A 237,816-nucleotide genomic window follows, 5' to 3' on the forward strand; every position below is an offset into this window, starting at 1 on the left:
AACTATTGGGAAAGAGGATTGTTTAGGAGGGCTGTTTGAAAGTGGATATTTATAGTAAAAAGGACTTAAACATGAATCTGTTGCTTGGAGGTGAACTGTCCCTTTAAGTCTACTTGCATCAAGTTAGCTTAACTTAAATAGTTTAGTTCATTCTATATGAACACCAAGTTAAGTGAACTTCATTTTTCAAAATCATAAGTTTGATCACATAAAATTTAATGTATGATTTAAGGTATGATTCATGTCTGTAGCACAAGCGATGCAGGACAAATTACATTTTAAAATTTTGAAAAACCCCTAAACATTTTTTCTAGTTTTCCAGTATTTAAACATGCTTTGAACAATATAAGTTTACTTGATAAATAAAGTTGTATAAGATATTAAAACTTGTTTTCACAGAATATGTGTTGAATTAAGTGTATATTTCTTAACTGTTTGAAGCATAAATCTAACCTAATTTAGTGAGGATTATGCTGAAAACAAGAATAAACCTCATTCAAGATCTCTTTAGTCTTAAGACATTAAATTCTTGTTTGAAAGGATATTATAAAACAAGAAAACATTACACAGATATACACATATGACAATCGTCAGAAGAGCAGGAGAAAGCTCACACATGAATGTGCTGCTCCTCATAGATGTCATTTCTAAGCAACAAACACAGAGAAATCCTTGATTCTTGTTGACATGTCTCTACCTGTGTAGGCGATGTGAAGATAGTCCAATTACTGTCCACTATCATGTCAGTCCTTTAGAGTTTAAAGAATATAGTGTCTTAAGAGACTCAAGCAATGATTCCCACACATTCACAAATGAATAAAGTGAGTGTGCTCTCTGTTTATGTTGTGGAGTTTCAGTGAAAGAGACACGGCTCCCTCATTTGGTCACTGATGTCAGTGCACCATGTGAAAGAGAAAGTCAGTGTAGTGGCAGAGTTTTTGTGTTGAGCAGTGGCAGAGTGTTATTGTTGTTGTTTATAAGGTCAGTTATTAATACAATTTCACCATCTCTTTTAGTAAATTAACAAGCTGAGAAAAATGGCAGACTGTTGGGAATGGTGACTGGGAACTCTGGGGAAAATGAAATGCATTTTGTTTATGAGTGATTCTTCAGTTAGATAACTTGAAATCTTAAGAAATGAAATCTGTTTAATCTGTATTAAAACATTTCACAGATGTGTTATGTCCTCGAATAATGATCCCATTATGGCTTTAAGGGGAGTTTGGTATTATTTATATGTGATACTGTGGATTTTTGATATTTTGTGTGATGATAATGACTTTTTTTTTTCTTGGAGAAAAATAAGCCCTGGACTTGCTAACACAACAAGTTAGCTAGCAGTCAATTAACACAAAAATTAACTAAGAAGAATTTATAAAAATCATAATGTAAAAATCTTAAAATTATTGATATTTTAGTATTTTTTGTTGCCCTTTCAGAGATGTGCTCCTGTCACTGCTTATTTGCATCATAAACAAATAGAAACTTTATTAAAGTCATTTTTTCTGTAAACGGTGTGATGGTGATAACAGCAATAATATATATATATATAGAGAGAGAGAGAGAGAGAGAATGAGAGAGAGAGAGAGAGAGAGAGAATGAGAGAGAGAGAGAGAGAGAGAGAGAGAGAGAGAAATGGTCATTTTAATAATTTTTAAAAACATTTAATAATTTATTACAGAAAGTTATAATATCTGAATGGAGACAAGCCAAAAAATAGTGATATTCTGACATTTTAACAAACTATCCAGGATGATAGTTTTGAAATAAAATAAATGAAAAATAGTTCCCTTAGACAAAACTGAAGCTCAGTCATGATAACTCTTGTAAAGTTTAAGCATGTTAATGTGGGTATGACATATTGATAGGATATCGGTTTTGGCTGACTAGATCTGGTGCACTGCTGCTGTAGAGCAAGTACTGATATTTGCTACTGCTAGAAAATACACAGACACAGAGTACATAGAGTTAGCATGTGCACATGTTGCTGCTTCTGCTGCACAATTAGACAAAATGCAAGACATGCTGCATCGAGCATGTATGACATGCTGCATCACAAATAGACACACAAGCAATCCCTAAACAAAGCGGGAAAGCTGCAAAAAATGCATAACACATAAAACAAATACGACCCCCAACCAAGCAGATCTATCGCCAAGACTTGTGACGTGTGCACCGTATGCTAGATAGGAGTGCCTTGGCCACTGGCTGAATGACATAATGCTAATTAACTAAATGTCTATGGCTTGTGACCTAACTCATAATGTCCCTCGTACCCAGAAAGTGGGGGACAGGACGTACTTACAATGGGAACAGGCCGTGCCAGCCGCTTCGGCCTTTTCTCTTCTTTTTCTCCCACAAAAAATTAAAAACCAATCAGCTGGGGCCAGATGTATTCGTGTCGGGGAAGGTGTTCTTTTTCCCAAGAGGAAAAGACACCGCGGAGACCACATCCTGCCCAAAGAGAAGGTTAACATGTGGAGAATACGTCATATGGACTTACCAACCGGTAGTGCACATGTGGAAAGAAGCCCCTGTGGTAGGTCCTACCCAGAGGGGAGGAGCTCTACAAACGCAGTGACTGGGGGCAGAGGAGGCTCTGTCCGAGGGAAGACACGGGTTTTCCGTCAGGGAAACCGTACCATGGAAAATACATCACATGGGTTTACGACAGGCAATCACACTTGTGGAGCACCTACCCCAGTACAGGACATACTAGCGCAAGTACTGGGCCCGGCATTGAATTTCTCCACTGAACTCGCCTGCCACAGGGCTGAGGAGGAAAGACATCCAGGGTTCACCGTTATCGGGAACTCACATGGGGGGAAAAGCACACGGCTTCCCCTCGTGGAGGGGAAAGGCGCTGTGTGCAAGTGGTACACCCGGCCAGCTGCCCGCCACTTACTTGTTCGTACCTGCCAACACACAGGACGAAACTGGCTCAACCCGGAGATTATAAAACCTTGCAAAGGTATTGGGTGTCGCCCAGCCCGCTGCTCTACAGTTCCCTATCTGTCACGCACTCAACGTTGTGTCGATGTAGTTAGACTAGGGGTCACTCTTGGGAGCCCGAGACACCTCTGGTCTTTGATAAAAGGCCAATGAAAATTGGCGAGTGGTATTTGCATGCCACTCCCCCGGACATACGGGTATAAAAGGAGCTGGTATGCAACCACTCATTCAGATTTTCTCTTCGGAGCCGAACGGTCATGCTCACTGAGCTGAATACTACTGTTCATTCACCTCTGCTGGATCTGACGGCGCATTTCAGCGGCTTCTCCCCCCTCTGCACTGGTGCACTGCAGAGAATGCCCCTGGGCGCTTCGGCAGAAATAAAAGAGTATATTTACAAGTATATGCCCAAGTGGCTGCAGTACTCAAGAGCTCAGCAAGAGCAGTTTCCTTGTTCCCTGGGTCACGTATCCGGTGTGCACAGCCGTCATCACGACCACCGTCCACCACTCTATTTGGCAAGTTTGGCGCTCCAGCGGCGGTCTCCCGCCCCTGAGCGCCCAGCTGTGGCACAAATCCGCCCCCGATGTGACAGTCTCCACGGGTCACGAGGACAGGCCTCTTCCTCCCCCGTCCCAGGCTGTTCAGGGGGTGGTCACAAGGAGCCAGGTAAGTGCTTCGATATCCTTAGACTCAGCATGGCCACGACGTGGTGTGGCACCTCGAGCTCAGCCCCGCCGCGAGGCCCCACCTGCCGGTACGTCCGATGACGTTGTCCCTTTGGTCCCCCTTGCACGAAACTTGGATGTATGGCTTGCGCTTTCCCATCCATCGCGAGGGCTGGTCCGGACCGTCCGACTAGGGTGCGCGATTCACTTCGCCGGGCGTCCGCCCAGGTTCAGCGGTGTCCACTTCACCTTTGTGAAGGACGAGAACGCTGCTACCTTGCGCGGAGATCACTACCCTCCTACGGAAGGGCGCGATAGAACCTGTCCCTCCAGCCGAGATGAAGAAGGGGTTTTTCAGCCCCTACTTCATCGTACCGAAAAAAGGCAGTGGGTTGTGGCCAATCTTGGACCTGTGAGTTCTGAACTAGGCTTTACACGGACTCCCGTTCAAGATGCTGACGCAAAAACGCATTCTGGTGAGCGTCCGGCATCAAGATTGGTTCGTGCCGGTAGACCTGAAGGATGCGTACTTCCACGTCTCGATCCTTCCTCGACACAGACCGTTCCTGCGGTTTGCGTCCGAGAGTCAGGCGTATCAGTACAAAGTCCTCCCTTTCGGCCTGTCCCCGTCCCTGTCCCTGTCTTTACGAAGGTCGCAGAGGCTGCCCTTGCCCCGTTAAGGGAGGTGGGCATTCACATTCTCAACTATCTCGATGACTGGCTAATCCTAGCTCATTCTCGAGACATGTTGTGCGCACACAGGGACCTGGTGCTGTCACACCTCAGCCAACTAGGGCTTCGGGTCAACTGGGAAAAGAGAAGCTCCTCCCGGTTCAGAGCATCTCTTTTCTCGGTTTGGAGTTGGACTCAGTCTCCTTGACGGCGCACCTTAAGAACGAGCGTGCCCTGGCCTGTTTGAAGGCATTCAAACAGAAAACAGCGGTTCCACTGAAACTTTTTCAGAGGCTCCTGGGGCATATGGCATCATCGGCGGTGGCCACCCGGCTCGGGTTGATGCATATGAAGCCGCTTCAGCACTGGCTCCAGACTCGAGTCCCGAGATGGGCATGGCGCCACGGGACACGTCGCGTGGTCATCACGCCGGTCTGTCACCGTCTTTTCAGCCCTTGGACCGACCTCTCGTTTCTACGGGCAGATGTTCCTCTAGAACTGGTCTCCAGGCACGTCGTGGTCACGACAGATGCCTCTAAAATGGGCTGGGGCAATGTTTGCAATGGGCACGCAGCCGCCGGCCTCTGGACAGGTCCGCGACTGCATTTGCACATCAACTGCCTCGAGTTGTTGGCAATTCTGCTCGCCCTCTGGAATCTCCATGTCTGGCCCCTGGACGGGACGCGGAAGACCTAAACAGTCTACCCACGGTGGTAGACACGATCACTCAGGCTAGGGCCCCTTCTACGAGGCGCCTGTATGCCTTTAAGTGGCGTCTGTTCGCTAAGTGGTGTTCTTCCCATCGGGAAGACCCCCAGAGATGCGCAGTCGGATCAGTGCTTTTTTTCCTGCAGGAGAGGCTGGAAGGGAGGCTGTCCCCTTCCACCTTGAGGGTATACTTTGCCGCCATAGCATCACACCACGACGCAGTCGACGGTAAGTCCTTAGGGAAGCACGACCTGATCATCAGGTTCCTAAGAGGCGCCAGGAGGCTGAATCCCTCCAGACCGTGCCTCGTTCCCTCATGGGATCTCTCCGTAGTTCTTCAGGGTCTACAGAGAGCCCCCTTTGAGCCTTTGCAGTCAGCCGAGCTTAAGGCACTCTCCTTGAAGACTGCCCTCCTGACTGCGCTCATTTCCATCAAGAGGGTAGGTGACCTGCAAGCGTTCTCTGTCAGTGAAGTGTGCCTGGAGTTCGGTCTGGGTTACTCTCACATGATCCTGAGACCCCGACCGGGCTTTGTGCCCAAGGTTCCCACCACCCCTTTTAGGGAGCAGGTGGTGAACCTGCAAGCGCTGCCCCAGGAGGAGGCAGACCCAGCCCTGTCATTGCTGTGTCCGGTGCGTGCTTTACGCATCTATTTGGATCGCACGCAGAGCTTTAGAATCTCTGAGCAGCTCGTTGTCTGCTTTGGTGCACAGCGGAAAGGAAGCACTGTCTCCAAGCAGAGGATCGGCCACTGGCTCACTGACGCCATAACTATGGCATTTCTCACCCTGAACATGCTGCCCCCAGTAGGGCTACGAGCCCATTCTACCAGAGGTGTAGTGGCTTCCTGGGCCCTGGCCAGAGGTGCCTCTCTAACAGACATTTGCAGAGCAGTGGGCTGGGCAACACCCAACACCTTTGCAAGGTTCTACAACCTCCGGGTGGAACCGGTTTCATTCCAGGTAGTGACATGCAACACAAGCGGATAAGCCCGGGATAGCTGACCAGGTGTATCGCTTGCACATAGTGCTTTCCACCTCCCTTGGAGCTGAAGACGTGCGCCATTAATTCCCAGTAGTGTTCACAAACTTTGTTCCCTGGTTGACTTCCTCCGAGCCCTGTGGCAGTCGAGTGTTCGGAGAGACTCGTTGCCGGCCCAGTACACGCGCTAACTAAGAGCCCTGTTCTGGGGTAGGTGATCCGCATGTAAGGCTAACCCCATGCGATTATATATCTTCCGCTAATTCGTTTCCCTGTTGGCAAACTGTATCTTCCTTGGGCAGAGCCCCTCTGCCCCAGTCTCCATGTTTGTAGTAACTCCTCCCCCATTGGGCAGGATCTACCATGAAGACTCTCCACATGGTTGGAAAGACCATGTGATGTATTCTTCCACTTAAATATCCCCCCCTCTCTTTGGGCGAAGTGTGGTCTCCGCTGTGTCTTCCCCTTGGGAGGGGATCTGGCGGCCCAGTCGGATAATCCCCCTTCTTTTTTAGGGAGTGGAAAAAAAGAAGGGGAAAAGAGGCCACGACTGGGTTAAGCCTGTGTCTATCTCTTGGGTAGTCGACTTGTCCCCAAAAAGGGCTGTTCGACACTCATAACTATGTTGGTGGAGGTTACGTGTCGACATGGTCTGCTGGCTATGAAGCACACAGTAGTCTGCCCACCACACACCGCCAGTTCACGTAACACAGTTCAGCCAATTGTGGCGTTTCGTATAGGGACCCCTAGTGTTACTACATCGACACAACGTCGAGTGAGTGACAGACAGGGAACGTCATGGATACTTGTGTAACCTCCGTTCCCTGATGGAGGGAATGAAATGTTGTGTCCCTGCTGCCACAACGCTGAACTACCCGCTGAAATGGCTGGACCTTATATCGGCTCCTCAGCATAAAACCTGAATGAGTGGTTGCATACCTGCTCCTTTAATAACCGTATGTCCGGGGGAGTGGCATGCAAATACCACTCGCCAATTTTCATTGGCCTTTTATCAAAGACCAGAGGTGTATCGGGCTCCCAAGAGTGACCCCTAGTGTCACTACATCGACACAACATCTTGTTCCCTTCATCAGGGAACGGAGGTTACACAATTAACCGTGACAATGTCTGCTAGAGAGGCAGCTTTCGCCAAGGCCCAGGAGGATCCTACACTCCTAGTGGAGTGTGATTGTACTCCCAGGGGGACGGCACACCTTGGGCCTGATATGTTAAGACGCTCTCTGTGCGGTCCAAGTAGATATGCAAAGCACGTACTGGACATAGCAACGACAAGGCTGGGTCTGCCTCCTTCCAGGGCAGCGCTTGCAGGCTCACCACCTGGTCCCTAAAAGGAGTAGTGGGAACCTTGGGCACATAGCCCGGTAGGGGTCTCAAGACCACGTGAGAGTATGCCGAAACGAACTCCAGGCACGTATCGCCGACAGAGAACGCCTGCAGGTCCCCAATCCTCTTGATGGAAGTGAGCACAGTCAGGAGGGCCATCTTCAGGGAGAGGGCCTTTAGCTCAACTGACTCCAAAGGCTCAAACGGGGCTCTCTGTAGGCCCAGCAGGACCACAGAGAGATCCCACAAGGGCACGAGGCGTAGTCTAAGAGGATTCAACCTTCTAGTGCCTCTAAGGAACCTGATTATCAGGTTGTGCTACCCTAGGGAATTACCAAATCGTGCCCCGTCCCTGAGAAAGGAGGTCCTTTCCAGGTGTATCGCTTGCACATAGTGCTTTCCACCTCCCTTGGAGCTGAAGACGTGCGCCATTAATTCCCAGTAGTGTTCACAAACTTTGTTCCCTGGTTGACTTCCTCCGAGCCCTGTGGCAGTCGAGTGTTCGGAGAGACTCGTTGCCGGCCCAGTACACGCGCTAACTAAGAGCCCTGTTCTGGGGTAGGTGATCCGCATGTAAGGCTAACCCCATGCGATTATATATCTTCCGCTAATTCGTTTCCCTGTTGGCAAACTGTATCTTCCTTGGGCAGAGCCCCTCTGCCCCAGTCTCCATGTTTGTAGTAACTCCTCCCCCATTGGGCAGGATCTACCATGAAGACTCTCCACATGGTTGGAAAGACCATGTGATGTATTCTTCCACTTAAATATCCCCCCCTCTCTTTGGGCGAAGTGTGGTCTCCGCTGTGTCTTCCCCTTGGGAGGGGATCTGGCGGCCCAGTCGGATAATCCCCCTTCTTTTTTAGGGAGTGGAAAAAAAGAAGGGGAAAAGAGGCCACGACTGGGTTAAGCCTGTGTCTATCTCTTGGGTAGTCGACTTGTCCCCAAAAAGGGCTGTTCGACACTCACAACTATGTTGGGGGAGGTTACGTGTCGACATGGTCTGCTGGCTATGAAGCACACAGTAGTCTGCCCACCACACACCGCCAGTTCACGTAACACAGTTCAGCCAATTGTGGCGTTTCGTATAGGGACCCCTAGTGTTACTACATCGACACAACGTCGAGTGAGTGACAGACAGGGAACGTCATGGATACTTGTGTAACCTCCGTTCCCTGATGGAGGGAATGAAATGTTGTGTCCCTGCTGCCACAACGCTGAACTACCCGCTGAAATGGCTGGACCTTATATCGGCTCCTCAGCATAAAACCTGAATGAGTGGTTGCATACCTGCTCCTTTAATAACCGTATGTCCGGGGGAGTGGCATGCAAATACCACTCGCCAATTTTCATTGGCCTTTTATCAAAGACCAGAGGTGTATCGGGCTCCCAAGAGTGACCCCTAGTGTCACTACATCGACACAACATCTTGTTCCCTTCATCAGGGAACGGAGGTTACACAATTAACCGTGACAATGTCTGCTAGAGAGGCAGCTTTCGCCAAGGCCCAGGAGGATCCTACACTCCTAGTGGAGTGTGATTGTACTCCCAGGGGGACGGCACACCTTGGGCCTGATATGTTAAGACGCTCTCTGTGCGGTCCAAGTAGATATGCAAAGCACGTACTGGACATAGCAACGACAAGGCTGGGTCTGCCTCCTTCCAGGGCAGCGCTTGCAGGCTCACCACCTGGTCCCTAAAAGGAGTAGTGGGAACCTTGGGCACATAGCCCGGTAGGGGTCTCAAGACCACGTGAGAGTATGCCGAAACGAACTCCAGGCACGTATCGCCGACAGAGAACGCCTGCAGGTCCCCAATCCTCTTGATGGAAGTGAGCACAGTCAGGAGGGCCATCTTCAGGGAGAGGGCCTTTAGCTCAACTGACTCCAAAGGCTCAAACGGGGCTCTCTGTAGGCCCAGCAGGACCACAGAGAGATCCCACAAGGGCACGAGGCGTAGTCTAAGAGGATTCAACCTTCTAGTGCCTCTAAGGAACCTGATTATCAGGTTGTGCTACCCTAGGGAATTACCAAATCGTGCCCCGTCCCTGAGAAAGGAGGTCCTTCCTCAGAGGAACTTGCCTGGGAGGGGCTGTCATGAGGAGCATGAGCTCCGAGAACCAAGTCTGGGTGGGCCAGTATGGTGCCATCAACACGACCTGTTCTTCGTCCTCCCTGACCTTGCACAAAGTCTGTGCAAGCAGGCTCGCTGGGGGAAACACATATTTGCACAGGCCCTGGGCCCAGCTGTGTGCCAGCACGTCTGTGCCGAGGGGGGCCTCGGTCAGAGAGTACCAGAGCGGGCAGTACAAGGACTCCCGGGAATCAAATAGGTTTACCTGTGCTTTGCCGAATCTACTCCAAATCAGCTGAACCACCTGGGGGTGGAGTCTCCACTCTCCCCTGAGTGTCACTTGCCATGACAGCACGTCCACTGCGTCCAGATTGCCCGGGATGTGAGTGGCCCGCAACGACTTCAGTCGCTGCTGACTCCAAAGGAGGAGACGGCGGGCGAGTTGCGACAGATTACGATGCGCCTGGACACTTGCTCCAAGGGGACCCCTGCCTGCAGGAATGCAAGGTCCGTCCAAGGGCTGAACGCACGGTGACAGATCGGCGTGATAGCCACGCGATTCGTGCCACGGTGCCATGCCCATCTCGGGACTCGAGTCTGAAGCCAGTGCTGAAGCGGTCTCATATGCATCAACCAGAGCTGCGTAACCGCCGCCGAGGACGCCATATGCCTCAGGAGCCTCTGAAATTGCTTCAGTGGGACCAATGTTCTTCCCCTGAATGACTTCAGGCAGTTCAGCACCGACTGTGCACGCTTGTTTGTGAGGCGCGCTATCATAGCGACCGAGTCCAACTCCATACCGAGAAAAGAGATGCTCTGCGCCGGAGAGATCTTGCTCTTTTCCCAGTTGACCTGAAGTCCCAGTTGGCTGAAGTGTCTGAGGACCAGGTCCCTGTGCGCACACAATAGATCTCGAGAGTGAGCTAAAATCAGCCAGTCATCGATGCGGACGCCCACTTCCCTTAGCGGGGCAAAGTCTGCCTCTGCGACTTTCATAAAGACGCGAGACGACAGGGACAGACCGAAGTGGAGGACCTTGTACTGATATGCCTGGCCCTCAAAAGTGAACTGAAGAAACGGTCTGTATCGAGGCAAAATTGAGACATGGAAGTATGCGTCCTTCAGATCTACCGCCGCGAACCAATCTTGATGTTGGACGCACAACAGAATGCGTTTCTGCGTCAGCATCCTGAACGGGAGTTTGTGCAGGGCCCGATTCAGCGCTTGCGGGTCCAAGATTGGCCGCAACCCACCGCCTTTCTTTGGTACGATGAAGTAGGGACTGTAGAACCCCTTCTTCGTCTCAGCTGGAGGGACAGGCTCTATCGCATCCTTCTGTATAAGGACTGCAATTTCCGCATGCAGGACAGCGGCATCCTCACCTCCTACCGAGGTGAAACGTCTGATGAACTGAATAGTGTAGCCAAGTCGGATCGTCCTGGCCAGCCAACGCGACAGGTTGGAGAGCGCTAGCCATGCCTCCAACCTCCAAGCGAGGGGCACCAAGGGAACAATCGTATTTGATGTTCCTGCGGATGGCACCTTGCGGCGGGGCGGAGCAGGAACTGCCATGTTGAGGAGCCTGGCGCCCCGAGCCCATGGCTGTGCTGAAAGAACTGCTAAAGCACTTACCTTGCTCCGCGTGCCCACCATAGGACTGGTCATTGACGGGGTACTAGGCTGCGCATCCTCATGACTCGTCGCAACCGCCATGAGCATGGGTGTGTATGTGCCGCGGCTGGGTGCGCGAAGGCGGGGAAACCACATTCGTAGTGCCCTGGCCGTGAATATTCGATGTACGGTGGTCATGACAGCGACGCCCGTAAACACTGAGTGTGTGACCCAGGGAGTGAGGAAACCGTTCTTTTTTTTGAAAATGTGGGTACCGCAGCCCCATGGGCATGCGGTGAAATGAACACAAAAGGAAACAAAAGATTCTCCTCCCAGCCCTCCACCGGGGGATGGAGTGGTCTGTGCACCACCTCCAAACTTACAGCGGGTCTCCTCGCCCTTGGGTCACCCATCTCAGGGGCGCTTCGAAGCCTTCCTGGGGTTCTTGGCACCAGATCGTGGGACGGGGGCGTCAACTTCCTGTGGGGGGCTCTACTCCGCGGCTGCGTGGTTTGCTCAGGCTGCGGTGGAGCCAGTGTTACTGCCGCAGGAGGATCAGAGCAGATGGGGTGCGGGACCTTGAACCATGCCGGGGCAGAATATGCTGGATAGCCTCTGTCTGCTTCTTGAATGTCGAGAACTGCTGAGCAAAAAAAACAGGCCAGCCTGGGAGATGGGGGCGTCAAGGAAGCGAACCCTGTCGGCGTCCTTCATCTCAACCAGGTTAAGCCACAGGTGGCCTCCTGGACCACCATGGTGGACATCGCCTGCACAAGAGCCCGTGCCATGACCTTCATCGCCTGTAGGGCAAGGTCGGTCACCGAGCATAGCTCCTGCATCACTCTCGGATCAGGACTACCCTCGTGTAGCTCTCTCAATGCCTTGGCCTGGTGGACTTGCAGGAGGGCCATGGCATGCAGGGTGGAGGCGGCCTGTCCAGTGGCACTGTAAGCCTTGGCTGTCATGGACGACATAGGCTTACAGGCCTCGGACTGGAGTCTCGCTCGATTCTGCCAGGTAGCGGCGTTTTACGGGCACAAGTGCACCGCAACCACCTTATCCACCTGAGGAATCTCCGTGTACCCCCTGGCCGTCCCACCGTCAAGGGTAGTGAAAGTGAAAGTGGGCAGTGAAAGGTGACTGCCATGACTTTGTGAGCTCCTCATGCACTTCTGGGAAGAATGGAACTGGGGAGGGGTGTGGCAGTCGGTCGAGTTCAGTAGAATAACACACAATCAGAAAGGCATCTTTAAAAAGACGCGTCTTTAAAAAGACGCGTCTTTAAAAAGACGTTCCATGTGTGCCGCTCTTCTAGAGAAATATTATCTTTTAGAGAAATAAACTCTTTCAGAAAATATACTTTCTTTTTTCTGACCGAAGCGCCCAGGGGCGTTCTCTGCAGTGCACCAGTGCAGAGGAGGGAGAAGCCGCTGAAATTCGCCATCAGATCCAACAGAGGTGAATGAACAGTAGAAATTCAGCTCAATGAGCATGACCGTTCAGCTCCGAAGAGAAAATCTGAATGAGTGGTTGCATATCAGCTCCTTTTATACCCGTATGTCCGGGGGAGTGGCATGCAAATACCACTCGCCAATTTTCATTGGCCTTTTATCAAAGACCAGAGGTGTATCGGGCTCCCAAGAGTGACCCCTAGTGTCACTACGTCGACACAACATCGAGTGAGTGACAGATAGGGACCTGCTCTGTACAGTTGTGGTGAGAAGAATATCATCTCAGAATGCTATTCTGAGATGCAGGTTGGCGCTGTTTTAGCGGCACAAGGGGGACCTACACAATATTAGGCAGGTGGTTTTAATGTTGTGGCTGATCGGTGTATATAATATAACAAACATAACCCAATTAAAGCCAATTACATAAAAACTCTTCTTTCGCCCTGTGGTGAATATTAAAAATGTAGTAAATAAAACAATGACATTATCAAAGTAAGATAAGTTATTGAAATACAAAGCACCTTAACAAATAAAAAAACAACAACAACAATGAAAAAAAAAAAATAGAGCAAATAATAAGCTTATACATTTGAAAGATTGTCTAGAAGCTTTTGGAAAAAGTATGTACTTTAAATTTGTCTGATATTAGTTGGAAGTACTGTATATTCCAGTCCACAGAAGCTCAAAACAGAACAGTTGACTTCTTCAAGTTTATTTATGGAGGAACATAATGAAGCTTCTGATAGTCCAAATTATTGATTTCAATATTTCATGTTTTAACAATAAAAAAGCTTTTTTTTTTTTTCTTCACTGCACAAAATATTTTTTTACTCAGTAGTTTTGTTTTCCAGTAAAATATTTATACATCCTTAAGAAGCAACATTGTGTAAGATAATAAGACTTTTTAATAGAATTTTAAAAGTTTTAATAGAATATATCTTCAATTAAGTTTATATTTCTTACCACAATGGCAAACATATGTTTCCAAATCAACCAAGCACAGTTTAGAAGTGGTTTTAATGGGTTCCTGTCAAACAGACAAGAAAAAATAAAATAAAAGAAGAAAACAGGTAAAAGAAGTAGGATAAAAAAGAAGAAAGAAGACGGGGAAAATACGATTCAGTGGGGGGGGAAAGCGACAAAGAGAAAAATAAAAACAAAAAAAGGGAAATATAACAGAAAAGGTTTAAAAGAAAAACAAAGCAAATTAATGTGTGCATGATTGCATGATTAATTGTTCAACAGATGTGTGTGTGTGTGTGTGTATTTAAGATTGTTTAAATGTACAGTATGCAATAAATAAAGTTTAAAGAGAACTTGAGTTTTATTTTTCTTTCTTTCTTGACTGCTGTGATTTAGTGGGTGAGGCCAGAAATCTGATTCCCATGGACCCCAATGGACTGTCAGATCCATACGTGAAACTCAAGCTCATCCCAGACCCCAAGAACGAGACCAAACAGAAGACCAGAACCATCCGCTCCTCACTGAACCCCACCTGGAACGAGTCCTTCATCTTGTGAGTCTCTCAGCAGTAAACATGCATGCTTTTTAAAAAGATTTGTTTGCTGACATTTATGCTGTTATGTATGCTGTGATATGTGTTGCACGTTTGCAGTAAGTTAAAGGTGTCGGATAAGGAGCGGCGTCTGTCGGTGGAGGTGTGGGACTGGGACAGAACCACTCGGAATGATTTCATGGGCTCCATGTCGTTTGGTGTGTCTGAACTGATCAAAGCTCCTGTATGTGGCTGGTGAGTCAAATAAACCTCATTTCATACAAAAACACACACAGCGGAGAATACAGCGTCTTATCTCACAAGATGTTATGAATACAACCAAATATAGTGTCCAGCCTCTTTAATCACAATCTTCATTTATCCATCTTATACTCCATGCCAGCTCGACATGTCAATCCAAGACAACCACTGGTTGATATCATTAACAAGACAAAAGGAAATTAGAGTAGAGCAAAACTACACAAACAACCAGAATCTTAAAGATCACTTTTTATTTTATTGTCTCAATTATGTCTGTGTCAGGTATAAGATGTTGAACCAGGAGGAGGGTGAGTACTATAACGTGCCCATCCCAGAGGAGAATGACATCAACCTGGAGCTGCGGCAGAAGTTTGAAGTAAGTGTGTGTGTGTTTATCACTGCACAATACTCTCATTCATGAGTCATTATCACGCCAGAGGAGTGTGGAAAAGTCCAGTGTGACAAAAAAGAAAATTCTGACATTATTTACTCACTCTCATGTCATTCCAAATGCTGTTATTTGTTCTGTGGAACACGAATAGATACATTTTGAAGAATCTTTATGCAGCTCTTTTTATATACAATAACAGCTCATACTGACTACATTTTTCAAGCTCTGAAAAAGACAAAAAACACCATAGAATCACTATAGAACTGTCATAAATGTAGTCCATAGAACTTGTGTGCTATATTCCAAGTCTTCTGAAGTCATAGGATAGCTTCGTTTGAGCAAAAGACTAAACTTTAAGTCATATTCTTGTCCAGAATTCAAAGATATTCAAGGAAATCGTGTTGTCAAGATACCAAAATTTCAGTAATCGGTACCGATTCCATTACAATTTCACGATTCTCGATACCAATTTCGATATCACCGAAAAAAATAGGTAATATGCTATTGAACACACTCCTTTAGCCTATTAAAATTTAACATTTTAATGTAAATAGTAAATTAAAACAATAGCATGTTTCCTTCAAGTGAATCTCAATTAAGTAAACATTGCTTCAAGATTTTTTTAGGTAGGACCCTATGAAATAAGTTTGATTTTTTTCTAAATTACAGCATCCTCACAACATAATCTAAAACATAACATTGCTCTTATTTTTGTCAAATAAAGTGCTGCACAACAGAGCATCACATTATAAATGAAAACATTGATGAAAACTTCTATTCAGTACAACAACACCCTTGCCTATGGGATATAGGTTCAATAATAATAATGACAATAATAATAATAATAAAATACATTTTACTAAACACTAGTAATATTTTTCTGATGCAATTTCTTAAATTACACGCATCAAGCTTTTATTTGAATAAAACATTTATTTTGACATGAGGGCATTTCTGATTGTGTGTTTTGACAGTAGTTTCACATTTCCAGATAAGGTTATATGACCCAGTGTGATTATTGAAACACAAAATGCTGCGATTTAATTATATAAATATATAGTCTGCAGACTATGCATGCTTCACAGTGAATGAGCGCTCATTTCAAGTCATTTTTATTTGTATAGCTCTTTTCACAACACACATTGTTTCAAAGCAGCTTTACAGGAAATCATGCATTAAAAAAATGAAACTGTAATATCTATAAAGTCTTAGAGTCATCATTGTGTAGTTTGATTAAATATGACTGTAAATTATGTATAGAAATTAAATAAATAATAATTGTATCTAGAACCCCTTTGAGCAAGCTGAAGTTGACTGTGGCAAGGAACACAAAACTCCATAAGATGTTGGTTAATGGAGAAAAATATCCTTGGGAGAAACCAGGCTCACTGTGTGAGCCAGTTCTCCTCTGGTTATACAACATGAATATAATGCCAATATTAGTTATTTATGTGCATTGCAAGTCATGGTTTAAAATGTGTAAATTAAGTAAGCATTAAGCTCCATTGTTTTTAAAAACCTGTCACCTTGTACAACAAACAGAGTGTGCGATGTTCATAAAATGTGTAGTTTTCAGCGTGTGAGCAGCTTCACGCATTCACTTTGGAGCACGCAGCACATACAGACTGTATATATATTTTATGAAATCACACCCATTTGCGGTTTAATACTCACACTAGGACATATCACAATTTAAATGTGATTAATTGTCCATTTCTGTGTAAAAGGAGAAACGGCATGTGCTCATAAGTGTGTGAGCATTTGTAAGCAGCCGTGTGTCAGTAAGACACCGAATTGAGTTTTTCCTCAGTACTACCGATACTGCAGAAACACAGGTGTCATGACATCTTTTTTATTTTAGTATCAACTTGGTACAAAAGTACTGGTACTTTTGACATTGCTACAGTGGAATATTAGGAAGATTTTTAGTGAATAACTAATTACATTTATTCCTCACTGTCTGTTTCTCACACAAAGCTATTATGTGACTTCAGGCGACTTGGAATATAGGACATGAGTCATATTGACTACTTTTGTAATAGTTTTATGTTTCTTTTTTGTCCTTTTTGGAGCTTGACAACCATGGTCACTATTGACTCTTGTTGTACAGAAAAGAGCCGTGTGAAGAGTCTTCAAAATTTCTCCTTTTGTGTTCCACAGAACAAATAACAGCACAAGGGATGACAAGATGGTGAGTAGATAATGACAGAATTTTCCATTTGGGTGAACTGTAAGTGATATATAACAGCTGGCGTATGAAGAGCAGCACATCAGTGCTGGATCATAATTTGTCTGCTGAAATAAACCTGTGAACACACAGTTTAGACAAGATCGTGACTCTTAAAGCCCAAAGCCGCTGTTGGGGTCACCATGGCAACTGTTGTCATGGTAAGATCTCGTGGTTGATGGGATGCTTAGGAATGCCAAGGACACGAACGGGTGCTGGAATGCCAGTCTCATCATGTGTACAGGTTATTGTAATAAAACTTTAGAATGCAATGAGAGTTTGCTTTCTTTCTGGAAACTTCTGCCTATGTTTTCATCCTCAAAGTGTTTTTGTGTTTTTACCCCTCTCTCTGGGGTATCTGGGGTAATAGCCCCACTGTGAGTGCACACTGCTGTTACCATGGAAACAAGGCCCTGCATATGATGTCATGGTTTTGACAGTATTCACATCTAATGATTCTTTCTGTTCGATATGCAATTTTATCTTTCAAATCTGAGATAGTCTTGTACTGCAGATACTGTATATAACAATAACAAAAAAATGAAGAATTGAAGATAGCGTAATTGACTTGATAAAATATAATGACATATAATTGATTTCATTGCAGTTAATTGCGGTAATGAACCATATGAAAGAGTAGTCATTATGGCTGTGCAAATAATATACTGCATCATAATACAGAGCAATTTAAATTAATTTAGCGATCAGAAATGGTCATTGAAATTTGATTGTCTTTAAAATTTTGCATTAGTGCTAGTAATGGATAACAGAAATTGTTTTGGGAACAGAAGATACAACTCTTTGTTTGTGGTCAACAAAACAGCTTTCAGGAAAACAATAATAGTGAAAAAGACCAGTGTCCGTATTTGAACAACTCTTACTGATGATTCATCATGAAAGAGAGAAAAAAAAATATATATATATTTCACACATAATTGTTGTGTTTTCACAAAGCCGCAAAACAAAGTAATGGTAATCTGATTACAAGTAATTCAGTGTGAAAAGTAATTTAATATGTCATTTATTACAGTAATCTACAGTAGTTACTTTCTAGTCAAAAGTAGCGTGACATTACATTTTCAGATTACAGTTACTGACTTTCAATCAAGTGAATTACTTTGAAGCACATTATTTGGGTTATGCATATTTCTAAAATAACATTATGTATGTAGAATACATTTAAAACATTAATTATGTTCTTATATGCTTCTGTTTGTGTGTCTGTGACAACTGAAGGGCATGCACCCTATAAAGAGTCATTGTCAGGGAGAAACGCATGTTGCTGAGTTTATGACTTGTGTGCGACAATGAACAAAGAGGAAATATAGATATTATTTTTAATTCATTAAGTGGAAAAATAAGAACTTTTCTATGAAAAGAGAGAGTATTAGGAAGTAACTTAAATGTGTCATTGATTACTTTTAATTTACTTTTAATTACTTTTTTCATAAAAGTCAGTAATCTGATTCCAATTTTAGAGAAGTAATCAGTTAAATTGTAATGGATTAATTTTTGAGTAACTTAACCAACACTGGTAGTGAGAAATGTGTTGATGGCAACCAGATTTTTCATTATTTAAGTCATATTATTTGTATTGACTATCAGACTTTAGGTATTGCATACATTAATTAAAAGAGTTTTTAATCATTTGTTTTGATTGTAACAAAAAATTAGTCTTTTAAAAATCTTAAATAACACATTAAACATCTTTAAAAATCTTTATGTGCAAGAAGGAGCACGTGCATATCTATTACTGTACTTCAAAGTTTCAGAATAGAATTTTAAAGTGTCATGAAACCCCCCTAGTTCAGCACCAATCGTCCACACCTCAGACTGAAAAAACATTCTTCAAATACGTGTGAAAATATGCAAAAATGTGGGAGAGAATTGACTGAAAGGGGTGGGAAGTGGGAGGACGGGAGGGAGTCAAGAGCTACTTCCAAAACACGCTCATAACAGAGATGGCTGAACAACAGATTATAAGTGGAAAACAAGAGAATTTTGGGGATCTTTGCTGTGTATTGTACATGGGACAAAAGAGTAAAGAGTGAAGGCGATAGATTTGGATATTTTGTTCAAACTTTTAAGATTGAATTGAAAATGGCACTCAGTGACAGCAGCAGACATTACCATCAAAACCAGCAGTGCTTTACAATACCTTTACAGTAGATACCTAAACAATAGAAGGAGTGTTTTGGGTTTATTACAAGTTAGAACAAGTTTGTAGCGTAATGTTGATTACCACTGAAGATTATTTAGACACATCACTTTTTCTAAAGAAAAAAATAGCTTTCAGTAAGACACATACAATGAAAGTAAACGGGTCCAATTCACACTGTTTTTTTTTTTTTAAGTATAGCCACAATACTTACACCAGTCAGCCACAACATAAGTCACTTGCCTAATATTGTGTAGGTCCCCCTCATGCCACCAAAACAACACCTCAGAATAGCATTCTGAGATGATATTCTTCTCACCACAGTTGTACAGAGTGGTTATCTGAGTTACCAAAGACTTGTCTATGTCTGGCCATTCTCTGTTGACCTCTCTTATCAACAAGGCATTTCTGTCCACAGAACTGCCGCTCAATGGATGTTTTTTGTTTTTTCCACCATTCTGAGTAAATTCTAGAGACTGTTGTGCATGAAAATCCCAGAAGATCAGCAGTTACAGAAATACTCAAACCAGCCCATCTGGCAACAACAATCATGCCACGCTCCAAATCACTGAGATCACATTTTTCCCCAATTCTGATGGTTGATGTGAACATTAACTGAAGCTCCTGACCCATATCTGCATGATTTTATACACTGCACTGCTGCCACACGATTGACTGATTAGATAATTGCATGGATGATTTTTGGTGCCAGATGGGCTGGTTTGAGTATTTCTGTAACTGCTGATCTTCTGGGATTTTCAGGAGATCAGTCTCTTGAATTTACTCAGAATGGTGCCAAAAACATAAAACATCCAGTGAGCAGCAGTTCTGTGGATGGAAATGCCTTGTTGATGAGAGAGGTCAACAGAGAATGACCAGACTGGTTTGAACTGACAAAGTCTACAGTAACTCAGATAACCGCTCTGTACAATTGTGGTGAGAAGAATATCATCTCAGAATGCTATACTGAGATGAGGGTTGGTGCTGTTTTGGCGGCACGAGTGGGACCTGCACAATATTAGGCAGGTGGTTTCACCAACATTGAGATTGAGTAAAATGGCTATAAATTTAATTGTTTTGTTTTTTATATAGTTACTGCCATTTTCACATTCTGTTTTCTCTGAATCTGGGTATAGTTGAGTCAAACCCATCTGTCACAGGACGATCATCAAATTTAACTCATAAATCAATCTTGACATAATGTGTCCAGCACAGGCTGATGCTCTCTCCTTGTTTTGTTACATATTTTTCTTGCCCTTCTGCATCTAATAACAGCAAACTGAAGAGTCTTCCCTGCTTTACCTGAATAACATTGCAGTTTCTCTCCCTCTTATAGGCCTGTCAGCTCAATATCCACTTCCTGAAGGTAGACCCAACCTTCCCCCCCCCCCCCCCCACCCCCATCTATACTCTATTTGTCATCTGTCTTCTGTTAACCACTGTTCACCACCTTCACTCTCTCTGATTATTTGTGTGGCTCAGGTCACAACAAAGAAATCAGTTTTACTAACAAAGATGCAATCAAACTTCTTTCAGGTTTCTGTTTACGTCACACACACCTGACACACACATTGCACACACACACATTTTTATTGCAGTTATACAAACCCGTGAGCACTGAAGTTGTTAGTAAATAAGCAGAGCACAGAAGCTAAAGGAACTGTAATGATCTTTTGGCTGTTTGTGGTCTGCACTGGCCTTCTATAGATGATTATAGAAGGTTGACTCCAAGCATGCTTTTCATGTGCATCCTGATTGAATGACACACTAGATCCCGTCTCTTTGCTCACTACCACAGAAAAATGTCAAAATGAACACTGATCTTCATTGCACTGTTATTGTTCTGGAGTGGACCAGTGTTTGGGTTTGCATGAAGCTCACTTCCATGAAAGCTCCAGTAGGGGGCAGCACATGATCACAAATCTGAGTGCGTTTGATCGTGTGGAACAACTTGTGTACAGTTTCTCTTAAGATCAACATGCTAAAAATTGGCCATTTTGCATTCCTAAGCTTGTTTGTGTGAAAATGGTTGATAATTCTATTTTATTGTTTCATCATCAATAGTTCTGTATCCTGCAAAGTAATGTGCTGCATATTCTGTCAAGAGAAATGAAAGTACACCTTACAGGATCCAGATTATGACCACCATTGTGCTTGACTGTTAGTAGGTGTTAAATGCAGTATTCTGTAATTCCACCAAATGTAGCAGTAGATTCAGATCATTTGGAGTTGGCCGTATAACCCTTTGTAGATTGCAATATTTGGTTTTCTGCTCTTTTCTTCTTCAGCGTGATGGTAACACAAATCTAAATGCTCCTATCCACCAAACTGACTGAAGTTCTCCTGTTATAGAAGTGGACACTCCAAGGACAAAACAGCTGTTATACTGGCTCGATGAAGCCAACATACTGTTATTCTACAAACTTGGTTTAGTTTTTTTTTTTTTTTTAAATCCCTATAACCGAGACCAAAATTTCTAACACTGGCTGCTCCTTCAGCTTTCAAACTACATACACCGAACTTGGTACAGACCTTCAGACTGTTCTGGAATAGTGTGTAATGTCTTTTCTAACTGATCAGATTTACAGTTTTCGTACTGTGGATTCTTATTCTTACATTGACGGAAAGTTCAAACTGGCCAACGGAATGCTCGTTAATTCAAACGCCAACTGTAAGAAAATTCACATTTAAACGAACCCACAAAAAGTCTCTGATCTGCTTTAAGTGCAGACAAGTCTTTGTCAAGCCAATATCAAAGTATTTCTTGACAAACTTGATCTATGTAGTTACTTATGCTCTGTGCTATGTAAATGAGTGAATTCAAAAAAGGTGTACCTTCTTTTTTACAGAAATATAGGCAGCACACATGTTGGCTGTAGGTCTTCAGCTCATCATATGCAGTAAAATATGCACTGTATATTTAAGACAGTGTATGTTACTGTATATTTAAGATATGATACTGGCATTCTAGAATCAACCACAAGATGGCTCTCTTAAGATTGCAAGTTTGTTATTTCAGCAGGAATGTCCTCTAGTTCCATCAATATGAGCAAAATAAAGCAATTAAAATCTTAGAAATAATCATACATCACTGTGTTAATTAAATTATTGGTGCATGTGCACACAAATCACATCCCAGCATAGTAATTCATTATTGCATTAGCCTTTGTAAGTCAAGCGTGCATATGTGCATACTATATGTTAGTTATTTCTAGAGGACATGGGGATTACACCCCTCTTACATCTCTGGGAAATCATTAACAACATGAGAGGTCATGAAAGCCGCCTCCAAATTTAATTAGCATCTGACATTTTCAATTATTATTTTTTGCTTGTCTCTGTCATTAGTGTCTGTCTCAGGAAGCACACACAGGGCTGAATGAGGATGGTACCTGAGCACATTCTATGAAAAGGAGCTTGTTTCTCTCTGAAAAGTTTATTTTTAAGTAGACGTCTTAAAGATTTTAAATTGAAGAATGTCTTTGCATGTTTATAAATTGCATTTTGCCATCTCAGGCTAAATGTAATAAATAATAATATACAGTATAATGCAACTATGCCTTCAGAAAAGTAAGTGTTGATGGTCACAGGATTGGCAGTTTACAGTTTATTGAGCCATTATTAGCCTTGTGCACAAGGTAATGACATTTTAAGATTTTTTATAACAAATATCTACTTTTCAATAATTGTTCAGATCGTCCCCTTCTGAAACTATACATATACAGGTGCATCTCAATAAATTAGAATGTCGTGGAAAAGTTCATTTATTTCAGTAATTCAACTCAAATTGTGAAACTTGTGTATTAAATAAATTCAATGCACACAGACTGAAGTAGTTTAAGTCTTTGGTTCTTTTAATTGTGTTGATTTTGGCTCACATTTAACAAAAACCCACCAATTCACTATCTCAAAAAATTAGAATACATCATAAGACCAATAAAAAAAACATTTTTAGTGAATTGTTGGCCTTCTAGAAAGTATGTTCATTTACTGTATATGTACTCAATACTTGGTAGGGGCTCCTTTTGTTTAATTACTGCCTCAATTCGGCGTGGCATGGAGGTGTTCAGTTTGTGGCACTGCTGAGGTGGTATGGAAGCCCAGGTTTCTTTGACAGTGGCCTTCAGCTCATCTGCATTTTTTGGTCTCTTGTTTCTCATTTTCCTCTTGACAATACCCCATAGATTCTCTGTGGGGTTCAGGTCTGGTGAGTTTGCTGGCCAGTCAAGCACACCAACACCATGGTCATTTAACCAACTTTTGGTGCTTTTGGCAGTGTGGGCAGGTGCCAATTCCTGCTGGAAAATGAAATCAGCAGAAGGAAGCATGAAGTGCTCCAAAATTTCTTGGTAAACGGGTGCAGTGACTTTGGTTTTCAAAAAACACAATGGACCAACACCAGCAGATAACATTGCACCCCAAATCCTCATAGACTGTGGAAACTTAACACTGGACTTCAAGCAACTTGGGCTATGAGCTTCTCCACCCTTCCTCCAGACTCTAGGACCTTGGTTTCCAAATGAAATACAAAACTTGCTCTCATCTGAAAAGAGGACTTTGGACCACTGGGCAACAGTCCAGTTCTTCTTCTCCTTAGCCCAGGTAAGATGCCTCTGGCATTGTCTGTGGTTCAGGAGTGGCTTAACAAGAGGAATACGACAACTGTAGCCAAATTCCTTGACACGTCTGTGTGTGGTGGCTCTTGATGCCTTGACCCCAGCCTCAGTCCATTCCTTGTGAAGTTCACCCAAATTCTTTAATCGATTTTGCTTGACAATCCTCATAAGGCTGCGGTTCCCTCGGTTGGTTGTGCATCTTTTTCTTCCACACTTTTTCCTTCCACTCAACTTTCTGTTAACATGCTTGGATACAGCCAGCTTCTTTGGCAATGAATGTTTGTGGCTTACCCTCCTTGTGAAGGGTGTCAATGATTGTCTTCTGGACAACTGTCAGATCAGCAGTCTTCCCCATGATTGTGTAGCCTAGTGAACCAAGCTGAGAGACCATTTTGAAGGCTCAGGAAACCTTTGCAGGTGTTTTGAGTTGATTAGCTGATTGGCATGTCACCATATTCTAATTTGTTGAGATAGTGAATTGGTGGGTTTTTGTGAAATGTGAGCCAAAATCATCACAATTAAAAGAACCAAAGACTTAAACTACTTCAGTCTGTGTGCATTGAATTTATTTAATACACGAGTTTCACAATTTGAGTTGAATTACCGGAATAAATGAACTTTTCCACGACATTCTAATTTATTGAGATGCACCTGTATATACCGATCAGCCACAACATATTGTGTAGGTCCCACTCGTGCCGCCAAAACAGTGCCAACCTGCATCTCAGAATAGCATTCTGAGATGATATTCTTCTCACAACAATTGTACAGAGTGGTTATCTGAGTTACTGTAGACTTTGTCAGTTCTAATCAGTCTGGCCATTCTCTGTTGACCTCATCCATGTGATTATCTAATCAGCCAATTGTGTGGCAGCAGTGCATAAAATCACACAGATATGGGTCAGGAGCTTCAATTAATGTTCACATCAACCATCAGAATGGGAGTGATTTGGATCATGGCATGATTGTTGGTGCCAGACAGGCTGGTTTGAGTATGTCCGTAACTGCTGATCTCCTGGGATTTTCACACACAACAGTCTCTAGAATTTACTCAGAATGGTGCCAAAAACAAAAAACATCCAGTGAGCGGCAGTTCTGTGGACAGAAATGCCTTGTTGATGAGAGAGATCAACAGAGAATGGCCAGACTGTTTTGAGCTGACAAAGTCTATGGTAACTCAGATAACCGCTCTGTACAATTGTGGTGAGAAGAATATCATCTCAAAATGCTATTCTGAGATAAAGGTTGGTGCTATTTTGGTGGCACGAGTGGGACCTACACAATATTAGGCAGGTGGTTTTAATGTTGTGGCTGATCGGTGTATATATATATATATATATATATATATATATATATATATATATATATATATATATATATATATATGATAATGTGATAAAAGATATATTTATTTACTTGTCTTTGCAGGGTTCAGCTCCTGAAAGGATGATGATGTCATCATGACAGATTTATTTATTTATTTAAGTATTAGCATAGTATTTTCATAAGGGGTATTAATTATGCGAATAAAGCCTAGGGATATGACTTTAAGTCTTTTTAATAATGCATTTTGTCAGCTAGAATCTAAAAAAATATATATTTACACAGTATATAGTGAAAAAGAAAATAAAGACGAAGTACATGCTTTTACTGTATATCCTTAGCACATTGGGAATAGTGTGACGTAGTCTATCATAACTCTGTCTGACCACAATGTAGAGCTATAGTTAGCACTCTGAGACAGAATGTGGAAAGATAGCTATTAATCTAGATAGAAAAAGAGTGCATTAGTGCCTGTGATGCTTTCACACCTAAACTACAGAATGGAGTAGATTGTTTCAGTAGAGAGTACAAGATAGAGTGTAAGTGTGTTAAAGATGTTGGAGGTGTAATTGCAGATTTTTTGAGGAAGGGTGATATAACCCCTCATTATCACTGTTGAGTGTTGAGACTTGAAGACTCTCCCAAAACTCAACACCACACCACTAGACATGGATGCCACATACAGAAAAACAACATGCACAAAACAAAGGGGTCTACACTGTTAAAGAAATAATTCAGCCAAAGTTCAAACAGCTCTTTTAAATACAACTACAGTTCATAGTGACCACGATTGTCAAGCTCCAAAAAGACAAAAAGTGTGATTTTCAGCAGGAAAGCAACCAGAAGTCATTCATTTTCAAGTCAAGTCAATTTTATGTGTATAGTGCTTTTCAAAATACATAATGTTTCAAGCAGATTTACAGAAGATGTTTAGGTGAAGATAGAGAAAAAACATTGGGAGGAATCAGACCCAGAAAATGGAAAATTAAAGTTTTTGGGGATGAGGGCCAATTAGGTAGCAGGGAGAAAGAATCTGGCAGGCAGTCAGATTTCGTCATAACATCGGCCCAACACCCGATGGTTTGTCTGTCCAGTGGTGCTCAAGTTGGGTAGCAAACTGGCTGGCTGTGACACAATGTGGCGACAACCAATGGGATTGGAGACAGTAAAGTCTATGTGATTCACTGCCTGAAATGGTTGGATATAGTAGACTCAGTAGTACAGAAGCAACCAACAGTACAGCAACTTGGCATCCTCGAATGCACACTAAAAGAGTATGATGGCGCATTAGAAAGTTGAGCACGGAAGTTTCCAGCTGTTGTTCTCTTGTCTGATTAGCTTTAAAGCACCTGGCTGAAGAACTTCATAGGGTCTTCATACCTCTCTCCAACAACTGTTTGTGAACCTCCTTCAAGCCATGCACAGCATTTTAACACAGGCCGAACCATGTTGCAGCACAATTTTAAGAAAAGCCATTTTGCATAGAGCATGCCAGCACACATTTTAGAGCCAGAAATTTGTGTTTGTGTGTAGGAAGAACTTCTTGTGTATTTATGTATTGCGGACTGATTGCTCTCCTTCACTCTTGTAGAAAGCCCGGCTTGGTCCAGGAAAGAAAGTCATCACACCCACTGATAACCGGCGCTTCAGTTTACCGTCCGGAAACATGGACAGAGTCCGACTCAATGACTTCCATTTCCTGGCTCTTCTCGGCAAAGGCAGTTTTGGGAAGGTCAGTCACACATTTTAATGTCTTTTGAAGATGAACCTCACAAAAGCGCATTGATGCAGAATGGTACCTTATAAACAACCTATAGAAAGGAAGAAAGATCCCAAATGAGGTTTCTCCAGACAACAAGATTAAATTGTTTTTAAATGTTCCTCTTGGGGTTTTCCTTGGGGACTGATATAGACTTGTGATCTCTAAAGTTTGGAAATTACATAAAGCTAGCCAATCTGACTGGAGCTTGTGATTTTGGGAAAATTCTTGCCATATTTCTGCACACTATGCATCATATGGTCAGTCAGTGGTCCATGGGAATTAAGCAAATGGCAAAGATTAGGCATCGCTTATCACCATTGTTGCATCTGATAAGTATCTGACAAATGTCTAATAGCTAACTTTGCCTATTAGTTACAGCATCATGTGTGTTCATGTGTTTCCTCTCCGGTTGTTCCCCAGAGTGTTTTTTTTTTTCCCACCCAGGTGATGTTGGCGGAGATGAAGTCCACTGAGGAGCTGTACGCTATTAAAATCTTGAAGAAGGACGTGGTGATCCAGGACGATGACGTTGAGTGCACAATGGTGGAGAAGAGAGTGCTGGCCCAGAGAGAAAAGCCGCCATTCCTCACTCAACTGCATTCATGCTTCCAGACTGTGGTGAGAAAGATGAGGACTATGGCTGAATAATGTATTTTTATATCTTCTGTCTGTTTGTCCTTTGTGGCTCTTGTGATTCCAGTTTGTGTTAGATGTTACAATACTAGTATACAGCGATAATTCTCTCAGAGGACTCGTAGTAGCATTACGTCAATTCCGGAATCTCATCCAATCATTATCTAGCCTTTGCCTTATGAGGTCCCACAGCTGCGTCTCATTGCTCGTATGCCACGTTGCTTCACTTGCATGTGAGCAAAACACACAAGCTTAGCACACGCTATGCATTCACTTTCAAGCAACAGTCGCTCAACATTTGGATTATACATTGTTTGGCTACTCACCTCGTTGCTCATGTTCCCGATTTCATCCAGCAAGATATGCAAGTTCCCTATCTGTCATTCACTCGACGTTGTGTCGATGTAGTGACACTAGGGGTCACTCTTGGGAGCCCGAGACACCTCTGGTCTTTGATAAAAGGCAAGCCACTCCCCCGGACATATGGGTATAAAAGGAGCTGATATGCAACCACTCATTCAGATTTTCTCTTCGGAGCCGAACGGTCGATGTCTACTGAGCTGACTGTTCATTCACCTCTGCTGGATTTGATGGCGCATTTCAGTGGCTTCTCCCTCCTCTGCACTGGTGCACTGCAGAGAACGCCCCTGGGCACTTCAGTAGAAAAAAGAGAGTATATTTTTCTGAAAGAGTATATTTCTCTAAAAGAGCGGCACACACGGAACGTCTTTTTAAAGATGCGTCTTTTTAAAGATGCTTTCCGATTGTGTGTTTTTCCTGGTTGCGGTCGTTACCTCTCAACTTCAGATGGTCACGATCGCTGTCTTTCGTGTCTGGGCGCGACCCACATGCGTTCGTGGATGGTTCATGTTCACACTGCGAGAACATGACCATGGCAACGTTGCGGTCGCGGCTTGCTTTCGTAAGAAAAGGCTCCCCGCCTCGGTCCTTCTACCTACGGGTTTGAGGCCAGCACGGCTAGCACTGGGGACGATTTGGGGACCCCAGTGGGACCGCCTCCACTGGGTATCCCCCCGTGGACCTCCCATTCCCCAGCACACTCGTCTGCCCCGATCAGGCTTCCGGATGAGTCCGCCGGCTCGTCTCACGGCGAGTTTGACCTCTTGTTCGGAGCCCGCGAAGCTGATGAGCTCTCGAGCGCAGCATCGGACAATTGCTCAGTCACAGGCTGATGCAGAGATGATGGACATGCTTTCCCGGGTGGCCGCGAGTGTCGGGCTAGAGTGGAACCCTCCGCTCTCCCCTGAACCCTTGCGGCTTGATAATTGGTTCCTGAGCTCACGGCGCCACTCAAAGCAGCCGCTCCCCGCTCCAGTGCCTTTCTTACTGGAAGTGCACAAGGAGCTGACAAAATCGTGGGAGGCACCTTTTACTGCCCGGTCCCGATTTCTCAGTTCCCCTGCCCTCACTACCCTCGATGGCGGGGCAGCCAGGGGCTATACAGCAATTCCCCCGGTGGATAAGGCGCTCGCGGTGCACCAGTGCCCGCAGAGCGCCGCCACCTATCGCAGATGCCAAAAGATCCTGTCCAAGCCCTGTAGGTTCACGTCGTCCCTGACGGCCAAAGCCTACAGCGCTGTTGGACAAGCCACCTCTGCCCTGCACGCCATGGTTCTCCTGCAGGTCCACCAAGCCAAGGTGCTAAAAGAACTGCACGATGGTAGTTCCGCCCCAGATCTGATGCAGGAACTGCGTTCGGTGACCGACCTCGCTCTCCGAGCGATGAAGGTCACGGCACGGTCTCTCGGGCGGACGATGTCCACATTACTGGTCCAGGAGCGCCACCTTTGGCTCAACCTGGTCAAGATGGGTGAGGCCGACAAGACACGGTTCCTTGCTGCCCCCATCTCCCAGGCTGGCCTATTCAGCGACACCGTCGAGGACTTTGCCCAGCAGTTCTCGATGGTGAAGCAGCAGACGGAGGCTATCTGGCATATCCTGCCCCGGCGCAGCTCAAGATCCTGCACCCCGTCTGCTCGTCGCCAAGGGCGTCCCCCTGCGGTGACTGCACTGGCTCTGCCGCAGCCTGCCCCTTTGGCCCAGCCCCGGCGTGGAGCCCACTGCAGGAAGCAGACACCACCCATCTCATGGCCGGCCCCCAAGAACCCACGAAGTGAACTGAACATTGGAGAGGAGAATGGATGGTAGAGCCAGGTGGCTAAGGTTAGCCCTTAGCCTAGTACGGACGCCGGCCCGCTTATCGCACTTCCGATGCCCATCTCTGGTAAAAATGTTCCCAATTGGTGTAGACTACACGTAACATGCACCATATTTGTGGACCCAAAATGGCCGCTGCGTGCTACAGCGCCGCCATCCTTGCTATCCAGTAATCGCTTTTCAAGCAGCAATTTTAACTTTTACAAGAGTAGTTGGTGCTCACCGTTCTTTATGTTGTTCTGCAGATATGCTAAGTCAGGTTAATGTCACATACGTTATTGATAGTTTTGCATTCCCTTCTATATTCCTGCACAGGGCAATCAGGATTGAGTATTCATGTACTTTGAAATATAAATAATACTTAAATGCATGTGGTCTGATTATAATCTTTCTTCAGTTCAGGTATGGTTACATATGTTTAACTTGTATTTTTGTTAATACTATAGTCCAATGGCTATTTTCCTATTGCAGGATTGTCACTGCTGTTTCTCCATTTTATGATATTTCCTGCTGATGCTTTTCGTTGTAGACGCCCTTTCTCACATTAACACCATATCTTGCATGATTTGTAAGAACTATCACATTCTCTCTTGAATGAATTAACAAACGTTGCTGCTTGCCTACTGACATCTAGCAGTAGGCAACTGCACATCAGCATAACTGAATAAGGAATCTTAGCACAGCATGCATAATTGCTGCCAATCAGAATATTTTAAATCAGATGGGATGTACCAAACATGTCTTGCAGTTATCAAATGTTTTCTTTTTAATAAGGGGTCATTACAACGTCCCAGTGTAGGTATTTGCATTGTTGGTGAAACTGCCCTAATGATGTCTTAATTATATGACCGACTTTATCAGTCTACATTTATGTATTCTGCACATTACAGCTTGCCACAACTACGCATGGGTACACTGTTTGCTGAGACACATTGCAAACATTGCCAGCCATTCTACAGGCAGTAGTTTGCATAAACGCATTGCAAGCATTGTTACCCATTTCATGGCCTGGCTGTTTCACAGACACATTGTGTTTCAGAAACGCATCACTAAGCAATGCCACCCATTTCATGGGCAGTCTGTTTCACAGACACATAACAAGCATTGCGCCCATTTCATGGGGAGTCTGTTTCACAGACACATCACAAGCAATGCCACCCATTTCATGGGCAATCTGTTTCATGGACACGTCATGAAGCAATGCCACCCATTCCATGGGCAGTCCGTTTGCACAGACACATCGGAAGCTATGCCATTTCACAAAGCTAGTCACCTTTCAGTAGGGTATGGCACATTACATGCCATTTATAAGGGTTTCATGTTTGCTAGTCATATAAGTTTATATTCACGATATTACCAATATTTCTTCTCCTTTCAGGTTCCTCCACCTGAGACCTGGTCGTCTAAGTTGAATTATTTGTTTAGTTCTCCTTTTGGGGGGACATAAGATTAAATTGGGTCTAATTTCCTTTTGGGGGTAAGCTCCTCTACCCTGCTGTCATCACCTTCCAGCAGGTTCTGATGGTTTGAGCGAGAATCCTGATGCTGAACTGTTGGAAGGGACTTATGCCAAGGGAAACTAATCTATAACTACTCATGTTATTCCATACTATCGAGTTCTCTGAGAGAAGTATTTTTGCTGATCATCTTCAGATAATGAGTGTCATAAGCTAGTGTTTGGGGGGTTGTCATTCGTCAGATTAGGGAAGCTCCTCAAGGAGTCTCAGCAGGACAGTCTCAGAATGGGCACCCTGCAGCATGCCCCATACTAAATATTCATGAGCCACATGCAGACAGTAAACCAGCCATCATGTCCACTTGCATTTCACTCTCCAAACACCGTGTTATGCATCTCCAACACAGCTTGTGTTTGACTTGTGTAAACCACAGCCTTGCTGAAAAGATCTGGGGTGACATACTGGTGTTTTTCGACAGGCCTCTTAAAACCTCTTCAGCTCTGCATACCTCGGTGAATTCGCCAGCGGGTTTACGTATAAAATGTAAAAGCCCATGTATACCTGAATATCCATATGTGGTACCATTTGAAATCTCAGACTTTGTACCTTTTTCACAGTACTCCATCACTTTTGAATTTGTTTTACATAAATTATCATATTAATAAGACTTGAAAACCTCCATGCCGCAAATCAGCGCCATCCTATGAATGAGGATGTAGGAATATACTGTACATATGAATATAAAAGTTTTTCAAATAGCAGTAAAATAGATGTCATATATCAAATGAAAGCTCTCATTCTCAGGAATTATTTTGTTGCCAGAGTTTAAATGCTTCTGTAAGACCCAAGTAGCCACAAATTTTATATCGACTCTTAACTTAGGCTGTTTTCTTTTAAATATGCCATTTTCTACTTATCTGTGAGATTGTTTGTGTTAATAATCCAATGTTATATCTCCGATGTCCAGAACAAAATATGCAGTCCAGAAGAAAAAGCATAATAAATCATCGGCAAAATAGGTTTTCATCTACCAATGATGAAATTTGAAATGTCTTCACAAAGCTGAGGATCTCAGGTTTCCAACAATACCTAGATTGAGCTTCTAGTCCACACAGATGCCGAGATATACAATTAGACCTATATTTTGCAATTAGTCCACTGTACAGCATATGTGTATGGTGAGCTTTTAAATCTGGGTGTGAAAAATGCAGGCAACAGCAAAAAAAAAAAAAAAAAAAAAGGTTTAGGTTTATAGGTTAATTGGCTAACCAGAAAGCTTTCATTGGTGAATCAGGTTTTTCCAGAAAGACAGTGCTGCACCACCAGCTAGATTATCACCAGACCAGCATAAACTATCTTGGACCAATATAGAAATTGTTGCTGGTTCAAGATGGCCTTTTCAGCAGGAGATAATTAGTCAGACTGTCCTTGGTTATTCAAAGCAGGGTATTATGGGTAACCAACTGGTATGGCCAGCCAATGGCTGTTACTCTGTAAAATGTATACTAACTGATGGAATAAGGTTTCAGAGGCATAAAAAACATTCAGGAATGCCTCTTGGCTTTCAGTTGAAGTAGACGTATCAACCTAAGCCATCTCTTATTCTGTGTTATGAGAGTACTCAAATGTTTTAATCAGAGAAAGTATAAAGAAAGGTCATAGCTCATTCCTTTATCACCTGACACCTCATGTGGACTTCAATATATCAATCTGTGTGCTATCTCTTCCAGTGTTTGAGTGATTCAGTACTGAATACAGAGGCGACAGTGTCTGCGATAGCTGTGTTATTTATCTCATTTATTTTTTGTCAGGATCGCCTGTACTTTGTAATGGAGTACATTAATGGAGGAGACCTGATGTATCACATCCAGCAAGTGGGCAAGTTCAAGGAGCCTCAAGCCGTGTAAGACTTTCCAACACATTTCAGTATCAGAATCCAGTACATTTACATGTATTCATTTAGCAGATGCTTTTATCCAAAGTGACTTTCAAATTAGAAATGCTAAAACACAAACGATTCATTCTAAGAAGCCAGTAACATGAGAATTGCTGCAATACAAAGTTACAAAATTGTTCAGAAAAGTACAAGAACTTATTTTTCTATTTTTTTTAGAGAACATTCATTACCAATTGTGAGTCAAATGTTCATGTGAAACTTGTTCCTTTAAGCATTTTTTTGTAGATGGTCATCTTTGATGGTAGATCCATTTTCTGGGTGTAATGTCCACAGAGGGTCTCCAAAAGCAAGTTTTGAGGCGAGTTGTTTTTAGCTGTACAGGCTGTAATACAGTGAAGATGAATGCATGTTTTATAAAATGAACACCCAACCCAAACCTAAACCTAACCATCAGTGGAGTAAAAATGTAATGTAAGAAGGAAAAATGCAACCTCCAATTCCTGCTCTTCACTGATTATGCAAACACAATTACTTCCTGGTTTCAACGTGGTATCCAAACCCGGGTCTCCCACACTGCTGGCGTGATGCACATCCGGTCACGCCACAGGAGATCATTCCACTATCAAGGTGTAGTGAAAGTTTGGGAAAATGATTTTGTGCCTTGTTGTGTTGGAACAATGAGGCCCCTTAACGTCACCAACCACAGATTTTTAGAGGCAATATAGATTTGTAGAAGTGAGTGAAGGTAGGAGGGTGCAGAACAAGTGGCTGCTTTATAAGCATCAGTGTCTTAAACTTGATGCAGTCAACAACAGCAAGTTAAATAAGATAAAGAGAGAACATGTGTTCTCTAGGTCCTATTCAAAACCAAATGATCCACCATTTTCTTGATCACTGGCTTGATAGTGCATGCAGAAAGGCCAGCTTGAAATGCATTGCAGTAGTCCAGTCTAAAGATAACCAAGAGCTTGGACAAGGAGTCTGATCTTCCTGATACACTGTCACCAACTTTGTGTGTCCAACAGTTGTCACTGGGGCAGTACCATCAAAGGTACACCCACACTACCCTGTGCATGCCAGTTGGAAATGTATTTGTACCTTATCTATCCTTAAGGGTACATGTTAGTATCTTATGACCTGTTAGAGGGTATAGTGGGTATACTGTCCTAGTGACAAGCTTTTGTACCCCTGAAGGTATAATTTAGCAAAAGAATTCTGATAGTGTGTTGCTCAATACAAACCTGCATGACTGGGTCTGTTCAATGTGGTCTGTGAAGTTCACCTGTATGGTGTTTTTGTTGCTAAACCTTGTTTAACTCTGATGTTGTGATGAATTGATGAGATGGTTGGGATGATGAGGAATTTTTGTTGGAGTTGGTGTCCTTTCATCCATGCTGAGATGCCTACCAGGCAGGCCGAAATCTGTGCAGCTACTTAGGGTTGGAAAATCCATGTGCCTGCGATATTGTGTATATCGGGAAGAGGAGAGGGCCTAGCGCTGAACCTTGAGGTACCCCCATAGTTAGATGATGTGACTTGGACAACCCCTGCATTAGTCAAGCAAAACAGATGGTTTCACCAATTGAAATATAAAGCTAAACAAATCTTGTTTAGCTTTAAATCTACTGATGTGCACAGGTTTCTGTGAGGGTTAGGTTTAGGGGTAGGGTTAGGGATAGGAGGTTAGAAAATGTCATTAGCCTGCTATAAAAATCAGTGGAGGTCTATGAGATGTCCTCACTTACAGTATACAGTGAAACAAACTTGTGTGTGTGTGTTTGTGCGTGTGTGTGTGCATGTGTGTGTGTGTGTGTGCAGAGCGACAGTCTTTTCAACACTGATGGAAAATGTTTTGACAAGTACTACATGTATAGAACTCTGTGAGCATGTTCATATCTCTTAAAAAATTTGCTCCATCCAAACACAGCTTTCACATATGTACAGCTCTGCAAACATTGAGCAAAGAAAACATATAAGGGCTTGTGCTCATAAAAGCCCTGCTCCTGAAACAGATTTATTCATGCTGTTATTGTAATATACATCTGTGTGAGCTGAGAGTGCCTGAGCTCAAACAACATCATTTCTCTGATGACTTGTCCATAAGAAACTAAATGAAAATGGTTTGATAGAATAATCAAAGCTTGTTTCAAAGGCACATTGTTCTCCCCTGTATTTTACTCCAATAATATCATGTTAGGACTTGGAAATCAGTCTGATATTTAAGTAATAATTTGCCTTTAGTCAACAGTAAGTTCCGGTCCATTAGTTTGATTACAAAAATTGCGTTACAAGAGTGTTTTGTTTCACTGTTAGTACTGCTTCTAGAATCCAACACATGTTGTTCTAAACCCAGGGTCTGATATTGCTTAATTGAGTCTTTTTTAAATGTGTGATGCTGAATGATCTTACTGTGTTGTGTTGACAGATTCTATGCAGCTGAGATTGCTGTAGGATTGTTCTTTCTCCATAGGAAGGGAATTATTTACAGGTGAGTGTATTATTATTTTTACTTTAGCCCTTAAATACTACATAGCCATAGTTTTACATAGAATTGAAGAGCACAAGAGGTCTTAAACTATATAGTAGTGTAATTGTTACATACCTGTTTGTCAGTGAGTCTCCATCAGAGGAAAATGCTCCCAATTAGAGAAGATGTGACACTTGAGATTACTAGAGAGCCAAGCCAATTACACCTTACACTGGCATCAAGACAGCACTATTAAAAGACCATTTTCATTATTGTAAGAGTACAAAGTACAGAAAAGAGAACGGCACTCTGTGTATTTGCCATGTCATTGCCGCAAATTGAGTGTGACGACAAATAAGCACTATACAGCATTTATTGAATATTGCAGTGTTTGAATGTCAGCATGGTATTGATATTCCTCAAACATTCTAGACTGATCTCACAGTGAAATCGGAAAAAGTAGGTTGACTTTTCTTTAGCTAAAATCAGTCTGTGCTTACCAAAATGTGAAACACTGCCCCAGTGGCCAAAGCGGTAAGTGTGGTTTGGCGTATGGGCACGTGTGCCCACATTTTAAACGCCATTTTCTGGGTGTAATGTCCGCAGAGGGTCTCCAAAAGCAAGTTTTGAGGCGAGTTGTTTTTAGCTGTACAGGCTGTAATACAGTGAAGATGAATGCATGTTTTATAAAATGAACACCCAACCCAACCCTAAACCTAACCATCAGTGGAGTAAAAATGTAATGTAAAAAGGAAAAATGCAACCTCCAAATCCTGCTCTTCACTGATTATGCAAACACAATTACTTCCTGGTTTCAACGTGGTATCCAAACCCGGGTCTCTCACACTGCTGGCGTGATGCACATCCGGTCACGCCACAGGGGAAAGTCAACATGCTGGAGCCGGAGATGCCACTTGTCAAAGAGTTGGCATAATGTGGCCAATCCTAGGGTTCTGGACGTAACGGAAACAGCACGCCGGCCTCCCGTGTGATCATGTTCTACTGGTGTCAAGACGATGGTTGTTCTTTTCTTTTTGTCAGTCTTTTTTTTTTAATAAACACATTAAAACATTTTGGAAATGTTTTCCTAAAAACTGTATGCTTGAGGAAGTCTTGAGAAATTATTTACAACATTGAACAGTGTCATAATTATTTATAAATCATGAGGGCCTTCATCTCGACAACCCCTGAACGCCAAGCCACGTTTGGAATATTTTAACTATTGAAGCACCTAGCCGTGCATCCTATGGTAACACTTTTGGTTTATTATAAGCTGCCTCCGAGCAATTTAATAATAACAGTTGTCAGTACTTTTTACACATTACACTGTTAGGCTATACTCTTGCTGCAAAAGTGTAATCGACTATGTTCTTGTGTGCTGTGTAGTTTGGGCTTTTGAACCTAAAATGTGGATATGTTCTTGTCTGCAGTGCGCAAAGGGACCTGGTAGTTACAAGAATGGCATACATTTGATTGATATTGTAGCGAGTTTAAAGATTATATGCGAGTGTTATGAATGCACTGATAATATAATCACTTAAGTTTGATTGTGCTTTCGTGCTGGATGATAATGGTAAAGAAAGCCGCCCATCCGGTTGTTCGGTGTGTGAGCACGTGCACAGTGTTCAGGGTTGTGTGAGAGAGAAGTGAGTGAATGATTTGAGAAAGAATTGTTCGTTAACTTCATGTTGTCTCTTACCTGTTGTATGGCAAAAAATAAATCGAAAAGTAGAACGACTGCACTCGTTCATTAACAGTGATTGTTACAGTAATATATATATTACAAGGTGATGTTATGCATGTGTGGCAGATAAGCCTCTCGTTCATCGGTAAAGGAGGAAGCAGGAACCGGATTGTCACTCCACAAGACTCTAATTACTTAAAACCCTGAACTGGAACATAACAACATGACGACACACACACACACACACATACACACACACACACACACACACACACACACACACACACACACACACACACACACACACACACACACACACACACAACACAAACACACACACACACACACACGCACACACACACACACAGCTCCGTGTGTGTGTGTGTCTCTCTCTCTCTCCAGCACTCCCGACTCCTCCTCTTATCTCTCTCCTGCTGATTGGGTTGCTCAACACCAGGCGTGCCCACTCACAGCCCGGCCACGCCCTCCTCGTCACAGCATGTAATCCGCTGTGCTGAATTTTCCCCTTTAATTATCACCCCCTCCCTCCTCTGCTGCTGTCTTTCATCCCATAAGAAAAGTTAACTCGTGCTTGAAGCCAAAAACCGGGGAGGGAGAGATGATAATAACATGGCCCTGCCTCTACTACATTCCGATTGGTAATTTATCTTGAATTTATTTGAGTAATATCAGAATCAGAGTCAGAATGAGCTTTATTGCCAAGTATGCTTACATATACAAGGAATTTGTCTTGGTGACAGAAGCTTCCAGTGCACAAACAATACAACAAGACAGAGATATAATAAAAAATAGAATAAAAATAAAAAGTTAATAGAAAATATATGTATATATAGAAATACTCAATAAGACAAAAAAATATATATATACGTACAAATACAAATACAAATATGTTAAGGTCCTGGTCATATTTAAACCCACATCAATACAAATAAATATGAAATTATATTTTGCATTAATAAAAAAAAAAAGCCTACATTTAGGACAATTAAGATTTTTTGCATTGTGACATTATTTTACGGACACTTAAGCACATTTTACACCCCAATTCTCATTACCATAACACGTGCAGACATTTTACTTATACTTTTCCCATTGTTTTCAATGATGATTCTCATTACCGTAACACAGTAATTTTTTACCATATTTACTGTAAGATTTAAAAAAAAGTTACAAAAGGTGCAGTTTTACAATGAATTAAAAAATGTAAATTAGCAATAATTAAAGGCAGTACCAAGGGAGTAATTATGGTGTATGAATATTTTTAAAATGTAAATAAAATATTTTTTTCATGTTGCGGTAATGAGAATATTATAATGACCATTTTTGGATTGCGATAATAACAATTTGGGCTTAAATGTGCATAACTATCATGAAAATAATGTAAAAATGTAAAAAATCTTAATGACCCTAAAAAATAGTTGTCATTTTCTGTATGCAAAATATAATTTCTTATTTGTTTCTTTTGATTTCAGTGTAACATAGGATCAGGATATTTCCTTGACAGGTTTTGTGAGAATCACCCATTTGCATACTTAATTGTTAATGTCTTTTCTTTCTTCCATCTATTTTAACAATCTAAAACCGCCTTTATAAGATGTTGTCGCATTATGCATTGATTCTCTTGAACATACTTAAAACTTTGCTAGAATTGTAATAACACTGTGCTTTTGTTCCCTTTAAAGCACTGCTATTTCCCTCTGGAAATGAAAATCTAATTAATTACATCATACAATTCCATGACAAAGAATTTCATTAAAACGATCCTTATTCTGATGATTAGCAGTTATCTTATAGCTTTGCGTAACATATCCTTGCCCCCAAGAGGAAAGGTACCTGAATATGACAAAAATAATAGACATTAGATATGACGTAACATTAGTATAGCATGACCCATTGCTAGATATGTTGTGTAGAACACATTTGTGTGAAGTGTTGTTGAAAACACATATTGCTTGAACTTATACCTTAAAGTAAACAACATCGCTCAGGTTTTAGCTGGTCTGAAACTCACAGGAAGTTAAATATAAATATTCCGGTCCTGATGTCGTGAATGAGTCACTCTGTGTGAAAGGCGGCTGTAAGATAGAGAAGAAAGTAAGGCTGTTTATCTGCAGCACTGTCTGTATTCAGGCCCCCGCACATCCCTGTGGGGCTGCAGCGTTCAGCTTGCATTAATCATGCTCTTTGATGATGAAGGCTGGCTGAGCGTGGCGGAGGTCGCCCTGTCCTCTCTCATTGCCCACTCGCAGCGGTCAGCTAAACACACATCCACGATATTAACTGTCAACAATCGGCCCAATGAGTGAACTTATCAGAGTATCTAAGGTGGATGCGATAGGCTTATTTTTAGGGCTGTCAATTAGTGCTGGCCGATATCATAGCTATCTCGATATTTTTCAGCCTTTTGATGATATTTGATTTATATCTCAATATTTATGTATTTTCTCTAAAATGACTCTGAAATTACTTTTTTTTTTGTTTTTGTTTTTTGTTTTTTTTTAAATCTCATGAGCCCTAATTTAAACCAACCAGCCATTGTAAAATGTCAGGCTGAAAAATGAACACTAGGATGAATGGTTTATGATCATTTTCATTTATATGCACCAATAGAAAAATACAGTACATAGCAATAAACAGAAATATTTAGCCACATACTGTATATGTTTATGAAAACATTTTATATAAATGAAAAATGCTGCAGTAGCATTCTGCTACTGAAGTTTACATCAGAGACTGCATTAAAACATCCCTAATTACATACTTGCAAAACAATGCATTTATGTGATACTTCAGGCTTGGAATGTTCTGATGGTTTACAAGTGTCACATATGGGTCAAGGGGCTATTTTGCATTGCTTTATTATTATAATTACCTGAACTAAATTAACGTGTTAAATGGACAGCCTTATTATGTTGTGTATTTTGTCTTTGTACTCAGAGATCTGAAGTTGGATAACGTGATGTTGGATTCTGAGGGTCACATTAAGATCGCAGACTTTGGCATGTGTAAGGAGAACATGTTTGAGGGCATGACGACGCGCACCTTCTGCGGAACGCCCGATTACATTGCCCCAGAGGTGAGAATGTAGTAATGAGTCTCGGGTGTCTCGGGTGAGAGTCACAAGTGTAAATGTGACCCAGAGAGGAAGAGATAAAGATGGCTCTGATGGCTCAGATGGTCTTATTCAATCCATCTGAAAAACATCATGAGGCCTGGAACTCCTCACCCTTACTGACCTCACATCCACTCTGAACATAAACTCTTCCAGGAGCACAAAAATGTGACGTGACAACATTTTTGCATAACAAAATGTTGTACCTTATTACACGTTTTGCTGAAGTTTCCCAGTGAAATGTCCAGCTGGGGGCGCCAAATGCGAGTCAAATTGTGTCGTAATCAGACAAGGTTTCAAAGATGAATGTTAGATGGAGGTTTTAATGAGTAAAACTTACCTCCCTAACTAAAAACTTGAACCTTAATTTAACTAGTGGTCGACTAGTCGACTGATATGGTTTTTTTAATGGCCAGTGCCAGTATACAGACAGCAGGGTGGCCAATAGGCCGATACAATGCCGATATATCACGCAATTTAATATAGTAAATAACATAAACCTAAAATTGCACACACAAAAAAAGCATTAACTCTGTAACACTATATTTACTAAATTTCACACAAAACTTTAACTTTGTAAAAAAAAATCTAAAAAATAATATTTTATTTTAAATGGTAGATAGCAGTTTCTTCTGATTTCTGTTTAGTCATTACATTTTTGTAATTTATTTGCAAATGAAGAAATTGTTAATATATTAGGAAGAAGGAAATAACAGTACACACAGTAGTCCTGCAACCATGGATGGCATGTCCACGTTAGCAATCGCATTTTCTCAAAAAATACCAAATCAAACCAATTGTACATACAGTGCATAGTGAATAAGACATTTACTTATAGCACACTTGAAGCGCATTTACTTTGAAGTTGCACACACACACTTGTGTGAATCCAGCGAGCAGCAGCAGTATCCTGACAGTTTAAACTGCCTGGATCACCTGCTTAGATTGTCACTGATTGACCATCATAATTTGTGAACCAGAGGAACTTTTGGTCCTGATCCTGAAGTTTTGATTCTGGCTGATAGAATACATGCTTTAGAGGACGATATTAGATGAGCGCTCGACGGGAAGAAAATGCTGGATTTTCTTGAGGTTCGTGAATTACATCTGTTTAAATGAGATATCTGCATATTTGCAAATGGTATATAATAGAAGTTTTATTGATATTTGACAGGGAACTGTTGAGGAGAGACTGATAGAATACCTGCTTTAGAGGTTAATAAATGAGCGCTCCACAGGATGCTGGATCTGCTCAAGTTTTGTGAGGTTTGTTTATTACATCTGTTTAAACTAGATATGTGCATATTTGCAGAAGGTATATGATATTAGTTTTACTGATATTTGCCTTTTTATCATTAGAAAAGACAAAAGTTACAGGGAACTGTTGATGAGAGAGTGGGACAATGAAACAGACGAGCACTTAAACATTATGAGCTCAAACGCATCTGCCGCGGCTCTGCACTTAAACATTATGAGCTCAAACGCATCTGCCGCGGCTCTGATATGTGGACTGTTTAAATGACACTGTGTTGCATACCGGTCTATTATAGTAGTAACACAATTTTACGTAACAACAAAATGAACCATGACTGGTCGTTTACATGTCTCAGTCACTTCACATGCAAGCAGGCGATTTTCGCCACCCTCAAGAAACAAATCTGGCAAATGGGATAATTTATCACCCAATGCCGATAATTAAAAAAGTCAGAATATCGTCCGATTTATCGATCGACCACTAAACCTAACCAATAGTGTCCTAAAAGCAAATGAGAGGTGAACAAAACAAACATCCTTACCCTTAACCTAACCGGTAGTTTCGCACAAAATTGACTGTAAATAAGCTTGTAAACTTATTGTATTTTCAGTAATGTATGATTTAATACATACAGTATTACAAAATAATTTACATTTTGATACATTTGATATAAAAATATAAAATATTAAAAATTATATATTAAATTAAATATAAAGAAAGATTTCACTAATTACTCATCCAGGAAAACAAATTAGAGCTGATTTTTATGCACACACCTACAGTCGTCTTTGGAGATTTATATAAATAAGCTTTAAAAATTTTTTTTAGCTATTTATTTATTTTTAGTAATATATAGTTTAAGAAATAATTTTAAATAATGTAAATTTTTTCATGTAATGTACATAAAAATGAAACATGTGAAATTAAATATATACTATATATATATAGATAGATAGATAGATAGATATTGTAAGATATTGATCCATGTGCAGCTTTTAATAACAATAAACATAATACAGACAGGCAAAGGTAAATCACCAGCAGCAGTAATATCAAAGGCAATCCAGAGGGATATTCAATAACCAGGCAAGTGGTTGGGGCAGGCAGCAGACAATCACAGGTTAAATCCAGATAAACAAGGCAGTAATAGTAGGCAGGCATCAACGGATCAAAAACAGGGTAAACAGTCCAGGATAATACATAGGAAATGCTACAAACTCAGAAAATGCACAGAAATGTCAGCCTGGGCAAAACAAGACTTCGCAATGATAGCGAGTGAGAGTGAGACTTAAATAGCTGAGTAGATGGGGAACAGGTGAGCAGATAATAAGTGCCAGGTACGGGGATTATGGGAAATGGAGTTCAGAGAGTCAATCCCCAGGTGATGGAGCCCACTGGTGGTGAGCGGGAGGAACAACAAAGGCGGGATTCATGACAGAACCGCCCCCCCACCCACGAGCGGCTCCTGAAACGAGGAGGAAGGCAATGCCAGGGTCCAAAGAAACCAGGGCAGATCAGGTAGATGACCAGGGAACCAAGGAAACCAGAGCAGATCAGGCAGATGACCAGGGAACCAAGAAAACCAGAGCAGATCAGGCAGATGGCCAGGAGACCAAGGGAGCCAGAGCAGACCAGGCGGATGGCCATGAGACCAGGGATACCAGAGCAGGTCAGGTGGACGGCCAGGAGAACAAGGGAGCCAGAGCAGACCAGGCGGATGGCCATGAGACCAGGGATACCAGAGCAGGTCAGGTGGCCGGCCAGGAGACCAAGGGAGCCACAGCAGACCAGGCGGACGGCCAGGAAACCAAGGAGGCCAGAGCAGATCAGGTGGATGGCCAGAAGACCCAGGAGACCAGAGTATATCAGGAGGATGGCCAGGAAACCCAGAAGACCAGAGCAGATCAGGCGGATGGCCAGGAGACTCAGAAGACCAAAGCAGATCATGTGGATGGCCAGAAGACCCAGGAGACCAGAGCAGATCAGGCGGACGGCCAGGAGACAACCTCAGGGTTGGGACTGGATCAGGAAGCCTGGTTGGTGACCACAGGGCTGAAACAGGATCAGGAGGCCTGGGTGGTGACCACAGGGTCAAGATAGGGTCAAGAGGCCTGGGAGGCGGCCACAGACTAGAGACTGGGGCCGTAGAAGACTCTGAATGTGGAGCCGTGGCAGGCTCGAGGGGCGGAGCCGTGGATGGTGGAGCCCTAGCAGGCTCAAAGGGTGAAGCCATGGAAGGTGGAGCCGTGGGAAGCTCGAGGGGCGGAGCCGTGGAAGGCGGAGCCGTGGGAGGCTCTAGAGGCGAATGAGGCTGGCAACGCTGGCTCTGGGACGGATGAGGTTTCCAGCTCATTGACCGTGGCAGGCGTGGGCGTTGGCTTGTTGGCCGTGGCAGGCGTTGGCATCAGCTCATTGGCTGTGGCAGGCAAGGGCACTGACAATTTGTGGGAAAGGGTCTTCGTGGCTCTACATACCGATATCAGTGGCGGATAATTTAACTTGGAGACAAGGGCCATGAAGGCCTTCGTGCAATGAGTTGCGGAAGGCTGGACTGTGGCATGGCGTGGAGCAGGCTGAGGTTTGGCTGTCACATGGCATGGAACAGGCTGAGGCATGGCTGTGACATGGCATGTAGCAGGCTGAGGCGTGGCTGTGACATGGCATGGAGCAGGCTGAGGCATGGCTGTGACATGGCATGGAGCAGGCTGAGGCATGGCTGTGACATGGCATGGAGCAGGCTGAGGCGTGGCTGTGACATGTCATGGACAGGCTGAGGCGTGGCTGTGACATGGCATGGAGCAGGCTGAGGTTTGGCTGTCACATGGCATAAAGCAGGCTGAGGCATGGCTGTGACATGGCATGGAACAGGCTGAGGCGTGGCTGTGAAATGGCATGGAGCAGGCTGAGGTTTGACTGACTCAGAAGCTGGAACCAGGATTGTGAGAGGAGCATCCTCTGTGGTGAGTGTGTCGAGTACTAGCCTCACATATTCCTCCCAAGTGTAATCTCCGGTCTCCAGCAATTCCCTCCACTGGCGTGCTGTAAGTCTGCTTCTGTATATAGATTTCAGAGCGGCATCATCAAAACCAGTGTGGGCGGCAACAGTGGAAAAGAAATGGGAGTACTCCCTTATTGATAAGTCCGCCTGGCTTAATTGAACGAAGAATGCTGCTAGATCCATGGTGCGGTGAATTGTTCTAGCTGAGGCCGGGTGTGCTGCTGGGTTTGATGAAGGAGCTGAGACCTCAGTGGTTAGTTGGAAAAAGCTGCTGGATCGGTTTGTGGGGAAGTTTTCTGTAATGACGAGTCAACGGAGTTGAGATCCATGTGCAGCTTTTAATAACAATAAACGTAGTAACACAGACAGGCAGAGGTAAATCACCAGCAGCAGTAATATCAAAGGCAGTCCAGAGGGATATTCAATAACCAGGCAAGAGGTTGGGGTAGGCAGTAGACAATCACAGGTTAAATCCAGATAAACAAGGCATTAATAGTAGGCAGGCAGCAACGGATCAATAACAGGGTAAACAGTCCATGATAATACACAGGAAATGCTACAAACTCAGAAAACGCTCAGAAATGTCAGCCTGGGCAAAAACAAGACTTCGCAAAGATAGCGAGTGAGAGTGAGACTTAAATAGCTGAGTAGATGAGAAACAGGTGAGCAGGTAATCAGTGCCAGGTACGGGGATTATGGGAAATGGAGTTCAGAGAGTTAAAGTCAATCCCCAGGTGATGGAGCCCTCTGGTGGTGAGCGGGAGGAACCATGACAGATATGTATGGTTTATAAGTATGGTTTAATAAATATTTAATAAATATTCTAAAATTATTTACATTTATTTTGATATACAATATAAAAAAAATATAAAATATAAATATAAAAACAAAGGTTTGGGAGGTTTACGGGGACATTTTTTTAGGTAACAAACTGGTAATTACAAGGGTATTATGCTATAAGTGTGGTTTATGAGGACATTTCTAGTGTCCCCATAATTCAAATTGCTTAAACATACTAAACAATGTTTTTTTTTTTGAAAATGTAAAAATGCAGAAAGTTTTTTGTGAGGGTTAGGTTTAGGGGTAGGAGTAGGGTTAGGAGATGGAATCTATAGTTCATACAGTATAAAAATCATTATGTCTATGGAGAGTCCTCATAAGGATAGCCGCACTATAGTGTGTGTGTGTGTGTGTGTGTGTGTGTGTGTGTGTGTATAGCGGGAACGTCATGCTTTCCTCCAGCACTAGATGACACAAAGGAGACTCACAGAGTGAAAAGCATGCTGCAGGTGGGAGGAGAGACAGCAAACATCAACATGATGTGATCCTCACCAAAGAGAGGCTTTTGTCTTAAGGACATTGAATTTTGATTCTCAAATGCACAACGAGTGTGTGATGAATATGGTGAAACCTCCATCTCTTTATAATGCATTACTCTGAAGCAGTTGCAGATTGTGTTCATTCCCGTATGATGTTCTTATGTCTTCAGCTCATGTGTCTGTGAAAACCCTCAATTACTGATCTCCTCACATCTGACCAGTGACCCGTGTAATCAGTTAAACACAGGAGTCAGGGAAATGTTCAATACTAGCACTTACATATTGACTAGAATGGAAATACAATTAGCAATTACATGTGCTAATTTTAAAAGTGTTGCACAGATAGATAATTAGAGATGTAGACAGACTAAAACAAACAGAGAGAAATAGATAGATAGCATAATGCTGTGCAAAGCGTGGTTCAACCAGTGCAGTTATGATTGGAAAAGGAAAGCATATTATTCAGAACAGCATCCATCACTCACTCAGTACTCATTCATCAGGATTTCTCTTGTGTTCTGTGCTGCATTGATTGCAGTTCATTATGTGGTAGTTCAGTTCAGTTCTTGATGAGTCCTCAGTGACCTGACAGGCCTGGATATGTTCTCTCAACTACACTGAAGAACATGAACACTATATATGGAGATTGTGTTGTTCCAAACGTGTATGACTCTTTCTTCCATGGAATTCAAAAGGAGACCAGGGGCTATCGGGCTCCAAAAAGGACAAAAAAGATGCAACTCATTCACTGTAAGCTTTCTGAAGTTATACAATAACTTTGTATGAGGGACAGAATTACATTTAAGTCAGTATCCACTTGTTTTTTTTTCCCACCTCCACTTCTTAAATCTCATTTGCTTTTGTGGATAATGAAACTTGCCACAGTACCAGTGTTCAGGAGTAGTGAACTTATAGTAGCAATACGACTAAACTACATTTTTCAGTAGCATGAAAGTAGTTCAGCTGTTTTCACAATAGTGTCGCTTTTCCAGTTACAAGCTAAATTTTCCAATGAGTAGTGCTGTAGTGTTACAAAACGCACTGTGACGAGGAGGAATGCGTGGCCGGGCCGTGAGACTGCACGGCCTGCGCTGAATCAGCTGATCAGCGGGAGAGCGAGATAAAGGTGAGCTGGAGATGCCAGTTCGAGAGAAAGTTGTTCGGCTTGATGAGAACTATATATGTACTAATTTTGGTTACTGTAGGTGAAAATGGGGGTGCTACTGAGCCCCCCTTCCATGCCCATTTTCAAGGGGGTGGTGGCGCTATGACCGTGACCCAAAATAGTCAAATCCATGTGATTAGCCCCCGAGAATAAACATACATCTCAATTTTGATCTAAATCAAAAGCATCTACAATGTCTTGGCATGATGTTGCACAAATTTGGTGCCAGTCACGTGAATCCCTTGGAGGAGTATTTAAAAGTTCAGAGCTTGCGATTTTCAGAAAATCCAAAATGGTCGACTTCCTATTGGGCGGACCTAATGACTATAATTATAAAAGAGTTCTGGTTTGATGAGAACTATATATGTACCAAGTTTGGTGACTGTAGGTGAAAATGGGGTGCTACAGAGGCCATCTTACACAACCATTTTAAAGGGGGTGCCAGTCACATGAATCCCCTAGGAGGAGTATTTAAAAGTTCAGAGCCTTTGGTTTTCAGAAAATCCAAAATGGCCAACTTCCTGTTGGGCAGAGCTAATGACTGTGAGTATGAAAGTTGTTCGGCTTTATGAGAGCTATATATGTAACAATTTTGGTGACTGTAGGCACTGACGTGCACAGAACAGGGGCTACAGGGTCTCACAAATCTAAAGGTGCCCTCCACAAATGTAAAGGTGCCCTTTTGGTTAAGGGGAGCTTTAAGTGGAGGTGCCTTTAAGAGCGCACACTACAGCAAAATCCCCTGCTGACAGGCTGAAGTGGACAGCACAACTGCACTTTCATTGCTTAGGCCCTAATAATAATAATAATAATAATAATCCTTGAAGAACAGTAAGACCTCCGCACTTTCAGTGCTTGGGCCCTAATGATAGGCTTTAAGCGTTGGGTTCAGTGATTTCATTGGAGTACACATAAATAGTCAAATACATCCATGAAAAGAGACTGAACAGAGGTAGATATATGTTCTTTCATCATGTCACTCGCACTGTATTTCTCAAACTGTATCAAAATGTTAACGTAAGCAAGTCAATGGAGATCGAAATTAATTATTTAAAAAACTCTTCTTACATTACATATACTGTATTTAATGCCATTTTTCCTGCTGGGCTTCAATTTTATGTTGTGTTTTGTTTGTAATATTATATATTTGACCTTTGTTAATTAAAGGGATAGTTCACCCAAAAATGAAAATTCTCTCATCATTTACGCCCTAATGCCATCCCAGATGTGTGTTACTTTCATTCTTCTACAGAACACAAACAAAGATTTTTAGAAACATATTTCAGCTCTGTTGGTCCATACAATGCAAGTGAATGGTGACCAGAACTCTAAAGGTCCAAAAAGCACATAAAAGCAGCATAAGTAATCCATAAATCTCCAGTGGTTTAATCCATGTCTTCAGAAGCAATATTATAGACATGGGTGAGAAAAAATTTTCACCAGCCCTCTGCCAGCCCATTTCCCATTCTTTGTGCATACCACCTACTGGGCAGAGAGAAGAAAGAAAAAAATGGAGGGATAAAGGAAAAGGATAAATAAATAATATTTGCACAACAGCCCAGTAGGTGGTGATATGCACGAGAATGCGAATCACCAAACAACAAAAGAAGAAGAACTCTTCTGAATGAGCATAGGAGAGCTGTTTGAAAGTGGAGATTAATAGTAAAAAAGGACTTAAATGTTGATCTTTTTCTCACCCACACCTATCATATCACTTCTGAAGACATGGATTTAACCACTGGAGTCGTATGGATTACTTTTATGCTGCCTTTATGGGCTTTTAGAGCTTCAAAGTTCTGGTCACCATTCACTTGCATTGTATGGACCTACAGGGATGAAATATTCTTCTTAATATCTTAGTTTGTGTTCTGCAGAAGAAAGTCACGTACATCAAGGATGGCATGAGGGTGAGTGAATGATGAGAGAATTGTCATTTTTGGGTGCATTATAGGGAACTTTTTCATTTAGAATGAAAAATAGACCAAATCATTAAAATGAATGAAAATGAATTGGGAGTTACTCCTCAATACTGGTTCCAAGTGTGCTGAAATTCAGTAAAGTATCTATACTAAATATCAGCACTTTTTTAGAATGCTGGTTGGCCAGTCGGTTTGAAGGACTGGACCTAACTGTTGTAAAAGTATTATTATACAGTATCTATGAAAACATTCAACAAATTTGCAGTTTTTAAAATTGTATCGTGATATAGGATGGATTCATGAACGCTAGTAGCTTGTTTACTACTTTTACTTGTAACTACATTAAAAAAGTAGTTTGACTATAGTTTAACTACTACCAAAATCTTTCTAGCAAATCAGTCCACTGTCAGCCATCTTTGGAACGCTCTCGGGAGGATATTTCCAGTCATGCCAGTGCAGCTCCTGACTACTTGAATGCAGAAAAACCAAAATCTAAAAAATGGTTGGTCAAGATTATGATCAAAGAACATATTTCAAATAAGCAATAAAATCTGACAATACTGGTATCATAAACTGTGATTCTTTACCTCATATTACACTAAAAAGCGCAATTTTCCAGGCTTGTATAGCTAATGCGCATGCATGTTCTAAAGCTGATTGACAGGTGATGTCTGTATCTAAAAGGTGATTGGCTCTTTAAATTGTAAGATGGGACTTCCTTTGTATATCTGTTGACCGTTGGGCATTCAGAGCTCCTTGGTTGAGCATTTCTCCCATTAATTTGAATAGAAGTGGCCCATCTCTGCTAAATAATCTCTGCTACTACTTATGAGTAGCTTGTAGCTTAGCAAATGTCTAGGTTACTGTGGTTACCCCGTTTCCCTTAAAGGAGGGAACGAGACGTTACATCGATGAGTTGAAGCTAGTGGTCGCTCCTGAGAGCCCCAATCTCTTTGAATGGTTTTCCATCTCACCAGTTTCATTGGCAGATGTCTTTCGAAGTCCCGCCTTCCATGCTCTGCGAGCATATACAGTATAAGGAGGATTGGAAGACAGCCTCTTCAGGACATTCAACTGAAGAGTTGAGAGGATCTCTAAAAACTTTTCAGCGACAATCAATATTGTCTCATTCCCTCCGTTCAGGGAACCAGGGTTACCATAGTAACCTAGACATTACTTTTCAAGTCAGTCACTTGATGTTACATCGATGCTGACGCTAGGGGTACCTACAGCACAACACCACAATACTGATTTGGCTGCGCTTGCTACCAAAAAAATGTGGTAGGAAGTTTGCAGAAAGCCCGCTTCTTTCTTAAGTGGGGAAGAGCCCGGGACAGTGAGTGACACTTCAGTGGCACTTCCTGAAAGGAGGTAAGATAATAATCTGAGGGTAGCCAATTTCTCCACAGAACTCACATCAGGTGAAGTGATGAACTACTTTGGAGAGAGGGCTGAGTTCACAGTCCTTTGATCGTGGTTATGAAAATTGGCCGCCAGTGGGTTAAATCTTCCTATTTGTAATCTAGGAGTAAATCATTAGATTAATGATCACAATAATTGTTTTACGAACATTGGGAAGCAATTAAGGTGATAGGAAAAAGGCTCGCCTGTGTGGAGCGCTTTAAAATATGGGAGACATGAAGGAAAAGCTTCCTGTGTGTAATCTATGAATAAATCACTATACTAGAATGAATACAACAGCTGATTTTCCATAAAGGAAAATAACTAAGATTATAATAAAAAAAAGAAGAAGAATTCTTCTCATGCGTAATCTAGGAATAAATCACTAGATTAAAATGTTAACCAATTTACCAAATACCATTCTGAGATTATATTCTTCTCACCACAATTGTACAGAGCGGTTGTCTGAGTTACCATAGACTTTGTCAGTTCGAACCAGTCTGGCCATTCTCTGTTGACCTCTCTCATCAACAAGGCATTTCCATCCACAGAACTGCCGGTCAAAGGATGTTTTTTTGTTTTTGGCACCATTCTGAGTAAATTCTAGAGACTGTTGTGTTGAAAATCCCAGGAGATCAGCAGCTGCAGAAATACTCATACCAGCCCAGGGAGAAGTTATTTACAGAGTAGAAAACAACCTTCTATGTGGTTTAAGAGCGAAGCCTTATAGAGACATTCATGTTGTAACTAGCCTTAAAGGGGAGTATACAAAATTTGTGTCACAAGGCATTTATTTCAGCCCTACTCATTAGTAATGAGAGCTTAGTTTCCCTTTACAGAAAGCACCTGGTAAAACAGGGAGGAAACATCTAGATTATAAAATCTACTGAAAGTATTTGGGAAGCCCCATCTGCTGCTTGGCAGTCTGATAAGGACAAGCCTTTTACCCATGCCTAAGAGGAAGTCATGCCCCTTGTTGAGTAGGCTTTAACCCCCACAGGGCATGCCATAATTTAATAGCATCTATGACCCAGTGAGACAGCCTCTGTTTGGAGACTGCTCTGCCTTTGGACCAGCCCCCAAAGCATACAAAGAGCTAACTCGACAGCCTAAGCTGGCATGTACACTCATTGTAAACGCACAACGCTCGCATTTGGCAGAGTGTGTGCAATAAACTTTCTTCCTCTGACTGAAAAGGAGGGGGAGAGAAAGCCTGTAAGGTTATCACTTGCGCTCTGAAGGGGGTGGATTAAACCTTAGGATTGTAGCCTATTTTAGGCATCAAAATGGCTTTTGAAAAACCTGGACCAAACTCTAAACAGGAATTTTCCACTGATAGAGCTTGGAGAGCTCCCATGCGCTTCACTAAAGCGAGGGCCAGTAGTAATGTGTCTTATAGAGAGAGCGTGCAATTCTCCTGTTTCCAGTGGCTCGAATGGAGAGCCGTATAATGCTTTCACCACCAAGGACAGGTCCCACACTTGGACTGTAATGGGGTGAGAGGGTCTGAGATGTCTCGCACCACGTAAACATTTTGTGAAAAGCTCGACCTTGTTCATCGAAATGCCGCCATGTTTTAGTGTTGATGGGGAGAAACCTGTATTCAAGTGCTTTTGCAGGAAGTGAAGCAAGACTTTTACTGAACAACATGCTGGGTTTTCATTCTGTGATGAACACCAGTCTGAAAAAACTTGCCACTTAGTGCGTAGAGGCACCTGGGAGAAGGGGCTCTGGCATGTGAGCTTGTGTCAAGCACTGTGTGTGACAAATCGTGTTCAGTTCAACAGCCAAACATCTAGCTTCCACAACTCCGGCTGTGGATGCCAGATCGTGCTGTGCACCTGAGGGAGTAAATCTCTCTGCAGCTGAATTTCCCATGGTGGAGCTTCCAGCAGTTCCACCAACTCCAGAAACCAAGTCTGGTTGGGCCATTTCGGTGCAATTAATGGCACTGTTTCCTGATCCAATCAGATTTTTCACAGCACTTGGTGTATCAGGCGATTAGGAGGAAATGCATATATGCGTTTTTCCGCTGGCCATTTCTGTGCCAAAGCGTCCGTTCACAACGGAGCCTGGCTCAATGAGTACCACATCAGACAGTGTGTGGTCCCCTGGGAGGCAAACAGATCCACTTCTGCTCCCCCAAATATCTCCCAACTTCAACACTGGGCACGACCGAACTCCTCCTTGCTGGTTTATGTAAACCACCACTTGGACTTGTTGTCCATCTGGACCAACACATGATAATACTGGATTTCTCAGAGCCAGAAATACTGCCAGTAATTCCAGGCAGTTTATATGCTTTTTCCAACTCACACCTGTCTGGGTGCCAAAGGCTGTACGTCCATTGCACAGGGCTCCCCAGCCCGCATTGGATGCGTCTGTCGTGACTATTTTGCACCTGATCACTTAATAAAGACCTAATACAACGCCTGTTCAATAGAATGAGGCTTTCTTCCACTGAGACAGCATAGCTAAACAGTGGCGCATCACCAATAGGCCTAATTTGCCATGGCACCATGCATTCCACAGAACTCTAGCACTGAGCCAACATTGAAGGGGTCTCATGTGCAGTAAGCCCAATGGTGTGGTGGCTACTGAGGTGGCCATCAACCAGCCATCTGTCAGACACGCTGGCATTGTGATAGAGTCTATCTCCATTCCCGGGAAGGAGATTTTCTGAGCTGGTGTGAGTGAAAACTTTACCCAGTTAACTCTCAGCCCCAGATGCTGCAGATGAGCAAGCAAGATATCTTTGTGCTTGTAACACTGCGCCTCTGACTATGCTAAAATTAGTCAATCATCCAGGTAATTCAAAATGTGTATGCCCTGCATTTATATGGGGCAATTACTGCATCTGCATATTTCCTGAATGTGTATGGAGCCAAGGACAGCCCAAACGGGAGGTCCTTGAACTGGTATGAGATTCCCTCAAAGGCAAATCTTAGAAACAGCCTGTTTCGAGAGAAAATGTGGACATGAAAGTATGCATCATTTAGGTCCTCCTGGCCTATGAAGATCTGAAGAAGACATCCTGCAGCAGGTTGGCCACAGTCCAGAGCAACATCACCAGCTCTTCCGTTCTATGAAGTTGGAGAGGACCGGCCGCCCGTTTGCCTTCACCCAACTGCTCCGAGATGCCTGCCGGAGATGGCCGCTGGCGGGGGAATGCGACATCAAGGGAGTGATCGATACTGGAGCTCGTCCATCGACTACCATGAGGAATGGTGGAGTGAGTCCAGTGCCACCGCCCGGTGTCACTGGAGGTGGCTGTCCGATTGGCGGAGGACCATATGGCGGCATACCCGAGGGCGGAAGAGCCTTCCCGCTCTCTCTCCCCTCCTCCTATGTTTTCCCTGTTCTCTTCCCCTTCCCCTCTTCTCTCTCACTCTGCTCTCTCCCCAGAGCCTGTTCCTGCCCCACGGAGGCGAGGAGTCCCGCCACCAAAGCCAGTATCCCGTGTGCGGGGTTTGCACCCCCCCAGCATCTACAGTGCCCCGCCGCTCCCCCCCTCAGGTGGAGGTGTCTGCCGATGCAGGTGTGGGCATGGTGCCTGGGCCTGTCTGCTGGAGTTGTGGGGATCTGGGACACTTCTGGGATCAATGCCCTGTGATGGAGCTTGGGATGGTGGTCCGGATCCCTGAAACTCTGCAGGCTGTCCCCGATCGGGCCGGAGCATACCGGATACTGGTAAGAGTCAAGGGGGGTACTCACCAGGCATTGGTGGACACGGGTTGTAATCAAACCACTGTCCACCAACGCTTCGTTCAACACGAGGCCTTGGGCACAACCAAAAGGGTGAGGGTGAAGTGTTTGCATAGGGATATTCACAAGTACCCCGTGGTGACCCTTTTGATCAAATTTCGAGGAACAAAACATAGAGTGAAGGCTGCAGTTAGTTCCCGCCTCACCCATCCACTGATTTTGGGGACTAATTGGCCTGAATTCAGAAATGTTTTAAAAGGAATATGCGCGGATGAGTCCTGCACAAAAGTGACAAGATGTGAAATGTGCGATGCTCTCGTCAGCTCCAAATCAGGATGCCGTGAGGGGGGGAGAGGCTGCAGCCCCTCCCATCCTCAGGGGATTTCCCGAAGGGGATTTCCCTTTGGAGCAATCACGAGATGGAACCCTCAAGCACGCCTTCGACCAAGTGAGAGTAATCGATGGTCAACAACTCCAGCCGAATGTTTCGTTTTCATATCCCTATTTTGCAATTATAAACGAGCGGTTATATAGAGTGACGCAGGACGCTCAAACAAAGGAAGATACAACCCAGCACTTAGTACCGCGGAACCATTGGGAAATGGTGTTCCAGGTGGCTCATTATAATCCCATGGTGGGTCATCTAGGGGAAAGAAAAACACTGAACCAACTAATAGCCCGATTTTATTGGCCAGGCATTGGCGCCGATGTTCACAGGTGGTGTGTGGCTTGCTGTGAATGTCAGCTGGTGAACCCACTGGCCATCCCAAAAGCGCCATTGCGCCCCCTTCTGCTGATCGAGGTCCCCTTCAAGAGAATTGCCATGGACCTTGTCGGGCCATTAGAGCGGTCAACACGCGGACATCGCTTTGTATTAGTCCTAGTGGAATATGCAACGCGATATCCGGAAGCAGTGCCTCTGCACAGAATCTCAGCACGTAGTTTTGCGGAGGCACTCTTCAAAATAATCTCCCGGGTGGGGATTCCCAAAGAAATCCTCACCGATCAGGGCACAACCTTTATGTCACAGACACTACACGAGCTTTACAAATGATTGGGCATTAAGTCAATTCGCACCAGCGTTTACCATCCACAAACAGATGGCCTGGTGGAGCAATTTAATAAAACCCTTAAAAATATGATTTGTAATTTCGTGCACGAGGATGCTAGAAATTGGGACAAATGGCTCGATCTCCTGTTATTTGCAGTACAAGAGGTCCCGCAAGCCTCCACTGGGTTTTTCCCCATTTGAGCTGCTGTATGAGCGGCGCCTGTGTGGCATGCTTGATGTCATACATGAAGCTTGGGAGGAGGGACCTTCAGCCAGAAAGAACGAAATTCAATATGTTCTTGATCTTAGAACAAAACTCCACACCTTGAGGCAACTAACACAGGATAACTTTCTCCAAGCTCAAGAATGACAGAGCCGACTGTATAACAGGGGAACTCGGCTGCGGGAATTTGCACCGGGAGATAAGGTACTTGTATTACTCCCCACATCGAGCTCCAAATTACTTGCCAAGTGGCAAGGACCCTTTGAGGTCACACGACGAGTGGGGGAACTAAATTATGAGGTAAAGCGAACCGATAGAGGGGGCGCAAGTCAAATTTTAATTGTGGAGGGAGGCGGCCCCTGTGACGTTGGCTACGGTAGTTCCAGAGAGGGCGGAGCTCGGGCCGGAGGTAAATACAAAACACAATCGCGTCACCCCGGTCACTTGCGGAGACCACCTCTCACCGTACCAACTCGCAGAGGTTGCCAAACTACAACAAGAATACGCAGATGTGTTTTCCCCTCTACCAGGTCGCACAAACCTCATCCAGCACCACATCGAGACCGAGCTAGGGGTGATGGTACATAGCCGTCCCTACCGATTGCCCGAACATAAAAAACAATAGTCCAGGAAGAATTGGATGCAATGCTCAATATGGGAGTAATAGAGGAATCCCACAGCGACTGGTCCAGCCCAGTTGTTCTGGTTCCTAAGAGCGACGAGACTGTACGGTTCTGTGTGGATTATAGAAAAGTCAACGTGGTGTCTAAATTTGATGCCTACCCAATGCTTTGTATTGATGAGTTGCTCGATCGGTTAGGCACTGCTCGATTTGACTCAAAACTGGATTTGACAAAGGGTTATTGGCAGATCCTCTTGACACCAATTTCCCGTGACAAATGGCCTTCTCCACACCGTTCGGATTACAACAAATTTGTGACACTTCCATTCGGTTTGTTTGGGGCTCCGTCCACGTTTCAGCGCCTCATGGACCGAGTCCTCAGACCGCATTCGGCTTACGCCGCTGCCTGTTTGGATGACATCATCATTTATAGCAATGATTGGCAGTGGCATATGCAGCATCTGAGGGTGGTTCTGAGGACACTGCGACGGGCGGGGCTCACAGCAAATCCTAAGAAGTGTGCGATTGGGCAGGTGGAAATACAGTATCTGGGGTTCCACTTGGGCCACGGGCAGGTGTGTCCCCAAATTGACAAGACGGTGGCGATTGCGACCTGTCTGAGGCCCAAGACCAAAAAGGGGGTGAGACAGTTCCTGGGGCTGGCTGGCTATTATAGGAGATTTGTGCATAATTATTCAGACGTCACCAGCCCGCTGACTAATCTCACTAAAAATGTAGCTCCAGACCCGGTCCAGTGGACGGAGCAGTGCCAACAGGCATTTACGCAGGTTAAAGCCGCACTTTGTGGGGGGCCGCATTTACATGCACCTAATTTCTCTCTCCCTTTTTTATTGCAGACGGATGCTTCAGACAGGGGGCTGGGGGCCGTGCTCTCGCAGGTGGTGGAGGGGGAGGAGCGCCCGGTGCTTTACATCAGCCATAAGCTCTCCTTGAAGGAAACAAAGTACAAGGACAAAATGCTGTTGAAATGAGGCAGCTGCCTTGTGAACTGGATTGTATAACCATTCCATACGGTTTTGAGAACCCATTTCGAAATGCTCGGTAGCATGGAGCACGAGAGGGCATAAAATCTTGGTTTCTAATCGAGAACACATGGGAAATGTGTATACAGAATGGTGAGGAAAAAGCTCTTTTTCTGAGAATATAATTACATCCGTCAAAACAGCTTCGAGATGTATACAGTTTATTTTTACGTTTGCACATGAATTTGAATCTTCCCCAGCGGTGGTTGTGGAGAGGAGAGTCATGAACTGAGCCTTCTTCTGGGCAGGGGGAAAACAGGGACTGGAGCTCTTGCTTCCTCATGCTGGACTGACATTGTCGTAGTGCTTTTGCTGGCTTGGGTTGTTCTTCCCGCCATGCCGAGGGAATCTTGCATCTCGAACATGGGCGCTTTGATCTCACTGCTGTTTTGTCTCCACTTGATAGGGCCGAAGCCGAAGAAGCACTGGTTTTGGCAGGACGCAGTCATTATGAAGATTGTGTGTGAAGTGGCTTCTTAGCGGCTGCAGCACGATTTGGCAGGAAATTCTTCATTGCCTGAGAGTGCTTCTTTGCATTCCGAAGCTTTTCAGAGAAAACATCTATTGTGTCTCTGAAAAAGCCCAATTGCAACACCATTAGAGTTAAGAAGACTCACCTTGTCCGCCTCTCGCATCTCTGAGAGGTTTAACCAGAGATGCTGCTCGAGTGCCACCGTACGGCCCATTGATCTTCCGATGACGAGGTCAGTCACGCTGCGCAACTCTTTAAAGATTGTGTGGTTGGGACCACGTTCATCAATGTCCCTCAGGATTTTTGCCTGAAAGACCTGCAAAACCGAGGCTGCGTAAGACTTAGCCACAAGAGCGCATGTACAGTAAGTCTACATGGTTTGGATGGAAAAGAAGGGCACTTCTTCCAGCCAGGTGCAGAGGCGGGACATAAATGTGCCGCAGTTGCCTCTTCCACCTGTGGAAGTGTGGTATAGCCTTCTGCTCCACATGGTCCAGCACGGTAAAGGCAGTCACTCCTGAAACATGCATGAGTGCTCAGACTCGGATGAAAGAGACCATTCGAGTCCGAGCTCCTTGACTGCCCTGGAGAGAATGCGTACCACTTTCGCTTGTGGGAAAGTAAGACAGATCATCAGCCGAATGGTACCTTGCTTCGCCTTCCGATACCGCGATAGACACCGCATCATTGTCCGGACATATGCCAAATGAATTTGAACCGTCCATGTTGACAGAGAGATGGAGATTTTCGTCTGCATACTCCACGGGTGAAAATGCTGCCGATGGAGGGAGACCTTCCTCAACTCCTCCATGCTTAATTTCCATGCCTCGCGCGCCACTGCCTGCGTTCCTTCCAGAGCCACAGTGGAGGTGCGGTGGGAGGTTGCAGGCGTGGTGATGTCCTTTAAAAAGAACGCCACCCATGAACGTAGCATTTTATGCTCATGTGTTCGCAGTGAACACATTGGGCATTCACGAACGCTGCTTCAGCATGGGCGCTGACGAGGCATAAGTGACAGTGATCGTGCCTGTCCTGTGGTAGGATGTTTTGTCCACCGCACGGGATACACTTGCGATATTCCATCCTTAAAAGGACGTATACATCATAAGTGTTTACTCTTTTAGTTTTGTTGCTGTGGGTAAAAACACACAAAACAATTAATCTTGCAAGCACGTACTTCGCTGGGCACCCAGGGAATAGATGTTCTGCTGAACATTGTAGGTAAAAAACTCACACTGCTAGGCAGGAGGGAAGAAAAGCACTGTCCGCTGAATTCTGTGCACTACTCACAATGAAGGGCATGATCCACAGAGAGAGATCCGTTCTCGACTCTGAAGGAGAAGTTCTTAGGAGGCTGTATTCGATCTGCCTTATATATGCTCATTGAGCATGGAAGGCAGAACTTCGAAAGACATCTGCCAATGAAACTGGCGTGATGGAAAACCATTCAGAGAGATCAGGGCTCTCAGGAGTGACCCCTAGCATCAGTTCATCATTGTATCATCGAGTAACTTACTTGAGAGGGAACTACAGGTTCAAGCTAGTTTAACCAATACAGGTGGTTTTACATAATTTCTAGCTGGTCAGAGCAAGATAATTAACACACATGAACCACATTTACTGTGACCTTACACTATAAAGTATTTTATTAATGAACTACAGCCTACATACGTATATACAGTTATGCTCAAAAGATTGCATACCCTGGCAGAAATTGTGAAATTTTGGCATTGATTTTGAAAATATGACTGATCATGCAAAAAAAAAATAGTCTTTTATTTAAGGATGGTGATCATATGAAGCCATTTATTATCACATAGTTGTTTGGCTCCTTTTTAAATCATAATGATAACAGAAATCACCCAAATGGCCCTGATCAAAAGTTTACATACCCTTGAATGTCTGGCCTAGTTACAGATACACAAGGTGACACTCACAGGTTTAAATGGCAATTAAAGGTTAATTTCCCACACCTGTGGCTTTTTAAATTGCAATTAGCGTCTGTGTATAAATAGTCAATGAGTTTGTTAGCTCTCACGTGGATGCACTGAGCAGGCTAGATACTGAGCCATGGGGAGCAGAAAAGAACTGTCAAAAGACCAGCGTAACAAGGTAATGGAACTTTATAAAGATGGAAAAGGATATAAAAAGATATCCAAAGCCTTGAAAATGCCAGTCAGTACTGTTCAATCACTTATTAAGAAGTGGAAGATTCGGGGATCTCTTGATACCAAGCCAAGGTCAGGTAGACCAAGAAAGATTTCAGGCACAACTGCCAGAAGAATTGTTCGGGATACAAAGAAAAACCCACAGGTAACCGCAGGAGAAATACAGGCTGCTCTGGAAAAAGACGGTGTGGTTGTTTCAAGAAGCACTATAAGCGCTATGTTTGGAGAGGGGTCAACAAGGCCTATAGTGAAAAGAATACCATCCCCACTGTGAAGCATGGTGGTGGCTCACTGATGTTTTGGGGGTGTGTGAGCTCTAAAGGCACGGGGAATCTTGTGAAAATTGATTTCAAGATAAATGCAGCATGTTATCAGAAAATACTGGCAGACAATTTACATTCTTCTGCACGAAAGCTGCGCATGGGACGCTCTTGGACTTTCCAGCATGACAATGACCCTAAGCACAAGGCCAAGTTGACCCTCCAGTGGTTACAGCAGAAAAAGGTGAAGGTTCTGGAGTGGCCATCACAGTCTCCTGACCTTAATATCATCAAGCCACTCTGAGGAGATCTCAAACATGCGGTTCATGCAAGACGACCAAAGACTTTGCATGACCTGGAGGCATTTTTCCAAGACGAATGGGCAGCTTATAACACCTGCAAGAATTTGGGGCCTCATAGACGACTATTACAAAAGACTGCACGCTGTCATTGATGCTAAAGGGGGCAATACACAGTATTAAGAACTAAGGGTATGCAGACTTTTGAACAGGGGTCATTTCATTTTTTTTCTTTGTTGCCATGTTTTGTTTTATGATTGTGCCATTCTGTTATAACCTACAGTTGAATATGAATCCCATAAGAAATAAAAGAAATGTGTTTTGCCTGCTCACTCATGTTTTCTTTAAAAATGGTACATATATTACCAATTCTCCAAGGGTATGCAAACTTTTGAGCACAACTGTATGTATAATATATATATTTTTACAACTTTGCTAATTTTTTATGTTTTATTTTAATTACTTTAATTATTTAAATTAAAGTTATTGTTCAAGTTATTCTATGTATTGTATGAATTGCATTTTTCATGTTTTCAAGTAATCATTAATAGATTTGCACACAAAAATGACCCTAATCCAAACCTTTCTAATTGTTACTACAGATACAAAAAGTCTGGATAGAACTTATTCTTCTCAAATTAAACCACGTATGACCCAAACAGCTGTGATAAACGTTTTCTGTTTGCAGCAGCAGTTCACTTCTCTTGGTGCAAATACAGCATTAACTGTGTAGTAGTTTCTAAGTGAGTAGTGAAGAATAGAAAGAGTAGCTTTCAAACTGTGACATAAAACACACACTGTGCTTAACAAACCCCTCATTGTCTCACCCTGTAATTACACACACTCATTTGTGTGTGTGAACTAGTGAGAGGAAAAGAGCAATTATTAAAGCAAATGGTTAAAAATAGCAACAGACTGCCTCTTGAATGATGATAAAAAGATGCACTGTGCTCTTGACAAACAAATGGAGATTGAATAAAGTTTTCCAAGAAAGCTGAATGAATGACTGGACAGAAAAAGATGCAATACATGATGCGTTTCCTGTTCCTCCACAGATTATCGCGTATCAGCCATACAGTAAATCAGTGGACTGGTGGGCATATGGCGTTCTCCTCTACGAGATGCTGGCTGGGCAGGTAGGTCAACGTCTCTCACCCAAAAGTTGTTCTGAATCATTTTGTATTCTCTGAAATGAATCAGATGCTCAGGCTTTTCAGAGGCGCTTTGAATAACTGTGATTGCAGCACTGCTGTGATCTGTGAACGCCACACAGAATTACAGCAGCAAAACTCACTCTCTCTGAGCAACAGGGCATGATGGGTGCAACACACAAAAGAGACTTTAGACTTTGGTTTGCACAGACCACTGCTGATGGAACAATGAGTGCATTTTATGTTACATTTGCATAAATGCATGTTGCTAACTCTTGTTAGTATTACAAAAAGTCTTGCAGATTTTTTATTTTATTTTCTAATAACATTTTAAAGGAATGTTACGGGTTGGATGTAAGTGAAGCTCTATTGAACTCAAAAACAGTGTTGGGGGGTAGTTAACTAAAAGCAGTGACACTACTAACTTTCAGTTCAGCTATTTTGGAGGGGCTCATTCTGAATTTAATTGACACAGCAGGCTGCCAGTGCTTAAATTTACAATTTAAATCTCAAACAGATCAAAGATAATTTAGGAAGAGTTATTATTGTTTTGGCTGAAATACAGGGGCAAAATCTTATTTTGGCTAATATTTTTGCACCCAACACTGATGATCAGAACTTTTTTATAGATCTTGAGGGAAAGTTAGAAGCAGCTGGGATCCTTTATGATATGGTTTTGGGTGAAGACTTCAATCGTTTAATGGATCCAGTCCTCGATTATAGTGATGCAAGTGTGTAGACCCTTTAGAGTAACGTTGACACTACAGAGGATGTGTAAAAATCTTGGTCTTACAGACAGTTGGAGACTTATAAATCCATGTGGGAGGGATTATATATATATTTCTCATCAGTGCATAAGATTTTCATATATATATATATATATATATATATATATATATATATATATATATATATATATATATATATATATATATCTTAGTTACTCATTCCTTTTGCCATTGATTGCTCAATTGGGAACATTTTAGTTTCAGATCATGCTTTGGTGTGTTTAGAGATGTTGCCGCATATAGAGAAAAGAAAATCATATAGATGGTGCTTTAATACATCCCTTCTGCAAGTCCCTGAATTTCAACAAATGTTAAAGACAGAAGTCAGTGTTTATGTAGAAACCAATTGGTCCTCAGTGTCCCCTGTGGGCGTGGTATGGGAAGCACTTAAGGCAGTCCTTAGGGGGCAGATCAAAGCACATGAATTCATAGAATTGGAAAAGAGTATTAAAAGTACTGAAACAGAGCTGAAGTGCCAAATGTCATCCAATGGTCTTAGAGAGCTGACTCAGCTAAAATATAGGTACAACACTATTTTGTCACAGAAGATAGAGTTTTGGTGATTCAGGGCAAGACAGACATACTTTGAGATGAGGGACCAGAGGTCGGGGACTCAAGTTACATGACTTGACTCGAGTCTGACTCGAGTCGCAAATTTCAGGACTTGCGACTTGCTTAGTCATTTTATTAAAGTAATAAAATGACTTGACAGGGCTGGGAAGGTCAGTGTTATAAAAATTTATTGTATTTCCAAATTCAATTATCTACTGCAGTCTCTCCTTCTAGAAGTTCCTCTTTCTAATTTTAAACAATTTGATGGAATATCTAAGTCTAGACAAATAAGACGAATAAATATAAGACAAATAATTCTTAGAGGATGGAAGTTAAAAGGCGCTCCCTCATTTCAAGAACGGTTCACCGAATTGGGCAGTGTAGTGGCATTTGAAACGATGTCATATAAACAGCTTGGCAGATTAGATGTCTATGGTAAGAAATGGGACAAATACTTGACCTTTCTGGAAGACTCTTTGTGAGAACCATGTGGAGAGAAACATGATTATGGTCGAATTTGTAAATTGTATCCTTTGTGGAATTCTTTCTTTTCTCCTTTTTTCTCTTTATTTTTTTTTTAAATTGTTTTTTTATATATTTTTATTTTCTCAGATATTTTTTTTATTTTTATTGTTTGTTTATATGTGTATAACTCAGGCTTTGACAACAGATATTTGTTGAGGGTCAGGGTGGGGTTGGGGATTGGGAGGGCAAAAGGGAATAATGGGGGTTAAAAGTTGATTCTATATATACTGTATATGTTTTGCTTTATTCTGTTTCATTTATAAGAATCAATAAAAAGTGTAAATCAGAAAGAAAAAAAAATTCCACATTTTCCAACAAGTAGTGCTGTAGCACCACAAAACACTACATTTGTGATACTGTAGAATACAGTACATTTAGTAACCATGATTTTACTATATTAATATGTAGTAACCATGGTTATTGCATTTTGTGGTTACTATGGTTTTACCACAAATACCATGGTTAAACTATGGTTTCTGTAGTAAAAGCATGGTTAACTGTCGTAAAGCAATATCATCCTAATTACATAAATAATTAGGTGATATCAGGTGATATTATTGAATTCTCAATGAGAAGTGATTGCAGAAATAAGTAACATCATCTGAATGTTATGACTACAAATATTTTCTTTTTTAAATAACTTTAGACTTGAAGTACACACTGTTTCTAAAATATAACCAAAAGACTTAAACAATAACCTATTTTGTTGACATGATTACATTGTTACTAACTTGTCAATTTATCCACCCCATTTTGGCCATGTAAAGTTTTGCACGGAACATAAAGGATACCAGAAAGGGACTCTTTACATACAGGTGCATCTCAGTAAATTAGAATGTCGTGGAAAAGTTCATTTATTTCAGTAATTCAACTCAAATTGTGAAACTCGTGTATTAAATAAGTTCAATGCACACAGACTGAAGTAGTTTAAGTCTTTGGTTCTTTTAATTGTGATGATTTTAGCTCACATTTAACAAAAACCCACCAATTCACTATCTCAACAAATTAGAATACATCATAAGACCAATAAAAAAAACATTTTTAGTGAATTGTTGGCCTTCTGGAAAGTATGTTCATTTACTGTATATGTACTCAATACTTGGTAGGGGCTTCTTTTGCTTTAATTACTGCCTCAATTCGGCGTGGCATGGAGGTGATCAGTTTGTGGCACTGCTGAGGTGGTATGGAAGCCCAGGTTTCTTTGACAGTGGCTTTCAGCTCATCTGCATTTTTTGGTCTCTTGTTTCTCATTTTCCTCTTGACAATACCCCATAGATTCTCTGTGGGGTTCAGGTCTGGTGAGTTTGCTGGCCAGTCAAGCACACCAACACCATGGTCATTTAACCAACTTTTGGTGCTTTTGGCAGTGTGGGCAGGTGCCAAATCCTGCTGGAAAATGAAATCAGCATCTTTAAAAAGCTGGTCAGCAGAAGGAAGCATGAAGTGCTCCAAAATTTCTTGGTAAACGGGTGCAGTGACTTTGGTTTTCAAAAAACACAATGGACCAACACCAGCAGATGACATTGCACCCCAAATCATCACAGACTGTGGAAACTTAACACTGGACTTCAAGCAACTTGGGCTATGAGCTTCTCCACCCTTCCTCCAGACTCTAGGACCTTGGTTTCCAAATGAAATACAAAACTTGCTCTCATCTGAAAAGAGGACTTTGGACCACTGGGCAACAGTCCAGTTCTTCTTCTCATTAGCCCAGGTAAGACGCCTCTGACGTTGTCTGTGGTTCAGGAGTGGCTTAACAAGAGGAATACGACAACTGTAGCCAAATTCCTTGACATGTCTGTGTCTTGATGCCTTGACCCCAGCCTCAGTCCATTCCTTGTGAAGTTCACCCAAATTCTTGAATCGATTTTGCTTGACAGTCATAAGGCTGCGGTTCTCTCGGTTAGTTGTGCATCTTTTTCTTCCACACTTTTTCCTTCCACTCAACTTTCTGTTAACATGCTTGGATACAGCACTCTGTGAACAGCCAGCTTCTTTGGCAATGAATGTTTGTGGCTTACCCTCCTTGTGAAGGGTGTCAGTGATTGTCTTCTGGACAACTGTCAGATCAGCAGTCTTCCCCATGATTGTGTAGCCTAGTGAACCAAACTGAGAGACCATTTTGAAGGCTCAGGAAACCTTTGCAGGTGTTTTGAGTTGATTAGCTGATTGGCATGTCACCATATTCTAATTTTTTGAGATAGTGAATTGGTGGGTTTTTGTTAAATGTGAGCCAAAATCATCACAATTAAAAGAACCAAAGACTTAAACTACTTCAGTCTGTGTGCACTGAATTTATTTAATACACGAGTTTCACAATTTGAGTTGAATTACTGAAATAAATGAACTTTTCCACGACATTCTAATTTATTGAGATGCACCTGTATATATATATATTTATATTTATTTCTTTTCTTTTTAAAGCTGGAATTACACTGGTCTCCCACCCTGTAAAGTATTATTTATTACATATTTTCTAGATAAATTATTATCTGTGTCACTGAAGCTGTCCAGCTTAACTTGTAATGAACCCAGATCATTCCTTTAATCTTGTGCATTGAATATGCAAGCAAGTGAGAGAATTATTGATCAGTGCATTTTAAATTCACTTCCCATCTCTTGTCATCTTCTCTGTGTCTGGTTCATCTTTTATATCTCTGTCTGTTTTGTTTTCTGACATCATCCCTGTGTTCTTAATCAAAGTCTGACTCTTTATGTCCTGTCAACACCTTTACAAATGTATGTCATGGTAACCAATCATAGCTCCCACTATATTTACAGTGTAGTACAGTGATTTAATTCTACAATGGAACTGCTGTAACTTAATATTAAAATAATATTAAAAGGACATAAATGTTCTGAATCTTCACTTTCAAAATAGGCCTCTATAAAATACATTTATATTTGATTAATTATTAGTGGTGTTTTCTATTCATTACACTGAGATTAATATGCAGCATACAGAGTGCTGCCCAAGCTGCACTTCCTGTGTCTTTTGCCAAAACAGTTACCAGGGTTACATCATTTACATCTCGGCTCCCGGGTCCAATTACCCAACAGAAGAATCTCGTTATACAGTTGATGGATTTGGATGGTTTTGAATCAGACACCCCAATCCTGGACTCATTCCTGCTTATGTAATATCTCATCCCACTGCTGTCAGGAAACAGTGCTTAAAAATACTGTAAAATCACTCATGATGGAAATGTGAACTCTTTATATACTGATGATCTCCATATTGAGTATTTTGTGTGTCCACTAATGACCCGTTCTCTGGGCAATTATTTATTTGGGTTGTAGACTGTCAGGAGTTTTGGCGGGTGTCAGACAGAGACAGGGGATTTTAGAGTGTGCATGGCCTGTCATTTGTAATAGTGTTATTTTACTCTTCACTATAGAATCAATCCCAAGTTGGTAAAAAAAAAATAAAAAAATCTTCATGGGTCTGTTTAGTAAGAATTATGGTTAGGGCTGCTCAGCTACTTTACAGTAAATATGAAACATTACTACATTAGCCAGACTAATGGTTCTGTATCCATGGGTCTTTATTTTCTGCTACTGTACTTTATTTTGTGCTATCAGCTTAGAAAATCATGTAAAAATTATACGTCAGATTATATAGACTGTTAAAAGTGAATCTGTTGAAGTTTTTTCCACCTGATATGACTCTTAAAAATAATAAATATAAACTATTGTAGTCAGGTAGTGTCAAATAAAATAATATTTTTGACTTAAATCAATAAAACCAGTTAATTTAGACTGTAAAATATGAAGCACGTTTTTAGGTTTTTAGGCTTGATTTTTATTACAATGAACAGATTTAAACTTTTTATTTGTATTTTTTTTAGGTAGTTGTCTTTTATAATGTAATGTCTTTTATGTATATATTTTACTGTTTTAGCCTTGTCCCAGACCTAGAGTATAAATTTTAAATTATGAAAATCCATTTTAAAAAGACAAATCATTGTATGTTTAAAGGTCATAAAGTACTCTTTTATATATACTGTCTACACTACCGGTCAAAAGTTTTGAAACACTTGACTGAAATGTTTCTCATGATCTTAAAAATCTTTTGATCTGAACACATATTTTTAAATGTTTGAAATTAGTTTTGTAGACAAAAATAGAATTATGCCACCATATTAATTTATTTCATTATAAAACTAAAATTTAATAATAAAAAAAAAAAAATTTTTTTGAAATTGATGACTTGGACCAAATAATAAAGAAAAGCAGCCAATAAGTGCCCAACATAGATGGGAACTCCTTCAATACTGTTTAAAAAGCATCCCAGGGTGATACCTCAAGAAGTTGGTTGAGAAAATGTCAAGAGTACATGTCTGCAAATTCTAGGCAAAGGGTGACTACTTTGAAGATGTTAAAATATAAAACAGTTTTGATTTATTTTGGATTTTGTTTAGTTACAACATAATTCCCATAGTTTCATGTATGTTATTCCATAGTTTTGATGACTTTACTATTATTCAAAAATGTGAAGAAAAACAAAATATAACAAAGAATGAGTAAGTGTTTCAAAACTTTTGACCGGTAGTGTGTGTATATATATATATATAATTTTAATATTTTTCTTTCGGCCCACTTATTATGTTAGTAATAAAAAATAAAAAAAATTGCACCAAAATTGTCACAGTTGAATAATAAATGATTCTTTTCCACCCTGCCTCTGGCCGTCTGTCTGAAACACTCGTTTTTTTTGGCTCTGTTCTTCTTTAAGACCTCAACGTAAATGCCCACTGTTATGATTGGCTAACATTGTGCAGTACCTCGAATACAGCCCTATACTGTATATTTGAAACTCAGTTGGAAGAGAATGAAGCAGCTCCACAACAATAAAAAAAAACTGTATTTCAAAGTTTACACATAACGCAAATCCAACACATTGTATTCAAATCAAACTGTTCACTCAAGCACAGCAGCACCATAAACTATAAATATCAAACAATCATGACATATAAAACTTTCATTTCAGTAATATAAAATTACTTATGGTTTTGCAGTTGGGTCCAGTTGTGCTTTTAATGCCCTGTCTTTCAATAACAGTTCCTTGGCAAAGCTTGAATCATACTGTGACTGATTCACAAGCAATCTGCGCTGATATGTGCCAAAAACACATAAAATACACACTGAAATGAGCAAAACATTATGACACTGACAGGTGAAGCGAATAACGTTGATAATCTCCTAACAAGGGCACATGTCAAGGTCTGGGTAGATTAGATGGTAAGCGAACAATCAGTTCTTGTAGTCAACATGTTGAATGCAGGAGAAATGGGCAGGAGTAAAGACCTGAGTGACTTTGACAAGGGCCAAATTGTTATGGCCAGACGATAGGGTCAGTGCATCTCTGAAACAGCAGTGGTGAGTACCTACAGACAGTGGTCCGAGGAGGGACAAACCACAAACCGGTGATAGGGTGTTGGGTGCCCAAGGCTCATCAATGCGTGAGTGCAACAAAGGCTATCCCATCTGGTTCGAACCTACAGAAGGTCTACTGTAGCACAAGTCACAGAAAATTATAATGATGGTTACAGGAGGATTGTGTCAAAACACACAGTGCATCACACCCTGCTGCGTATGGGGCTGCGTAGCCGCAGACTGGTCAGAGTGCTCATGATGCCCTGTCCACCATCAAAAGCACCTACAATGGTGGAACTGGACCTTGGAGCAGTGGAAGAAGGTCGCCTGGTCCGATGAGTCCCGTTTTCTTTCACATCACGTGGACGGCCGTGTACGTGTGTGCTGTTTTTACCTGGGAAAGTGATGGCACCAGGATGGTGATGGCAGTGTGATGCTCTGGGAAATGTTCTGCTGGTAAACCCTGGGTCTGGACATTCATGTGGACATCAATTTGACATGTGCCAGCTACCTAAACATCGTTGCAGACCAGGTACACCCCTTCATGAAAATGGTATTCCCTGATGGCAGTGGCCTCTTTCAGCAGGATAATGCGCCCTGCCACACTGCACACATTGTTCTGTAATGTTTTGAGGAACATGATGAAGAGTTCAAGGTGATGCCCTGGCCTCCAAATTCCCCAGATCTCAATCCAATCCACGGCGGCTCCACCTCGCAACATTCAGGACTTGAAGGATCTGCTGCTAATGTCTTGGTGCCAGATACCACAGGACAACTTCAGGGGTCTTGTAGAGTCCATGCCGTGGTGGGTCAGCGCTGTTTTGGTGGCATGTGGAGGACCAACAGCATATTAGGCAGGTGGTCATAATTTTTTGGCTCATCAGTGTATAATCCACTATGAAATGTGCCACACATACATATCATCCTGCACTGACGTGATCAGGAACTGTTAAACTTCAGTCACTATTTCCTTATGTTGGGATGCTTCGACAGAAACGCTGATCTTCACAGGTGGGACATCTCACATCTTCCATCGTCTGATTATTCTGGATGAAACTTGCTTCTTCCAGACAGCAGCAACATGGAGCAGAACAGACACATTTTTAAAAGTTGAACTTGTTCTGCTCTTAAAATGCAGCGCACATCACCAGAATGGTCAAAGATGTCCATCTAGTGCATGTTTACATAGACAACAATTAAAAATAGCGGAAATTAGCTCAAGAACACCTTTTTTTATGGAAGTACAAAGTAGTTAATTACACCTAATATAAAGTGGGACTGAAATTTAAATTTTAACATATAAATATACTTTTAAAATCACTTTTCAAACCAGAATAATGAGTAAAAATGAGTGGGGTTGAATACTTTGTCAAGACACTAAATGCACTTTTTTGTTAGTTGGTATAGTAAAAAGGTGTTTACCCAAAAACATACATTTAAATATAATCAAATTGTCAATGATTTTCATGTAGTGTTGTTTTAGAGGGAAGACATAGTGTATATTTCATATTAATCAGCATCAAGCTAAGATTTTTTCTCTATTTCTAACAGCCTCCATTTGATGGAGAGGACGAGGATGAACTGTTTCAATCTATAATGGAGCACAACGTGTCCTACCCCAAATCCCTGTCTAAAGAGGCCGTGTCCATCTGTAAAGGGGTGAGTTCATACACATCAGCAGAAGCTCTTTTATTCATTTATATTCCTGTCTCCTGACTTCCCCTAAATGAGGAAGGAATAATGCAGAGGTAATATTGGAATTCTGAGCCATGATAAATAACTTATATATTTAAAAAATACTCTGTCAGTCATGAAAATATCACCTTATATAATAGCTGTGTGGAAGATAATAATAGTTCATTTCATTTGTCTTTCCAGCATTATTGCTTACGTCCTCTTATGAGAAAGAGGAAAATGTAATTTGATTTAAGGTGGAGATACAAATGTGAGGAAAGGCTTTGGTAAAAATGTAATGATATAATTATTTTTAAATTATAGAATGAATATCGTGTTAACAAGGCTTTAATGCTTGTTTCATGGAAATTATTCATTTGAGTTATTTAAGTTGCTGCTTTGATTTAGAAAAACCTAGTAGAGCACAACAGTCTGGTTCTGGAAGTAAAAATCCCATTCATTTTCCCCATAGAGAAATGTATTTTTAACGATAATAAACCTTTGAAGACATACCTAATGTGAGCCTCAGGGTTGTTTAATGATGGCATATGCTCCTGCTGAAGCCATCAGTGTTTTTTTTGTTTGTTTTTTTTAATCATTTATTAACCAAATTCCCAGTGAAGAACTACACTACCCATAATCCTCAAGTGAGATCCACCAATCAGACAATAGCTGCAAATACATTGCAACAAAAATCACTGCAAATTATGTAATCGAGTTGATCTTCCTATACTCTCAAACTACTTATTATTACTATATATTTGTACATATCGGAATAGTTTTTACAATGAACTCAAAATATATTGTTTCTATACTTAGAATCAACAACTTCAGATCAGTAGTTCTTTTATTTTTCCATCACTTTTAATTCAATTCCATCATTGGCAATGTTTCATGGGATTGTAGTTCATTCCCTCGTTAAAGCACAATTTTTGTATCTTTGTTTTTTGTCAGATTTTCAAATACTTCTTCGCTTCAACTGAAAGTTTGTAAAGTTGTGATTCACCTCGAAGCTCGTTGGTTTGGTTTATGGCTTTTTTGAAGAACTCTTTTATGAAAGATTTTATGAAATCCCTATGGAAAAAATTATTGGGAACCAAAATAGATGAAAAAGCTTGTGGGTACTGTTGTGCTTTATTGGGCAAAATAGTTTGAATTGACTAAGTGCTAAATGTAATAGCAGGAGAAGGGAAAAGTACTTTGCAATATGAGGAAGAGTCTTCTCTGTCACTTTCGTTTAACAATCTCTTTCCTCTCCTCTCACACACACAGCTGATGACGAAGCATCCGTCTAAGCGTCTGGGTTGCAGTCCAGAGGGTGAGAGAGATATAAAGGAGCAGGTTTTCTTCCGCAGAATTGACTGGGAACGACTGGCAAACAGAGAGATCCAACCACCATTCAAACCCAAAGTGGTGAGTGTGTGTAAACCTGTGTCCTTCACCTACACCTTTGTGCTGGATGTCATCTATTTTTTTATATAGGCCTATTTAAAAGATATAGACTATATAAATACCGTATTATATAAGAAATAGTTCACCCAAAAAAGAAAATTCTGTTATTATGTTACTGTATTACTTTTTTAAAGTGGAAAATTGAAGATGTTTGGTAGAATGTATTAGTCACCATTCTTCTTTTGGAAGAAGTCAAAGTCAAACAGGTCTGTGACACCATGAGGGGTAGTAAATTAGAAGTAAATTATTCATTTTTAGTAAACTAACATTTCAGGAGCTGCATTGGAGCATTGGAGCAACTAGTAATTGCCTTTTTTGCCCTTATCAGAGTGAATCAGGCTCATCGGCCAGCCTGGTTATTCACTAAAAAGCTATGGTGTCAACCTGATCTATTTTAAGGATCTTTTTCATGTGTTTGCATCAAAACCACCCACCCTGTGAGCTGATCTTCCCCTTTTTGTGTTTAAGAGTTTGTGTAGATATCACCTGATTCATCCACACCTGTGACCCTGTGTTTATAAAACCCCAGGGTTCAAAGGGGACCCCATTGGTATGCCACAGGTACTGAAGCCGGGCTGCAGATATTTCAACGTTTAAATGCAGCCCTTCCAATCGCCGGCATAGAAATACTCCATTAACTGGACATATGAGTGTACCTTAAGTCAATGGCACAAGTCCTACATGAATGAATTTTCTCTCAGGCACACTGCCAGCTTTTCAATTTAATCTAAAAATAACCCACCCTCTTTCTTTATTTCCCCCTCCTGTCACAGTGCGGCAAAGCAGCGGAGAACTTTGACAAATTCTTCACACGTACTCAGCCCATGCTGACTCCTCCAGACCAACTGGTCATCGCCAACATTGATCAGAGCGAATTTGCTGGATTCTCATTTATAAATCCGGAGTTCATCCACCCGGCATCGTTTCACAGTGTGGTATGAGATGACCCGATGAAGAAGTGGACCATCCGATCAGCTCAAACTACCAGTCACATCAACATTATTTATGAACTCACCAAATCTTTGTAGACTGTTGAATACCCTTTATCTGAACATATCTGAACTGAGGGCGGCTGGATCGGGGGGTGTTATATCAAAAGAGTACGTGTCCACATTCACATTTTGAGGGCAATACCTAATGTAGATCATATAGGCTTTGTTCCAAAACCTACTGAGCTGCCTATAGGGTTGTTAACTGTCCCGTATTATGCGGGGGCATCTCGTGTTTTGCCTGAAAAATAACTGTATAGTACACCTGTTTATTTTAGCGTTGAGACACTCGAGTGGGATGCTCGGATGTCTCAAAATGCTCAAGCGTCCCATATTCCCCTGGCGAAGTTAGCAACCTTAGCAACCCAAGATACCTTGTTTTGGCCAGATTTTAAGACTGCATCAATTCCTTTGCAGAGAAGGTTCTCAATATGAATTGCGACAAACTCAGCCTGAATAGTTAAAAGTTGTAGTTTGAATGTTATACAGACCTTTCAGTCAGACAAAGACAGACAGACCGATAAACCTCAGAAAAAACACATTAGACCACAACAGATTGCATTAGTCCCCATCAGACAACTAGAGACCACAATAGACCTATTCAAACCCCCTCAAACCACATTAGACCACATCAGACCTCATCAGAACCAATTGAGACCACATCAGACTGTATTGGACTACATCAGACCAACAATAAACCACATCAGACCTCAACAGAACCCCTAGAGACCACATTAGACCTCATCAAACTCTATTAGACCTCCAAGAAACCACTTCAGAACCCTAGAGATCACATCAGAACCCACAGAGACCACTTCAAATCACATTAGACCTCATTAGACCCTCAAAAACCACATCAAATCAGATTCCATTAGACCTCATCTGACCTCCAAGAAACCACTTCAGACCCCATTAGACCACATAAGAACACCTAAAGTCTATATCAGACCAGTTCAGATCCCATTAGACCTCATTAAACTCCCGAGAAAGTACATCAGACCACTTCAGACCCTGTTAGACCCAATCAGTCCCAAATAGACCCTATCAGACCTTCAAGAAACCACTTCAGACCCCATTAGACCACTTCAAATCCTATTAGACCTGATCAGACTTCAAAGAAACCACTTAAGACCCCTAGAGATCACATCAGACCAGTTCAACACCCATTGGACCTGATCAGATCTCCAAGAATCCACTTCATATCACATTAGAACACCTAGAGACTACATCAGACCAGTTCAGATCCCATTAGACCTCATTAAACACCTAAGAAAGTACATTGGACCACTTCAGACCCTGTAAGACCAAATCAGTCCCAATTAGACCTCATCAGACCTTCAAAAAAAAAAAAAAAAAAAATCAGACCAATTTAAATCCTACTAGACCTCATCAGACCTTCAATAAACCACTTCAGACCCCTTAAGATCACATTAGACCACTTCAAACCCCATTAGACCTCATCAAACCTCCAAAAAAACAAAACACTTCAGACTGCATCAGACCACATAAGAACCCCTAGAGACCCCGTTACACCACTTTAGATCCCATTAGACCTCATCAGACCCCCAAGAAAACAAATCAGACCAATTCAGACCACAATAGTAGAACGTACAGTAATAGCAAACCCACAAAAAGCCTTTAATCTACTTTGTTACAGAACCCCTAGAGTCTACATCAGACCACATTAGACCTATCCATCCATCCATCCATCCGTCTATCTATCTCTTACTATTACTAAGGCTTTGTCAAGCCAACATCAAAGTTTCTCTTGACAAAATGTACCTATTTACAGTAATTAGTGTATGGTGTTGTTATCTTAGCATCACTCTAATATCATGTCTCCCGTGAGGAGTGAGTATTTGTGTGGTACGTGGAGTTGGTACCTGTGTAGAGTGTTTCAAATCAGTCACTTATGAGGTTCCATAGAAGGCAGCTGCCTATGTAGACAGTAGACATCAAGGCAGTTCACTACAGTTTGGAACAGAGCTAAAATATGTGTGCTGTATGTCCTCATAGCAATGACAGTTTGTCTAATGCCTGTATGCAGATAGGTGTTGTGTGCAGGCCAAAGACCAGAGTTTTTTACAAAGCTTCGATATTTTTGGATGGTGGAAATGGTCAGCAATCCCTTGTTCCAGGGCTCAGATTTGTTGTCTGTGCAGCATGCTTGACATAAAGCAGGTTTTTGTGTCCCTTACTTATATCCTCTCTACTGCCATTTCTAATGTTCCTGAAATATATATTTGTAAATCTTGTGATAGGAGTGCCAAAATATAGCTGCATCAAAAAGTTTTTATATCTAGCTCTATGTATGCATATTGATTTCTTATTAGATCTTTTGCTGATGTCCCGTAACTTGACCTGGGCTGACACTTGAACCCTCGCTCCCGGAGTTTTAGCATGACAGCTTCTGAACCGATCATTGCCTGCTTGCCTGTATATCTCAACATATACAGACGTGTCTCTCTTGATCTATGTAAATGTACAAATTGTGATAAAGTGTGATTCTTCATTGGTAACTGACAGACCCGCCCTTACAAAAATCTAGAGTTGCTGCAAGTTCGCCACTCATTAATTTTCACATGCAAATGAGCTTTGCTGTAAACTCTTCATTGTCGCCAAAGATTTGCCGCAGGTTCAACACTACCAGTGAAGAGCTGAAAACTTCTGGCAAGCATTTGCGGCAAATAACAAGCTCATATAAAGGTGGCGAATTTGCGGCAAGTTTGCAGCAGTTTTCTGACAACTCTAGATTTTTTGTAAGGGCACACGTAATCTGCATCTGTAAAACTCAGGTGAAAGCTCTTTATCCACAGAATTGGAATGCCAATCATTCACAACTTTTGACAAATTGCCTGCCCATTGTATGTTAGTTTATTAAATATTTTGGTTAATTTGATGATGTTTTCATCTACCAATAAGAGTATAGTACCTATCTATCTATCTATCTATATAATTGTCAAATAATGTTATATATATATATATATATATATATATATATATATATATATACACACACACACACACACACACACACACACACACACAATAGATAGATAGATATATAGATAGATAGATAGATTGATTGATAATTATTATTCATTTTTAAGCAAGGGTTTTAATCTTAGAGAAAGGAAGAGTGAAAAAAATCACATAATACAAAGCAAATATTTTCAAGATATTATTTTAAAGATTTCATTTGTTTTAGTACAATGACTATATAAAAGGCAATTATATAATTTTACAAAGAACATGTCGTATTTATAATAGCGCGCTTACTGTTTTCCCACACAATGTAGATGGTTTATATAAATACATAACTGTCTTTATATTTCAGGAAGGGGATCCCTTGCAATGAGATCATCATATTTGGGGGTCCTTTGCATGGAAAAGTCTGAAAACCCCTGTTCTAAGCAAAATAGAATTTTTTTCTTTAATGTTGGTGTGAAAAATTACCCTGACATGTTTTGGAGAGATTTACTAAGGGGATATTTTCATATAAATCAAGCTCATTGCAATCTACAGTCTCCTTAATTCCCTTTTTGTGAAACATATTGGAGTGGGATGGGGGGTTCTGACCTCTAATATACTGAAGGCGTTGTAGCCCCCGTCTCTGGTAGTGTGCAGCCAAGTGTTTGTCTTTTCATGGTGTTAAACTACATGTTCTACAGTTCTTATCAAATTGAGCTTTCCAGTATATATAATAATATATATTATTTTTATCTTTTTAGCTCTTAGTTTATGATCATCTTGCATTTTCACTCTGTGACTACTTTAATGGAGAGCGCTACAGTATGTTTACTGTTACACTATACAGGTTACACTATATACCAAGATTTTTGTACATACAGAGATGGCATACGTTATCTGGCAAATTTTATACTAAGGGCTGAATGTGCTTTTACTAACTTACAGTAGATGGTTTCTATAATCCAAAAAAGACTAGTTTGTCTAATTTGAGATAGCTTTGGTATCAGCGAACCTTTCTTATATGTATGTCTTGTTTTTGTCTGCTATGTTTTTGATAATATCTAAGCTGTATAGATGGGGGGGGGTTGGATGTTTTCAGAGCTCCTGTGTGTGTGTGTGTGTGCTGCTGCTGTGTGCATGTGGGGTGTCAGCAAATCCACGCATGCATAACGGTGTCTCATGATTCCAGGAATCCAGGGTTCCTTTGTATTGAATGACTGTCACACTACATCCGACACCTTAACTATCTTTGTGTTGTTGCTTTTGTTCCTGTTTTGTCTCAGTTGGTGGATGAAGAATTAAACCAGTAGACTCCATAATGTGTAGATTCCACCTGCTGCTGTGTGATTCCTGGGTATTAATACTGAACAATTGAGCTTTGTCTGAAATATCTTTATCTGAAAAGGATACAACAACAGGGAATTGACGTGAAATTAAATTTTTAGCAAACTCTAGATGTTGTCTGTGAGGCACAGATATCATTTTATGCATTCTCCCTGTTTTAAGGACCTCTGAAATGCTTCATTGACACACAAGATTACTCCGTTCGGGCTCTGTACTTGTGTGCCAAGCCCTCGGTGGAATACTTAACAAGTGCATAAAGTTCAATTTGGCCACCATTTCATCAATTTAAATAATTTCTTTGATTTAACTTTATTTGGTATATATTTTGGAATTTTATTAGACCTCATGTTTGGAGTTCAAGCCCCTGTGTGGATATTCCAGGTGTTTATTTCTTTATCTCAAGACGTGAATGAAGTTACGAGCAGAAATAGAGCCGGTCCTCTTACGAAGTGATTCAGAAAGTCAGCGGTTGTCTTGCATCCTCAAGCAGATTAACACAAAGTGTCTCACATTGAGAGTATTTGGGAAAGTAATGATTATGTGTTTGATCGTGGTTTCTGCATGTAAGGTGGCATTCCAACATTCCCTTGACATATGAAGTATCTGATGAATATTCCAGCCAGCCATTTATTCTTTTATTAGGAATTAGGAATTTATTTATAATTAGTATTATTGGTATTATTATTACTATTGAATTATGGATTCCAAGACAGTGTCATGGTTTAAATACATTTATCAACTCTTCCTCTTTTTCTTTCTTTTTTCTTTTGCAAGTTTGTCCCTCTGTTCATTGTGAAGGATAAAGTGTATAAATAAATATACAGTATATGACAAGTGATGATGTCCATGTTCTTTTTCCTCTAGATGGTGATGGATTTCAGACATTTTCTTAAGTTAACAAACACCATGCTCCACTATTTCTCCTGAAGTTATGCTCTCATACTGTAGTGTATAGAGTGGTATTAAATAGGACATCTAAAATATTAGGCTATGTGATATAATAATGATATAATGTGAAACAATAATATGAATTTTAAAAAAAAATTTGGACCAAACACAGCATAAACAAAGAGCACCATGGTAATAACATGTTTTTTTGGACATGAATCATACAATGGTATTCTTAGAAGTAGGCTACTACATTGGAATACTGTACAATGTAAATACCATGGTGAAAGACGGCTATAGCAATCATAATCAGGGCCGTAGCTAGTGGGGTGGAAGGTGGTAATGATTCTGGGGGCCCACAGGTCCAGGGGGGCCCCACATCAAATTCTAAACTGTATTTTTTAATAGGAAAGTGGCCCAGAGCAATATACAGTAAGGAGTTCTGATCACCATTCACTTGCATTGAAAGGGCCAACAGAACTGAGAAATTCTTCTAAAAAGCTTCATTTGTGTTCAGCAGAAGACAGAAAGTCATACACATCTGGGATGGCATGAGGGTGAGTAAATGATGCGAGAAATTTCATTTTTGGGTAAACTAAGTTTATTTTAAAGACTATCTAGGCACATAATAACACTATAGAACTGTAAAAGTTTATAACTCTTTCAAGATGTACAGGCTCACACTTTAAATGGTCAGTGCTTTGTATTTTAGATAATTAAAATAGCAACAGATACAGTGAAACAATTAAAGTTGAGTGATTGTTTTTACATTTTTACATGCCATTCAAAAACGTGCCATTTTACAATGATAAGAGTGAAATAAAAGACTAAAAATAACACATTTGTACTTTTCTTTTACTTGGAATGTAAATGTTCAGGACAAAGTCAAAATTGTTACTGTCTCTTTAAGAGGGTTTTACCGCATTATACAATATTGAAGGCACTCTGTGCAGTTTGTTTCATTGAGTTTACTCTTTTGAGAGCTGTACAGTCCCATTATTTTCAAACTGTGTCGTGCTGTTGCATCTGTATATTTACTCACCCTCATGCCATCCCAGATATGTATGACTTTCTGTCTTCTGCTGAACACAAATGAAGCTTTTTAGAAGAAGTTCTCAGTTCTTTTGGTCCTTTCAATGCAAGTGAATGGTGATCAGAACTTAGAAGGTACAAAAATCACAAATAAGCAGCATAAAAGTAATCCATACAACTCCAGTGGTTTAATCCATGTCTTCAGAAGAGATATGATAGGTGTGGGTGAGAAACAGATCAATATTTAAGATTTTATTTTTTACTTTAAATTCTCCTCCCTGCCCATTATGGGGCGATATTCTTATGCAAATCACCAAAAACAGAAGAAGAACTCTTAAGAGAGCAGAGTGCTTATGAATGTGAAAGTGGAGATTTATAGTAAAAAATGACTTAATTATTGATCTGTTTCTCACCGCTTCTCATTTACTTGCACTGAATGGACCAACAGTTCTTCTAAACATCTTAATTCATGTTCTGCAAAAGAAAGTCATACACATCTGGGATGGCATGAGGGTGAGGAAATGATCAAATATCCCTTTAACATTCACTTATTTTTACAACACATACAATGATGTCTTATGACAAAGTGAAAATCTTAGTGAATGCCGTATGTGATATAATGACATGGAGAGCTTAATTTTCAAGTAATTACATATATTGCATATTTTTGCTGTGATCTTGTTTTATTGTTATCATCTTCACCTCCAACCCCCGTTTGGGTGTGGACTGACTTGGACATGACATCCCGGGCTGAATATGAATCCCACTCCGGCCCTGGCTCAACATCACAATGTGAACATGACTTTCATTTTTCCAGCTGTCTGGTTTTGCTCGACCAGTCAAAACAAACCAAACGAATTAGTCCACGTTCATCCATGCACTCTGTACGGCCACGAAACTGAAGAAAATGGTTTAAGAACGATGCCCGATTAGCGAACAAATCGTTTTTTTTTTCGTTTTTTTTTCAGTGATTCATTTGAATGAATCAACCGAACCGATTCTCAAAGCATTTGTAAATCACTTGGCTGTTAGGGAGAAATTTGGGAGTAAACTACGAGGTTGATGGATTATTAATAGATGACATATATCGGAAGTGTAAATAACGTAATTAATCTTAAAAAATATATCTGTCAAAAACTTAATCAGGGTCTGAATTAGAGTGGCAAAATTAAACACAATTTATAGCCTTCCAAACAGCTAATCAAACTTAAAAACAAGATCATTTATTGATAACACAGTAATAACTTTTTAGCAAATAGTTCTTTAACTGAAACAAAGAAAAGAAGAAAACGTAACGGTATTCTAAGGGAACACTATCGAGTGATGACTGAAACGAACCGTCCGGACGAACCGATTCGTTCAAATGAATCCAGGTTCCCAACGCTTGGCAGCGACGCACGTAGGCACACACACACACTCACTCGTGTTCATTCTCCATCATTGAGCTGTGCTGAACGGAGCTGCTTCAATCCACATCTGGAATACACTGGCATCTGCTGAAATTTACTGTCATCTATTCATCAGGTAATTCATAATCATTTTCAATTTAATGAAGCTGCTGTCTTCAGTATATTTGGGCTGATGCAAGATAATAGGACGCGTGTGAGTTTATGAGCGTATTTTAAATTGCGTAAATTGTTGCGTATTGATGAAAACAACTGACATTTGTGCATATTCTGTATTTTAGATAAATGATTAGATAAACTATTAAATATATTTCATGTGATTTTATAAGTTTTGACAGCAAAGCGTTTAATCAACCGTAAAGTTTTGTTTACGGCAATTGCTATGATGAAAACAATAAAGCAAAAAGCAGTAACAAGAAGTAAAAAGCTGTGACTATATATGCAGTGTATGGATTTGAAAGATTGTCCTTGTCTCAAAACCCTACACAGAGCTGTCGCACTACACATTTCTGCCCATTGAAAATGCTGTTGATTTGGATCGCGTTTATAATGAACAAAAATGCTTCAAAGATTTACCATGGTAACCACAGTTTCTGACAAAATACTTACTATGTTTATTGACAGGCTGCTTAAATAAAACTGTGGTAACTTGGTACAGTATTAGCACCACTGTCATAAAAAAAAAAAAAAAAAAAAACCTTTATACTAATGAGAGAAAGACATAAAGAGACTATTCCCATAGACTATTAAGTGTCCCATGATATCATATTAATTTAATTAAAGGAATATTCTGGGTTCAGTACAAGTTAAGTTCAATTGACAGAATTTGTGGCATAATGTTGATTACCAAAAAATTAATTTTGAATTGCCCCTCAAGCAAATATGAAGATTACAGTGAGACACATACAATGGAAGTCAATGGGGCCAATTTTTGGAGGGTTTAAAGGCAGAAATATGAAGCTTATAATTATATAAAAGCACTTCCTTGTATTATTTCAGCTGTAAAGTTTAAATCATAATTTTTGTGGCAGATTAATAAATTACCGGGATAACAGGGTTACAGCGTTTAGTCGTTATGGTAAAATTGGCTCTAACTTTCCACAGATGTGGTTAGTAAGTGATTTTATCACACTAAAATCATATTAACACACATATTGTTTATATCTTGTGTCTATACTTTTGAAACAGTGAGTATTTGAACGTTTACAGATTGACCCCATTGACTTCCATTGTAAGTGTCTCACTGGAACACACATTTGTGCTTTTTTTTTTTAAGAAAAGGAGGGACGAGTCAAAATTAATTTTTGTGGTAATCAGTAATATGTAACAAATGCTGTTGATTGAGCTTAACTTTTAATATTCCTTTAAAAGAACAGTTTTATGCAAATGTTGACCAACTTTATTTTAAGAATGTTTATTTTTGATGGCTTTGAATTAGTTAATGTGAAGAAAAAAATTCCATATATTTTGTTCAAACTTTCATTTTCAGTCAGATGATGTACAGTATTTTATCATTATCATGATTGACTTTGACAGCTATGCTTGCTGAATGTGAAAGTTTATCATGAAATGCAGATTTTTTTTTTTTTTTTTTTTGTGGCTAAACTGGTTTCAAATCCACATGGTGTCTGTAAATGTCTCACATCTGACAGTATATGTAGTCAGTTGATCTTGTGTGTACAGTATGTAGATTTGATGTGTTTTTTTAAATGACGCGATGCAAGGTGCTACTGCTCATGAATGTGTCCCTCTTTATCAGGTCTGTCATCATGTTTCAGGATAAAGCGCAGCAGCGATGGACGTGCAGACGTTCTGAGTGACAGGTAAACTGCTTTTGATGGAAATGTCACATAAAATGTTAAGCAATCTGAGTCTTGTGACCTGAGACTCTTCACTATTTCCCTTCTCCAACAAACTTGAGAATCTCTCATTTTAATTTTGCATTGAAGTTTTCAAAATGAGCTATGATCAATATCACATACTCACTCAAGTGGCCATGATACCATATGAATAGTGGTCAATTGATATCTGATGTATTTAAAGGAAAGTTCATCCAAAAATGAAACTCCTTTTATCATTTACCCATCCACCAAACCTGTGTGCTGTGGAACACAAAAGCTCATGTTGCTCTTTTCCATACAACGAAACTGGATGGGGACTGAGACAGTTAAACTCCTATTTGCTCATTGTTTTGTTTGCCGTGGGACACAAAGGGAGTTTGCACCATAAAATGTTCATGAAAATAATCCATGCTGTCTGTGTGCTGTATCTTCTGTTGTGTGATTGCTTTGTGTGAGGAACAGATCCAGATTTAAGCCTTTATGCAGCGATCAATGAACCCATTCGCTATAACATTCAGATCCCGAACTGCACTCATTTAAATGTAGACTTTACAGTCATTTTGAATACTTTTATAATGCTATTTTTTTGTGTTACCCAAATGACACACTATACACTATGCACTTACAATATACACTATGCCCTCAGCCATGTAGTGTATACATTTTCAAAGTGTCGTATCATCCCAAGTGGAACACTTAACGTTTTTTTACTGCACAGATGCATTCACTGTTTAACAGTTCAAGGAAGTGATGTTTCAAGCGCATGCGATGTGCTGCTGCTAGCTTTAGCGTGTTAGCCAACCTCAGTTCAACACTTGTATCTCAAACAACGTACATATTCACACAGCTTGGGGTGATGGTAAAGCATTCAACAGTTGAACGGTTCAACTCACATTTGTAAGGTGCTGTCTTCACTGAGATTTCAATAGTTGCTACATTCTCACTTATTTAGAATTGTTTTATCAGACTAGCAGCATAGCCAGGTAACTCCGCCCCTTCCGCTACACGCGGCAAGCTAAGTGAAGTGTCCAACATTCCACACTCATAGTGCACTTCTTTTTGTTGCATTTTCAGTGTTAACAAACTACTCGCACTACTTGAACTATAAAAATTGGTGTAGAATAGTGTAAAAGTGTGTGGTTTGGGAAACACCAATTGTGACTGTACTTGTGTCTGCTTGTTATGTCTTTTTTATTGTTGTTTGGTTATCGTGTTGTTATATTATTGGTTAGGTTTAGGCGAAGGGGTGGGGTAATGTAAAAAAAAAACTTATTGTGTTTACATTTACGTACCTGCCTGTAACATGTTTTGTATGGTTTATAAGTGGTTAGACATTTTCATTTTTGGCTGAACTATTTCTACAAAACTTTATGAAACATCCTTTACACTATATTTACTCAAGGTTCCCTAAAGAACATTCAAACACATAAAATCTTTATTACTAGAATGCTTATTAACATGTTTATAATATTGAAAAGGCTATTGGGAGATGTTTGATCTCAAACACGGGGGAAGCAACACTTAATCAGACAAGCAGACATTATTCTCAGAATGGTCAAATATTGTCCAATTTAAAGTCCTGGCGGATATATCGGTTTTCACTAGTCATAACCCTGCATATCTATGGAATATGTACACGTGCTAGAGTTGAAGTCAGTGTGATTCATCTATTAGAGAGTGTTGTACATGAAGCACATGTTCACCAGCTGCAGCTCAAAGATGCACAAAAACGCCTTCATTAGTGCCCTGTGTTGACGCATGTGTGTACGTGTGTATTTTTGGCTAACGAATCAATTGAACAGTTCTCATGTGTGAATTTTAATTAATACCCTCTTTATTATCAATCTATCATTGTGAGCTGTCTTGTCAGTTTTCCAACTGCATCAGTGCACTTCCGAGACACTCGTTTCCATGAGGATGTTGATTTTTCACAGCAGTTCATGATTCATTATGTGTCACAGTTGTGATTTGCTGCCCTACTGATATACAGTCAGCAGCAGTTCTTGGTCCGTGCTCTCAGTGAATTCACAGTAATACAGTATGTGTCACATCTGTTTCCTTCAGGTTCGTTGTGTAGCACAGGCGCCCCCTGCTGAAGGCTGAGTGGCATGAGCACGTGCGGGAGGAAGGCTCTGACCCTGCTCAGCAGTGTGTTTGCAGTATGCAGTCTGGGGCTGCTGGGGATCGCCGTCAGCACTGACTACTGGCTGTACCTGGAGGAGGGCGTCATACTGCCGCTGAACCAGACCACTGACATACGCATGTCCATACACTCTGGCCTGTGGAGGGTCTGCTTCCTCACAGGTCAGTGTGTGTCATTGCATTAGATAGCAAAACATCAAAGCAAATGTCATCTGCATCTTTTAAAAACAGAAATTATCTTCGTTGTCACCAAAATAATGTCACAGTCAGAGTTGGGGAATTCTACCTTCAAAAGTGTAAGGTTACATTAACTAAGTTTCCATCCAAGGGTTTTTTTGTGACAAAAGGTGCAGCACATCAAAAATTTTACCGATATAGCTGATGGAAACGCAAATTATTGCTAAAATTTCACGTGTTGACATAATATTTTTCCGTTTCACTCTAGCGCATAAACTCTATGTCGATACTTCAAATGGCGCGAAACACTTTTTGTCGAGAAATTTGGCATTAACGCAAAAATGTAGTGTCACATGACAGAATTTACCCCAGTCGTTAGCCTGTGTTAATCATGACGACAAGGTATACATCCTTGAAAGCCAGTTTATTGAACGCGAAGCATTACTCGCCCTGTTATGGATTGATCTTAATGGCAAACCTGCAGAGATCTGATGCTGCAAACACATCAGCGTCATGACACTTCCAGGAGTGCCAACACAAATATCTTGTATCATGCACCTGTCATCAACAAGTGCACAGAGATCAAATGAATGGCCACTCTTTGCGATTAATTTAATCGCGGTAGTCATCCGTTTATTTAAGTTGCTTTTCCACACCATTCAAAATAATAGACGGCAGTCATGGAATTAGCCCATAATACAAAAAAACATATTTCACAATACTAGGAGAAAAGCATCAGTGCGCTTTTTTGGAACACTCAATTCTATAAAATTATTGTTTAGCTTACTTTTGAAAAAATGCCGGCAAAATTCTCTGTATTAAATAAATTACCAAACGAATAAAGCATTAAATTAAAAAAATTAATTACCAAATAAAAAAATTATATTGTTAGGCCTATATAATTGCCTTTTCTTTACACACACTTCAGTTAGCCTTGCCCTGTTCTGTAGATGAGAAAGTTTGGCTGAATGACATTCTCAGAATGTTCTACACTTTTTTCAAGACTATAAACAATCAGAACTATTTGTCCAATGCCGAGTTCACTCTCAGAAAATGAGCTTTTTTTTTTAAATGTTTAAATATTTTAAATCTAACCCTCTTTACCTCGGATCGCATTTGCTGAGCTTCTTCAGAAAATGTAAATTTAGCGTCATAATGCAAATGTATTGTAGATGATAATCAAATTCAGTTGGTCGTTAAAAGTTGCTGGACAAATATGCGGGTCATAATGCAGCTGTGATGGCAATGCTTTAGATGATTGTTCAAAATAGCCTATTGAATATCAGGAATGTATCATATATGTAAACCCTGATATTACACCACATCAATTTTTCTTTAATAGCTGTGCACACAGCATATACACATCAATGGATGGTCCTTACACTAAGACCAAAAGATTTCCTCACTACTTGGTGCAGGTTGCCAGCTTGAACAGGGCCATGAAGATTCGCTTTCGGGTCGGAACTAGTGGCAACCTGCGATAGGCGCAAAATCAGGACCAATATTACAGTCCTATAAGAAGGGCAACTGTTCCTTTTGATTGCAATTCCTTGTCTTCTGATTGCTTTTATTTGTGAAATTAAAATGACAGTAAGCTGGCTAATTTCAATGAATTGTCTCAATACTCTCCCCATTTTACCAAACAATTAGGGACATCTGGGAGGCGAAAGGTGCACAATTAGCGATATACACATTTCTGTATGGAAACGAGTTAATGGCAGATTTCTTTTGCGATAAACCAAAACTTATGCGACAAAGTGTTTTTTAGGCATGACGTCATCACACACACCATTTTTATCGATAAAAGGTCATTTGAATGGAAACAGGCAGAAGACGGCAAATTGCGCAAAAAATGTTTTATGCATTTTCACTTTGTCAATAACAAAACAGTGTGAAAAGTGGATGGAAACTAGGTTATTGTTGCTTTTCTCTTACAACAGAGTAACATTTTATGTTACATTGTTACCTTTCATTTAGGCTGTCTGTTTAACGTGCTAATTCAGGTTGTCAGAACTGTTTTAAGTGCTTAATACGGTTACGTTCACACAGTTCGGTTATTTACGGGTGTGACAATCGCATTCTCTAACCGAACTGACACCTGCAAATTTTCAGGTCTCACAACCGCATTCTCGGCAAACCCGAGTGGTGTGAACGGAACCGTATTGAACAACTAGTTGTCATGCCAGTGTTATGGTCATCACCATCTTTTAGTCACCGTCACTATGGTTACAGCTGTCAGAATACAGTTGTGACTTCGGTTGTTCCTTCATACAGACCGCATTCGAACAGCAACTGTATGCTGTTGTATGAACGGGACATTTCAATACTCACACCTGTAAGTAAATATGGCTGTCAATCCCAAACACTGACTGTGTGAATGTAGCCCATGTTTTTGAAAGTCTCAGTCAGCAGTGGGCAGTAAGCACAACTCTAGCTGTACAGGCCGACAAACCGACAACTGTTCATAAAGAGCTAAACATAGCAGTGTGCAGGGGTCTTGTCTTGACACAGTGTCTTAAAAATGTGGTGATGGCTAGAGACGCTGAAAACCATTGAGGTTTTTTGTTTTTTTTTTGCAGGAGAAAACTAATCAGTGTAAAGACGTCTTGTGTTGTGGGGAAAAGAGAGGTTTTCACTTGTAATTATTTGTAATTGTCAAGTTCCCCGATGTTTATATTCACACATTACATCATGAGACTTCGCTGTGGACGTTTCCTCCATGATGGTGTGAATCATGATGTCTGCGTGAACAGGGGTGAAACTCCCAGTGTAGAGCTTGTCTGCTTGTTGTGACTGAGCACCTTAATACACAATCTGTCCAGTTTATAGATATAATTTGAAGTTCATGTTCAAAATAAAGCATTTAATTCATGGGTGTCACAATTTTATGACCCTTGTATAGCATGAAGGGGAAAAAAGTAAATATCAGTCCATTTAGTGTACCATTCAACCTTGTTACCAAAATGATTGCAAGAAAAGTGATCAAACAAATATTTTTTCTTTAATGGGAAATCTTAGTTTAACATTAACTACGAAGAAACATATGATGCCAAACTAGCTCATCCATAATAAGTGAAAGCTTTATTTACCCTGACAAAAGTGGTAACCTGCAATTGTTAGCTCAGGGATCTATTCCTACTTGATCTAACCCAGAAAAATGACCTTTGTTGATGCAACCTAACTTGTCATGTTGCTTTAGTCAGAATAATTCAAATGTTTGACTTAAATACTGTTTATTTTTTTAGGTTACCTGACAAAACATTTTTACAGTGTTGTCTAAAGTCCCCATTATACTCACGTCGAAGTTCTTCGCTCAGAGCCAAAAGAAGCTTGAAACAGCTGAGCAACAACATATAATTTGTGAACATTCAGACACCGGCCAAGCTGCTGGGGGAGGCGTTTAGAGGAGCATTTAATTATGAGGACGCTCAAGACTGTGTGTAAAACATCAGCTAATTTGACATTAAAATGTATTATCAATTCAAATGACTTCATGCCTCATTCTATGAGCAGAATTCACACGAGATCAGTAAAAAAGGTGTATTAACTACTCGATTTAAAGTCATATATATGCAATAGTTAATGTGTAATTTGTTTGTTTACATTCTGAATTCATAGCTCTAATGTGGTAACACACTATACATAACCATAATATGTGGCGATTACATTCTGTTATTGTAATTTATGATGATATGGTGCATAAAAGAGAGTTAATGGGTAGAATATCTTTGGGCAGATGTTTGAATGGCTTTCGGCTGCAGGCAACACATGAGTGAAGCAGCATATCAAACAACAGAGTGAATGGGCACTAAAGAGTATTTGAGTAGATTTGATTCTCTTTGTAGATTTATTAAACCAAAAAATCGCAAGATATGTTCTTAAAAAATGTCTCCATGTGAACGTTCAAAATGACGTCACACCCATTCATTCTTCGATTTCGTATGAAGTATATCTGCAACCCTGTTACCTGTTCTGCCATACATATTTTTTTGTTATTTCTTTAATTCAATTTAATATATTTTATTTAATGTTTATTAAATGTTTATTGCTAGAATAATAAATACTGAAAATGAATCACACAGTCAGGGTTTTAGACTGAATTGAGATATGTACTTTTTTTTTTTTTTTGAGAATCTCAAACCCTATTTTGTACCCTATCATTAGAAAGTGCCTTATGTCACTATTCTAAATTTGTCTTCTGTAAACTGCCAGTCAGCTGAGTTCATTCCAGTAGACTTCACACAGTAAAAAGGGTTTATTGGTTTTCCGCCATTATTTCTGGCTTGTCAGGCATTCTGGACTGGTTACAGAGGTTTCCACCATATCCCGGAGTCTCTCATCTCCTCCCTTGACGTTGTCATGGCAGTAGTTGTTAGGGAGCAATGTTTCCTGGATGCGTTTCATGATGGGTTGTCTTCTGCTGTATTGAGAAGGTTTATCCATGTGAGGTTGGATGTCTTGTTATTTTTTAAATGACATGTTGAGCTCACACTCTTCTGAATTGTCAAACAAACACCTGCTGCGGCACAAACACACACACACTTCAGTCTCTGTAAAGGAATGCACTGTGTGTGTGAAGATGTGGGCGAGTGCTTGGACTGGGTTTGATCCAAATCCACCCTATTTACAGCCTGTAAAACTGAGCGTGACATGAGCAGATGTGAGCCGTCATTGCAGCTCTACAGGGATGGGCTTGTGGACTATGATTACACTTCTGCATTTAAACACCGAAAACGTTCTGAGGTCCAAGACTATTTCTGTTTTACTGTGAGAGTGTTGTGTTTCTGTGGGTGTTATAGTGTGTAAATGTGTTGTAGAAAGTGTGATGCTGACATCATGATCTGTAGGTCTCACTGTCACGACCACAGTCTGACAGCCCTCTCCTTTCTGTTGTCTGTTAATGTGTTGGCTTCTGTCTTGTGTTTGAGGGACAGGTGCAGACAATCAACATGACCAGCCTAAACGAGGAGGTGTGGTAAGGAGACCGCATGGTAGACAGAAAACACAACAGAGTGCATGTGCTCTCCTTACCACGCCTCCTCGTTTAGGCTTGTCATGTTGATTGTCTGCACCTGTCCCTCATGTGTGTTCCTCTATATATTGTGACTTCTTTCCTCTTGTCTCTGTTGAATCATTTTGTTAGTAAGTTTTTTTTGTTCCCGGTCGGTCCTAGCTATTTGTCTTTATTCTAGTTTGTGTTTTGGTTTGTTTTCTCTCCCCTGTGAGTGTTTTGTGTTGTCTGTTTTTCTGTTGTTTTAATAAAAATAATTTCTTTCACTCATTCCTGTGCTTGGGTCCTTCTTCCTGCTAACATACCGTGACACTCACTGCATGATGAAAGTGTCAATGTCAGCAGTGAATTCTCTGAGTAAATCTCTGAATTACACTCTCACTTTGTCTTTTCAGAAGCAAAGAAAAATACCAGATAACTTTAAAGGAATAGTTCACCCAAAAATGATCTCCTTTAATCACCCTATGTTATCCCAGATGTGTAAGACTATCTTTTATCTGCTGAATACAAGTTATGATTTTTAGAAGAATATTTTAGCTTTGTAGGTCCATACAGTGCAAGTGAATGGTGACCAGAACTCAGAAGTTCCCAAAAGCACTTAAAGTCAGCATAAAGGTAATCCATAAAACTCCAGTGGTTAAATCCATGTCTTCAGAAGTGATATGATAGGTGTGGGTGAGAAACAGATCAATATTTAAATCCTTGGCGCTCATGATTTCAAGCTCAATTACACTTCCTATAGTGCCATTTTGCATATGTCGAGCACTAGGAAGTGTAATCAAGCTTGAAATCATGATCGTGCCTAGAGACCGCAATGGCAAGATGTACAGTAAAAAAGGAGTTATATTTTGGTCTGTTTCTCACCCAAAACCAATTGGATCTCTTCTGAAGACATGGATTAAACCACTAGAGTTTTATGGGTTACCTTTATGTTGACTTCAAGTGCTTTTTGAAGCTTCAAAGTTTTCATCACCATTCACTTGCATTGTGAGGACCTACACAGCTGAAATATTCTTCTAAAAAAAATGTTTTGTGTTCAGAAGAAAGAAAGTCATAAACATCTGTGATGGCATGAGGGTGAGTAAATGATGAGAGAATTTTCATTTTTGGGTGAACTTTTCCATTAATATCTCTGTTGCCTCTACAAAAGCAATGAGAAAGTCTATGGGGCAAGGCAGTACATCAGGATTAACGTTAACAAGGCTGTCAATAAATTCAAATTTGAAATTAAATTAATATGATGCATCAATAAAGACATTTTAAGACAAGATAAATGTAGACTGAAACTTCTCGAGACCCCTGTATTCTATTGTTCTCTGTCCAGCTGTCTCTGAACACAAGAACGTGTCCTGTGTAGAAGTATAATTTTGTATTATCTGTTCTCGGTATGTGTGGTTTGGCGAGATCAGGTGCTGAGTCTGCTCTGACTTCCCCCTGCTGATTGTGAAATGAAATTAAAAAAAAGAAAAATATGAAGGTGGTACTTCAAGCTTGAATTGCTCCGATGGTAGGACAAATCCTTATTCTGTCATTTATATATGGCTCAGGAGGCAATTTTTTGTAATGCACTGTTTTTTATATAATTCACTGCAATAAATTAACTCATTAAATCGATAGCCCTAGTTGAAATACAAACTGTTTTGAAAGTATAGCTACACAACATTATACTGTATGTGTTAGCTTAAGATTAGTGTAATAAAAGTGCTTACTGAACTTGTCTTTGTAAAGTTATGCACAATTGTTCAACTCCAGTCATGACCATGTAAAGCAGTGGTGGAACTAGCGAAGCACAGACCTTTGTATTTGGTATCTGCAATGTTGCTCCCAAAAGCTACTCAAACTGCTACTCAAACGGGGATATTTATAAATTAAAATAATTAACTAAGCTCAAAACTTGCAACAAAGTCAAACTATCCAATTCTGAAAGCTTAAACAAATAGCTTATGTCAGAATGCAAGTGAATCTCCGAGCCGCCGGACAATCTGTGCTCAACAGTGTCAGTGGTGCTTTTACATTTCACACACTGTTAATCACGTACATCATCATTTCAAATATTGTCTGTTTGCTGCAAAGTCCCACCTATTTTAGAGCTCAACCAATCATCATTTATAGAAGCCAGGCTTCCAGGCAGGACAAAAATACACTGACTGAAAGCTCAATGTCCAGTAAACTATCAGATAAAGTTTCCAGTGCAAATAGTGCTCATGAAGCTCCTGTACACTCCCAGAAAACCAAGGCATGGGGTAAAAAAACGGGACCTAAAATGATCCTCTGGCCTCTCGTCCAATGAACATCGATCTTTTGCACACTTGATTTAAATGATACAGGTGTCTGCCATAGACTCCCATTGAAGCATGGCTTTTATGGTGCTCTATGGGCTGTGCGTCCACTGACTTTTATATTCATGTAGAGAAAAGTGGTTTGTGTTACTTGAACGACCAGCGCAATACAGTGATGATATAATGTCTGATATTTGAAACATTTATTAGATTAGAAAATATTCAAATTTAGATGATAGAATGATGTGTAATTGATTTATATTATTAGGACATAAATTAAACTCATCATTGCCGCATTTCTTATGGAATTTTAGAGGAAGCTGAGTAGTCTTACAGCAACTGCCACTAGTGTAAAGCTTGAAAAACTGTAACTTTTGCTGATTACATGGCTTTCTGGAATACTCATCTCTTATTGGTCAATAACGACATCCAGCAGTCAAATATTTCTGAATAATGAATGCACATCCTTGGATAATGTGATATTTCGCCGGGTATTCTGAATCAACTTTCTGACTTCTCATATCACTATGTGATCTCTAATAAGCTAATATAAAAAATTCTACTCAAACCAATTTCAGTTTGATGAAATAAACACCAACAGAACTCTGAACAGAACTGTTTTTAGAGATTCAGTGGTTTCTTCTCACAGAACAGCATGATTTCAACTCAAATCAATATTTTATGTAAATGTATTTATTTCATTGGTAAGTAACCATGTAATAAGCAGGATATTGTTCAGAAGTGTAAAATACATGACATTTTTTCTACAAATTAATTAATATAAGCACCTTTAACAGAAATACAAGTTCACATTTCTGCCTTGCCCCGTAGACTTCCATTGTTTGTTTTTACAATTCTGTCCATACAGCTTAATTTGCACTGATCCCGGAACTTTTCTTTGATTCTTCTGTTTGTCATATTGTTCTCCTTTGTTAAAGACCCCAGTAATCTCACATGTGTCTCCTCTAGAGTTTTAAATCTAAACAACGTCTCAGACATTCAGAGATCTACATTATAATTTCTCATAAAATTCTTCCAAGACCAAATGATCTGAGAAATGCTATATACATTAATTTGATCTGTACTCGATATACTGTAGCCTACTCTGCTCTACTGTGTGTCAACAGTTGCCTCATTTGTCTATATTATTTATTAATCCTTAGTAATTTTTTGGAGAAACATCCAAAATAAACCTGTTACTGTATGTAAATGAAACATAACTGAGAACTCAGTGAAGTCTCCTCTGGTCTCTCTCTCTGTGTCAGGTGAGGAGAGGGGCCGTTGTTTCACGATCGAGTATGTGATGCCCATGAGTGTTCAACTGACCAGTGAATCCACCATCAGTGTACTGAGTAAGTGATTTTACGCCTGTGAACAAAGATATGAGTCAAATCATTGTAAACACTCAAACAGTTCTGAAAAATCTTGGTTTCTTTATATTGTAACATCTGTAGTATATTAATATCCAGTTTAATCAAAAGAGACTGATTTGAAATGCTATTCATGGGCTGAACTTCATTAACAGTCACTAAAACATGGCACACAAATAGAGCTGTTCAGTTTGCTAGTCCTAAAACCTAGAAGACAGGTTTTCAAGCCATCATTTTGTAAAATACTTAGGTCTGTGGTTAATATTACTAGAAGAGATTTTCATGTTTTGTTTTAAAACATACATCTGTTGTACCTCAAACATGAATCAAGCACTAATTGCTGAACATTAGAAATTTCTAAAAATGTCTAAATAAGGACTACAGCAGTTGTCCGATTCATGCACATAATCTTACATCTTTATGGTAGTTGTAATCCTTATTTAGCAACGTACTGTATTAGCAATGTACAGTATTAGCAATATATTAGCAACTTAGAGTATTAGCAATGTACAGTACTAGCAACTTATGGCATTGTACAGTGTCAGCAATTTTCTGTACAGGATTAGCAATGGAAAGTATTAGCAAATTACAGTGTTAGCAATGTATAGTATTAGCAACTTATGGCATCATACAGTGTTAGCAATTAACTGCACAGTATTAGCAATGTACAGTATTAGCAACATAAAGTATTAGCTAGGGTGCATCTCAATCAGCTCCGTGGTTCATTAGTACAGTAGGCTATTAACAACTTAGAATATTAGCAAAATAAAGAATTAGCAACTTACAGTATTAGCTCATTAGAGTATTAGCAACTTACTGTATTTGCAATGCACAACGTACAGTATTAACAACTTAGCATATTAGCAACATAAAGAATTAGCAACTTACAGTATTATCTAGTATTAGCAACTTACTCTACTGGCAATGTACACAGTATTAACAACTTAGAATATTAGCAACATAAAGAATTAGCAACTTACAGTATTAGCTAGTTAGAGTATTAGCAACATACTGTATTAGCAATGTACAATGTACAGTATTAGCAATGTGCAGTATTAGCAAATTAGAATATTATCAAATTACAGTATTAGAAACATACAGTAGCAACATACAATATTACCAACTTGCGTCTGGTTGAAATTTTGGTTCCCCTTATTAAAAAAACAAACAAACACCCTTTTAAGCCATTTTAGTGTAAATACATAAATAATGACAACATAAATCAAATATCATCAAAAGGCTGAAAATATGAAGATCAATAAGTGTACATTTGAGTACATTATACAGTGAACCTTCTTGTTTATGTGAAGCAAACATAACTATTTTGTGTTTTCTGTATTATATAAAATCAAAAGCTCTTTTTCCCATTGTGATGTGTATTTTCAGAGATGATCCGCTCTGCGACACCGTTCCCGCTGGTCAGTTTGTTCTTCATGTTCATTGGTTTTGTGCTCAATAATATCGGACACATTCGGCCTCACCACACCATACTGGCCTTTGTCTCTGGAATCTTCTTCATCCTGTCAGGTATTCTTCCTCCTGGTTCATTCTAAGGTATGTGATGTTTTTCACGAGGGAGACTGATGTTTCTCCATCACTCAGGTCTGTCTCTGGTGGTGGGTTTGGTTCTCTACATCTCCAGTATCAATGATGAGATGTTGAACAGGACTAAGAGTAATGAGGCGTATTTCAGCTATAAGTACGGTTGGTCCTTTGCGTTTGCTGCCATCTCCTTCCTGCTCACTGAGGTAAACAGCTGTCTCTCTATCACCATAACTACTATAAATTTTGCCTTATGTTTCTTCATGTTTTTTCTAGGTGAAGTGAAATGCTTCATTCTTCTGTTTGTTTTTATTTTTCTCACACATTTCTGCAATTATTTGAGCCCAAACCTGTTAACATACAGATGCCATGATTATTGTCCATGGTGATTGAAGCATGTTACAGATACAGATGCTGATGATATTGCTTAGCTTGAAGTGAGCACCCCCCCCCCCCGGCTTACACTGTCTAATAACATCCTCATAATATTTGCATACTGAATTGAGTGATTTGTGATAACAAATGTGGTTTGCATGGTTTATTAATGAAAAATGAACCATAATTGGGTGATCTCAATCAATTTACTGTATCTCCCACTATTTATAACTGGGCACATTTGTGTTTACAACTTTCCTAATATTTGTATTGAACCCTTAACACTATTGTTAACCTTACCACTATTGTTTTTCTGCCCAAGCACTGGTGTTTCTTTTACGAAATGCACAAGTAGTTTTCCTCTGCTGTATGTTCAGAGTGCAGGTGTGATGTCTGTGTACCTGTTCATGAAGCGTTACACAGCAGAGGAGATGTATCAACCGCATCCAAGCTTTTACCGCCCGCGCCTCAGCAACTGCTCTGATCACTCGGGTCAGTTCCTACATCCCGATGCCTGGACACGCAGACGCAGCCCCTCAGACATATCCAGTAACGCCTCGCTGCAGATGAACGCCAGCTACCCCGCACTGCTCAAGTGCCCTGAATATGATCAGGTGTCTTCCTCGCCATGCTGAACAACAGGACGGGTGTACGGACAGATGGATGGACTGTAGTATGCTGTGGATGGATGGATGGATGGACAGTAGTATGCAGTAAATGGATGGATGGATGGATGAATGGACAGTAGTAAGCAATGGATGGATGGATGGATGGTAGTAAGCAATGATTAGGTGGCTGGATGAATGGATGGACGGACGGACGGATAGATGGATGGATAGACGGATGGCTGGACAGTAGTAAGCGATGGATGATAGATTGATTGGGATGGATAGACGGATGGATGGACAGTAGTAAGCGATGGATGATAGATTGATTGGGATGGATGGATGGATTGATGGACAGTAGTAAGCAATGATTAGGTGGATGGATAAATGGATGTATGGATGGATGGACAGTAGTATTCAGTGACAGGGTTCCCATGCGTCCTGGAAAACCTAAAATTTTGCAATGCACTTTTCCAATAATGGAAAAGTCATGGAAAATGAGAAAAAAAAATAAATGTCCTGGAAAATAATTATTTGTCCTGGAAAATATTTTAGTATATAAAACTGTTTGACTGTGTCAGTAACAAGGTAACAAACACTGTAATGATCTGGATTCAGGACAGGTGTCATATACAAATTTGTATCGTTTTGTCACTGCTGGTGGCTGCACATTGTAAAACAACATCAGCTGTTTACTGTCATTAACGAAGCCCTGTCATGTTCATTTTCTGCTCATCTTCTGTCATCTCTGCTTTGCTCTGACTAAATAGTTTAAGTAAGTGTTAGGGTTAGGTATTGAAATATGATGTATTCATCCCAACATTGGTGTAGTGTTAATTACAAAAACATTTAAGTTGTAAACTTTAGACAATAGCCCTATTTGGACAGTAATTGCTTCTCAGGGTGACATCTGTAAAAGTACATTTATTCACGGTGGAGGACTGAGTTTGTAAGTGTGATCCTACAAACAAGTAAATTTGCTTCTCGCATGGTCAGTCGCTAGTAATATTTGTAGGTCTAGTTGACCGCTAGCTGTGGATGATATTTCAGTTGCGTTTGTAAGGCGATAGCAGAGGAAAATTCCTCTGTCCACTAACTGCGTCCTGTGAATTTTGTGCAAATACATTTTCAAATATAGGCTATGCAAATATATTTGGAATTACGCTAAAGTGTAAATACGGAGTGCTTTGTTCATGCTATCGTTCCTCACACACTGAGATGAGAGCGCTTCATCTCAGTTATGCACATCTCTCTAAAGCACACACACAGGCATGCATACACAAGCGTGTATACCATGTACAGTATAGTATGGAAAATGTGAAAAATATTGGGAAAAAGTTTACGCCGTGTCTGTTTTGCCTTTTTCTTCTATGTAAGAACCCCCCTCTCTCTGTGGTGGAGCAGCTATGTAAATTTATTAATGTGAATGCTTTCCAACATTTCTCTGATACAAACCTCCATTGTATTAAATATACACATGCACATTACCGTGCGTCTTGTCAAATAGTAACCATATGGTTGGCAGAGGTCAAAAAAGCATTTCCAAAAAGGCTTTTGAATTGACTCCTGCTTTTAAATTCAGAGATGCGGATTCGGATGGAAATTAAATTACAACACGACCAGTGCTGGGCGGATTACTTGTGAATTGTTATCAGGTACCGATTATATATGACATGACAAAAAATGCAATCAGTAATTGTAATCTTGTATTCAAGATTGTAATCAGTAATTAATCAGTAATTAATCTTGTAGATTAAATTTTTTTGGTAATCTAATCCAATTACATTTGGATTACTTTCAACCGATAAATTCAGATAAAATTATTGTAAATGTAAAATTATTAAGGACGTTTTCATATTTTCAGTTTTTCCCCAGTGATGCTTATAGAGGTCTAGCCCTCCACCAATGACACAAATATGTTTGAGTTTAACAGGCATTTCTTATTGGAGTTTCTAAAATTATGGACAGGTTCCCAGGGCACGTTACACGTGGTCATGCAATTTCGCCATTTTACAAAAGCCATCCACGTGTGGTAAGAGATCAGATCAGTTATATTTGTGTATCAACATCATAAAAACATCTCAAAGTTAACACTACACCAAAAGTGTATTCATACCCATTTGTGAAGCCGACTACAAAAGCAAGTTTAGAAACTACAACCCCAATTCCGAAAAAGTTGGGACAGTATGAAAAATGCTAATAAAAACAAAAATGAGGAATTTGTAAATTATATTCACCCTTTGCTATATTGAAAGCTCTACAACTACACATTATATGATGTTTTACCTTATGAATTTCACTGTTATTTTTAAATTTACAGTCATTTCAAATCAAATGATTGCAACATGCCTCAAAAAATGTTGAGACAGTCAAGTGTTTACCACTGTAAAACATCACCATTTCTTCTAATAACACTTAAGCATTTATGCACTGAAGACACACGTTTGTTAAGTTTAGAAAGTGGAATTTTCCCCATACATCCATTTTGCAGGTCTTCAGCTGCACAATTGTATGGGGTCTTTGTTGCCATATTGTGCGCTTCATAATGCACCACACATTCTCAGTTGGAGACAGGTCAGGACTGCAGGCAGGCCAGTCTAGCACCCACACTCTCTGCTTACACAGCCATGCTCTTGTAATCCGGGCAGCATGTGGTTTGAAGTTGTCCTGCTGGAAAATGCAGGGATGTCCCTGGAAAAGATGGTGCTGGATGGCAGTATATGCTAATCCAAAATGTTTACATACCTGTCTGCATTCATGGTGTTCACACAGATGTGTGAGTAACCCATGCCATGGGCACTGACACACCCCTGGCCCATACAGACCCTGGCTTTTGGACCTGATGCTGATAACAGCTTGGATTGCCCTTTTCCTCTTTAGCCTGGATAACTTGACAGCTTTATTTGTCAAAAACTTTTTGAAATGTGGACTCTTCAGACCAAAAAACACAGTGCCACTGTTCTACTTTCCATCTAAGATGAGAACGAGCCCAGAGAAGTCGGCAGCGCTTCTGGACAGTGTTGATGTATGGCTTCTGCTTTGTATAGTAAAATCTTAACTTGCATCTGTGGATACAGCGGCGAATGGTGTTCGCTAACAAAGGTTTACTAAGGTTATCCCAAGCCCATGTTCATGATATCCATTACAGATGACAGTGACGTCTGAGGGATCAGAGATCACGCACATTCAGAAGTGGTTTTCGTCTTGCCCTTTACGCACTGAGATTTGACCAGATTCCTTGAATCTTTTAACTATATTGTGCACTGTAGAGGGTGAAATGCCCCAAATCCTTCCTATTTGTCTTTGGGGGAACATTGTTCTCAAAGTAATGGATTATTTGCTGAAGCATCAGTTAGCAAATTGACAAGTCTCGAATGATCATTGCTCTTGAAGATCTAGGCTGTTTTTGGAGGGTCCCTATATACTACGACACAATTGCCTCACCTGTTTAACATCTCCTGTTTCACATCGCCTTGTTATTTCAACTCATCAAATTGCTATTAGTCTTAAATGGCCCCTGTCTCAACATTTTTGGAGTGTGTTGCAATCATCTGATTTGAAATTACTGTACATTAAAATAACAATGTAATTCACAAGGTAAAACAGCATATAATGTGTAGTTGTAGTGCTTTAAATATAGCCAAGGCTGAATATAATTTACAAATCACTCCTTTTTGTTTTTATTAGCATTTTTTATACTGTACCAACTTTTTCGGAATTGGGGTTGTAAAAGTAATTTTGCGGCACTAATCCAATTGAATATGAAATGACGTGTATTTGTGCATTTTGATGCGTTCGATGGACAAAACCCTTCCAAAGACATTGTTGCACATGGTTATATTACACACAGAGTGATAATTCAAATAATAATTGAAAAAATGTGTTTGAGTTGGTTAGATTTACGATGTAAATTTCCAAATGCTTCTTTAGATTTGATGTAGAATCCTTTGCATTTGGCAGGATATTAACTTTTGGAAGGCAGAATTTACATTCCACAGTGATGTTTTTGCCCTGTGTCTCCTTAAAAATTAAATTATCTCTATAGATCCAGTGGTTAAATGCTGAGGTAGACCGCTCCATCTTCACCTGGCTGGCTAGTAGCAAGTATCAGTTCTGAGTGCAATACACTTATGCCCCCCCCCAAAAAAAATACTCAAAGACTTACCAAACGTATATCAGTGGTGTGCTGATTTAGAATGAAAAATGTAAAAGGTTGAAAAAAGAGAATGATTGGGATGATAAATAAACTACTAACAATTTTCTGCCTTTGCCTTGTTAATATGTAATCATGTAGGTAATCTATAAAAAAGTAACTGTCCTCTGATGATGGCATGGTGGCTCAGTGAGTAGCACTGTCGCCTCACAGCAAGAAGGTCCCTGGTTTGAGTCCTGGCTCAACTGGGCCTTTCTGTGTGGAGTTTGCATGTTCTCCCTGTGTTCGCATGCTCTGGTTTCCCCCACAGTCTAAAAAGACATGCAGGTTAAGTTAACTGGAGACCCAAAATTGCGTGTAGGTGAGAGTTAGAATGTGTATGTCTGTGTGTGTTGCCCTGTTGTGGAATGGCCACCTGTCTAGGGTGTTTCCCTGCCTTCAGCCCGAGAGAGCTGGGATAGGCTCCAGCACTACCTGCGACCCAACATAGGACAAGCGACTATAGAGGATGGATGGATGTAATCTGTTACTACCCAGCACTGGACATGACCTTGGTGTTTGTCAAAAAACAGTAGGTAATGCGTGGTGGTGAAAAAAACAGTCACTATAGATTCGGACAGTAATAAAATACTGTAATTACCTGATGTCCCCATGAAAAACAATTAATAGGGCTAGTTTTTAGCTGATTTTTTAAAAAATTTGAAAATGAATTCACATCCTGTAAAGGCCACATCACCATACTACTAATAATTTGGGTTGTGAATTTTCAATAATTCACTGATTGGAGAGTCCGTTTATACCGCGGTTACTATATCTAAACCCTTATGAGTTCTGCGATTGTGAAAACAAAGACGAAATCACGAAATTTACCCATAAAAATGGCATTAGCTATAAAAAGCTGAATGTCACAGAATTTGACATTTGTATTTGAGACAAAAATGAATGTTTGAATGCACAATTATTTAAATTAAAATTGTGATATGTCCTAGTGTGATTATTAAACCACAAAAAATATAATAATTATATAATCTGGGTGAGTGTGTAGTAGATGACAGAGAGCGAGCACTCTGAAGCATGCAGCACACACAGAATACATATTTATTTTATTTAATCACAGCTTCTTGGTGTTTAATAATCACACTGGGCCATGCAGGAAAATGCATTATTATTATTATTATTATAAGGCATTAGAGCACATTTGCTATGTTTTACAGGAGGAGGACACCTGTTCACAGGATTGTGCTGAGATTTTGTATAAAAGCATTTTATATATTTTACATTTTATAAAAAATAATGCGACGTTATGTTACAAAATGAATTTAAAAAAATCTATTGTCATTTGATTAAAGTTTCAATTAATACATTAAATTGCCAAATACGGAATTCAGAAAAATATAAATATCCAATAACCACAATGCTGTTTACATCATGACCCCTTATGTGTTTTTGCTTAAGTATTACCCCTGTTGGGCACATAAAATGTCCTGGAAAATTGTGATGAAAAGAGTGGGAACACTGAGTGAGTGAAAGGATGGATGGATGAACATTAGTATGCAGTGAATGTTTGGGTTGTGCAATAGTTAAAGTTGTTCAGAACTGAGTTTTACATATTTTTAATATATATTTGCTGTCCTTTGTCTTATAAAAGGCAAATAACTAATAGAATGCATGATCATATTTTGTTCTGTTTGTACATTTGTTGGTGTCACTACATTCCAGCAGATGGCAGGATAGTATTCCTGTCTAGAGCATGCACCAAAATACACATACTGGTGAGCTGAATAATAACAGTGTGCATTATGTTTATAATACATCCTCAACTGGCTGTGTATTTATGTAAATATGTATGGTGCTGAACAATATGAATTTCAGAGTTTTGTTGCTGATACAAGCGACAATGCTTCGTAATTGTAGCCAGAGAAAACTATTATTGAACTCTAATTCAATATCTCATGTTATATTCCATATAAAAAGTTATTCTTACAGAGATAAAAATGTTGTTTTGATGAAATTCTTGGTAAAGGTGCAGAGATTGTCTTGATACCTACAGGACAAAGTTACCTTCAAAAACATAAAAATGATGGATAAAATACAAACACTCAAATGTACTGTTTATCACACAAACAACATGTATTGCAGATCAGTAAAAATGGAAACATATCAAAGTAGAACACTGACATTACAGTATATGTGCGATCATACTGTATATCCAACCGTACATTGTAGCCCTTCTTACTGTAGCTCTAAACATAATATTTTTTTTCCTTTCTGGTGTCAATATAAGATGGACTGAAATAATGGGACACATCTTTTTAAACAGTCATGAATTTTTGTTTGTTAGTATTTGTTTTGTTTGCATTATATATACATTTTTTTATGGTGTTTGGAAACCATTTATGCACAATTCTGAGTACAATATATATGTAAAAGACAAAACTTTTCTTTTTCGATTATTTGAGTGTGCATGTATCTGTAACGTTGCTTTTATAAATGCTTTTCATAGCTGTTTTACTTTCTATAATTGATATTTTGTAAGTGTCATCTTTACATGTACATGTTTGGATATATTAATCAGCTCTTAAAAGCCATTATTATTAATAGGAGGTATTATTATGTAGTATAAATTTAAGAAAATCAAAGCGATAAAGTCTCTGCTAGCAGGTATGGTGTCATATTAAAGTACGATCAGTAGGATCACGTTTGTAATCTCTGTGATGTGTGGGAAAAACAATGCACTTGTGAAAATTTCAGCTTTATGTATCCATATTTCATATACAATATGACCAATAGCTTATACAGACATATAAAATTCATCTGGAGCCCTAAAGGGCATCAAAGATAGTCTTCCACCCCAGGACAGGGCTTTATTTTTACAACACATATAAATGGCTACTGGATAAAAACAAATAAAAGAAAAAAAATAAGAATTACATGGTCATTTTCCCTGACAGAAGTACATTAGTTTTTAAGGCTTCTGATCAAGAGAGCCCTAACATTAAAAATGATGTACAAAATTACCAGTAGAGTTATATGATACAGATTGTACTTACACACAAAAAAATAAGACAAATGTTTACAGTATTTACACATAACTTAGATCTATATCAATTAGGAGTACAATAAAATCATTTCACAAAGAAAATAAATACAAAATGATTTTTAATTAGAATTGTAAAGGGAACACAAAAGCAAGCAATTCATTCATATCACATCAAAACATCATACGTAACAGTAGATAGTGTCTTTTATACTCAAAATCAGAATGGAAAGTTTAAATGGACCAGTACACGGACTATTGTACAAGAGAAACTAAAACAATACATGTCATATGTTTGCCGTTTCTCATGAAATCAGTCCAGCTGATTCCAGACTCCTAGTGTTACCATTAGATTAATTTACATCTATGCAAGCTTCTTGTGTGATCACACGCACACAGGAAGTCTTCTAGCACCATATAAGAGATAATAGCATGGTGGGGTATCGTTTCAGAGCCCTGTATGATGACACTGCCAGACCGCTGGTCAGTGATTGAAAATAGATCACGTATCATTTGGAATAGATGAATTTTGTATCTGACATCTGTGAAGTGACACCCTGTCTACACTAGTCACTCCCATTATAATCAATGATGCAATGACGCGCTGCAGGGATGTGCCTAGAAGGTAACACCCCCACAGCCCAAGTCTCACGAGAGTCTCATTTGTGATTAATAAGGTTAGCTTTAGGGTTAGATTTAGTGGTAAGTTTAAGTTTAGGGTTAGGTTTTAGGGGTAAGGATAGCAATAGGGTTTCCAAATAAAATATACACAATAAGCACAGCATGTGAACTTCGCATGCGGCTATCTGTTGCTGAAGTCTACTCAAGCTCACAGCTGATTGGTCCGTGCTTTCTGCATGTCATTTAGTATGTTTACTTCGATGCCTCCAGTGTAGACAGTCACAAGACGTCATGTCACTTCAGTGGAAGCGTCCAGTGTAGACAAGGTGTGGGAGTTCTTACAGGAAGAGTACAATTCTGTCATTGTCTACCCACCCTCATCATAATCTATTCATAGCTCTTTTCCATTTTATGATAGTTCATAGGGCCAGGGGCAGTCAAGCTCCAAAAAGGAAATAGAAAATGTCCATATGACTCATGCACTATATTCCAAGTCTATATTCCAGAAGTTATATGATAGGTTTGTGTGAGAAACAGAACTCAATGTTAAAGTTGTTATTCAGTAATAATAATAATCGTGCCCTTCTCCAAAGCTTGCATCTAGCCCATGTTCGTCCATTTAAAAATGGCTTTTTTTGTGGCAAGAGGTGCGTAACGACTTTCAAAAATGTCTACTTTCATGTTCCACATAAAAAAATTAAAAAAACAGATACGAATTGGGAACAACTTGAGGGTTGACACAAATTTCATTTTTGGTGAACCATTCCTTCAGGCCAGAAACATACTTTATGTACGTACGTGTATGTAGATGTAAGCGCGTGGTCCGGTTAAACATGCTTAATGTGTGTTTGTATGTTAAGCCCAAAGTGTACTTCGGTTTTGTGCATACGCCTGCTTACATGTATATTAGAATTGTTTGGCCTTTCAAAGGTTGACTGTGCACGCATCTGGGTTTTCGTTAAAAAAATGTTAAAAACGTCCTTCAAAAAATGTCGGACACAATGTCCAGTGAAAATTTTAACAAGAACCATCAGCAACCCCTTTAGTTGATGCCACAAATGTACAGCTTCGCTGCCATATACTGGGTTTTTCCTGCATTAACATTTTTTCGGCAGCCTCCGAAACAAAATTTTGGGCTGCTGAAGCAAATTTTATTATATAAAATGCCAAAAGCAAGATGAATAAGCCTTAAATAGCACAGAGCGGATCACATGTGTGACTAAATTGGGGTTTAGAGGGGTAACCTGTTATAACCGGTGAATATCGTTCCAGTATGTTTTTCATGAAACCAAAGGCCAAAGTGTTATCAGTGTAATTTTTTGGAACTACACCACTTCATATTACTCGAAAAAAAGGAAGGAAACTGCTGCATCACACATTTCTTTGCCCATTGTGGATGTTGCATTCTGTGAATAAAGACCTTTATAACAACTACGTTTAATTACTACATATACATGCACAGCTAATCCAGATACAAGGAGAACATTATTAAAGGTAAAAAGTATATTTCTCATTTGTTTCCAAGTCTTCACTGAGTTACCGTTAGACATGTTGCATTAATACAGATTTGATGCTGCCGGGTTTTGACTCAGAAGCAGATCTGTAATAAACATTATACTTAACTGTTAATTAACTGCTTGTTATGATTTCTATGCCGATAAATCCACCACACAGGAAAAAATGTAGGCAAGTGGCTTATATTGGGCTTGTTTTTCCATACCAGGTTGCTTGTTTCTCTTGTGAGATCTGGCAACGCTGCAATTGGTATTTCACCCACCCCTTAGCGTAATGTTCTGTCATTTTAAAAAGAATGTTATTAATTGTTCTTTTATTTTGTTCTAACCGGTAACCTTTTGGAGGCTGCAGAACTGCTGAACCGGAACAGAAAAATAACGTTTTTGCTCAGAACGAACTGAAATTTAAAAACATTTCGTTTTTAGTCCCTGATCCAGCACACTGGCAAAAGCAGCCTGTGTTATTCCTGTCTCGCATACCCGCGGTGAGACGCTTCTGACTTCAGAATTGCATTAAAACAGCCCTGCGTTGCCGTCATCTGAAGGAGGACACCAGATGTACCATGTACATCTCAAGCTGTAGAGAAACGCTGCACACGTTTGACTTCACTTCGGCAGCAAAACGCTTCTGTGCTATGTTAAAACAAGAAATCATAGAGACATTTTTGTCCAGTAAACTTTATTATTTCCGGACACGTTAGCCAATACCGAAATATCTTAGCGGAAACTCTGCCGCGCGTACACAGGTGGTGAACGTATGTGTGCTACAACTGCCATTAAAGACTTCAGGAGTTTAGACCCATAAAGATGGAAGTATACTTTGGGCTTTATTGTGGCAGTATCAAACCTCTGTTCTCAAGAGGGTGATAGAGTTACCTTCAAAAGTCATTCAAATGCCATTAAACTGGATGTTATTTTTCAGTTGAGTTGCTATAAATATTCTGACTCTAACTCAGTAATATTCTCTTCAAACCGCTGCTCCGCCATGACAGTAGTTCCCTAAGAGTAAACTCACAGTTGAAAGCAAACAGTTCACACTCATTTCTGTTATAGCTCCCCTTGTGGCAACATTGCTGAATGTGACACATACTTGGGTTGTGTTATGAACTGCAGTCTGACACATTTTGAAACACAACTACGCACGAGATTGTACACTGTAGCTAGAAGAGTCTGCGTTCACGTTCTTGCTTAGAGTATGTTTTGGCCTTTAAACGACTTCCTTTGGACTCAAGTGGGTCACCCTGGTATACAAACCGACATCCATGCAAATACAAACAGATCATGACAGCTGTGTTTTTATACTAATAGAAACACAAAAAAGGAACTATAAACATTGAATTCTTCAGTTGTTGGGCTCCTTTAAACCTTCAGACACATACTCACACAAAGGCTGTCCCAGAAGGCTGTGGTTACGTGTGTGAATGGGGTTTGGGGAAGCAGTTTGGATGTGAATTTCACTTCTTGTTGGCAATGCGTCTCTTCCTGGTGGCCAGCATGTCGTAGAAGGGGTCTCTGCTGATGCTCGCTCTGAAGGAACCAATTACAGCAGATGTGAGTATAGACACAGATACTTCTGCAGATTTCATATGGAAATGCAGCACATTTATACACGGCCCTGCCTTAACTGCATCAGAAAACAGAGTTTGTTCATTGACCTAGTTTGGTTTCCATGGTTTCTGAGGACGGAACCCATCCTTCCTTTTTCACTCCGCCTCTCATGGATTATCATGAGTTTGAGTTGCGTTCCTCTCTCGTCCTGTTCAGATTAAAGACTGATTTGAAATTGATCAGTGACTGATATCTCCATAAATGTTCCTCTATAAAGTGCTCTCGAGTCACAAACACTGCTGCTGTTGCCACAATTTTCATGGCTCAAAATCTTGTTAGAGCAGCACATAGTGTAAAGCTCATCCTACACTACAGGAAGTTTGCACTCACGGTGAATCTTTCCCTCATTTTAGAATGAAGGTGTTGAGCTCTGTTCCAAAACCTAATGAGATGCCTACCTAGCTAGCATTTTAAGACAACAAAAATGAATCCCCATACAAAGGTTGGTCCAAAAAGTAGGCAGTAACATTGTGCACCTTATAAAATACTTTGACTTGGTCAAATTCACTATTAAATTATGGTAATACAAATAAAAATGTAATAAAAAAAAATAAAAATGAAAAATTATTATGAATAATGATTAATTATGTTCATTTTTACAGAGAAATGTTATATATGAAGAATTTCAATCACAGTGTGTATAAATGATATCAAAGAGTGGATGGCTAGAAATTTCCTTGTACTCATTTCCGATAAAACAGAAATTAGGTGTTATATTTGATTACAATCTAACCTTAGAAAAACTAATTTTCAATATTTGTAAAACTGCATTCTTCCACCTCAGAAATATTGTCAAGTTGCGACATGCTATCTGTTTCTGATGGCGAAAAACTAATTCATGCGTTCATGACCTCAAGACTAGATTATTGTAATGCATTACTAGATGGATGTCCTGCAGGTTTAATAAATAAACTTCAGTTGGTTCAAAATGCAGTAGTGAGAGTGCTAACTAGAACCAAGAAATATGATCATATCAGCCCCATTTTGTCTGGGTTACTTTGGCTACCTGTTAAGTATTAATTTCTAAATTCTGTTAATTACTTACTTAGCTTTGAATGGTCTTGCTCCAAAGTACTTAAGTGACCTTCTGTCATGCTATAATCCATTGCGCTCATTACGATCCCAAAACTCCGGCTTGTTAACAATACCGAGAATATCAAAATCCACAAAAGGAGAGAGATCATTTTCATATTTGGCTCCTAAACTATGGAAAAGTCTTCCTAGCAGTGTTCGGAACTCAGACGCACTCTATCAATTTATGTCTAGACTAAAGACTCATCTATTCAGCCAGGCATACACCTAATTTATCCCTCAATTCACAGTAATGTTGCTTTAGTTTAGTTTTTGGACTCAAGATGGCGCCGAGTATGGCTGCTGCGTTGCGAGCTCCGACACAACACAGTAATGTTTTGTTTGTTTTGTTCACAATTCTTATGTTTTTTGTATTGGATGTTGTCTGCCTTATTGTCTACGACAGACAAATACTTTTGGACATTGGTTCAGCAATTTCACACCGTAAACCGGACTTCAAATTCCTCAATGCCGACCCGCTGTTTACAAACATGCAAGCGGAGCCCTTTGTCTGGGCAGCACGGCCACGGAAATGCAGGAGGAAAAGGGGAAACAGAGCCGGCATTCTCATCAGAGTAAGACGCCGCGCAAATCGACCCCCGCTACCCACTATTCTACTGGCAAATGTTCAGTCTCTGGATAACAAGCTCTGCGAGCTGAAAGCGCGGATCTCTTTCCAACGAGAGACGAGGGACTGCTGCATTATCTGCCTTACGGAAACTTGGATGTCTGCGGAGATTCCAGACTCAGCCATTGAACCCGCGGGGTTCTCCGTGCACCGAGCGGACTGAACGAAAGACCTCTCAGGTAAAAGTAGAGGTGGTGGAGTATGTTTTATGATCAACAAATCCTGGTGTGATCAGAGGAACGTACATTCTATCAAGTCTTTCTGCTCTCCTGATCTGGAATTTCTCATGCTTCTGTGTCGACCATTCGGTCATTATCACTGCTGTGTACATTCCCCCACAAGCCGACACAGACCGGGCACTCAAGGAACTGTATGGGAGTATAAGTGAGCAGGAAACCGCGCACCTTGAGGCTGCGTTCATTGTGACCGGGGACTTTAATAAAGCCAGTTTAAAATCAGTCGCACCAAAATACCACCAGCACATTAGTTTCAACACACGAGGGGACCGGGTTTTGGACCATTGCTACTCTCCCTTCCGGGATGGCTACAAATCCCTCCCCCGCCCACCATTTGGCAAATCGGACTACTCTTCCATTCTGCTTCTGCCCGCTTACAGGCAGAAACTGAAACAGGAAGCACCCACCCTCAGAACAATCCAGTGCTGGTCGGACCAATCAGATTCTACGCTACAAGACTGTTTTGATCACGCGGACTGGGAGATGTTCCGGAGTGAAATCTCTTTGTAATTGCAGAGGCTGCTGGGAAATTTGTTTAATCTGTGTATTTTCCTCCATTTTTAATTATCTGAAAAAACAAATTTTCAGACTCCTCCTAGGCTATTTTTCCTATTCACACGAAATTTGGTATACATAATTTACAGACTCTAATGACAAAAGTTTTTGATTAATCAAAGCGCTTCTGAGTTAAAAGCCAATAAATTGTTTGGTTGTGTTCCATTTCGCTTCCATTTCGATATTTACCTATACCTTTTTAAACGCAAAGTTCAAACTAAACGAAACTTTGTAAATTCAACACAAAAACATTTTGAGTATGTATGTCAGATTTCATCCAATTCTGCCCATAGGGGGCACTATAACAAAAAAACTAACTGTCATTACCACAACTGTTTCATCAAGGAATTTAGAAATTGGTACGCCTCTTCTTTGGTTCAAGTGCTAACTTATCCATAAAATATCCATTGGACAAATCAACAAAAATGGCCACCAGCAGATAAGCCAATTTCAGCAGCTCATAACTTGCATTCTTTATGAATACGATAACTTGCCGATCATTAGAGTATAATAACTTGATGATCATTATGAAATTTGGCATTTACTTACAGGTTGCCCATTTTTCCCGTACTGATTTTCAATCGATTTTCTTTTTTAAAAAAAATTATGTAAGAGTACTACTAGAAAAAGAGCTAAGGGGACTACACTGATATTGGAAGTTCAAAGTATAATAAAATTAGACAAATATAAACCTAAATAATGAGGATTTGCAGAAATGTATGAATGGTGTTCAAATTCTTTTAAAATCTGTGGCACTTTCTGCTGAGATTTACGATCACAGATTCTGTGCAGGTCTAGACAACACTTAAGTTGCCGTGACATCACATACATTTCTGCTGAAAGAATTGTAGGCAGGTCAACACGGAAGCACATTCCCCTGCCCCTTGTGTGTTAGTTTAAACTAGCGGTGGACCGATAGTGGATTTTGTCGGCACTGATAACTAAGGTGGTGGGAAATGTCGAAAGTTTTTAAAATTGATTTATAGAATGTCAAAAAATGTCTTATTCTGTCCTTACTATGATGGGCACGGACAAAGAGTCCTAAATGAATAAAATCCCAGACACAGTTTATTGTTCAACCAAAATCCCCAAAATAACCAGAAAAAATGAAGATTTGGTGGATAACGTGGGACTTTTAAGTATAAACAAACCCGAAATACACCGGGGACTTTTATTTTGAAATGCCAAAATAATGAAAAAACTATCAGCAACTATCGCCATAGATTTTTGTCGATAACGATAGCTCCAAAAAGCAACTATTGGCACCGATTAACTGGTAAAACCAATATATCGTCTACATCTAATTTAAACATTTTGATTAATTTACTAAGCTAAAGCTTTCAGCTACTAATAAGATTTTTGGATTTTTTGGGCAGTGAGCAGTGGTGGCTCAGCAGCTAAGGCTCTGGGTCACTGATCAGAAGGTTGGGGGTTCAAGACCCAGCACTGCCAAGATGCCACTGCTGGGACCTAGAGCAAGGTCCTTGACCCTATCTGCTCCAGGGGTACTGTATCATGGCTGACCCTGCACTCTGACCCCAGCTTAGCTGGGATATGTGAAAAAAAAAGAATTTCACTGTATATGTGCAAATGTGTGATAAATAAATAAAATTAATTATTGTTTTTGGTCTCAAACACTCTCACTCTGTATCCTGAGCATCTAAAGTGTGATTACAGATAAGCAGATAAGCATTGTGGGTCATAACTGTGCTGATTATGCAAAATGTGATTGTGATAAACCCTCTCATCCTACACACTTCTCTGAGATAACACGCACTAGCGTTAGGCCTAGATTAGGAAAGATCACCACAGGTCTGCTGGAGCGGGTGGTTCGGTTCACTCCCGCCACAGGGGGTTTAAGCCCTGACTAATCTGTACTGATGCCCCATGAATGCACAGGGGCTGTGGATGAGGGGGAGGTACCGTGGATATATGATGAGACTGCTGTTTCTATTCAAAAACAACACCCACCACCATCACTAGTGCTGATCAAATCCACTCAATTTGCAATTTTTCAAAACCTAGTGGGGAAAATCTAACAAAACCTGCCAAGAACACGACCGGGTCATATTTCACCCCAAAATCAAAAGATCTAAGAATCTAGAGCCTACCTTTAGGACCATTATTGTATTTTGTATTGTGACATTATTTGCTATTATTTTATATTATAGTAAAACCATAGTAATTACAGAATTTACCATGATTTTACGCAAATGTTGCACTCTCGTAACCATGCTTTTATGACAGTAACTAAAGTTGAACTATAGTATTTGTAGTAAACCCACAATGACAACGTTTAACATGGTTTTACTAAAGTAAACATATTTTAACCATGATATCTGTGGTAAAATTGTAGTAATAATACAGGAAAAACAAAACTATGGTAGTGAAAATCAATCATTCTGCCAAAAAAAGATGGTAAGTTTTAATAAGTGTTTGGAATCAGTGCTTCAGTTCAGTCCCTTATGAAGTTTCATTTAAATTAGCATGCTGCCTTAGAAGCTAGGCAGCTTACTAGGGTTTGGAATAGATCTCATGCCTTGAATATATGCGGCATTTCTTATCAGAGTCAAAGCTACTAATGAGGTCTCTAAACAACACTCTGTAATGAATAGAATATTCCGAACTCTTACTTGATGGATTTTATCCACTCTTCCTTCTCCTCAGGTGTTGGTGCTGATATCCTGTAGACCACATGGTTCCCCTCCACCACCCGCCCGTCTGCCTCAGTCTTACATGCCTTTATCACCTGTCCTTTATGGTTGGGATTGTACAGCTCAAAGCAGTTCTGCATGAGGAGACAGGGAGCAAGACATGAGGTTTTCATCATCCTGAACAGACAATCTGCTTGAGGTTTGTTGGGGTACTCACAGGTTTGCGGGGTTCTTCCACCTCTCTAATGCTGAGGTTCTCCAGAGGGATGATTCCACGAGGTTCCTTGTCCTGAAAACAGCAGAAACCCATCAATATGTATCCGAGATAGGAATTACCCCTCAAGACCCCAACACAGTTTGGTTGGCAACAAGTTAACTGTGCATAATTGTGAATTTCACCTTGTGGTTCATTATTGTACTTCCAACCAAGGGTGTAGCCAGGAAATTACTTTTGAGTGGGCCACAATAAATAATGGATGGGCCAAGTTTTTGCCAAACTTTTTTTTTCTTTTACCAAATTTTCCATAACAACAGAGAAGCGGCACATTCAAACAGTTATTTTAACACTTTCAGAAATCAGATTTTATGCATTTTTAACTACTTTATAATATATATTTGAAGTCAAATAATAATCTCTAATATTCTGGATGTTCCTGGGTCTAATTTGGGTGGGCCCTTGGCTACGTCACTGCTCCCAACCAGTCAAAAGTTTGGACACATTTGTGTTTTTCATTGTTCTGATGACTTTACTTTTATTGCAAAATGTGGAAAGTAGTAATAATAGAGAGTAGTAATAATAAGTAATAAATAATGTTGTAATATAGAATGAGCAAGTGTGTCACGCTGCATACTCAAATTCATTAATAAATTCATGTTTGAATTATTCAGGAGAAGTGTAAGAAAACTGAACCATTCATTGCAAAGAGTCACCGCAGTTGCTCCACAACAATTAAAATAAATAAATACTTAATTAAAATAGTTGGTAAATGCTTCTGTTGAAGCTGTGTTATTTCAACGTCATTTAAAAAAATCATCTTTTATAGCACATAGGGCTGTGCAAAAAAAAAAAAAAAGAAAAAAGATTTTTCGATTAATTATTATTTTTATTTTTTTTGGTCGATTCAACTTCGATTCTGAAAAGCAATGGATCGATCTTTGTGTACTGGGTCTGATTAATGTGAATCCTGCAGCCCAGGGTCCACAACTCTCAGGCAGTCTGACATCCTTCTTCCCAGTTGGCATTTGCGAGTGGAGCACATCTAACATGTACAGCGGGAGAAGCGGATGTAAACACTGAGATGGTGCGCAACAGCTAAATCCATCCGTATAGAACATGTTGACAGAGTACAACTTTTCCTCGGCTCTGTAGCCAGAAGTTGTGTGTGTGTGTGTGTGTGGGTGGGTTTGGGTTTTTTTAGGTTACAAACTGGTAATTACAAGGGTATTATGCTATAAATGTGGTTTATGAGGACATTTCTAGAGTCCCCATAATTAAAATCGCTTAAAAACATACTAAACAATGTAAACAATGGTGTACCATGTACAGCTTTAGAAACATCGCTCCAATTAGTAGTACTGAATTTTCAATGTCTAATTAATCGAATCGAGAATCAGACTGAATCGAATCAAGATCTTGTGAATCGAAATCGAATCAGGGCATCTGTGCTGATACCTAGCCTTAATAGCACAATTCTAGGTGAAGAACTACACTACCCATGATCCTGAAGAGAAAGATCCACAAATCAGAGATTTGCGGTGAAAAAAGAGCTCTGCAGCGACCACCCTCTCCCATGATGCACTGTTAATGATGCAATCCAGTCAATCTCCCTACACTCCCAAAACTCCAAATATATTTGTATAATCCCTATGGAAGAAATGAATGGAAAAAATACTTCCAGAACAAACATGGCTGAAAAAGTGGGTGGGCACTGTTGCGCTCTATTGCACATTAAATATGTTCTAATTGACTGTGAATGTGTTGAGCAGGGTGACCATATTGTGGTTGTCCAAAAACAGGACACTGAAATGTGTAAATCGTAAAAAAAAAAAATAAGACGCTTGTTTTACCTCTCACATGGCCTGATCTGTTTTGTTTTTGGATTTTTGGATTTTTTTGCATTGAAGTGCCAGCTTCACAGGGCAAGTACAGAGGTTGCACTACAAATATCAGAGGAAGGGATTGTAAAATTTTAATCATGGTCTATTTTATCTGTCCTATTAGTTTACGTTTCCCTGATTAGTATATTTCAGTCATAATTTTTTCCACAACTTACGTTATTTATGATTCTGTTTGAGAATGCAGAGCACGTCTGGTGACATTTTGCCTACACACATACAGTGCGTGCAGAAAGCAAACAGGCGGGCAAGACTGCACACTTAGGGTGCTTCTCAAATGGAAGGCTGCAGCCTAGTAAGGTTGTGTCCTTCATAGACCAGTCCTTCTCAGGCTGTAGGCTAGACTCCTCCTCAGCACTCAATGCTAGAATGAGATGGTCTAGTAAGTGTGCATGGCGAACCATAAGCTTAGAACCATATGATATTTTACTTTGTTTAGAAAACCCATATACTTCAGAAAACGAGAAATATGTCCTTAATCCTCTAATTATTTTAGTGAAATGTTTTATTCACAAAGCTAGTCACTCAAAAAAAAAAAAAAACCTTTATATAATACATTTCGCAACACTTATCTTAGAATTTATATTTAAATCCTTTCAAATATGAAAAAAAAAGAAGAAATACTAGACTTGTAAAAACTATTAAACATTTAAAGCTTTTCAAATTCATGTAATTGCCCTTTAATTATTTTTATTTATTTATTTATTTTTGTGCTTTGTATTTTCTAATTTGTTGTATTGTCTAAACTACTTGCATCTTTTATTTTTCTACATATTGTCTTGGTGCAAATGTGAATAAATATATAAAAAAGCAGCATCATAAAGGTTTTTCGCCTCCACGGTCACGCAACTCGTTTCCAGCCTTTTTTTAAAATAATTTGGGACATGTGCAAAGGATTTTGGGTGATTGAAGGCCACAAAGGATACACCCGATGCATCCTCCAGAATATGGCAAAGAGGGCTGCGAAATGAGGCTGCCTTCCAAGTGTCCTCACTATTGGGACAGACTTCGATGGTGCTTGATGACGTGGCAGCCGAGATATCCAGCCTAACGAGGCTGCAGCCAAGCACCCTTAGTCTGCCGCTCTCTGACAGAATAATCACGTAAGGACACGTGAACACAAAAACTGGTGCAGAGTATCAAATATACAGAATGTATGAGAGTCCTAACTGCATGTCAATATGAAGAAAGCCAAATCCCGGACATATATAGCCAATTTTGAAATCCCGGCCGGATGCTTTTTTCAGGCAAGTGGACGTATGGTCACCCTAGTGTTGAGTCATGCAGCATTTTCGCTTTCAGTACGATGCGCTTGATTAGGACAAAGTCCAAAAAAGATGTACTGACATAATGAAATAATGAAAATTGATCTACTTACTGTTGTGTACTCAAAATAGTACAAGCAGTTGTCTGTCAGAATAAACCATCTCCTCTTCCAAGTTTTCACTCGTCCACCTACAGAGAAAATAAAACAGAACAGATGAATGTTAGGAGAAACATCTGACATTTAAATAAAGCAGCAGAGCACGATTTAGGAACAGTATATGAGTAGAGCATGATTAATAAACTAGATTAATGGCTCCCGTTTCTCATTTCAGGAATATCATATTTCTTAGCAAATGGTCAAACATAGTCATAGTGTAAGACATCTTCTAAAAGGAGAACATTTGTATAGTACTCTTTATATTCATGGTTATGCATCTAAATATTTGGTATTTATTGCATCTGGATGGACCAACTCAACAGTGTCCACTCACCAAGACAGGCATTTTGACTGTTCACCCTCACAATTAAACAAAATGGTGAGTCACGAGCGCTTCTTTTCTTGCATGCACGCAAATACGAATGAGTGATGTCAAACAATGATGTGAGTGCGGGACAGAACTATCTATTTGTTTGGGAAACAATCTTTATTTTTGCAGTTCTGTTTAGTGCTGCTATAGAGCTGTTCATGTAGTAGTGCAAAAACCGAATGAGAATTCACCATGTGTTCCCCCTGGATTTTCCTATTCATTTTTATAATGGCAGTTTTGGATTTATAGGTGAAATAAGGTCTGTGGTAAATATACTATTATCTAAATATTAAATATTATTTGAAGACATGTGGACATTTTGTTCTACAACATAAATTACACACAGTCATACCTCAAATGTGGATTTTCAAGTACTTTTTTCAAAAAACACATGGCAGCTTCAAAATTCACATTTGAGATATGACTGTGTGTAATTTATGTTGTAGAACAAAACGTCCAAGTATCTTTAAGTAATGTTTACGACTAACACCTTATTTTACTCATAAATCCAAAACTGCATTTTAAAACCCATAGGAAATTCCAGAGGGAACCCATGGTGAATTAGCCTTCGAGATTGACATCATGGCTGAACAGATCCATAGAGGTGCAGAAATTACACCCTTCACAATTAAAATTATCTGCAAGAACTCTAATTGAATTTTGATCCTGAATGTCCGCTGGATCTTTAAGGAAATAGTAAAGCTTTAGTCCTTTTGTTCCACTGCATTGGAAAGTTCTTAGTTTGTTCCAGGCACTGAGGCCAGTGCACAACTCCAACTCGATTTCAACTCACAGCGAGCAAAAACAGAATGTCTGGGAGCGATGCTGCTTTGATGAGAGGAGAGCGATGTCAGAGAGAGCTTAGATCACACAGCTAACCTTATCTGCTGTATTCTTCACTAACAGACTCACAACAGTGTTTTACAAAAAACAAAGATCTCACAGGAGCACTCTAGTTTGCATTTTACCATCAAATTAGACACATTAGCTCTGTTCCAAACCCTACTGAACTGCCTACAGAGGTAGCATTTTAAGACATCGTAGACGCACTCCTGGCCCAAGCATTGTTCCAAAGGGTAGGCATCTTAATTATGTTGCCTCCTGAGGCACTTAATTTTAGCCAAAAGGCAGCATTGCATGTATCCAACACGGAGAAGGCAATGCATTGTACGGAGCATTCCCATGCAATAGTTTGCACTCCCTCGCAATTATTTTAGGTTCCCTAGCAATTCCTTGATCCATCCCTTGTAAAAAATCAACCATGTTTTTACTACAGTAACAAGAGTTGAACTATTGTATTTGTAGTAAAACCATAGTAACCACAAAATGTACCATGGTTTAACTACACCATAATTTAACCATGATATTTGTGGTTAGTATCTGACTAACTGGGGCCCAGGTCAGGAAGCAGACAAACTGGTTAATCCAAACGTCTGCTGGCTGCCTTGAGATGTCACAAAGATCACATAAACTACAACACATAGAGACTGTATCACCTAGATATCTCATAGAGACTGTGTCTGTTCCCTGAACTGTCAAGATGCCACTGTTGGGCCCTTGAGCAAGGCCCTTGACCCTATCTGCTCCAGGGGTGCCGTAGCATGGCTGACCCTGCACTCTGACCCCAGCTTAGCTGGGATATGTGAAAAAAAAGAATTTCACTGTATAATGTGTGATAAATAAATAAAATTATAATTAATTAATTAATTAAACACAAAACTCTCACTAAATCATTTAGAAAAAATATGATTAAGGTCAAACTTAAAAAAAAAATTTTTTTATGATAAACGTCATATGAAGGTAGGGCTACTAAACATTAGATCTCTTTCAACCAAAGCACTAATTGTAAATGAAATTATTACAGATCATAGTTTGGATGTGCTCTGTTTGACTGAAACCTGGCTTAAATCAGATTAATATATTAGTTTAAATGAATCTACTCCCCCAGGTTATTGTTATAAACATGAGCCTCGTCTGAAGGGTCGAGGAGGAGGTGTTGCTACAATTTACGGTGAAGTTTCTGGTGTTACTCAGAGGACAGGATATAAATTTAAGTCTTTTGAACTAATAATGCTTAATGTGACACCGTTAGATATAAATAAAAAAAACTCTTTTACCCCTTGCTACAGTATATAGATCACCCAGGCCTTATTCTGATTTGCTTGGTGAATTTGCAAATGTTTTATCAGATCTTGTAGTTACTGTAGATAGAGCTTTGGTGACTTCAACATTCACATAGATAATGAAAATGACACATTGGGATTAGCATTTATCGATATTCTCAACTCTCTTGGAGTCAGACAAAATGTAACAGGACCAACTCATCGCCATAATCATACGCTAGATTTAATTCTGTCATATGGATTGATGTTGATACTATAAAAATTCTTCCACAGAGCGATGACATCTCAGATCATTACCTCATCTTTTGTATGCTGCGATCAGCTAATGTTACTCAATCTACACCACACTATCGTTCAGGTAGAACTCTTCTTTCGACCACTAAAGATAGCTTCACTAATAATCTTCCAGATCTGTCTTACACTCAGTAAACCCCAAAGCCTAGAAGAACTTGATGAAATAACAGAAAATATAAATACAGTCATCTCTAGCACTCTTGATAGTGTCACCCCCCTTCAATTAAAGAAAATTCAAGACAAAAGCCCTGCACCATGGTACAATGATCACATTCATAATCTCAAGAGAGCAGCTCGGAAAATGGAGCGCATGTGGAAGAATATAAAATTAGAGGTATTTTGCGGTACATGGCAGGATAGTGTCTGTAGCTACAGACAGGCACTAAAAGCTGCCAGCTCAGCATATTTTAGCAGATTCATAGAAAATAACCACAACAATCCTAGGTGTTTATTCAGTACTGTGGCTAAATTGGTTAGGAATAAAGCCTCAACAGAACCAGATATTTTGTCATAGCACAGGAGTAATGACTTCATGAATTTCTTTACTGATAAAATTGAAACAATCAGAAATAAAATTGGAATTATGCAATCATCATTCACAGTACCTCAGAAAACAGTATCTCATAATTTTCCTCACGTGCAACTTCAGTCCTTCGCTGTCATAGGTCATGAAGAGCTTAAAAAACTTAACAAAACATCAAAAGCCACAACAATACCAACTAAGCTCTTAAATGAGATATTGCCTGTAATCTCAGAACCTCTTCTTAATATCATCATCTCCTCACTATCGTTAGGACATGTACCAAGAAATTTTAAAATGGCAGTTATCAAACCACTTATTAAGAAGCCACAGCTTGATCCTGGAGAATTGGCTTATTATAGACCGATTTCATATCTCCCATTTATGTCGAAAATACTAGAAAAGGCAGTGTCCTCCCAACTATGTTCATTTCTACATAGAAATGGTATATATGAAGTATTTCAGTCAGGATTTAGGCCCCATCATAGTACTGAGACTGCACTTATCAGAGTTACAAATGACTTGCTCTTATCATCTGATTGCGGCAGCATTTCTCTTCTAGAGCTTTTAGATCTTAGTGCTGCTTTTGACAACATAGATCCCGACATTCTCTTGAATAGGCTTGAGAATTATGTTGACATTTGTGGACTTGCATTAGCTTGGTTTAGGTCCTATTTAGAAGACTGCTTCCACTTTGTCTGTGTAAATGAGGAATTGTCAAATCAAACAAAAGTATGGAGTGCCACAGGGATCAGTTTTAGGGCCTCTGCTTTTCTCCTTATAAACTCTTCCCCTGGGAGATATTATTAGGAATCGTGGATTAAGTTTCCACTGTTATGCCGACAATACCCAACTTTATATTTCTTTGAAAACTGACCAAATTTCACAATTCTCCAAATTAGCAGACCAAAAACCTCTAAAACAATCTGCTAAAATATAATTTAACTCTCGATGGATGTACTGTTACATCATCTTCAACAGCAAAGATCTTATATTTGATACCAATCTGTCCTTTGAAGATCAAATTTCCAATGTTTGTAGAACAGCATTCTTCCACCTCAGAAATATTGCTAAGTTACGAACCATGCTCTCTGTTTCTGATGCCAAAAAACTAATGAATGCGTTCATGACCTCAAGACTAGTTTATTGTAATGCATTACTGGGAGGATGTCCAGCAAGATCAGTAAATAAACTTCAATTGGTTCAAAATGCAGCAGCCAGAGTGCTGACTAGAACCAAGAAATATGATCATATTAGCCCCATTTTATCATCGTTACATTGGCTACCTGTTAAATTTCTTATTAATTTTGCAATTTTGTTAACTATGTATAAAGCTTTGAAAGTGACCTTCTACCACGCTATATTCCATCACGTTCATTATGATCGCAAAATTCTGGCCCATTAATAGTTCCTAGAATATCAAAATCCACAAACGGAGGTAGATCCTTTTCCTATTTGGCTCCTAAACTATGGAATAGTCTCCCTAACACTGTTCGAGATGCAGACACACTCACTTAGTTTAAGTCTAGACTAAAGACTCATCTATTTAGTCAGGCATACATCTAATTTATCCATCAACTCACAATTAGGCTGCTTTAGTTAGGTCTGCCGGAACCAGAAACATTTATCATGATCTATAACTGCCATTCAATATAAATTAAATGGCATCTACGCTAATATTATTCTATTTGTTTCCCTGTATCAACCTTGGGATTCATATCCACCTCCTTTCCTGCTTGGTGTCAGACTCCACTGCTACGTGTCTCTTGAGTGATGACGACTAAATGCAGCCGGTACCAGCCAGACATCACTTCTGTCTATTACGATGGACTTGCCACAGTCGCCTTCAGCTTGCTCACTGGGGTTCTAAATACAATTATTATTTATTTATTTATTTTTATACACAATTTACAATCATATTTTTATCAAACTGCACAATGATGACTGTAAGACTTTATAGATATTACAGTTTCATTTTCTGTTAATACATGATTTTCTGTAAAGCTGCTTTGAAACGATGTATGTTGTGAATAGAGCTATACAAATTTAAATTACTTGACTTGACAAAGCGCTATTTGTGTGCCTCTGGAAGTTGCTGATTATGTAGTTTTCCAAATGAGTCACTAATGAGGTTCCATGACAGGATGCTCCCTATGTAGGCAGCAGATAGCAAGACAGTTCACTAGGTTCACTAAGGAAACTGCTAAATGCCACAGTCATGCTCTGGAAAATGGTACATATATACACACTCAAAGCCAATCTCTCACACACCCTCACATACAAAAGGTTCTCATATCTTTTGAAGCCTGTGACTCATTTGTAATCTTAGCTTTTCTCTTGCAGTAATCTAGAGCAAGAGTCTGCTGTTCTGGTTTTGGCTGTTGTAATAATGTGGTATATCGAGCACAACGCTGCAGGCTTATCTACCCCGCATCTCCTGACTCAAACATCGGGTTCCCACAGCTGCAGAACACTAAACACAGAACACGGAGAGATTAGAGTCATGCTATTTGCCGTTATATATCCCATCTTCTGCCTTCACTGTCGCTAATGTATAACACCATCTGAGTTACAAAAGATTGCAGCAGGCACGGGCATCATTTTGTTTACAAAAAGTGGTTGGGACAATTTTTTATTGGGGGGGGGGGGGGGGGGCGGGGGTGGCAACATTCAGATATTAATTAGGTTTTGCACAGCTAATGTCAAATAATATTTTAATGTTTTAATAAATTGTCATTCTTGATGAACAATTCAAGCATTTTAATAAAAAAGGTCCATTATTAATTTGATAACTTTACTTTTAACACTTTCAGTAGATTTTGTCAGTCAGTGAATAAATACATGGATCCATTGTTTGTTATTTAAACAAACAAACACCAGTAGTACTCATGTTGATCAATATTTTAACAAAGCCTAGAGATGCCCAAACTTTTTCCTGTGAAGGGCCAAAAATAAACAAACGATGCATTATAACAAACATTTTCTGGTAACCTTATGACTCTATCATCATTTGATGTCAAATGCTTTAATTTAAACAATTAATTCAATTTTAAAATGGCATGTTTCAATAATTACAAAGTTGCATGGTCTCTACATTGCATAATGTGCATTGTTACTGAAACAAAACTTGTTTTCTTATTCACATATTTCCATATATTTTGGCTATTAAATTAACATAGCATACAAAACTAATGCACCAACACAGAGGAGCAGATGACCGCATTTCTCCAGATTTGGAATTAGCAGCTTATAAAAATAAAAAAAACTTAGCAACTCCATGTCAATTGAATAAAACAATACAAAAATAAGCATTTAACAATGAACATCAGAGATATGATTCATACACCAAAAGTGTTTAAAGTTCTGTAAAATTAGGGGGGGCCCCCTAAGTAAACTCCTCATGGTCACTGTAATGTGGTTCGTTCTCAGTGGGGTGCGTGGTGAGCTGAGCATGGTTGCCACGGTGGGTGGCGTGAAGCCTCCACACACACTATGTCTCCATGGCAACGCGCTCAACAAGTCACGTGATAAGATGTCCAGGTTGACTGTCTCAGACACTGAGGCGAATCACTACGTGACTTAAAAGCACATTGGGAATTGGGCATTCCAAATTGGGAGAAAAATCAAAAACATTCTGTAAAATTATTATTCTATCATTAATAACATTTTATTTAACATCAAGGCAATTTAACACATCCAGATATTTTTTTGTTAATATTATTATTAACTACATTGTAGTATTTGGCATTTTTAGCACGTGAGCATGACACCGAACTGATGCAGAGCATGAGAAGCTGACAGAGCGCCCGTCTGTACGCATTTATGGCGCGAGCAACCGCCACTGACTCTACAACATCTGCACAACGGACGGCACAAAACAAATAATGTTCAGTGAAAATTCTAATGAAGATCGTGATGGATATATATGGAACTATATCAGATTGCAGGGGATTTTTTTATTTTTTTTGCCAAGAGCCCCCGTTAATTTCTGACCCTGGATGGAACTAGAGATGGAGACGAGAGATGTAAAAGGTGTTTAATTGTCTTTCTTCACCATAGGTCTACAGCTGGTACATTACACAAAGCATTTTTGCTATTTCTGCCTTTCTTGCAAATGCACTGCAATATGACTAATGAGGGAGCATCAAGATATGAAAGGCGTTCGCCATCAAGCGCTTGCAATATTAACAGCTTTGTTGATTATGAACAGGAACGATATAGTTTTATTGCATCGCTCGCTTACGGAGACATGGTATAACATCATTTGCATGCATAATTAACAGGTTTAGAGAGGTTTATACATCTATAACATCTTAAGTTCAGTAACTACGCGACAAAGCACGTGCTCAAACTAAATTTAACAAGCGCTCAAATCCACTGTTGACAGCTGCAAGAGAGAGAGAGGGAGAGACAGATCGGACTTTCTCGCCCAGCTTCTGGAATTACAGTTTGATACAAAAACAAGTTTATTGATTTGATTTTGTTTCTGTATCTGCTGGTTAACTAATTTGCACCTGCAATGTAAAGTGAATAAAAGTGTGCAGAAATGTTCCGTAATATGAACGTGGAACTTGCAGGTATGATTAAAATTGTGTGCAAAACCCCGAATCCTGCGCCGAATTTCAGGCCCTGCAAACTGTATTATATTAAAATATTAAAGTTGCCTTTATGGTTTCAATATACAAAAAAACATTACTCTGCAATCTGCTAAATTAATGCAACGAAAAGCTGCGTCAATAGTATTTCTTTCAGTGTTTTCCCCTCTTGTCATATACGGCAAGGCAGGCCAAATCAAAGGTTATCACGGGCCAACTTTGGCCCGCGGGCCCTAGTTTGGGCATCTCTGGGTTAGAGCAAGTGTATTCCTGATGTGTTCTGTTAAATCAAGTCTGGTTCATCCTTGGGAGCAATTTCCAAACACCTGAAGGTACCATGTTCATCTGTACAAACAATAGTACACAACTATAAACACCGTGGGACCACGCAGCCATCATACCGCTCAGGAAGGAGACGCATTCTGTCTCCTAGAGATGAAGGTAGTTTGATGCGTAAAGTGCACATCAATCCCAAAACAACAGCAAAGAAGCTTGTGAAGATGCTGGAGGAAAAAGGTAGACAAGTATCTATATCCACAGTAAAACAAGTCCTATATTGACATAACATGAAAGGCTGCTTAGCAAGGAAAAAGCCACTACTCCAAAACCGCCATAAAATAGCCAGATTACAGTTTGTAAGTGCACATGGGGACAAAGATCTTACTTTTTGGAGAAATGTTCTCCGGTCTAATGAAACAAAAATTGAACTGTTTGACCATAATGACCATTGTTATGTTTGGAGGAAAAACGGTGAGGCTTGCAAGCCGAAGAACCCCATCCCAACTGTGAAGCAAGGGGGTGGCAGCATAATGTTGTGGGGGGTGCTTTGCTGCAGGAGGGACTGGTGCACTTCACAGAATAGATGGCATCATGAGGATGGAAATTTATGTGGTTATATTTCACTCGCACATCTCAAGACATCAGCCATGAAGTTAAAGCTCGGTCACAAATGGGTCATCCAAATGGACAATGACCCCAAGCATACCTCCAATGTTGTGGCAAAATGGCTTAAGGACAACAAAGTCAAGGTTTTGGAGTGGCCATCACAAAGCCCTGACCTAAATCCGATAGAAAATTTGTGGGCAGAACTGAAAAAGCATGTGTGAGCAAGGAGGCCTACAAACCTGACTCAGTTACACCAGTTCTGTCTAGAGGAATGGGCCACAATTCCAGCAACTTATTGTGAGTAGCTTGTGGAAGGCTACCCAAAACATTTGACTTAAGTTAAACAATTTAAAGGCAATGCTACCAAATACCAACAAAGTGTATGTAAACTTCTGATCCACTGGAAATGTGATGAAAGAAATAAAAGCTGAAATAAATAATTATCTCTTCTATTATTCTGACATTTCACATTCTTAAAATAAAGTGGTGATCCTCACTGACCTAAAACAGGGAACGTTTTCTACGATTAAATGTCATTAATTGTGAAAAACTGAGTTTAAATGTATTTGGCTAAGGTGTATGTAAACTTCTAACTTCAACTGTATAACTGAAAAATAAACCATGGCCTCTATAAAGTTTAACACAAATCTCATACATTAAAATGGCTCCAAAAGAGATTGTCAGGCTGGGACATAATTTTCCACTATATTTTCAGAAATAAGCTGTGCGTTGAGCTGCGCCTCACACATAACAATAGAAATAGAGCCCAGAGTCTTCTTCACTCTTTCAAAGAATGTGTCAGATCAACTTATTTTCACCAAAAAAGTGTCAGATTATTTCAGAAATGAAGTCATTCTCCATGCACATACACACAGAGTAAAAAAAGTGTAAGACTGAGGTGTGCACAGATTAAATGTTGATTGTCTTTCAATCCTTTAAAAAGTGTGTCATAATATGAAACACAAATCAGGCATGTATCGGCTAAGCACAAAAAAGCAGGAAAATGTACAGAGCAAAGTGGACCGCCACAGGCAGCTCTCACTCGACTCAACACCGTTCTTTGCGTCTCCCTCTCGATGTGCCACAGTTAGTTGCATCTCCCTCTCGATGTGTCACAGTAAGTTACGTCTCCCTCTCGATGAGTTACCTTTCTTTGCATCTCCCTCTCAATGTGTCACAGTTAGTTGCATCTCCCTCTCGATGCATCACAGTTTGTTGCGTCTCCCTCTCCATGAGTCACAGTTAGTTGTGTCTCACTCTCGATGCATCACAGTAAGTTGCGTCTCCCTCTCGATGCATCACCGTTCTTTGCATCTCCCTCTCAATGCGTCACAGTTAGTTGCGTCTCCCTCTCGATGCGTCACCATTCTTTGCATCTCCCTCTCAATGCATCACAGTTAGTTGCGTCTCCCTCCCGATGTGTCACCGTTCTTTGCATCTCCCTCTCGATGCATCACCGTTCTATGCGTCTTCCTCTCGATGCGTCACCGTTCTTTGTGTCTCCCTCTCGATGCGTCACAGTTAGTTGCGTCTCCCTCTCGATTCTTCACCGTTTTTGTATCTCCCTCTCAATGCGTCACAGTTTGTTGCGTCTCCCTCTCAATGTGCCAAAGTTAGTTGTGTCTCACTCTCGATGAGTCACAGTTAGTTTTGTCTCCCTCTCGATGCATCACAGTAAGTTGCATCTCCCTCTCGATTCTTCACCGTTCTTTGCATCTCCGTCTCGATGCGTCAGTTTGTTGCGTCTCCCTCTCAATGTGCCACAGTTAGTTGTGTCTCACTCTCGAAGAGTCACAGTTAGTTTTGTCATCCTCTAGATGCGTCACAGTAAGTTGCTTCTCCCTCTCGATGCGTCACCGTTATTTGCATCTCCCTCTTGATGCGTCACAGTTAGTTGCATCTCCCTCCCGATGCATCACCGTTCTTTGCATCTCCCTCTCGATGCATCACCGTTCTATGCGTCTCCCTCTCGATGCATCACTGTTCTTTGTGTCTCCCTCTCGATCTGTCACAGTTAGTTTCATCTTCCTCGCGATGCTTCACAGTTAGTTGCGTCTCCCTCTAGATCCATCATAGTTAGTTGCGTCTCCCTCTCGATGCGTCACCGTTCTTTGTGTCTCCCTCTCGATCTGTCACAGTTAGTTGCGTCTCCCTCTAGATCCATCATAGTTAGTTGCGTCTCCCTCTCAATACACAGTTAGTTGCGTCTCTCTCTTGATGTGTCACCGTTCTTTGCGTCTCCCTCTCAATGCGTCACAGATAGTTGCGTCTCCCTCTCGATGCGTCACTGTTCTTTGCGTCTCCTCCTCAATGCGTCACAGTTAGTTGCGTCTTTCTCTCTCGATCCGTCATAGTTAGTTGCGTCTCCCTCTCGATACGTCACAGTTAGTTGTGTCTCCCTCTCGATACGTCACAGTTAGTTGCGTCTCCCTCTCGATGCATCACTGTTTTTTGCGTCTCCCTCTCGATGTGTCACAGTTAGTTGCATCTCTCTCTTGATTCATCACCGTTCTTTGCATCTCCGTCTCGATGCGTCACAGTTTGTTGTGTCTCACTCTCGAAGAGTCACAGTTAGTTTTGTCTCTCTCTCGATGCGTCACAGTAAGTTGCTTCTTCCTCTCGATGCATCACAGTTAGTTGCGTCTCTATCTCGATGCGTCACCATTCTTTGTGTCTCCCTCTCGATGCGTCACAGTTAGTTGCGTCTCCCTCTTGATGCGTAACCGTTCTTTGCGTCTCCCTCTTGATGCGTAACCATTCTTTGCGTCTCCCTCTCGATGCGTCACTGTTCTTTGTGTCTTGCTCTCGATGCTTCACAGTTAGTTGCATCTCCCTCTCGATGCATCACCGTTCTTTGTGTCTCCCTCTCGATCTGTCACAGTTAGTTGCGTCTCCCTCTCGATGCGTCACATTTAGTTGCGTCTCCCTCTAGATCCATCATAGTTAGTTGCGTCTCCCTCTCGATGCATCACAGTTAGTTGCGTCTCCCTCTCGATGAGTCACAGTTAGTTGCATCTCCCTCTCGATGCGTCACCGTTCTTTGTGTCTCCCTCTCGATGCATCACCGTTCTATGCATCTCCCTCTCGATGCGTCACCGTTCTTTGTGTCTCGCTCTCGATGCATCACAGTTAGTTGCGTCTCCCTCTAGATGCATCACCGTTCTATGCGTCTCCCTCTCGATTCGTCACAGTTAGTTGTGTCTCTCTCTCGATCCGTCATAGTTGCATCTCTCTCTCGATATGTCACAGTTAGTTGCGTTTCCCTCTCGATGCATCACTGTTTTTTGCGTCTCCCTCTTGATGCGTCATAGTTAGTTGCGTCTCCCTCTCGATGCGTCACAGTTAGTTGCGTCTCCCTCTCGATATGTCACTGTTCTTTGCGTCTCCCTCTCGATGCATCACAGTTAGTTGCGTCTCCCTCTCGATGTGTCACCGTTCTTTGTGTCTCCCTCTCGATATGTCACAGTTAGTTGTGTCTCCCTCTTGATGCGTCACAGTTCTCTGCGTCTCCCTCTCGATGTGTCACCGTTCTTTGCATCTGTTTCTTCTTTGTCTAGTATTTATTTGTACTGCAGTGCACTGTAAGAGTTTTCTCTGAAACCCTCCTCCTCCCCAGCAGCACCTGTCTTGATCTGCTTCTAGGGATTGTGTGTATGTCTGATTGTTCAGCAGCGGTATGTCCAACATTCTCAGCACAGCATGTCTTTGTAGTTACTGAATGTTGGGGTGGTCTCTGAATGTCAACATGGCACTTAAAGCCCTGATACTTTCAGCCTGAGGTGGGACAATAAGATTTCTTGAAAGTAGTAACCTTTCACAGTGAAATTTTTAAAAATTAATATTTTCCTAAAATTTTCATTCACAAATTGCACCGTTTTCTGAGAAAGAGCCATACACAGAGAATCTCAGAGTAGTGCAAACTTTGGGTTGTTTTATTCATATTTTTTTATTAGTTCAATTTGTGTTGTAACTGATTTAATCCTTGCATTTCCTCAGTGGGGTACAAACATTTCCCAGTGTACATTCCCACAAATCCAACAGGGTTATTTTTAGAGTATAAAACTGTAATTATTTAAGTGGAAAAAACTCCATGCTGTAGACTGCTGAGGGGGACATAATTATTCTGTTGTATAATGTGTAACTTTATTTTTAGCATATTTATAGGACTGTCGGGACATTACACAAAAGAAAAGGAATGTGTGTGACGAGCCAGACAATAGCGCAAAAGTGTGACGCTAAAGCAGATTGTGCGCACGAAACTGACCTCTGACCGCCTTGTTAAGAAAGTATCACACTATTACATTTTTACTGATTTTCAGTCGTACGCTTCATGTACATATTGTAGTTGTTGGAGAATCAGAGGGAGTCATGTGTGCCTTTAACAACCCCAGTGTCTCAACTAATGACGCTAGCGACCTAAAGTACATTCGACATGTTTTGTAAGTGACCAATGAGCTTCTTCTCACAGTGAAGAACTGACAACTGACACCATCAAGTCTCTAAGATAGTCTGGTCTCTAGATATGGATAGGGTCCCTCCATTAATATCAGGATTTTTTTGCCCATTTTATCGTCTGCCAGATGAAAATCATAAGTCTGATCAATTCAGAAAGTAACAGCTCACCTTTCCTCAACAAGCCACACTTTTGATGTACTTAGTTCCTATAAGACTTTATAATACTACTGAGGGAATCTCTGTCTGAGATGTGAGAACCCCATTAGGACATTAATGAACAGCACTGTGTTCACAGCTTTCACTGACACCTCTTACAGCTCAAATTTGCCTCTCAATGATCAGCTGTAGTTTACAATAGTGCTGGGCGTTTATACCATGTGTGAGGGTGGAAATATGTCAAACAGTAGAGATTTTGCTATACCGTTTTTACAGTGGTAGTTATATATTTGTGTAGCTATCTGTGGATAGTACTGCTTTACATGTATCTTCTTACAAGTGCAAACATGGAGTAATGTGAAAATACGGTGCAGGACATGTTCCAAACAAGTGAAAACAAGAAAGAACTTGTTATTAAGTAGTGTTTGTTGGGCACAATGCAGAATTGAGTTGTTTATGGTTGCTGATCAACATTGCAACTTGTGCAACCTATCTGCTATTTACAAAAGCCTTGAATTAGAATTTAGAGTTGGAACTATCTGCTTTATAATATTAGTTTGACTGTTTTGAGTATTTTGTTTTTAACTCAAATGTTACATAATGTGCAGCTGTTTTTACACTGATGCCAAATTTACAATTACACTGCAAAACATAATTTTCTTACTCAGTATTTATTTTATTTTATTTTTTTGTCTTGTTTTCCAGTAAAACCATCTAGACATCTTTAAAACAATATGCATTTACTTGAGGAGCAAATCTATCAAAATATTATTTGCTATTGGGGTAAGAAAAAATTTATTAATTCAATGGAGAAAATCATTTGTTTTCTTAACCAATTTATATTTAATATTTATATTTTTGTTGAAATAATAATATTGATTTTTTTTTAAATAATAATAATAATTCAAAAAATATTTTTCGTGTTTTTACGCAAATACCTCACTTAATTTTCTTCAGATTCCTCTGAAAACAAGACTTAATATCACTTGTCATTTTGTTTCTCAAGTAAATGTATCTTGTTTTAAGGATATTTTGATATTTTGAATGGAAAACAAGATGAAAATAGTGAGTAAATAATTTTTTGCAGTGTATCACAATTGTTTATTTTTTCATTGAATTTTCAGCAAAAATAACAAATGTTGTGAAATATTCTGTTACCAGTAAGTGACTCAAAAAAGTAATCCACTACAAATTAATCATCTTAAACTGTAATTAGATTACTTTAATCATTACATCATTGAAAAAGTAATCACATCACTAATTAATTTCACAGAAAATATTTGTTTTTCTGCTCAACAAATTTGAAATAATGTCTATTTCTTCTCCTTGTTTAACATCACGCAAATTGCACACACTCAACGCTCGTTAAGGGCCGCACACCCTTCAGAAGTCACAGAAATGCAAGAGACGTATATATGAACAAAAATCATATTTTAAATGTATTCTACATAAATAATATTATTTTAGAAATATGTACTGTAAGTAATTTTCTGGTGTACTAATGGAAGTAATTATCTTAACTGAAAGCCAGTAACTAATCTGATCACAAGAATGTATGTGTTACATGTAATGTGTTACATTACTTTTTAAATAACAATGTAATAAGATTACAGTTATTATTTAGTTTGCAATCAGATAACACCAAACAATGTTACCATGACAAAATGACTCATACCTTGATATAAGATATCGGTTACCCTGCCCACCGCTAGCTAATAATCACATCTGTGCAGTGAAAGACAGTACTATGAGGCTGAGGAGAGTGTAATTCTGACCTAACTTGAGCAGCCAGCCCTCTCTGTCGGGGTTGAAGAAAGTGTGCGTGAGGTCATTGCCGTCATCTTCAGGGATTTTGAACGGTTCACTCTTGATGCTCTCATACAGGTTCTAAAAGGAAGAGAGAGAGAGAGAGAGAGACAGGACATTAGTGCTCATGATCTATGCAAATGAGTACATTTACACACCTGCCTTTGTAAAATATTTGAAACAGTCATATGACTACTCATGGTCATGCAGGTTTAGATTTTGTCTATGGAAAGTGACACAAATGCAGTAAGAGAAGGGTTAGTTACATTAGAAACAGATTCAGCCCTTCTGGAAAATCCAGCTTCTAGTCATGTCCTGTATCCAAAGTATGTCAAATGAGCAGGATGTTAAAATACTAAGTATGCATGATACAGTAGATAAACAACACCCAGATGACCAATAACAAGCTGGTTTAGGTGGTTTACAAGTTGCTGAGGTCAATCTGGTAGTCCACCTTGATGAACCCAGTGGGAGCCTGGTTGAGCTGGTTAATCATGATCCAAATCAGATATTGGTTTCCAAGTTTGACCACCTTAATCTGGTATGACCTGGATTTTCCTGCAGGGGGCAGAACTTCTTCATCTAATTTATCTGTTATGCTATTGTGTTGGTGAGAACAGACACTGTGATGGGAATGTTGTTATGTTGCATACTGTTAGTATTATTAATTGTTAAAAGGACAGCGTATGATTTCAGCATTTGTAGTGAAGTTAATCAGTGATTTTCAGTGTCATAAAGGCTCAAGTGATGGTGTGATTACCCTGAGCAGTTCTTCTGGCAGGTCTCCTCCTTCATTAATGCCTCTATTCATCAAGATGAATCGCTCGACAGCGGGTTTGTCTCTGACGTTCGGGTTGTGAAGGCTGGTGTTTAACATGATGATGGCGAAGGATAGGACATAACATGTGTCTGCAAACACAGAGAGACATGAAGAATATTTCAACATGACTCTATAACCCCGGATGCATGAATCTATGGCTCTGTCCACAGGCGATTTTACCAGCGATTTGCATTCCTTACTTGACTCAACTGCAGACTACATGTAGGCCATATTATAAAGATAAATGTGCAGTCACAATTCACACTCCGTTTACTCCCATTCAAACTCATCAGAACGCGGGAGACCGGAAAGGAAAATCAAGCTCGTGCGAAGAAATTTTGCATTCCGCTATGCATGAAAGTTCAGGTCTGGTGAAGTCTGACCTGCGAACTCAGATGACAAGATGACAAGTGACCAATAGAACATCGAAACATCACACACTGACCTCTTGGCTCAACATTAATACATATTTCAAAGCTGCGTGATTGTACTGTTGCAGGAGAGTGTGTAGACGGTATATTTTAAGTATAACATTATTGCTATTTGTAATTTATTTTTTATGAAAACCTTGAGAGTGACATCATAAAATGTCTGTTGCGATGTCCGACGGCTTAAAAGATATAAAAAGCCAGGTAAAAGATGAAAACACTTGATAGAACATTGATTCACAGTGCATTGTGGAAGTTGGCGATCGCTGCAGAGCTCTTTTGCCGTGCTTTGTTTGCTGTGATTCTCTGATTCTCTTCAGCATCATGGGTAGTTTAGTTCTTCATCAGGAAATGTGCTATAAAGATTTTTCTTTAATGAAAATGAAACAACGTGGACTGATGTCTCCAACGGAGGCATATACCATCGATTTACAACCTCGGAGCTCACGGTAGGCCTGTCTTCAAATGTTCCTAAGTTATAGTTAAAAATCAATTCGCCTATGGAGAAAATGAATACGGTTTTTACTTCTGGAACCAGACTGTTGTGCTCTTTTAGCACATAATGATGTTTGAACTGAAGCTCACATCATCGTCAGAGTCAGTGTTAACAATAGCAGACAATTCGAGGAGACACATTTTCATCATATTTTGTCAGCCAACTGTGTGATAAAAAGTTTTGCTGGCCATAAAAAATAATTGAGTAAATTTTGACTAGAAGAATGACAATAAAGGTTGACTTTATCTAGGGGTCATTATATCTAGAGTTCTGCCAGATCTAAATCAGACAGTGATAAAGTAGTGTGATAATATCACAGATTTTTGGAGACCAAACACTCTTTAAAAACTGTGAATCTAAATACTCAATCCAGAAATAATAATCGCTACATAATGTAGAAGAGTTGACACTCCTCAGAACACGTAAAATGTAATTCCTATTTTTTTGTCATTTTCACATTAATGAGTAAAAATCGCCGTTGTGACGTGACAGTTGTAAAAGTAGCACTTGCTATACAAGACAAGGAGAAAACCATCCAAAACGCTCTAAACCTGCAGACTTTGACACTGAGATATCCATATGGTATTCATTAAGGCTGCATGATTGATTGAATTAAGAATGAAATCACGATGTCTGATTGCATGATTAAAAAACAGCAAAAGGTTGCGTGTTATAAAACAGTCTCCTTTAGAGCTTCAGTCAGCGATGTGTGATCATGGGGGGGCCCTCTAGCAGTTATAGACGCACATGTTGGGCTGACAGTGCAGTTATTTTACATGATGTTTATCATATTAAATATAAATTGTCTTGCCTCGTCTTGATGGACAGCGAAAGATGCATTTGATGAGTCTTGGTTACCTTCTCTACCCCTCCATGCAAAAAGGCTGATTGTCAAACCACACTTTCCTTACAAGCACTTTGGGTGAGTAATACAGGCTGATGAACACTGTTGTCTTTTCCGTGTTTCCTGTAGCGCTTCACAGTTGATTTTAAGATGGCATTGCATGACTTGATGTTTTTTTGTGATGTGACAAAAATCCCAGCTCTGAGACTATATTCGCGTCCGGAGGTCATTTGAACAGAGGCATTTAAACTGTTGCAATGTCTCATTACAGAGAACAGCAGAATAGGCATATTAATACAGAACAGTGATTTAAATCAGAATCAGAATGAGCTTTATTGCCAAGTATGCTTACACACACAAGGAATTTGTCATGGTGACAGAAGCTTCCAGTGCAAAGAGAATGCAACCATATATACATATATACAAACATATACATTTAAACATACATACATATATAGATATAGTGACATAAAAAAATAAGATATAACAGATAAAAAGAGAAATAAACAATAGAGCAATAATGTTATGTGCAGGTGATGTAATGTATTAAAGAAGAGGTAGGATATGTTAAAGAATATAAATCAAATATGGATATAAGAAAGAATGGATGGACTGAATATTGCACATGGTTTTATTGACAAAAGGAAAGTATTTGGGGCAGTTTTAACTGTTCATGAGGTGGATGGCCTGAGGGAAAAAACTGTTCTTGTGCCTGGCTGTTCTCGTGCTCAGTGCTCTGTAGGGCCAGCCAGAGGGCAACAGTTTGAAAAGGAAGTGTGCTGGGTGATTTTTCCAGCCCTTTTCATCACTCTGGATGTGTACAGTTCTAGCAGGGTTGGTAGGGGAGCGCCAATAATTCTCTCAGCAGTCCGAAATATATTTGAAGTCTTCTGATGTCTGACTTGGTAGCTGAACCGAACCAGACAGTTATAGAAGTGCAGAGGACAGATTCAATAATTTCTGAGTAGAACTGTACTGCAGCACCTGTGGCAGGTTGAACTACCTCAGCTGGTGAAGGAAGTACAACCTCTGCTGGGCCTTTTCTAAAATTGAGTCTATGTGGGTCTTCCACTTCAGGTCCTGTGAGATGGTAGCGCCCAGGAACCTAAATGACTCCACTGCTGCCACAGTGCTGTTCGGAATGGTAAGCGGGGTTAATGTTGGGGTTTTCCACCTAAAGTCCACTATCATCTCCAATGTTTTGAGCATGTTCAGCCCCAGGTTGTTTTGACTGCACCAGACAGCCAGCTGCTCAACTTCCCTTCTGTATGCAGAATCATTGTCATCTTGGATGAGGTCGATGACTGTAGTGTCGTCTGCAAACTTCAGGAGCTTGACAGAGGGGTCCTTGCTGGTGCAGTCATTTGTGTACAGGGAGAAGAGTAATGGGGAGAGCACACATGCCTGGGGGGCACCAGTGCTGATTGTACATGTGTTTCCCCAGTCTGACTATTTCCCCATTCTCACTAGCTGCTGCCTGTCCATCAGAAAGCTGGTGATTCACTGACAGATAGAGGCAGGAACAGAGAGCTGGATTAATTTAGTCCATCGGAGAGCGGGGTTGATGGTGTTAAAAGCCGAACTGAAATCAACAAATAGTATCCTTGCACAAGTCCCTGGTCTTTCTAGATGTTGAAGTATGTAATGCAGTCCCATATTGACTGCATCATCCACATACCTGTTTGCTTGATAGGCAAAATGCAGGGGACCCAGGAAGGGTTCAGTGATGTCCTTCAGGTGGGCCAACACCAGTCTATCAAATTACTTCATGACCACAGATGTCAGATCGACAGGTCTGTGGTCATTAAGTCCTGTGATTTTGGGTTTCTTTGGGACAAGGATGATTGTGGAGCATTTGAAGCAGCAGGGAACTTCACACTGCTCCAGTGATCTGTTGAAGATCTGTGTGAAGATCAGGGCCAGCTGATCAACACAGCGATTTTAGACAAGTGGGTGAAACACCATCTTGGCCCTGTGCTTTTCTTGTCTTCTATTTCCGGAAGACCCGGCACACATCCTCTTCACAGATCTTAAGTGCAGATTGAGTAGCAGGAGAGGGGAGGAGGGTGGTTGCAGGAGGTGTATATGTTTGTGTGCTGTGAAAGTCGGAGTGGGTGTGGGGTGTGTGACTGGACTTTTCAAATCTATAGTAAAACACATTCAGGTCGTCAGCCAGTTGTTGATACCTACAGCGTTAGGGGATGGTGTCTTGCAGTTGGTAAAGTCTTTCAGGCCTTTTCACACCAATGCAGGGTCAGAATAGCTTCTTTTAGCCACTCTAATCTCCTTTGTCAGTCTGTTTTTGTACAAAGATTTTATCCCCACTTCTGTAAGCATCCTCTTTGGCCTGGTGAAGCTGCCTGAGTTTTGCTGTAAACCATGGTTCCCTATCTGTCACTCACTCGACGTTGTGTCGATGTAGTGACACTAGGGGTCACTCTTGGGAGCCCGAGACACCTCTGGTCTTTGATAAAAGGCCAATGAAAATTGGCGAGTGGTATTTGCATGCCACTTCCCCAGACATACGGGTATAAAAGGAGCTGGTATGCAACCACTCATTCAGATTTTCTCTTCGGAGCTGAATGGTCATGCTCACTGAGCTGAATTCCCACGACTGTTCATTCACCTCTGCTGGATCTGACGGCGCATTTCAGCGGCTTCTCCCCCCTCTGCACTGGTGCACTGCAGAGAATGCCCCTGGGTGCTTCGGCAGAAATAAAAGAGTATATTTCTCTAAAAGAGTATATTTCTCTAAAAGAGCGGCATACACTAAACGTCTTTTTAAAGACGCGTCTTTCTAAAGATGCTTTTTCGATTGTGTGTTATTCCTGGTTGCGCTCGTTATCTCTCGCCTTCTGACGGTCACGATCACTGTCTTCCGTGTCTGGGCACTGCTCGCGCAGAGACAGCGTTCGTGGATGGTCATGTTCTCATTGCGAGGACATGTCCATGGCAACATTGCGGTCGCGGCTCACCTTCGTTAGAAAGCAAGCCACCTCAGAGGCTCCCCGCCTCGGTCCTTTTACCCACGGGTATGAGGCCAGCGCGGCTAGCACTGGGGGCGATTTGGGGACCCCAATGGGACCGCCTCCGCCGGGTATCCCCCCACGGACCTCCCATTCCCCAGCATGCTCGTCTGCCCCGATCGGGCACCTGCGGTGATAGACACGATCACTCAGGCTAGGGCCCCCCCACGAGGCGCCTGTATGCCTTTAAGTGGCGTCTGTTCGCTAAGTGGTGTTCTTCCCGTCGGGAAGACCCCTAGAGATGCACAGTCGGATCAGTGCTTTCCTTCCTGCAGGAGAGGTTGGAAGGAAGGCTGTCCCCTTCCACCTTGAAGGTGTACGTTGCCGCCATAGCCTGATCATCAGGTTCCTAAGAGGCGCCAGGAGGCTGAATCCCTCCAGACCGTGCCTCGTTTCCTCATTGGACCTCTCTGTAGTTCTTCAGGGTCTACAGAGAGCCCCCTTTGAGCCTTTGCAGTCAGCCAAGCTTAAGGCACTCTTCTTGAAGACTGCCCTCCTGACTGCGTTCACTTCCATCAAGAGGGTAGGTGACCTGCAAGCGTTCTCTGTCAGCGAAACGTGCCTGGAGTTCGGTCCGGGTTACTCTCACGTGATCCTGAGACCCTGACCGGGCTATGTGCTCGAGGTTCCCACCACCCCTTTAGGGACCAGGTGGTGAACCTGCAAGCGCTGCCCCACTAGGAGGCAGACCCAGCCCTGTCGTCGCTGTGTCCGGTGCACGCTTTATGCATCTATTTAGATCGCACGCAGAGCTTTAGAATCTCTGAGCAGCTCTTTGTCTGCTTTGGTGCACAGCGGAAAGGAAGCACTGTCTCCAAGCAGAGGATCGCCCACTGGCTCATTGACGCCATAACTATGGCATATGTCGCACAGGACATGCCGCCCCCGGTAGGGCTACAAGCCCATTCAACCAGGGGTGTAGCGGCTCCCTGGGCCCTGGCCAGGGGTGCCTCTCTAACAGACATTTGCAGAGCAGCGGGCTGGGCAACACCCAACACCTGTGCAAGGTTCTACAACCTTCGGGTGGAACCGGTTTCGTCCCAGGTAGTGGCACGCAACACAAGCGGATAAGCCCGGGATAGCTGGCCGGGTGTATCGCTTGCACATAGCGCTTTCCACCTCCCTTGGAGCTGAAGATGTACGCCATTAATTCCCAGTAGTGTTCACAAACTTTGTTCCCTGGTTGACTTCCTCAGAGCCTTGTGGCAGTCGAGTTTTCGAAGAGATTCGCTGCCGGCCCAGTACACACGCTAACTAAGAGCCCTGTTCTGGGGTAGGTGCTCCGCATGTGGCGGTTCCCTGTAAGGCTAACCCCATGCAATATATATCTTCCGCTAATTCGTTTCCCTGTTGGCAAACTGCGTCTCCCTTGGGCAGAGCCCCTCTGCCCCAGTCTCCATGTTTGTAGTAACTCCTCCCCCATTGGGCAGGATCTACCTTGAAGACTCTCCACATGGTTGGAAAGACCATGTAACGTATTTTTCCACTTAAATATTCCCCCCTCTCTTTGGGCAAGGTGTGGTCTCCGCTGTGTCTTCCCCTTGAGAGGGACACCCCCCGACTAGACCTGGTGACCCAGTCGGATAATCCCCCTTCTTTTTTAGGGAGTGGAAAAAAGAAGGGGAAAAGAGGCCACGACTAGGTTAAGCCTGTCTCTATCTTTTGGGTAGTCGACTTGTCCCCAAAAAGGGCCGTTTGACACTCATAACTATGTTGGGGGAGGTTACGTGTCGACCTGGTGTGCTGGCTATGAGGCACACAGTAGTCTGCCCACCACACACCGCCAGTTCACGTAACACAGTTCAGCCAATTGTGGCGTTTCGTATAGGGACCCCTAGTGTCACTACATCGACACAACATCGAGTGAGTGACAGATAGGGAATGTCATGGTTACTTGTGTAACCTCCATTCCCTGATGGAAGGAACGAGACGTTGTGTCTCTCCTGCCACAATGCTGAACTACCCGCTGAAATGGCCGGACCTTATATCGGCTCCTCAGCATAAAACCTGAATGAGTGGTTGCATACCAGCTCCTTTTATACCCGTATGTCCGGGGGAGTGGCATGCAAATACCACTCGCCAATTTTCATTGGCCTTTTATCAAAGACCAGCAGTGTCTCGGGCTCCCAAGAGTGACCCCTAGTGTCACTACATCGACACAACTTCTCGTTCCCTCCATCAGGGAATGGAGGTTACACAAGTAACCATGACGTTTGCCATTGTTGTATGTTAAATAAGTCCTAGTTATTTATTTATTTATTATTATTGCCATGTCAGCATCACTGGCATTTTCATGGCAAGATCAAGGTAGTTTTAAAAGGTGATATACACAATATATAATACAGTAATATACACAATGAACATTATATAAGATCTTTCATTTCAATATTTTATATATATCTATAAAAAAAAAAATTCCCTGGTGAAACATTTTTGAAAACATCCACTAAAAAACTTTCTGAGTAAAAAAGTTGCCTATTGGCATTAAAAGTAGGACATTCCAGTAAAATGTGTTTTATAGACAGTGGTGTCTGACAAAAATCACATGTTGGTGGCACTTCCCCTTTCAATAAAGTCTGGAATGACCAATACGGCATCTTGTGTAAACATTCTGGTCATGTCTACACTCAAAAGGAAAATTGTGAAAGATTGGTCAATGGGCTGCTTGGTACCAAGTGAATCTCTTGAAGACAAGAGGCAATGGGATTAACAACAGCAGATATACGCAGCAGTTCAGCAAAATTTACTTTAATCCCTCGGCAGTTCCACTGAATGTGATTATTCTTTCTCAAGTAGGCAAAACCGGTACATGCCCTTTACTTCTGCATTTAGGAGATAAGCTATGGATACGAGAAGGTATGTTCTCTTTCATTTCAATATCCTTTGAAATTTCAGTCTTTTGACATCTTTTTCCTTGATTAACTTTTGGTAATTGTGTTCTTATACTACTTTGTGTCTCTTTCTCTTTTGAAGATTGGTTGTGTTCAGCTAACAGACTTTGTTTTTCAGTGACTTGATTCTGACTTAATGTAATTTGGCTTTGGGTGCTTTGAGTCTTCTTTTTAGCTGAAACAGATTCTTTGTTTATGTATTATGGTTTGTCATTATTTACCCAGGTCAAGTCTGTCTGGTATTCAGCAGTGCTCGTGATTGGTATTACCACAGAGGCATAAGATTTCCTTATATTAAAGGCAGGAGACTCCTCAACCACTCTGCATGCTTAAACGTAGTTCACTCTCTCCATACATTTTACTCTCTGGATTTCCTTCTCTTTGATCCAAACTGGACAGACTTTTGATGAGGCCGAGAGATCAGCTGCGCAGTTGCTGCATTTTGCCGGTCTTGTACAGCCTGATTCATGTCCTTCCTCTCCACAATTACAGCATACTGACTTGTTTTTACATCCTGCAGAGCCGTGGCCAAATTTTTGACAATTAAAATATCTTAGGGGGTTTGGAATGAAGATGTTGACAGGTACACTCAGATATCCTAATTGGATCCTTTCTGGTGGTTGTGGTTTGTTTAATGTCACTATGTAAGTTCCTGTTTTAATCATCTGGTCTGCCTTTTTGATCATAATTCTTTTAACATTTGTTACACCTTGTTGAGTCAATTCCAATGCTATGTCAGCCTCATCCATATCTTGTAGCTCTCTGGTACAGATTACTCCTTTATTGCTGTTTAGAGATGGATGATACAAGGCTTTTATAGGAACATTGGCCAGCGTATTAGCATGCATTAGATTATCTGCATGAATTTTTTTGGAACATTCCACCAGTATTTGTCCAGACCGTAGTTTTTTCACATCTTTAACTGTCCTTGCTATACCCGAGATACCTTTTTGTATTGCAAAAGGGGACAGCTTAGTCAGAGGCATGTCAGGTAGTACAGATTCTAAAAGCCAATTTTAACTTTTTTGGGAGAACATGCAACAAGTATCAGAGTCATCATGCAAATTCTGTTCCAACTTTAGTCGTTTAGGGGTTTTTTGGTTAGCCATGTTTGTGTTATTTTGTTTCATTACTCCCGCTCCCCACCCACCTCGGAGTCCAACAAGGAGATGTACAGAGCCGCGAGTATCCTCCAGATATGCACCAAGGATACGGGGGTAATATACTCGAGCAAAAGGAACAAAGTTCATATTCCTCGATTGACCCTCAGCCAATGCCCTTTAGGGCATGACTTGACTAGCCACTTGATTGGACTGGGCACCTTCCAACCTCCCGTCTATGTTAAGTCAGAGCCAAAGCACTGTGTTGGACCTGAAAGAGCCTCAGCAACCCACATTCCTCAAGTGCCAGGACCTCTTTCAGGACCTCTTTCGGCAAAGAAGTCGCCCCATTTGTCGCCTCTTACGATCAGCAAGGGGGTGCTGGGAACCTATTCTACCCCGGGTCCCCACGGGGGAAATAAGTCCTAGTAGGAATACACATATCCTCACAGAAACTGATATATGATGTCACAGTATCTGTGAGCTCATCCAGGTCTGTGGCTGCAGCCTCAAAAACACTCCAATCAGTGCAATCAAAGCAGGCTTGTAGTTCCAGCTCTGCTTCATTGGTCCATATCTTTACAGTCCTTCCTACAGGTTTTTGCCTGTTTTAGTTTCTGCCTGTAGACTGGAACAAGATGAACCGGACAGTGATCAGAGAGTCCCAGAGATGCTCGAGGGACAAAGTGATATGCATTCTTTATTGTTGTGTAGCAATGATCCAGTGTATTTCTGTCTCTGGTGGGGCATGTAATGTGCTGTCTGTATTTGGGCACTTTATGGGTGAAATTTGCCTTGTTAAAATCTCCAAGAATAATAAAAAGTGAGTCAGGGTGTTGTTGCTCCATGTCTGTGATATGATCATCCAGCTGTTGCAGCGCTGCACTCATACACGTGTGGAGGAATATAAACACTCTCAAGAATACGAGGAAAACTCCCGCGGTGAGTAGAAAGGCTTACAGTTTATGAAGAGCGCCTCTAAATTAGGACAGCACATCGTCTTCGGCATTGTTACATCTGTACACCAACATTCGTTGATGTAAAAACATGTTCCACCACCTCTCGTTTTCCCCATTAACTCCACGGTGTGATCCACTCTGAACAGTTGGAAGCCCGGTAGATGTAATGTGCTGTCCGGAATGGCTTCACTTTCCGTGAAGCACAATGCAGCAGAATTTGGAGCAGTAATTCGTCCGTTTTGTTTGGAAGAGAGTGGAGATTCGCTAGATGGATGCTTGGTAGCACCGTTCGAAAGCTGCGCTGTCAGAGATTGACCAGCACGCCAGCTCGCTTCCCACGTTTGTGTCTTTTAACGAGCTTGTACAGCACAGCTGCTCCTCTGACTAAATTGTCCAACATAACGTCTGAATAATCAAAAACCGGTAAAAGATTGACTGGCGTGTGCTGCCGATAACTGCAAAAGAACTGGAGAGCTCCATACCGAGACGGCCATCCACGGTGCTATTTTAGGATTATAAAACTGACTGGAACTACCTGTGCATTAAACGGTTTTAATGCACACATTCCAGCCAATCAGAATTGAGTATTCGAACAAACTATGGTATAAATAACTTTAATAACTTTGTTTTAAAGTTATTTTGCATAAACAATATGTGTGGTTATACACAATCTATTATTGAGCTGCTTTATAGGCTCTCTCATTTCTCTCTTGCACCCCCTGATTAAACACCCTAAAATGGGCCCAGTGTGAATAGGCTTTAGAATGAATAAATAAAAAAACAAACTTACTTTTCATGATTTAAGTGGTGGTATTGTGTTACTCTGAAATTCTGCAAATTTTTGCAGCTTGAGTCGATAAAAAAAAAAAACGATCTCCGTTAGTATTGCTGTTAGTATTTCTTGTAAAACACATGATCTAAATCATGACTTGAGCGTGGGCTTACAGTCACTAGTGTGGGTGTAAATGTAGGTGTTAAACTGGAGGAAAGTATTTCACTGCACCACACAGTGGTTTTCTTACGGCTTCAGTACAGAACAGTCCCAGTTCTTCTCTTAACACATCATGACATGAGCTCTTAATTCAATCAGTGCTACTGAACAAGTGTTAGTTCAGATGCAGCATTAACCAGCAGCTGACAGCCGTTTAACCCCTGTGTCTGTGTGGCGCTAACGGCCCAGTGGGGAGCAATCGCTCATTCTGTAGCGTGTGGAGTCCTGCACCGCATGCATATGCATGAGCTAAACGCATTGTTCATCATCATGTCCCCTTGCGCCTCGCAAACCTTGTGGTTTGACGAGGCATGTGGGATTTGTCCATGCACGGGCGAGACACTGCTACTACCATCAAACTAACAATCAACTTCATTAGCACAACAAAACACAATTAAAGCAACAGTCTATAAATCTGTGATCAGATTATGATATTTGATATAGAGCGCAACAGTGCTCGCCCACTTTTTCAGCTGTCTTGGTTCCAGAACTATTTTTCCCATTAATTTCTTCCATAGGGATTTCATAAAATCCTTTATAAAAGAGTTCTAAGCCATGAACCAAACCAACTAGCTCTGAGGTGAATCACTACATTACAAACTTTCATTTGAAGCAAAAAAGTATTTGAATATCGGATAAAAAGACAAAGGTCTTTTTTAAGGAAACGTCTTTCATAAGGAAATGAGGCATTATATCAATAATAATAAAAAAATCGTATGAATTATCCATTATTGATTGACAATACGAAAACTAGAATAATTTTCTCTTTAATTCTATTTCATTTTTGTTTGTGTTGTAGTACACAATTAAAGTTGTTTTTGTTCTTTTGCAGACTCTAGTTTTTATTTATATTTTAGTTTAGTTCAAATATTTGTTCACTGCTAGTAAATTACGCTCATGTTTGACCTGTGGACTGAAAGACTCCAGGGTTGCACTGGCAGTACCGAGACGCAAACGCCTCCATCATTCTGTCGATCTTCTGCGCTTCACCAGGAAGTCTGAAACTCCAGAGAAACTGTCTGTGTGGAGAAAACACCATCAGAACATCATTCATGTATGAATCTCACCAAAACAAATCCAGGTCACTTTTCACCCCAGGATAAAACAAGGGGGGAAAGAAATTATATTTTGCATAATGAAAATGAAGCCTGTTTTCTGGACCATTAATATTTTGTGCACTGTGATATTATCACATGACAATTAAGCACATTTTCACTCAACATTTTCATTAATGTAATGAAGAAAAAAAAATTATTGGCATTTTACATTTTGATTGATTCATTTTTTTGGCTTTAATTTTTTTAAATGGTGTTTCTCCTTAGAATCTCATTACAACAGTAAAACAATACTGAAATACTTTGATTGGTATTTTTATATCAGCATCAATTAAATTTATAGCTGTGGTGGTGTAGTGGACTAAAGCACTGAACTGGTAAGCAAAAGGTTGTTTGTTCAATCCCCACAGCCACCACCATTGTGTCCTTGAGCAAGGCATGTTGCTCCAGGGGAATTGTCCCTGTAATAAGGGCACTGTAAGTTGCTTTGGATAAAAGCATCTGCCAAATGCATAAATGAAGTATGTAACTTCTGTGTTAAAATACTTTCTCTTATCCCAGCTTAATATTCAGATAACTATAAGTAAGCCATCCATAGGTAAATTTTCTCAGAAACTGTAAGCACTTTGTCTATGTGGCGCTTTGAAAATGGCTGTTTGTTTTGAGCAACCCGCTTAGACCCACCCCAACAACGTTACTCAACCAATGGCGTGAGTTGGGGGTGGGACTATCTCTTTGTTTGACCAACAGCAGACAGGGGGCATATGCAGAAAGCTGTTTTGAAAAACAACAAATACTACCATGATTAATTTCAGTAATATGTCATTATTTTTTTCCTATTACAGTAATGAGAATGATATTTTTCCAAATTACAGTAATGAAAATTTTGGTGTTTAAATATGAACAATTAAAGCACCGAAAGACACTGGTCAGGAAAGACAGAATGGTCCCAAATCCCCCCATTGATCAGGTGCACACACGCAACCCCATCTGACCCTAGGTGGCACTATAAAAAGCCCTTTAACATTTTTGCTAATACCATCGCAACCCTCTGGGCAAGAATCAAAAAATTGTTTACTCTTGATTCCCTGAGTTACAAGAAACAAACGAAAAATGACCAAAAAATCTAAAAATAAATTCAGCCATTTTGAGTTTTCTGAAAACCTACTTTTTCAAACTCCACCTAGACAGTTTGTCTGATTCGCTTGAAATTTTGCATGTATTATCTAGAGACCCTTGTGACAAAAAAAATAATTTTTTTTGAAGATTTGTCAAATTGTTCAAAAGATACTTCTTGATAATTGCATTTGGGAGATGGGAAAAAATTACTGGGTTACATCTTCTAAACGATTTGATGAATCAAAATTATTTTGGTAACTTTTTGTCATAAGGGTCTCTAGATAATACATGCAAAAAGTTTTGCGAATTGGACCAACGGTCTAGGAGGAGTTCGAAAAAGTAGTTTTTTTAGGAAACACAAAATGGTGGACTGAAATGGGCCTTAAAGTAGGATTTCGCTTAGGGCCCCCATATGCTAAGGATCGGCCCTGCTTGTGGCCGTGTTTCCTATAAAAAGTGTCATAATGCAAAAAAAATTATGTTTCTAATAATAGAGCTGTCCAACCGTGACGTAAATTTGTAGGCAAAGGATTTTCCTATGGGGTTTTATAATGGGAGTTTTGGATTTATGAGTAAAATAAGATCTGTGGTAAACATTACTTGATAATATGTGGACGTTTTGTTCTACAACATATATTACACACTTTCACACATCAAATGTGAATTTTGAAGCCACCGTATAATTTTTTTAAAAAGTCTGAATTCCAATACGGCTTCAAAATTAACGTTCGAGGTATGAAAGTGTGTAGTTTATGTTGTAGAACAAAACATCCACGTATCGTCAAGTAATGTTTACCACAGATCTTATTTTACTCATAAATCCAAAACTCCCATTATAAAACCTCATAGGAAAATCCTGAGGGAACCCAAGGTGAATTCTCTTCCGGATTTGTGGACTACAAACTGAACAGCTCTATAGGCTTCATTTTCTTTAATCAAAATACAGTATATGTTCACACTCACTCAATAAGCAAAAATAGGGCTTCAACTTTATTTAATTAAGACTAAATGATGCTTTGGCCAACTTCATGGCCTTAATCAGCCTTTCTTTTGAAATATGACCTGGAAAACTGCTCTTGACAGATTTTATAAGATTCACCCCCATACTATAAAGTAATATTAATTGAAACAATTCTCAGCAAAAAATGTGTCTTGTGCATTAGAAATGAGGCATTCATGCAGTTCCTGAGGAAGAATAAGTTTTTCTCACCGTAATGCCTGAACAAGGTTGAGGTCAGCAAATTCATGGAGCTCTACAAAAGCCTGGAGCACTTTGATGTTGAATTCATCCCTACGAAAAAAGAAAAAAAAACACACAAAGGACATGTTTATTTTCTGCAAATCAATATTTGCATTTAAAATCACTAGACTTCTGAGATCTTTCAAGATGTTCAGGAGTCTTTGTGGACTGCTCTGACAGCTATGCATCATGAAATCTTGTTTTGTCATATCCCAAGAGGTGGTCCATTTCCTTCCCAGAAGCACATGTTGCATTTCACTGCTTCTTTTCTGCACACTAAATCCAGACAATCAGTTGGAGGATTTCTGCCATGCACCTTTGAATCAGACACACATCCCACAGTGCGACAGACTTACACAGAACACAAAACCTCAAAAAATGAAAGGAATGAAGCAGCGGTTTACCGTTCCCCTAAGTAATCCCCAATTACGGTTTTGTTCAAACCCTCTCCTTTATAGAGGAACTGAGAGATGTCTTCGGGGGTCCGATGCAGGAGGTCATTCTCAAGCAGAAACTGGATCCCCTACAAGGAGTTTGATTTAAAAAAGGATTTTAGGATCAACCGTAAAAATGTCAGGACAATTACGTAGAAAATGAGGTCCAAAAGTCTAAATGCACATGTGAAAACTCTACTATTTTGCATAGTAATAACTGAATTTGAATTAGGGGTCAAGCACCGAAGGTGTAGGTTATGCATCTGTCGGTGTTCTTATTATTATTATTATTCATCCTCTGACTGGGAGTCTATGGCAGCTCATAGATCCGCATGGTAAAAAGTTGTGAAATTTGGCACACTGGAAGGGGAGATTCTAAACATTCTTCAAATTCAGAAAAATCTACCTCATATATATGCTCGACAGCCACCAACAATTCAAAGTTGCACATATGATTCTGCTTATAACCTTTGAACTGAATGGCCATGAAACAAAATACACTTTCCTCTAAATCCTTATAACAATTGGCACCATGGTTACAATGTGCCTAACTAGATTTTCTGCCATTTTTAATTTTTTGAAAAAAAACAAACACTTTTTTTACTTTTTCAAACTACTCCTAGAGCGTTCAATAGATTTGCACCAAGTTGTGCACAGATTATCTACTGACCATGAAGACCACATTTTATTAAAAGCTTTTTGATATACCAAACCATTCTTGTATAACACATCGACAAATTCGACTGTGCACACCAAAGAGGTTGTCAAGCTATATCTTGGCAACACTTTGGCATACATGCCATGAGGGTACCTGAGCATTTTTGGCACAGTGCCACGTACTGATCAATAAATATGAAAAATGGCTATTTTTACTTATTCGAAACTTTTGAATAAATTGGCCTAAAATCATGAGCCTGGTCTCTTTAGATTCCTTGGCGCATACAGAGTCCACTTTTATCCAATGTTAATATATGAAGCCAAATTGGGCTTCAGCCATTTTCAATTTTGTCGTCAAATGTTGTAGTGTATTTTACAAACCACGAGCATCTTTGAGAGACTTGGTATGTGGCATTGGCACCATGCCGTGACAAAATGTAAAAAAATGCTTATAACTGTTGATTAATTTGACCTATTGTCATGAGACTGTCTCTTTATATTCCTTTAAGTCAAGTTGAGTACAATGATACCAATTTTGCCATAGTCGACCATGCTTCCTTTCCAAAATCAAATATTATTGCCTTTGTTGCCAAAGGTGTGCTTGGCCTTGTAATTGATGTTTACAGCTAGATTTTATTAACAGATTTTTAAATTACATTATTTTATTATATTATCAGCATTACAATCTGTGTGAAAATGTTTAGCTAAGTTAAACCATTTGAGAATTTATTAGCATTTGGTATGACCCCTTTTTTTTTGCTTTACTGACAGCATGCGTTTGAACTGGCATAAACTAAACCTGATAATCATGTTATCCAGCATGATTTGAGAATGTTCCAAAGAGCATCTTGTGTGCTTCAATGGAAGCAAGAAAATCTGACCTTTCAAATGAGTTAACATGGTCAAATGTACTTACATTTGATTTCTGAAAAAAAAAAAAACTTATTCATTTTAAATCACAACATTTATGTTTTAAATTGTTTCCAAAATTCTAGGTGTACTTCCAGGTTTAAATTGGAATTTCCAATGTGATCTCAGACTTTTGGACCCCACTGTATGTCAGGGAAAATGCTGCAGTGTCATCTTTATTAAACATACAGACCTTATGAACTATGAAAGCTAATGAAAACTAAATATGTCTGAGAAGATTCTCAGTTATCAGGGAAGATAACTCTACTAGACAATGAAAATTAAACTTACTTTTTTGGGGTCCATGTTGAATTTTTTTCGTCCCATGGCAATTTGTTTGTTTCTCTGTGTTGTTTTGCTGCAAATGGAAAAAAAATTGTCTTAATAAAAATCAACTAAGAATAAAGACAAAGAACCTCTTAAGACATTCCTGAGGATATCATGTGTGAACTGAATTCATTTCTAAACACTAACCACACTCTTGCGCAGCTAACACATTCATAACTATCAAACAATCCTGTTTACAGTCTCATGTCCTGTGACTTATCCGTTAGTAGGATGTATTTAAAGCCATCATATACAGTATCAAACATTTTATCTTATTTTTTTACCCTGCTGTCTGCTTATAATGTTAGTCAAAAAGATTTTACATCAAAAACAGAATCTTATAATTATACATACTATAACGCTATAGTTTTTCATGACCATTTCTCACCCTCTCTCTGGTGAATTTTTTTATTATTATTTTTTTTTAAAAATTTTTTTTTGCTGCTGTGCTTTTTAGAATTCGGTGTATAGGTCCTCTTAAATCATTAAAAAAATGACATATACTAATGTATTATGTGAAAAAGTAAGAATATTTTATTTAAATTATGGTAGTTCAATACTGTGCTGTATTATACCAATGAAAATAAGAGATTTTTTCCACAATAAAGCTATGTGACAGTTGCTTAATTGCCATGAAAATAATGTCGCAATGCAAAAAATCCTAATGGTTATTAAAATGGGCTTTATTTTTTCTGTTGACTTTGGGGTGAAATATGACAAGGTCATTTTTTCATGACATATTTTCAAAAACAGCTGCCTTCTGAACACTTTGGGTTAGTAGATGTTTACGAGATAATATTTCATCATCCATTTACTGATTATAAGTCAATCTATATTTTCATAGGCACAGTATGACTGTGTGCAGTACACATTTTCTTTCTCCTGTCAAAGAGAGGACACACTCTGAATAGAGTGCTTCATGAACGTGTAGATGAGGACAGATCACTGAGCGCACTCATACTCCACAAACAAACAAGAGGCAGGTGCAGTAATGAATGAGCTTGTGTTTGTTTCTGTTGAGCTGTAATGAACAGGAAACATTTCCCATCAGCAGTCACTAATACATTAACTCACCTCTCGCCAACACACGTGAGCTGCTCAATTTCTGTCATCACTTCAGCAATTTCAAACTTCAGCCGCTGTCAAACACAAAGACCAAACACTGACTTGCACTGAAACAATTTAATGAAACAAACAGTTGCATAGAGAAATCCAGCTGATTTGACTTTAATTAGGGCCCGAGCACCAATGGTGCGAGGACCCTATTGTTCTTCTATGCTTGTATTTTTTTCCCCAAATGAAATGCATTTTTGAGGACCTAAACATATTCAAAAACTCATGAAACTCTGCACACGCATCAGAAGTGACGGAAATTTACATCTGATATGGGTTTCAGAATTAGGTGTGGCAAAATGGCTCGATAGCGCCACCTACAAACATTCAATAATGTGCGCTTTACGCTATGTTTCACCTACATGTACAAAAATCGGTACACCTGTGTAACATGCCAATACCTACAAAAGAGGTATTAGAACCATACCCTGAACTCAACAGGAAGTCATCCATTTAGATTTTTCTCTCTTTGGTTTTTGCCATTTCCAGGCCTCGTACTTTAACGAACTCCTCCTAGAGATTTCATCAGATCTACTTCATATTTGGTTATTCTAATCTAAAGGCCTTGGCGATGCTAAATTGCGAAGCTTTTGAGTTTTCACTGCACGGCGTGGCTGTGACGGTCTGACAAAATTCGATGTTTCTCCATGAAAAAGGAAGTTATTATAACTCAAACATAAAATGTCCAATCTGCTCCAAACTTTACATGTTGAGTCCTGGCCTGAATACACCTACGTGCCAAAATTCAGTTATAGTCATAGCACCACCTACTGGCAACAGGAAATTACATGTTTTACACTGTGATACACTCTAAACAACATTTAAGTGCTAAAAAAAAACAAAAAAAATTGGAGTGACATTCCCCTGGCACAGCAGCCCCAACGTGCACCAGGTTGCGAGGGCCTGTTCATTGCTGCTTGCAGCTTTAATGTTGTAAATGTATTTCTTGCTTTTGGTTTAACCTATAGAGAACATAAGATCCACAAACAAGGTAATGAGTCATACATTGAAAATCAATGAAGAAAATAATATCTGAGGAATTTTGTAAAGGAATTACCAGAATAATACATTTCTTACATTATTTTTACATACAGGTGTTTCTCAGGGTTTGATTTTTACACAAACGTTTATTAGGGCCCATGCACTGAAAGTGCGGAGGCCCTATTGTTCTTCTGATAATTTTTATTAGGGCCCAAGCACTGAAAAGTGCAGAGGCCCTATTGTTCTTCTAAGGATTATTATTATTATTATTATTATTATTATTAGGGCCCAAGCACTGAAAGTGCGGCGGCCTTTTGTTTTTCTAAGAATTATTATTATTATTAGGGCCCAAGCACTGAAAGTGAGGACGCCCTATTGTTCTTCTAAGGATTATTATTATTATTATTATGGCCCAAGCACTGAAAGTGCAGAGGCCCTATTGTTCTTCTAAGGATTATTATTATTATTATTATGGCCCAAGCACTGAAAGTGCGGAGACCCTATTGTTCTTCTAAGGATTATTAGGGCCCAAGCACTGAAAGGGCTCTGTAGCACCCCCTTTAAAATGGGCATGTAAGATAGCCTCTGTTGCACCCCCATTTTCAACTACAGTAACCAAACTTGGTACATATATAGTTCTCATCAAGCCGTACAACTTTCATAATTATAGTCATTAGCTCTGCCCAACAGGAAGGAACATTTGGATTTTCTGAAAATCGCAAGCTCGGAACTTTTAAATACTTGTCCAAGGGGATTCATGTGACTGGCACCAAATTTGTGCAACATCATGCCAAGATATTGTAGATGCTATATTGCAAACGTATTTTTCATATTTTGAACAGTGTCGCCATGGCGAAGCAATACATTTATGGCTGAAAACGTGAAACAGGCAGTTCCTTATATCTTCAGTGTGCACTGTATGATTTTAATGAAAATTCAGCTGTATGGGGGCTAATGGGGGCTAATCACATTTACGTGGCTATTATGGGTCACGGTCATAGCACCCCCAACTGGCAGCAGGAAGTAAATCACTTTTAAAAGACTTCGAAATAGCCCTCTTATGTTTACCTGAATTGCTTCAAAATTCTTAATAATGTCAAGACACTGCTGGTGTAAATTTGAAAAGGGATATTTGATATCTTAAACACTTTTGCCATGGGAACGCATTCATTATTATTATTCCTTTCTTCCAACATTTGGGTGTTTTTGAGGCACTTGGCATGCTTAAAATGTCATGAAATTTTGCACACACATCGGAGTTGTTGGCCATTAGGTCTGGGCAAAAGTTCACACATGGGCATGTAGAGGGGGCTCTGTAGTACCCCCTTTCAAATGGGTGTGTAAGACGGCCACTGTAGCACACCCATTTTCCCCTACAATCACCAAAATTGATACATATATAGTCTGCCATTTTGGATTTTATGAATACTGCAGTCTCTGAACTTTTAAATACTCCTCCAAGGGGATTCATGAGACTTTAACCAATTGTTTAGACAACATTATGCCAAGACATTGAAAATGCTAAATTTTGAAAAGATTTTTGATATATCGAATGGTGTTGCCATGGCGAGGCATTAAATTAATGGTGAAAAATGGGAAACAGGAAGTGTCTCATTTGATTTGTTTCACATTTTGATGAATACATACATTTTCATATTTCCATTTGTTATTTTGATAACTTTACTATTACTTTAAAATGTGAAAAATAGTAGTATTGTCCAAACTTTTGATAGGAAGTGACCTTATTGACATATATTTATAAATACAACCCTAATTTTTTGCAAATTCTGTTCACCCTGTGCTATATTAAAAGCACTACAACATAGATATATGCCTTGCCTGCACAGAATTATGAATTCCTTTTCTAAGTTTTCAGGATACAAAGTAAATTGGTCTAAATCCGAAGCTTTGGCTTTGACAGCATACTGCCCAGTAACGGCTTTCCAGCCGGGTGCTTTCCAGTGGCCCAAACAGGGCATTAAGTATTTGGGCATTTTATTCACTGCAAAATTGTGTGATTTAGTTAGAGTTAATTTTGACGCCTTAATAAAATGGTTTTCGAGCGATGTGGACAGGTGGGCTTCATTGCATTTATCTATGATCGGGAAAGTTAATGTTATTAAAATGAATTGTATTCCAAAATTAAATTACTTGCTGCAGTCTCTCCCTATAGATGTCCCCCTCTCTAATTTCAAGCAATTTGATAGCATAGCGAAGTCCTTCATTTGGAATGGTAAGCGTCCCAAATTACATTTCAATAAATTACATAGGCCGATTGACAAAAGTGGGCTAGGCCTACCCAAGATTTTATTTTATTATTATGCATTTGGTCTCAGACATTTGGCTCATTGGTCGCTTCCACCTGAGAGAGCCCCTCCCTGGTTCTGTATAGAACAGGAAGCTCTTGTCCCTATTTCACCATTGCAAAGCCTTTCTATCAAATTAATCGGAGAAGTTAAGTTTCATCCCGTTATCTCGCATTTGAACTCGGTATGGACAAAAGTGTCCAGAGTGTTTAATTCAGACAATTATTTAAATGTTGCCTCGAGCATATAGCTGAACCCCAAATTATGCATCAACAAGTCCCCTTTTTGCTGGTCAGAATGGATTGGGAGGGGGGTTACTACACTTGGTGACCTATAAGAGAGTGGAGTGTTGAGATCCTTTCAAAATTTGGTTCAACTTTTTGGGATTCCCAGATCTCAGTTCTATAAGTATTTACAGTTGCGCCACCTGCTCTGTACTGTTTTTGGGAGTGGTTTACACCCCCCTAAAGCGGCAGGGAGTGTAAATACTCTGGGAGTGGTGATTACTGCTTTGGGAAAAGGTCATGAGGCATCGATGTATTACTCCCTGCTAATTCAGAGTCTGGGGGACGGAACTTCAGCTTCTCAAGAGATTATGGGAGAAAGATCTAAACTTGGTATTAGAGGAGGAAGTGTGGGCTAGGATTAAAAAAAAACATCAAGTCTGCATCTAGAGATGCAAGGGTTCCCCTTATGCAATTTAAGATTTTACATAGAGTCTACTGGACTCCAGATTATTGCCAGACAGATTATTTTAAGGAGCTGGAAGTCGGCTGGAGCACCCCCATTTCAGGAGTGGTGTTCAGAGGTGGCCAGAGGGCAGCTCTTGAGGAGGGAATATCCAGAAGACTGGGGAGTGTAGAACTGTTTGGGGAAAAATGGAGCAAATATCTGTCTTTTTTGGAGGGTTCTCAGGGACAGTGGAGAGAGGTGTAGGGGATGTGTGTGATTAGTTTATTATTTATTTTATTTTATTTTAATTAATTAATTTATTTTTTGTTTGTTGTGTGTCTATAATTATGTGACCACTGGGGTGTTGTTGGGGGTCGGGTGGGGGATTGGGGGGGGGGGGATAGTTAGGGTTAAATATTGATTCTGTATATATATATGTTTTGCTGTTCCTTTCTAATAGATGAATCAATAAAAATGTTAATCGCAAAAAAAAAAAAAAAGCACTACAACAATAGATTATTGGATGTTTTACCTTGTGAATTTATTTATTAAATTTTTGGGGCGTGTTGCAATAATCTGATTTGAAATGAGTGTATATTTTCAAAGAAACTATTAAATTCACAAGGTAAAACATCAAATAATGTGGTGTTGTGCTTTTAATATAGCAGATAATAGAATTTACTCCTTTTTGTTTTTATTAGCATTTTTTTATTAGCAAGTTTTTCAGAGTTTGGATTGTACAATTGAATAATAAATTCTCGCTTTTCAACTCGATCTCACCTCAATATCATCAAGCAGTTCTTGTTTCCTGCGCCGTATGTTGGTCAGTTCATCTCTCTCCTCTATGGACAGGTCTTCAGGTACTGAAACACAGCACAAGAGCAGCACACCTGTGAATGTGTGTCTATCAAAGCACTGGTCATCGTTAATGGCCAGGAGGCCACAGCAGGACATATTCAAATCAACAGTGATGTGGGTCAAATGGTCAATCTTAGTCATACTATCTTCAGACTCTCAGTGCACTTTTGACAATTGTCTTTGCCATGCAATGAAAGTCCTTCAATAAATAGTCTTGTGTAGCCAGACTTTTGACTATCAGCATGAAGTCTTGTCTACACTGCAGCTTATTCAGACCAAAAACCACCCACTTAGACAGGAGGAGACTGTCTGAAATTAAAAGCGACCGACCACAGTTTTTGTGGCATTTAAGGTCAGTTATATCTGTAATATTAGGGCCCTGGTATACTCAATACGAAATCAAAGAACGAACGTCATTTAGAACAAAATCTGTCCAAAACGAAGGTGTATTTGAGTTAGTTTTGTTTGTTTGTAACAGCTCACCAGCGCTAACTTTCAGGAAAACTTTGCTGCTAAACACCTTCTTACTGCGATTGGTCCACGTCTTCGGTAGGTGTGACCTGGACCTCCACCTACATTGAGGCCAATAGCTAATTCCTTTTCTGTCAGTTGAGATCAGTCAACATGAGCAGCAGGGACATTTTTCAAGAACATGTATTGCAATTTTTTTGTTTAATTAGTCTAAAAAGAGAAACAAATCTACTCAAATACTCTTTAGTGCCCATTCACTCTGTTGTTTCATATGCTGCTTCACTCATCTGCAGCCGTCTGCAGCTAAAGCCATTCACACTAGGGATGCACCGATCCGATACCTGAATCGGGTATCAGTCTGACGAGCCCGATCCAAATCCGTTACTGTCAAGCTCAAAAAATGACATAAAAGAACCATTAAAACACAATTAAAGTAGTTCATATGACTCGTGCATTTTATTCAAAGCCACTTGAAGACGTGCAATAGCTCTGTGAATCACAAAAGGCTGTGTTTAATAAGTAAATATATCAAATGCACGCGCAGCTCCAATACGTTATTGAATGGTGCTGCTCTGTATACACACACGCGCACCTATTTTTAGCCTTCACGCGGTGCGCGATATTTGAGCGCTACTCACGAACAACATCTCAGATGTAGATGTTTAATAGTTCAGTTCACTTATAATATGCATTTAGAATGGCACCGTAGGGGCTTTTTTTTTTTTTTTCCCAGAATTTGAATAAGCTGCAAATTAAACTACTGTGAACTTGCCTACAAACAGACACATACAGGACTTCCTGGAGAGTTCAGAATGTCAAAATAAAAGCGTGAGGGTTTAAAAGTTGAAGGTGTCATGGAGAGACTCACGGAGGCAGAGATAAGAACTCAGTAGCAGGGTTTATTGAACAGATGACTGAAACAGTGACGTAAACATTGTGAGTAAATTCAGTTGAACAATATCCAGACAGGGTGTAGACATGATGAACAGATAACTCACAACAGTTTTATTATACTTGCAGGCAATAATGAAGACACAGGTATGTTTGACACAGTAGAAAGGTCTGGCGTCTCAGAGATACTATCGATGAGAACCCTCGCTACGTTTAGTCATTTCCTAGCACTGTGACTACTACTGTTGATTGAGTGCAGCAAGACATACATCAAGAACAAACTGTGACAAATGTTTTTGTGCTCAGATTTTAAGGAGATTGCAGCATTATGAAAGCATTAAGCAGCCTTATAATAATAATTTAATTATATATCACACATATACAGTGAAATTCTTTTTTTTTTCACATATCCCAGCTAAACTGGGGTCAGAGTGCAGGGTCAGCCATGATACGGCACCCCTGGAGCAGATAGGATCAAGGGCCTTGCTCAAGGGCCCAACAGTGGCAACTTGGCAGTGCTGGGGCTTGAACCCCCAACCTTCTGATCAGTAACCCAGAGCCTTAGCTGCTGAGCCACCACTGCCCCTAGCTGCAGGGGCATAGTTTCCAGGGGGGAATATTTACACCATGATCAATGGAAACATGTAGATGCTTCATGCTGCAACCCCCCAAATTCAAGTCAAATCTACGCCCTTGCTTAGCTGTCACAAGACGGCTAATATTTGAGCACAGCTGAGGTGGGAATTCTTTAGTAAGGTTTGGAATTAATCCAGAAATATTACAAATCTTGTGTTGTTCAAGGAGAGATATAGACAGAAAATGAAATGGATGATGGGAATGAGATTTAAATGTGGAACTACCTGTCCTGTATAGACCAGCACCAAACCACATTAACAGTCACTTTAACCCTGACTATTAAAAATGCTTGCCTTAGCAGACACTGCTAAGAAATCAAACTGGTTTTTGTGATGTACTGACTGTGTTGTCTGGTGACCCATATAATTGCAGTCTAATTCACACACTTCTCAGGCAAATTGCACTAGCTTCACGTGCCATCAAAAGGACCTTTTTTGCTTTTCCATTGCTGTGCTGTAAGTCATGTTCAATGTATTAGAGCCACAGTGATATCACATTACCCTGTGTTTCCAGTGTGTGTGTGCATGCTAACACACAGTAGGGGTTTGTCACTGAGCTCAACAATCGAACACATTTACTTCTTTCATTCCAGCATGGGAATTCTTTCAGATTATGTAGGATTTCTGTGCTGTAGACGTAGGTTAGCCTGTGGGGGAGCGCTCAATAAATGCTGCTTTATGCGCTGTCAAAGACAACCCAGAAACAGTTGTGCAGCCTGGATGTAGCTAGTGTCATCATTTTGTCTTTTTGAACAACAATCACTTTTCCTTGAATTCAAGTTTTTAAAGTTTATTGAAGCTGCAGTCCATTGTTGGTGAAGCTACTTTGAAACCAGCCTGATCTCATGAATATTACACTACTGTGGTGAAATGTTTGCAAAATGACATTGCGTAATTCGTTACAAATTTCGCAGCAGTTCCGAGATGAAACGTCCACTGTGTTGTGCTAAAAGTGAGTTAAATGTTCTCCCAAACAGATGAGGTTTTTAAGGTTAATGTTCTTTCGAGTTTTAAAACAACAAAACCGACCTTCCTACCCTAAACCTTAAACCTAAACCAAACCGATAGTGTCAGAAAAAGCAATTGTCAGATAAAAAACACAATAACTGAAGCAACCACGTCATTTTGTGGTGCTTCTATGACACTTTTGGCTCAAATGTTGACTCTCGTGCTCTTCAGGACTCATCCTTTACATCACAAGTGCAATACTCTTTCAGTTGAGCTACCGTGCAATTTGATCGCACTCAAACAAGCTTGTAAATATAGTTGGTTATTTTAATGCAAACATGAAAATGTATCACCTTTCAAGTCATGTGCAGTAGTAAAAGTGTTAAGATGTCATTAGATAGCATTGTGTGAAGAACAGAGTGAAAAGTGTTTATAAACTGAAAATCTGCAGTTTTACTCATGATTTGTGTGAAAGGGAATAAAAGTTGTTGTTGTTATAACGCCTGTTCATTTCACAAGGAAACTGCCGCGAAATGAACGAGTCATGTAAAAATAAAAAAGTAGCTAAGCTAATGACAATAAAGATATTCAATAGGAAAATACAGTATCTTTAAGATAACTATAAGATTATGTAATTAATAAAGCTTTATCTCCCACATACATCTTTGCCTCAGTTCAAACATGTTTACCTTTTCCTGTGGCGTGACTGATCGTATGTTGTGTCAGCAGCCTCGGAGACCCGGGTTCTTTTCCTGCATTGAAATAGCATGTAATCATATTAGGGCTGTCAATTGGGCAGAGAAACTAAATTCGAATTTTAACCTGAAATATTTTCAAAATTCGAATTAAAGGTGAATTTTAAAGTCAGCTGATTTTTAAATTGACGTTGTTTCCGTCGTCCACAAGGGGGTGCATTAAATACATAAACAATATAGCACTGTGTTATATTATTGCAAAAAACATTCCTGGCTCTTAAAAAAACAGCATTCCATTTTAAACTAATGTGCATAAAATAAAAAGTTTTTGTCAATCCATATTCTCAAATGTTAAGTCAAAAGTTAAATGGGGGGAGGGGGGAGAGAATGCTTAAATAGACAGTCCACATGGTGTTACACTTGCACTGATGCCACAGTACACCACCCTGTTCTTGATGTATGTCTTGCTGCACTCAATCAACAGTAGAAGTCACAGTGCTAGGAAGTGACTAAACGTAGCGAGCAACGCTTCTAACAAACAGATTAGCACCACCCCATTAGCCCCTGCTGGTTGATGCTGTAACTACACCATAATGATGGCAAAAGTTATGTTTCCCTATCCACCTTTTTCCCTCTATTCTCCACAGTCGTCACCATTACCAGAGACAGTTTAGCAGAGAAGGACAACTTGTATTAAAATGTATGGGAGAGACTGGAATGCCAACGGCCAACAGATGTAGAGAGGGAAGTCCCACCTTGCAGGTAAAAGAGCAATTCACCTTTTAGATACAGACATCATCTGTCAGTCAACTCAAGAATACGCATGCGCATTAGCTGAATCAGCCTGAAAAATAGTGTTTTTTTTCCTCAATAATTTATGATACCAGTGTTGTCAGATTTTACTGCTGTTTTGAAATGTGTTTTTTGATTGTAATCTTGACCAACCGTTTCAGAGATATCGGTCTTTCCCCATTCAAGCAGATAGAAGCTGTACTTTTATGCCGCTTGTTTACATTGAAAGGAGGTGCCAGTGAGTGTTCCCAAGATGGCCACCGAGTGACCTGACTTGCCTTGGAAGGGACTTTGATCATTACGACAAGAGACTTCTCCGTGGATGCTCCGCACTACGTTGTGATTATTATAAGTTAGACAATGATGCTTGTGATGGTGAGCAACATATCTAGCACATATTTAAGAAATTGTGCTGTTAGATAGTGTTATAACAGTTCAGCAGAATCAGTATAACAGAAGTCTTAATTCTAATGGAAAATCTACGTATGTTTAAGCCCCTAAAAACGCTGCCAATGCTACAGAGTTGTAGATGTAATAAGCAGAGGTTGTGTTAATGGAATTCTCTGTCATTTGCCAACTTTTTAAAACATTAACATATAATTCCAAATGCTGTCTGTCATATTGACAAATAATAATAAAAAAATGCATACAGTACATACACTCAGTGACCACTTTATTAGGAACAGCTGTACACCTACTTATTCATGCGATTATCTAATCAGCCTATCATGTGGCAGCAGTGAAGTGCATAAAATCAGGCAGATATGGGTCAGGAGCTTCAGTTAATGTTCACATCAACCATCAGAATTGGGGGGGAAATGTGATCTCAGTAATTTGGAGCGTGGCATGATTGTTGGTGCCAGATAGGCTGGTTTGAGTATTTCTGTAACTGCTGATCTCCTGGGATTTTAATGCACATCAGTCTCTAGAATTTACTCAGAATGGTGCCAAAAACAAAAATCATCCAATGAGTGGCAGTTCTGCAGACGGAAACACCTTGTTGATGAGAGAGGTCAACGGAGAATGGCCAGACTGGTTCGAGCTGACAGAAAGATGACGGTAACTCAGATAACCACTCTGTACAATTGTAGTGAGCAGAATAGCATCTCAGAATGCACAACATTTCGAACTTTGAGATGGATGGGCTACAACAGCAGAAGACCATGTTGGGCACTTTATAAGGACCATAGTGTTACTAATAAAGTGCTCAGTGAAAGTATTTAAAGGTGCACTCAGTAGTTAAAAAAGTTTTACTCCTGAAGAAATGAATAGTAATATTGAAACATATGTAAGAAATCATGACCACTCATGTGAGATGAGGACTCTAGTCATATCAGTAACCATATAAAAGCTCTTTTATTCTACATGGGGCAGGGATGCCCTCATGGGGGCTGCTATTTTAGAATCACGTGACTAGCTGATTACTACTTGCTTAATCTCAGTAACCATCTTGTTAGTGGACACTTTCACTCTTGGATTACATTAATCATGGCTGATTGTGAATTGTGAATTTCTACAATGGCATCTGTAACTGAAAACTATTGATTTTGAATGATAATGCATCCACACCACTGAGTGTCACTGTAAGTCCAAGATGACAAGCAAAAAGTTACTGAGTGCACCTTTAAACCTAGCAAACTGAGCTTTACAATGCTCCTATCTCAGAGCGTGCTGCGAGTAAGAGAGTCACCGTGAAAAGCAGAGTCACCGTGAAAAGAAGGCGCTTTTAATGCAGAAAATATGCAAAGGCACATTCCCCAACTCTGCTAATTACTAAATAGAACCTAGGGTGACCATACATCCTCTTTTTCCCATACATTTCAACTCAACTTTAAAAGTGTTTTTTTTTTTTTTTTTTTTATTTAAATTGTTTTTTTGAAAAAACAATGTTTAATGGTAAATGAGCATAAATATAAATGATACGATTTGGCATTTAATAACTGTTAAAAATGGTCATCTATGTTTAAATCAATGTATGGTAGGCCTATTGATATGTTTCAGTATAGCAAGTTGCGATAATGAGAACTATTTATAATTTATAGTTAAAAAAAACCAACTCAAACAACCTCTCACACATAACTTTTTTAAGACAGGTCTCCAATTGATACAAAAGAGAAGATCAGAAATTCTCCAACCATTTGTGCAGCCTGGGAATATCTAATGAAGGACAATCTTGGATAGACATCCTGATATTCTCCAGGACTGCATCAGGATAATTGAGAGGATGTCTCTGCTGTGCTGATTACACACCATACAGCACATAACAATAGCAACCACACAAACACAGAGCTGCCTTATCACAACGGAACCCACTTACAAAACACATTCACACACTGTGGCCCCTCATGCAAAAAAAAAAAAAAGAAAAAAATTATATATATATATATATATATATATATATATATATATATATATATATATATATATATATATATATAAAGATTCCAGTCTTTCCACAGTACCGGTAGTACCAATACTAGGGATATCCTGTATTTTGGCTTAAAAATATGACGCCCATATTGTCCCATATTTTAGCCATGGTGATGGCTAAATGTCCCATATAGACCCTTTTCACACTTCCAGGATTTGGAATGCGGAAGTAAACGATTGCAGGGTAACCATAACAGTGAATGGAAGAGAATGGGAGACCACGGCAAATATTATTTTTGCTTACACATTTGCTCCAACATCAAAAGAAAAATGCCACTATATTTGATCGTTTCCACATCTTTCCAAATGAAGATTTTTTTTCGAGTGATGGATTACGACCATCTGAAGGGAGAAGTTGACATATTTACTGTCGCTATCTCAGCAGGTGTGTTAGAAACCTCATCACATCTGTGGTAACTCATTTTTCAGAAGTAATTCCGAGGGAATATAATATTAAGCATAATGTTAAAAAATTACCCTAAATAGTTTAAAAATTGCGAATATAAAAAAGTTTACTAGGTTTACGTAGCTAAAATCTGTGAAAAGGGTCAACTGAAGCAGTGAAATGCTCAAGGGGGATGACTACTTTATATGTGTGCAGTTATTGAAGAAAAAAAAAACACCTTAGAACATCTGTAAACCAATCAAAATCAAGCTTTCTGCAGTGCCAAGGTATTAACAATGTTTAATTAACTGAGGAATTCTTTTCTACAAACAACTGTTTTCATTTTAATTTGTTAATATTTATATTACAATTTCACTTTTAAAATAAAAAAATGTATTCATCAGCATATTAGTTGTTGTTGTTGTTGTTATCGAATTTGTATCAAGAATCCGATTCGACTGCTACTCTTCAGGTAATGACCACTGTCCTGCAGCATGGTAACAATAACACAATATATTTGTGCAGTACGTACCATCACTCTCTGCCCATATCTGTTGTTCTTGAAGTGGCATTTTGTTGATCCACAAAGCGGGCTGCATCAGAAACTGTCAGAAGTTTGGTTTCCACTGGGAAATTTAAGTAAGTGGATGTTTTCAGGTGCAGGTACGATGTGTTGGGTAGAATCTGTTTCTTTTCCCTACAATGCTTCAACTGCCTCTCAAAACACAGCATGCACATAGTTTGCATACTTAAAACCAACCAACTGTACAGGTAAAACCAGTCCACTCACTTCTGCTGTGAAACGACATCACCCTCTAACCCATTTTACCATCATGTGTGTGTTGACTCATATGTGTCTGGTCTGATGTTATGCAAAATCATCAGTGTATATTGATCAATCTTGAAGCTCATGGTAAAATGTGGAGCGGAGTCTGTAAAAATCTTATCAACAGCACACATGCAAATGCTACAGGGTCATTAAACTTTTAGCCTCCCTAATCTACCGCTCACAGAGCCGCCTTTGTATTTGTGTTTGCTAAGGCAAGCATCATTATTATTATTGGTCATCATACTTAGGGTTAGTAATTTGTTACTCACCATTACCTCAGATTAATTGAATTGTTCGGGACAAATGTGCTATTACTTTTCTTATTTGAAAAATAAGGAGGGACCGATCCATTTCTAGAGACCAGACTATCATGGAGACTTGGGGGTGGACCCTTTATTTGGGACTGTAAGCAACCACCTAGCTTAGCAACATGCTAATAACCACCCAGAACACAATAAAAGTCACATAGCTACACACTAACAACCTAAGCTACTGCATAGCAATCGTCCACAAATTTTTTTGTGCAGACAAATACTTTTTCATATTTTCTTCCACAGAAGTATAAATCTAGTCATACATAGTCATTAGAGCTAAAGTTATTAGCTCTGATATTGGTAACTGTATAATATTCTGTGATGTGACCTCATTTACTCAAAATGAGACAGCTGTTTGCTTTTGGATACGGTTCCAGAAAGTTAACACAATAGCGCTGTTTACACTTGAGTGGGAGTGCACCTGAATGTGTTCAAAGATAAGATGGTTCAGCAGTGCGTCAGAATCTCTATTTCTCACTCCTCAACCAGGGCCAGTGGAGCTTTTCTCAACTTTCATGCTTTGAGAAGCATCATGAACTGCTATACAGGCGTTTGCTCATGAGGGTGATGGTGGTAGCTCATGGCTTACTCTTGGAGATCTAACCGGAAACCAGCCCAGCTCAAAGTCTTAAACACTAAATCTGGCTGAAATCTGATGAAAACACTGAGTTGAGTTCATTCTTGTGATGTTCCTCTTGCCTGTGTTATTGCCATAAGAGAGTCTGCACAAATCATTAGTCTGGAGAAGTCATCTCACACAAAGAAAACATCAATTCCGGTTAAACTCCCTGTCGCCATTGAAGGAATGCAATGTGAAGGTTGTACAAAGTAACACTGATCTTTAACAACGCTCTCAAAGTGGATATCAGGCACAACAGCGCCGCTATAACATGGGCTGCCATCTTGATTGTTTTGGTTAAATGGATCACATGACTGCATCATATGACAACAAATACATCATCGTTTTCAGATATCTCTGTTTTCCCAATCCACACTACAACGCGAAGACAGCATTTTCAAATGTATCCACTTGGGAAAGCATTTTCAAAAGCTCTGTTTTCACTGACAAAAACGCTGTGTCAGTGTGTACAGAAGGCCAAAACTTAGAGAAAAAAATACATTTTCAAACAAAAATTTGTAAGTGTGGATGTGGCCTAAGTGTTCTTTAGCATGTTGCTAGTAAATAAGGTGGACTTGGTGGTTGCCAGGGTGATGCTGAGTGGTTGAGAAGGTGTTCAAGATGGTTTCTAGGTGGTTGCTTAAAGGCCCAAGTCAAAAGAGCCCACCCCCAAGTATGATGTTCTACTGTCTAGATATGGCTCAGGTCCCTCCTTTGATGTAACACTGCATTTCAGACAATATCGGTGTTGTAATTCCCCACTTTCGCATTCCTGTCAATCTTATGTCATGGTTAAATGTACATACAACAAGATAGTGCCATGACTCAGCAAGAAAATGTTCTTATACCAGTTGTTTCCGTATCATAATAGTCATGAACATAAAATGCTTGTGTTGGCTATAAAAACAGCCAGCGAAAAATAAGGTAGCATTCTATTTACATAGCGCTTCGATTGAACATGCTAATTTAGTGCGACTAATTATGTGAATAATAAAATGTAAAAAAAAAAAAAAAAAAATAAAAAAACATTAGTTATGCCCCCTAACCTATACATAAATTCTATAATAAGCTTTGACCTATTTGTGTTCCAAGGTGCAGTCAGCGCAGCCTCAGCTTGGGATGTACCTTGTCAGGTACTCTTTTGGCTTGACAGGCAATGTGCCTCGGCGAACCAATGAGAGCAGATAGCATGAAATTAATAAGGAATGTTCAAAGACAGCTGGACAAAGCACAATAGAAAGCAGGGATCTCGAGATGTGTTTTTCAAAGTTTCAAACTACTTTTTACTTGATACAGTGTCCTAAAACACAGCGTTTATGGCGCAAAACGCTGAAATGTGACGCAATCAAAGGCCAATAATATGCTTATGTTCAATTATATAGATTAAAATTTCTACAATTTAATATAGATACAAATTTCTAAAATTTCTTTTGCTATGTGTCGATGAGAGATGATGACAAACTACAGCCGGTGCTAGCCAGACATCACTTCAATTTTTTTACTTCAGAGGATGAACTGATGCCAACTTCAACTGTAAGACATTGGATACTTCATATGCCACTGCCTGAACCTTGGACTTAGGATGGACCTCACCGAACCTCACCGAAATGACCTGCAGTTTGAACTGCAATGCACTTTATTGATCTCTGCCTGCATCACCTTTGTCTATTGATGGACTACACTCTTGAAATGTAATACATAGACTATCATTTAATTGCCAACAAAAGCCTTCAACAGCCAACCAACAAAGGACAATTGCATCTATGTGAATTTCTGCAGCTCATCTAGGATGAACTTCAAAGTCATTAATCTTAAAGTTCATAAAAAAATATTCTATTTTTATTTTTAAAACACTTGACCTTAACACTTAATTTACAAATTTTAAACCATGACTTGCACTGCACATAAATAACTAATACTGACATTATCTTCATGTTGTTTAGTCAGAGGGGAACTGGCCCCCACAGTGAGCCTGGTTTCTCCCAAGGTTATTTTTCTCCATTAACCAACATCTTATGGAGTTTTGTGTTCCTTGCCACAGTCAACTTCAGCTTGCTCAAAGGGGTTCTAGATACAATTATTATTTAATTATTTAATTTTTATACACATTTTACAATCATATTTAATCAAACTACACAACGATCACTGTAAGACATTATAGATATTACAGTTTCATTTTTGTTTTGTTTTTGTTAATGCATGATTTCCTGTAAAGCTGCTTTACAAATAAAAATGACTTGACTATTGACATTTTTAATTCAATTCATTAAATTATATGCTGGTTATTAATCAAATCAATATTTATTGAGAAAGGCCCCCCAAAAAGATAGATTAGAATACAATCATTAAAATTGGCCGTCTTCCGTCTGTGATATTTTTATTTGTAGGTCTATGAACTCATGCGTCAGACTGATGCTTTTGGAGCGTCTCACTTTAGCTGTGTTGCATCTCACTAGTTTTTGCATCTCTAGTCATAAACCCTGTGTTTTAAGGACGCTGTATCAAGTTAAATGCATTTTGAAATGTTGAAAACGCATCTTGAGAACCCTGCATTGTGTTGTGCTCCAGCTGTCAAGCAAGCATCACTAGAAGGCTCAGTTGCCTGCTCTCGTTGGTTTGAGGAGGCGTGTTACCTGTACAGTTGGAGTTGCGCTGACTGCCCCCTACTACCTAGGGCTGGATGATAAATCGGATATTTACAATATTATGATGATTTTGCTGGCAATATAAAATTTTGCGATATCGTGAATGTTGCGATGATTGTAGTGTGCTTTTTATTTGGCCACTACGTTTCCTAAAGTGTGTCATTAGACTAATTTCATGATTCTTCAGGGCCCAAAATTATTAAATAACATCAGTCTCAGTATTGCCATATGTGATTATTAAACCGCAAAAGGCTGTGGTTTACTTCAATGAATAAATGGTTTGTGTGAACAGGTTACGCACTTTGCTGAGTGCGTGTGCGGGGATCACAATACGCTTTTTTCGGTGGTCTCAGAGCAGATGGCATGCATTATGAAAGCAAAGCGCTGCAGGTTCACACATTCATGCAATTCCAAACATTTGTAGTGAGCAACATTGGAAACAGTCAAAAACACACTGCACTTCCCCTGTTCCGCCAAAATAAAAGCTCCAGATGAAGGTGACATAAAAACAACAGCACTTGCAGCTTTCCGCCAAAAATACAGTATATTACTATTGTACAAAAAAAAAAAATAAATAAATAAAAAAATAAACATTTTATATATATATATATATATATATATATATATATATATATATATAATCCTCATAAAATAATAATGTTAATAATAATAATAATAATAGTAATAATATTTCAGCTTTATATTGTATCATAATAAAATTCAACTGGGCTCTAAAAAGTTAAAAATGAAAGTTTCTGAACACCCTGTTCATTCACAAAATATGTTTTGGTAAAAATATATGTCAGTAAATTTAGCTTTTTATTATTATTATTATTATTATTATATATATATATATATATATATATATATATATATATATATATATATATATATTTTTTTTTTTTTTTGGTGCATATAAATGAAAATGATTAAATATTGTTCTTCCTTGTATTCTTTTAGTGAAAACCTGTGGGAAACATGCCTTCATTAGTTTTAGATTTTTTTTCATGCATTAAACATTTTGAGTATACTTTGCTACAATGGCTGTTTGGTTGAAATGATGGTTCATGATGATGGTTTTAATGCCATTTCAGAATAAGTACATAATTATCGAGATTTATATTGAATTTCATCAATAAGCTGAAAAATATTTTTGCAGCCATATCGCTCAGCCCTAGTGCCACAGATTCACAAAAACATCAAGGCGGTACATTAAGCTTGAATTACTCCAATGGTAAGAACATTACTTATTACAGAATTTACGTGTGGGTCGGGGGCATGATTAATTGCATTAATTTAACGCGTTATTAAACACACTAAATTAACCTGTTAAACTGACAGCCCTAATGATAACGAGATATTAATCTATGTGGCCTCATATAAGAATATTTAAGAATGAAACAACCAAAGCAAAATGTCAGTTTAATTCACCCACTCCATACTTAACTCAATAAAACTGCTCGTAAAAGAAACTTCTCATCTTCACAATGCCCCATTCATCACCTGCATTTCATGCTGGCATCTTGAGTCCATTTCTAAAATGACTTTAGAAATGAAAGCTTCCTTTACCAGATGAGAAAATATCCTGACACATCTATTTTTAGCTCATCCTGTGTCATGCTCCCATTCACAAATTAGATTAGTAGTTTTGGCGGAGGCTGTGTGCTGTTTCTCATAGAATTGGTGCTTTGCCTGCATTTGATTTTGTGTGCTGGTTTACCCCTCGCCAACAGCATCTGGTTGATAATGAAACTGAAGTTTCAACTGCACAAACCCCCTTGAAAACTGATGCCATGAACTTCAGTGCAGCAAAAATCTGCATCTTTTCACATTTTGCATGAGGACAATAAGAATGCAGATGTTTCATTAGATTAACAAACACTTAACTGACAGACTTGGTGAAAGAAAGGTGGACTTGATGAGGATTTTTTATGCATTGCGTAATCACTAACAATTTTGTATGCATTGCGTAATCACTAACCATTTTAACATAATCTTAACGTTCACTTACAGTCTTATGCATACTGCGCATAACAATGGCAAGAGCTGGGAGAAATCACCAATTCCAATCTGATTAGCTGGCTTTACCATGATTCAGTGTGCACAGGTTTTTATCAGTGTACCTGGAAACAAACCAAAATATCATATTTTTGGCAGTTTTATTTGGTGGCTTTTTGTGTTTTTATTTACAGGTCTTATTTGTCATTACAATGAGCGCTAACCCTTGCAAAATGTGCTATGTGACTAAAAATCTCTGTGATCACCCACTGGCTGGTAAATGTTCAGATTTCACTCACCAGTGATTGAGTAGTAAAGTGGCGGGAAAAAGTTCAGCATTGAGATCCTTTTACTGCGTGCTGAGAGTAAAAGTTTGGTCTGACTTGCTCTGTGTACTATGTCTCCAAAGATGAGATCTACACAATCTACTGTATATGTCATTGAATAATGTCTCTTTTAATACCCTTTCTGTTATTTACAGGCAGTTGTTGATCAAAAACCAAAATACATAGCACGTATATGGTAAAGAAGCCATTCGATTCCACTCTTCTTAATATGTGCTTAACCAAAACACTTCTGTGTGACACTCATTGAACTACCACTATTCTTAAGAAGACAGTAACGTTTTAGCACGTTATATATATCAATGTAAATACTTGCAAATAGTATACGTAACATATAACTCTATATACACTACCGGTCAAAAGATTTGAACCACGTACTTTTTTTTTTTTTCACATTTTAGAATAATAGTAAAGTCATCAAAACTATGGAATAACATAAATGGAACTATGGGAATTATGTTGTGACTAAACAAAATCCAAAATAAATCAAAACTGTGTTATATTTTAACATCTTCAAAGTAGTCACCCATTGCCTAGAATTTGCAGACATGTACTCTTGACATTTTCTCAACCAACTTCTTGAGGTATCATCCTGGGATGTTTTTTAAACAGTATTGAAGGAGTTCCCATCTATGTTGGGCAATTTTTGTCTACAAAACTAATTTCAAACATTTAAGCATACGCCTTCAGATCAAAAGATTTTTAAGATCATGTGAAACATTTCAGTCAAGTGTTTCAAAACTTTTGACCGGTAGTGTATATATTTATACCATGGTCTGTTCGAATACTCGATTCTAATTGGTTGGAATGTGTGCTTTAAAACCATTTAAAGCACAGATAGCTCTTGTCAGTTTTAATCACCATTCTGTATTAATGCACCTACTCTGCTGTCCTCCATAATGAGACATTGCGAGAGTTTAATGCCTCTGTTCAAAGACATTCGGATATGAATATAGTCTCAGAGCTGGGATTAAACATCACATCACAAAACAATATCATCAAGTCATGCAGTGCCATCTTTAAATCAACTGTGCAAGCACTACAGTAAACACGGAAAAGACACCAGTGTTCATCAGCCCCGTATTACTCACCCAAAGCGCTAGTGAGGAAAGTATTGTTTGACATTCAGCTGTTTTCCAAGGAGGGGGAGAGAAGGTAACCGGGTGAGTGAGTGAGTGAGTGAGTGAGTGAGTGAGTGAGTGAGTGAGTGAGTGAGTGAGTGAGTGAGTGAGTGAGTGAGTGAGCGAGCGAGTGAGCTGAGCGAGTGAGTGAGTGAGTAGAGAGAGATGGTGATGTAGTGGGCTAAAGCACAGAACTGGTAAGGAGAAGGTTGCCAGTTTGATCCCAACAGCCACCACTGTTGTGTCCTTGAGCAAGTCACATTCTAGATCTAACGACACGTAGATAAAATTAATCATTATTGTTATTCTTCCAGTCAAAACCTACGCTGTAAAAATGTATAACTGTAACTAATCAATGCTGGCCAGTGGCCATGGTATAAACAGGATAATCCACGGCTAGGTATGTGTTAAACCATTTGAATGCAATCCACGGTATCTAGTTCTGGCAGACTCACTGTAAATTTGCAGCAGATTCGCAACTCATTATTTTCACATGCAAATGTGCTTTGCAGAAAACTCTTAATTACCGCCAAAGGTTTGCTGCATGTTCACCACTACCGGTGAAGAGCTGCAAACTTCTGGCAGACATTTGCGGCAAATTGCAAACTCATTTGCATGTGAAAGTAATGAGTGGAAAATTTGTGGCAAATTTTGTCAGACCTCAGCTGTGCATCTGACAAACATCCTGCATTAAAGTCATTTAAAGTACACCTAGTTTTTCATATGTAAGCAAAATGGACATTATAACTGAAATATGACCAAATGAAACCATATCAAATCAAATTGAATCAAAATAGAATCCAGTCAAGAGCTTGTGAATCGGAATCAAATCTGGAAATCTGTATCAATACCTAACCCTAAAAATACAAGGGCTTGCAAAAGTGACACTCCATCATGTGGCCAAGTTGTAAATTTTTTTGTTGGCATTCATTAACCAATGACAATTTTAGATAAGTGGGAAATCTAATTCATCTTATTCCCACTTGATTTAAAACTGACACACCTCTTTACAAAGCCTCAAAATGCGTATTACGTGTTTCTATCTGTCAAATGCTCCATCAGATCTTTCTCAAGTAAGCAGTGGTACTTTAATGTAACATATAAAAAAGTAACTTCTTGAACACATGGTTCCTGACCAGAATAAACTGCAAAGTGGACCAGACTTCAAGCTCTTAGTCAAAAGCCTGACTAACCAAGACTTATGTCAGATGAACCTCAGGTCTAACTGTATGGATACCATCTAACCTTGTTGTTGCCTAGATTTTAATCGGCTGAATGTAAAGTCTCTGAATCTTGAAAACTGTCTGAGTGGCAACATTAAATCCTGGTCATCATCACTTGGGCCAATTGGATATTTGGGAGAAGGTAAGATTCCTCCTTCAGTCAAAGTGTCTTTTGACACTTCATTCACCCATAATGAAAAACACATTAATTTCTCTCCTACATCCTTCTGGTGATGGAACAAATCTAATCCGATACAAATTCTCCCAAAAAAATCAAAGCAAATCTGAGGTCCCACTCACCCCTAGTGTAATATCTGCATGGGGCATCAGTGCCGCCCATCAGATAAGCTGACAGCGAGAGCTCCTCTCTGAAGCCCCTCATGCCTATCATGACTCAGACAGGAAATTAGTTGAGCTAGATTCCAGACATCTCATAGACAGAGAAACCAATAAGACAAACTGGGCTGCTGGACCCCTAACAGGCCTGTTTATATTGGCCTCGGCGGTCCAGACACCACATCTGGATGAGAGAGGGGGAGTATTTCTGCACACACTCTGTTGTGTGTGAGAGGATAGTGAAGACAAAATGACTCAAGTAGCTTTATTATGGCTGAAATGTGGGCGAGGAAAGACGAGCATCCGGTTGTGCAGTTCTTTACTGTTTCATAAGACATTCTTCAGTCACTAAGACACTTGTGTTTAATTCATTCCAAGAGAAATTGATTCCTCAAGCATCAATTTTCTCTGGGACTCTGGGGTTTAATTATAAACTATGGAGGCAATGTTGTTAGTTTAACTCCAGCTGTGCAGATGTAAAGAAGGACAGCTGGGCCAATGTTCAAGTGTTTAAATGAAGAAACTATGCAAGATGTTTCAATAATTTCTCAGACATGGTACAAAAAAAACAACTTTTCATCTAATATAAAAGAGATTTTAAATTCTCTTTTCAATGTTTAACAGCAAGGTATTTATACCTTGCTGTTAGAAATTAGATCGGTCCAAACGTATTTCCGGATCCTTTCAACAAAGTCTCTTTTTCAAGGTAAGTCAGTCCACTCGGCGGCAGTCTTTTGAACGCTCTTGGGCAGTTTGGGCAGCTATTTGTCTATGTAAACAAGCATCATGAAAGTGCAGCTTCTATCTACTTGAATGTGGAAAGACCAAAATCTCCAAAACTTTTAGTTAAGATTACAATAAAAGAACATATTTCAAATAAGCAGTCAAATCTGACAACACTGTGTGTCGGAGTGAGCAAGAGAAGGACACAGTGGGTGTGGCGTCAGGCCTCGAAGAGGAATTTCTTTCAAATGTCCAAAACAAAGAGGAATCTGGGGCCTTCACTGTGGAAAGGGCTATGTGAAGGAAGAGTAGTGAAGACAGGGGAAGGTCCAGGTGATAGTGGGCGGGGTCCCAGCGACCGTGACGCGCTCCCCTCCTTGGTCCGAGGCACCTGGGGAGGTGGCTACTCTCAAGAGGCCCAGCTTCCTTGGGCCTCAGCACTTGAGGGAAAAATTGGCCCGGCATCCTGGCCCGAAGGCTGCGATGCGTGCTCCAATCCCCAGCATCGGACCCTCCCCGCTCCGTTCCTGGACATGCGAAGACGCCAGAAGGTAGAGACCAGTCTCCCGAGCAGAGGCACGCTGGGTGTTTAAAGGCAGTGGTGATGAGGCTCTTCACTGGGTTAAGGTGAGCCCCATCATGCGCTGCCAAATGGGGGAAAGTCACCGCAGGCGACGGTGATCCATGGCGGGGCGTGTCATTCTGTCACAACATCTTTACCTCAGAGTATGCAAAAAAAACGCAGTTTTACCATCTTGAATAGCTAAAGTGCAAAAGCATTCTTGAGTTGATTGACAGGCAATTTCTGTATCTAAAAGGTGATTGGCTATTTTACCTGTAAGGCGGGACTTCCTTTCTACATCTGTTTACCACTGACTGCCGTTGGGCGTTCCAATTTCTCCCATTCATTTTAATTGAAGTAGCCAGTCTCTGCTAAATAATCTCTGTTTTGGAAAGCAGGACATGTTCATGGAACAATGGTGTCACTTGACATCATCAACAAACAGTCCTTGAAATGGTCTATAGGGTGAATTATAGTAATCCGGAATATTTTTGTACTTTTGACTGCAATTTACCATCTCAGATTGCGAACCTGGTCTCGGATAATCACATTACTATACCTACATTTTTGCTAAATTATTTTTACGTGGCTGGTTGTTCATATCGTGGCAGTTTCCTTGTGAAATGAACACTTGAGGTGCTACAACAACTTTTATTTGCTTCCACACAAATCACAAGTAAAACGGCAGATTATCAGTTCATAAACACGTACTTTTTGCCCTGTTCCTCACACATTGCATGACATCTAAACACTTTTACTATAACACATGACTTGTTTTACATTTGCATTACATAACCAACAACATTTACAAGCTTGTTTAAATGTGATCAAATTGCTCAATAGCTCAACTGATGGAGCATTGCACTTGTGATGTAAAGGAGCGGGGTATGAGTCCTGAAGAGCACATGAGTCGACACATGAGCTGGAAGTGTTACAGAAACACCACAAAGTGACGTGGTTGCTTCAGTAATTGTGTTTTTAATCTCACATTTGGTTTAGGTTTAAAGTTTAGGGTAGGGAGGTCGGCTTTGTTGTTTTAAAACTCAACTGAGCATTAACTTAAAAAACCTCATCTGTTTTAGAGAACATTTAACTTGCTTTTAGCACCACACAGTGGACAATTCATCTCGGTACTGCCACGTTACAAATGACATAATGTCATTTTGCAAAAATGTTGCCAAAATCACATAATTTTCATTGTCACCCTACAACTGTTTTAAGGTTTCAGGTCAATTTCTTTCTGCATAGGCCTATACTGTGCAATATTTATTCAAGTCATAGACACACATAAGTGGCCGTGTACACAGGATGCATTTTTGGAATAGTTTGTATGTGAACATGCACTAAAAGGACGTCTTTGACCGTTGCAATGCATTTCGCTGTTATTTCAGCATCTTGGGCTTTGAGCGCATTGTTTTTAAATGGCTGTTTAAAGTTAAAAGACTTTTAAAAATGCATCTCGAGACACCTGAATTCTGTTCCATTCATTTGTGTGTCAAGCTTTTTAGCAGTGAAAAAAATTTCAAAACTAAACTGTCGAGGGTGACCATACATCCTCTTTTTCAAGGACATGTTCTTTGTTTGTCAGACCTGAAAAAATTGTCTGGCCAGGATTTCAAAATTGGCTACAAATTGGATTTGGCTTTGTCATTATATTGATGTGCTCTCTACAGTTAGGACTACCATTCAGTCTGTGCATTTGATACTGCACATCAGTTTTTATGTGTTTACATGTCCTTATATGATTATTCTGGCTGAGAGCAGCAGAGCACACACTATTTCATAGTACTTTTTTTACACTCTTTATTTCTCTTGCACACTCGCTCTCTGAGCATGCTGTATATGTGTGCGCAAGACAAAACTGGTGGATTTTTCCTTTCATGATTCTGGGGTAGTGTGCAGTAATTCCTTACCAGGAATTCCACCATTAAACATAATTTTCAAAAATTTAAGTTGAAATAATGCAAAATGATAGCATCAACTAGGCATATTCCATTGATTATCTCATAGCTCATGGTAGGTCTGTTTTTAAAGGTTTATAAGTTATCATTAATAATCAGTTCCCCTATGGAAATAAAATTATGGGATTTTTCTTCCGCAACCCAAATGTTGCACTCTATAGTGGTGCTTGCTAATGCTGCCACCTAGCAGCAACTCAGAACACCCTAGCAACTATCCCGCAACGCCATAGCATCACAGTGGCAGGTTTTACACGAGCAAGCACCACTCACATTTTCTTGAGAAGATGTTTTAAAAAGGAAACTCAGAGGAAACATGATAAAGTTATGAATTAAAGGGAATTCGGTTGGGAAGCTCTTTTAGTGTGACAAACAACACTCTGATTCAGATAAAAGTGTTCTTGACTTGATAGTGATTTATTATTGAGATGAAATGAAAAGAGACACACATTATGACAGCTCATATTAGCATTATAGAACTAATTAGTTCGCTCGAGAGTGTACTTAGTGAAAATAACAATCAAAGAAGTTCCTGTAATGATATGAAAGATGCACTTTGTCTATATGTTGATTGACTAGCTCTAGGATAAACAGCTCACCGATGCCACAAACCATTAAAATCAGACCTAGTAATTACAAACATCCACCCACAGCAGATTGTTAGATGAGGGGTGAACTGTTGTAGGTGATATAACACAGGTGAAGCCCTTGATTACAGTTGTGCTCTGATTCACTCCTGACAGAGCCACACTAAAGCAGCTTTCAGAGGTAACCGCAGCAACACTCCACAAATGATTTCAGACCCGTGTTTGCCACGTGCTCAGAAACAATGCTACAAACAGATGCCAGATTGGGTTTGTTACTCTCATGTATTCAATCTGTATCATTTGACACTGAGTACTAACCAGTGTTGGGTAATTTTCTCTCCATGATGAATGTGAAATTGCTAAAAGATGTGCCAAAATTACAGCTAATTTAAAAAAGATTTGATGTCTATTGCTGAAGAGTGTATTTTTGTATTGTTAAAATACTCTCTCTTATTCCAGCTAAATACTGAGCTGAGATATTTTTCTATTTTTGTTCAAATGTGTTCTGGTGAAGAACGAAAGTCATACACACCTGGGATATCATAAGGGTGAGTAAATAATGAGAACATTTTCATTTTTGGGTGAACCATCCCTTTAATGAAGGAATGAAGAACTGCAAATGATGTGATCAAATAGAATGTTAAAACAATGGGGAAAATATAAAACTTTAGAAAACTATATATTTAAATTTGATTGCAAAATATTCCAATATTTGTAAATATAAAAGTAGGAAGATTGGCTCGAACGTGTCATTCATAGTGCATCATGGGACTGGGCAGTTGCTGCAGAGCTCTTTTGCCGCACTTTGTTTGCTGTGATTCTTTAATTGCTGGATTGTTTCTCTTCAGCATCATGGGTAGTGTAGTTCCTCACCAGGAATTCTACTATTAAACCCTTCTTTTTTTATTGAAGTTAAAATAACGTGGACTCATGGCTTCAACAGAAACATAAACCATCTATTATTAACCTCAGGACTTATGGTAGGCCTGTCATTTAAAGGTTTACAAGTTATCGTTAAAAATTAATTCACCTATGGTGAAAATGAATAGGATTTTTTCTTCCAGAACACTGCCAAAATTTTAGGGTGAGGTATCTCTGTTCATGACCAATGGAAGACCAGGGGCAGTATTAGGGAAACCTGTTTGAAGGGTTAGGGTTAGGGTTATTTATTTATTTTTTTTCATTATTTTTGTCATTCCGTACGGTGACGTTATTGTCACAGGCAAAAGATGCACAAAAATATTGTCTAGACAGACAGATCACTAGGAGCCCACAGTAACATACATATGCAAGTGTATGTGTAACAAACCCAATTTATTGTGTGTGTCATACAAAGCTGGGCTATGATCACTACCGCTAACCTATTTTTGGATGGGCCTACACAAAACATGACTTTAAAATCCTCCCAGCTTTCAACACACACACACACACTTGCAGATCATATAGAGCGGTTTGTCAAATGGCTGATAAGTCACTGACAAAGGATTGTTCTGTTGGGATACTTCCTCAGAAAGACAACCTACTATAAAGAGCTCTATATAGGCCAAATGTGACTGCAACCTCAAACACACACAAACACACACATCTCAGTGGACCTGCATGTTAATACAGTATGAATTTTGAATGATGCAGCATCTTAAATGTGCATCGCCAACAGAATTGCCACATAACGGATGCAGAAAGGCACATAGAATGGCATGAAAACACTAAAACGGCAGGAAACACTAAATACAAAAGATTTTGTGTCTTAATTAACTATTAACTAACAATCATTAACCAGCATAATTTGCATACAAACAAACTGAATGTAACTAAGACCACAGCACGCTGAAAACTCTAGACTGTAGAAACTCAAATGTAATATACATTTTTACATTTTCTGAAGAAAATGAGTTGTGCTTGCGTACCAAGGGGTCAAGGATCGGCTGGTTAGCATGGGCCTGTTAGCTGATAGATGCCACAACTACACCAATCTGGGGGCCATTCACATTAAGGTCTTTCATAATGGACTTGTGTTTTCCCATGACCTACTGGCTTTACCATCACAGCTCAAGACAGTCGGTAGCAGGGGTTGAATTAGGATTTTGGATGTAGGGGAACCCTAAAATGGGGTGGTGATTCTGGTTTCCTTCCAGACCATTTTGGCCCAATTTAACCCCTGGTCGATAGTGAAGAGTTTGGGACTGTGCACGCTCTTATGGTGCCATCAGCCAATCGTCGATGTAGGGACATCCTTTTCCTGCAGCTCCAGAGTGAGTAGTCACCTGTCATTTATGGCTTTGTGATCAGCTAAAAAGGTCTGAATTCCCACGAGTAAAAATGACAAGTTGGTTGTGTTATTGTGGCTAGTTGCCTAGGTATTGCTATGCAGTTGCTAATGGTGTTCTGGGTGGTTGCAAGGACTTGCTAGGTACTTGCTAAGGCATTGAGAAGCTGTGTCCCAAACCCACACGTCACTATTCTACACCATTTTGTAGAGTAAGTAGTGTGAGTAGTATGTTAACACTGAAAATGCAGCAAAAAGAAGTGTACAATAAGTACCTGGATGATGCACTTCTTCAGCCATCAAAATGGAGTGTGGAATGTTGGACAATTCAGCACTCTGCACTCGTGGCTTGCTGTACATAGTGGAAGGGGCGGAGTTACCTGGCTGCCTGCTGGTCTGACAAAACAATTGTAAATAATGAAGAATGTAGCAGCTAGCAAAACTTCAGCAAAGACAGCACCATACAAATGTGAGTTGAATGCTTTGCCATCACACCACACTGTGTGAATATGGATTTTCTTTAAGATAAGTGTCGAACTGAGGTTGGCTAACGTGCTAAAGCTAACGGCAACATATTATGTGTGCTTGAAACATCACTTCTGTCAGCTGTTAAACAGTGAATACTTCATGTAGTAAAAATAACTTTTACGTGTTCCATTTGGGACGATATTGCACTTTAACATTCATCCACTATGTGGCTGAGTGTATAGTGTGTTGTTTGAGACACAGCAAGAGTGTTTTTTAGTGCATTCATATACAGTTGCTATGGTGTTGTGGTTGGTCGCCAAGCCATTGCTATGCAGTACAGCTTCTAGTGTGTTGCTATACAGCTGCAAGTGTGTTAGGGCTTGCCATGTGCTTGCTAAGGTGTTCTGAGTGGTTTTAGGCTCATTGATGTATGGTTTCTAAGGTGTTGTTAGTGTTGTTCATGTTTGCTAATTATGGGCACTCGCTAAGTGGTTGCTAAGGTGTTCTCTGTGATTTTTCGTGCTTTGCTATGCAGTAGCTAAGTTGTTGTAGGTAATTGCTAGTACATTGCTGTATGGTTGCTAGAGTGTTTTGGGTAGTGTCTAGGGCATTGCTATGTCATTATGGGTGGATGACAAGGCATTGCTATACAGTTGCTAAAGTGTTCAGAGTTGTTTGTTAGCATGCTGCTAAGTGGTTGCAAGGGTGTTCTGGGTGGTTGCAAAGCTAGCTGTTTGTTCAGAGTGGTTTTTAGCACTTTGGGGGTGGTTGACAGAATGTCGCTATATGCTAGCTAGTTATGATTGGTTGCTATGTTGTTTTCAGTGCTTTTTGTGCATTGCTATATAGTTTCTTGGGTGTTCTGGGTGGTTGCCATGATTAGTTTGTTACTTACCTTACAAGAAACCTAGAGTTCTGATAAACTAGCCGCAAACTTGCCACTCATTATTTTCACATGCAAATGAGCTGGTGATTTGCCGCAAATGTTTGCCAGAGGTTTGCAGCTCTTCATCGGTAGTGGTGAACCTGAAGCAAACCTTGGGCAACAATGGACAATTTGCCACAAGTTTGCAGCATATCTCATTTGCATGTGAAAATTATCAGTGGCAAAGTTGCCATGAACTCTCAAATTTGTAAGGGTTATTGGCAGTCAAAAGAGTTCACTAGTGAGTCTCTTTGATATTCTGATCTCTAGATATGACTCGGGTCCCTCCTTCTATGTAAGTCTCGGTAACATTTACCTTTGCACATTGAAATTCCGTGGGTGAAATGCAGTCCTTTAAATGGGAATCCACACTAGGAATTTCACCTGAAGTATTTCTCTATGCAAATTTTGAGTGGGGTTCAAGTTTGGTGAACTCTGACTTGTGAATTCGTAGCACTGACCAATAGAAAGTTGCTTGGATTGGCAATGACTTCTGTGTGTGCATTGTTAATAGCTACATTGAATATTCACAACGGACGAGGAAATCATTTTAGTGGAAAGTTAAATATGACCGAGGGTTTAGACTATGGGATGTTCACTTGTTTTATCTACTTAACCATTTGTTAAAATGCTTAGAAAATTAGTACAAACCTCTCCTCAAGTAGCATGATTTGAGGTATCCGTAGCGCAGTTGGTTATGAGCAATAGTAATAGTGATGCTTGTCTTACCAGACTTTTTGAAATTTTATTTTATGCATGACCATGAAATGATCAAATTATAAAGCTCAGTGGTTCATGACAAAGAGCATTTTGTTCCTCAAGCAAATCTCTATCCAATAACCTTATTCAGAGGACACATAGAGAGCGGAAGCCCACGCTAGAGAAAACAGAGAACGGGACCTGTTGTCCAAGAGCACTGGATACACCTTTTCCTGATCCTTCATCTGCTTAAACAATTTGTGATCCCTTACATAATCTATTCGTATTCACCACTACTGCTACCTTCCCACTCCAGCATCAAGGGAAATACATTGCTCTTCAAAAGAGTGCCTCTCTCTTTTCTCTGGAATGTATTTTGCCACATGCTCCAAAACTCTAGAGACGTGTCTGCCTTCTGGTTTCCTTTATGAGGGGGTGAAAGACATCTTCAATTTTCCTTGTGCCAACCCATATCCCTCAAACTGCCATATTGTTAGTGCAAATGTGTTTCTAATTTTTGCATTCTCACATTTTCAACCCTGTACCATGTGTTAGTGTTTTGAGATAGAGGAATTAGACAACTATTTTTACAGTCTCCAAAAAATCTCAGTGATCAGAGAGGTCTCAGAAACACTATGTTAGTCCAGAGGGTATAAAAATGATTTCCGTGAGCTTAAGTTTTGAGTTGGAAAACATAACCCCCATGTATCATGACCAGCCTTCCATGCTGCCTTTGTTAACAGTATATACAGATGTCAATTAAGGTATTAGTAGGATTTAGAAGCATTTTTCCATCTCACTATGCAATCTAGAGTAGGGAGCATTTTAATGTATCATGCTGCCTTTCAAGATACCTTCTTTTGACCAAATTCTAAGGCAGCAGAGCATGTATCCTTTGAAGAGAAGACAATACCAGAATACACTCTGCCTAGCTCTGTGAAAAATGTAATCCTAGTTGGCGGACAAGTCGAGAAAACTGTAGGCCTAGATTATATATATTTATGTTTCATGAAATACTGAAAACTATTTATAAAATTAGCTGCATCTAATTAAAACTGAATATTTCACCCGGTATTTGTGATTATTTATTTATATATATATATATATATATATATATATATATATATATATATATATATATATATATATATATATATATAGTGTGTGTGTGTTGTTAGCATAGCAACATGCTAACATCAAACTATAGACGTTCCCTTACAAAAATCAACAGTTCGTGGCAAATTTGCCGCAAACTTGCCTCGCCGCAAATGTTTGCCAGAAGTTTACAGCTCTGAACTGTTGTGATGAACCAGCAGCAAACGTTTGGCAACAATGGACAATTGGCCGCAAGTTTCCCAAAAAGCTTATTTGCATGTGAAAATGATCAGTGGCAAATTTGCGACAAGTGTGTGGCAAATTTGCCATGAAATCTCGATTTTTGTAAGGGTTTTTCAACAACCATGTGTTGTCACATCTGACTCTTATAGTTCAGTATCAGAACTTCCGCCTGAATTCTGTTTTGAAATACCTTGATTGAACTTGACAATATATCTCAACATTTTTAACTTTTTATTAAGCTTGACACGGCATGGTACTACATGTTCCATTTTAATGTAAACAACTATCTGATGTGGCAAATAGCGAGGTAACAACCGAACATTACAAAAGTAACATTTCCATCTTTATTGTTTTTTGTTTTTTTTTTACAGATGTATTTGTTCATATTCCATTTGTATCAGATGAGGACCTTCAAATTCAAACTCATGTCTGTAATTTATTTGGTCTTATACGTACACTACTAGTCAAAAGTTTTGAAACACTTGACTGAAATGTTTCACATGATCTTAAAAATCTTTTGATCTGAAAGCGTATGCTTAAATGTTTGAAATTAGTTTTGTAGACAAAAATTGCCCAACATAGATGGGAACTCCTTCAATACTGTTTCAAAAGCATCCCAGGGTGATACCTCAAGAAGTTGGTTGAGAAAATGTCAAGAGTACATGTCTGCAAATTCTAGGCAAAGGGTGACTACTCTGAAGATGTTAAAATATAAAACAGTTTTGATTTATTTTGGATTTTGTTTAGTCACAACATAATTCCCATAGTTCCATTTATGTAATTCCATAGTTTTGATGACTTTACACTTATTCTAAAATGTGAAGAAAATAAATTATAATAAAGAATGTGTTTCAAAACTTTTGACCGGTAGTGTATGTCTTTCAGCGATGAACACTTACCCAGTTATTCCACTCAAATCGGGAGGGTTTAACTCATAGGACTGGGAAAAAGAATCGATTGTTACATATTGCTATTCTCAAGCCAAACTATTTTAAAATCGTCTCCCTGATGAAAAATCTATTTTTTTTATTTTTATTAAATAATGTTTATCTTAATACTACAATGATTGATACAGTAAATATAGGAAGCTATATTTATGCAGAGTTCCACATTAACAGGTTTTCTCACTGAGAAGTTTTATCTCTTCAATAGACCTTTATCACAGACTGCGATGACACATTTCCGCCTTATTTATCAGCATAAATCTTGCAAAACATTTTATATTATACATTTTTTAAATATTGAGTGTAAATTTATAACATTATGCTTTGTGTTATATTACCCTGGAATTAGTTTTAAAAACGAATTACCACAGCTGTGAGGGGGTTTCTATTACCGCTGCTGAGAGAGTGACAGTAAATTTGGCAACTTCTCCCATTTTAATGTCTTAATCTACCGCTCTCTACTTTTGCTCTTCTGGAAAGTCATCCAAATGTAATAGTGGCTTTTTTTCTTTTGCTCTTGGACCGAATGGGTAAGTTAAAATAATATTTGCTGTGATCTCCCATTCACTGCTGTTTGATAAAGGACAAACCGGAAATTTCTTTACACAACAAACGGAGCGGACCAGAACTAGCCTGTGTAAAAAAGTTGTTGGCATCTAGAGCATTTAAATGAGTTACTCATGAGGTTTCATGATGGTTAGCATGCTGCCTTAGAAGGTAGTTGCCTGTAGAAAGCAGACAGCAAGGCAGCCCACTAGGGTTTGGAACAATGCTCCTGTCATGCTTGAGAGTTGATATGCCACAGTAAATATGCTGACATTGTACATGTGTACTGCCAAGTCTCATTTCCTCAATCATACTTTAATTTAGTGTTTGAAACAAAGGTAAGTTCAAAACAAGTTCAAGTTCAGCATCATGGTGGTCAGTCAGAGTTGGTTGATGTGTGGACTGATGCGAATGCATGATATCATTTTGCTAGTTGTTGCTGCTGAAGTCATGGGGCTTAATGAAATATACAACACGTTTCGAGAAACTCCCCACTGCCCAGCAGCAAAAAGACTCACTGTAATCACCTGCCACAGTCTTACTAAGTGTAACGTTGACTATGTCACTTCAGATGTCATCTTATGACAGCATGTCATTAGCTGACATTAGCTGACATTAACATTTTGTTAGGAGGATTAAACTGTGGAACTCTTTGCTGTGGTTAAAGATAACTTCACCTGTGTCAAAGTCAAAAATAGGCATGGTTGGTTTGGGGATTTAAGTCAACAGAGCAGCAAATAAACAACTGAAAAATACTACACATTATTATGTGAATGAGTGATCTCCTGCAGTGGACCACAGCAATGATTACTGTTAGCCTGTAGGAACCACAGCGGTTGCAGAAGATCCAGCATGGAGCAGAAAACTAATCCCTGAGAGTTTCATCCAGTCTACCCACTGCTCCACATCACATGTGCACAGAGCCTCCACCCTGACAAGCACCAACAGTGTCAAAATACACCAGCAGTCTGACTGTTAGCCCGCCCTCAGTGTGAACTCAAAGCACTGGTGCTGCAAACAGCAGGGATTATGTTCAGCATATGCCTTGAATATGCTGTTTTGTAGTTTCCAGTGAGCATGCCACCTCTTGAATTATTACAACACATGCATCCATATCCACACATTACATGATGAGGAACCTTGCAAAGAACCAAACTCTCAAGGCTTCATACATTTTTTGTTTGTTTGTTTGTTTTTCAAAATGTCTAACCCTAAGTAATCTTGTTGAGAAAAGGTGTGCTATTTTTTTTTTCAAAGTTTCACCTTGTGAACAAAAAACGGGGTAAAAAAAAAATCCATAGACTAATTAGCAATGCCCTAGCAACCACCCAGAGCACACACCCAGCATCCTAGCAACCTCTTAGAAAAGCCCTAGCAATCACACAGAGCACTTCATCAACCCACTAGCAGCCACACAGAACACCATACCAATGCCCTAGCAACCACTTAGCAACAACCTAGAAATCACCAAGAGCAAAAATTCCCTAGAAACCCACAGAACACACTACCAACATCTTAGCAATCCCTTAGCAAGCCCTAGCAACCACCCAGAGCACAATGCCCTAGCAAATCCAAGAAAACCCAAACAAACATCCTGGCAATGCCTTAGCAACCTCCAGAATACTCTACAAAGGTCCTTGAAACCACTTAGCAAAACCCTAGCAACCACCCAAAGCACACTAGCAACCACCTGGCAATGCCTTAGGAACCACCAAGAGCACCCTACCAACATTCAGGCAACCACTTGGCAATCCCATAGACCACCCAGAACACAATGCTCTAGCAACCCCCAGAACACCCTACCCACCACCTGGCAAAACCCTAGCAACCACCCAGAGTGCCCTAACAACATCCTAGCAACCACTCTGAACACCCCACCAAAGTCCTAGAAACCACCCAGAACATCTGAACAATGCCTCAGCAACCCCCAAAACACCCTACCAATGTTCAAGCAACTGCTTAGCAAAGCTCTAGCAACCACCCAGAACACCCTAACATCACACTAGCAACCACACACAACACCATACCAGTGCCCTAGCAACCACTTAGCACAACTTAGCAATGCCCTAGCAACCACCCAGAGTACCCTTGCTACCACCAGTCAATGTCTTAGCAACCACCCATACCACCCAACCAATATCCTAGCAACCACTTAGCAACACCCTAGCAATCACTCAGAGCACAATGCCCTAGCAACCTCCAGAATACCCTACCAACCACTTAGCAATGCCCTAGCAACCACCCAGAACACCCTACCAACGTTTTAGCAACCACTTAGCAATGCCCTAGCAACCACCCAGGACACTCTACCAATGTCCTAGCAACCACTTAGCAATGTTCTAGCAACCACCCAGAACCCCCTACCAATGTCCTAGCACCCACTTAGCAGTGCCCTAGCAACCACCCACAGCACCCTAACAATGCCCTAGCAACCTCACGAACACCCAACAAACCCCCTGCCAAGAACACCTTAATAACTACATAGCAACACCCTGGCAACCACTCACAACATCCTAGTATTATGAGTGAGTTTTTCATGGGTAAGCACCACTTCAAAAATTCTATTATAGTTCTAGTCTGTTTGCCAACAAACTTTTAACCAACCTCAATTTCTAAATAACTGATCTTGATTGAATATATTAACCCACCATGAATGCATTTCTCAGCCATAGAGCTCAACACATCCTGTTGTCTGTTCATCTGTGTATCTGGATGCAAGTGGAAATTGGTGGAAATATGCGTCCTACTCCAGAAACTTTTGGGGAATATGGTGTTGACTAGATTAAATCAATAAACGTATCAGCTCAGTCCCTCTTGACAAACACAGGCACACTGATGTGTAGTTCACTCCATATGCTTTGATATTTGCACCTACAGTCACTCAAATTTCCCATTTGACTAATTCTGCTTTACTGACCCATCTATGATCTTAGATCTCCACTTCTGAGCCCTGGATATTTAGTACTAGAGGACTATATTCAGACAGTGGCATAAATACAAAATAAGCATGTAAACTCTGTCCATATCTTATAGATGGCTCATGTAGACTGTATGAGTGCTGTTATCATGATAATCATGATATACAAACGGGGCCATAAACATTTTCTTTGCCGTTTCATTGCTGCACAAAGTCAGTGCACACATAATGAATGCAATGCTTTGCTCATATTGATACGGCACATCTGTGTCTAATGCCATATTAACTCAAAATATTATTGTGTGTATTGATATCCACACACATTTCTCATGCATTATAAACCTGAGGCTCTTACCTTGATTGTTCTCGTCCATATCTACAGATAAACGTAACACACAGTAATGTTGTGAGGCGAGCGCGCTGCAGACACTAATATATTCTTAACAATGTGGCTTATATATGCTGCATTCGCGTCCTGTTTTATGCAGAATAAAAGGTATGATCTGATATTCTCTCTCGATTCACGTTTAAATCCCAATCCCGAGTATATCTGAATGGATGAGAGGTGTAACGCGCTTCTTCGTTTATTCACTGGCGTGGATCAATGGCATCCAGCCGAATAAGCGCTCCAGACACACGAGCATCTGTGTTTCACAGCGACCGTCTCACGTCATCACACTCGTCCCGCTCCCGAGAATTTGCCAATCCTACTACGGCGAAGACTTTATGAATATTAAATACGCTATGCTGACGTTGCTTGGTAACCCTCCTGAGGCGTCTGTTAACTGACCTAATTAATATTCACGAGCTAAGTCGCCGCGTAATGTGATTAATATTAATGAGACACGCCTTCAACTTCAAGCCTTCAAAGTGGGGTGGGGGGGTACAATTGTGCAATACTGACCTTGCTCTCAATCCAAAATGGAAAAACCGAACCCTAAACTTGTAAAAACTAGAAATGTTGTAAATTTTTTCGAATTTATGGCCATTTTTTATTTCAATTGTAGGCATAGGCTATATAATTTTTTACTATTGATCCTTCATAATTTATATTGTATGCTTGCTAGCCATGTATTTGCTCCTTAAAAAGGTTTTTGTTTTATATACTCAAGTTTTTGAGAGGGAAAAAACTGCAGTCACTTGACTTTAAGTGAATTGTAAAAGTTCTATTTGAGCACAAATCAATTCATGTATTAAAGGGATAGTTCACCCCAAAATGAAAATTCAGTAATTGTTTACTCACCCCTGTTTTGTTATAACCCCATCTAACTTTCTTTCTTTTTCTTAACACAAAGGGAGGAATTGTGAAAAAAAAAAAATTGTGCTCAGTGATGTCACATGATGGCAGTTTATGGTGACCACCTATTCACGCTCCAAAAGGATGCAAAAATATAATTCAGAAGTCTAATAAATTATTCCATGAGACTCATGATTGTTATGAAAGCATGATGAACTTTGGTGAGAAACAAACCAGAATCTAATGTATTATTTAGTGAAACTGTTGACCGACTGTTGATCTCCACTGCCACTCATGAGACTGCACAAGAGCAAGCTCAAACAGCCTCCGCTTGTGAAATGGGGCGTTCAAGCGAAAATTCATTCTGTTTATCTAAAAACAGGTCCACCACAGTGACAGAAACAACAGAACACAACACAGCTGCACACAAACCAGAGAACCGAACTTAGTAATTATGTATGATGAGTTTGTAGTCGGAGAATAGATGCATTTCTATGCCCAGCCTTATTTTTGATTTCTCAATCAAAATGAGAGAGATAGACAGAGGAGGCTGAAGGCAGCTACAATCACACTGTGTCCTAACCTGATGGCAAATGACACACGATAAAAGGTATATTTTCTATGTTAATCAGAGTTTTGGTCCTAACCAGCCGTGATGAGCGACGGTACATTATGTCGATGCTTGATTTCTATTTTCGGCATCGCAACGTAGTGATGTCCAGTTCGTGAATAGATCGTTCTTTTGAACCATTTCTTTTTAGTACATGAGTTGAACCAGTTCACCAAATCTGACTGAATCGTTTGAAACAGTTTGAGTCTTGAGTCAACACTGATCCACTATCTTAACCTGTCTCTCGGGTGTGCCTGACTAACCGGGAGTAATATGATCCTAGAACTGGTGATATCTGCTTTTCCTAACTCTTCTTTGCAATAAACCACTCCAACTAGGACGATTCACAAATCGGACTGAACGCTCCAGTCGCAACAGTTCTCGAGTCAACAGTACAATGAGTCGCTCGTCACAGTTCTCGAGTCAACAGTACACTGAACTGAGAATCACCTCTTTCGGAGGTGTCCGACATACTGAGAACCGATGAGCTGCTGACATTGAGCATGCGTTTGATTAAGGGTGAAATGTATGTTTCAGGTGTATTTTACTGAACAGCAGAAAGTATAACATATACTGGAAATATGTTTATGACTTGATTGTATTACTGTTTTATCAAAGTATGAAGATGATCCAGTCTACAGTTCTTGAGTCAACAGTACACTGATCCAAGGAAAGCAGCTCTCGAGTCAACAGTACACTGATCCCAGGACAGAAGCTCCCGATTCAACAGCACACTGATCCCGGGACAGCAGCTCTCGAGTCAACAGTACACTAATCCCAGGACAGCAGCTCTTGAGTCAACAGTACACTGATCCCGGGACAGCAGATCTCGAGTCAACAGTACACTGATCTTGGGAGAGCAGCTCTCTAGTCAACAGTACACTGATCCCGGGACAGCAGTTCTCCAGTCAACGGTACACTGATCCCGGGACAGCAGCTCTCGAGTCAAGAGTACACTGATCCTGGATCAGCAGCTCTCGAGTCAACGGTACACTGATCCTGGGACAGCAGCTCTCGAGTCAACAGTACACTGATCCTGGAGCAGCAGCTCTCGAGTCAACAGTACACTGAACCCGGGACAGCAGCTCTCGAGTCAACAGTACACTGAATTGAGAATCGCCTTTTTCAGAGGTGTCCGACATACTGAGATCTGATGAGCTGCTGTCATTGAGCATGCATCTGATTAAGGGGCAAAATGTATGTTTCAGGTGTATTTTGCTGAACAGCAGAAAGTATAACAAACAAAACATACTGGAAATATGTTTATGACTTGATTGTATTACAGTTTTATCAACATATGAAGATGATCTAGTCTACAGTTCTTGAGTCAACAATACATTGATCCTGAGACAGCAGCTCTCGAGTCAACAGTACATTGAGTCATTCACAGCAGTTCTTGAGTCAACAGTACACTGATCCGGGGACAGCAGCTCTTGAGTCAATAGAACATCGAGTCGTTCGCAGCAGTTCTCATGTCAAGAGTACACTGATCCGGGGACAGCAGCTCTCATGTCAACAGTACATTGAGTTGATCACAGCAGCTCGCGAGTCACCAGTACATTGAACTTAGAATTGCCTCTTTCGGACATAATACTGAGAACTGCTGATCAGTGAGCTGCTGATGAGCATGCATGAACTGAGGACTTGAATGATATACAGTACAAACGCTGATTTTCTACACATGTCTAAAGCATATAAAGTGATTAAAGTAGCCTTAATCAACTCACCCTTTTTTACAAAAACCATGATCCAGCTCATAACAACTTCAAATACAATCTGACTTTACAATATTCAATAGTAAAATTCATTTACATCTCTAGATTGAAATGTTCGCACCCTCAAAGTCAGTATTGGATGCTTTAGGTGCAAAACTTTATTGTAGGATGTATTGTAAGATCACTGAATGAAACACTGATGACAATAAATGCCCTTATTATTATAACTGAATTAAATAAAATGTAATAATCAGCAATGTGCGCTTAAATATGGCTTTAATGAATGTGTTTCAGTGTGTACTCTACGACGCCGGCGTATTAGCATTATGTATAGTGACGTCATTACGCTATGATGTAAATGAACTGGTGAATAGTTTTTTTTTAATCGGTTCATTGAAATGAACCGTCCGAAAGAACCGGTTCGCAGAAAAGAAACAGACTTCCCATCACTATCGCAGCAGGAAACCCCGCCCGCTATGGACTGGCACCATTCTAAAAACGTTCTCATAACAGTATATTGAAGCCTGCATCTCACTAGAGGTATTGCTCTCTTCAGTTGGAGGTCTGTCAGACACACATACCAGTTCAGAATGGAGACGAGCCATTCACGCTTTCTCTGTCTCTCTCTGATTGATTGAGTACTCTGTTTCAAACAAATGTGGCTGGACATAGAAATGCATCTATTCTCCAACTACAACTCATCAGACATATTTAGTATGTTCGGTTTTCTGGTTTGCGTGCAGTTGTGTGTTTTCTATTGCTGTGGTGGACCTGTTTTTAGATAAACATGAGTTTTCACTTTAACGCCCCATAGATACAGTCGGCAAGGAGGCCCCGCCCACTTGTGGGGAAAAGCAAAGCGCTGTTACCATAATTACTCATACATTCCTATAAGGAAACGGTGAGAAATATCCGATAGATCTGGCTATTTTAACAACAAAAAACATTATGAAAAGGTGTTGTGTAGTATTTTGCACTTAAATCAATGCCAAAAAACCTGAAATTGATTTTTTATTACCCGCCAACTGACAGAAATATATGCCCAAATAAGAGCACTGTGGCTGCAAGCTGTTGAGCAATAAAGTAGTTTCTTAGCAGCGCCAGGCCACCACAAAAGTTTACCTTTATGACTATAATGTTAATATTTTGTCATTCGACTGGTATCTTAAACCATTTTTATTTATACCTTTTATATGTTTGATGGTTAATGAAATGACTGTACTCATAAAATAGCTAAAATTTCACATTTCACAGCAACTTTACCAGAAACATCATTTACTTAACACTTCACCAAACCGAACTTACTGAGAAATACATCCCCTTAGAATTGTCTGATTGATTAAAACATGAAAACCAATAAGCAGCGCTCCACTCCGATCATGTCACGTTTCCTTATGTATCTTGTCTTGTTTTCTGGTGTTAACTCATCATTATGTCTCTGCTGGATCTGCTGTTGTGATGATTATCTTAAAGGTGCAGTATGTAAGATTCAGAAACACTTGTTATTAATAACACCTGTGGCCGTTAAGTGAACTGCAGCCAACTACCTGTTGCTCGTGCTCGCGCACGTGCCACACTCCATAGGGACGCGAGTGAGTGAGCATCGGCCAAAACAATGACGTAACGTACAAAGAGACTGAACATGATCCACCGGCATCATGCTGACAGATGACGTAGCATAATTAAAATTACACAGTGATTGTTTTACTACAAACTTTGAGACTAAACTAAAATTACTTATCAGCTAACATAGCATACTGATACACACATAGAGCTACATACTACCGAACTATACCAGACAGTTTACTGTTGCATGGCACTGTTATGATGCACTATTGTATGTTTTGTATGTCATATGTTGAAACCAGCGTATTTACTTAAATTTATCCTGTATGCCTGACTTTTAGTATAAAGAGAAGATCGTTGAAATTATTTGAAAGTTACGAGTCAAGGTAGCTTGCAATTCATCAGCGTTAGCAGGCAAGATCAAGTTAGCTAAAATTACACAGATCAATCCTTTTGGCACTATATTTCAGCTAATTTTTGTTCAAGTATCGTCGTATTGTGCTCCTTGAAACAACCACACTGTCTTTTCCCAGAGCAGCCTGTATTTCTCCTGAGATTACCTGTGGGTTTTTCTTTGTATCCTGAACAATTCTTCTGGCAGTTGTGGCTGAAATCTTTCTTAGTCTACCTGACCGTGGCTTGATATCAAGAGATCCCTGAAGTTTCCACTTCTTAATAAGTGATTGAACAGTACTGACTGGCATTTTCAAGGCTTTGGATATCTTTTTATATCCATTTCCATCTTTATAAAGTTCCATGATCTTGTTACATAGGTCTTTTGACAGTTCTTTTCTGCTCCCCATGGCTCAGTATCTAGCCTGCTCAGGCATCCATGTGAGAGCTAACAAACTCATTGACTATTTATACACAGACACTAATTGCAATTTAAAAAGCCACAGATGTGGGAAATTAACCTCTAATTGCCATTTAAACCTGTGTGTGTCACCTTGTGTATCTGTAACAAGGCCAAACATTCAAGGGTATGTAAACTTTTGATCAGTGCCATTTGGGTGATTTCTGTTATCATTATGATTTAAAAAGGAGCCAAACAACTATGTGATAATAAATGGCTTCATATGATCACTATCCTTAAATAAAAGACATTTTTTGTTTTGCATGATTGGTCATATTTTCAAAATCAATGCCAAAAATTGACAATTTCTGCCAGGGTATGCAAACTTTTGAGCACAACTGTATGTATGATGAAAACTTATAAAGGAGCTGACATCATGGACATTCACAACACTAAGTCTGTGTGTTTCTCCAACACATGGATTCAGTTACAGCATGCCTGCCTCTGTATACACATTACCAAACTGCTCAGGAATGAAGTTAGACGTTTATTACACTGTTATTATTCATTGTTGTAAATGTCACAATTCAACATGCTGATACTGAAAATGAATTGAAGTGTATATGATAAGAATATTGTTTACTGCATTATAGATCTTTATTAGCCAACTACACACACACACAAGAAATTGTACTTTGGTAACGGAAGCATCCAGTACTCAGAGATACAACAGCTAGACAGAAAATAAAATATAGTAAAATTATATGGATGTTTCTTCCACTTTGAGCAATTGCACGGCCCAAGGTTTGATTTTTATTATTTACCACAGAATTCTGCCATGATGTTGAATCAGTCTTTATTAATCTGAAAATATCCATGGGACACAACAGTTACATCTTTTACTCAATATCAAGTCAAGACTGACTTCAAAGTCCATTCAGTTCTTCTTTTATACAAAATCACTGCTGCTAGATTCTGTTTCCAAAAACTAAACAAAAGAAAGTCCAGACTCTCTATCGAGAGTGTGAAAATGTGTGTTGGTGGACAGAGTGGGAGTTTTAATGAATGTGTGTGAATGGGGACTTGAAGGAGCCTCAGGTTTTGGGGGAGTATTTCCTGTTCTGGGAGCAGATGTCGAACACAGTCCAGGAAACACTCTGTTTTCCCAGTTTTCCATGCGTTCACTTTTACTGGGTGGGACAGACAGAGAGAGAGCAGCATTTGAGCCAGAGTCAAGCACAAGCTCTGATTTGAAAACATCAAAGCAGCACACTGAAAATAGGTCATATGCATAATCTTTGCTGCACAATTATGCTCATACACGCACGTCTTGAACAACTGACCATTTGTTTCATTAGTCTTTTGGAGGCATTTGTGCAAATGATGCATTGCAGAGTACTAATTAAATAAGCTGAAATCCGCAAGAGTTGCACACTGCATGCTGTATCACTACAGGCACTATCGGGTTTCAGCTTCTTAACTAAAAGTCACATGGCTATCATACTTTGGTCCAAAATATATAACAGGGTAGATGACCTAAGATGTTTTTGTAAAGCTGACATGTGCAATATGCTTTACTACAATCTAAAGCTATTTTAAACAGCACATTATTATCATTATCATGCATGCAGCTTTTATGATCCCTTCTTAAAGACCCCATAATATGGCATTATTAGTACAATTTTCTGTCCTGTGTTGATATATTTCCTATTGAAACAGGAAGATTGGGGGGACATATCAAAACATATGCATTCTGCAACAGTCTGGATTCTTTTCCAGACAACTTTCACAACATTTGATTTGCCATAAACACTGAACAATATTATAGATGATACAAAATTTCCTAATTAAACAGAGTATTGGATTATCCACAGAATGTGGATTATCAGAGCACTGCCTGATGTTTTAAGCATCTAATGATTTAGTGAAGGCAAAAAAGTGCTTAAAAATTTGAACAGCTTAAAAGTAAACAAAAGTAATAACACCTAAAATATACACGTCCCATTAAACATTTATGTACATTTTAACCTTAAATCAAAAGAAAAAGTCCATGGACACATTATGCATCAACTAAACTAAAAAAAAAATAATAAAAAAAAATAATAATAATTTTAATGGAAAAACATGTAAAGTTCTACTGTAAAAACTATTAATTTTGTTAACCTTATGGTTGTCCCACACAGTAGTAAACCAACAGCAGAACAAAAGCTGTAAAGACGTCCGCGCCAAATACTGAACGGACTTATATTTCCAAGTAGCTCTGGTGCATAAGCTCAAAAAATCATACTATAGTCTAAAAGAGAGGGGAAGCCCACACACAATGTGTAGAAAAAGTCTTAAAATGTTTTAGTTTATTGAGAGGCCAAAAAGTGCTCTTTTTTCACTTTTGCACTTTTTGGCCTCTCCATAAACTAAAGAATTGTAAGACTTTTTCTACACATTGTGTGCGAGCTTCCCCTCTCTTTTGGACTATAAGCCCATACAGTAAAAATTATAATTATATGTAACAATATAACAAAAAATTATGTTTTTAGAAGTAAATGTATGATTTACATTATAGCTAACCTTGAAAAGTTATACTATGATTAACACGACAATATATGTAGTTTTACTCTAAACTTTTGCTACAATTTTGGTAATAACTAGGCATTTCCCAAAGTTCCCGTGAGACCCATTGCATTAGATCATATTTTATTGAAATATTTATGCTTCTTCTTATTTTTGATATCAATACATTGGGGTGTTTTATGTTAGATTATATGTTGTTTATTTAAGGTTTATTGCATTATTTTGCATTACCCAAATGACATACACATGGTTACATTTTGCAGTGATTCTGGCTACCACAGCTGCCAGTTCTTTCACCAAAATTCAACAGGAATTTTTTTTTTTTTTTTTACATGCCATGGCATGACTGGAAGAGCTTGATGAGTGCAGTTCAGAGGCTGCATTTTTGCCTCTTACATTATATTTTTACTCCACTAATGGTTAGGTTTAGTTTGGGGGATATAGTTTATAAAATATTAATTCCTTCACTGTATTACAGCCTGTACAGCTGAAAACAACTCGCTTCACAACTCTCTTTTGGCGCCCCTCAGTGGACATTTCACCTGGAAAATGGAGCTCATCTGTGCTCATATGCTCAACAACACTTACCGCTTTGGCTACTGTGGGCAGTGTTTTTAATTTCAGTAAACAGAACTGATTTTTGCTAAAGAAAAGTCAACCTACTGTCAAAGATCTCACTGTGATATTAGTCTGTAGGAAAAATTATAATATAATAGTTTGTTGGTTTGTTTATTTTTCTCTATGGAAGTAAAAGTCATATGTTTTTGTACAAACCAGTTCATAAGATTTCTTTGTGTGTACAATCTAATTGCCAAGGGATGCACCAATGTTAATAAAAAATATTGAGTTCAAATCACACAGTGCTGCACAAAACCTCACACACTTCATAAAGGGCAATTGATACAGAAATGTGGAGTATACCATGATGAACAAACTCTACTAATTACTAACCAGAAATCTCAGACTGTTTCTCCAGAGAAAGACCGCTCTGGAACACAGGGCTTCTCTCAGACCATGGGAAGAGCATGTCAACGGTGCATCCTGTGAATTTATAGTTCCTGGAGGTTGAAGAACGGGGCATCTCAGGGTCACTTAAATAGGACATCCTGTGTGTGTATATGCTGATGGTCATACAACTTGTACTATTAGACTAAACTAGAGCAACCATATATTTAATGCCTGGACACATGATTGGAGAGATCTGTGTGATTGTCGGAGATATTATTGCATGTTTTTTTTTTTTTTCTTTTTTTTTTTTTTGCATTGATTGCAGTGTGGTCTCTTTTCATTTCAGATATTAGTTTGATTCCCTGTGACAGACCTTCATCAGGAAGAAGAACTTTGTAATGGTAAATGTTAGACCTACTGAAGTCATCATTTACAGTATATCATGATGATATAGATATAGCATGATCTTAAGTCTCATAAAATCAGGGATTTACTTGTGTTACGGCTTTTATCACATTACAGGGTTTACTGCATTACATTGGAATGCCAATGAAGTTGTAATATTGAATATAACTTTCCACAGAAAAGGATTTTAATCACATTCAAACCTTGTAAACATGAAAATTGTTATCATCTTGTAGCTATACTTTTCAAACAGTATATATTTTAGTGTTCATGGACTGGCCCCGTTCACTTCCATTGTATGTGTCTCACTGGAACTGTGCTTTTTGCTTCTTCTGTTTTTTGTAATAAATGAGGGGTGAGTCAAAATTATTTTTTGTGGTAATCAACATTATGCCACAAATGCTGTTGATTGAGCTTAACCCGGAACATTCCTGATTACTGAAAAAACATCTCATTTGCCTCTGGTGAAATAAATGTGTAATGCTCATGTCAAATTTCAACACAGAATCACTCACTGTATACAGCATTAGCTTTAGGCCATCTCATATGATTCATCATCACAATTATTTTTAACATATAGGTCAATCATCATACATCCATACACAGCAGTTCTCTATGGATACGTCTGTGTGTGTGTGTTCCATGCACAAAGGATACACCTGCGTGATAGTTATCTTGACCTGGTTAAAAATACCCTGACACTGATTATTTCATTAAAATATGTATGCATCAGATGCATTTTTTGAGTTGTCTCTGTTTTATACAGTTTGTTTTGGTTAACTCTATTAAAACATTTAATTGTGTTAATCCTCACAAGTAAATCCTCTTCTCTAAAGAGTGCATTGTAAATCCTGTATGTTTGGTGGGGGGTTGGCATACAAAGAATTAAGCAGTTGCCTTGGCAACAATGTTTTACACTTGTCTGCTATCAAACAAGCGGTACTGAAGTTATGGGATGCAGGGAGCTTACAGTGAAGTCAGCAGATGGGATTTCTTAAAGTAACTGCAAGCACATTTCAAAAGCTATTCTTTTTACTATGGAGCACAAAATAGAAAAGAGAATATAGAGAGGTTAGTAAGTCAGATATGTTGTTATTAATTATAAGAAATAATTAGACACTTGGACTATCCTGTTGAAACTAACAGATAAATTGTGCATTTTATATTGCTTCATTTTTGCCAACTCTCTTAACAGTGAAGGTTCATAAATGTTTTTTTTGGCATATTATGTTCAGCAAAGAATAATTTCTTACAGTAGAGAGATCTTTATTTGACTATTCACCTTTTTCCTGAACGCGGAAGTGTTCCACGATGCGACTGTTTTCAATTTCCGGTCTCCAGTGTATTCACTCGCAACAGCGTATATTCTTAGTGGGTAATGTAATGTTTAAGGTATTACATTTGTAAAAAAAAACATGTTTTTTTTTCTCCCCAATTTGGAATGCCAGTTCCCAATGCACTCTAAGTCCTCGTGGTGGCATAGTGACACACCTCAATCCGGGTGGCGGAGGATGAATCTCAGTTGCCTCTGCGTCTGAGACCTTCAATCCGCGCATCTTATCACGTGTCCTGTTGAACGTGTTACCGCGGTGACGTAGCGTGTGTGGAGGCTCATGCTATTCTCCGGGGCATCCACCCACAACTCACCCCGTGCCCCACTGAGAGCGAGAACCACACATTATAGCGACCACGAGGATGTTACCCCATGTGACTCTACCCTCCCTAGCAACCGGGCCAATTTGGTTGCTTAGGAGACCTGGCTGGAGTCACTCAGCACTCCCTGGATTCGAACTCACGACTCCATGGGTGGTAGTCAGTGTCTTTACGCGCTGAGCTACCTAGGCCCCCCGAAGTGCCTGACCTGAGTCTGTAGATGACATAAAGCGATGGTCCAAGGTTAGTTACATTGATATCATTAATAATTCTGAGCTGTTATGACAGACAACTGCAAATAAATTTTTACTCCAAGTAACACTTAAATGGTTGTTGTTCTCCTCTGGATCGCTCATTTTGGCAGTTTTTACTTGGCATCTCGAGACCAGAAATAAAAAGCAGGTCATTAGAATATTCATGGCACTGCTCAGTGATTGCTCAGGAAAACTTTGAATATCACTAGATATATTGATGTTAAATTAGGTTCTTCAGATCTGTGTGTTGGTTTCTGGGTTCTTTAAAGCAGTGCTTCTGAATGGGAGTGTGGCAACCTAAGAATGGGTCACAGGTCAATTCTGAAAGGTTGATAGACTGCTAAATGCAAATACTAAAATGCTTATAATGGTACATAGTTGGGATAGAAACATTAATAGGTTAATCAGCTTTTAGAAGGGTGGAGAAAATGCTTCCCATATCTTTTCAAGGGCCAAAGAGGACAGATATTTCTTTCCATCTTTCCAAAAGATGAATGAGAATGAGATAACGCCCTCATGTGTCTAAAATCTAAACTACAGCTATATACAGCACACACACACACACACACACACACACACACACACACACACACACACACACACACACACACACACACACACACAGGGCATTCACAAACCTATGATTTGTTTCAGATCTGAGGATAATTCAAAACATTTAAGAATCATTATAGAAATGTCCTTGATTTTTTATGTTCAGTATATCTATGTGAACTGACTTCATACATCCATTAAAAGTCATCAGAACACCAGTTCTGTCTTAGAAAAGTGAAGTGAGTCATAGGAAATGCAGATGAGCCTTGCTTTGATATTTTATCCAATACAATTATATTCAGGTCACTTTCTTTTTAATTTATAAATAATATTGGGAAACTTCCCAGTTGATTTTTTATTTTTGTTGTTATTTAATAGAGCTTTGGAGATGTACATTTCTGAAATCCGAACACTAGACTTAAGTATTCCACATGTGTTACTTATAATAATAATAATAGTGTCTTTTTTTGACTATTGAAAATTCAAATTTAGACATTATTGTTTTGATGTTAATAAATAAAGGTACATTTCCAGCTTCAATATTATTTGTACTTCAGACCTTTGTTTTGTTGCACATGAAAAACTAGCTTCATACCATGTGACCCATGGTTTTCGACCATGGAAAATGGTTCAAATTGAAACATTTTTGCATGGAGCCACACTGAGAGCCCCATATCTCTGGGACTGAACCATACACTTTAGGGCCTTAAAAATTAAGATTTAAAAGGAAAGTTTGTTATAAACCAGAATCTATATGCATATTAAGATATATTTAATAATTCTGGAGTTATAGACTCCAACTTTGGAAAACAACACACACTGGCATATAATGCAACAAGAGGTCAACTGACCTATCTAAAAATAAAATCATGATGCCGACACCTTTTGCTCCAAAATAGTCATTTTGACGACCCTCTAAAAAAATAATAATAATAACAAATGGATTACTCAGTACACTGAATATTTTGGCCTTCATCATTCTTTATCTATTTCTTTCACCAGTAAAAAAATAAATAAATTAAAAACCTGGTTTAGTTGACAAAGAATGAGCCTACTGTCTGTTTTGATTCCTCGAGTATGAAGTGAAAAGAAAAAGTCCCAGTCACAAGGCAAGCAAAATTTCTCATAATTTATTGTCAAAGTTTAAATCACAGTACATTCATAATCCTCCATGTTTAATCAAAATGCACTTGCAAAATAATGCACAAATTACATCATGACAAAAAGACGAACAAATAAATCCATACCATATACAAATCCCTGTCGTTTTATGTAACAGTGTCCACAGTGTTAGAGTAAATGATCTCTCTGAGAGATGTCATATGCCGGGAACCAGTAGTCCAACTACAAAACTAACATTCTGAACTAAAATAAGCTCAAAAGAATTTGTGCAAAATACATTGAAACACTGTTGCACTCCAGCTTCTCATGCTCTATGTGTTAAAAACTCTTACAGCAACTCATCCCAAAGTTGTATTCTGTCATTTTGAATCTCATGTGTCATTTACCATCCAGAATGTGAGAAAGTAACATGAAATGGTGGGTGACACAGGATTAAATATCTCTGCTCATCTCCTGTAATGTAAATAATAACGTCCATACAGTCAGCATGTTTGCATCTGTATTTCTGCCTGTTATGGTTAATCCATGTTCAAAGTTGATGACCGCTGGGTCTGGGGTAACCATAAAGTCGAGTCTCATTTTGGGCTTTTGTCCAAAAGGTGAATATTTGAAGCAGATATCCAGTATCAATCAATGTATCTCAATGTGAACCTTCAGATAGGGAGAAAGATGAGACGGTTAGCAACATTATGAGAACTAAACACACTGTTCATGAAATGTAGACAAGTATGCTCTTTAAGGAAAGAAAAAATAAGGACTAACAACATCCATACAATATTTCACTATTTTTTTTAAAAAATACAAAAATAATGAGAATAATAAAAACAAGACAGACAGACAGAAAAGAAAGAGTAATAGAGAGACAGACAGACAGACAGATAGATATCTAAAAGACGGTGCTAGATGGCAATATATGCTGCTTCAAAATTTGTACATATCTGTCTGCATTAATGGTGCCCTCACAGATGTGCGAGTCACCCATGCCATGGGCACTGACATGCCTCTGGCCCATACAGACACTGACTTTTGGACCTGATGATGATAACAGCTTGGATGGCCCTTTTCCTCTTTGGCCCGGATAACACGACGGCTGTGTTTTTCAAAAACTATTTGAAATGTGGATTAATTGGACCAAAAAACATGGTTCCACTGTTCTACTTTCCATCTAAGATGAGACCGAGTCCAGAGAAGTCGGCAGCGCTTCTGGACAGTGTTGATGTATGGCTTCTGCTCTGCATAGTGAAGTCTTAACTTGCATCTGTGGATACAGCGGCGAATGGTGTTCGCTAACAAAGGTTTACTAAAGTTATCCCAAGCCCACGTTCATGATTTCCATTACAGATGAATGATGTTTTTTAAGACAGTGACGTCTGAGGGATCAGAGATCACGTGCATTCAGAAGTGGTTTTAGTCTTGCCCTCTACACACTGAGATTTGACCAGATTCCTTGAATCTTTTAACTATATTGTGCACTGTAGAGGGTGAAATGCCCAAAATCCTTCCAATTTGTCTTTGGGGGAACATTGTTCTCAAAGTAATGGATTATTTGCTGAAGCATCTGTTGGCAAATTGACAAGTCTCGAATGATCCTTACTCTAGAAGGACTAGGCTGTTTTTGGAGGCACCTTATACAGTATACAGTACTATGACACAATTGCCACACCTGTTTAACATCTCCTGTTTCATATCACCTTGTTATTTTTACTCGTCAAATATTTATTAGTTTTAAATTGCACCGATCTCAACATTTTTGGAGCATGTTGCAATCATCTGATTTGAAATTACTGTACATAAAAAACAAACAAACAATGAAATTCAGAAGGTAAAACATCATATAATGTGTAGTTGTAGTGTTTTCAATTTAGCAAAGGGTGAATATAATTTACAAATCCTATTTGACCCCTATTTTGAAGTTACTGTACTCTGTCTTTGTATTGTCTGCAAAAAGTGAGAAGTCTCGCCAAGGCAAAAGGCAGTAACTTCCACATTATCAATATTTGGTTGCTGATCACCATTTACAAAATCATTATAATAACACAGACAGACACATAGTGTAACGGGGTAAGGTTATGTTTACAACATAAAACAGAGGGCCTGGGTAGCTCAGCAAGTAAAGACGCTGACTACCACACCTGGAGTCGCAAGTTTGAATCCAGGGCGTGCTGAGTGACTCCAGTCAGGCTTCCTAAGCAACCAATTGGCACAGTTGTTAGGGTGGGTAGAGTCACATTGGGTTAACCTCCTCGTGGTCGCTATAATGTGGTTCTCGCTTTTGGTGGGACACATGGTGAGTTGTGCATGGTAACGCACTCAACAAGCCACGTGATAAGAAGCGTGGATTGACAGTCTCAGACGTGGAGGCAACTAAGATTCGTCCTCTGCCACCCGGATTGAGGCGAGTCACTACGCCACCACGAGGACCTAGGGCACATTGGGAATTGGGCATGCCAAATTGGGGAGAGTATAAGAAAACCCATCATAAAACAAACATAAACAAACACACACATAGCACCCGCATGCGGCTCGTCTTTATCCCCCTCCCGGCTGATTAGCCTGATTCAGGGCCGGGCGTGTGTCCTCACGGCCCGGCCCCACCTTCCTCCTCTTCACACTCCTCCATCGCCCTACTCAGGCCGGGGAAACCCCCGGCATGATGTACTCTCCTCCACTCCCTTCCTGGATGGGGGTGTTGCCCTTCCGGCCGTGCCTGCCGGCAGGTCTTACCCACCTTTCTGGAGCCCTGGGAGAGATGAGGGGAGGGAAAGGGGAGAGGGAAAGAATGAGGCAGAGTGACAGAGAGAGAGAGAGAGAGAGAGAGAGAGAGAGAGAGAAAACTGGCTCGCAGACACGCCATTGCCTGGTCCTTAGCCACTCCTCCCAACCTCTGGCAGACGACAGCTCGCTCCTCCCCTGGCAAACGGCAGCGAGCCCTCCGTCCCCAGGCAGACGGCCGCGGCTGCTCCCCTGGTGGATGGCAGTGGTGAGGACTGCAACAGCGCATCCCTCCTCCTTCCTAGGTTTTGGCACCAATGTAACGGGGTAAGGTGGGTAAGGAGGAGGCGGGAACCGGCAGAACAGTCAACGTAAACTTTAATGACAGAAATGAACTTAAAACAACATAAAACAAACACAAACACACAGCACCCGCATGTGGCTCTCTATCACTCGAACTGGAGCCTTGGGCTTGTCTTTATCCCCCTCCCGGCTGATTAGCTTGGTTCAGGGCCGGGCATGTGTCCTCATGGCCCAGCCCCGCCCTCCTCCTCGTCACACATAGATAGATAAAAAAAGACAGACAGACAGACAGACAGATCGATAGATAGATGGATAGATAGAAAAGACAGACAAACAGCTAGATAGACAGATGATAGATAGACAGTCAGACAGACAGACAGACAGACACAAAGATAGATAGAAAAGACAGACAGATACACTGGCATCCAAAAGTTCAGAATAATGTACAGATTTTGCTCTTATAGAAAGAAATTGGTACTTTTATTCACCAAAGTGGCATTCAACTGATCACAATGTATAGTCAGGACATCAAAATGTTCAGAACTTCATAAACTACTTCAAAGAGTTCTCATCAAAAAATCATCCACGTGCAGCAATGACAGCTTTGCCGATCCTTGACTTTCTAGCTGTCAGTTTGTCCAGATACTCAGGTGATATTTCACCCCACACTTCCTGTACTGCCCTACAAAAGCAAAAGACCTTAACTCGCTAGAGTGTGGAACTGAGAAAAATGACTTTAAAGTTTTTTAGTTGTCCAGCCAAATGTATTATAGGTAGGACACTGAAAATCTGGCAATTAGATGTTTTAGTAATGAAATTTATCTACATAAAAAAATCTTGAGCTCAAACTTGACTTTTGACCCCTATTTTGAAGTTACTGTACTCTGCCTTTGTATTGTCTGCAAAAAGTGAGAAGTCACGCCAAGGCAAAAGGCAGTAACTTCCACATTATCAATATTTGGTTGCTAATCACCATTTACAAAATCATTATAGTAACACCTGTATAAAATCTAGTGATCATGGCATTTATTTTGGATGATTTACAATTACTTATAGCCATGTACTTATTGCTATCCTGTGCTTTGGTTGTATTCTGATGGCATTTTTAATACATTAGACATGACACATACCGCCATAGCGGTAAAGAATATCTTCAATTGGTGTGCAGGTTGACTGCAGATAGGTGACACTTAATTATATGAATAAATACAAGATAAGCATATTTCTAACGAGTAAACATAATAATTTAATTAATAATGGAATGCAAAGATATAACAAATCATGTACAAATTTAAAATGCATGGGATTGGAATAATAAATCATGTACAAGTAAGTGAACTTGGAATCCTGTTCATTTCTTGTTGTTTCATGGTGTTCTTACTCATCATCCTCCACAACAATGCTCACAGGCAGTGAACACCAGAAAGCCCTCCTGTTTAGGGGCATAAAAGGACATATATTTTTTATGATGTCCTTCTTCTTTGCCTCTTCAATCCCCCGGTCATGTGGTCTCAGGAGAGAGGGTACATTCAGCTCAAACTTAGCCCGGAGGAAGTCCAACTCGGTAAAGTGAGCATCTGCATAGGTTTGTTTGAAGAACAGGCTCCTGGAGCCATGTCGCAGCTGAATCACTGATATCTTGCCTAACTTTGGCGCCTTCTTGGTCTTAACACTGGAGTGGCCATCCTTCCAATTCAGCACATTAGCATTCTTCATTTTGACCACTTCCACCTTCCTGGAATTTGAGCTTGACACAACACTCACAAAATCCTCAAAGTCATACACCACTCCTCCAGGACGATTTCTCATCTCTTGCTCGACGCCATGGTGAAAACTGTCAGCACTCATGAAAGTGTGTCCCTTCTCAAAGTTTTTTAGAGTGATATCCTCCACAGAGGTGGTATCACCATTAACAAGGCAGACCAGGGAGGATAGCAGGCACCAATTCTTGTTTTGGGCAGAACAGTTGTCCACCCAGAAGATGCTGTGGCATATGTCCCTTTCTTTCTCTAGTGCAGTCACATAGGCCGAGGTGATCTCTGCTGCACTTCGCCCTGCCGTGCCCTCATTCCAGACCACAGAGATGGTGTTTTTTATTTTTTCTTCTTGCCTACAGAGGCAAAGGTCTCATGGAATGCCACGATACGCTTTGTGAAGATTGATGTTTTTAGCCCAGGCATACGAGGCAACATGATTAATTTTTGAAGGTCCACACTCCTCACTGATGAGTCTTCTGGCCAGTCATTCTCCGCATCAGCCTGGTATGTCATCCTGCTCTGCATGGCAGACTCCTTATGCCCATGCCACCTCTGGCACTGCAAGCAGTCCATGACATGGCCATCCCCATCATGGTCATTTTTCATGTGCTGATCCTGCAGTAGGCACTCCTCACATTCCTCCTCTCCAAGCTTTGCAAAGCTGATATTCTTATGCTTCACAGCTTTGCAGTAGCTTTCATAGGAGCAGCTGCTGCCTTTTTCCAAATAATCAGCATACATGAGCTTGATGTTAATGTCGCTAGGGAAGTAGCGAAGATGTGGGGCATGCTCCCTTTGATAGTGGCTGACTGATGGGTGGAAGGATTCTATGTGGTCATATACAGGCTGCATGTCCAGTTCGTTGGCCAGTGTATGTCTTCCTTTTTGGTCTCTGGGGATCACCTCATTTCCTATCTCCTTCCCCATCACAGAGAGGACCAGGCTGTCATTTGCTGGGTGGTACCCCAAAGTGGCCAAAAAGAAGGTTTTACAGACCTGCTGTGGGACCTGATCTTCATTCTTTAGCCAGTAAATAAGGGACCTGCCACGCCGACTTGTTTTTCCATCCACACACAATTTTGCTGTTGGTAGCTGGCTGACACTGTGGAACATGAATGCACGTCTGTCTGTGTATTCCATGTCCCAATACCTGTTCCAGATCTCCTTACGCCTCTCCTCACTAAATTTGTCTGTGCATTTTCTTCTGCATTTCTGGCCACACTGATCTCTCATTAGTGGGGCTTTGGATGGAGTGAGGGTGGGCTCTGGTAGTAGAGCTGTGGCTGGAGCGAGGGTGGGCTCTGGTGCTGGTAGTAGAGCTGTGGCTGGAGTGAGGGTGGGCTCTGGTGCTGGCAGTGGTGCTGTGACTGGAGCGAGGGTGGGCTCTTGTGCTGGCAGTGGTGCTGTGACTGGAGTGAGGATAGTGTTGGGCCTCATGTATTCAGATAGAAGACAAAGGCAGTCGTAAAACCTAACTCAGGCCCCCACATAAATCATAAATTATACTGATAAAAATCGCGCCAAAATCAAACAAAGGGAGTCCAAAACAGACTACAAATCCCATGAAGCATTGCTCACTAAAGGATCGAACTCTCAACTCCTACTGGATGAGGCACACAACAGAACGCACCTCAACCATGACATCATCAGGAGTAGAAATACCTCTGAAATGCTTCCGGGATTTGCTTCCAGCAACTTTGCTCGCCGTGTGTACACGCAGCTCATCGCTGCTCTCAGGTGCAGCCTCGTGGCACAAGGAAGTAACGTCCGACTTGAAACTGTGGCCATACAATCTCCATCTTGCTGGACGAGTTGAGATTACTCTGTGTTCCACCGAACACTCTAACAGATCCGAAGGAGACCGCCGAGCAATCCGCATCTTCATCCGTTTGCCTGCAGAAGTGAAAAGATAAAAGATTTCCCTTCCATCTTCAATTAAGTCGACGTTGCTGATTTTTCCACCAGCCCGCCGAGAATCAGCAGCTGTACCGCCCGCAGACAGAGCAAGGAAACGGCCTCCCGTCATCACCCGAGCCTCGAGGAACAGAGTCTGAGTTAAAGGATGGATGAACACACATTCTGCATCCTCATGCGATTCAAGTAAGAGGTTTACGTCTGGGCAGAGATAGAATATTATAGTGTGTTATTCTTGTGTACCAAGGTTTTTGCTTGTACAGTTTACGGACCACCATGTCCGCTCATTATTAATACTCAGGGTATTAATTATCATGAATTTGATTTGCTGTATTGTGGTCCAACCACATTGGGCTGTTGTGCATTTCCGCCATCGCGGGCGAGACAGGCAAACTGAGTTTATCCATTAAAGAATCAAAGAACACGGAACAGTTTACAAGCCGTCCACCGTGTCTCTGAGTGATAAACTAACAGCTGCTTTCTCTCCCACGATCGCGAAATCGGCTTTGGGGCCGTCACTTAATTCTCTCTCTCTCTCTCGTACTAACCACACACACGCGACCCCTCACAAATATTCTGGCACACATTTTTGGCTAGTAGATAGCTTCATGATAAAGCTCAGCTTTGTCCCTAAGCTACCATTGACTGGTTTCTCTCCGCCCACATTCGCGGCCATATTCCCTGGCCGGAAGTCTCGCGTGACATACTCTCCACGAGAGTCACGTCCGCCATTTTGTGCACATCCCTCCTTACACACACACACACTCTCACACAAACACCTTATGTGTTATAGGATTATTTTAGTTTCCATATCTAATCATATCACTGTTTAGTTTGTAGTTGTAAGTCGGAAGCTTATTGACTGCATTGTATTAATTATTAATTGATATTACTGCATAAATAAACTTTGTTATATTACAAAGAGAAGTGTTTTGGTTTGCTTTGCATACACCTGTGTAATGCTGACGGGATGTCAGTGCTCGGATTCAAGCCTTCATTCATTGTTTTTTTTCCCCAAAAATAGATATTCTTCGGATGCCGATTTTCCTAAGAAAACAATCTAATATTGAGACTGTTATACTATCTGGTTATTAGTCCCTGATTCCAGGGTGGTGCCCTGTCTATGTTAATCCTTATTAATATTCTATTGATTTTTTGATAATTATCTTTGATGATTGTTGAATTTGAATGATCAATAAGCTAGTGTTAATTTTAATTAATGTTTCATCGATGTTAACAATTAGCGATTATCTTTGATAATTGTTGATTTAAAGGATTAGAAAAAGCTAGCATTGATTCTCATCAATGTTCTATTGATTTTAATAATTAATAATTATCTTTGATAATTATTAATTATTGCTAATAACCAAACCCGCTCCTAAACGTAGCACACTACATTTACTGGAGCCCCATATGAGGTTTTAATGAGTTAGATTCAATTAATTAATTTAAATATTAATTAATAACTAAAGAAATAATTATTAATTATTTCTGATAGTAACACTGGTCTAAACAACCAGTAAAGCCCTATAGTAGGCTCTGGTGCTGGCAGTGGTGCTGTGACTAGAGCGAGGGTGGGCTCTGGTGCTGGCAGTGGTCCTGTGGCTGGAGTGAGGGGAAACTCCATGAGAGCAACAAGGGTGGTGTCAGGTGTGCTGCAGAACAGCTCATCGGAACCAAACGCCTGGAAACTAATATCCAGACAACTATCAAGAACTGTCCATGTTTTTGATTTGGGTGCTGGATCACAATCAATATCCCACAAGTAACTGAAATGAACAGAACAAATTGGAGACATGCATGGGAAAATAAATGGAACATGAACATGAAATATTTGAACAATATTTGATTAATTAATGTCAATGATATCAAAATGGGGAAATGCCTACCACTGTCCAGAACAATCTTTTTTTTTTTTTTTTTTGGTTGCGGTGCTTCTGGACCACAAGGAATATCGCCACAAGGAACTGAAAGGAATAGAGAAAATAATGATGATGATGATGATGATGATGATAATAATAATAATAATAATAATAATAATAATAATAAGGTATGGAAGGAAATAGGAATAGGAAATTATATTTTATATATATATATATCCAATACATGTAGGAAATAGTATTGTAAGGTCCATCGAACATTTGTTTTTACCAATAGGCTATTTGATTAATCAATGTCTATTTTAACAAATTGGGCACAGCCACAAGCCTACAAGGTAGTGCTACAGCTGGTTAATCAAGGGTTAAGTTTGGCTACCATCCAGTGCACAGCTCTCTGACTGGTGGATTGGATTGGCCAATCTCAAAGCCTATAATATAGAGTAATGTGACTATATTAATTGTTTTTCTGAATTTGACCATAACTGACATCCAGACGAAAAGTTATACATGTGGTTGGATACCGTTTTGAAACCAATTTATTTATTGCAGTGTTCACTAACATAAAAGGATACAAGACATAAGTTAGCCTAAGTGCTTTTACATCGAATTGAATGAAAGTAGCCTAGCCTAAAAGATCGACTTGTGGATTGATGTGAACGCCAACAAGTAGGAATAATGCTCAGAAATCAGAATGCTTGTGGATTGTTATGGATTAAACACCTGCGATGATGTTCATTGCCATGGATTTTATCGGGTTACTAAAAAGGTACGATAGATTTAATTGCGAACCGTTACTACTGATTTTATGTGTGATCGTGCTACAGCCCCACACTGATGTTGACAGCTGTCACTGACAGGCTGGCACTGACTGAATAATCTGCATTATGGGAAAAAAAACTTTGAGAATATTTACGATTACTTATTGCTGGCAAGTTATCTAGTCTTTGCTTGTTTACAGTTCTTTGTTATATGGAGCAGTTTGGTAGCCTATTCATTGGATAGCCGAGTAGCCTATTTATGCTATTATAGGCTGCTAGCTAGCTAAATGAAGTAGACTGCGATCTATCTAATTCGTTTGTCTAATGCATCTTTTGTGTTACACAATTTCTTACCTTGATCTTGACGTCGGCGTTTCAAAGCCATCTCAACCATAATTTTCCCTCGAGAGGCCATCCTTAAACGCTATAGTAAAAACACTCTATAATATTTGTTTACAACACTTTTATTCAGGTATCGTGTCTGTCAGATTGCTTCAATGACAGATGTATGACAGTTACAGGCTACACCGTAATTTAAACGCGGCAAACTTTAAAAACAAAGGCAGAGTACAGTAACTCAATGCCGGCACAGTAACTTCATTTTGACGCAGGGCTAAACAAAGGCAGAGTACCCTAACTCAATTTGAGCGTTCCAAAACAAAGTCAAAGAGCGGTAATTGGAGTTATGGAGTTCTGCCTTGGTTTCTCCTCTGCTTTTGGAAGTTACTGTTAAGACAACCCATTATTTTCCCGAAAAAACAACAAAATGAACTCAAGATATTTATCCACATGATAAAGGAGGTCTTGAATGTCTCAAAAATATCAATAACTAATTTTCGACCAAAAACGAAGTTACAGCCTTTTGCTTTTGCACAGCAGTGTAGCACTTGCCATAAATGTGGCTTTCTTGTCGGGCACTTCTCACGCACCTTACAGTCTAGCTGATCCCACAAAAGCTCAATGGGGTTAAGATCCATAACACTCTTTTCCAATTATCTGTTGTCCAATGTCTGTGTTTCTTTGTCCACTCTAAACTTTTCTTTTTGTTTTTCTGTTTCAAAAGTGGCTTTATCTTTACAATTCTTCCCATAAGGCCTGCACCCCTGAGTCTTCTCTTTACTGTTGTACATGAAACTGGTGTTGAGCAAGTAGAATTCAATGAAGCTGTCAGCTGAGGACATGTGAGGCGTCTATTTCTCAAACTAATGACTCTGATGTACTTATCCTCTTGTTTAGTTGTACATCTGGGCCTTCCACATCTCTTTCTGTCCTTGTTAGAGCCAGTTGTCCTTTGTCTTTGAAGACTGTAGTGTACACCTTTGTATGAAATCTTCACTTTTTATGGCAATTTCAAGCATTGTATAGCTTTCATTCCTCAAAACAATGATTGACTGACGAGTTTCTAGAGAAAGCTGTTTCTTTTTTTGCCATTTTTTACCTAATATTGGTAAAAATAACATGCCAGTGGATTGCATACTGTGGCAACTCAAAAACAAACACAAAGACAATGTTAAGCTTCATTAAACGAACCAAATAGCTTTCAATTGTGTTTGATATAATGGCAAGTGATTTTCTAGTACCAAATAAGCAATTTAGCATGATTACTCAAAGATAAAGCGATGGAGTGATGGCTGCTGGAAATGGGGCCTGTCTAGATTTGATAAAAATGACTTTTTCAAATAGTGATGGTGCTGTTTTTTACATCAGTAATGTCCTGACTATACTTTGTGATTAGTTGAATGCCACTTGGGTGAATTAAAAGTACCAAATTCATTCAGAAACAGCTAAATCTTTTCATTATTCCAAACTTTTGGCCATCAGTACAGACAGACAGATAGATGACAGATAAATAGAAAGAATAAACAGATAGACAGAAAAGACAGACAGATGATAGATAGACAGATAGACAGAAAAGACAGACACACAGACAGTCAGACAGATGATAGAAAAGACAGATATATAGACAGACAGAAAGACATACAGACTAGGGGTGTAACGATTCATCGATCCAATAACCAACGATCCAATGTTATCAATACAACGCGTAAATATTGATATAGACATTTAAGATGTACCTTTATTTTAATACTCTCATCTCAGCCAGGTCCATACGCATTTCCGTCAGGCAATGAAGCAACCTTATTACATTAATTTAACATTATGAACGCTAAATACACTTTTCATGTGGGACAAGGATGTGAGCGGAGTCTGTGAAGCCAAACTGCGCTCTGCTGTCCGTGCACACGCGTCAACCGGGCTTCCCGCGAAACACGAACTCCATTGACAGGATCAGTGCGCGCGCGTCAACCGGGCGCTCCTTAAAATGCGAGCTCTCGTGACAAATGCAAAGCAGCTCACATGCGTGATTAATTCGGGCTTCCATCGATATCGTTGCGCATGCGACCCATTTTAAATATACATGAGAATTTGCTATTTTAAAGTGCCATGGAGCAGTTCAACCATCACGTGAAACGTCTTGAGAACGCCGACATTCTGAACAGCACTAATGAGAGAAAGAGAAAAACCTGCTCAGCACCAGCTATAAGACTGTACACATCAACACCCTTACTAACATTTATCCCAGTTAACTGTAACAGAATTTTTCATTACAACTGTTGTATCTTAGATACAAAGGAAAACTCCAAGAGAAGTGTTGCATCTTTATGGTCGCTTTTATTTAGGACTCATCTCAGAAGCCAGCAATACACACACAAGCGTCCCCAACACTGCGCTTTCTTCTCTGCTTTTAACAGTGATACAGCCCACCAACACAATGCGCCACCGCCCCCTACTGGACAAACCCAATACCAACATTAACATACAACATTACCCCCTACTTAACTCAGCGTAAATCCTTCCCCAAGAAACAAATATTACAGAGAATTTTTTTATTTATTTTTTTCACATCATACAATTCATAAAAATCCTAATTCAATACATATTATTTAACATCCCAAAACCTTTTGGCTAATGTTCTTTTTGATAACACTTTTTTTTTTTTTTTTATGTCACAAAGTCTTTAAGATATTCTGGTGTTTTCCTCTCTCTTACTGAACGTCGTAGACCTCCAGGGGGTGCATTCTCAGGCTCCTTTCTATCTGCAGTTTGAGTCAATTCAGGCATTATTTGAGCACTGGTGAATCTGGCAATTGATTTCTTTGATGTCCAGGTTGCGAACCCTCAGGCTCCCTGCTATCTATAGTTGGAATCGATTCAAGTGTTGTTGAATTACTGAGTGATTCTGGCACTTTAATATCACTATCCTATCCACTGATGCCACATCAGTATCATAAGGTTGAGCACCCAGGCCAGCTTGAAAGTCTTTAGTCAGCATCTCCTTTTGTTGTCGACTGAATAATTGATCAACATGATGCCATACTACTTAGCACTTCCTAATGCTACTTTATAAGTTACAGGTCCTGTGATGTCCTGAATTAATCCCTGCACCCATTTTGGTCCATACCCAAAGTTCCTAGTAAACACAGTGTCTCCTACTTCAAAATAATGGGATCTCGCATGTTGGTCGTGGTGCTCTTTTTGAACTTGTTGTTTGGATTCAATTTTGCTGGTGAAGTCAGGGTGCATTTTGTCTAGGGTACACCGCAATTTCCTCCCCATCATCATTTTTGCAGGTGACAGTCCCATTGTAGACTGGGGTGTAATAGGATAACTAAACAATGCTCTATGCAACTTGGTCTCAATAGTGTTCACAGAACATTTTCATGAGTTCCTTAAAAGTTTGTACTGCCCACTCAGCAAGACCATTTGATGATGGATGATATGGTGCAGAGGTGACATGCGTTATTCCGTTCTTAGACATAATTTCTTTACTCGCTTCACTCACAAAACACTGAGCATTATCAGACACCATAATTTCAGGAATGCCATGTGTACTGAAACTATTTCTGAGGCACTCAAGAGTAGTAGCTGTTGTTGCAGAATTTAGTGGATATGCATCAATCCACATAGAATGGGCGTCGATTAAGATTAAAAACATTTTCCCCAAAAATGGACCAGCATAGTCCATATGAACTCTTCTCCAAGGCTGTCGTGGCCACTCCCACGGATGAAGTGGTGTACACATAGGGACTTTTCTCTGTTCTTGACACACAGTACAATCTTTTACTCTGGCCTCAATGTCAGCATCTAAATTTGGCCACCACAGGTAACTCCTGGCCAGGCATTTCATCCTGGACATACCTGGGTGAGACTGATGTAACTGTTCCAGCAACCCCGAACGTCCTTGTTCTGGAATGACGATGCGGGCTCCACACAGCACACACCCGTCTTGAACACTGAGCTCGTGCTGTCTCTGTTTATAAGGTGCAAAATCATTGGTATTACTGTGATCAGGCCAACCTTTAAGCACAAACTCATGCACTCTAGAGAGGACAGGATCTCAGGTGGTCCAGTGCTTGATTTGCTCTGATGTCGTCAAAGGACTAACAACTCTGTCCAACATCAAGACATGCTCCTTCAATTCTTTCTCGGGAATCTCGGGAACAGGGAGACTTCTGAGGGCACTGGCATTTCCATTGTCCTTGCCTGCTTTGTAAGAAATTACATACTCATATGCCCCCAACATCACTGCCCATCTCATAATTCTTTGCGAGGCCATCTGTGGCACAGCTTTCAGTTCATTCAATAAACTGAGTAAAGGTTTATGGTCTGTACAGATCACAAATTTACAACCATAAAGATATTTATGGAATTGTTTTACCCCAAACACTACAGCTAAACCCTCTTTCTCTAGCTGTAAGTAGTTTTTTTCTGCTACTGAAAGCATTTGTGATACAAACCCGATGGGTCTCTCAGTTCCATCTGTCATACGATGCGCTAACACGGCTCCCACACCGTACGCTGAAGCATCACAGGAAAGTACTAATACTTTTTTTCATCATAGTGTATTAACATACGGTTAGACTGCATTAACTCTTTGGATTTTTTAAAAGCTTTTTCTTGTTCCTCTTTCCAACACCGGGGGACATCCTTCTTCAAAAGCCTGTGCAATGGAGCAAGCAGTGTCGAGAGGTTTGGCAGGAACTGGTTATAGAAATTCAACAGTCCAAAATATGCTTTCAGCTCCGTTACTGATGTCGGTGTTGGTGCATCTTGTACTGCTTGGACTTTTTCGGGAACAGGATGAATACCAGTGGCATCCACTTTATGTCCCAGAAAAATGACTTCCTTTTCCAAGAATTTACACTTTCCCCTTTTCAACCGCAAACCATACTCCTCCAACCGCTGCAACACTTGATCCAGTGTCCTCAAGTGCTCCTGATCATCTTGTCCTGTCAGCAAGATATCATCCAGGTATACAGTTACCTTTGGAATGTCTTTCAGGACCCCTTCCATAGTCCTCTGGAAGATTGCTGGACTGGAACTAACCCCAAAAGATAATCTGGTGTACGTGAACTATCCTTTATGGGTATTCACTGTCACATATTGTTTTGATGTCTCATCTAACAAAATCTGTTGATATGCATGACTCATATCTAACTTGCTGTATTTTTCTCCTCCAGCTAGAACTGCAAACATATCCTCCATTCAGGGAATGGGATACTGCTCCAGTGATGACTCTCTGTCAGTGGTTACTCTGTAGTCTCCACAAAGTCTCACTGACCCATCTGGCTTTAAAACAGGCACAACAGGTGCTGCCCACTCTGAGAATTTCACAGACTCGATTATATGATCTTTAAGCAGGTGATCAAGTTCAGCTTCAACTTTCTCTCTCATGGCAAAAGGCAGTGATCGCGGTTTAAAAAAATTAGGCTTTGCATCACTTGGTACATGAATCTTAGCAGTGGCTCCTTTTAATGTTCCAAGTTCCTCTTTGAAAACTGTTTCATGTTTCCTTAAAATGTCCTGCAACAACTCTGAGCTGTCTTTAATTTTACTCACTTTTTCCCTCTGTGAGCCATGATTGTCCCAATAAATTAGGCCCAAATCCTGCCACTAAGCCCTTTGTGTTTTACTTTAACTTTGGTGGTACCTAGAATGTTCACTGACTGTCCTGTGTATGTTTTTAAACTAAGAGAGCTTGTTTTCAGTTCAGGCAGTTTCACAGGGCATTCATTTACAAACAGCATCTGTGTGATAGGGGGTACATGGGGCTGTGGTGTCTCTATAATATACATGGTGAAAACTTCTTTAGGCTGATCTTCCTCCTCCTCTTGAAGGTAATTTGCCCTCTTTGATTGTTTTCCTCTCCCCCATTTCAAAGATTTCCTGCCTTTATCAACACTAGTTTCTTGTGGTTTCGTTCTACATACTCTTTTCACATGTCCGATTTTACCACATTATAACACTTTTCCTTGGCAAACTTACAGTCTTTCGACACATGGTTACTTCTACCACATCGATAGCACATTCCTGTACCACTCGACTTACTTTTTTCTCCTGTGTCCATTTTGAAGACAGTGGTACCCAGTCGATTTCCTTTATCTTTGTGCAAATCTGCCATATCCTTATTAGCAGTTTCAATAGCCTGAGGGTTCCTTAGTGCTATCTCAAACATCAGTCCATCTTCAGCCAGTAATCTCTGTTGTATGCTGTCATCATTAACACCACACACTAACCTGTCTCTCAGCATAACTGTGAGCATGTCTCCAAAATTACAATCTTGTGCAAGCTTTCTCAATTCGGCCACATATTCTACTATACTTTCATCAGGGCGTCTGTAACGTAAATTAAACTTCCACCTTTGAACTATTTCATTGGGCTTCAGATTAAAGTGATTCTTCAACAAACTCACCAATTCCTCATAACTCTTTGATCCTGGTCTCTCAGGACTCAGTAAATTCCTCATCAGTGTGTACGTCTGCACTCCAACACAGCTCAACAACATGGCTCGTTTTTTCTCTGGTTCCTCAACATCATTTGCCACAAAGGAATGGTTCAATATTTCACAATACTCCTCCCGTGACTGTGACTTATTATAAAATGGTGCCACAGATCCCACCATGCCAGCCATCATTCTGTTCATTCAGTACTTCACATAGTAGCTATTAGCTTGCATTAGCTCACCCCGTCGGCATCCTGCTTTTCACTTTCACCCAGGAAACAACTGCTCCACAATTCCAACTTTCATCCTCGTCACCATATGTTGTATTTTAGATACAAAGGAAAACTCAGAGAGAACTGTTGCATCTTGTTGGTCTCTTTTATTTAGGACTCATCTCAGTAGCCAGCAATACACACACAAGCGCCCCCAACACTGCGCTTTCTTCTCTGCTTTTAACAGTGCTACAGCCCACCAATACAATGCGCCACCGCCCCCTACTGGACAAACCCAATACAAACATTAACGTACAACTAACTGTGGAAGTTGTAGCCAAGAAAACCATGGATAGCAGGGACAGTTGGAAACAAGTCATGGGTATGTAAGTACTTTGAATTGGATTAAACTGAAAAATAAGCTGTAATCAAACAATTGATGATCACTTGTGTGTGATGTTATTTTTTTATATTATTATCTGTATAATTTTTTTTTACATCTTAAGTACCTTATTATGTTGTGGATGTCCCAATGTGGATACTAAATTTGCACTTTTCAGAGAGCTCAATAAAATATTCAAATTATATTTTGGTTGCATATAAAAAAATAACATCACACACAAGTGATCATCAATCGTTTGATTACAGCTTATTTTTCAGTTTAATCAAACTCAAAGTACTTACATACCCATGACTTGTTTCCAACTGTCCGTGCTATCCGCGGTTTTCTTGGCTACAACTTCCACAGTTGTAATGAAAAATTCTGTTACAGTTAACTGGAATAAATGTTAGTAAGGGTGTTGATGTGTACGGTTCTCTTTCCCTCATTAGTGCTGATGTTTCACATGATGGTTGAACTGCTCCATGGTACTTTAAAATAGCAAATTCTCATGTAAAATTCAAATGGGTCGCATGCGCAACGATATCGATGGAAGCCCGAATTAATCGCGCATGTGAGCTGCTCTTTGTTTGTCATGAGAGCTCGCATATTAAGGAGCGCCCGGTTGACGCGCGTGCACGGGCAGCAGAGCGCAATTTGGCTTCACAGACCCCGCAGAAAGTGTATTTAGCGTTCATAAAGTGAAATTAATGTAATAAGGTTGCTTCATTGCCTGACGGAAATGCGTATGGACCTGGCTGAGATGAGAGTATTAAAATAAAGGTACATCTTAAAAAAATGTCTATATCGATATTTACGCGTTGTATCGATAACACTGGATCGTTGGTTACTGGATCGATGAATCAATCCAAATTGATGAATCGTTACACCCCTAATAGATAGATAGACAGACAGACAAACAGACACATAGATAGGAAAGACAGACAGACAGATAGATAGACAGATGGTAGATAGACAGACAGATAGAAAAGACAGATAGACAGACAGACACAGATATATAGATAGATAGATAGACAGCTAGATTATCAGACAGATAGAAGACAGACAGACAGCTTGATAGACAGATGATAGATAGACAAATAGACAGACACATAGACAGATAGATAGAAAAGACAGACAGATAGAAGAGACAAATAGACAGACAGACAGACATCTAGGTAGACAGATGATAGACAGACAGACAGACAGACACATAAACAGATAGAAAAGACAGATAGATAGACAGACACATAGAAATATAGACACAGATAGATAGACAGACAGACAGACAGACAGATAGAAAAGACAGACTGATAGATAGATAGATAGATAGATAGATAGATAGAAAATAAACTGGAAGAAAGGGAAAGATTCACCTGTAGTCGCACATTAAACATCATTGAGGCGATGACATACAGGTATGGGAATCTGACTCTGAGTCTCCAGGCGAGATTAAAGAATATAAGCAGAGTTCTGCTGAGTCCTTTAGAAAACACTCTGTAAGAGCCTGAGACACGCAGCACTAGATGCGACAGTCCCGCCATTACATTCCATTCACTTGTCACTGACACATGTGCGTGTGATTCATTGCAGCAACTGTCCTCATCTCCTCCTCATCCTCCACCCTGTCATTATTACAGTGCACATGTTTCTTCTTCTTCTGGTTTTATTGCGGTTGGCAAACCAGCTTTTGGTGCATATCCACCACCTACTGGGTTGGAGTGTGGCGCATTGATGTAAGGGCGAAAAAACGAAATCCTACAATACAATTTTGTTTTGTTATTATTTAGCAGATTCTTAATAGACTCACATTTAATACCCATTGACTTTAATTCTTCTATTAGTTTTCTCTGTAATATGCAACACAATTTAACAGCACATGTTCAACTGTTTCAGAAAGACCACGTTTATTGCCGCAATCAGATTCAAGTTTACCAGTGTTATACAATGATTGATTGAGAGCAGAGTGTCCAATCCGGTTGTCTGTGTCATCCCTTCTATTTCCATATATAATCCTCTCATATCTAACTTGACTTTAAATATTGTACAGATGTCATCCCTTAACTTCTTTATTCCATTTCTCTTGCCACATCCCTTTTACCACTCCTTTAATTCATCTTTTAATTTCTGACTTACTCAATCGGACATTAACCTCTATTTTAGAATGTTTCAGAGCCTGCTTAGCCATACCATCCATCTCCTCATTACCCTCCACACCAACATGAGCTGGTACCCACAAGAAAGAAACTATTATTTGTGAATGATGTATCCTAAACTGATTCTGAAGAATTTCAAATATAATATCCTGCTTAGATGAGGACTTCCCACTTATTAAAATTGTTAGCACTGAATATGATTTCTTCAACCTACTGAAGAGCCAAATAACTATTAGTTCTGTTGCATAAACTGATAAATGATCAGATGGCCTTTTTGCAATTCTGTACTTAAAATATGGAATGTAAACTGCTGCTGCTGTATGTCCAGTATCAGGATCTTTTGAACCGTCCATGTATATTTGCATAATTGAATAATATTTCTTATCCAAATACTGATGAACAACTACATCTTTAGGAACACTCCTATGTTTATCATTGATTTTATCCAGCAGCTGGAAGTCTGCACAGTACACACACACTGATTCTGGGGAAAGATGGAGATATGCCCAGATGTTGTCAACGTCAACGTCCTGTTAGTGTCAAAATATGTGCACCGGCGTCGAAAATGAAGGAGGAAAATAAAGTATTTTATTTATGATTTATTTATGATATTGCTTTTATTTATAATTCCTTAAAATTGCAGTTAGCCTAATTCTTAAGAGTCTATCTATGAAGTTTAAAAAGAAAAGAATGTTGTTATCACTGTATTTTGCAATGCTAAACTGTCTCTTCTTCTGCGAGGTTTGCATATAACAACATCAACAACAATAATATTCATAAATAATAGTTGTTATTAGGCTAGCATTACATATGTAGGCAATGTATTAATCATTCTTGAGAATTGGAAATATTTTAACTTGGAATTCTTTTTTACTTTTTGTATTTATTTATTTATTTATTTATTTTTACTATATTTGATTAATTGTCAGAATATTCCTCAACATCAGACACATATTAAACCTCCAACAAATCATATTTTCCACCTCAGGCATCAAAGCCCTTTTATTATTTATTTATTTATTTTTCTGATTTGGACATAATTTTTTCTCAATCCCATCACAGACATAGCTGAAGTGGTTTGAAAATGATTCTACACCATTCTGGTTACAATATAAACATACTGCTCATGAGTCCTTCATACTATTTTAATGAATACAAATATAACATGTATAACTAATTTCTCCTTTTTATGTGATGAAGCTACAAATTGGCACATTGTGTGCCCATGGTGTCATTATTTTTTGTCAAAAATGTTTCAAATTCAGCTTTTAGCTGAAACCCCCAACTTCTTTGTGCTCACCATTAACATGTCAGGCTGTTCTCAGCAAACAATACATTGACTGTGTTCCCATTTTATTTACCCAATATTGTCACTCTCATCTCAACCCTGTCACAAGTCTCCCACCACTTAGCAGTGGTGGAAAGAATACTGATTTTATTTTTACTTAAGTAAACATACTGCTACTGAAGAAATAAATCACTTGAGTACAAGTTGAAGTACTGAGAAATATTACGACTCAAGTGAGAGTAAACAAGTAGTTTGCCAAAAAACTACTCAAGTAATTACTTTACAAGTTACTTTTTGAAAATTATATTATATATAGTATATACGCTTCCATTTTTAGAACACAAAGACATTTTTGTTCTTGAAAGAAATTAATGCCTCCTTTCACCAAGGATGCATTAAACTGATAATATATATATATATATATATATATATATATATATATATATATATATATATATATATATATATACAGTGGTGTGAAAAAGTGTTTGCCCCCTTCCTGATTTCTTATTTTTTTGCATGTTTGTCACACTTAAATGTTTCAGATCATCAAACAAGTTCAAATATTAGTCAAAGATAACACAAGTAAACACTAAATGCAGTTTTTAAATGAAGGTTGTTATTATTAAGGGAAAACAAAATCCAAACCTACATGGCTCTGTGTGAAAAAGTGTTTGCCCCACCTGTTAAAACATAACTTAACTGTGGTTTATCACACCTGAGTTCAATTTCTCTAGCCACACCCAGGCCTTATTACTGCCACACCTGTTCTCAATCAAGAAATCACTTAAATAGGACCTGCCTGACAAAGTGAAGTAGACCAAAAGATCTTCAAAAGCTAGACATCATGCCGAGATCCAAAGAAATTCAGGAACAAATGAGAAAGAAAGTAATTGAGATCTATCAGTCTGGAAAAGGTCATGAAGCCATTTCTAAAGCTTTGGGACTCCAGAGAACCACAGTGAGAGCCATTATCCACAAATGGCGAAAACATGGAACAGTGGTGAACCTTCCCAGGAGTGGCCGGCCGACCAAAATTACCCCAAGAGAGGTCACAAAAGACCCCACAACAACATCCAAAGAACTGCAGGCCTCACTTGCCTCAGTTAAGGTCAGTGTTCATGACTCCACCATAAGAAAGAGACTGGGCAAAAATGGCCTGCATGGTAGAGTTCCAAGACGAAAACCACTGCTGAGCAAAAAGAACATTAAGGCTCGTCTCATTTTTGCCAGAAAACATCTTGATGATCCCCAAGACTTTTGGGAAAATACTCTGTGGACTGACAAGACAAAAGTTGAACTTTTTGGAAGGTGTGTGTCCCATTACATCTGGCGTAAAAGTAACACCGCATTTCAGAAAAAGAACATCATACCAACAGTAAAATATGGTGGTGGTAGTGTGATGGTCTGGGGCTGTTCTGCTGCTTCAGGACCTGGAAGACTTGCTGTGATAAATGGAACCATGAATTCTGCTGTCTACCAAAAAATCCTGAAGGAGAATGTCCGACCATCTGTACGTGACCTCAAGCTGAAGCGAACTTGGGTTCTGCAGCAGGACAATGATCCAAAACACACCAGCAAGTCCACCTCTGAATGGCTGAAGAAAAACAAAATGAAGACTTTGGAGTGGCCTAGTCAAAGTCCTGACCTGAATCCTATTGAGATGTTGTGGCATGACCTTAAAAAGGCAGTTCATGCTCGAAAACCCTCCAATGTGGCTGAATTACAACAATTCTGCAAAGATGAGTGGGCCAAAATTCCTCCAAAGCGCTGTAAAAGACTCATTGCAAGTTATTGCAAACGCTTGATTGCAGTTGTTGCCGCTAAGGGTGGCCCAACCAGTTATTAGGTTTAGGGGGCAATCACTTTTTCACACAGGGCCATGTAGGTTTGTATTTTGTTTTCCCTTAATAATAACAACCTTCATTTAAAAACTGCATTTTGTGTTTACTTGTGTTATCTTTGACTAATATTTGAACTTGTTTGATGATCTGAAACATTTAAGTGTGACAAACATGCAAAAAAATAAGAAATCAGGAAGAGTGCAAACACTTTTTCACACCACTGTATATAAATCAGTCAATATTATTAATTGCAATTGATTATTTGTCATGATTCACTGTTGTTTTGCCTTGTGTTTACCCCGTCATCTGTTTTCCACGGACTACACTTCCCATAATTCCCTGCCCTCATCACTGCCAGCTGTTCCCTACTGTTCTCACCTGTGTTTCATTTCCTCATTTACCCCTGTGTATATAATGCCCTGAATTCTACCCACTCTTTGTGAGTTGTTGTGTTTCTCCCCTGTTCATATGTACCAGTTCCCAGCGTGGATGTTTTATTTGTTTTATGTTTCTAAGTTCCAAGTTCTGCCTTGTTCCTGTGTTTACCGAGTTATTTTATACTTTGCTTATATTCTTTATTAGGGCCCAAGCACTGAAAGTGCAGAGACCCTATTGTTCTTCTAAGGATTATTATTATTATTAGGGCCCAAGCACTGACAGTGCGGCGCCCTATTGTTCCTCTAAGGATTATTATTTTTATTTTTTTCTTCTTCTTTTCAAGGTTTTCTGTACTTTTGGGGTACATAATATGCATGAAAACTCTTGAAAGTTTGCACACACATCAGAGTCGCTGGCCATTAGGGCATGGCAAAGTTATGGGGGGGCTTTGAAGCGCCACCTAGAACATGGGCATGTTCGGGGCACTATGTAGCACATCCCTTTTGAGCTACATTCACCAAACTTTGTACACATATAGATCTCATCAAGCTGGATAACTTTCACACTGACAGTCATAAGCTCTGCCCAAAAGGAAGTTATCCATTTTGGATTGTTTGAAGAATGCATGCTGTGGAATTTGATATACTCCTCATAAGGATTTCATGTTACAGGTACCAAATGTGGGCAACATCATGCCAAGACATTGACAATGCTAAATTGCGAAGAGATTTTTGATATATCGAATGGTGTTGCCATGGCGAAACAATAAAATAACGTCAAAAAAATGGAATAAGGAAATGTCTCATATCTTCTGCGTGCAGAAAATTAAAAACATCAAAATTGAGCCAAATGTTTGTCCTTGCAGGATGATCATATTGATGTGACTATTGTGGGTCACGGTCATAGCACCACCAACTGACGGAAGGAAGTGTGTCACTTTTAACAGACTTTGAAATATCCCTATTATGTTAACCTGAATTGCTTCAAAAACAATTTAGAATAATGTCAAGACAGTGCAGATTTAAAATTCTGAAGGGATTCTTGATATCTTAAATATTGTTTCCATGGCAATGCATTAAATGTCATTCCTTTTTGTACATATTCACATGTTATGAGGTATTTGGCATGCTTTAAAGTTTATGGTTAATAAACATGTCTTAATTTTTATATAAATAAAATATAATAAAAATATCAACTGAAATGTAAAAATACTAGAAAACCCATGTCTAACCCAGTCTGAGTGGCAATTACAAGAAATGTCCAATAAGAGGGCATCCAAGCTCCATTGTTGAATGATTCTCAGTTGTATTGTTTGTGTGTACATAGAGCATGTGTTTTGTCTTTATCTCTCTCTGTCTCTCTTAATCGCTCTCAGGTGTGGGGTAACCAGGTGATTATTAATGTGCAGAGCTGGCACGCAGTGTGTTTCCTGCCTTTATAAACCGAGTGTTTCATGGCTGGGTTGTGCGATTGGTGTTTGTGAGCTGTGCCATCTTGGTCACCAGTGCTCTCACACAAATTTCCTGCTGGAGTGGATTTTCCCGCAATTTGTATTTTTTTTATCTGCACAGTGTTGATATGATAACTGAATTAAGTAAATAAATTAAGTTTCGTCTTACCAGTGTGTGTGACAACTAACCCCACATTATTTTGTGCCCCACACCCCTCTAGGCTAATAATCTGAAAATGGCAATATATGCTTAACGCTTGTATGCTGAAAGTAAGTGTTCATAAATGTTTTACTGATATAAAAATGTCAATTATTTACAGTAGATATGTCATATTCTGTATATTGAAATATGACAAAAATGACAATTTTCATATGTATCTTGTTTTTTAAAGACTTGTGGAATTTAAATGTGTACATAAATGCTCAAATATATGAACTCTAATTTGTTCGTATATGGCCAGTGGCAATTTTATGAGGGCCAGCAAAGCCTTCTCTGCTGCACAACATGCCTAATAAATTTTTTTTCATCCTTTCATTCTCGTTGACCTTTTTGCCTATGTATTTTCAATTGCTTTCCACTCATAATTCAGCTACAAACGAATAGCAAAAAATTAAAATGTATCTAATCAGAATTTATTCCTTGATGCTTATAAGCAAATGCGACAACTGTTCACAAATTGCATGCCTGAAGCAGCACGTGAGTTTGAACTCCACCCCATCAGGCCTTCAGAATTTGCACAGAATCCGTCAACACTGCAGTGAATAGGCATCTAATGTCAGATTGTCAGATGCATCAGCCAATCAGATTGATTTATTTGTTCTTGTGGGTGTGGTCTTTAGGACATGTTCTAGTCCACTTGCCTTCTGGCTTGCCTTGAGTGATGCAATCACGCTTTAAGTGATGTAGGTAATTTGAAATTGAAGAGCGCGAGATCATGCTGATGAGTCTGTCACTCACTGCTGGTATTGTCGTTGAGAAAGAGATCCTTATGGATTTACAAACCTGAGATGTTCTGCATGATCGTGCGATTGATTAATTAAACAGGAAAGGAGGACTGCTTTTCACTTCAAGCAAATTGGTAAGTGCTTTTTGCATTGTTATAGCAACATCAGGAGTTTTCTAAGTGTAAATTAGCTTGAGCAATCAATGTCAGATCAAGTTTTGAAAAATAACCGTGTACCCTGATGAAACAATTTATTACATGGGCCGCGACTGTATTTGTACAGATTTATTGTACATCTATTTTAAACCTAGATAAGTTTTATTTCATTCTTTGAGGCAGAAAATTACAATACAACAATAATTAAGGGTCTTTCAATACCCACAGCTTTCACTTAAATGTATGCTATATTTGTGTGATTTTCTTTTTTATTTTTTTTTTGGTTGCCAACTGCATATTCAATTATTATGCACTAAAATATTTACATGTAATTGCATTTAAAATGTTAATAGCACAATTACAGAGGTATAGAATGATGATTTGTGAGTTTTCACTGCAGAAAACTCCCAAAAATGCAGCAAATTGCATTACAAAATTTGAGAAAACAGCAGCAAATTCAGACATTTTGTAATTCCAGCTAGCCAAATTACATGGCCACTTCCTAACTACACCATAATTTGATGATTAAACTTTCGTTGTGGCAATGTAACTGATTACATTGTGACAACCGGAAAAGTTAAATTCCCGTATTCGTTGCCACAACGTAACTTTGGACCGGTGCCAGTCCGTCATGACGAAGTTGTGGCAACATCGAAGAACAATAGTTGGTTACCAGTTGTTAATCTTTGCTTTTGATGATTATTCTATAGGCGGACACGCAGTAGTCTAACCTAATTTATGTCCTTATTTTCCCAACATAATTTAAAGGTGTCACACTTAAAGATGGGAAAGGAGGAAGCTGGGACCGGCTTGACAAACAAATAGACATTTTAATAACACTTTCCAACGTCCAAAGAAACAAAAACACGCACTGTTTTTCAGCCAGCTGCGTCAAATCATAACGACATTCAGACACACGGACAAGCTTCGTACATCTTTGTACCGTCTGGCGCATAGTGATGGGTTGTTCATGAAAGATTCATTCATTTTGTCACATGACAGCTGTATACAGACTCCAGGGGTGAACTAATCTTTATGTTTCTCATCATTTTTACTTGGCTGCATTATAATTTTTTTCCTTTTTGGGACTATAATCAAAGTTTGCGTAAGTAGATGTGTTCCTTGTTGTGTTGGCTATTGAAAATGTAACATTTTAATTTAATTCTGCTCAAATGAACGAAATTACTTGAATAAAGATTAATTAATTTTGCTGAACGAGAATGAAAGATCCAAGTCAGTAAAATTATCCCCATCACTACTGGCGCTGTCTCCTTAAATACTCCCGCCTCCCCTCGCTGGAACACGAGGCCGGTCTGGCACGCAGGTGGAAGTCATTCGCCATTTATCTTCCCGGCCTTGCTCTGCCCAGACGCCGCTCGGCTCCACCCTGCTCACTACAAAAGGCTATTTAAACAGTTGCATATGAATAACAAATGCAGACCTACTTAATTTATTTTGAAAGAGAACAGAGAAAAAAATGCAACAATAAAAGAAACTGAGACCTATTGCCAAATAATTGCAACAAAATTACAAGGCTAAATGACTTGTGCTCATTAAACTCTACCTAGACCAACTTAACACATAATGCATTGAATTACATTTGTTAATTTAATTTAAAGCAATTTTAAGGATATATAATTATATTAAATTATAGCAAAAATTTTAAATTAATCAGTTAGAAATAAAATAAAAAATTAACAATTAAAAATGAATATATATATATATATATATATATATATATATATATATACACACACACACACACACACACACACACACACACACACACACACACACACTGTAATTGAGTGTGTGTGAGATATAAGTTTGCATACCCTTGGAGAATTGGTAATATATGTACCATTTTTAAAGAAAACATGAGTGAGCAGGCAAAACACATTTCTTTTATTTCTTATGGGATTCATATTCAACTGTAGGTTATAACAGAATGGCACAATCATAAAACAAAACATGGCAACAATGAAAAAAATGAAATGACCCCTTTTCAAAATTCTGCATACCCTTAGTTCTTAATACTGTATACTGCCCCCTTTAGCATCAATGACAGCGTGCAGTCTTTTGTAATAGTTGTCTATGAGGCCCCAGATTCTTGCAGGTGGTATAGTTGCCCATTCATCTTGGCAAAATGCCTCCAGGTCATGCAAAGTCTTTGGTCGTCTTCCCTGAGCTGCACGTTTGAGATCTCCCCAGAGTGGCTCGATGATATTAAGGTGATGGCCGCTGTGATTGCCACTCCAGAACCTTCACCTTTTTCTGCTGTAACCACTGGAGGGTCAACTTGGCCTTGTACTTAGAGTCATTGTCATGCTGGAAAGTCTAAGAGCGTCCCATGCGCAGCTTTCATGCAGAAGAATGCAAATTGTCTGCCAGTATTTTCTGATAACATGCTGCATTCATCTTGCCATCAATTTTCACAAGATTCCCCGTGCCCTTAGAGCTCACACCCCCCAAAACATCAGTGAGCCACCACCATGCTACACATTCAAATGGCCCACCTGTTGGCCACTGACCGTTAACAGTTTTAAAATGGGCGTGTGAGACGGCTTCTGTACTTCTCATCAAGCTGAACAACTTTCAGAATTATAATTATTAGCTCCGCCCAACAGGAAGTCATCCATTTTGGATTTTTTTAATATTGCATTCTCTGAACTTTTAAATACTCCTCCTAGGGGATTCATGAGACTGTCACCACATTTAGACAACATTATGCCAAGATATTGAAGATGCTAAATTGCGAACAGATTTTGAAATATCGAACGGTGTTGCCATAGGCATTAAATTAATGGCAAAAAATGGGAAACAGCAGTGTCTTCTATGTGCAATGTGTGATTTAGATCAAAATTGAGATGTATGTTGGGGGCTAATCACATGGATTTTACTGTTTTGGGTTACAGACATAGCGCCACCACCAGGCAGCAGGAAGTGTGGCTCTTAAAAGAGACTTTAAAATAGTTTAAAACAACTTATATTTACCCAAGTTGCTTCAAAATTGTCTAGAATAATGTAAATTGCATAATGCATGTATCCATCTTGCATTGTTTTCCAAAAGCCAACGGGTGGAAATGGACCCATGGTGCTTGGGCCCGTCATCGCTGCTCGCAGCTATATTTAAACTTCTTGCTGCATCTAGATCCACCTCTCGTGACTTCCTTCCAAATGTTACAGAACAACTCAAAATGGATCTAGTGGCATACTTCGTGCAACTGAGCCAGGCGGACTTATCGATAAGGGAATACTCCCACTTCTTCAGCATCGTAGCCTGCCACACATGTTTTGATGATTCCACCCTGAAATCTATATACTGGATCGGACTTGCAGCTCGCCAGTGGAGGGAATTGCCGGAGACCGGAGATTACATGTGGGAGGAATACGTGAAGCTAATATTAGAAACTCTCGCTTCAGAGTATCCTCCTCTCTCAATCCTGATCTCGGCTTCCGAGTCTTCCATGCCTGAGTCTGCTCCATGCCATGTCACAGTCAAGACTGAGTCTGCTCCATGCCATGTCACAGTCAAGACTGAGTCTGCTCCACACCATGTCACAGTCAAGACTGAGTCTGCTCCACGCCATGTCACAGTCAAGACTGAGTCTGCTCCTCGCCATGTCACAGTCAAGATTGAGTCTGCTCCACGCCATGTCACAGTCAATATTGAGTCTGCCCCATGCCATGTCACAGCCAAGTCTGAGTCTGCTCCACGGCATGTCACAGCCAAGCCTCCCATGACTCCTTGCTCCAAGCCTCCCGCGGCCCCTGTTGGTGCGTAGGGCCATGAAGACACTTCCTCACAAATTGTCAGTGCCCACGCCTGCCACGGCCAATGAGCCAGTGCCCACGCCTGCCACGGCCAACGAGCCAGCGCCCACGCCTGCCATGACCAATGTGCCAGCGCTCACACCTGCCACGGCCAACGAGCCAGCACCCACGCCTGCCACGGCCAACGAGCCATCGTCCACACATGCCACGGCCAACGAGCCAATGCCCACGCCTGCCACGGCCAACGAGCTGGAAGCCTCGTCCATCCCAGAGCCTGCGTTGCCAACCTCATCCCTCCCAGAGCTGGCATTGCCGGCCTTGTCCGTCCCAGAGCCAGCATTGCCAAATTCGGCCATCCGGAGGAGGAGGTGGAGAAGAAAGGCTTCTACTCTCAAGTCTCTTCCTGTGTTCACGACCACAGAGGTCATTTCCAAGTCTCTTCCCATGTTCACAACCACGGAGGTCATTTTCTAGTCTCTGCCCATGTTCACGATCACGGAGGTTGTTTCCAAGTCTCTTCCCATGTTCACGACCACGGAGGTCATTTCCAAATCTCTGCCAGTGTTCATGACCACAGAGGTCGATCCTGAGTCTCTGCCCGTGTTCACGACCACAGAGGTCGTTCCCGAGTCTCTGCCAGTGTTCACGACCACAGAGGTCGTTCCCAAGTCTCTGCCCATGCCCACAACCACAGAGGTCGTCCCAAGTCTCTGCCAGTTTTCACAACTACAGAGGTTGTTCCTGAGTCTCTTCCCATGTTCGCGACCATGGAGGTCATTTCCCAGTCATCCAGGACTCTTTGTCTCGAGCCTCCCATGGCTCTGCCTTCCACGTAGTTGCCCCTCGAGCCTGTTCCACGGCATCGCCCCTCAAGCCTGCCATGGCTCTGCCTTCCACGGCGTCGCCCCTCAAGTCTGCCACGGCTCTTGCCACGGAGTTGTTGTGTTTCTCCCCTGTTCATATGTACCAGTTCCCATCGTGGATGTTTAATTTGTTTTATGTTTCTAAGTTCCAAGTTCTGCCTTGTTCCTGTGTTTACCGAGTTACTTTATACTTTGCTTATATTCTTTATTAAACCTCTTTTAGATCCAGCTCTCGTGACTTCCTTCCAAACATTACATTATTACAGTTTGAAATAATTGTTTTAAGTGGTATTTATTTCATTTTTTCTTTACCCGTGATGGCAAACATGTACTGTCATCTATTCCTTACAAAAACATTCTAAAGTGCTAATTTGTTACTCAATAAAATTTTCTTATTAGAACAAATGAAAATGGTTTGCGCACCATACAGAAATCACAATACAGTGGGTTTTTTCCCATTTGCTGAGGTATTGAGTTCTAACAAGTTGTTTTACACTTGCAAGTCAAATTTTGGTTTTAAAAAATAGGCAAAAAGAAACACATTTCTCCTGAAATTCTATTTTCTTCTAAAGTCTATTGTTTTAGAGAGATGAAGGCTATTCTATTCCATGCATTCCTGTTTTGAAAAAAAATATTTTTGACCAGGATAGAGAGGGAAGTGGATGTGGCCAGATGCACAACAAAAAGACAAGTAAATCACAGTCTCTAGTTTGAGAAACAGACTCCTTACAGGTCCTAAACTAGCAGCTTCTAAATACCAAAGACCTGCATTGCTGCAAGAGGATTCTTGGACAAACAGAAAATTTAAAGAAAACAACATTTAATTAAAAATAATTAGCCATTTGTAACATTCTAAACATCTCTAAATCGTTTCTAAACTACATAATGTGCATTGTGACTGAAACACATTCCTATTTCAGGTTTATTCTCATTCTCGTATGTCCAAGTATTTTGGCTATTAAATTAACATACTGTACAACACTAATATAATGCAAAATCATAGAAGAGGAAATGTATCCTATATGACATTGCAGCAATTATCTAGATATGGAATGAGATTATCAAGCAAACTGTTATCAACACCTACATGTTAACTGAATAAAATAAGGCAAAAACAAACATTTCACACAGTGTTTAGTGAGAGATATGATTGATTCAAACACTAAAAGTGGTTGTTCTGTATATGTACAGTATTATTGTATTACAGTTGTAATAATAAGTTATGTCTTGCCTTAAGAACAGGTGGTGCAACCAAATTAAGCACTGACTTAGTTACAAACTAACTAGTAGTTACAAAGCCCTTAGTGTGAACTTTACGTCCTAACTTACGTGAGAACTTATGCAAAGCTGGTGCAACCCTACCCAGTTTGGTGTTGTACTCCCATGTCAAATTCTGTAACCGTTCGCCCCTCTTGTTCATAATAAACTGTTGGGTAACACTCTCGCTCACAGTGCTGAGCTGCTGTTTATCTGTCTGAAACGCCTCACCCACTAGAAGCCAAAAGTGCACAAAGGATGGATGTTATATAAAGAAGGTATGAGAAATCGTCATGGTTACTGGTGTAACCTCCGTTCCCTGATGGAGGGAACGAGATGTTGGTGTCGATGTAGTGACACTAGGGGTCACTCTTGGGAGCCCGAGACACCTCTGGTCTTTGATAAAAGGCCAATGAAAATTGACGAGTGGTATTTGCATACCACTCCCCCAAACATACGGGTATAAAAGGAGCTGGTATGCAACCACTCATTCAGGTTTTACACTGAGGAGCCGATATAAGGTCCGGCCATTTCAGCGGGTAGTTCAGCATTGTGGCAGGAGGGACCAACGTCTCGTTCCCTCCATCAGGGAACGGAGGTTACACCAGTAACCATGACGTTCCCTATCTGTCACTCACTCGACGTTGGTGTCGATGTAGTGACACTAGGGGTCCATATACAAAATGCCACAAGGCTGAACGGTGTTACGTGAACTGGCGGTGTGCGGTGGGCAGACTTGCTGTGTGCCTCATAGCCAACACACCAGGTCGACACGTAACCTCCCCCAACACAGTTATGAGTGTCGAATGGCCCTTTTGGGGGACAAGTCGACTACCCAAAGATAGAGACAGGCTTAACCCAGTCATGGCCTCTTTCCCCTTCTCTTTTTCCACTCCCTAAAAAAGAAGGGGGATTATCCGACTGGGCCGCCAGGTCTAGTCGGGGGGTGTCCCTCCCAAGGGGAGGACACCGCGGAGACCACACCTCGCCCCAAGAGAGGGGGGATATTTAAGTGGAAGAATACATCACATGGTCTTTCCAACCATGTGGAGAGCCTTCAAGGTAGATCCTGCCCAATGGGGGAGGAGTTAATGCAACATGGAGACTGGGGCAGAGGGGCTCTGCCCAAGGAAGATGCAGTTTGCCAGCAGGGAAATGAATTAGCGGAAGATATAGATAGCATGGGGTTAGCCTTACAGGGAACCGCCACATGCGGAGCACCTACCCCAGAACCGGGCTCTTAGTTAGCGTGTGTACTGGGCCAGCAAAAAACTCGAAAACTCGAAAACTTGAAAACTCCGAAAACTCGACTGCCACAGGGCTCGGAGGAAGTCAACCAGGGAACAACTTTTGTGAACACTACTGGGAATTAACAGCGCACGTCTTCAGCTCAAAAGGAGGTGGAAGGCGCTATGTGCAAGCGATACACCCGGCCGGCTATCCCGGGCTTATCCGCTTGTGTTGCGTGCCACTACCTGGGATGAAACCGGTTCCACCCGGAGGTTGTAGAACCTTGCAAAGGTGTTGGTTGTTGCCCAGCCCGCTGCTCTGCAAATGTCTGTTAGAGAGGCACCTCTGGCCAGGGCCCAAGAAGCCGCTACACCACGGGTAGAATGGGCTCGTAGCCCTACAGGGGGCGGCATGTTTTGGGCGAGATATGCCATAGTTATGGTGTCAATGAGCCAGTGGGTGATCCTCTGCTTGGAGACAGCGCTTCCTTTCCACTGTGCACCAAAGCAGACAAAGAGCTGCTCAGAGACTCTAAAGTTCTGCGTGCAATCCAAATAGATGCGTAAAGTGCGCACCGGACACAGCAACGACAGGGCTGGGTCTGCCTCCTCCTGGGGCAGCGCTTGCAGGTTCACCACCTGGTCCCTAAAAGGAGTGGTGGGAACCTTGGGCACATAGCCCGGTCGGGGTCTGAGGATCACGTGAGAATAGCCCAGACCAAACTCCAGGCACGTTTCGCTGACAGAGAATGCTTGCAGGTCACCTACCCTCTTGATGGAAGTGAGTGCAGTCAGGAGGGCAGTCTTCAAGGAGAGTGCCTTAAGCTCAGCTGACTGCAAAGCTCAAAGGGGGCTCTCTGTAGACCCTGAAGAACTACAGAGGTCCGATGAGGGAACGAGGTGCGGCCTGGAGGGATTCAGCCTCCTGGTGCCTCTTAGGAACCTGATGATCAGATCATGCTTCCCTAAGGACTTACCATCGACTGCGTCATGGTGTGCTGCTATGGCAGCAATGTACATCTTCAAGGTGGAAGATGACAGCCTCCCTTCCAACCTCTCTTGCAGGAAGGAAAGCACTGATCTGACTGCGCATCTCTGGGGGTCTTCCCGACGGGAAGAACACCACTTAGCGAACAGACGCCACTTAAAGGCATACTGGCGCCTCATAGAGGGAGCCCTTGCCTGAGTGAATGTGTCTACCATCGCAGGTGGGAGACAGCTTAGGTCTTCCGCGTCCCGTCCGGGGGCCAGACATGGAGATTCCAGAGGTCTGGGCGCGGGTGCCGGATGGTGCCCCTTCCCTGAGAAAGAAGGTCCTTCCTCAGGGGAATTTGCCCGGGGGGAGCTGTCACGAGGAGCGTGAGGTCCGAGCATCACATCTGGGTGGGCCAGTAGGGTGCTTACCAGGACGACCTTCTCCTCATCCTCCCTGACCTTGCACAGGGTCTGTGCAAGCAGGCTCACTGGGGGAAAATGCATATTTGCGAATGCCAGGGGACCAGCTGTGTGCCAGCGCGTCTATGACGAGGAAGGCCTCGGTCAGGGCGTACCAGAGCGGGCAGTGGGGAGGATTCTTGGGAGGCGAACAGGTGCACCTGTGCCTGTCGAATCGACTCCAAATCAGCTGGACCACCTGAAGGTGGAGTCTCCACTCTCCCTTGAGGGTAACCTGTTGTGATGGTGCGTCCGCCGTAGAGTTGAGGTTGCCCGGGATGTGAGTGGCTCGCAGCAACTTGAGGTGCTGCTGACTCCGCTGGAGGAGACGGCGGGCGAGTTGTGACATACAGCGGGAGCGCAGACCGCCTTGGCGGTTGACATATGCTATCACTGCCATGCTGTCCGTCCGAACTAGCACGTGCTTGCCAGAATTGCCAGTAACTCGAGGCAGTTGATGTGCCAATGCAGCCGCGGACCCGTCCAGAGGCCGGCGGCTGCGTGCCCGTTGCAAACAGGGCCCCAGCCCATTTTGGAGGCGTCTTTTGTGACCACGACGCACCTGGAGACCAGTTCTAGGGGAACACCTGCTCGTTGAAACAAGAGGTCAGTCCAAGGGCTGAAAAGACGGTGACAGACCGACATAATGGCCACGCGGTGTCCCGTGGCGCCATGCCCGTCTCGGGACTCGAGTCTGGAGCCAGTGATGAAGTGGCCTCATATGCATCAACCCGAGCGGTGTGGCCACCGCTGAGGATACCATATGCCCCAGGAGCCTCTGAAAAAGTTTCAGTGGAACCGCTGTTTTCTGTTTGAATGCCTTCAAACAGGCCAGCACCGACTGGGCACGATCGTTCATAAGGTGCGCCATCAAGGAGACTGAGTCCAACTCCAAACCGAGAAAAGAGATGCTCTGAACCGGGAGGAGCTTGATCTTTTCCCAGTCAACCCGAAGCCCTAGTCGGCTGAGGTGTGAGAGCACCAGGTCCCTGTGTGCGCACAACACGTCTCGAGAGTGAGCTAAGATTAGCCAGTCGTCGAGATAGTTGAGAATGCGAATGCCCACCTCCCTTAACGGGGCAAGGGCAGCCTCTGCGATCTTCGTAAAGACGCGAGGAGACAGGGACAGGCCGAAAGGGAGGACTTTGTTCTGATACGCCTGACCCTCGAACGCGAACCGCAGGAAGGGTCTGTGTCGAGGAAGGATCGAGACATGAAAATACGCATCCTTCAGGTCTACAGCCGCGAACCAATCTTGATGCCGGACGCTCGCTAGAATGCGTCTTTGCGACAGCATCTTGAACGGGAGTCTGTGTAAAGCCCGGTTCAGTACTCGCAGGTCCAAGATTGGCCGCAACCCACCGCCTTTTTTTGGTACAATGAAGTAGGGGCTGTGAAACTCCTTCTTCATCTCGGCTGGAGGGACAGGTTCTATTGCGTCTTTCTGTAGGAGGGTAGCAATCTCCACGCAAGGTAGCAGCGTTTTCGTCTTTCACCAAGGTGAAGTGGACACCGCTGAACCTGGGCGGATGCCTGGCGAAGTGAATCGCGCAGCCGAGTCGGACGTCCGGACCAGCCCTCGTGACGGATTGGAAGGAGCAAGCCATGCGGCCAAGTTCCGCACAAGGGGGACCAAAGGGAAAACATCATCGGATGTACCGGCAGGTGGGGCCTCGCGGCGGGGCGGAGCTCGAGGTGCCACACCACGTTGTGGCCGTGCTGAGTCCGAGGACATCGAAGCACTTACCTGGCTCCTTGTGACCACCCCGGAACAGCCTGGGACGGGGGAGGAAGAGGCCTGTCCTCGTGACCCGTGGAGACTGTCACATCGGGGGTGGATTTGTGCCACAGCTGGGCGCTCAGGGCGGGAGACCGCCGCTGGAGCACCAACCTGCCAAATGGAGTGGTGGACGGTGGTCGTGATGCCAGCCGTACACACTGGATACGTGACCCAGGGAACAAGGAAACCACTCTTGCTGAGCTCTTGAGTACTGCAGCCACTTGGGCATGCAGCGCAATTAAATGCAAAAGGTAACAAAAAGATGAAGATCTGCTTACCAGCTCCAGAGCAGCGGGTTTCATTGTCCCTGGGTCGCCCGTCTCAAGGGCGCTTTGAAGCCTTTCACGGGTTCTGGGCGGCCGCGAGACGGGTGGCGTCTGCTTCCTGCGGTGGGCTCCACGCCGGGGCCGGGCCGAAGGGGCGGGCTGCGGCGGAGCCGGTGCAGTCACCGCAGGGGGACGCCCTTGGCGATGAGTAGATGGAGTGCGGGATCTTGAGCCGCGCCGGGGCAGGATATGCCGGCTAGCATCCATCTACTGCTCTACTACCGAGAACTGCTGGGCAAAGTCCTCGACGGTGTCGCTGAATAGGCCTGCCTGGGAAATGGGGGCAGCAAGGAATTGTGTCTTGTCGGCCTCACCCATCTCGACCAGGTTGAGCCAAAGGTGGTGCTCCTGGACCACTAGTGTGGCCATCGTCCGCCCGAGAGACCGCGCCGTGACCTCTGTCGCTCGGAGAGCGAGGTCGGTCGCCGAGCGCAGTTCCTGCATCAATCCCGGGCGGAACTACCCTCGTGCAGTTCCTTTAGCGCCTTGGCGGACTTTCAGGAGAGCCATGGCGTGCAGGGCGGAGGCGGCTTGTCCAGCGGCACCGTAGGCCTTGGCCGTCAGAGACGACTTAAACCTACAGGCCTTGGACGGGGGCTTTGGGCACCCGCGCCAGGTGGCGGCGCTCTACGGGCATAGGTGCACTGCGAGCGCCTTTATCCACCGGGGGATTGCCGAATAACCCTTGGCCACCCCACCATCGAGGGTAGTGAGAGCGGGGAAGCTGAAAAGATCGGGACCGGGCAGTAAAATGTGCCTACCGCGACCTTGTCAGCTCTTTATGCACTTCCGGGAAGAAAGGAACGGGGGAGGGGCGTGGCTTTGAGCGGCGCCGCAAGCCCAGGAACCAATCACCGAGCCGTGAGGGTTCAGGGAAGAGTGGTGAATCCACTCTTACCGACGCTCGCGGCTGCCCGGGAAAGCATGTTGTCATCTCCGCATCAGTCTGTGACTGGGCGATCGACCCCGAAGGGAGGAGCCCAGCTGAGGCTTCCGACTGGACGAGCCTGCTCTCCGATGCTGCGCTCGAGAGCTCATCACTTTCGCGGGCTCAAAATAAGAGGTCGAACTCGTCATGAGACGAGCCGGCGGACTCACCCGGAAGCCCGATCGGGGCAGACGAGCGTGCTGGGGAATGGGAGGTCCGCGGGGGGATACCCGGCGGAGGCGGTCCCATTGGGGTCCCCAAATCGCCCCCAGTGCTAGCCGCGCTGGCCTCAAACCCGTGGGTAAAAGGACTGAGGCGGGAGCCTCTGGGGTGGCTCGCTTTCTTACGAAGGCGAGCCGCGACCGCAACATTGCCATGGACATATTCTCGTAATGAGAACATGACCATCCATGAACACTGTCTCCGCGTGAGCAGTGCCCAGACACGAAAGACAGTGATCGTGACTGTTAGAAGGCGAGAGATAACGAGCACAACCAGGAATAACACACAATCGGAAAAGCATCTTTAAAAAGACGCATCTTTAAAAAGACGTTCCGTGTGTGCCACTCTTTTAGAGAAATATATACTCTTTTAGAGGGGAAAAATGCTCTTTCAGAAAATATACTCTCTAGTTTTTCTGCCGAAGTGCCCATTCTCTGCAGTGCACCAGTGCAGAGGAGGGAGAAGCCACTGAAATGCGCCGTCAGATCCAGCAGAGGTGAATGAACAGTAGAATTCAGCTCAATGAGCATGACCGTTCGGCTCCGAAGAGAAAATGAGTGGTTGCATACCAGCTCCTTTTATACCCGTATGTTCGGGGGAGTGGCATGCAAATACCACTCGCCAATTTTCATTGGCCTTTTATCAAAGACCAGAGGTGTCTCGGGCTCCCAAGAGTGACCCCTAGTGTCATTACATCGACACCAACGTCGAGTGAGTGACAGATAGGGAACTAGTAGGTCGTAAGCTCTCCGTAAAGTAATGCGTAGTCCCATAATATGACGTTTATATTAATTGATCCAATAAACAGCCTTCAAATTTGTATACAGAAGTGTTAAAAAAGCCGTGCATTTCAGTTTTATCTCGTTACGGTTGATGTTCAAACCTTGTTTGCTCACGTAACTTTCAGCTGTAATAAATTATATCCCCATTTAAATACGATACATAATAACAAGATTTAATTAATGGTATATAACAATATACCATTAATAACAATAACAATATTTAACAAATAACAATATTTAATAACTGTATCTAAAATGACAAGAGGCAATAAATAAATAAGTACTAATACAACAGACTGGAAAATAGACATTTATTCATTTTAATATCTATTTCGTATATATGTTGAGACTTGACACCGAGCGGCGTACACAGGAAAGTGCACCGTTAGATCGGTTTCATGCTGAAGAAGTATGTTTTTTACATAATTTTTTCTCCTGTAAATGTAAACGAGTGTAATGCAACAACATCATATAGGATATGTTGAAAGGACTGAAGCTTGTCAACCAAAACATGAGCTCATTGATGTCATTAAATGAGTCTGCTTTTTTATTCCATCAGTTACTCCTGGTCAGAGGCTTCTATAAATATTTAGTTTATACGTAGGGTTACGTTCTAACTAAGTTTAATGGTGCACTGCTCAAATATTTAGTAGTGTGTAAATTGTGACTTAGTGCCCATTTATGCCACAAATAGGCTAAGTTTTAACTTACGCACAGCTGGTGCAACCGGCCCTTGGTGCGGATTGATAGAAGCAGATGGTGCAAGGAACTGGATGGCGGTGGGGAGAAAAGTTCAGTGAAAAGTAAAAAGAAGATCACAATGTATGTAATTGTAACTATATTAGATATTAATAATAAAACACAGGATCTCATTGCGTGGGCATTTTTTGCCCCCATATTTTTAATTTTGGGGATATTTTTGTCAATTTCTGAGGCATTTTTGCCCTGAGTCCCCATTAATTTTCGACACTACTGGCATTGTATCTTTCTAAGGTATTTAAAAAGTTTGTTTTAGACATATAGTAGCAAGTAAACAAGATACATGAGAAACAAAGTTTGAACTCTTTGGCCTGAATGGCAAGCGTCATGTCTGGAGGAAACCAGGCACCGCTCATCACCTGGCCAATACCATCCCTACAGTGAAGCATGGTGGTATCAGCATCATGCTGTGGGGATGTTTTTCAGCGGCAGGAACTGGGAGACTAGTCAGGATTGAGGGAAAGATGAATGCAGCAATGTACAGAGACATCCTTGATGAAAACCTGCTCCAGAGCGCTCTGGACCTCAGACTGGGGCGAAGGTTCATCTTCCAACAGGACAACGATCCTAAGCACACAACCAAGATAACAAAGGAGTGGCTACAGGACAACTCTGTGAATGTCCATGAGTGGCCCTGCCAGAGCCCAGACTTGAACCTGATTGAACATCTCTGGAGAGATCTGAAAATGGCTGTGCACCGACGCTCCCCATCCAGTCTGATGGAGCTTGAGAGGTTCTGCAAAGAAGAATGGGAGAAACTGCCCAAAAATAGGAGTGCCAAGCTTGTAGCATCATACTCAAAGACTTGAGGCTGTAATTGGTGCCAAAGGTGTTTCAACAAAGTATTGAGTAAAGTCTGTGAATACTTATGTATATGTGATTTTTTTATTTTTTTCGTTTTTTTTTTAATTTTTTTTTATATAAATTTGCAAAGATTTCAAACAAACTTCTTTCACATTGTCATTATGAGGTATTGTTTGTAGAATTTTGAGGAAAATATTGAATTTAATCCATTTTGGAATAAGGCTGTAAAATAACAAAATGTGGAAAAAGTGAAGCGCTGTGAATACTTTCTGGATGCACTGTATATGTCAAACTACATTGTGTTAATGTTTGACACAGTTAAAACATTCCCTAACTTAAAAACAAGTGACGTTTGATCAGTGGTTAAACGTGTTCAGATGGTTCCCTCGAACCTGAATGAATTTGAGTCTTTCCAGAATAAAATGAAGAATCACATATGCAGAAAATCACAGTATTACAGTTCTTGTATAGTGACAGGGCAGAAAGTCTTGGGGAAGCTAGAGAAGAGAGGACACCGGCGGCAGTTTATGAGAGCTGCTGTGCCCTGTGGGCTTCTGTCATGCTGTGCACAGCATGTTTTAGTTTATAAACAGATTTAGCACTTATACATTTCTTCTTCCCAAAAATTCAGAAATATTATTATTATTATTTTTAGATTTTTTTACTTTGTTATTGTGGTGAAAAATAATTGTAGTAAAGTTGAATACTTAATTTTTAATCAACTCAAGTAAAGGTAAAAGTACTATTATTTATTTATACTTAAAGTAGAAAAATGTGAAAAATGTACTCAAGTACTGTAACGAGAGTAGTTGTACTTGCATCCACATATTTTTAACACCAAGTTTCATTCAAGTAATAAATAGAATTTGTAATGTACTGTATAATATATTGACTATTCCATTTTTTTGTCAGTGAAGAAATGTGACAGAGTTGTGATATTTTTGCTCAAAATGGCCACTGCTCCATGTGTGGTGTAAGACAGAAGACCACGTAGCATGCAGTCAATAATATATTTATGAAATAAAATATCATAATGGAAAGTACTGATTTAATTTCTTAATTTCATGTGATGGGGTTGAGTTGTTAAGATTGACTGTACCCATTTGACTATAAAACACTTTAAAATATAAATACAAAG

General features: G+C 40.2%; 4 protein-coding genes across 10 annotated transcripts in view; 2 read left to right on the plus strand and 2 right to left on the minus strand.

Annotated features, from left to right (window-relative positions):
* Positions 1-77,684, plus strand: part of LOC127450329 (protein kinase C alpha type-like) — a 271,450-nt gene extending 193,766 nt beyond the window's left edge. The window contains exons 6-18 of one of the 2 annotated variants that reach the window (XM_051714339.1): positions 13,817-13,973; positions 14,073-14,207; positions 14,496-14,589; positions 20,326-20,355; positions 26,520-26,660; positions 27,135-27,308; positions 32,770-32,861; positions 35,281-35,343; positions 39,965-40,103; positions 61,095-61,175; positions 69,983-70,090; positions 71,378-71,518; positions 72,331-77,684. In XM_051714339.1, the coding sequence (XP_051570299.1) occupies positions 13,817-13,973; positions 14,073-14,207; positions 14,496-14,589; positions 20,326-20,355; positions 26,520-26,660; positions 27,135-27,308; positions 32,770-32,861; positions 35,281-35,343; positions 39,965-40,103; positions 61,095-61,175; positions 69,983-70,090; positions 71,378-71,518; positions 72,331-72,498 (1,523 nt within the window). In that variant the 3' untranslated portion in view covers positions 72,499-77,684. The remainder of the gene's footprint in view (positions 1-13,816; positions 13,974-14,072; positions 14,208-14,495; positions 14,590-20,325; positions 20,356-26,519; positions 26,661-27,134; positions 27,309-32,769; positions 32,862-35,280; positions 35,344-39,964; positions 40,104-61,094; positions 61,176-69,982; positions 70,091-71,377; positions 71,519-72,330) is intronic. The other variant, XM_051714340.1, reaches the window with a different exon arrangement.
* A 2,531-nt stretch (positions 77,685-80,215) lies between these two features.
* On the plus strand, positions 80,216-97,653 carry LOC127450399 (voltage-dependent calcium channel gamma-5 subunit-like). Its single transcript, XM_051714487.1, has 7 exons — positions 80,216-80,304; positions 81,946-82,009; positions 84,092-84,331; positions 92,902-92,988; positions 94,393-94,533; positions 94,609-94,754; positions 95,301-97,653. The coding sequence occupies exons 3-7, from the start codon at positions 84,136-84,138 to the stop codon at positions 95,556-95,558; spliced, it is 828 nt and encodes a 275-aa protein (XP_051570447.1). The 5' UTR covers positions 80,216-80,304; positions 81,946-82,009; positions 84,092-84,135; the 3' UTR covers positions 95,559-97,653.
* A 4,134-nt stretch (positions 97,654-101,787) lies between these two features.
* Positions 101,788-184,801, minus strand: LOC127450359 (cytohesin-3-like). 4 transcript variants are annotated; one of them, XM_051714425.1, is made up of 14 exons: positions 184,538-184,801; positions 157,208-157,270; positions 153,496-153,578; positions 148,718-148,782; positions 147,608-147,674; positions 145,721-145,839; positions 145,287-145,367; positions 142,809-142,921; positions 131,108-131,256; positions 130,317-130,428; positions 115,099-115,175; positions 111,823-111,894; positions 111,585-111,739; positions 101,788-106,380 (listed from the first exon to the last, which is right to left on the minus strand). In XM_051714425.1, the coding sequence occupies exons 1-14, from the start codon at positions 184,554-184,556 to the stop codon at positions 106,308-106,310; spliced, it is 1,248 nt and encodes a 415-aa protein (XP_051570385.1). In that variant the 5' UTR covers positions 184,557-184,801; the 3' UTR covers positions 101,788-106,307. The 4 variants fall into 4 exon arrangements, with proteins under 4 accessions (XP_051570385.1, XP_051570384.1, XP_051570387.1 ...); XM_051714424.1 differs by lacking the exon at positions 184,538-184,801 and adding an exon at positions 161,353-161,491; XM_051714427.1 differs by lacking the exon at positions 157,208-157,270.
* A 12,808-nt stretch (positions 184,802-197,609) lies between these two features.
* LOC127450385 (uncharacterized) lies at positions 197,610-215,902 on the minus strand. 3 transcript variants are annotated; one of them, XR_007898969.1, is made up of 3 exons: positions 215,681-215,902; positions 199,738-200,618; positions 197,610-198,256 (listed from the first exon to the last, which is right to left on the minus strand). XR_007898969.1 is itself a non-coding variant. In XM_051714473.1 (3 exons), the coding sequence occupies exon 1, from the start codon at positions 203,812-203,814 to the stop codon at positions 202,714-202,716; it is 1,101 nt and encodes a 366-aa protein (XP_051570433.1). In that variant the 5' UTR covers positions 203,815-204,341; the 3' UTR covers positions 197,610-198,256; positions 199,738-200,026; positions 200,111-202,713. The 3 variants fall into 3 exon arrangements, 2 of the variants coding, with proteins under 2 accessions (XP_051570433.1, XP_051570432.1); XM_051714473.1 differs by lacking the exon at positions 215,681-215,902 and having other exon boundaries at positions 199,738-200,026; positions 200,111-204,341; XM_051714472.1 differs by lacking the exon at positions 215,681-215,902 and having other exon boundaries at positions 199,738-204,341.
* Between the last annotated feature and the right edge of the window lie 21,914 nt (positions 215,903-237,816).

This window comes from Myxocyprinus asiaticus, chromosome 13 (assembly GCF_019703515.2).
Source record: "Myxocyprinus asiaticus isolate MX2 ecotype Aquarium Trade chromosome 13, UBuf_Myxa_2, whole genome shotgun sequence".
NCBI lineage: Eukaryota > Metazoa > Chordata > Actinopteri > Cypriniformes > Catostomidae > Myxocyprinus > Myxocyprinus asiaticus.

Bases quoted from the DNA above. Each gene is read 5' to 3' on its own strand.
- LOC127450399 (XM_051714487.1), top strand. From the start codon at position 84,136: ATGAGCACGTGCGGGAGGAAGGCTCTGACCCTGCTCAGCAGTGTGTTT. The intron at 92,989-94,392 runs GTAAGTGATTTT...GTGTATTTTCAG, and splicing joins ATCCACCATCAGTGTACTGA to AGATGATCCGCTCTGCGACA. The intron at 94,534-94,608 runs GTATTCTTCCTC...TCCATCACTCAG, and splicing joins AATCTTCTTCATCCTGTCAG to GTCTGTCTCTGGTGGTGGGT.
- LOC127450385 (XM_051714473.1), bottom strand. From the start codon at position 203,814: ATGAGGCCCAACACTATCCTCACTCCAGTCACAGCACCACTGCCAGCA.
- LOC127450359 (XM_051714424.1), bottom strand. From the start codon at position 161,419: ATGCAGCCCGCTTTGTGGATCAACAAAATGCCACTTCAAGAACAACAG. The intron at 157,271-161,352 runs GTACGTACTGCA...ATTTCAATGCAG, and splicing joins GATATGGGCAGAGAGTGATG to GAAAAGAACCCGGGTCTCCG. The intron at 130,429-131,107 runs GTAATCACACCA...TCTTCCTTTTAG, and splicing joins TGCCAGAAGAACTGCTCAGG to AACCTGTATGAGAGCATCAA.